The following is a 216,380-nucleotide window of genomic DNA, read 5'->3' as shown; positions in this document are numbered from 1 at the left end:
AATAATCAGGGCAGTAGTCTACAAACCGCTTTTTTCTCCTTGGCTCATCGTAGTGGTTAGAAGAAGGGTGCTCAGGGGTCAGCCTGCCCGGGTTCAGATCCCACTCGGTTATCTGTGAGACCTGGGGCAGGTGTAAAGGAAAAAAAAGCCCTCTGAACCTCGGTTTTCTCATCTCTAAGCGGTTGTACTAAATGAGACAATGAGTGGAAACTGTTTGGGCTGGGAACAATTTTCCAAGGTTTTGCAGCCAAATTACCATTTCATGTTATCCATTTCTTCAAAGCAAAACATGAAATGGTTTTAGTTAGAGCCATTTTCTTCCTTTTTCTTTTCTGATGGCTCCCACCTGCTTTCTTCCTCTAATAAACCTTAAACTCTCTACTTAAACCATGACTCCCTGCGTTGTGTGGATTCTTGAACGGCTCTGGACCTAACAGAAACTACTCCCAGTGTGCCTGTCCTATGAGCTCAGAACACGCTGAATTCCTTTTTCCAGCTCAGTTCTTGTCCCCACAAAGGACGCAGCATACTGCTCCCAGGGTCCGAATCCTATCACACATCCTGAGTGTGCACGTTTCCTGATCTCTCAGAGCCCAGTCGTCTGTAAAATGGGAATAATACAAGGGCTTCACAGAACCTAGTGAAAACGCCCGACCCAGAAAGTCAGGAAATGGATGGGGCAATGACATTTATCTTACATACTGAGAAAGTGAGGCTCAGAGAGCGTGTGGCTCGCTCAAGCTCTCGGCCCCCACGTGGCAGGCCCTATGTACCCCGACCCCCCCAACAAGGTGTTCCCCGGCTCCTCCTAGAGTGGGTCGTGGGCCTCCCTCCTCCCCTGCGCTCCCCGAGGCAGAGGGGGTTTTCCTTGCGCTCCCGCCTAAAGCGCCGCGGTGACGCCCGGCGGGGCAGGTCCGGGCGGCGCGCCGGGCGCTTTCAAGTCCCCGGTCCCGGGCCTGCAAGTGCCTGCCTGCGCCCCTGCGCGGCGGCGAGAGCGTCTGGCCTCGTGTGCAGACTCGCCTGGCCCAGAGCCGGGCGGGGGTGGAGTGGGGGGGCGGGGCGGGGCCCCTCTCCCTCCCGGAGCCCCCCCCCCGCCCCCTCGCTGCTCCCAGGGCCCAGCCCAGAAGGCGCAGCTACCTACCATCCATGAGGCCTCTCAGTCGCTGTCCCTCTCCACCGGCACGACCCAGCTTCGTGGCAAGAAGAATCTTGTTCATAGTTGTTTTCAGTGTGTCACTCCCGAGTTCAAGAATCCGCTGGGCTCTTTGTCGGGGAGCGAGGACATCCCCTTTCCCTCTCTTCTCCACCATTTTGGGACCTTCCCTGCCTCCAAAAACCACCTCCTCAGGCAGAACTTGGGAACTCGTCATCCTGATATCACAAATCAAATCCCTGATTTGCACAGGCAGAAGCAGCTTCAAGGAGAATGAAAGAAAGGGCCCAGGGAGTGAAATGAAAAACTGAGGGGCCCCTTGTTGAAAATTATTAAGAATTTCAAGATTGTGACAGGTGGGTATTAAACCAAGTGTTGGGCCCTTCTAAGCATGGAGAACTGTGTGACCATCCAATTTGCACACCTACGAAGTTGTCCCTCTGTACAACAGAACTCAGAAATAAAGAGCATTGCAAGTCTCTGTCTCCACCGGCTGCGATGAGAAACATCCCTCCAGTCTTCCCCACCCCCTCCTCTTTTCCAGCATACAGCCCAGCACAGGTGATGGAAAACAGTGCACAAGAAGCTAAAAATACAGCTGAATGTGTCTAAGTCACGGAGCTTAGCGGCTCAAGGTCCTTTGCTCAGTTCATGGTCTGGGCCCCTGGCGAGGAGCAGTTTGAGATATTCATTTCAGTGTTTCACATGCCTGGGGTGTTTAGTGGCTTTATTTCATGGAAAGAGTGAGGACATTGATTGCAGCCCCTGGGCCGCCAGAAAGATGTTGGTGTCAGTCTGTCTGCTTGACTTCTGTGGTCAGGCCCTTTGATTCCTTCCAGGGCAGCAGGATTTTCCCAGGAGCTGGGAGACTTAATCTGGTGGAGTTTAGGTCATTCTAGAATCTTTGAGACTCCAGTTAGGAGGCTTTGCTCTCAAAGGACAATCATGTTGTAGAGAGAGCACTGGATGAGGAGTCCAATTATAACAACAATAGCAAAGATTTACTAAGGACTTTGCTATTCTAGGCAGTGTCCAAAGTGTTTCCTCCCGGCAAAAGTGATCCCAGCAAAGTGTAATCCCAGTCACCCTCATACAGAGAGGTTAAATCACCACCCGAAAGTCACACTGGGCTGGGCTTTTGAACTCAGGCAGTGGACTCCAGTCCTACACTCTTAGACATCATGTTAAATTGTGTTCTTGTCCTTCTAGGGTTCTGTCAACAGATTTCTACAGAGTGGTTCAGGGCCTAGAATTAGGGTGAGGAGAATAAAGGGACTGGTCTTAGGCACAAAATTTAAGGGGGTGCCAAAAAACTCAGTAACCAAGATATGTAATATTTTAATCAATATTATTAAAATGTAAATGAATGGAAAAGAATCCATGATGAACAAGATAACAAAGTTTTACATAAAAAGAGGATCTTTTGAGTTTTCCTTTCACCTTGGCTTCAGTACAGCTTGGCACAGCCCTGTTACTGATCCCATCTCCTCAAATTCTGGCTTCGACAGTTAGTGATGGAAAATTTAGGAGAAGCAGTAGTTTGCTTGCTCTGATGGAGGTGAGGGGAAGAGAAAGAATCTGCTCTTGGACGTGAGTTAGAGGTGTCTGAGGGGCACCCAGGGTTTGGGTTGGAAATAAAGTAATGGGAGTCCTCCAGCAAAGAGTCAAGTGAGAAGGGATGTGGGGGTGGGCAGGACTCCATTATTTCACAGGCTTGGCTTTCACGTGCGTGTTCAGCTCACTGGGTCCTCAAAGCTTGCATCAAGGTTAAGGAATCTTCAAATTCTCTCTCATCCAAAGTTTTTCTCTTCTTCCATAAGCCTTCTGCATCACGAACTTAAGATATTTTCCTATATAGGTATGGAAGTTTACTGCTTGGGTGTTAAGATAAAAATATCTTTTGAGGAAAATATAAACAACTAAATTCCACTAGAATTTGGGGGTTGGAGAAGATGAGGATTAATATAAATTGGTTCAATTTCTTCTTCATTAGCTGGTGCTCCAGAAAAAGAATAGGAGACAAGAGAAACTGAAGAGAAGAAAAGTAGTCGTAAAGGAAAGAAAACAACGAAAAAGATTATAGGGACTAAAAATTCGGTGAGGAGAGCTTGGCTAAGCATCAAAGACAGGCAGATGTGTTTCCAAAGAGAAGCAATGGTTTAGATATGTCAGGAAGCACACCTCAAAGTGATGGGTGGAAAATAAAGATTGTTTAGACTGAGTTCAGCAGAATAAAAAAGCTTCATGGGAGAATGAAACTGAGCAACGGGCCTTTCAGCAACATGGAAACCCTACGGCCCCAACCCCAAGTTCTCTGGATCAAACGTTGGCACCAACAATGGAAACTCTTGCGATGGTTTCGGGGCCTGGGACTGAATAGATTCTTTCCATCTTGACTTTATAATTCTGAACAACCTTCAATGGAACCATCTCTGTTAAGACTAACCACTTTCCTTAGCATCTATATCCTCAGGTACCCACTTCCTTTTCCTTCTAACGAAGCATGGGATGTTCTGGACAACTCCCACAGCCAAATACACCACTTCTGTGAGGTTGGTCAACCTGACCCATATTGACTAAAGATGTATCATGAGAAAAGACATGCCATGTTACCCAAGCCACATATCAGAATCAGTCTCCACCTTCAAGGGGCTCATGGCTTGGCCTCAAGTACAAGATAGGTGCACAAGTAGGACATGAAATGAAGGTCTATCAAATATTAGGTTATGTCACTCAGACCATGTGCAACAGGGGCACAAGAAAAGGCCAAGAAAAAAAAGTAGGAAAATGAAAGGGTTGGATGAGTGGATGGACCACAATATCAATAACGTTAGTAGGAACATTCTTTTTGAGCACTTACTATGCACTAGAAGCTGTGCCGAGTGCTGCACATGCATTGAATCCCCATTTCACCCTCACAAGTAACTCTGGCATATGCACTATTACTGTCTGCATTTCATAAATGCAGAAACTAAGATTCAAAAGAGCGAATTAACTTGCCCATTGAGAAATGGCCCTGGGAGGCAAACTTGGGCCGGCCAACTCTTAAGCCCAGAGGAAATCTCATCACAAGGATAGGATGGGAATTGGGTCACCCCACAAATGAGAAAGCATCACAGCGATGGCTAACAGGGAGGTGAGGAGAAGGGTGATAGAGACCTTGACTGAACCTGGCCTTTGCTGGTTATTAGCTGTGGGACCTGAGACACGGTTCTTGAGCAATTTGTGCCTCAGTTTCTCCACCTGTAAAGTAGGGATGACCACAGGGCCCAAACTCATAGGACTCTTGGTAGCATTTCATGAGATGAGGCTTGTGAGGTGCTAGAACAGGGCCTGGCCTCCAGGAGGCATTCAATAAATACTTACTAATTTTATTGGGTAAGAGAAATAGCACAAGCCAAGGAACCCTGGTGAGAGTGAGTTCTAAGGAAGGCGGGGATTACCTGCTCAGGCACAGTCATTTTAAGTGAGTTACGTTGCAGAGAGAGAAAGAAGAATTCCATCGAATTTGAGGAGTATGTATCAGCTCCATGTATCATGTATCTGTGGCACCACTCCTCCAAGCCAGGGTGGTACCACTCATCAGTGAAGAAAAGGTTTAGGGAAGCCAATATAAGACAGAGGAGGTGTGAGAAAGCAAACCTCAAGCTGGGGAAGAGAGAAGAGCTACTCCTATTCTGCTTTTCTAGCACCTTCGGTTCCCTCCTGTCCCTGTGATGCAGAGAGATGGCAGACAGTCATTTTCAGGTGGCACCAGGCTCTGGCTTTGAAGGGAAGCCTGCTTGCTAGTCTTCAGACGTTCGCAAACCCTTCCCAAAGACAAATCCTTTCCAATGCCCTGTTCTAAAACTGACCCACCTCTTGGGAGGTGAAGCCAGGGCTCGCCGCTGAATGGACCCCATTGTCCTCTGAAGACTGTGGGTCCAGATGCCACAGGGCTGGAGGTAGTTACACCGCGGCCCGCGGTACAGTCCGCCTGTAGGCTTTGATTCACTCCAGAGACAACACTCCAAAATTCAAACAGGCAACACCGGTGATTCCGGGAGCTCCTGCCAGACTCATACTCTCTTTTTCCATCATCTTGTCCTCCTCCCCCTCGGGAGAGAGCCTCCTTTGGCATTTTGTGTATGAAAAATCAAAACCGCCCACAGGCCCAGCACCTGATAAGCAGCAAGGCATTGCCCAAGAGTTCCCAGGAAGAGGCGTCTGTGTTCTTGTTTCAAGCCCTTGACACAGCTAACAGCTCTAATTACTGCATTTGCCATGGGATGTAAAATAAAACCACATTCTAGAAACCGTGTAGTCTTCCCAGGAGAAACACGCAGGGAAAGGCGCCCGGGGCTTCAGGAATGTGTTCTTTCATTTCTGGTCCCTAACCTTGGCAGCTATTCTGAGAATTTAACAGTATCTTCTTTATATGCACAGAGAAGGACACTTTTGCACATGCAAGGATGCATCACTACCGGTATCCACAAATCCAACTACGTTTCTATAAGAAGCGTGCTTTTTAAGAACTTTAGGATCTTCGAAATCCACCCAAGCTGTTTTGGGGGGGCACACAAGGACTTCAGAAATTCCTGAGGGTATACAGCAAAAGAGAACTTTCTCCAACATAATTTAACCATAAAATCTGATGATGTAACACCCATCCACACCCACATCACAAACCAAAATGACATCACAAATACTAGAGATAGTGGTTCAAGACTGCCAGCATGTGGGCCAAAATCTAAACAAACTGCAATTTGCCCATACGTGACCGAGGCAGAGAAAGACAGGTGACTAGAATTGTTAAAACAAAACAAAACAAAAAAAAAAAGAGAGAAAAAGGAAAACGAAAATACATATTTCTTCCCCCTACTAAGCTAGCTAAAATAAAATTTAAGGCAACTGCAATATGGTAAGGTGATTTTATTTTTTATAGATGACATTTCTTAGAAACCAGGTCTCTTTAACTATGTGATTCTAACCTATCCCAATTTTTCTCTTATTCTTGGCTGGTCCCAGGAAATGGAGGTCAGCATCCTTTACATCGTGCTCTTGTATGTACAGGGCCCCAGCGTATATTTCCCTGTTTAGCAGCTTTTCTTGGCTCACAGCAGTCTGGTTAAAGGTGCTCAGGGTTTGGCAGGACGCTGCATGCTGTCATTTCTGTATTGTAGTGTGGTTGTGGAGTGGCTATAACTTAGAGTCTTGAGTGACTGTTTCCCAGATTCCTTCCTGCTACGGATCCCCTTTTCTTTCCAGCAGACAGGAATTGTCTTCGATTCCTTCCTAATGATGCTCCCTGAACCGCCCCTTCCCGCCCAGCATGCTCTGTCCTCCAAGAGCCTGGATATTGCTGGATATTGACCTTGAGAATTACTATCTCTTCCCTCCTTGGCACAAAATGTTTTGGTGAAGAGGAGAGAGGACAAGTAGCAAGATTTCTAAGAGCTGTGTGGAAGGAATAGTCTATAAAAGGGATGCTAATACTTTGCCTCCAATGTAGACCTTCTGGTCCCTGCTTGAGAACTGGTCTTTTTTTATCCCCCTCTTTTTTCCTTTTAATTCTAGCATCCAATCTATGTGAGACGAGACCCCAGCATCCCCACCTATGGACTCCGTCAGTCCATCTTACTGAACACCAGGCTTCAGGACTGCTACGTGGACTCACCAGCTCTCACCAACATATGGATGGCCAGGACACGTGCAAAGCCGAATGTCAATGCCCTGGCACAGGGTATCACCTCTTCTTGGGAAGTTGTAAAGAACCCAATGATTGCCAGTTCATTCTCTCTGGTTAAGCTTGTGCTCAGGCGACAACTGAAGGATAAATGCTGCCCAGTACCCTACAAGTTTGGAGAAGCAAAACCCCCAAAGAGATTAAAGCCCAAGGACAATTCAGCGATAGAAGCCACCCAACGGGGCAGGATAAGAAACCCTGTCAGTTCCAAGAGCAAGGGGACGGCCAGACGGTTGCCAGGCTCATCCAGGCGCAGGAAGCCTGTGGGAGGCATCAAGAAGGTAGATGGCCAGTGGTGGAGAAAATACCCTGAGGTGGGGAGAGGGAAAAGGGAAAGCTAGAGAACACTTAAAGACCAAGCAAAGGAAATCCTCAAGTTAGAGACGGAATGGGGTGGGGGACTCCAGCACCATATAGTAGAAGCAGCACCAGATCTGAGGTCATGCTATTTATGCTCTGCCTAGTTCTATAGAAGGATGAGGTGGCTTTCATAGACGCAGACAAAAGAACTTGGGATGGAGGGGAAATAAGGGCAGGAAAGAAAGTTAAAGGCGGGAGATGGCTAATTAACACACAGGCTTGCTCACGAGCCAGAGGTGAGCCACACGTCTGGCTGTGAACGTCCACGTGGAGGTACTGCACCCAGGGGCTTGCTCTGAGTTCAGCTCCATCACTCCATGGAGGCCAGCAGGGTTCAGAGTGGGGCCATGGAGCTATGCTGCTAGGGTTCAAATCACTTAACCTTTGTGCCTTGATTTTATCTTCTGGTAAAATGGGGAAGACGGTCCTTCCTTCATAGGGTTTTGTAAGGATTAAATGAGTTAATATATGCAGGGGACTTGAACAGAGCAAATGTTTAGGCTTGTGCATGGCATTCAACACATGACAGCTGTGGGCTGTGGTTATGAACCTTCTAGCGCTGCGTGGCCTTGGACAATTAACCTTCAACTTCCTTGCCTTTAAAGCTGCCCTGCCGATCTTACAGGGTAGGGGGAATGCCTGCAATGATATAAATGAAGGGACTCAGGAAACTAGAACACGCTAGACAAATGTTGGTTGTTGCTGTAACCAAGACTCTAGGAAACAAATCCCAGATAATTATTTTGAGCTCCCTTCTCAGTTTTAGCTTTGACTTCTCTTCTTTCTTCTTGGCTAGAGTAAAGAAAGTTCAAAGGAGAAAAAAGCAACAGCCCGCCAAGATCTTGAGGACAGATATGCCGAACATGTGGCTGCCACCCAAACGCTACCCCGGGACGGTGGGACAGTGGCCTGGAAGGGCTGGGCCCTGCTTCCGGAAGCCAGAAAGAGACGGCAGTTGTCAGAGGACACGCTAACCATCCACGGCCTCTCCACAGAGGGTTACCGGGCTCTGTACCACGCTGTGGTTGAGCCAATGCTGTGGAATCCTTCGGGGACCCCCAAGAGGTACAGCTTGGAGCTGGGCAAGGCCATTAAAGGAAAGCTCTGGGAGGCTCTGTGCAGCCAGGGCACCACCCCTGAAGGTGCTCAAACCTGCCGCTGGGCAGGAAGCAGCTGGATGGCAACGAGGAGGCTGTGCCAAAGAAATGGCCCAAGTTAAGGAGTGAGAAATAGGAAAAGGAACTCACGGGATTAGGATATTCTCTGCTAGGTGTCTGAAAAATAAACACCACTTTGCACGTTCCACATTATCGTAGAGTGCTTTACAAGTTAATAACTACCCTCCCAGGGAAACAAGACAGATTCACTCTGACTGAGGGCCCCACTCCAGAAACCTGACCATTTCTAGGGCCACATGCTTGGGGGTTTAACCTACAAAGGTTTGGGATTTTCAAGTAAGAAGAGGCCTGGCATATGAAGCTGATGATTTATATCCAACCTATAGTCCCATTTTTTTTTTTTTAAGTGGACTGCTAGGTTCTTGATTGACTACCAGTTTCCTTCACAGCAAAAACTATCCCCTCAAGGGTCTCAACCCACACCGCCCTGACAGCTGCCCTCTTGTGACAGCAGCTTATACCCCCAGTATCTGAACTTATGCTAACAGGAGAGAAAATTCTGTAGCTGCTCTCATGGGCAAGGTGAAGTTAAATTAAGGTAAGGCATAGCCCCCACACGAACCTCTGCTTTGTAGAGCACTGCAGACCTTTGCCAGACAGAGCAATGACAACAAATAGCACATACTTGATAAAACTGTATTTTTTTTTTTTACAGTCATTTGTACAATTTGTTACAAAACCATAGAAGACTACAACTTGTTTTAAATCATTTTTGGTTGGCAAATATGTAAAATCTGTGTGCAATTATCATGTATTTACAGGGCCTCATGTTAGTCATTTTCAATGATTATTCCAACAATGTCACACTCTCGACATAAGACATGGCTTAAGATAAATATATTAGTAAATAAATATTCTGAGAACATATTTCCATAAATGAAATGTGCTGCTATACATATACAGAATATACATAAGTTGTCTTCTAGCCTTTAAAACATTTTTTTTAAAACGGTAATGTTGGAGAAAGAGCCCTTAGACCATTTTATTACAAAATCTTTACAGCAAACTCTTTACAAAATATCTTTTAAGTGCTATGGGAGAAATTTTTAAAAAAGCATTTAAAAATAGTGCCTCATTAGACCAACACAATAGAGTTTATATAAAGAATAGAAAAAGGCAGTTCTGTTCAAAAAATAATACTCTCGAGCAGTAATTATTTTCTAGACCTCATTTTAAAAGCATTAGTCTTGCATGAACTTTGAGCGGAGACTAGCAGCATGAGGGAGGGCATGAACACGGGGACAGCAGATGGAACTTTATAAAATGGCTTGGGTTTGGAGGAGAGGGGGAAGGGACTGAGCTCACTGGGGCTGTGTCTACAAAGAGGTAACCTTGAGAGAATACCCAAACACCCATTTTTACCTGGTTCTAGCACTGTTCAGTTTATGTGACTGTCCTACACCCAGTGCTGAGTTATAGGACCATGCCCAACTGCCTAGTATGGGTTGGGGGTTGTGGGGAGAGCAGTTCTCAGTGGAAAATGCACTGCTACATTTCCACGGCTCTATAACCACCATGTGCCAACGAGAGAGTCCATGATAAAGATACCTGTCATCAGTACTGGAGCCTTACAACGTCAGAGACATTCATTTTGATATAAATGGGGAGGCAGTAATAAAGTTGGTGATCAGATTCTGGTGATCTGTCTGTCTGATGAGCCAACACAAATTTCAAAGACAACGGCTGATATTTAAGCTTTTAAAATTTCATTCTTCTGTTTTGACTGCTCTGTAAACCACCAAAGTTAAATGTGCTTCTTTTGCCATCCTCAGTTCAGTTCTTTCACATGAAAACTCTGACGCCCTTATTTTAATAAGCCCAGTTGAAGCCATATTCTCTATTCATCTATTTATTGTTTAAGGCTGTTGAGGAGTAGTTTTCTAGGCCAGGCTAAAGAAAGCCACTTTGGTGGTATGGCTTCTGACAAGGAAGATAATATTCACTCAAAGGCATTAAACACAAAAACACAAAGCCACAAACAACAGCAACAAAAATCTGAACAATGAGAAGCTGCTTTGTGCAGTTCATATTAAAAGCCATACCCTCCTTCCCCAAAACCACATAAGGCAAGCTGTTGTCCTCAGCAGCTGCTACTTCTGGCTGGAGAAATAAAGGCGGCCCAGATCACGTCAACAGCTTATGCGTGTCTCACACCCTCACCAACAGGTGTGCTGGGCACAGCCTGAGGGACTGTGCCCCAGAGGCTGGGGGACAGATCTCACCAGTGTTTCTGGATGGCAAATGGCTCATTTCTTTGACATTGGAATTTCTGTCAAATCCTGGCTGTAAGTAAATTTCATCACAGGCTGGGGTTTTTAAGAAAAAAGAATTCCAATACAGCAATATAGTCATTCAGAATGTTCTGGTCTGACTGCACAGGTGATGGAGTCCATGCTGGTTTCAGGTGCCTGGCTGGAGAGGGGTCATTACAGCCCCTGGCCACTCAGGGGTGGTCCCTATCTCTTCAGCCGCACGGAGCCAGGTTGCATGGATCCCATTCCACAGGCGAACTTAGAATGGGCCAAACTCTTTCAAACTCTGCGGAATGAATGAATAAGTAAAAACGAACGGAGAAGTCAGTGTACACAAGGGCTAATACAGTCAGTTTCTTTAAAACTTTTTTTTAAAGAAAAAGGAATACATTGAACAAAAAGGATGACAGTCCCTGATCTGAAATAGCTTTAAATAGAGTCTCTCTCCCTTTTAAAATTGAAATGTCTGGAAAAAAAAAGTCAAAAACCAAAAAACCTGTCTGGGTTTTTAAACTCTCTCTCCCACTTTAAAAACAAAAGGCTGGAAAAATATACAAAAGCCTACCCTTTGGGTCTAAACTATCTGATAGTCTCTTTCTCTGTGTCTCATGGAGAACCACTACATAACAGTGCATTAAGTAGGCAGGATAGTAGACATTTTCAGGCGAGATGAGCACTTTCAACCATGATGCAGAGGCCTTAAAAACCCTGAAGCGGTGCTTCTGTGGGAAAGAAGGGGATGGGAAACAGCATCCGAACCCAGCTCTGAGCAGACCACGTGGGGCCCGGGTAATGCACCCCTCGAAGCAGCAGCCGAGGGGCGTGGCTGCCCCACAGACGCATGCGCACAGCCCCCCCAGCCCCCGCGCAGAAAGCCTCCCTTCTCTACGTTTTGGGGCACAGCTGTTAAACAATAGCATTTTTCCCTGTGAGACCCGGGCCACAAAACTACATGCCCTCTTCGGTGTTCGCCCCGACAAACACCATCGAACCATTCCTGTAGCCAGTGGCAAGAAGCCCAAAATATTTCTTGCAAAGGACCCCCAAGTCTGAGCACTGAGGGGAAGAGGCTCCTCTCCCATCACCCAGGCGTCGAGGGCCACCCGGGGCTCTACCAATGACCCAAGGGAGGTTTAAGGACAGTGGCCCGAATGGACCCAGTCGCCCCAGGGCCTGTACCAATGGCTTGTCTGGTTCTCCGGCTCCCCAATCCTAGCTGTTTCCAGCCTGAAGGTGTGGGCTGGAGAGGCATGGTTTCTGAAAGACCTGGCCTTTTGTACAGTGGGATTTGCCACGAGAAAGAAAAAGAGGCAGCATTGCATTGTTCCTCAGAGTTTGTACCCATATCGACTAGCTTTACTTCAAGTTTCTGGTTATTTTCTAAGGCAGGTGTAGCCCTGAGCTTTTCAAAGGCCTGAGCTCCATCTGGGGAGACAACAGTATTTACACATGGTGTGGTTCATTTAATGCAGCAGTGTTTTTTTTTTTCTTTCAGCAAAAGTTGGTGATTAGGGTTCTTTAAAATATATATTTAAATAACTTTTTACATTTACATATAATATTTTAAAAAACAAAGTGGAGAACTCAATCCCATACACCTCAGAATCCCAAGCACACACACTACATATAACATGTTATCGAAAGAGGCAAAGGACTCAGAGAATTTTGTCTGTTGGTTTGTTAATGGGGTAAGTGGGTGGTGGTTTTGCCACAAGTGGCTCACATTTTGGGTTGAGAAAGAGGGCTCTCTTTATTACCACTTTTGTGTGTTTGTCAAAGCTAAAAAAAAAAGTTTTTGTTTTGTTTTGTTTTGTTTTGTTTTTGAAGGAAGTCAGAGTTTGGAGTCTCCATACAGTTCCCAATTTCCAGCTAAGAGTTCCTTCTGAGCTCAGGCTCCCGTGCTGCTGCTGTCTGCTGGGCCAGATCCTGATCCTGGGAGAGAGAGAACAATCAAGGTGAGAAGCTGGCATCTGCAGGCCCCAGGCACAACCTGGGGTCCGACAAGGGACTAGGGAGGCCCATGTTCCCTCCTCCCGAAGGCACGTCCCTGGAGTGTGGTGGGCACCCCATGATACCCACGACACTGGACGGACAATATACAGTCAAGGGCTGAAGCTGAGCCAAGAGCTCAGGTGCCTCCCAGAGGGCTGGCCTTCCTCATCTGGATGTGCAAGGCCTTCTGGAAGCATGAGAACAGCGTACAGAAGAGATATGAACTGAGTGCCCAGCATGAGCCAGGCTCTGTTGCACGCACTAGGGAGAGCAGCGGAGACACCCAAGCAGAGCTCATGGGCCACAAACAAACTACCTTCGATTATGATAAGCTGGAAAATAAACAGGATGTGGGAGTGACTTGGAGGGAGATGAGGGGTTATTTAAGCTGAGAAAGAGAAGCAGCGGGAGGCTCTGGAGGCTGGAATGAGCGTGGCATGTTTGAGGAACAGGATGAAGGCCAAGGAGTCTAATGCAGATGAGCTACAGCAGGTTGTTGAAAGGGTTTTGAGTATAGAAACACAGACTGAGGTTGCAAAAAACCCCCCTCTGGCTCCCACATGGAGAAGGGAGTGGAGAAGACCAGAACAGCTACAGGAGACTGGTCAGGAGGCTCCTTATTGCATTCACCCCAGTCAGTGGAAAGGGGGTAGGCCAAGGGGGTGGCGGAGGGGGTGCAGAAGTTGGTAAATTTGGGAAATATTTTGGAGGCGGAACTCACAGCAGTGCCACTCCAAGGTACTACTCTTAGACTGCGTGCTTTACTACTGTTGGAGCCAAAGCAAGCACATGGAAACTTTATTAGCACTCTGACAATCTGTTGAATTAATAATTCTAGGCTTGTATTTTGCATATCTTTTGCTAAGTTCTGTTTTTCTTATAATTCATTTTTACTGTATTTTACAAAAAATACTCAGTCCACAATGGATTGGGGAAACTAACAACAACAAAAAAAACCCCAAGCAAATGTGGTCGTTCGAGCACAGGTGGAGAAGCCCTGCCTGGGAGCATGCACGAAGTGTGAGGGGCGGTGGCATCCGGGAACCTGGTGGGTGCCTTGCGGGTTGGGTGCTTTAGAGGCCGCTGAGGGGAGAGGCCGGAAGCAGAGGATTGACTGGGTCTGGGACTCAGGGGAGGGGCTGGGCTGGAGAATTACACTCTGAAGTGATCAGGTACAGACGGGGTAGAAAGCCAAGGCCACACACGAAGTCAGAAAACACCTGCAGAGAGAGACGAGGACCCTGATGGAGATGCCTGCCCTGGCCCGGCGTCGTCATCCGCTCACCTGCAGCCTCAGCGGCTGTGGGGTTGGACTCCTGAGTGTCCGGGAGGGCGCTGGGGAGGCAGGACCTGGCAGTTCCGCCCTCCTCGGGAGGGTCCCCGGGCCTCCACAGCACCCCGGCCTGGCAGCCCAGAGTCCGCTCTTCTTTCTGGGCTCCTCCCAGGCCCCTGTGAGGCTGCCGGGCCTCCAGGCCTGGCGTCCCACCCCAGGGGCCACAGCCGTGGGTCCCTCGACAGTCCGAGGGCAGACCCAAATCGCCGTCCACATCCTCCGGAATGATGGGGATGCGCTGGCTCAGGTCCCGGCCCCCAGGGTAGCAGCTGAGCGGAGGCTCCTCGGCCAGCGTGTACTGCACACGCACAGAGTAGTCCTCGGCATAGCAGCTGCTGCCCCTGCTGCTGCCGTGGGCCACCTGTTTCTCTTCATAGAAGCAGCAGGACAGACCCTCGTATTTCATCCCCTCTGTCCTGGGCAAATGGTCTGGGTGAAGGCCGTACAGGCCCTGGGGGCTTCCCAGCTGGGGCTCCCCACCCGGGGGGCCACAGGCCTCACAGAGGGGAGTGCCCAGGAACGAGGTGCTGCCACCAGCCACTCCTGTGCTGGGCTCCAGTGCAGAGGGCTGGGGCTCGCAGCAGCAGGCCCACGCCAGCCCCTCCGGGCCCGCCTTCCAGGTTCTCCTGAGGTCCGTTGTGGTGGCCCCAGGAGAAGCCTCGAGCCCCACTTCTGAGGTAGAGCTATTGGGCCCCCTGTGCTCCAGGGAAGAGCTGCTGCTGTAGTTCATCTCCAGGCTGCAGGTGGACAGCTGGTCCCCCGAGGCAGAGGCCGGGCAGGCCCAAGGCTCTCCTTGCCCAGCAGTGCCCCCGGGAGTGGCCAGGAGCTCCTCGGGTGGTGAGGAGCCCTCGAGGTGAACAACGGGCACCCGGCCTGAGCCCCCGGCCTCGCTGGCACGGCAGGGGCTCCGGCTGCGGTAGATGAAGGGGTCGTAGTCACTGCTGAGGGAGCTGCGGAAGGTGGAGCAGCTCCCGTACACACCCTGGTTGCTGACCTCAGTGCAGTCCACCACGGAGTCGCTGGAGGAGCAGGGGCACTGGCCAGAGCTGCTGCTGCTGCTGCTGTCGCTGCCCGGGCAGTCGGCCAGGTACCCACTGCACACCGAGCGATGGCCGTGGTAGCAGCTGAAGCTGGACGTGCTGCCGCTCTCCAGGTGGGAGGGAGGGGCCACGTGCACGGCGGTGGGGAAGAGGAGGCCGCCGCTGCCACTTGGCGGGAAGGTCCGGGTCGGGCCCCTGGGGGTAAGGCTGGGCAGTGGCGGGCCCTCCTGCTCCGGGTAGCTGAGGCCCTGGAAGTAGTAGTGTTGGTACATGGTCTCATACTGGGAGAAGCAAGCTGCCTTGGAGAAGCTGCGGCCGCTGAACTTGGGCCTGCGGAAGGGGTGGGCTGGCGAGTAGGCCCGGTGCTCCAGGCTGCAGCGGTGAGGGGCCAGTGTGTGGTCCAGGTGGAGGGGTGGGTAGCCGCGGATGTAGGCAGGGGTCTGCGGGGAATACAGGCTCTGCTCCCCGTGCCGGTCCACGGTCAGCAGCGTCACGGGGTTCCCATGGGAGTCCATGCTTGTCCTCGTGGGGTAGGCTGGGATTGCATTGGTCCTGTGCACACGGCCGGGGTAATGGACTGGCAAGATGACCCTCTGCTGCCGCCCGCCACGCGTGAGGTTGCCCGTCTCCACACACACGGTGCCTGGATTTCCCTTTTGCTCTGGGAGGTGGTAGAGGGAGAGGAAACAAAGTAAGCAGGCTGCACACGTGGGTGCCAGAGTTTAGAGCAAGACAGAAACAACTGGCTTGGTCACCCACAAAGGTGCCAGGTCCCCTAACCCTGCCCCATTCTAGGCTGTCACCAAACTCAGCTGTGCTGGCAGAGGCCACCCGCTTCTGCATCTGGAAGGGGTCACTGCTGAAAGGGCACATCTCGCACCTCTCGCTGTCCTGTACCATGGGAGTCTGCAGACAGCACCGGGAGTACCAAGAGGAAAGGAAAGGCGTTCCCTCTCAGGAAAGCAGCCACTTGGAGTGACCCCTCTCCAAACACAGCAATGCAGAAGCCACGTGACAAGCTTCCACCTCCCACTTATCGTCTCTTGGGGTCCTGGGGACAACCCCGTGGTTCTGGGGATGGCTAAGCATCATTGCTGTCATTCCCACCAGAGAGACTGTGGGCTTAAGGCTCAGAGAGGCCAAGTAATGAGAAAGCCAAACTTGAATTCGAGGCCATTTGTAGAGCCGGCCAGGCTCTCCTACAGCCTGCATGTGTGGCCAACCTCCGAAACCAAGGTCTCCATGCCCCCACGTCCAGCAGGCAATGCTGTGGCAGTTTTGTTCCCTCGCCTCCAGTTGCATATCTCACACTCTTGCTGGGTATTTAGTAGGTGCGGTTTCCTCAGACCGGCTCTTCAGCACCCAGAAACAACTGGGCAGGTGACAGTTACCTATAATGTTATGCCGACAGTGGGGGCAAGTGTGGTGCTGCAGCAGCCATGGGTCCACGCACTTCTTGTGAAATCGGTGAGTACAAGGGATCACCCGCAGCTCCTGAGAAGGCAGAGAGATGGCCTGAGGGAGGGCGAGGGGCTGGAGGAGCCCTGCTTGGCACCAGGGCCTGGGGGCTCTGGCCCCAGTCTCCAGGGCAGTTTCTGCTCTCCACATCTAGCTCCAGCTCTGCTCAACTCCCCATAGGCAGGACCAGCAGAGGCAGGGTTCTAGAAGGAAAACTGCCCTCAGCCAGCCCCGAGCACAGCCCTCTATTTTCAGGGAGTGGGAGCTATGGAGGCAGCTCCTTTCCTTCAGTTAGAGGAGGGTATTCACATCTTCGTTACCTCCTCTATATGGATGTCTTCACCCATGGGGAGGCCAAAGGCTCATGCTAATGAAGATGGGGTGTGGAAAAAAGCTTGGTGCACCTCAAGACCTGCATCTCTGGGATGACAGCTGCCTCCAGGTGCCCCAAATGGCAATGAGGAGAAGGAAGATTCCTGGGACTCAACTGGCAGAGGCAACGGGGGTAGCAACGGGGCAGCACTCTCCCATACTACTCCCTCATCCCGCACTGGAGCTTGGGTGCTCGCCCAGAGGCTGATGGTTTATAACAAGAGCAGCTACCTGGAAAGAGGGGATGGGGTTTTCTGAGGCAGAGCCACCTCTAGAGGTCCTGAGCCCCAGCACCCTTCACTTTTTCTCATTTTACTTTGTTCTCGGCTCAGTGCAATGGAATAATATTCAAACTAACACCTAATGCTGTACCTGCCAGAGAGCTAACAAGTCTACCTGTATATTTTCTCAGGTAGCCTCGATGGGCACCTGGATTGCAAGTCAGACTCAGGCCCATGTCACAAGCACAGAGAATGAGGTCACTTGCACAGAGTCACAAAGCGAGATCCTGCCTGGGCCAGGGTTAGAATCCAGGCAGCCTGCACCCAGTGTCCACACAAGACTCCCTTATTCTCCATGGCCTCTGGAAAAGTTGTTTCTCATCCAATAGTCTACACAGTGCTGGGTGTTTTCATCAAAGGGGCATCAGAGTGTCTGCAATGAATTCTCAAATGGTTCGCTCTACCCCTGCCCTGTCCCCCAATGCATGCATATGTATGTCTCTACCTATCTAGAGAGAAAGAGATTGAGCAAACATGGCAAAACTTTAACAACTGGTGATTCTAGGTGAATGCTATATTTGTCCATTGCATTATTTTTGTAACTTTTTGAAAGGCCTAAAAATCTTCAAAATAAAAAGCCAGAAGGAAAAAAGGAGGCATCAAATCTGTGTCGTTGTAAGTGAAAGCACCAAGGTTCCACAAATGCTTGCTAGAAGAGATCTGTAACAAGTCAAGTCTCAGAGCTTTCAGAATAGTGATGCTAAACAAAACTGATACATGTGAATGCTCTTGAAACCAGGCCATCTTATACGGCCTATCACATATCCTGGTCAACTTCTGAAATCACCGATGTTTGGCTGGGTCTCTAAGAGAGTCTCTCTCTGCATTTTGGCCACCCCATGCCAGGGGAGAATGCAATTACAACTTCATCCCCTGGAAACCTTAGCTTTTAAGCCTTTCGACTCCTGCAAAAGCTATCCTTCTAGGTCCTGGGCACCTCTGCTGACCTGCCCACCATGGCCTCACCCAGGACAGGCCCTGCCCCCACCATTACCTCGCCATCGATGTACTTCTCCAGGCAGATGGCGCAGTCGGACGTGGAGCTGCTACTGAGTGTGTCCAGGGCCCCACAGCTCCCCTCCCTGCGCCCCTTGCTCTTGGAGTTGAACTTTCTGGTTTCCATCTTCTCCAGAGCCTGCACGGCCAACCTGTTCATGGAATTCTGCAAGGGAGAAGGGGGTCTGCATGAGAGCCTGGTAAGTATTAACAGTGGTGGTCACCCCCAAGGATGTGCACCCAGTGCATCAGGACAGGCCAACACCAGTCTTTTTTGGGCCAGAATGGTCTTTTCAGAAATCACTGAAAATGCTGACTGCCTCAAGCACAGATTTTCCAGACCCTACCATGCCCAGGCCATCAGCCCGGGCTTTTCCTTGAGTGGTCATACTGGAGGAGACCCTCTTCAATTTCACAGCCCTGCTGCTTACTGACTCAGTGAGACCCTGAGTTAGGCCCCCACTCTGTACTGAGGTCCCTCTTTACACTGAAGGAAGTTGTAAGGATAAATGAGAGAATGTGAGTGCTTGGCCCCTGGCAACAGCAAGTGCTCAATAACCAAGGGCTACTGTTCTGTTGGGGTGGCTGCTCCACCTCTGTGAAGATTCAGAGATTGTCCTTTCAAGAGACTGCTTGCTAACATCCACCTTCTGTCTCTGAAGATGCCACGCTGCTAAGATGTTTGTCCTCTCACTTCAACCCCCGTCTCCCCAAACCTTTCCTTTCTACGAGCACAGAGTGATGCACCAGCTGGAATCTTACGGGGAGGGGGAGGTGGCACTGGCTACACTGTTCTTGATGTTCTCACCTGGTGAAAGCTTGGTGGGTGCAGATTTGGATTCAGTTCGGTCGGGAGCAGGGCCTGAGAGTCTACATTTCTATCAAGCTCCTTCCTAAGTGATGCTGATGTGATTGGTCCCCAGATCTGATTTGAGGAGCTCTAGTGTCCCACATTAACATTGCAAACATTTCTTCGTAAAAACTCCCTGGCTGGAAATACCCCCAATACTTAGCCTTTCTATGAAGGAAAGAGAAAAGCACAGAGACACAACAGTGCTGTAAGCTTTATTCTTGCTTTTCTCAGCCACTGGGAACTGACTCCAGAGCTCAGAGTCCACCACGGCTGTGAGGCTGAACTCTGGAGCCATCAAGCCAGCCAGCAGACAAGAGCTCCGGTTTTCACCAGCAACGGGGCACCAGGAATTGGTGTTCACAGGCTGCTCTGATATGTTACCTGACTGCGCCGCTGCTTCAGCTTGATTTTGACAAGGAGGATGAGGCAAACCAAGGAGACCACAACAAAGAAAGCCAGGAAAATCCCCATGTCAAAGTATTCAGTGGGTTGCTGGAAGAGAACAGAAACACCATCAGCCACTGCCTCTCTGTAGCCGGCTAACTGTAGTTACATGGGCTGTGTCGGCACTGGTTAAGATAAGGGTGGGGCGATTGGGGTGCATTTCCCCTCAGTTTGTAGAAAACACCTGGGATTCTGCTCACACGCACATGGTGTGGGTTTCCAGGCCCAGGTAGTACCCGCGTTATGGAGGGGTGGGGTGGGGCCTGCAGCGTCTCAGCCAGGCCCCCCAATGGCCGAGGGAATTCTGTTCATAAAGCCAGCTCCCTGTGGAAGAGTGCAAAATCCGCTGTAACCGATGAGAAAGGCCCTTCCAAATAAACACAAATATTGCATTTTATAGGACAAAGGAATGAGTGTCATGTTTTGAGGGAACAGTGATTACTAGCCATATAATTAATGGCTTACAACAACTCAGAAAATTGTATGCTGCTTCCACAAATATCAGCTTCCACTACGGTGAGTCACATTTACCAAAGCACTCTTTTTCCCTTTAAAAAGAAGCCAGCAAGTCAGTTCTTCTGCAAACTCCCTAGTTTTAGGCCTCCCGGCACACTGCCTCCTAAAACACTGAAGCTACCTCATCTAGGACATGTATTAATCAGCAGGAAGAAAGCCTGACTAATGGAATGCTGTGCACACAAGAGGACCATTCTACATGTGCATATGCTATGATTTGTGGGGAGGAAATGAAACAAACATGGGGTACCTGCTCCAGGTTCCTAGAATCCTTCAGCCTGAAGTTTGAGCAAAGGATGCCAGTCAAGTGTTAGTGGTTAGCGGTGTCCCTTTCGCATACTTAAAGGAAGACTAAACCGTATTCATTAGCACCTAGAGGTCAAGAAACTCAATCCCAGTTGAGGGCCGTGCTGGTTTGGATGTATTATGTATTATGTCCCTCAAAATGCCATTATCTTTGATGCAATCTTGTGTGGGCAGGCTAGTATTAGTGCTGATTAGATTGTAATTCTTTGAGTGTTTCCATGGAGATGCGATCCACCCAATGGTAGGTGATGACATCGATTAGATAATCTCCATGGAGGTGTGGCCCCGCCATTCAGCGTGGGCCTTGATTAGTTTACTAGAGCACTATATAAGCTCAGACAGAAGGAGCAAGCTTGCTGTAGCCAAGAGGGACACTTTGAAGAATGCACAGGAGCTGAGAGAGGACCTGCAACTTACAGAGACATTTTGAAGATGGCCTTTGAAAGCAGAGTTTCACTGACACTTTGGAGATTCTAGCCCAGAGTTTGTCCTGAGATGTTGCAGCCTAGAGAGGAACGTCCTGGGAGAAAGCCATTTTGAAACCAGAATTCCGGAGTAGGCGAAGTCATGTGCCTTTCCAGCTAACACAGGTTTTCCGGACGCCATTGGCCATCCTCCAGTGACGGTCCCTGATTATTGATGCATTACCTTGGACACCTGATGGCCTTAAGACTGTAACTGTATAACCAAATAACACCCCTTTATAAAAGCCAATCCATTTCTGGTATTTTGCTTAACGGTAGCATTAGCAAACTGGAACAAGGGCCAACATTTTTAGATCCAAATATAACTTAGGGGGTTTTAATAAGGCAATTTACCTATGGGAAACTGTATAGGCCTTTTTCTCTAGTCTAGGTCAAATAGAAAGAGGAAGACATAGAGAAGCTGAGGGCTTGTGCATTCTGTCCCTTCAAGCCTCCTCCTCCTGTTTGCCTTTCAGAGGGAGGTGGGATAGAAGAGAAAGGATAATGGTTAAGAGGGAAGCCTGGGTGGGAAAAGAATGGAGTCTGTTCTCTGTAGACTCCCATGGTGCAGGGCAGTGAGAGGTGGGAGATGTGCCCTTTCAGGAGTGGCCCCTCTCAAACCTGGAAGCAGGGTGGGCTCTAGTCTAGGCTCTACTGTTTCTGGTAATACTCATCAAAGCCCCTGTTGAGGGACCCAGGTGAAATTTCTCCCTGGCTTCCAAACCTATATCTATCTGATCTGAACCTGCAGAAACTTGGGGTGCACTGGCATTTCAGACAGAAAGCAGACAGGAACAACAGCACAAAGCCCAAAGGAAACGAAGGCGCTGGCAGTTGAGAAGGGGCTGAGCTGGGCCAGCCAGCACTGAGGCTCACTCTAGGAGGGCGGTGCTGAATCCTTGCTCGGGCCACTTTCTGCTTGTTAACGATGTTCATCAACTTGATGGCATCTGCGCCCTTCACATACACCACTGGCCTCTTGAGCGGGTCTTCTGAGCCCTGGTTTAGCTAAGGAAGAAGACAGGGCTGTGGTTAAAAGTGGCACTTACTTTAAGGAGTGGAAGAAAGGAAAGCTGGAGGAAAAGCATGCTAAAATACCCGTTTGGAAATCCTCAAACTCTTCAGAAACATTATAGTCTGGTGCTCCCAGTAGGGTGGGTTTGAGGATGGGATGAAGGCCTAAAAGGTCTTGGAAAATGCACCCCTGCCCATCCCCCAACTCCCTGGCTCTAAACTCCTCTCAAGACACCTTTCTTGGTTCAAACGTGGAAACTGAACTTCAGCAGACAAATGGAAAGGTTCAGAATGAGGGTGACATGGCTGCAACAAGCCAAGATGGCTCAAGGAAGTGCCTTGCCAGGGAGGCTGTAGCACTGGCATGACATGAGGGTTTACCTGGTCGATAGCGTCTGGGTTTTCAGATACATCAAAGATGACTGCGGTGGCTCCCCGCTGCACTGCTCGCTTGGCCTGGCAGAGTGAAAAAGAGCAGGTTGGCACGCTGGCCCTCTTACCTTCCCAAGGCTGGCCTTTGAACTCAGACCTGTATTTGAATGCATGTCTGGCAGTCACCTACTTAGGCAACTTTGGGCAAATAAAGTAACCTAAATCTCAACTTTCCCAGCTGTACAAAAGGGGACAATACATTATATAGTTATCCTGAGGATCAAATTACCTAGAATAGGTAAAAATAAGTAATCGGGTACTTAAGAAATGCGTCTCCCCATCTAGCCCAAATATCAAAAACAAACTAAAAATAAACCAGTCCAGTTAGCAGAGATGTGTTGTTTCCAGTGTTTTCTGCTTGGAACACTGAGCAATTGGCAACCAAAGCAAATACCTCTGCTCCTTCTCCCGGCCTGCATCACCCAGTACTGCAGTCAGGAGAGCAGAGTGATTATTTCTGAATGAATCTCAAAACGGTCCGTTTTAATAAATGACACAAGCTGAAGACCTTTGGAGAGATGCTGTGTCAGGGGTGAAAGCTTTGAAAAATAATTATAAATGGAGATTTAGAGCTGTTGGCTGCCAAACCTGGCTGCACATCAAAAACCACTTGGGAAGTTTTAAAAGCAGATTTCCTGGCTCTGACCACAGAGATTGATTCAGCAGGTCTGGAGTAAGGCCCAGGCAACTGTGTTCTTGAAGTTTGCCAAGGCATACTGATGATTCAACGACTTGGGGAACTATTGATCAGAGAGATGAGATTAGAATGTTTTAGGAACATATGAAAAGTGATGGGAGTCTTTTATTGGGGCGGGGGAGGATTCCTTTTCATCCCAACGAGTTTTCTAATAGTAGAAGCTATGGAAGAACAAGATATAAAGACAAAATAGCTACATTTAGGAGCCTGAGTCTTGTTTTCATACCTCCAACATGAAGGAGGGGAAAAACAGCCCCCAAAACAAAACCCTGAAAAACCCACCTCTTTTAGGATAGGCAAATGACAGCTACTGCTCAGAAGCCAGGAAAGCTGCCATGGGCCAGAGTGCTTGGTAAAGAATAAAACGTAAATTCCTTCCACTGGAATAATTACACTGATGCCGCAAAAGCAGCACCGGACTTAAATCACTGAGGCGGCGAGAATGCGGCTGCTGCACTAGCCCACCAGAGGGCAGTCTCACCCCATAACTTTTACAAGCCAATTCCCTGTACTTGGTACCAAACAAGCAGGGCCAAAAAACAGTTTCAGTGAAGTCCTCAGGGAGCCTACAGGGTCCTCAGCAATCTGGCCACCTCTGGCACCCTGGGTGTTGTGCCGCAGGTGCTGCCCTTGTCCTGCAGGGGATTCTTTCTACTTCCATTGAGGTTCAATGTATAAAGTCTCCCCTGATGCCTGCCCTCCCCCAGGTTCACCACCGGGTACTGCCCAGAACTCTTCCTGGCTCTGCCACTGTTAAGCTGTCAACAGTCGGCCAGTCACAGAATCCTTCCCCACTTCAGCCTCAGTCCCCCCCACCCCCCCCACCCTGTAAAGGGAGGAGGGCACCTATGTCCTTCTTCAATTCCCACAGTCCTGGCCCCTCAACTGAGAGCAGTTCCGAGAGAGAACTGCAGCGTCCCTTCATCGCCCTCCAGCACGAGTGGACACGGATGGCATGGCTGGGAAAGTGTGCGGCCCAGGGGCCTCACTCCCCTTCAAGGAGCTCTTCAGAGTCACAGACCCCTTTGCCTGAGGCCAAAAGCTCATGGACCCCAGAATAAACAGTAGGTGCCCGTCTCTTCTGCTTGGGTGGCATCCAAGTCTTTTGCACAAATTCTTTCCCTGGATGCAGAAGGGCCCCAAGGAACAGCACTGAGAGTGAGGGAGTTAATAAACAGGATCTCGCGTTCCTTTATTTGGCTTTCATTTCACGATCAAGGACATCAAACGGCACCCGAGGGGAATGTGTGTTCAGCTCTGCCTTGACGGGAACCCCGCTTTGATGCCGGCACACCTGGCTCGGCTAATGGCCGCAGGATGAAAGGCTGCGGGATCTGGGTTACCTCAGCCCCTATTGGGGCAGACACGCGCATCGGAGGGAAGCCACCACGTGGCTGCCTCACCTGCTTTCAGGCTTCCTGGCTCCACAGGAGCTCAGAAGACTCAAGGATTTGGGAGATTCCAGATAAGGCCTGGGCCATTCTGGACAGGCACAAAAGAGGTTTTTAATAAAGTCCTGGAGTGATGACCAGTGTCCTGGTTACTACAGTGATCAGAGCAGGTTAAGAATAAGGTGCTTACATCTTGTTTATGGCTTCACCCAGATCCAGGCTAACGCACTACGTCTAAGTACAAATATTTAGTGTGAGCAAATGCTGATTCTCAAAGTTGGTTTACTTTTTACTAAAAAAGTAAGCTGCTAATAAAATAAGTTTGAATTTCCTGCACATAACCAGGACTGGACTGCATTGGGAAGCCAACGTGGGATCCTCCTGTTGTGAACTTGCCTGTCAAGAGCCGGCTTGGGATTTAAAACAAGCCGTGAATAATCCAGATTTAGAAAATGACACATTTAATGTACTATTCCCAAAGCAAATGAAAAAACCAGAACATCATTTGGACAGTCAGTCCCCCCCTTGCCCCATATTTTCAGTTTAAAAACTGATAAGGTACATTCTTTTAACGATTCTTCTTATCTTAGATCATTGACCATCTGATCTAGTCAAGCTTGGGCCAAAATATTTCAAAATAAATCTAAACCAGAGCTGGGTGATTACCAGTCTTGAGACCACCAGAAACCCTATGGAGACAAAGTCAAATATTTATCGTCCCAAAACTCTCAAGACGAGACTGTTTCAGAGAAAGGATGGGAAAGATGCAGCCTGATGGATGTTGCTAGATGAAGGTCACTGGTCAGCTGAGCTGCAGGTGGAGAGAGCAGTGTTACCCCTGAACTGTGCAGACTGGATTAGAAAGGAAGGGCACGAGAAGGGGGTGAGCAGCAGAGAACAGCTAGGATGTCTTGGCAAGGCCCCCCAGAAGAAGCAAAAGGCCTTGCCTTGCTGACCTCTGCATGCCCTCCCCCATAGCCCCCATCCACAGAGGTATTTCACATCCTTTATCACTTTCCCTGCTTTGATCCTCTGTTCAGGCCAGGGCAGGTCAGCACCGGCCAGCAGGTGACCAGAGGCCTGGAGGCAGAATGCTGAATAAAAGGTTGTCACACTCCTTATTTACCTTTCCAGGGCCCCAGGACCCAAGGCCAGACAATATTCATTGCCATTGAGACAGATATCAGAAGTGAAAACACCTGCACACTTGCAAATATATTTTGCAAAGTACAAAATTTCAAGCCCTAGGAGATGGGGTCCAATTGTGGTTGGCGCTTATTGTAATGCTAAGACTACTGGGATTATTTAATAAATATTTATTATAAATGAAAGAAAGCCTCTTGGGTTATCACAGATAAAAAGAAATTGCTCCCTGAAGATGGATGTGGTTTTCCTGTGTCTAATCTTTATCGTAGGAAAACTTTTACAGAATACAACCTTTATAGGAAATAACCCAAAAGATGAAGACTAAAAAATCTCTGTCTCAAACTGCTGACCACAGGATAACCAAGGAAACTGAAGTGTTAGAGCTTATGTGGGGTGGGGTGTCTTAAATCTCTCACAGGAAGTGCTGGTATCTGGGGACTCCAAGCAGACTGTTTTGTCTCTGTGGAATACAATTTTGCATTCTGGTTTTTTTCACTTTTTGTAAGTCTGCCAACAAGTCATTAAAAATTATTTGTAAATATTTTTAAAGGCTATGATATATCCCTCCACAGACTCTAATTTACTCAAGTATTTTTGTTATTTGGGCTGTTCTGCTTTTTTTAATTATAATTAATGCTATGATGAATAAATCTTGTCTTGCATTTCTGATTTCTTTAGGATGGAGGCCTAGGGTCAAAAAATATGACGATTATTAAGAACCTTACTACGTTCCACATAGAATTGGAATGCCCCTTATATACTCACTCAACTCTTATTTATCTGCATTAATGACACAATAGGATGACATAGACAATACAAGATACATTTGCCAACAGATCTGAGTTCTGGATCACTGGCCTGTGAGCTGGCTGGGAGAAGGAAGTCAGTAACTCTGTTGATGAACTTCACGTGCAAACAGATACTCCAGAGTGAACTATAATGAACTGATCACGCCTACCCTACTGATCCTTCAAGGTCAAATTCATATGTGACTCCTTCCACAAAACTAATGGGGCTTCTCTTCTCAAAGGAGCCCTTACCTGTTTCTGAGCTCTGATATCACTTGGGATTTCTCCTGTGCTGCTGACCACTTTCTACAATGCGTTTCCTCCAAAATATGAACACTCTTTAGTGTTTTTGCTATCTATAATTGTAATACATGCTTGATATGAAAAATTTTAAGTAACTCAGAAATTTAAAGCAAAAAACTCATTTGTTATCCTCCCATATCCCAGCTGTAACCTTTTAACTATGTGATCTATAGTCTTCCAAGCTCCTTTAACTCATATATAAGACAAAACCCATATATAAATAAAATGCATATGTATACACACACATACAAATGCATGAATCCTGTTCTGTACTCTATTTTTTCCCTTAACTCAACAATTTACTCAATGATATCATATGCACTGACGTGGAATAATGTTCATTCTCTGTATCAGCTATATATATTATTACATTACAGGGATGTACCAGAGCTTAGTCAACCACTGTCCCTCTGACAGGCATTTAGGGGATTTCTTCATTTTCTCTGTTATAAACAGTACTGTATTTATATATCCCTGTACTCACATTCCAGAGGCATCTGTCCTTAAAAAGCTACAAGCAGTCCTGCTGAGTCAAAGGGTACAGATGTTTTACATGTAAAGGCCTTGTCCGGGTGCCCTCGAGTCTAACAGACTCCCAGGGGCCAGGAGGCAGATCTTAGGGACTTGGGTGCCCCTCGTATGCACAGTAAAGCCTAACTGAGCACACTGCCTTGGGCATAGTCCATACTCAACCAATGAACAGAGAAAGCAGGGACAGAGTTTGATTCGATTGGAACTGCCGTTTACTAGTTTATTTGTTTACCAGCAGTCATTAACCAGTCACCAGGTGTGCTGGGCCCTGGGAAAACAGATGGTGGCAAGCAACAGGGTCCCACACCCCTGGCCTCGTGGAGCACGCAGTCTGCCCGCAATGCTGGGGCAAACCTCTCTGAAGACGCCTGGGGAGTCACAGGAAGAGGCCCAGGGTTTACTTCCACAGACAAATGGGTAAGAAATCAAGAACACGCGTGTCACTTATCCTCTAAAGTAGCTTTTCCCAAAGTGCATATCAGGGAATGATAGATTTCCTGACCAGTTTCCTTTTGAGAAACACTGTATATATACGAGTTACCCCGACACACTAGCAAGCTAGACACTTCTATCCTCCCAGCATCCCCAACGTTTCTGGCCACAAAAGATTTCTTGCAGGAATTCTTGACAACACTTTTGCTTCCGTGGAACATATGTCGGGACCCAATGCTCCATGGTAAATGGTATGGTCTACTTAGGTGAGAGGAGTATCTTTCTTTCCCTTAACTTGTTCCCTCACTCTAACTCACAGGCAGAAAAAGGCTGAGGGATGTGACAGAAGACCTACATTTTGACCTGGAAAACAACTGACATAATATACAAACCACAGTTTAAATGAGATGCTCATTAGAATGCAAACATCCAAGTATCTAGTTCAATTAGATAACGACTTAAGAAGGCCATCTGTGTGCCAACCGCCCCAAGAAAGATACAAGCCAGCACCTTCCAGAAGTGTCTTTTGGTAATACACTTGCTGCTGCCCCAGGGGTAAGAAATCCTGCTTGGGAAGGAACAGGAGAATACAGAGAGCCCTTCCACTCTTACCCAGTGAGTGTTCACTTGGGCTCTCTTTTAACACACTCACATACAGCAGGATGGTCCAAGGTGGCAGAAACCACAATGGCAAAGAATCCAAAATGGCACCAGAGTTCCAGGTGTGGTTCCCATGACTTGGACATCAGCAGTCAGCTTCAGCCCAGGTCTCCAAGTTACAGACACAGCTATTCCCTGAGCAGAGCACTGTCCTGGCCACTTGTGGGGCATTTCTTGCTCAGGCTGAGGTACGTGCACAGGATCTTGTCACGAGCTTACCCTTTATCTGATCTTTTCTGTCCTTGAAACCTGGGCTTCCTCTGCAGGGAAATGCCCTGCCATCCCCCCAGGGGCCAAGCCAAAACAGCAGCCCTGTGCCCTCACCCCTGCAAAAACTGCTTACCAATTTTGGCTGATTCCATCTCCCAAAAATCCATCTGGTTTTTTTCCATCTCTACTGCTGCTACCCTAGCTAGGACACCAGACTTGTCACGTGAGTCATAGTAACATTCTCCCTTCGGATCTACCCACACCGGTGACAGAATCAAGAATCTACACACTACCACTGTCCTCCAACGACTCTTCACTGGTCTTAGGATAAGAAATGACCTCCCTTACCTTGCTTTTCACTTCCAAACTCAACACATAAACTCCCCAGTACTCCAAATGCTAACTAGGGTGAGCTTCTATTAGTTCTATACCCTTTAGTCCTATACCCTTCCAGCCTCGGAACATACTACCCCCCCCACACTGGCTCATCTTCACCTCCTCTCTCACAGGGCTTAGGTGTCACTCTTCTGGCCTGGTGTGCTGCCTTACCTTGCCCTCCACCATCACAGCACTTGTGACATCACACTGATTGTTTACTTCAAGGCCTCTCTCATTAGAGGGCAACCACTGTGTCAGACTTCTTTCCTGCTCATTTCCCAGAATCTAGGATGGGGCCCAGCATATGGTAATCGGCCAATAAATGTTTGGTGATTAACTTAAAATGGATCCGCTTTTGCCCCAGGAGTTAGCAAACAACCTGCACCCCTGCTAAGAAGCACAGGCTGTTCACTCCTGGCTGGCCATGCTTGTTCTACAAGATCTTCTTGGAACTCGGTATTCTCACGTCAGATTTTCAGGACTTGGTCTTTTATTAATGGTACCATCTTCTACTGTCAGGTTTGCTCTCAAGCTTTCTTTCGGCTGTTAGTCCAGGCATTAACTGGCCTAGCTTGACCCCGGGTACAATAAGTGACTCTGCCTTGTTCTGGATCTTTGTCCGGCCCCAGGATGCTGTGCCTGCTCGTCTCTGGATATGGAAGCTCCCAGAAAACAAACCCTTGCACCTGTAGTGTTTGTACCTTGCACTCTCTTAATACTCCCTTCAATACTCCCACCCAAAGAAGGCTGACCAAATGACCTCCCTCGTCTGTCCGTAGGAACAGACTGCGCGAGACATGGGTTTTTACACCTTCCTGCCATTATCATAGAGGACCTTGGCTTTCCTCCAGCCTGAAAGACTAAGGGACTCCATCCAGCAACCTGTGGGAAACACGGCCCACACCAAAAGGGAGCTGTCTTCTCCCACCGGCCTTGGATGCAAAGACTAGAGCTTGACTCTCTGGGTGAACTGGCCACAGACTCTAGCACAGCTTCAAAACTCCCAATCTAAATGTTGGCCTTGCTTGGGTTGGGTAACAAGAGACCAAAACTACTGACTTGAGAGGCACATCCACCTTAGGCTTGCACTTTAGATGGCTGTAATTGGCTGCTGTGGGCCTGCTCCAGTCTGGAAGCCAGGCAGCCAGCCCCAGGCACTGGCCCGCCCGACGCCCACCAGTCTCCAAGCAGCCATCGGGCTCACTGGGTCCTTCCATGCCCCTCCCTCCAGAGGCCACTAAGTGGATTTTAAACCCTCGCGCCTCATTTTTTCCTTTCCTCCTCCTCTGTGTTCTGCGCTTGGTAGTGACCACCCAGGCACCGGGCTCTTGAACATTCTGGTCAGCTGCTGCTCCCTGAAGCATGAATCACTGCGTGACACACGACACTCTCCATCAGGCGAGGGGGCTCGCAAGTCCTGCCTCACCAAGCGCCCTGTTTTCAAACATAAACCTTTCATTCCATAGGAAATGAGGTCACACACACAGCACATGGGTAACTGGTGAGAAAATCCTGGTGCCAAGAGGGGGTGGTCGGAAGAAATGGTGAGAAAAATGAGACACACACACACACACACACACACACACACACACACACACACACACACAGAGCCAGGGGTATCACCTGCCTCTTGGGCAATTTATACTTGGGGGAATGGGGGGGGTGGCAGGGTGTACAGCTTAAAAAATAACCTGGCTTCTTTTAAAGTATATACAACATAAATAATTGTACCAAACCAAACTTGTAGCTCATTTGGTTAGTTTAGTTTCACAGCCTGGACCCCTAGTCCACTGCCCCAGGAGACTGGCGCACATACAAAATGACCAAAAAGGTAAAAGGAGTTGGGAGATGGAGGCGCCCAGCACTGCGATCCGCTCCACCCGGCTCCTCTCTCCGGGGCTTGGCTGCAGCCCGGCCTGACCTTCCAGGTTTCCCTGGCAGGAGATCAAAGAGCCGAGGCCACAAACACGGCTCAGAACTGGGAGGCCCCGCGGCCTCCCGCCTCGGCTGCTTCTCCCCGCCCTCCTCCCCAGGGTCCCCCACCTCCACGTCCCCGCCCCAGCCGTTTCTCCCCGCTCTCCTCCCGAGAGGTCCCCCGCCCCAGCCTTGCTTCCCTCCGCTCTCCTCCCTAGGCTCCCCCCACCCCATCCCATCCCACCCCTGCTTCTCCCCGCCCAGCCCTGTTTCTCCACCCCACCCCCCACCCCCACAGCCTCCATCTGGCCTCCCCCGACCCCAGAAAGCGGCCCTGGACACGCCCGGCGCCCCTCCCCACCGTTAGAAGATCTCCCTCGCCATAATTAAAGTCATTAAGCCTCCAAAGGCTCCCGTCGGCTGCTAGTTCTGAGTACAGAACGAAGATGATGCATTTTTAAGTCCCAGTTAAGATCATGCTGATCTATTTAGGAGACATGTAGCAGCGAGAATTCAGCGGTTAAGTTAGTGGTTAAGGCTGCCTAAGTTTAAACAGTGTTATTTATTCTGAAAATATGTGGCAGCCCCACTTAATTTCTCCCAATTAAAAGGAGGCTGGAGATGGCCTTGGGGTCGCTGCACCCTTACACAGGTTGGTACCCTTTTCACAAACACAAAACACTGGGTGTCAAACGGAAATGCATTTCCCCAGATTTTAATCTTAAACATAGACAGACATTTAGACCAGTTCCAAGAAACACAATGATCCTCTTTGTTTTAACACCTGACAAGGAACACTAAAAACCCAGGCGAGCCTACCCACACACTCTCCTGTTCCACCATCAAAAAATGTCAGCAGTTGGGTTGTTTCATGAGCTGTCTAAGCCTGGAAGAGAAACTTTTGGAAGAACTTGGAAGCTGCTATCTTGGGTTGAGTTTCCACAAGTCCCACTTCAAGCCAAACCTTATAAATTCAGCAACTAGAAACTTCAAAAAGGACCACCCCCTTCTATGCATATGGCGACTAATATAAACAAGTGTTAATTAGGTGGCAGAATCAGGCTTAACAAGGAACAAGTGTCTGCAAAATCTGAAGACCCCACAGCTTCCACAGCCGCGGTAGACAGGCTCTCTCTGGGTTCTCCACCTCAGCCCACTGGGGAGGCAACTGGGGAGATTAAACACACACACACACCCCAAAACACCTATGCCCGGACCCTACCACTAGAGATGGCGATTTCATCTATGTGGAATGGAACCCCAGCAGCAATATTTTTCCTAAAAGCTTCCAAGTTTATTTTATACTCAAGTAGGGCTAAGAACCACTGAGCTAGCCCAACATAGAGGGAAGCATCGGGGATTATTGTCAAATGCACATTCTGGGGCCTGTCTCCTGTTTTGGGCAGGCTTGTGTGGGCCCAGAAGCTATCCAATTTACCATAGGGCAAAGGAAGGCATTGGAGAATTCCTGAATCAGGTGGTAAATTGATTGAAAAACAACTAAGCATTACTTTGACTACATGATTTTATTTTTTATTAAGAGGAAGGTAATTTGGATGAAAGAATTTTTGTATGCCCAAAGCTGGCCTGCTCTTAACATTCGTGGGGGTTGGCACAAGAGCTAACAAAGCATAAAATTGGATCTATTCTGTCCTTCTATCTTGACATGTATACCTTCATAAAGACCTGAAAGGTTAGGTTCCAATTCAGATTTTTCTGACTTCTTAGAGTTCCTCGCCAGAGCATTTCAGCGTGGAAAAGGCTGCCTCTGGCCCACAGTGCTCTGTGAGGGGGTCCCCACGTTCCAGTTCCACTGAATTCCCTTGGGAAGAAGAGGAGTGTGCCGCAAGGGCATCTGCCCCTAGAAGGAGGGTCCTGGAGAGGACGTGTGCAAATTCTGAAAGTCAGCATAGAGTCATCTTGGGGTGGGGGTGGGGTTCAGGGATCCTGGGGGTAGTCCAGAAAGGGGGTTTGCCCTCGGACTTCGCACCCTGTGGCCAGGAGCTTTAGAAGCAGGACCTTAGAGCACAGGTCCCTATTGCTTAGTCACAGGGCAGTACTAGCTCAAAGCATCACACTTCCAAGGGGGGAAAGGAAAGTACCTATGCAAGGCACTGGGTGTTTTCAAGTAATACTCTTCACAGCAACCCTGCAAGGTACATTTCACAGCTGAGGAAAGATAAAATGGGAGCCCAAAGGTTACATTAACTTGCCCATGTCACCCAGCCATGAAGTAGAGAGCGGACATCTGAACTTGGCATCTCTTCATAATCCCAGGCTAGAGAAATACATTATCCCAGGGGTTTCCAAAATCACGTGTGATGGAGATATGTGCACATATATAAACATGAATGCTGAAATGGCAAGAATTCCTTTAATAGCTTATATAAATATATTTCCCAACCCCATAGGGAAATTCCAGGTAGTTTTTATCCTAGCCCATTTGGACTCCCTCATCTTTAAAATTCTCTTTACAAATGTCATGGAGCTCAGACAGTCAATAAAAGGAGGGAGTTTTTTTTCTTCCTAGTTGTCCACACTGCATATCTGGTCCTCCTTGGTAGGTGGATGGAAAGTTTTCCTATTTTTGTACAGTGTTAGCTGTTTGAGTCAGAGGATACTTCATTCAAAGAGGTGGTGTCCATTGCCATTTTAGCAAATACATGCTCACAAACAGTACAATTTTACCGATTATACGTCTTAAGGATCTAAGTTGTTTCAAAATGGTCCCCTGTACACTCTTTGTATGGATTCCCTTGTATCTGTGACTCTGTATTGGAATTTAAGAATGATACAATTTCACTATCTGTTAACCCTACACCAAAATCATTTATAAGGGCAAAAGAATTAAATCTCTTTCTCTCCGGAGAAGGGCAGACTCCCAAGACTTCCCCCTCGCCTCCCCAGCCTTGCTACCCTGATAGGGCTGCAATCAGCTTCATGACGCCCTCCAAGCTGGTCTCGAGGAAGAACACACCCCAAAGGTGACCTGGGAACCAGGCTGGCTAACCTATGCTCTTTTAAGCACTGAGGATAGTTTCTGACTCCCACTGCTTGGGTTGAAACCCTGGCTCTCCGGACTAGCTGTGACTGTGATCAGGTGACGACCTTTTTCTGCTTCTGTTTCATCTGTAAAATGGGGATGGTAACAGTAGTGCGTAGTCTCACAGTCCTTGGGAGGGTTACATGAGAAGGTGCTTTTACAGCTTTTGAGCACTGCACAAAAGCCCGGTGTGTCTCCTCTGGGCCTCTGGCCCTTCCTCCCTGACTGTTGAGGGGACTCCTCTCATATTGCAGGAAGGAGAGGGGAGATGACCTGTCTGATCTCTCCTGCAGGCCCAATTTCCACACCTAGCAGGTGGCACTCAAGTGTTAGAGTAAACCTGCCTTCTGAAGGCTTCTGGAAGTTAGCTGGACATTGCATGCAGGACTGTCACAGTTTAGGGCACGAAATGATGCCATGGCATAAGACTGGCAGAGGGTGGTCAATGGCTCTCAGCCCAGTGGCATTGCAGGATGTCTCAGGGGACCTCTGGAAATACAAGGGCAGACCCTCCTTGGAGATTGACTCAGGGGGGCTGGGCTGGAGGTGGACCTGGCCTCTGTAGGTTAGAAAGTTCCTCAGGCTGATTTTTCGGCATGGTCGGGATGGGGTGACCACCAGACCGAGAGCCTGGAGAAGGCAGAAGAGGGAGAGACAGTGGGCTGTGAATGGGCTGTTTAACCCAACTCATCAATCCCTTCTTCCCCTCCCAGCACTGCTAAATTCCTTTCTCAGCTACATCATTTGCTTTCAAGAAACCCACTTAGGCTACCGACTTAAGGAAAGACCTTGTTAAAGAAAAAATGAGCTTTCAAGGCAATAAACAATATAAGGCCCTTGAGGGCACAGACTATCATAAGCATCCTTGGGTCACCAGCACCTAGCCTGGCATCTGGAACCCAGCAGGCAGGCCAGTGCTCAGAGGCACTGATGATGGTGGGAGAGGCTGTGGACACAAGAGCGACGATCTATCCCAGACGGGCAAGCTTCTGAGGTTCATGGCAGAGGTCCTCCAGCACCTCCCTGGGCCCCAGCCTTCAGCCTCTGAGTACTCACAGTGGCCCCAGGACCTGGCAAAGGGGTCCCCACCCCTCTAGCAGGACAGAATAACAGAATGCAAGTTCCAGAACAGTCTTCTGCAATAACAGGATAACAAAAATTCAGAAAGATGAGATTCTCAAGGACACCACTTTGAAGTTTAAGTCCCATTTTTCTTTACAAAACACAGCCTTCTTCAATTAATTAAACAAATGAATCAAGAGCCCTCAAACACTGTGAGCTGAGTGAACCAAGTCACAGAATTTGGATGTCAACTGCCCAACTAATTTTCCACTTCTCTGTGAGAAGTCATGACAGCTTGTGCCATTAGGAACAATTTTAGTGATGGGGTTTGGGTGTGGGGAAGGGATACTGGCTAGAGCAGCCAAAGTCATGGATTAGGCTGTAAAACATACTATGAGTTAAACCCAGAAGGCCATATTTTAGAGTCTAGTTCAAAGAACAAGCCCTGTCAGCATACTTCTACAGGCCAATAGGCTGGAGGTTGTGCCGAACCTATACTCTTATTTTTCCCAAATGCATTCCAGGCCTGGAATTGATAGTCCTCACAAGAGTGGTGATGATGGAAAGAGAAGAAGAGAAGTTGAATATGCACTCGGCTGGCCTTCCTCAGGCCAAGAACTGACTCTAGCTGGAGGAAAAAGATGCTCTTGGGCATCCCTACCTCGGGTTGGGATTGCAGGGATTGCAGCAACAATCAGTCACTAGTGTTTCCTGCTCCTGATTCCCAATCCCATAGATGCCCGTCTGTCTGGGCTGCAAGCCTGTGCAGAGCCTGTAATCTAGCTTGTTAGAGAAAGAAAGCTGGACCAACAAGGGAAACAAATGGCTCAAGAGCTAAACTGTGGGGGACCACCGTGAAGGATGCCGAAAAATGTTCTGAAATAGGTAAGTGTGGATGGGAGAGACATGTGTTATGGGCTGGTGTGGTCAGGAAGGGCTTCATGGAGGCCAAGCTGCCTGGGAAAAGAGCACTGGAAGGCTGGTGAAGAACCAGATGCACGAACGAGGCACTGGTTGAGGTGGCTGACTCTGAGAACATGCCTTAAAACTCCAAATAGTACAAAGGGGAGAAGAGAGGTTTGCAAAAGACTGCATGACTATTATGTATTGTAGTCTACTCACAAAACCATCATATAAACTCTCCAACTACCCTGTCTCTCGTTTGCAGTTGGCATGCCCATGGGTTAGTTTCTGGTAAGCAGCATCCAAGCAGCCCCTATGGTTTAGTGATATTTCCGATAGCTAACTGAAATTTTATTTTTTCTGGAAAGGGTTGCCTGATCCCTTTACAAGGTTCAGTCCCCCAACTACCTGCTTCCAGGAAAACACTTAATTTTAAGTGACTGCCTTTCCTGGGATTCATTAATTTAACAAACATTTCTTAAACATCTACCATGGAAGTGCAATCACATGCAACAAAGTGCCAGTCCTAAAAGATCGCATCTGTCTGCTCATGGAGCTTACAGTTTAAGGGAAAACCTGCATGCACAGCCAGAGGCAAGGGCCCTGAAGGAAAGGAACATCACAGGACAGCAAGGAGTGCTCCGTAAAGGAAGGAAGAACGGACAGACACTGACAGGGTCCACAGGTCTCTGCTTTATAGCACATCCTAACTTGTTCTGTGAACTACACACCTAAGTGCGGGCATGCTGCTGGCTCAGAACCTCACATGGCAAATATTAAACCATCTACTCAATGCTAATACACATATCCAACAACAAATACATGGGTGATTATTGTTTTAAGAAGGCAGACTAATTTTAATGTATACTCTGATTGCCTTGAACAGTGCAGAAAATAGAAAAAAAAAAAATCAGTTAATGCTTTTGAAATTCACCACAAGGAAAAGACTAAAGAGGGTATGAACCACAGAAAAGTGGAGTTGAGATGGATCACTTCCTTTGGTCAATAATAGTATGTGCCTGTGTCATCAAAAAAAGGACTTCTTGCAAAGGAACAGCTTAATCCCAGGAAAAGGAAAGAGTAAAAAGGTTATGTTAAGGGAATCAGGGATAATCTCTATCAATTACCCAGTGCCCTTCCTGTTGGGGCAGTCTAGAAAGAAGAACAGGAAAAGAGCTGGGTCATGATCCAGGGTGCTTACGTTTTGTTTTAGGATGTAGGAGTTTGGCAGTCTGGTTCATGGATAAGTGGAGACAGCTAAAACTACAAAGAGCTATGCAATTCAAAAACAAGCAGATAATAGTAGAAGATGCCAACGTTGGCCCAAGAGGCCCCAACTATCAGGCAGGCATGGCGGATTGGCTGGCATCATTCTGAGGATAAACAAATCACCCTGCATACCTCCAGGTGGCTGGGGCATTTGGAAGGAAGGGGGAGCTCAACCCAGAAGACAGACCACAAATGGTTCTCTCCCTGGAGATAAGAAGTCTGGCCTGGTAGTCCCACACTGAATACCTGACTGAGCCCACTTCTCCCAGAAGCCAGTGCGTGAGGCTGAAGTCACTATGGTCCTTGTGCCAAGGGACAAAGGGGGTCTCTGAGGCAACAGTGACCTCTTTGTGGTCAATCTGAATTAAGTGCCTCTCGGCCCTGGAACAGGATTAAAGAGCACCTGGTCCCAAATCCTAGCTTTGCAGAGGATGCAGTGACTTCCCCAAGGTCAGAGTCTGTTGGCAGCAGGGGGTGGGTGTTTAACTCAGAGTTGACTGCATCCCTGCCAAAACCCCACCCGCTTCTTAATAGTTCATTAAATTTTGTAATGTCCAAGTATTTGTTTCTGAGAAAAATCAGAATTTAGGGGAATCCAGTGTTAGTTTCCCAAACATAACTAAAAGATAGATTTAATTGGCATCTACTATTGAGAACACTATTATTTTATGAATTCTTTGAAGCCATCATTGCTAGAGCATTCTGAGAAGCCAAGCGTTTAAGGAAATAATTTTTAAAAAACCTGACAGTTGGTAGCACAACACTGTGAATCTAATTAACGCCACTGAATTGTATACTTGAAATGGTTAAAATGGGAAATTTCGTTTTTTATAGGTTGCCACAACAAAAATTTTAACACCCCTCTAACCCCTCAAAAAAACCCTATTTGTTTAAGGAAAAAGGTTGACTTTTAACAGACTTGCTCCTATAAAGGTGTATGTTAGCTTTAGAAAGGAGGTAGCTTTTTGTAGGAAGTGTAAGTTACATAACTTAAGTATAAATTACAGTTGAATTCACAATAAAAAATAAATCCTAAAATGAATACTTTTGTAATAAAGGAATTCCTTTAATTTTCCCCCGTCTTAACACAATTCCAATATTCTGAGTTTGCTTTTACTGGAAATAGGATATGTGCATAACTCAAACTTGTGAAACAGAGTTGACCAAAGCCAGAGATCTTTAACAGAGTGCCCAGTCTCTGCTGTTCTGAAGGCCACCCTGTCACATATGTGGTCTTGTGATGTGCCCATCAGCAGGAGCCAACCAAGACTCAGAAATATTGGGTACCCAAGTCCTACAGCTCTATTTCAGCTTCAGCCTACAAGAGAAAGTGTATCTGGGATTGGTGTCTGCCCCTCAAGAGGAGGTTAGGTTTGGGGGTCACGTTAACAGTTAACAGATGAAGTTACAGATTAACTCATCACTGGCATTAGTTGGTTAATGTACAATTCGTAGGCAACTTCAATAGTTCTGGCCCAAGTTCAGAGTGAAAAAAGCAGTGTACCCTTATTTAAAATTTAAAGTAGTAAAAAAGAATGAACTACTGATACACACAACGACATGGATAAATCTCAAAATAATTATACTGAATGCAAGAAGCCAGATTTTAAGAGTATATACTGTTTATATAAAACTCTGTAAAATTAAAATATCAATAGTAGGAGAAAGCAGATGAGTAGTTGGGAAGGAAGGATTTCCAAGGGGCACCAGGAAAGGGGAGTGATGGATATGATCAGCATCTTGACTGTGGTGACAGTTTCACGTGTATGTGGAAACTTATCAAACTGTATACTTTAAACATGTGCTGTTTATTATGTGTCAATTATACCTCAATAAAGAAAGATTAAAAAAAAAAAAAAGGGTGAAAAGAGAATCCACAAATGTCCCTTTCCTATTATTGCCCTTATTGCTTAAAAGCAAAACTATTAGGCCACAGACAACCCTTCATCATTGTAAATGTTGTTAATTTTAGTTAATATTGGAAAATTCCAAAGCTGGCTTTAAAAGCCCTCCAGACTGAGTAAGATAATACAGCCTAGTGATATCTAGAACAAGCCCAGTCTTGATCTGAACAAATGGGTAAGTTAGACCAGCAGTATGGAGCCCATCGGATTGTAGGAAGAAGGCAGATCCCAGGTCAGAAGACACAAGGGGAATGTTACATTAGAGATGTGATGATCAGGCTGTGGTGTGTGTGCACGCTTGCTACTGCTACCCACAGTCACGGGAGCCCAGGTGCCTGAGGGAATTTTTTTATTCCTGGTTCTAACACTTACCAAATAGATGCCCTTGGGCAAGTCATTTAATTGCTGATCCTGGGTTTCCTCATCTGTACTTTATAGGATTGTTGAGGGGATCAAAGTGGTTCATGGGTGTATAGTGCTTGGCATACGTTCAGCACATGGTAGGTGCCAATTAATGGCAGCTATGTTTATTACTCATTGATCCAGTTTTGGATGAGTAATGGGACTCAGAGGTGTTGGGTATTGCAAATCAGACAAATGCTGCCTTGAATGAGGCACCTCAGGTCTGAGTTTTGAAATGGATTTATCAATTTCTTTATAATTACTTTAGGTGATGTCATGAATAGGAGTGGCACTGTTTTTCCCTGCACTACCTTCAGCTTTCTCACAGTGTCGATACGAAACAACGCCTCCCACAATTAGACGAGTCTTCAGAATTTAAAATACTCTCTGTGATCTTCAATCCTTCTTGGTTCTATGGGGAATTACATGACTGACCCAAACTGTCAAATATATCCTCCAGCCAAGTGTTACAAGAAATTCACACCTGTTGGGGCAGATTGGAAAAAAAAAAAACGGCCACAATATTTTGCAGCTCCTTCCAATAAGAAGTTTTATTTCTCTGCCTCTTGAATCTGGGCTTGGCAATGTGACTTGTTTTGGCCAAGGGGACATTAGCAAACATGATGCAAGCTTGAAAATGCTTGTGCCATGGAGTGTGCCCTCTCTTGCTGCTGGGAACCCTGAGACCACCAAGTGAAGAAGTGTGGATGATGAAAGAGCCCCAGGAGAGAGGGCACAGCTATCCCAGGTGAAGCCACAGACAGGTGAGTGAGGCCATCCTAGACCATTCGGCCCAGCTGAACCACCAGTTGACCACAGAGCCAAGCTGGCCCAGAACTGAATAACTGCTCAGCTGACCTGCAGAATCATGAGCAAATAAAAACAAAAAGTGTTTTGAGATATCGAGTTTTAGGGTAGTTAGCTATGCAGCAAAAGCTAACATACACCGGAGCTAACTGAATACACTACAAGGCCATGCTACTCTGTGCTGTTCCACAATCCACGTGGCATCACTTTGCACTCCTGAGCCTGCTTCCCTTCTCTCTCTCATATCTTCAACTTCCCTTCACTGATTTGTATGTGGTTCCATTCAGAGTCCCAACTATACCTGGGTCGGTGAGTTAGGTGCTAGGGATACAGTGGTGAAAATACAGACAAGACTGTCAAGAAGCTTATAGTCTAGTAAGTGAAACGAATAGACAAGCTAGCAGGCAGCTGGCTGCAGGAATGTAAGTGCAAGAGTATGGCAGTACAGAGTGTTGTGAGACCACATGGGTCAGGTATGAGGGAAGGCTGCCTGGGGAAAGTGAAATCAAAGGATGTGTACAAAAGTGGAGGTAGGGTGGAGCAGGAGCCGAGTGTTCGGATAATGGGAACAGCATGTGCACGGACCCAGAGGTGAGAGTACAGTTTGTTCAAGGAGCTAAAAGACTCAAGAGGGAAAGCAGCAAGGGATGAGCCTGGAGATAGAGCTGAGGCTGGCTAGGCAGGGCCTGGGGAGCCAGGTGGAAAGCCCAGTCTTAATTGTAACAATAAGAAGCCACCACGGGGTTTTAGGCAGAGAAGGGATGTGACTAGATTTGTACTGTGTTTTGACAAGGTCCCTCTGGCAGCAGGGTAGAGGCCAGATTGGGGAGCAGATGGGAGGCAGAGGCTTGAGTCAAGGCTGGTGCAGTATTCCAGGCGAGGGTGATGGTAGGATGGATGGGGCAGCCCTGACAATGACAGACTGATATGAGAGATACGCCAAAACGGTGACTGACTGGGTGGGGGTAGGGAAGGGAGTAATCGAGGATTACCCCCCGTTTCTCCACTGCCCTTTCGGCAGCCTCTGAGGCTCCTGACTCCCCCATCCCACCCCACTCCACCCTCACTGCTTGCCTCTGGAGATTTCCAGAATTATCCTAGTTCCGTTCCTCTCGCCACAACTCTTCCTCAGCTTCTCTTATTGGCTATTCCCCCTCTTCTCATCCCTTACTCCATATCAATTTTCCTAGGTTCACCGTAAAATGTAAATCCAAGAATCTTACTTCTAGGAAGTTTTCTTGTATTATAGTTTTAAATATTACTTCTGTTCCATTGTTTTTTCTTCTTCAGGCGCTGCACCGCAATATATGTTGGACTTTCTTTGTTTCATTTGTATATCTGTCATTTTCTCTGATTCTTCTTGCTGCTTTCTTGAATTTATTTTTACTTTCTTGGGTATTTCCATTCCTTTCCACAATGCCATTTATTGTATTTTAAGTACAATCTCTTCCACCTTAGACATCTTGTAAAATCTAGTCTGAGATTTTTATCTTTTTCTTCCATTTCTTTTCTGATCTTTGTCAACTCTCATCTCAGGTCTTTTTGTTTTTTGCCCATTTCTATTCTGAGATATTTTTCCGATTCAACTTTTTTTTTCTCCATATCATCAAATGATTGTTTAAGGTCATTTAACTCTGGTTGAAGTGGAGTGTTTAAGTTTTCCTCTGTTTCATGTTGTTGCTTTTTAATATGGATTCTCATTTTTTGGTTTTCTTCACATAATATAATGCCTGCTATTTTCTGTTCATTTTTAAATATCTTGTTTTCTGGTTTCAGCAATTGCGAATAAGGCAGGAGTCCTCGGATATCTTAAACTGTTTCTTAGTTCAAGAGTGCCTTCTTCTGTTGGCAGAACAAAGTGTTTTGTTTGTTTCCCAAAAAGAAGGCACTTTTTTTGGATGGACATTGATGTATCTTCTGATTTTGTGATTCTCTTTTATTTCTTTGAGACCCTTAACTTTCACAGCTCACTTCCTTCTGTCTTCAGAAGTGGTGTATCTTCCCAAGATTGCCATCTCTATTCTCAATCACCTTCAATCCCTTCCTTTAGATTCTTCAATTCCTTTCACCCATCAGTCTCAGTTTTCCTGAAAGTCCTATGCTGGCCCTTTTTTCTTCCTAGTCTTCACTCTTTACCTGTACAAGTTCACTCAGACACTTGGTTTCAACCCACACTCCCAAATAATGACTTCCCAACCTTCAGCTCCAGCCCTGACCCCTTAATCCCAGGGCTCCAGCTCAACATGATCCAAATCAAAGTCACCAAGTTTCTCCCAAACCTACTCCTTGTCTCATGTTAATGGAAATGCCAATATCCCAATCTAGAAATCCAAGTCTTCTCCCACCCACCCCAGGATACCCACCCTTGAACTCTCCACATCATTTTCTCAGTTCTACCTCCATAATGGGTCAACCTCAGACAGGCCTTCCCTTTGCATTTCTGCTACTCAAGAGTTTCCCTGTCTCCAATTTCTTTCCAGTTCTTCCCATACACACTGCCTAGAGTTAACCTCTCACCCTTTTCAGAGTCAATTCCCAAATCCTTACTGTAATGTTCAAGATTCACCTTAGTTGGACTCAGTCTACTTGGCCCTCCTCCTCTCCCACTATGTTCTTCCAAACATCTTCCGTTCCATCCACACAGTTCCCCCATTTCTGAAAAATTAAGACAAATACCTTCTAGATATTGTTCAGGTTATTCTTTGTACCCTTAACTGCTCTAGGACTTTTCTCTATCTTTCATGCTCAAGGACCAGCCTAAAAGCCTCTTTCTCTGCAAGGCTTTGTCCAGTATTTCTCTATACCACTGTAGCCCCCATGTGAGCCCCTTTTATGAGGCTTTACCATACCTTGGTTGATGGGATGTAAGCTTCCTGTTTACATGTCCTATAGGCCCAGGGTGGCCATCTGTCCTAGAATGTCCAGGACAGCCCAGTTTACACCTGTACCATTGTAATCAATAATAGCATTCTCTTCTCAGAAGTGTCCTAGCTTGGATGACAAATGGTATGGTCATCCTACATTGGTCTTCGAATGCTTGACACAAAGCAGAGGCATAATAGAAGTCTGCTGATCCAACCTATCTCAGGTTCTTTTTCATATTTATTGCTTGAATACCAGAAAATATAGTCTGTGTGCACACTTAGTTCACTCAACTTTTTATAGTCAACTTTGCTGGTATTTTCCCCAGCAGTTTAAAATCATACAACAGAAATTATAAACTTAACTGCCTACCAGAGCCAAGTATATAAGACTGATAGCAATTAACCTGCTGCAATAGTGTGGGGCAGGCAGCAGGGAGGAGTGAGGACTGGGGCAGACTGGACAGGGCCCCCCTGTCGGATGGGGGTGGCTTTCATACAGCTGGAGCTGCCTTCACCAGCACTGTTAGACCTTCTGATTGTTCAAAAGAAGGGAGACATGTAGATTTTTAAAATTTTCCAGTTGAAGTGTTGGCCACTAATCTATACTTAAACCACTGTGCAGATGTACCCTGTGTGGTCAATCCCTTACATCACTGGACTTCATCAAACCCACAGATCTCTCTCTGCTTGGAAAACATCCCAACTACAGGAACAGAAGTAAAAGAGGGAACTCCACAGTCAGACCAAGTCTCCCTCTGCCACTCACCAGCTCTGCCCCAAAGACCACTTGTAGGGGGCAAAGAGCTGGTGCCTCAGTTTTGTCTCAAATAAAGGGAGCAGATAATGTTTCTTTCTAGGCAAGCATTGCTTTTCCTTCCCATTTCAAGTCTCTTGGGATGAAAATGTGTGGCAGAGGTAGCTCTAATGCGTCATGGGGACAACCTCTAGGATGCGATGGGGAGTGTCACACAAGGAGGGATGTTTATCCAGTTCAAGTCACAATGCTCTGAGAAACAACAGCCCCATTCTGCTCCCAGCTCACACCCATATAAGCCAGGTCTCACTCAGCTGGGGCAACTCTTTAAATCAGAATATGAAAACTTTTCATTTGAAACTCCCTGGTTAATCAGTAATCACTTTTAAATACCAAGAGGTCACTCAGATATTAAAGAACAAATACACTTCTGTTCTCAGGGCCTCTAGCAGTTAATGTGCAAAAATCCCTAAATTCAAACTCTATCTCAAATCTCATTAGGTCCTTAAATCAACCTTTTTTGAACAAGCGAAAGCAGGGCCACATTCAGGCTTTTCCTACTATAATTTTTCAGTCTTAGGAAGACTTTACTTAGTAGAACAAAGGAAATGGGTTCTAATACAATCTTTTATTCGCTAGAGTTCTCTACTTCCTGCCCTAGCAAAGCCTTCTTTTCTCATTCCTTTTTTTTCTAAAGCAAAAGTGTTCTAAGTCATTACAACCTGTCCTTCTGCTTCATCTTCCCTCAAGGTGGGCAAATACTATTTCATCTTCCCAAATGCACCCATCATGGGCTCAGAGGACAAGTCGTTGGTCTGGTCTCTGCATTTTTCATGAGAACATGAGGTCAGAGTACTGGGCAGCTTTGCATGAACTGTGGCTATGACCTTTACCAGTACCAGAGACATCATTTAGTAATGATCAGTTGACCTCTTGCAACATTATATAGTTTGGAGTATAGAACACAAACTTTCCACCTCAGCCAAGCCAGTTTTGGTTTTAGAACATTTTTTTTTAACCTTCCCTTCCTTCAAGCCACTGGGAGAAGAAGGAAGAAGTTTGGAAGGGAAGAAATTAACCCAAGCAAAACAGCAAAACCCAAATTTTGATTAAATCTTGGACTTCTTAGGTTGCCACCAAGCATTAAAATAACCCAAATTATTAGCAAAATAAAGGCTTTGCATATACATCCTTTTCCATCACAGTACATTATGCACCTTTCAGAGGTTATGAATGCAATTGTCAAGAAAGTCAAGTAGATAATATTTAACAAGCTACCTAAAAGAAGCAGTTAACTTACTGCAAGACACCAGCGCCTTCATTTTATTACTTAGCAGGCAGGAGGCAGATGCTAATACTTATATGGGACCAAACAGTCATTTGATAGATTAGAAAATGACGAGAATGATGGGAAACCAAAGCGCACACTTACGCTGCAGATATGCTGAAAAACAGCCGAGTGGAGGCAGGAAAGCTCTGATGTGGTGAGAGATGTGTGGGAACACCCCCACTTCCTCTGCTCTCCCAGGAACCCTGCCTCTGGGTTCTCCACTCAAACGACAGCCCAGGCACAGAGCCTTCGCACTCACCTGTCACATTCTGTTTACTGGTTTTGTGGTCATAATCTAGTTACCTTGTTAGGTGAGTGTGGACTTGATGGCTGTCTCTGCGTCCCCTCTACTGACTGTAAGCCCCATGAGGGCAAGGAACTTGCCTATTTTAATCACCAATGTATTGGCAGTGTTTTGCATACTGCCTGGAACACAGGAGGCACTTAAAATGTATGAATGAACTCTAAAGACGGAGTCTGCTCTTCTACACTGAGCTACAAGAGGGAGCCACTCAAGAGTCCAGGGCATCTCTGCCTCCTGTCAGACGAGGGGGTTGTGGGAAGACTGCAAGTTCTCATCCCAAACTTGGCTTCTGAGTGGCTGCTGCTGCCTAATTGCCCTTGGCTCAGGATCCCATATCTATTGAGAATCGCATCACCCAAACCCACCTTCAACTTGAGCAGGCCAAGGGACTGCTGCTGCTCCTGGGGGAAATGCCATGGGCCTGAGTGCATTGACAAATGGTGCACGACTTCAGGTGACTGAATGATTTCAAAGATGCCACCATTATGAATTACTTTGTTCAAACAAACGACAACAGCAACCAAACCCAAACAAACCAAACCAAAACACACAAAAAAAACACCACAACAAAAAAACCACAGGCAGTGAAAAAGAGGGAGAGAAGAGGCAAGATACAACCTCAAAGCAAGAAAGCTCTGTAATAATTTAAAGTGACATTTCTCAGCTCTTCCTGTGGTGAGATTTTTGCTAGGGTCTTGACTGTTGTCACAGCAGCACATGGGATGGCCAACACAGAAATGACCAGGGCAGAAGGAAAAATACAAGGGAAAGATGTATAGGGAACCATTTTAAGATTATTAAGACTTTGCACAGTTTTTTTTCTGGGCATGGAGACATTTTTAACATTATTAGCAATGCTAGGCTGTCCTGTGTTGCCCACGGTTGCTTATATTAAGAGAATGGTGCCCACTCGACCCCAACCCCCCGGGCTCACCACCCCCCTCCCCCAGTTCCTCTATGCTAATGTGGTAAAAGCAGCATTGCCATAAATGCAGTATTAATTCAGTTTATTCTAATTAGTCATGCTTATGGCCTTACATAGGCAATCTAAAAATCTGTAAAAGAATTTTTTGGTTCTTGACATCTGAGTCCACTTCCAAAGTCACCGTCACCACAAGTTTAGTAGGCCATAATCCAAGATGTTCATCAGGTACAAGTGCAGGATTACATGCAAGTTATCAGGGACAACTCCCCCCTACCCCCCCATCTGTTTTGGTTTCTGATGCAGCTTTAAAGTAGCCAAGAGTATAAGTAGCAAAGATTTGATAAAAAGAGGTACAAGTTGCCATTATATTCTGCCATTTAAGTACCACACATTCCAAAGATCAACAGAAGATGGTAGGGTTTTGTTTTCTCTTTTTAAAGGGACTAATGTGGCATCCAAAGCCTCCATTTTCATTTTAGTCTTGGACCAATCTATTTCCTGGTGACTTCGAGTAGTTTTCTACAAGCCCATCTGAAAATTAAACCAAGAACGAGAAGCTGGAGCAGGGAAGGTTGACTAGCACTCAAGTGATGATCTTCACAGCCATCCTTTTACCAGACCATAAACAGAGTGGGCCATTTTCCCCCCAGCAAGCTGAGGTAGCATAACCACAAGCATAGAGTTGAAAAAGAAACTTCTTGGGATTCCCTGAAACCTAATTTTAGACCGTCTGAGAAAGCCGAGGGCTCTGGGAAAGAAATGCAGCGTCCACAAACATCTGGCACGTGGCAACCAGGAACGGGTGGCTCTTCAGCAGCACTGGGTGCAGGGGGGCACTGTCGGTCAGGACTTTGCCAGTCTGTCCTGTCACGTGCAGAAGCAGAACAACCACCGCCTGCAGGCTCAACTTCCACTTCAAAGGACAGACTGATGTGCAAGAGGAACTGAGGGGTCCTAGAGAGAGCAGGGGGGTCTGGAGTTAACTTGGGTCCTGAACAGGGCTGTGTCTGGTGACTTTAGATAAGTCTAAAGACTGCAAAGGAAGTTTCTTCGCTCCCAAAGGAGAACAGAGGTGCGAACAAACCAAATACAAAACAGGCAGGGAGAACTGCTGCTGTGAGGCGCCAAGGCCAAGGTCGGGTCTTATCTTGCCAGCCTTCTATGTGCTGCTTTAGTTGTTTGATCCAGCAGGGAGGCAGAGGTGCAGTGCTCTCTCAAATGGATCATCTCTTAGTTCTCAGAATATCCAGAGGTATCTCATATGTGGCTTGAGATACCTTGAGGCTCAGTGTATTCAACTGTAAAGTAGCGAATCAACTGACATCAGGAGTTGTGAACATTACACAAGAGTTTTTCTGGACAGGGCCCAGCTCCGGGCTCGGCATTGAACAGCTGCTTGGTGGAGGCGTCCTTCCTATATCTGACTCAAAAATGTGTAATTTCCCCTCACAAAATTTTTGAAGTCACTTAGGCACAAGCATCCTGTACTAATCAGTGGATTTAACTACAAATAAGTAAACAGCCTTACATAGCACAAAAGATTACTCAGACAGGCAACTTCTCATGGTGCCTTCCACACTTACCCTCGTGAAGGATGATGCCTCTAAAGAGAACAACTACCTTGAAAGGCTGAAAAGGCACGTCACCAGCACTCACTCTAGTTATCAAAGAATGGGTTCCCAAATTTACCAACAGCCTGCTACTTGGGGCCCAGAAAGCCCTGCTCATTTGTCTTTCCAGAGCCAAGGAGAAATTAAAGTGAGAGGGATCGTCAGTTCTGAGTCCCTGTAGTGCCTGCATAGATCAATGAACATACTCAACAAAACCAAACAACACTGCAAGGTTCTCCACATATGAGATACCTCTGGATATTCTGAGAACTAAGAGATGATCCATTTGAGAGAGCACTGCACCTCTGCCTCCCTGCTGGATCAAACAACTAAAGCAGCACATAGAAGGCTGGCAAGATAAGACCCGACCTTGGCCTTGGCGCCTCACAGCAGCAGTTCTCCCTGCCTGTTTTGTATTTGGTTTGTTCGCACCTCTGTTCTCCTTTGGGAGCGAAGAAACTTCCTTTGCAGTCTAAGCATGCATTTGAGTGTCTCAGGGGGCGGGGGACAGCCTGAGATCCAACTTGGCTACCAACTTCAAACGGCCGGCCAAACCAGGTGACCCAGCTGCTCCGGCCCAGACCAAGCCCTTTGTTTTGGGTTAGGCTGGTGGCAGGGTCCCCCGGCTGTGGTGGGCCCACATTGTCGGCTTGTTGCTTCTTTCCCAAAAGAGGATCTTGTTACAAAGAGGAGCTGGAAATTTCTTTGCACACAAGCAGAGACATGGCGGCCCTGCAAAGGCCCCAGGGTAAGGATTAAAGAAAAACAAAATAGAAACCCTTCCATCTCTAATTAGGGTCTTCATTTGCTAAAGTGCCATTCCCCGGCAGGAGGATTTACATTCAGGCTGTTGCTTGGAGTTACTCGGAAAACGTCTCCCAGCAGGTTGGTTCCTTGGTTCAGGCTCCTTGGAGCCAACAGTCTCTGGTTACTTGGAGGAGAGCTGCCTGCGTATTGTTTTAACTGGCCTGGCTTCTGCAGCCAGCTTAGCTCTGTGAACAATCTCCCATTCAGAGCCCAAAGATAAAAGCACAGTTTGGTTGAAAAATCTTAAAAAAAAAAAAAAAGGTTAACTTGGGAATTACAGGTTTTGGAGCTAGCATTAGAAATACACAAGAGTGTTTTCCCCCCTCTGCCTTGGTTCTCCGCCAGCAAAGCCTGCATCCTGGAGTCTGGCCAGCCGCCGGCCCTACTTCCTCACCATTCACACCATGGGGGTGGTGGCAGCTGGCCATGGAGGCGGCCAGGAGCTCCCCTTTGCAAGAAGCTGACCACAGAATAGTGTAGCCAGCTTGGTGGACCCCTGCGGCCAGCCTGGAGCACCTTCTGTGTAATTCCTTATCATTCTTTGTATCCACAACAGCTTATCTTCTAACACATCAAGTATCTAAGAGCCTTCCCCTTCCCTTGGAAGAAAGAAGTCTCTTCTTTTTTGGATCTCTCAGGAAGACAGTAAATTATAAAACAAGGCCAAGTAGTAAGATATGTTTGTGTAACCTTCTACATGTGGAAGAAAAAAAAGTTAAGTGAAAATGAATTAAGGAACAAGAAAGGGAGAAGAACGTTCAGGGTGAAAGGGTTAGAGCCCTGTTTGCGTTTTCTGTTGACTGTGCAAGTTCTGTCAAGTACCCTTCAGTTCATTCATGCAACAATTCTCTTGGACTTTAAGTTTCAGGGTCTCTAATACACTGAAAGGTTTTAATCCTTTCTTTTACTTAAATTGCTATAGAACAGCAAAATAGAGCAAAACTCTAGAAATGTCCAAACTGGAGATGTATTTTTAGCTATGTGCAAATCACTCCTTCTGCTGGGAGCCCCTCCACTGCCTCTACTGCTCACCCCCCTTCTGCACGCCTCCTGATGCACTCCCTGGAAACACCTTCCCTATCACAGGATGTTCTCCTGCTGGGGAAAACCATCAGGCCCAGTCACACACTTTCTGGCTATTCCTGAGACACACTGTGCGTCATTTCTGTTCCTGCTAGGCCCCACTCCTGGAAGTTCTTCTCTACCTCTTTCTCACCCCAAACCCATTTTTCTTGAAATAGAGTTTCTTTTCTTCTATGAAGCTCCCCCTGGTAACACACCACTGGTCCAGAAAGACTTTGGGGAAAAAGTGATCCCTAAACCAAGACCTGAAGGGGCCCCACGCTGATTCCCTGCCCAGTAGGGTACTCCACAGGGAGCAGGGGAAGCCAGGGCAAAGGAGTGTCTGGACAGCTGTAGTTCTGAGACATCAGGTAAATTTAACACCCTATAAATGTGCATTTCTTAAATTACAAACACTAGCCCAATAATTGAATAAAGCTTTTTGGTTAACAAAGATTTGTTGGTGACCCAGATTACCACTGCCACAGAATGTGGATAAACAACAGAATTGCACTGGGGAGCCAACTGAGAGATGTCCAACTTCCTTAACGCTTCTGCTAAAACTGCCAATGAGGATAGCTGTGGGTATAATTGGATGAACAGCTAATAACCTTCCTCTGAAGAGCCACAAAGTTCAAGTTAAGAGCCAATGTACTCTCCACCAGCACAGATCTGAACCCAGATCCAGGCCATCCCATGGCCCTCTTCTTCATTAAATTCTGTCCAGAGAAGGTGCAGAAAGAAAACGATGCTCATTCAGCCTTGAAGATCCTATGTCCAAGTTAGACTGGCTCGGCGTTGGGGGAGAAAGGAAACACATAAGATAAAACCCAAAAGGTTCAAGTGAATCAGAATCCCAAACCTCTCTTTTCTAGTCTTTTCAATAAAGATGCCTGACACCTAAAAAAGCCAAGCAGATCATGCCACCGTTGATTTCTACATGCCAAATTAGACAAACAATGTTGGGAGAGTTAGGTCAGAACAAGGAAGGAGGGTAGCCAGCTCCTCCAGGGCAAACAGTGACCACAAACCCGTTGGCCTCCAGGGCCACAGCCCAGGGTTCTGAAACCTGTGGCCAGTGCCCCAGCCAGACTGGGACTCTTCAGGGTCTTCCACTAACAGAGCACACCTGGAACACATACTCTGACAACCCAATAGGACGTGGCAATAATATTTTGAATATAGAGAAATTGTGCCATCATCTTATTCCCTTCCTCATATCTGAGCCTACACATGAGCTCTTAGTGTTAGATATGAGAAAGGTGCAATTTCAAAGTTTTACAAAAGAAAAAGAAATAGAATTCTGTGGAAGGGGCAAATGAGCAAAAGAAAAGGGGAGATATGATCAAACTATTACAACAAGGTAAGAACGGGTAGCAAACTAAAAGTACATGAGAGAAATTAGAGATTTGAAACAAGATGATTTCAGCGGACTTATCAGACTCCCAAGCACATAAATGCTAAGAACCAGGTACTTTAATCAAAGTACTTTTTGCCACCAGCATGTTTAGTTATCTGACACCAGCCCACAGCCCCATGTAAGACTTTCCATTTGGGCCCAAGGCCCTCACTCCCACCTCAGTTCATAGGGTGTGCAGGGGGAGGCTGGAGACAGCCTGGGCTCTCACCCACCTCTGTCCTGACCAGCTGTACAGGCCCCTTGTCACTTGCACCTCTAGTTCCTGCATCAACACAAAGGATCTAACACCATTTCCCTCTGAGAGACAGCAAGAATTTAGGAGTAATGTGTGAAAACGTCTGGCACACAGTAGGAATGTAATCCAGATACCTATTATTATGTTAGCATCATCCTTCAAATCACTTTTCACAGGCATGCTAAGTGTGCAGACTTTTTGGTCTCATTATGCACGTTCCAACAGAAAAGCACCTCTGGGAATGCTGGGGCTCTTGGGCCCGACTCTCCTAACCTCTCCCCTTAAAATGTTACAGGTGGTCAGTGAAGACAGATACAACAGAACACTGGTTTGGTTTAACAAACCTGCATAAGCCCAGAGTCTGCAGTTTTAGAAAACCTTTTCCAGAAGGATGAGTTACAAGTGGGAATTATAGTTAACACCACCCGGGCAAATTTTCTCCAGGTAATATAAAGGGAACATCTGAAATTTCTCCAGAATTCCAATCACTACAAACAGAAGGCAAGAACAGGTGAGGGCAGGGGGTCTTCTGTGGGAGACCTCCAACACACATCCAGCAGGACAGGGATAGCCAGCCTAAGCCTCAGGACTGGCCAGGGACTGCAAACGATAAGGAAAAGGAACATGGGGCAAAGCAGTGATTGACATTCTTAGATGGCAAGAACCTCAATCACTAGAAGCCCTGGAGAAACATCCAGTTTCCCAAGCATAGTCTCTCTGTTGTACAGTAAGCCCAAGGCAGACATTAGCATTCTTGCCACCAGATTTTAGAGCACTCTTTCTCTCAGATTAGATGTAAGAGCCTATAGCCCCTGGCATTACCCAACAACCAAACTCCAAACCCCGGAGGGTCCCTATTCAAGCATCCGTGGCCCTAAAGGAATGAGCAGAACGACCTTCACCAGCCTGGCTGCAGACAGGAAGGAAGGACACGTCTCAGAAAGTCCCCACACCAGCCTTGGGTTCCTGCTACCTTCCCCAATCCAAGCTCTCTTCTTCCTTCCCCTCTCCCACCCAAAATGAAGCCACCTCTTTTCCTACAAGGGGCTTACTTGGGCTGTGCTATTTTCTTTGATTTCAGAAAGTCTAGTAAACAGAGGATCGGGGCATAAAAATCCACAAGGGAGCTCAGGTGCCTTAAGTGTGCGCGCCTAGACGCACACTCTCCCGAGGGATAATTCTGGGATGTTCTACACCCTCTCTTGCAAAAGCAAAGGTTTCCTCCTGGCAAGCGAGGGGCAGAGAGAGGCAGAGAGAGGCCTGGCGCGGGAACCCCTGATTGTGTACCCTCCTCGGGCAGGCGGCGGCTCAGTGAGGGGAAAGGTTCCCTTTGAAGCACATGGCACTAAGAGCTTCCCAGTGACCATGGAAACAGGCACAGTGGGTTCCCAGCCTGAGAACCAGGAAGAGCAGCGGTGATTCAAGCACAAAACACTCACAGGGTCTGAAAGGAGGAGGCAGGAGGGGCCGGGGTAAGGGGCAGGCAGCCCTGGACTGGCAGGAACTGAGCGGCTCCCTGGTAGGAAAATCCGGCCAATGAAGCCGAGCAGGTCCATGGGGGTTCCTTTTCATCCCCAGCCTTTCTTCTCGCTCACTCCTGTCACTGCCCCTCGGGTCCTATTCAGCACCTCATCAGATCAGTAAAGCCTGGGCAAGCAGGGGAGAGCAGGGGAGGCTGGAATGGGGGCAGGAGGTGATCAAAGGGGCCGCCAAGTAGATCTGCCCACGCCTCCTCCCTCCTCCCTCTCCCCCTCCCGGGATAAGGCCCTTCCAAGGTGATCCAGGAGAAGCCACTGGGGGAGGGCGGAGAAGAGAAGCAGCTTTTAAGTCTACCTTTCTGTTAAAAAAAGAAACAAAGCACAGCTCCAAAGCAGACGAGCTACTGGTGGGTTGGGGCGCCTTATGGGGTGTCTCTGTTCTTAAACCAGGCTGGTGGGTGACAGAGAACCCCTAGACTGCTGCGCTTGGGGGCACTCTGGAGACCAGAGCCTGAGCCTGAAAGACTAGCAGCCCCAGGAAGAGGTGCTCCCCCATAGCCATCCACCTCCTGACCCTCGAGCGACAGGCAGTCGCCCTGAAAACTCCCGCTGTTATCTGAGACACTGTGTCCTGTTTCTTCAGGGTTCTAATTTAAAAGAAGAGAAAAGGCTAGCTGGTTGGTTTTCTGATTCCCCAGCAGGGAAGGAGGAAGCAATGCGATTAGAGTCTATTAAGGATGAAAGATCCCCCCCCTTACTGATGAGTAGCTCTTCCCTGGAGTTGGGCTGAATCAAAGTCAGGCAGTATCCTATCGAGAAGCGAGCGAGAGAAGTGAGCCCACTTCTTGCCCGGCCTTGCTGCCCAGAGAGGGCAGCTACGCCCTGACCAGCTCTCTTGAGGAAGGCACTGTTTGGATAGGCCTGTAACCCGAGAAGCCCATTAGGTGCATTCTCCCTTTCTTACCTTTGTTGGGCTGCCAAAATATTTACTTGACTTCTTAACTCCAAATCTCTGAAACACACCTGGATTGCCTAAAACAGGCAATTTTCCTATTTTCTCTTACTTGCAGAAGACAGCCCAACCAAAGCAAAAAGCAGGGAAGGATGGGGGCCGGGGGGAGTGTAAGAAACGCAGCAGCAGTTGTAACCTGCTTTAAGTAAGACCTCTCCTGAGGAGATGGGTGCATACTCCATTTGTCATTGGGTCTTGGGGGAGAGAGAGGGACACAGTGGGGAGACACCATGACATCGTAAGGCACTGTGTGCAGTTGAAAGCAATTTTATAGATCATCTTTTTATAAAATGAATCAATTCTATTTTGACCTTGAGGAAGAGTCGATTTCCATGCAAGCAAGATTTCTGCATGGCAGCCACCTGCATTTTTAAAAAAACACAATCATGATAAAAAAAGAAAAAGCCAAGGGCACTATAATGTCAAGAGCAGAGGAATTGAAGACTTTGTAACAGGAAAAATGGGGTGCTGAAAGAACAAAACAACAAAGAGAATTTGAGGTGTTTTACATGAATTTCAGAAGATAGAAATGATCCAGAATAACTGCAAATTTTTTTCTTTTCTTTTCTTAGCGCTTCTGGCATCATGAAAAAGAACCTGAGGAACAGTCTTAGGTTTGTAAGTGTGAAGCCATGGCACAACAGCCTCCCCTCGCCACGCACGCCCGTCTGTCAGCTCCCGTTTCTGTCAAGCGCTTTCTGGAGCATGCTCTGGGAAAGGCTGAGTAGCCTGTAGTCAGACCTCCCACACAGGCTGTGGTTTATGGGGAGAAGTCAATGGATGGTCCCTGCACTGCCTCTGCTGTTCTTTGGAGAAGGGGATCTAGTCAATGACCCCCACTCCCAAAGACCCCTATGCCCCTCCCAAGAGTAAGGGCCCACCCATTAGCTACAAATTATTTTTCAGACTGGTGCTCATCAGAAAACGGAAAAATCATTTTGGAAACATTTTTCAGATCTTGAATTTTCTAAAATTGAACCTTCAAGCTGTTCTCTTTTCAAAGGCACTAAAAGTACAGCAGGCGTAAGAGGCTTAGTGACAACTGTCAACCGCCTACATACTTTCTGTAGCATTAGGCTTTAAAAAGGGAACCTTTATCACTTGTCTTGTCTTCCTCCACTTAGACCTGGTGGAATATAACCTTAAATCCATATGATGCTGGGTCCCCAAGGCAGGTGGGTGGGAGCATCTGTATTTGCAGGCACTTGCTTGGATTCGAGGAAGTGGCAAGCCACTCTATTCCAGAATCATCATCATTAGCCAAAAAAAAAAAAAAAAAGGGAGGATGAGGCTGGGGGCAATAGATCTCCCATCTTTCCATATTTTTAACCCAGTCATTCAGTTACTGAGAGAAAGCAAGGGATGTGGAAAGGAGGTTTGGACAGAGAGAGACCAATGCTTCCGGACTCTCTGCTCATCTGTATTCTGTCAGTCAACTTAAAAGCTTTAAAAGGCAGAGAATGGATTCCTTAATAGGAACCCCGGAAGGCCTTAAATATATAATTATGTAAAATACCACAGTAACAACCAAAAGGTCTCAGTTAAAGAAATAACCTTCCAATGGGTTTCTTAGATATGACACCAAAAGCACAAACAACAAGAGATAGATTGGACTTCATCAGAATTAAAAACTTTTGTACATCAAAGAGTACCATCAAGAAAGTGAAAAAACAACCCATAGAATAGAGAAAATATTTGCAAATCTCATGTCTGTTAAGAGATGTATCTAGAATACATATAGAACTCAAAACTCAATAATAAAAAGACCATTGATCCAATTAAAAAATGGGCAAAGATTCTGTCTGAAATAGACATGTCTCCAAAGAAGATATACAAATAGCCAATAAGTACATGAAAAGATGCTCAACACCATTAGTCATTAGGGAAATGCACATCAAAACCAAAGCAAGATATTACTTTATACTCACTAGGAAGACTATTATAAAAATGACACAAAATAAGTGTTGCAGAGGATGTAGAGAAACAGCCTTGTTTCACAATGAGGAAAGTAAGGAATTGAGAACTGCAGTAACTTTTCATATCATAATTACCATTTTCAAGTTTTGTTCCACTCTATCATGTACAGATACATTCATACACACACATATATTTTTAATATAAGAAATGTGTACTGTGGTTAAAACAAACCACAAAACCTATTTCAACTTCACATTGCCCAAACTGTTCTACCACCAAGACTTTTCTACCCATTTCTGTTCTGATAATGTAACTTTAGAGAGTTGGGCTCTATACAAAAACAGAACAGAAAGGATCGATCAGATTTTCATTTTTACGGGAAGGCTTTTAAAGAGTACAATTCATTGATTTTTATGATATTCAAAGAGTTGGGCAACCATCACACAATCAATTTAAGAACATTTTCATCACTCCAAACAGAAATGTCTTCCCCTTTTGCAGTCACCCCCAACCTTCACCTTCCCCCTCAGCCCCAGGCAACACTAATCTGCATCCTGTCTCCATAGACTTGCCTATTCTGGACATTTCATAAAAATGGCTTCTTTCACTTGGCATAATGCTTTCAAGAGTCATCCATGTTGTAACATGTATCCATACTTCATTCTTTTTTGTGGTTGAATAATATTCCATTGTGTGGATATGCGACATTTTGTTTATCCACCCATCAGCTGGTGGTCATCAGGACTGTCTCTGCATTGTGGCTATTATGAATCATGCTGTTATAAGCATTCACGTCCAAGTTTTTGTGTGAATGTATGTTTTCATTTCTCCTGGGTATATATCTAGGAGTGGAACTGCTGGGCTGCATGGTAACTCTGTATTAACCTTTTAAGGAACTGCCAGTCCATTTTCCAAAGCAGCTGCACCATTTAATGAACATAGATTCTGAAAGCAACTCCCCACACCGCTGGAGAGTTGGGGCAGGAATATGATATACTAGGTCAGGGAGAATAAGGATTACCTAAGATTCCTGATCAAAAGAATGGCAGAAACAGGCATTAGGCTTTGTTGATTTACAGATGCATTCTCTGTAGTGTGTTCACAAGCACAGTATTTCACTAGCTCTGGAAATATGTTTTAAAGCAACAAACATGAAAACAGTATGGTTCTGGTCCACAAGAGGATACAGAATTTATGTGACAGTAGATTGTTCAGGATATGGTCCTACTCTAGAAAAAGAATGTATTCTTTTTTAAAAAGGAGGAGGATACCTAAATCGAAGGAAAAGACTTACAGGGTGTTAGCATAACTTTGGGAGGGAGACTCTACTTAAGTCATTCTTGATACCACACATCAAAATAAATTCTGAATGATTTAAAAATCTAATATATTTTAAAAAAACAGCAAACAAAGAGGAAGTAGAAAAGGCAAAAATGACTCTGTTAGTGGGGGAAGGGGATAGAATAATTAAACTTAGAAGCAAAAAGAAATCATGAAGGAATATTGACTGTAAAAATTTGAAACTTCTGCATATCAAGAAAGCTAAACAAACAAAATAAGTAAATAAAAGGGCCAGTTAAAAAACATTCCAAATGACAAGGAATTAACACATTCCTATTTTTAAAAATTGATATGAAGGCCTGCCCATAAACAGACACGGGACCAGAATAGACAACTCACAGAAGAGGAAATTTAGTTAGCATAAGGAAAAATGCTTAGATTTTATTATTTGCTAATATTCAATAAAATGCAAAAGAAAATGAAATTTTATTTTTTTACCTTTCAAATTAGCAAAAGAAATATGTTCATGACAACAGGCAATGGTCAGCATTTCTGGAAAAAAATGGTTCATTCTAGGGGCAGGGTAAAGTGAGGGAATGATCTTCAAAAGCAATTTGTAACTGTTTATATCAAGAATCATTAAAAAAATAAAGTCTGTATCTTTTTATCTATAATCTCCCTCATGGAATATTAGCCTAAGTAAATAATTCAAAACAAAAACAAAACAAAATAAAAACTATCCTATATGTAGAAAGGTTTTCATTTTGGTTTAGTCATAAGGGTTAAAATAAAGCAGAAGCAATCTAATTATTGAACCCTGGGGGAATGGTCAGCTAAATCCTGGTCTCTTCTTTCATGTTACACAGCCATTAAAATTATAGGTTATGAAAATAGTAACAAAATGGTGAAATGACTAGCATATATTATTAAGTATTTTAAAAGGCAGAGTGGATTTTGTACCTTCATAATAATCACATTAGATAGCAGGCTCAGGGAAGAAGACTTAGTTGCAGAATTAAAGATGTTCTTTGCCTTCTGATGTCAAACTCTCCATAATTAATTGTTTCACGCAAAAAAATATTTACTAAGTGCCTGCAATATGTGCTAGGCACTGTTCTTGGCACTAGGGATACAAGAGCAGTGGTACAAGCTGTCATATTGCTTACACACTTAAAAACAAGCAAAAGGAACAGAACATTTCTGATAGAAAAAGTAAAGTAATTTAATGCTATAAATTTTGGGTATACCTTTAAAATGAGGGGTTATAAAAGGGCTAAGAATCTATCAATTGAAACTTTTTTAGAAAAAGCAAAAACACTAACAAAATAACATTTAAAAATAAATCTACTATGGTTACAAATAGATGAAAAAGAAAGCTTCTGAAGCTAAACACTTTAAAATTCCATTTCTAAATATCAAGCCAAGGTAACTAACGTTCCTTGCATATTCCACATTCTTTTCTCTGAGGTTCATTTAAGAGCTGATACATCTATGAAAATCTGTATCAACAAGTTAATGTGTAACAGTGAAGGCCAAGTCCCATTTACGTTACAAGAAATAGCCTAAGTTCTTCAGGCTTATCCAACAAGCTCAGAACAACTAGAATGTGTGAAACTCTTTTATTATTTTTATAATAAACAAAAATGATACAGAATTTAAAATATTTCAGTACTCTAAAGGAATCATTTAGACTGCCTCAAATGTAAGAGACAGCATACAAGTTATTTGTGAAAAAAGATCACCAAAGCGGCATGGGGTCCCCTGTATCTTTTATCAAATAAAATACGGCACTTTTTGGAAAGGAAACAAACACACAAGGCAGAACAAAGAAAAGAAAGTGCATCTGTCTGGAGTCTGAGAAAGGCTGGCAGGGCAGGATCTCCGCAACGTCCCCACTCATCCCACTATGTGCCTGCTGTCACCTGTGCCCAACCTAGGGGAGGTGGTTTGCTCCTGCACAGGGGCTGTGCAAGGGCAACCAGAGGCTCTGCAAGCGTGCAATGGTCACACCTGGTTTCCAACCGCAGGGACTTGGGAGACAGTTAACTAACTATGCATTGTCACTTTCAAGATAGCTTCCAAATGCCTGAAATGCCCATGGACGTAGCCACACTCAAGTGACAGCCCATCACTGCTCGGCTGGGACAATGTACACAAGTGGCCAGGGGTGTGCAAGATGGGACTTTTCAGCTTGAGTCTAGTAATGAGCGATTCTGGTCAACCAACCCAGGACTGGTACTTTACACAATAAGACAACGTAATATCTGTAGGTTCTAACTTCTTTAATACTTCAAAGTGACTTCTCAAAAGCAGACACGATCCTTAGCTCTTTTTGATGAGTTTTTCAGCTCGTCAACAGGTAGCTGGACCAGCCCTGTCACCACCCATCTCTCGTTTCCTAGGACAGCCTCATTTATGGCCCTTGCTTCCTTTGAGAACCTGGTTCGGTCGGTGAGGACAGTGGCAGGGAGGAGGCAGCTGCCCAGGATCCTCCGGTTGGCAGCCACGTTATTTGTTCCATTCACTCATTCTGTCTTCAAAATTTCCTTAAGCCTCCCAGTAGATTTCAAATAATGGTTTCATTTAGCACACACACACACCCCCCCTTTTTTTTAGCTGAAAAAGTCGAATCTACTAAAAAAAAAATGTAGTACTGTACTTAAATGTAGCCTCTTTTAACCAAGAAGTTCTGAAGAATTTAGGTGTAGAGAAAAAGCATCAAATAAAAAGCTTGTGAATTTCTAATCAGATGCGTGACCTTAGAAGAAAAGCAGTATTCCTTGAGTTTTTCCAGTCATATCGTGCCAATCTTTTCCTCCTGATCTGGTTTATTTTACTGAGTTCCTTCCTTGCTTTCCTTTTTCGCCAAATATGGGAGGCAATTTTCCAAACACTCCTTAAAATAAATCTGAAGAGCCTTCTATATTTCCTCCCCAAAAAGAAATTTACCTCAGCTCACCTTAGGAAGAAGGCTTCCAATCGCCCAGCGGGAATACATTTGGGAGGGAAGGGGATTGTCATTTGTTGAGTACTAGCATATTCCAATAACTTGACATACACTACTTTTTTTTTTTTTTATCCTCACAATTACCTTTAAAGAGGGGGAAAGGAGAAGTGGAGGCAAAGAGAGGCTAACTGGCCCAGAGTTGCCCAGCTGCTTCCTGAGTTGATGAACTAATGTGCACCCAGGCCATACGGCTTCAAGGCCTAGTTTCTTTCCACGCGTTACATGTAAATACAAATGTGCTAGAACATTCTTTCTCGGCTGCCTAGGTGGTGGCAGATTGTCAACCGTACCATTCACTTCAACAGAACATTCTACAAAGGCTGCCACGAACCTGTTATTGTACTGGAGGGTAGTGGGGCAGAAAGGGGAACAAACGAGGAAGATGGGAGATTTAAGATCTTCTTAGAGAGTAAACTTATAATTCACAATAGGACAGGTTTTCTCAACCTCAGCATTACTGTCATTTGGGGCTGAATAATTTTGTGTTGTGGGGGGCTAGCCTGTGCACTGCAGGATGTTGAACAGCACCCCTGGCCTCTATGCACCCAGTCAGCAGCACCCACCCCTCCCTAGACATTTTTGACTAAGAAACCAAAAATGTCTCTAGGCAATTGCTAAATATCTCCTGGGAGGCGAAACTGCCCCCAATTGAGAACCGCTGTGATAAGCGGACCGGGTAACAGGCCTTGGAATGGTATAATATGAATAAGTGTTCCAAGCAGTTGCATGGGGAGCTGGCAGGGAAACCATGGCAATGAGCTATAGTCACGGTGCCCTGTGCTCAGGTATGTGAAAAATACCACACTTGCTCTGCAGCAGAGGAAGTCTGGAAAGCTCAACTGCCTGTGGTGTGGAGCAGTTGCCTCTGAGACCCTGTATGGCCAGCCACCTTCTCCTCTTTCCCACAGCAAATCAGACCCAAGGCTTTCTGTCTTACCTCTCAAGAGGCCCTCACACTCAAGAGTGCTACGCTGGGCTTGGCCTGAGGACCAGAGCTCTCAGGCGGCCCAAGGAAATACACACCTGTGACCGAAAACCCAAAAGAGCATGGGATGCTTGAAAGATGAGCTTCCTACCTACATGGCTTATAAACAACTCTACAGCTTTGCCCAAGTTCCTACAAATTTCTGCCTCCCTCAGAGGCCTATCCAGGTAAGCTCTGTTCTAGAAGGTCAAGGCTGAAGGTTATATCCCAATGCAAGCCTCGAAGATATTAAGATCTTCACCTAAGTTATTCAAATTCATCATTTGGTTATTTGTTATTAAATGTGGAAAACAACAAACTACTAATCACTAAGACTTTAGAATCAGCACTGCAGAACAGTATAATTTCATGGACAACACATTCACCTTGATTTCCCACATTATCCTCTAGCTTCTGCTCATTTCCATGAACTTTATAACAGGGTTTCTTCCTCAGCCAATCTCTACAACATGATCTTACGGTGGTGACATAATGCTAGGTCAGCATCCTCAACTTTCTGGTCTTCCTTTACACTCTTAAAAATTAGGAATCCCAAAGAACTTTTGTTTGTATGGGTCATAACTGTTGATATTTACTGTATTGGCAATTAAAACTGAGAAATTTTTAAAACACAAGAATATACAAGCACACATTTCACTGGCCATCAGAACAATGAAGTCATCGTACATCATGATGCTTCTGGAAAACTCCATGATGAGAGAACGAGAGTGAAAAGGGCAAATGACAAATTATTATGAAAGTAGTTTTGATCTTGTGGATCCCCCTGGAAAGGATCTTGAGGATCGCTATGGGTCTCTGGAACACACTTTGAAAACTGCTGTGCTAGAGTAAAACCTACACCACAATTTTATTAGCCTTGATTTTTACCAGAGAACCCCGTCAGATCATTCCCAGAAAAGAAAAGTCCCAGTTCAGAGATTTGGCCAAAACCAATGTATTACCGTGGGATGACTGTCTGCTTCCTGGATTATTACTGAATGCTCTTTCTCCTTTAAGCACAAACTCTTGACCATCACTGTATTATGTATTAGGTTCTGATTAATATTTGGTAAAGAAATTCAAACATCTTTGGATTTTAATTAGTTTCTCTTTCCTATTCTTCACTATACCATTAAAAGAGGATACAAATAAAAGCCTGTTTCCCCTTTACCCAAATTCCCTGATTTGGAAGTTGTTCTTTGAAAAATAAGAAATCTTCCCTGGGGTAGCCTGATGTGCACAGGAGGGTTTGGTTTCTATCTTCACTGCTCCTGGATCACCTGTAACAATTCTATGGAATAGAAGGGTTTGATTTCCACTAGGACTCAGTAAATCTTGTCATCCACTCACAATGGAATTATAGACTCGGTCACCATTGCTAGAAACAAAATGCTTACTTTTTAAAATTTTTAACACCCTCTGTCATCAAAGTTTCCATGTATTGGGAAATGATTTAAGACCACTTTGGGTACCAAAAGTAACTGAAGGATAATCAGGGAAGGAGGGAGAAAGGAAGTGAGGATAGACAATGAGTTCCTACTTTATTTAATGCTTTCAGTTGTGCCAGGAAAAAATGATCAACACTTGACCTACACAAGCTCCTTTCATCATCCTGACGAAGATCAGGTACGCTTGCCATTTAAGGAGGTAGAAACAGACATAGAGGGTTAAGTGACTGCCGAGGTCACATGGTTTAAGAGGGTTGGACAAGGCGGTATAAACCCAGGTGAGTTTGATGCCTAAATGCAAGCTGACAATTACACACTCTCTGTTCCCCTAACCATCCCAAAAGACTAAAACTTCCTTTGACTTTGTTTTCTGCCTTCATGTCCTATTTTGGTTACTAAGGCTTTATTCATTCTTTGTGAAGAAGTTACCAAGATACTCTGAGGGTTGAGCATGGGTTGGTGGGTGAACCCAAGGTTTGGTTCTCTGTGGGCACCTCCATCCCTCACTTTCCAGCTACTCTGCAGGAGAGCCAGGGTTACAACCCAGCTCTCCTGCAGCCACTCTGCTGGCCATGCTGCCTCTACATTTCACATTTGCCTAAATGTGCATGTGAAAAGGCAGAAGGAGGAGGAGGAAACAAGGAGGCAAACACAGGGGTGCCCTTGTCAATTTCACCTGTTTGAGCCTCACCAAAGCATTTGCAGGAGCTGGTGTCTGGGCCCATTCAGTTCCCTAAACATCCAGCAGCAAAGAAGTAACCCGGTCCTTCCCAATTCAACCAGCCTAGACTCACTGCCACACGAACGTTCCCAGAGCACAGGTCCTGTGACAATGGTCCTTTTGTTAGAAACCTTCAGTGGCTCCCGGCTACCTAGGAAATAAAGCCCAAATTCCTTAACCTGAAAGCTTCTTCCTTCCTCACCAGCTTTCTGCTCCCCAACTTGTTCCCTTTCTTTTTGCCCTGTTCCTCACCCTGTCCCGTGTTCTCCTGATCTTTCTACATGAACAACTCCCTTACTACTTGGCCTTCTCTGAATAACTCAGGGTAAACTGGGGATCGTCCCTGATTGCGTAGATGACTTGATGACTGCCAGGGGCTTTGGGGATGGTAGCCCAGCACCGCCCCCCACCAACTTTCATCTGGAAAACCCATCTCCCTCCAATCCCATCCCCACACATGGCATGGCAGGAAAAGTTAAGTTCCAGTGTGTTCCCAGCTCCAGATCATGGCTGACCAGCCTAAAGGTGAGCACCTGACTCAAGATGGGCTAACAAGTCCCTTTTCTGGAATCTTGTAGACTCAAAACCAAGAAAGTGTCAGGTTCAGGGCTTTCGGGGTATCTCTCACCAAATGGGCAGGGGGGCGGGGGAGGAGAAATGAAGCAGACTGTCACACAGAGAAGCCATGGGAGGGGCATGCTGGCATCTGAGCCCTGGAGCCCAGCTGTTCTGGAAGAGCAGCATCCCCTGTCATGGGTTCTGTGACACAGCCAGGCTCCTCAGAGCAAATTCCCTTTTCTGCTCAATGTAGCTGGAGCTGGGACTAGTTACTGGCTCGGCTTAATCGTGCCAGTAACTAGTGAAAAGCATCTGATTTTTATCTAGAAAAACTGGCAAAGACATAAGGAGGCAAGGAAGAGAAACTAAATGTTTATGAGGCAAATCTCAGCTTGGCTACTTATGAACTGTTTGGTCTTCGGTTACGTACAGAACTTGTCTGGAACTTTATGTCCTCATCAAGGAATCTGGGGTGCTGTTGATCTCAATTCCGACGATTAAAGGAGACGCTGCACATAAAGCTCTTAGCACCATGTCTAGCACTCAGCAAGCACCCAACATATGACAGCTGCTTTTACGCTCTACTCAGGCGTTTAGCAAGAACAAGCTCTGTGTTAAGTGCTCCACAAACATCTCACGGAAGCTCCACAACAACTACAAAGGTTGCATCAGCCCTGTTTCACAAAGAGGAAAGTAAGGTGCACAGAACTGCAGCAAGTTTCCCAAGGCCCACACTCAGCCAAGGTGGGGTCTCTTTGACCTAAAATTCCCTGCCTTTCTAATAACTACCCCTCAATGCCGTCTTAAATACTGGAAAGAGTCAAACTTATGCCCATTGACCATCCTGTGTTTCAAGAGCCTCCCTAAGTATCTATTCCAATCTATGTGGCTTTTATTCTGCCTCCGGTTAGCGAATCCGTTCCGTCCCGTGTGGGCTTTGTCAGAGACTTAAGCACCTCTTGTATGCGCCCACCATGAGACTCTCCATGAGAGGACGCTCCAGAGGAGCCAAAACTACCAACGCCAACCTTCAAAATTCCCATCAGCACCCCCAAGATGCTTAAGAACCGACTGAACTGAAGGGTTAAAATTCCTGGGGCATAAACACCAACTTATGGTTTTAGACCCATGCTTTCAGTAGAAAGCTGCCCAGAAACGTCTTTTCTTGTATTTTGATTTCCTGGGACTTAAACTATCACAGGTAACAGAGTCCCTCTTTCAGTGCTGCAACTAAGATCTCCCCAAACAAGAATATCAAGGAAAGATATTAAATACGATACAGAAGCTCAAAACACTAGATGAGCCAGGAACCCAGAAGAGCCTCTTCACATTAACTGAGTAAAAAGAGGCCCAGAAAGCCGATGCCCGGTCCGCGGCAGGGCCTGGCCTAGTGAGGGCTCTGGCCTGCCGCTTCCCTGGGGGGAGCTCACCCTCACCCCAACTCTGCCTCCCCGGCTGATCCTACTGTCTGTACCTCCTCCTACAGAATCAAAAAGATTACAAGGAGGGGATCATAAATCATCCTTCTCTTGTGAGTTTAGAGTGTTCTTTTCTGAGGAGTTCAAAATTACTCGGTAATAAATCCCGGTGATAAGTTTATGTCATTTGCTTTTAAAATGAAACTTTATTTGAACTCCTGGCGAGGCATTTATGTGGTTTTCTTTTTTTTTTTTTTTTTAACTTTAGGACATTCCTCTTTCTTATTTCAAGGTTTCGTTTCATGGCATTTTCTGGGGGAAGGTGGGTGTCTCAGGTGGAAAAGGGTTGTTGTCTGTCCCCGTTCTCCTGCAAGCCTTTCCGAATGCCCCAGCTGGCTGTGGCTGACACAGTCATCCCTTCTGTGGTTTCCCACATATCTCAATGTCTACCCCAAGAGTTCCCTCCATCCCCAGGTTGATTTGGTGGTGGTTTCTTCCTTTGCCCGTTGTGCCTCTCTCTCTCCTCTGCCTACCTCTTCTTGCCCCAGCCTCCAAAAGCAAAGAGATGGATTGAAAACCCCCACTGGAGGGGGGCCGTGCTGCCTACGAGGATCAGCCTGCCTCTCTACCCCAGTTTCCTGCCACTGCCCGCAGGGGCTCAGAAAAGAGAAAACACAGTTAGCAAAGTTAATAAAACTGAAGCTGAGAAGAACCACAATTTAAGATGTAGCAGGGGGCTGGTTCATTGCACCCTGTGCACAGTCCCAGATACTGAACAAAACATGACATTGTCTTGTTTCATCTGGCCCAAGCGTTTTTGCTAACGATTTTATTCAGATGTAAACTCTAAGCCAAACTGTGATAATTATGCTCTGCCACCACACAGTCTGCAAACAGAAACCTGGTGGGCTACAGCTAGCAAGCAGGTTGAACCATACAGATAACTTCTGGACCCCTGCGTGCAATAAATATTTGGTGAATGAATGAATGCAAGAGGGACTTAATGATTCAGTTCATATATAAGGTTTTTATTCCCCTTGGCCTCCCAGACTAGCAGGCCAAACTGTCCAAAGCTCTCCAGGTAAAACCACTAAGTGATTGGGTTCCAGCTGGAGAAGGAAACAATGAATCAATTGAGTGCTGTCAACAAGTCCCTCCACCACTAAATCATGGGAAAACAATGGGGTGACCCCATGAGCCTTGTGCTAACCATTTACAGGCATAACAGACGTCAAAGATGGAGTCAAGGAGCTGAGTTTGGCATGGCAGCAGTCTAGATATAGAAGAAAATGTATCAGGAGCAACTACCAACAAGGCAAGCACTGTTTCTAGCCTTTGGATGTAGCTGGCATTTCACCCAAAAAAATACTAAAATATTCTCAAGGGGGTTGCTGGTCTCCTACCAGCATTAAGCAGCTTTGGCCAACTATTTTAGCAATGAGGTATCAGGGCCTGAGCCACTTCTTAACTGTAAACCAAACAAGTAATAATTCTCGTGGGTTTTTTTTTTGTTTTTTTTTTGTTTTTTTTCAATAAAAGAGCAGGCAATTTGACAAGTGCTCCGAAGCTACTCAGAAGATAGCAGGTGGGATGCAAAAATTACAAACTGGTTGAACCTGTGAGGGTCTCTTGGGTAAAAGTTCTTTTAGAAGACATGGGCTGGGGCATTTTCAAAATTGGGAAAGGCTTCCCTCCCTAGCAGTCCAAAACAAAACACCACTTCTCCTGACTGGATCTCCAAGAGACCACAAGCTCCAAGAGGTTAGGAACTAGGACTGTTTTTCCCCCCAGCTGCTCCTCATGGAATCCAGAACAGCAGCTTTTGAAAATAACAAAAATATCCAGGCAATAACACTATACTTAGGAGATACCACCTTTCTTTCAAACAAAATTCTACTAACTCTCTGAACCATTCCCTTTAACAAAATGATCCAGGTCAAAACAGATTATTACCTGGCATATTTTGAGATCCTTGATGGCTTTCCAAAGTATAATTATTTCTATCTTATACTGCAGTCAAACAAAATGCTGACTTTTTTGCCTAAAACGTCTTCTTAAAAGTACTTCTAAAGGGAATGACAACAGCCAATGGCAGCAAATGCTTTTTTTTTAAATTCAGTTTTATTGAGATATATTCACATACCATGCAGTCATCCGTGGTGTACAATCAACTGTTCACAGTACCATCATATAGTTGTGCTCTCATCACCCCAATCTATTTTTGAACATCTTCCTTACACCAGAAAGAATTGGAATAAGAATAAAAAATAAAAATAAAAATGAACACCCAAATCATCCCCCACATCCCACCCTATTTTTCATTTAGTTTTTGTCCTCATTTATCTACTCATCCATCCATACACTAGATAAAGGGAGTACAATCCACAAGGTTTTCACAATCACACTGTCACCCCTTGAAATCTACATTGTTATACAATCGTCTTCAAGAGGCAAGGCTACTGGGGTGGAGTTTGGGAGTTTCAGGTATTTACTTCTAGCTATTCCAATACATTAAAACTTAAATAGTGTTATCTATATAGTGCGTAAGAATGTCTACCAGAGTGACCTCTTGACTCCAAGCAAATGGTTTTTGAGGGCTTACTAGGTACTTGTGTCTCCTCTAATCTTCTTAACCATCCTATGAGGTAAATTCTAGTACAGGACCATAATTCCTATCCGCCATTCCGAAACCAAAAAAAAACCTCTGAAACTCAACATTTTTTTCATAACCTACTTAGCAGCAAATCTAAATGAATCTGAAGTCATTTGGAGGCAAAGCTGCCCTGAATGACATTATTTAGATTTTAGTTATCCCATTTAATATGAACATTCTTATGTTTTGCTACACAAATATGAATGTGCTGGAGTAATGAGTGCTGACCTAGACCCCTGGAGGTTACTTATATGTTTTATATATACTTTATATAATACATAGATAGACAGATACATGTAACTTGACACATATACAAATACTTTTTATGTAAATATATTTATATATAATTTTAAAATATATGATATATTTATATATACTTTATATATTACTTTATTTATACACACACACAGAGACACCACAATACCTTTCTAAATTCCAAAAGATTTGACCCAAGGGTGTCAGATAAGGTTTTATGAATCTCTATTATCAACCCCATTTCACAGAGGAAGAAAATGAGACTCCTTGAGGGGAAATAACTTGCCCAAGGTCACAGAGGAGAGAAGTTGGTAGAACCGACTCAGGTGGGCAGTCTCCTTTGGAGTCCAAGCTTGGAAGAACCACGCTGGGCTGCTGCAAGACGTGCCTTAGTCTTCCAGCTAGAGAAGGAGCACTGTGCCAGCCCAGCTCCTCTCTGTAACCAAGTATCTGAGGACCTGGGGAAATGCGAGAGTGGAGCACACCAATCAATTTGCCCAGTCGGTTGGAGGGCCTGGTGCTTACCTTGCCCAGGACAGTGAGGCATGGTTTGGGGTCCAACTCTGGCTGTTCCAGCTTCACCACTCCTACCCAGCCATATTCATACAAGTCCTCTTCATCATTGTTATTACACAGACCCAGTGGGTGCATCTAGGAAACAAAATGGAAAGAAAACTTCAATACACAAGGCTGCAGATTTGCTGGACTCGTACAGCCCAAACTCGCCTCAACACTGAAAATTTTAAAAGGTTGGGGCTGTTTTCCACCTATGGAGAATCCTGTTTTCAGCACAATATGCTGAGCACCGGGGAGCAGACAATGGAGCCATGATAAATATATCTTATGGGTGCTTTTTCACTGCTATGTAAGCAGTGGTCACCCAAGGTGGACACCACTAGACGGAATGTTGGGAAAGAAAAACAGCACAACTCCCATATAAATGCCAACCACAATTGCTGTGGAATACCATAAATTTAACATTAAGTACCAATTACAGATTTGACTAGATTGATTTGTATTCTCAATCTTAATGACACATCTACTTCAGCTTATGAGAGAGGACCTAGAAACATGTTCAGGGCTGTATGGAGAGACTACTGAAAATACTGCAGGATCACCAGTATAATTAAAAGGCTGTTTAAAAGCTAGTTTCTTCTGGTTACTGGGAAACAGATGAAATTCTTGGAAGTCTTTTCAAACTTTGCAAGCACAAACTCAAAGAGAAGTAGAGGAGCATGGTCAGATTTTTGCTAGTAAAACCATAGTCAGCGGAGGCCTGAAAACCAGAGCAATTCTAACGACGGCACTCACAGTTCTTTCGTCAAGTCACATCAGGTTCTAGAATCCCTAATAACCATCTGAGAAGAGGAAATCCTCGGGAATCAAAGTTACTTATCAAGAACTTGATGAGCCTAGCAATTTTTTTTTTAATGGAAGAACTATGTCTTTAGGTTTATGGCATGTTAGAGACACAAGAGACCTGAGAACCCACTGTGCTTGTAAACAGAATAATGTCCATGTCTTAACCCCAGAATCTGTGAATATGTTACCTTACATAGCCAAAGGAACTTTATGGATGTGATTAATTTTGAGACGGGAGACTGTCCTGGATAATCTGGGTGATGCAATGTAATCACAAGGGTCCTTAGGGAAGGAGGGAGGCAGGAGAGACACAGAACAGAAATGTGATGATGGAAGCAGAGTGTGGAGTGCGGGTTTTGAGGATGGCAGAAGGGGCCATGAGCCAAGGAAAACAAGCATCTTCGAGAAGCAGGAAAAGACAAGGAAATGGATTCTCCCCTAAAGCCTCCAGAAGGAACATAGCGCTGTATACCCAATTTTAGACTTCTGAGCTCTGGAATTATAAGAGAATAAATTTACGTTGCTTTAAGCCACATAAACAGCAACAGGAAACTAATATATTCATCCACCTTGTCCTACCAAGGTAGGGCAAGACAACATGGTAAGCAAGTTGCACACCCAGAGGTGGCCTGATACTCAGATTCGCAGCTGCCAGTGCCTTTCTTACTCTATGCGTTCACTTTATTGTCCCTTCTTTCTGGAGCTGATCATCTGATTGGGCAGAAAAGAATAAGTGACGAAAGCTTTAGGAAAAACTGTTCCCAGCTCTAAATTCTGTGGTATGAGTGCAACGCGAGTTTAGTATGGGCAGCAAGAGTTGCTAGAGTGTTTGGGAAGGCTTTGTGTAACTGCTGGGCCTCAAGCTGAGCTTCGAAGAAAGAGTTACGCTGGTCAGGGCAAAAGAAGAGAGGGCAGCCAGTAGTCTACACCCAGGGAGGGGGCACAAAGGCTTGAGGAGGGCAGAGATGATTCAAGTGGAGAAGAGTCAGACCAGCCTGATAGGTAAAAAGGGTCACCGGCTATTCCAAAAAGGAAAGAGAAAGGCATGTAAACCAGAAAAGCATTTAGACACCGAGACATTCTTAGGTAGAAGAATGGGACAATGAAAACAGCTATTTTTGGCTGAGAGTTACACACCTCCTGCCAGTAAGTATGCTTCGAGTTAAGAGACAGTAACGAGTAGAAAGGTGCCACATAGGAATGAGAGATCCTCTGCGAGGAAGGGGGTACAGAATGCCATAAGGGATCACCACTGACAGAATGTCACTAGAGGTGATTAGCATGTCTTTACAGTGGGGATGACAGGTGCAGTATAGCTCCATCTGGACCTTATCTGGATGACAGATAACCCATCCCTTGGGAATTCCAAGTTATGAGCCAGAGAGCTCTGGGCCATTCAGTTTTGCATGAGTTGTTGGGCTCAAAGAGTTTGCCAGAAGAACCAAGAAGGGCTCTGCAGTGCAGTGGACAGCACATCCTTCCCCCCAGGATGGCCCTTGAGGATGAGCCCATTCAAGGATTAAATGATGAGCAGCTTGAAACACGAGACCTCCAACCAGGGAGAGGATGAGTGAGGATGATGAGCCCTGTGCAAAAAGAGCTCCGTCACCCTGACCCCAAGAAAGGGCACATAGTCCAGCTCAAACAGGCACAGCTCAAGTTATGTTCCTGACGTCCTATGCCAAGTCACTGCAATGACAACCACATTACTGACCCTTTTCAACAGTACTCCGCGACATTTTTTTTATTAAATTCAGTTTTATTGAAATACATTCACACACCATACAATCATCCATGATATACAATCCACTGTCCACAATATGATAACATAGTTATGCGTTCATCACCACAATCTATCTCTGAACATTTTCCTTACATCAGAAAGAACCAGAACAAGAATAAAAAATAAAAGTGAAAAAAGAACACCCAAATCATCCCCCCATCCCACCCCATTTGTCCTTTAGTTTTTATCCCCATTCCTCCACTCATCCATACACTAGATAAAGGGGGTGTGATCCACAAAGTCTTTACAATCACATTGTCACCCCTTGTAATCTACATTATTATATAATTGTCTTCAGGAGTCCAGACTGCTGGGTTGGAGTTTGGTAGTTTCAGGTATTTACTTCTAGCTATTCCAATACATTAAAGCCTAAGAGGTGTTATCTATATAGTGCATAAGAATGTCCACCAGAGTGACCTCTCGACTCCATTTGAAATCTCTCAGCCACTGAAACTATTTCGTCTCATTTTGCATCCCCCTTTTGGTCAAGAAGATACTCTCAGTCCCACGATGCCGGGTCCACATTCATTCCCAACTCCGCGACATTTTTAACCTAGTCATGCACGCTGGTAATTTCTAGATGGATAGCTGTATTTTTCGGTACTTATAGATGTAAGGGGTTTGTCAAGTGACAGAGTTGTGTTGGGGGAGCAGAGGTATTGGCCAGGTCTAAACCTTAGAATCTATGTCAAAACTTAAAGAAATAAGCTAGACACAACAGACCACACACTGTGTAATTTCATTTATATAAAATAGCCAGAATAGGCAAATCCATAGAGACAGAAGGTAGATTAGTGGTTGCTAGGGGCTGAAGGAGGGGGAAATGGGGAGCAATTGCTTGATGGGTATGGGTTTCCTTTTGGGTGATGAAAAGTTCTGGAACTAGACAGTGGTGATGAATGCACCATATTGAGAATGTACTAAAGGTCACTGAAATGTACAATTTAAAATGGTTAAAATGGAGAATTTTAGGTTATATGAATTTTACCACACTAAGAAACAAAAACCTTTACTAAGAGTTTATTCAGAAATTATTCACTGCCTAGCACTGCCCTAAGCTAAAACGGGGTTCTACAAGTAGAGAACAATATAGTTACTACCCTTCCAGAGCTTCAGACAATCACAGAGTCCCTCCTGGAAACTGGGTCCTACGGAATAGTAGCTCCTCCAGATCAAAAACAAGTTCCTTGTAAAAGTAAATAACATTAAGAAACATTTTATAGGGATTCAGGCTTTACATTTGTAAGTTAAAACTCTGCAGAGGGCTGTGGTATTTAAAAAACAAAAAGGTTTTAACCTTTGCTAAAACCAGCACCTCCTATCCTTGACTATAAGCCCATTTTGCACTTTACTACAATCATGCAGTTTCAGGGAACACACTTTGGACAACAGGTGAGGCTGGGAGGGTGGGTGGAATGTGGGGGGAGAGAGAGCGGATCCCCGTCAGAGTCTAGCCCTCAGCAAGCACAGGCTAACGCGGGGAGCAGAGCACAGGGCCGTAGGGGTGCCTGGGGCAGACCGTGGGTCCCAAGGCACTTAGAAATCTCAACTGTGTCAGCTTCAAACACACTCGCTGGCCTCAGGTCTGCTGCACTCGCAGCAGGCGGGGACCTCTCCCCAGCACATCTGGCCCACCCCCCAACTCTCCTCCAAGACTCCCCTATCACATCTTCCTCTCTCGCCCGGGTGACTGTCGGCAGCTGAAAATGCCAGCCCTGTCAAGGTGTTGACATCTGAACAGAGATTAAAGCCTTCAAAACCAAAAGGAATTTTTCTAAGGCACCGGAGGGTGTGAGCAGTTGATGTGGGTTGTTTGTTTTGCTGTGGAGGGTAAAGAGGCCACCAAAATCACATCTTGGAGTGTTGAAATATTACCTGTATCTCTGCCACCTTCCCAGCACCATCTAACCTGCTATTCTCCAGAGTTCATTACTCTGGTTTACATTTCCAGGTATCCAAACTCCAGGTCATGACCATTCAATCTCGGCCTCATCTCTCAAGTGTGATTTGGCCTCTTTAACCCCTTGGCCTCTGCTCAGATTCAGGTCTCCATCATCCTGTGCCCCATGATAGTATCGGCTTCCTGAAATGCCTACCACTCCAGGCTCCCCACGATTTATACCCCGTGGGTTCCTCTTTTCCCAAGAGCTCCAAGTTAAGAGCTCAGGAGAGTGGTTTATAGGGAAGCCTAAGTAGTCATAACATGCAAACAATCACTAGTGAATTCACCTGTATCAAAGGATGGAGCGTTCTAGGCAAAGCAAACAAACATGACAAATCTGGGCAAGTGAGGAAGGAGATGGCTTTTCCATTTATTGAGCATCTACTATGTTACTATGCTTATGTTTCCCCCTTTTTTTTTTTTAATCTCATTTAAGTCTTACAGCCAGTCTTGCTAATTGTTAGAATATCAGACAATACAATGATTAGACCATACAAATTAGTTGCAAAGCAGAATTGCAAGTTGGCAACTGGTGGAATTTAATGGTGTCTGTGAAAGTCATTAGCCAATGACTGGATTCAGCTCAAAGCCAAATGGCAAGCACCCTAGTTAAGGACTAAAGACAAAGCAGGAGCTTCCAAAGAGAATGACCAAAGTATTAAAAGTGAAAGTCGTCCAACGCTGAGAAAGTCAAACATAAAGAAAAGGACATCACATCCATACTCTCAAACAATTTTGCTGAAAATACCACAACACTGCCCACAATGGGATTCACTCTCAGAAATAAGTACAAAGCTGCAATTACCATTTCACTTATTAAAATAAAAAAATTATTATTTTCAGTTTCATTTTTCAAAATAGAGCTCCAGTGAAACTTATCTTTCCACTATTTACTAAGAAATGTTAGCCTTCAATTTAAGAAGATTCCAAGGTCTCCTTCTGGTTAACAATCATCTCTGGGGAATGACAGGTCCTACATATGAAATGCCTATATTCTCCAGAAAGGTTCCATTAGACATTGCTTCCACACCTCCACTCCAGCGAGCCACCACAAAAAAACAACACGCTTGTTAATTCACACATGTTGACACCAGCCAGTGTCATACACCCAGTGACTACATATAAGACCTGTGTGCACTTCTGAGCACTTAATCATTCAAAATTAATCTCAGGATACCATCAGTGTACGATGTTCAAACAAGTTAACTTAGAACTTAATGGCCCATAGGTGTTTTAAGAATTATAGGTGTTTCTGAGTCTCTTTTCTTAAAATATTTGTATGTATAAGGTTGTTTACTTGATCAGATGTTTGAAATTTAAGTTTTTCCCTTAATATTTTTAAGAAGGTTAATAAAGGCTGAATTATGTGTAAAAACTCTTGAGATGTCAAAAAGAACTACTAATGAAAACAGAAAGGAAAAAATTGAATACATTTGGACCTAGAAATGAAACTTGACAAAGACACAAATGGACACAGAACACTGAAACGAGAAGACAAGCAAAACTCCTGGGACAAATCCTCAGAAGAACTGGATGCAAATATTAATAAGCTACAATTAAAGTGTAAGGATGTAACAGAGTATGTAATGTATAAGTTATTGCTTTGGTCTTATACTAATAGAACAATAACTGTGGGATGCCCAGCATATAGCTTAGGCCAACTGAAGGAAAAATGTCCAGTTAGTCCTTTATCAGGCAGTTTGCCATTATTATGATGAAGTTGATGCTTTCCCACTCCTGATTGTGTTCCATGGTGTTTTGAGATCAAAAGAATGAGGGCTTTGGAGTCTTGCAGCCTTGTGTTTAAACCTCATTTCTGCCTCTTACAGGGCACATCACCTTGATTTTCTATAAAGCACAATTTCTATAAACCTTGATTTTCTCCTCTGTAAAACAGAGACAATAAGCATCTTCCTTAAAGAACTGTGTAATAAAAAAAAAAAAAGAACTGTGTAAGGATTAAATGAGATAAAATCCATTAACATAGTAACATACTAGAGGCTAGATAAATGGGAATGTCTTCTCCTCCTTTACTTTCCCCAGATTGCCATGTTCATGTGCACTGTATGCCTCGCCTAGAATATTCTGTCCTTTAAGATCAGCTTAAATATCTCCTCCTCCAAGAAAGTATCCCAAATTTACCCACACAGCTAGCTGCTCCCACCTCTATGTTCTCAAATTCTCTGTATAATGCTTACCACAGTTTCTTCAGCCTCCCCTGTGAGATGGGCACCTGTTTCAGAAGGACAGTCTTATCCAGTGCCCCCCCAATCCCTCTGCCTCCCCTTGGCCCAAACCTGTACACAACAGGTGCTCAATAAATAATTATTGGCTGGACACACAGCCTGAGACCAAAGAAAGGGCAGCTGCCATGCCTCTGCTTTGTGTTTTGGGTAAGCCACTTGGGTCTCTGCTTAGCTAAGTAAGGGAAGAGATAGGTCAGGACTTAACCAAATTACTGAGTGAATGTAAAAAGACCCAGCTCTTACAGTCTGACTGCCAAGTTACCAGAGACATTCCCAGGACATTAAAAAATTCACCAGCAATGGCATAGAAGCAAAGGTTGCTCCTTCTTGGTCCTGCTCTGCAACCAGAGCAACCCAGACATCTAATGCTTTTTACACTAAGAGAACAGCACTGCTGCCCTTCACTGAGCCTGGCTTGCAACAGTGCTTTAAAAGAGCAGTGGCAGGGGAAGGAGGTAAAGGATGTCCTCCCCAAACAAAACAAGTCTTAAATTTTACCTCCCATGTGCAATCTTCGGAAGCTGCTCTCAGCTCCAAGAAACCAGGGGAGTAAACCAAGAAAAAAGCAGACAAGGGATCCGGCGCACAGGGAATCCAACACACAAGAGAGCTAAAGGGAATTCCCAGGGCAATGGTGAGGGGAAATCTTGGCTGCTCTGCAACAGGCCTGGGGTGTGACAGATCCAGAATGGACCGGAGGATGGGGGCTGTGGGAGAGCCAAGAACACAAACACATCACCGCCACCAAAACCTGAGTCACTTACCCATTGGGTTTGCCGGTACTGAGAAAAGTTTTACAGTTTCTGAACAAGGGAATAAAAGTGATAGTTATGTAGCAAACTAAAGTAATTAGTGGTGGTGGTGCTTCTGTGTGTGTGTTAGGGGGGGGAGGCAATTATTAGCACCGGAGAAAACAAAAAGTTGCACCAGAAAATTATATTAGAAGAATATAGGGAGGAAGGCATGTGAATGGGATGGGGGAGGGGGGGGATGTAAAAGAACAAAATCTTCATATTCCATAGTAGGAAGTCAAAAAAATAATTTTGAACTAGGCTAAAAACACAAAGTAGCAGTAAAAACATGTTATTTAGAAACAGAAAGGTGAAAAGAAACCATGAAAATTGAAAATAGTTGCTTCCAGAATGAAGGGTGAGACAGAATGCTTTTTTTTTTTAATTATAAACTATCAAGTACTCTTTGCCTTTTAGTGAACATATACCTGCATGACTCTGATTAAAAACTTTAATTTTAATGTCCTTGTTTTTTTTAGAGATGCATATGGAAGTGTGCAAAGTAAAAGTACTTTAAAATACTTCAGCAAAACAAAAATTAAAAAGGAATAGATAAGGCAAATATGGCAAAACCTAGAATTTTTTAATGAGTGGAAGTCATTATACAAGTCTCTCTAATTTTAAGGGTTAGAAGTTTTTCATAATATGTATTTTTAATTTTCAAAGAGAAAAAAGGAAAGAAACAACTTGCTTATTTAGAAAAGTAGCTCAACTTTTGAGGTTTCAGATTGGCTGACCTTCTCCCTAGTTTTTCCATAAAGCCCTCTGCCAACCCAGACCTTGCTCCTCCAGGTTTCAAAGTGTGTAAATCTTCCAGCAGCCACATCATGGTACTGCTAGTAACCTGCTCCTCATTCTTAGTGAGCGGGAAACTTTCCAGTCTGTAGAGACTGGCAAGTACATTTCCATAAAAAGCACTGTTTATTGAGAGCTGTTGATTCTACCTCCAAGGTCTTTCTCAAATCTACTTCCTTCTCCCCATCTCCACTACTACCATCTTACTCCAGATCATGTTCTTCCAACTGGTCTCCCCACTTCTACTCTAGTCTCTTTCAATCTGATCTCTAGAGAGCAGCCAGGGCAAGCTGCTGAGAACTGACTCTCATCAAGGTACCTCCTACGGGAGACCTGGGGGCTGCCACCGTACTGGTTAAATGCCTGAGGAGAGTCTTACAGGACTCACCATGGCTGGCCTTGAGCCTCTTCCGGGATGGTCGCTCAGGCCTCCTCCACTTTGCTTGTGATGCTCCAGCCTCCTGGTCTTCCTCTGGTTTTTTTAGCCTCCCAAGCTCTGTCCAGCATGCTTTCCCTACTGCCTGCATTGCTCTTCCCACCCACTTCTGTAAAAAGAGCTCTTTCCTTTGGCACTCAACTCAAAGGTCCCCTCCTCAGGGACATCGCTGTGGCTATCTGAGCAAAAGAGGTCCCCCCAGCCTCTCTGCCCCATCCCCCACTCTCTTTCCCAGACCATAGCTTGCTTCCTACATGCCACTGAGGACAATCTGTCATGATTTTCAGTAGCCCTTTATGTAGTAAGCATACCGGTTCTGCTCAATTATATTTCCCTAACACCTAAGAACAACATCTGGCACACAGTAGATGCTCAAACATTTGCCGAATGAGGCAATCAGGTTACAAATCAAAAATGTAATTATACACTTAAGTAGAGTAAGCCTGGTCTTTAGGGTCCCAAAGTACAGATATAATCACATCACAATGAATTTTAGGCTGGTGGCTTCTACACTGCTGGACATAAGTCCCTTCCTCTTTGTGTATCAGTAGATTCTATGGGTCTTCCTCACAGGAAAAGGCAGGGAAGCATTTTATCAGGCCAAGGAGACACCGGACAGGCTCCCTGCACAGGACAGGGACACATGAAGGAAGAGTCTATCTGGGATGCTGTTCTGGGACCAGTCCAGGACCCGGGCTGGGGACAGCACAGAGGAGGTGACTCAGGGAGACCCAGTGCCTACAGAACCAGCTCCCTTCACCACCCCACAACCAAAAATAACCCTTGGGTGGCACCAGACTATGACGTGGATTTGGATGTTACCAAAATGGCAGACACAATAAACAGGGTGACTGTTCTGAGAAGCCCAATTTTCTTCCAGAAACAGACAGACCCCATAACTTCTAGAAGACATGCAGAAGTCCTACTTGCATTTCCAAATAAGGAGCTGCTAAGGCAAAAATTGCTATCAACAAGCAATGTGTACACCTGACCATCTTCACTGCCAAGTATCAAACTGTTGGTTTGATGCCGAAATATGAAGATGTACTTTCTCAGAGCACAACCAGGTTGACTATCGTGGTTTCATAGTTTTGTTAAGGGACAAAGAGACTATGGAAATTTCAAAGCCAAAAGACTATGTCAGACCAGGTTAAGTATCCGGAGAAACAGAACTATTTTCCCTTGAGTATGGTACATCAAGCCAAGCTTTGAAACCAAGACTGGCTCTTTTAGAAGCTTTCAGTACAAAATCCTTGAGATACTGGTGCACTTTCCACACGTCTGAAAGGGCAAAGCTGAAACCAGGGCTGGGTGGTGCTTTCATCCAAGGTTACAATATCTCTATGCTTTGCTGAAGGTTTAAAATAACTTCAAAAGGGCCGCCTGCTTCTAAGTGGGTTACTGTTACACAGGAGCCAAATACTAAACTAATAGGAGGACGAGACATTTCACTTGGTAATATTATCTCATCAAAAAATTCCTGGGGATTTAAAAGGGAAACTTCCTTCCTTTTGTCCTGCTGTCAACCAGAGTAGGGTGTCACTATGGTACAGAGTTTCACATGAAACAGCCTCAGCCCCTTTCTTTAAAGGTGCCACTGCTAGAATCAAGGCTTATAACTTACGTGAAGGAGTGGAAAAGGACAGCTCCACCCATTTTTCTCTTGAATCATAAGGATTATTTTTTCTATGTACAAAGAAACAGACAACTCTTTTGCTCTTTGAACAAACAGCCTAATCATTTTTCTGGATGTAGAATTCAGAAGTACTTGAATACAGTCTCCCCCCTTGTTGTCATAGTAACAGGCAACTGTAATGGGGGCGGAAACTGTCCCAGATGCAGAAAAGGAGCTGGCTGTTGCTGCTGTCTGCTCGAGACATTCAACTGGGAATCAAACCAGCACTTCTTCTCTGCTGAGGACTCTGGTTTCTAGAACACTAAGAATAGGCCCTTACACTATTTGATTCCTCTGTACCAAAAAGACAACTGAGAAATCGCCTGGCAGAACCCAGGGGAAAGTAGCAAGTATTTCAAAACCGATTTTTTCACATGAATATCTCCCAGCCCCTGGAATTTCATTTGATCAGATAATCATGTTGAAACTTAGGTATGGCTCACTTCTGACTTCCCCGACCTCCAATTAGAACATCCATTTCTGGTACCGAATAGGTAAGGGGATGTGTCACAAGTTAATTTTTCTTTTCATAGAAGCAATAGGCTAGAGAAAAGGGCCTGAGAAACATCAATAAAAGCAATTCTAAATTCATTCTTAAAGTGATCCACATGACAGGTATTGTTCCCTACATAGAAATTCACTGATATGACTTCAAATCATAAGGCAACTTAATAAAGGACACATGATTGTTCCTGTTATGAAAAGGTAAGGATTTGGTGCTTATACACTAAAGGGTTATTAAATTAAGAAAAAGGTTAGAGGGCAAAGAGTAAAAATAGAATTCTCATTCTTTCAGATTTTAAAAGAATATCATAAAACAATAAACCACCAAAACAGCATGATGCAGGACTGAAATTGGAAAAAGAAAACAAATGGAAAAGAAATTCTAAAAATACCTTCAAACTTTTATAAGATCTGAATATGACAGAAACCAAGTGTAACATAAGGATGTAATAAAGGAATAACTAATAAATTCTGTTGGGACAGGTGGACAGCAATGTAGAAAAAGTTCAGTTTGGCTGATCATAAGCTATCCTGAGAGATGATGAGGCAACATGAGTTAAGGCATTTCTATTAGGACAATTAACAAACTAGATAGCAACCAAGGGGGCAGGAAGTACAAATATATTCCCCAAACTTCTCCATAATGAGCAGTAACAGAACAAAAATACAACAGAAAGAAATGAAATGACAGTGAGTTAGGGACATATATAAATAGTTTGCAGTAAGAAAACAGAAAAGCCACCAGCTTTGTTGGTAATTAATGTGACAGCAAAATCAACAAAGTAAACCAATTGTTAGGCCCCACTGAGGCAGGGCTTTAGGGAAAGAGATGACTATATACTGGTTACACTGCAAATCGGCTCAATTTGGGGGGAAATGGTTGGCAATATGCCACCCAGCCCAAGCTATTTATGTCCTTTCCCCCATAATTCCATTTTCGGAAAAGATCCCAAGAAAGTAATCTAAAAGGAAAGAAGTAATTTCATATGATGAAATTTTAAAGTAGCCCTCCTCCAAACCATGACAAACCAGAAAAAGGCCCCCCAAAGAGTATATAGTCAAGTAAAACAATGTGCATAATTTATAGGGTATTATGGAATCATAAGAGAATGCTGAAGGTAACATGGTATAAAAAGGATACATGAAATCTTAAGTTTATGTACAAAACAACTGTTTAAAAATAACATTGGCAGCTGGATGAAAACTGGAAAGAAACAAAGAATAAAAAAATGTGGATGGGTTAGAGAATAAGGATAGTCAAGAGGATTTTTATTTTTTATTTTTTCGATTTCTAGGATTCATTCAAATCAACGTTTGCTAAGCACTGACCCTGGGCTGGACCCGGGGCCAGGAAAGGAAACTAAGACCTGGGCCCTCCCTTACCACAATGTTGTTTGACCAGTGTTTAAAAGAAATTCTAAAACGTGTGTACACACTGACGAGACAGAAAACTGAAATTTTAAGCTCTCCAGGGTTTACCCTATAAAGCTGCACTATGTGTAACTCAATGCTACCCAACATCCACTGTCAAACAGTTACACTCCTGTACCAAAACAAACACACAGCTTCAGAAGGGCTCAGCCAGCATCCGTGAGATCATGGCTGAGAAAGCTCTCTGCAGAAGCTGGTGAACCAGGCAGAGGTGAAGTATGACAAATGTGCATTAATTACCAAGAAATTGCACAGGCAGGCAGCTGTGCTTGGCAAGAGAAACCTAAAAGGATGATATTACAAGCTGGCACTCAGGGAAGAATCAACTAAGATGCTATTCTAATCAATGGTCTTTGGTCTTTGGTTCTGCTAAAAAGTCTGAGCTTGCTCGAGAGGACCACCCGACCATAGAAACACGTTATGAAGTTACACCATAATTCTGTTTCTTTTCTTTGACACATACACACCAAACAGACAAAAACACTCAAAACAAAAACGAAACTAAAAATCCTTTCACCATAAGCCTGAAAATACACATCTCCAACTACTATAAAAAAGCACAAGGCAGGGGTTGTTTATAAAATAAAAACAATCACTCCTGAAATTTGGGAAATTTCTTACAAGGGACAATGGGATGCAATAAGCCTGGTGTGCTGTGATCTTGAGTAGTTCTCTGAATGCAAAAGAAGGCATTACCTCCCAACCAAGAATCTAAGATCCTTTTTATTCAGAAAGTGTCTGTAAATTGGAAAATCATAGAAACTGAAATGGGATGAAGAATCCAACATTAGCAGAATAACTGTTCTAAAAAGGGGACTTTACCTATAGTGTTAAGAGCAGGTCATTCTTAAGAATGACCTAAGAGCCGACCCCACCAGGGAGTTGTGACTGTGCTGCGCTATAATAACCATGGGCTTTGAGGCACACCGGCCCAGGTGGAAACCAGAACTGCCACTTAACTTCTGTTTGGCTTCGGAGGAGCCATACCACCTCTGACCCTTGTTTCCCCATCTTCAGGACAGTACTGCTGCTATCCATCCTGCGTATTTTCCTGAAGATTACAAGCAAAGCAGGTTCATGTGACTGGTACGTGGAAAGCCTTTAAAAAATAATGAGGCAATAGACATGACACCAAAAGCACAAACAACCAAAGAAAAAAAACAAAATAAATTGGACTTCATTGACATTATAAATTTATGTGCTGCAATGAACACCATCAAGAAAGGGAAAAGACAACCCACAGAATGGGAGAAAATATGTGCAAATGACGTATCTGATAAAAAAAATATATATCTAGAATACATGCAGAAATCTTACAACCCAATAATTAAAAGACAAATAACCCAGTTAAAAAATGGGCAACAGATCTGAATAGATACATCATCAAAGAAGATATGCAAATAGCCAATAAGCACATGAAAAGATGCTCAACATCATTAGTCATCAGGGAAATGTGAGTCAAAACCAAAATGAGATACCACTTCACACCCACTAGGATGGCTATAATCAAAAAGACAGATAATAACAAGTGCCATTGAGGATGTGGAGAAATTGCAACCCTCGTGCATGGTTGGTAGGAACGTAAAATGATGCAGCCACTTTGGAAAACAATCTGGCAGTTCCTCAAAAGCTTAAACACAGAGTGACCATACGACCCAGCACTTCCACTCCTAGGTATATCTATCCAAAAGAAATGAAAACACCTGTCTACACAAAGACCTGTACGTGAATGCTCACAGTAGCACTATTTATAACAGTCAAAAAGTTAGAACAACTCAATGTTCATTAACTGATGAATAACGGGTAATATATTTGTACAATGGATTGATGAGCCTGGAAAATAGGATGCTAACTAAATGAAGGAATCTAGTCACAAAAGACCACGTATTATAAGATTCCCTTTATGTGAAGCGTCCAGTATAGGCAAATCTACAGACAGAAGACTGAGGGGGGAAAGGGGAGTGACTGCTAAGGAGTATGGGTTTTTTGGGGAGGGATGATGAAAATGTTCTAAAATTGATTGTGGTGAGATGGTCATACACTTCGGTGAATGTACTAAAAACCATTGAATTATATACTTTATGTGGGTGAATCGTATGGTATGTGGATTATATCACAATAAAACTGTTAGTAAAAAACTACACTAATTAAGGGTAAGGGAAAGTAAAGAAAACAAAATAGTGGGGCAAGACTCTAATTATCATCGCTGGCATGGTATGATGAAAAGAACACAGCCAGGCTCCACTATTCCAGACAATTATCTCCCTGAGGTTCGGTTTCCTCATCCATAAAACAGATGGCACGTGCTCCACTTGTATGAGATGGCACAAGTACACGTACTTAATAAATAAGGATTTCAGGTGGGCAGGGGGACGGATTAGGGCACACTACGTAAGAGGGAAACGGGTTCTGGCCAGGGGCCCAATACCACCCTGTACAGAATGAAAACCAAGGGCAGCCTCACAGGAGGATGAGTGAAAGGGTGTTGGGTTGAACTGTAACTGTCCCCCTTCAATGCTCCCAAGACCTATAATCAAGCAAGGAACCCAACACAAAGAATACAGGGACACTGGGATGCCAGGACACCAGGGATGAATCCAGAATGGTCAAGAGCCCCCCAGGAAGGGAGAGGGCATTTTAGGGCCCCCAAGGACTTACTGGCTACACCCACAGGCCACAGATTCACCCCGTGTCCCTGCTTGTCTGTAATTGCCCTGGTGAGCTTCTAAACCAAGGGAATGAGCCAAGAGTGCTTTAGGAAGCAACACTTGATGAAAATTGCTTGATTAAAATATTCCTGTGTAGGTCTGTTAACAGTGAGGGAGGAGGGGACAGGGAAGCAGCAAACCACAGGCTCCAGCTTTAAAAGCAATAAATTATATGCTGGGCCTTGCCACCCTGTATGACCTTGGGCAAGTCGCCTGAGGGCCTCATTCTCTCTGATCCTGGGAGCCCGGGGAATGCCTGCTACCTGCCTACCTCATGGGGGTTTGGGGAGGATTAATGAGATAATGTCTGAGCAGCGCTTCAGGCTCCTTGGAGACAGCCACTATGTATCAGGAACTATTAGCACAAGCTAGGACAGTTGCTTGCCCGTAAAGCTACCTATGCTTAATTATGTCTGCTATGAGTTCTTGCTCCCAGAGTGGACTGGGGAAGGTCATAACCCAGGCGGGTCTGCCCTGGTCTGACTTGTTAAAGCCACTCCCTAAACCCACACTCATCAGCGACAGGGTACCTTGAAAGTTTAGCAGAGTGCCACCATCTGATACCCAACATGGATGATTTTTTTTTTAAAGGCCTTCTGGCTTTTTAATTTAGATCCTTTGATTTGCATTACAACCCCTGACCCCCAACATTCTAGAGCACTAGGGGAAAGACTGCCAGGTTGTGGGAGGTGGGGGAACAGGGGTCCTGGAGTCTTCAAATACTCAGTTCTTAAGTATCGGACTGATGGGCAGGTTTTTTTTTTTTTTTTAAGGGAGTTCACCCTGGAATAGATTTTTTTTAAAAATTCAGTTTTATTGAGATATATTCACATACCATACAATCATCCATGATGTACAATCAACTGTTCACAGTACCATCATATAATTGTGCATTTATCACCACAATTTTTGAACATTTTCCTTACACCAAAAAGAATAAAAATAAGAATGAAAAATAAAAGTGAAAAAGAACACCCAAATCATTCCACCACCACCCCCCATCCCATCCTATTTTTTCATTTAGCTTTTGCCTCTGTTTTTCTATTCATCCATACATACACTGGATAAAGGGAATGTGAGCCACAAAGCTTTCAGTCACACAGTCACACCGTGCAAGCTACATAGTTATACAATCGTCTTCAAGAATCAAGGCTACTGAGTTGCAGTTCAATAGCCAGTATTCACTTCTAGCTATTCCAATACAATAAGACCTAAAAAGGGATATCTATACAGTGCATAAGAATGCCCTCCAGAGTGACCTCTCAACTCCATTTGAAATCTCTCAGCCACTGAAACTTCATTTTGTTTCATTTTGCTCCCCTCTTTTGGTCAAGATTTTCTCAATCCCATGATGTTGGGTCCAGGCTCATCCCTAGGAGACATATCCTGTGTGGCCAGGGAGATTTACACCCCTGGGAGTCAGGTCCCACGTAGTGGGGAGGGCAGTAAGTTCACCTGCTGAGTTGGCTTAGCTAGAGAGACAGGGCCATATCTGAGCAACAAAGAGGCACTGAGGGGTAGACTCTTAAGCACAATTATAAGTGGGCAAGTGATGGGCAGGTTTTTTCAGTGTCTTAATTTCAAGACAACCAACTAAAAAATAAAAAACAAACAAAAAAAACCAGGTGGCTCTTACTTCACATACAAAGAAACCTATACTTATCGTATTTCTAAGTGAGGACAAGGCCATGTTGTGTGAGTGAGTGAGTGTGTAAAAGATACAAACACTATACTTGATGCAAATGTCTATGTTCAGGGTCTTTATCCAGTTGGGTGAACTTGAGTTTAATTCTTAGAAAGCTCATTAATCCTAGTATGTACCAAGACAGGAGTCAGATAATGGGGACCCAAGCCTTCAGGTCAAAGGATGCAGAAACCAAGTGTCTGGGAGCCTATGGGTGAAAGGACTGAGGGAACGGCTCTGCCATAGTGCCCTCACTCGTATCCACAAAGGCCAAGCAGGCAGAGGCTTGCCTCACAGCTCACATGGCTGTCCCAGAACAGGAGGAGATCAGAGGATCATGAGGAGCACTTCAGGGCCATCCCTATCTCCCCTGGGAGGCTGTTGTGAGAGTTTCTGGTTGCCTTCCAGATTCTGATCAGGAATGAAGGCTTCCTGCCCCACCCCCCTCAGAAGAGAGCTGCAGGATATAAAACTACTTCGCTGCAGTCTGGAAGTGGCTCCTCAGCAGCAGGGCATCCCACAGCTCATGGTGCAGTCATGTGGCGCCTTCGTTTCAGTGCCATCCTTTTTTGGCATGTACAAGGACCACAGGTAGCTGGCACCTTCGGCTGCTCTTCTTTTTGCTGTCTATCTAAGTAATAAACTGTCGGAATCTAAAAGTGGCTCATTGTATCTTAGTGGCCAAATCGGTCAGGCCCTGGCCTTGCCAAGGCCTAATGCGTGCTTGATGAGGGGTGTGCCCACCTTGTTTGCACCAAAGCTTTATGTCAATGAGCAAAGCTTTAGACCCAAGCAGACCAACGCCTACTGGGTCAGCCTCCTGGCATAGACCGAACTCTTTCTGTCTCAGTTGTGTCATCTACACATAAGGATACCAATACTGACATCACATGGTGGTTAAGATTAGAGATAACATTAAACTTCCAGAGAAGTGGCCAACACTACCACAAAAACATGAGTGACAACAGTTACAGCTGCTAACATCAATTGTGTGCCTGCCACATTCTACACCCTGTTTTATGAGTGTTAGAGGTATTAACTCATTTGATCCTCAACCATCTGCAAAGTAGATATTCTTAGTATTTTTATTTTATATTTATAGATGAGGAATCCAAGGCGGAGAGGCTCAGTGATTTGCTCAAGGTCACACACAAGTAAGTGGCAGAACTGGGATTTAAACCCAGACAGCCTATGAGCCCAGGCTCTTAACATCCTACCACAGTACACATCCAATAAATTCCAATGACTTTCTTGCTGCTGAAAAGAAACAAACAAATGTTTTATCTATTCCAGGTGCTAAGAACAGTTCGCTGATATCTTCTTAGTTATTTGGCTGAGCCTGAGAAAAACGACAAAGAAACAAAGAGAAGGGTTTGCAGAGGTCTAGTTGACAACAGACTCTTAGAAGTGATGGGTGATCCAGTCTGCTAGGAGGACAAAATGAGCTTCAGGAATCCCCGTGCCTCCAGGGGTCAAAGGCCCAAATTTAGGAATATCCAAGCACCCAATACCTCCAGCCAAATGCAGATCTAATTAAGATAGAAGCAGCAATGGAAATGCAAATACAAAATTCAGGATGGTGGTCACATTTTGCAGGAAGGGAGAGGGAAATATATTCCTTAGGCTAGTTTGTGAATACCCACGTATTTGGTATAGTATTGTTTTAAAACTCAAATGCTTGATTTCTTAAGAAAGCATTAGTTTGATGACTTTATTATATTATAAATCCACCCATAGCACCCCCATCTCAAACACACTTTACGCACTCCACAAATCAGTGATCTTCCTAACATGTCTACTGTCGGCAATCCAGTCAGGTACTTTCAGGTATTTTCCCCCAGATATTCAGTTTCCCAAAGCCCTGGCTGGCAAAAGCCTGGTTCCTACCTCTGCAAAGGTCTCAGGTGCTTGTCCAATTCAAGGGGAAAGATGTAAAAATTTAAATGTTTGAAATCCAATGAGGCACCAAAAGGTGTCTTGAAGAAAACAAAAGACTGATAAGCTACCAATCTCTATCAATTTCCCCAATATGAAGAAAAAGCTAATACATAATAGCAAATAGTGAGTGTACTAACTTGATCTAGCAATATGTCAATAAAGGAAAACAGGTGATTTTCTTTAAACTGGGAGGTGGCCAAAGAAGTAGAGAAAACACCAAGTATTTGGTTAGTTTGTTGGTTGGTATTGCAGAGTATTTGGCCAATCCTCCTTCATCGGGATGCAGGTGAGCCACAGCCAGAAGCTACCGGTCCACTCATAGCCCAGGCATAAAAAACGTTCAGCCACAATTAGGAGCCCCACTGAGAGATCTTTAACTTAGAGCACTATAGCGACGTGTCACTAGGACAGCCTGCTCAGCTGACCCACTACTCCATGGAGAGGTGGAACAAGTGTAGGCTCCAGACTGCAGCCTGAATCCCAGCTCAGTCTCCCACAGCTGTGGCCTTGAGCACATCACTTGGCCCCTCTGAACTCTGTGGTTCTTCATGTAGAAAGCAGGGGGGAAATGGCCCATCTCGTGCAGCTTCCAGTAGTGTCCGACAGACAGTGACCACTCAAATGCAGGCCTCCTTCTCCCCCATAAGGCTTGATCTGTGGCCTCCTAAGACCAACCCTTTCAAGTAGGGCCCAAGCAATGACCTACAGCTTTAGTGTCTGGGATTAAGGCTTCAGATGAAGTAATGTTGTGGACAGAAAAGACCTTAAAATTGTTACTCCTTCACAGGTCGACTGTCTCCTCTTTTCGGTAGTCTTTACGACTTTGCTTTATCCCTGTTTTTGGCTATTTCGCTGCAACATGTCTGGGTGGTGGATTGTGGATTTATTTTAATTTATCCCACTAAGCAAATATTATCTGTGTATACCTTGGACCTGAAAACCGATGTCTTACTTCACTGCTGGAAAATTCTTAAGCCTTCATTTCTCTAAAGAAATGCCTGCCACTGCCTCTACTCTACTCCCCTGGAACACCTATCGGACCTGGGTTAGAAGCTTAGGTCTGTCCCTCAAGTCACTAACCTACTCAGTCATTTCTTTTAATGTTTCTCTGCTGTATTTGGGGTAAATTCCTCAGCAGGTCTTCCAGTTCACGAATCCCATCTGCATCTTTGTCCAGTTTGGAGTTTTACTTATTAAGATTTAAATTTCAATGCCTGTATTTCATTTCCAGCTTTCTAATTAGTCTTTCTAATATCCAATTATTAATGTTTCCTTTCTGCTTAGTGTGTTTCATAATACCTTATTCTTTCTTACAGATAGCCATGATTCCTTTGCTCATCTCTGATAGTCCTAAACATGCATTTTAAAGTTGTTGTCAGACGGCTCTATTTTCACTTAATCTTGAACAAATTAATCTCCCATTGTTGATTTTATTTGGTGTCTTTCTTAGAGTTAGTTTTCCTTAGGTGTTCTGGAATTTTGGTTTGCGAACTTACAGAGTCAGAGCTGTTTGGGGGGAGGGGGTGATGTTTCTTCTCTGTAATCTCTCCCCCTCCACCAACCATGGTTTTGTGGCTGCTTCTCCCAGCATCCCTAAGTCCAGGACAGGTCTCCTATTGACAGATCATACCCCCAGGCCACAGTGCCACTGGTAAACTTTAGTCATCAGGTGGCTTTGGCCTACGTGCTGGTGGCAAGGTTGTATCTGCTTCCTCCCACATGCCTAGGCTGCACCCTGAACCGTAATTGTCGTGGATTTTTTTAGCCTCCTTTCATAGATGAAACAGCCCAGCCCAGCCCTTGGTTTTAAGCAAGGAGTCTGGCTCCAGTCCCCTCCCCACAGGGGCTACTTTTAGTTCCCAATGCCCCACTAGAGAAGAGCTGCTACCATCCCGCCTACTCCCAGACTCAAAGCTCGGCAGGTTTGTGGCTTCAGCATCAATCTTTGCTTTGTTTCTGTTTCTGTTTTTCTTTTTTTTTTTCACGTAGATATATTTATCTTGTTTTTTGAGCATAATCGCATCTTTAATTTTGTTCTTATATTTGGCTTTGGAATTGGGGGGAAGAAGGAGGACTGATCTAAAACTAAACTTACACACTGAGCCAAGGGTGATATTTAAGCAATGACTTTTAAAGGAGATAAGGGAGAGAGCCATGCCCGGGGTGGGGGAGAATATTCCAGGCAGAGGGAGTAATAGTGCAAAAAACCAGAGGAGGAGCATGCCTGGAATGTATGAAGAACAGGAAGTAGGCCAGTGTGGCTGGAAGAGAGTAAGCAAGGGGGAGAGAAGCAGGAGAAAGAGGGAAAGGGGTTACAGGAGGCAAACCATGAAGGATTTTATAGGCCTTCGTAAGTGAGCTGGGAAGTTGCTGGTAAATTTTAAGCAGAGTAGTAACAAGGGGTGACATGTTCTGTAGGATTGCTTAGCTGCTCTATTTGAGAAAAGACTGGAAGGGGAGAAGGGGTGAGAAGTGGGAGGGGGAAGAAGAGAGACTGGTTAGGGAGCTTTTGCAATAATCAGAGGAGAAATGATGGTGGCTTGGAAGGGGTAGAAGCAGTAGAGGTGGTGGAAAGCAGCCAGATTCTGAATGTATTTTGAAGGTAGAGCCAGCACTATTTGTTGATGGATTAGATGTGGGTTGGAGAGAAAGGCAGAAGTCAAAGATGACTCCAAGGACAGAGGTACAATTAACAGAGATGAGGAAAAATGAAGGAATAGGTGTCTTTCAGAGGAAGTTCAGTTTTAAATGCTAAAATGAAGACTAGGCCTTCCTACTTGACTGCAAAGATACAAAAATTACTAAGACTCAAAGGGAAACTGAGGACTATTATTCAGAATATTTAAAGAACTCTTAAAAACTCAATAATAGGAATACAAACGACCCAATTTAAAAATGGGTTAAAGATTTGAATAGAGACTACACAAAAGATATATGGATGGCAAATAAGCACATGAAAAGTTGCTCAACAACATTCATCAGAGAAATGCAACATAAGCCACAATGAAATACTGCTACACACCCACTAGAATGGCTAAAATTGAAAACAACTGACAATGCGAAGTGCTGGTGAGGATATATAGCAGTTGGAACTCATACGTTGCTGCTGGGAATGCAAAATGGTACGGGCACTCTGAAAGACAGCTTGGCAGTTTCTTAGGAAGTTAAACAATGCCACTCCACTCTGGGGTATTTATCCAGGAGAAAGGAAAACATTTGTCTGCACCAATCTTGTGCTCAAATATCCATAACAGTTTTATTTGTAATAGCCCAAGAATGGAAAGACCCACTGTTCATCAACAGATGAATGGAAAAGCAAAATGTGATATGCATCCATACAGTGGAATACTTTCGGTAATAAAAAGGAAGGAAATACTGATACATGCCACAACATGATGAAATTCAAAGGCATCATGCTAAGAAAAAGAACTCAGACCCCCCCACGTCCCCCAAAAAGTACATGATGCATGTTTCCATTTATATAGCATTCGAGAAAATGTAAACTAATCCATAGTGACAGAAAGCAGATGAGTGATTATCTGGGGCCGGGATAGAGGAAAGGACAGACTGCCAAGGGACAAGAAACTTTCAGGGGTCATGAAAGTGTTCCGTATCCTGACTGTGGTGGTGGTTTCACAGGTGTATACTTCTGTCAAAACTTACTGCATTCCTAAGAGTCTCCCCCAGAGAACCTTTTTGTGGCTCAGATGTGGCCACAAAACTCACTACCCTCCCACCTACATGGGACATCACTCCCAGGGGTATAAATGTCCCTGGCAATGTGGGACGTGACTCCCAGTGATGAGCCTGGACCCGGCATCATGGGATTGAGAAAGTCTTTTTGACCAAAAAGGGGGTGAGAAATGAAACAAAATAAAGTTTCAGTGGCTGAGAGATTTCAAATGGAGTCGAGAGGGCACTCTGGAGGTTATTCATATGTGCTATATAGACATCCCTTTTTAGTTTTTTGTGTATTGGAATAGCTAGAAGGAAATACATGAAACTGTTGAAATACAATCTGGTAGCCTTGATTTTTGAAGACAACTGTGTAACTATGTAGCTTACATGGCTGTGAAAACCTTGTGGCTCATACTCCCTTTACCCAGGGTATGGACAGACAGGTAGAAAAATGGGAACAAAAATTAAATGAATAATAGGGGGGGATGGGATTTGGGTGTTCTTCTTTACTTGTATTTTTATTCTTATTTTTATTCTTATTTTTTGGAAAGAAAATGTTCAAAAATGTTAAAAAAGGTGGAAAAAAATTATTGCATTATTTCCTTCAAGGGTTGTTTTTGTATGTAAATAACTCATAAGTCTTTAAAAAAAAAAAAAAAAGAAAGGAAATTGCTGAATTCACACCAAGAACAAAGAGAGCATTTTAAAAAGGGAATCAATTCCACAGCTATGATAGAGCTCTAAAACCCAACCAAAAGCCACACGCATCCTAGCACCAACTTCTCCATCATTACCAACAGCCTCAGTCAGGCAGATGAACCTTTAATTTATAGATACATGATGACCTGGTGGAGAAAAAAGGGAACTTTCCTTCTCTGATTCAAGTCTGGCTCAGAACTGGGCCACGGAAAACCCAAGAACCTAAGAGACAACACCTTTCCCAGACAGCCAGTTCTTTCCATACTTTGTAAACCCCAAGTCTGGCAGAATAAAGACTGAAACCCAGAGCAGTGCCCTTGGGACATCAGCTCCACACATTAAGACATACAATAATCCTCTTTTTTTAAAAAATTCAATTTTATTGAGATATATTCACATACCATACAATCACCCAAAGTGTACAATCAATTGTTCACCATACCATCCTACAGTTGTACATTCATCACCCCACAATAATCCTCTTTTAATCCTCTTTCCTCTGCCCCTCCATAAGGACACCGACCGCACAAGCCACTGCACAGAAAAACGAGTTACCTCAACACAGCTGAACCAAGAGTCACCTCGTACCTGTAACTCTGCATTGGGCATTTTTATAGCCTCAAAGAATGTACACACCAAATTCCAGCCAGAGACTTTCTGCCCCAAAAGAGAGTATTCTTGAGGGCAGAAGAAGCACCAACATGGCAACTCATTCCTTGGTACATGAGCTTTTCTAAAAGACTATAGCTACCCTCCCCAACTGTGCTTCCCCCAGACCCAGGCATGTATCTTCACACTTACCCACTGATCCATACACACAGGGCCGTGTAAACCCGCACCACTGATGGCATACCTAGCACTCCACATACAATACAGAACAAGTAATAAAATACTGGTTCTAGATCCTACCAGGAAATGCTGCACTGTCCCAGGAGCCCCTCCACAAGAGACAGTTTAACAGCTAAGAGAGGTTTTTCCTCTCTGTGAAAAACAAGTCACCGCTCAGGACTTTTGGGGAGATGAACCAGGGAACGTTAGAACAAGGCCTGAAATGGGTGTCAGTCCAACAGACAATTTCACTGGGCCTCTCTGTACCCCAAGCCTACCCTGTAAGGTCAGAGGTTATGGAGAAATTAGAGGTTGGAGGTTATAGAGGGTCGGAGGTTATGGAGAAGTCACTCAATGGAGATGGCAATGTCAGACCAGCACTGTCGAAGAGAACTTTCTGCACTGATGGCGATGTTTTATATTCTGCACTGGCAATATAGGAGCCAGGAGTCACCTGTGACTACCGAGCACTTGAAATGTGGCAAGGGCAACTGGGGAACTGGATTTTCAGTGTTACTTCATTTTGATTAATTTAAATTTAAATAACCACATCTAGCTAGTGACTACTGTAATTAACTTTAGAACCTGAAATCTACTACTTTCCTACGATCTCAAGAAAGAAAGAAAGAAAAAAAAAAAAAAAAGTCCAAACATACTCAAGTTCTCCTCAAGTTATCTTCAAAGCTTCAAATAAAAGTCAGGACCAGCTCAGATCTAGAGGATAAAGAAATGTGTTTGATGCTACTGGCTACAGGAAACGTTTTAAAAAGATTTTGTTTTTAATAGCACCACGCAGTGCAAAACAAAACAAAACCCAGCAGGAGTCCTGCAGTGAAGGTGTGTTGGGGTCAGAGACCAGCAGGCGGTCAGGTGATATGGGGAATTTGAAATATCCAGGGTCAGAAGCACAGGCTGGGTTTGGGCTCTGCCACTAATTTATTGTTATTTCTTGGGCAAACCACTTTTTCTCTCTGGACTTTAATTTATCAACCATAAACAGGATTTAATCATCTGCCCCATCTAATTCAGAGTTGTGAGAATGGAAAGATAAAAGGACTATAAAGAGCACCAAACGTTACTTTAAAAGCAAGGTGCCATCATAAATTCATCTAAGCTGCTTGGAGGTCCTTATCCCCACCTGCTCCATGGTCCAGCTCCAGCCCCGGTGCCTCCACACGACCTTTCTAGACCCCTCCAGCTCACTATCACTCTTCCAGCCTCTGAACACCTACCACACTGTGACACTTCTAAGTAGCTTAACTATTGCATGTGCATCTCTCTCTCCAACGGGGAAGGGGAGCAGGGTGGCATGGAGTGGGGATGGGGTGTGTCAACCACTAGCTCTGGATCAGATGAGATAATGCCTGCCAGAGGACAAACTTTTATACAATGCAGCCTCTGCATTCAGTACTGGAAACACCCTGATTTAGGAAGTGGGCAGCAAGGTGGGCCCAAAGGTAAACACACTGCAATTTCCGCTTATCCAAGTTGCCAAAATATCTTTTTTTTTTTATTAAATATCATCCCTATCAATATAACCTGAGATCTACAGAATTCACGAACCTTGAATTCAGGATGACAACCCTAGTCTCAAACACTCCCTGCTAGATCAAAATTCCATGCCGTTCTGTCATTAATTAATGGTGGTTCTCTGACTGCAATTACCACCAATAAGTAGCCCTGGGGGCACTGTTAAAACAGCACGGTCTTGTGAGGTATGCAACTAGGTGAATGGACATTGAGGACAGTATGTTGAGTGAAATAAACCAGAAATGAAAAGACAAACATCGTAATGCCTTACTAATATGGACTAACTATAATGTGCAAACTCTGAGAATTGAATCTGAGAGCATGGGTATCAGGGGAAGGCTTATTGTAAAGGTTCCTAGATCATAAGCTCTTATAGCAGTCACATCTATTCATGAGTTGTAATGGCTATTTCTAAATTCTGGAGATGCTAAGCTCTTTGTGTATAACCTGGTTCATCCCTGGAACTTTGGGTATCTGTGTGACACCTGAGACTCAGAGCCAGAGTCTTGCAGCTATGAATGTCAGCACTACCCTATACAGCAAGTTTTCAAGAGTCTGAAAAAGAGATCAGACTTCAATTAGAGATATGAACAAAATGGACTTGGTCAGGACTCTTAGTAATTCAGGCTAAATAGTAAAAGAAGATAAAGACGGTGTTTTTAAAACTTCAACTTCTGTGTGAGAACAAAGACAGAGATGTTTATTAGGTGCAAAATCTCTATTTTTTTGTAGTACATTACATAATGTAACTTGTATGGTCAGTTTATTCAAACACCATAATTACATGAAACTTTGAATAGGGAGTGAAATCTGGTTGGTTTGTACAGGTTAGTGTGAAGCCCCGATACATCCCAGAGTAATCTGGGCAGAGAATAAAAACGTATTTGCAAAGCCCCCTTATGGGGCTGGGGGAAAATGTGGAAATATTAAAATTCTCCACCCGGGGAATTACTGATATTCTGACAAGCACTGGGGACTACCAATTTAGAAGGTTGAGCCCTTGATCTTGGGGCTTACCCTTATGAAGGTTGTTACTGCAAAGGAGAGGCTAAGCCCACTTATAATTGTGCCTAAGAGTCATCCCCAGAGAACCTCTTTGTTGCTCAGATGTGGCCTCTCTCTCTAAGCCATCTCTGCAGGTAAACTCACTGCCCACCCTCTACATGGGACATGACTCCCAGGGGTGTAAATCTCCCTGGCAACATGGGACATGACTTGGGGATGAAGTTGGCCCTGGCATCGTGGGATTGAGAAAATCTTCTTAGACCAAAGGGGGAAGAGAAATGAAACAAAGTTTCAGTGGCTGAGAGATTTCAAATAGAGTTAAGCAGTCACACTGGAGGTTATTCTTATGCATTATATAGCTACCCCTTTTTAGTTTTTCATATATTGGAACAGCTCAAAAGAAATACCTGAAACTGTTGAACTGCAACCCAGTAGCCTTGATCCTTGAAGACAATAGTATAACTATGTAGCTCACACTATGTGACCCTGTGATTGTGAAAACCTTGTGGCTCCCACTCCCTTTATCCAGGGTATGGACAGATGAGTAGAAAAATGAGGACAAAAAGTAAATTAATAATAGGGAGGGATGAGGATATGAGATGTTCTGGGTGTTCTTTTTTATTTTAATTTTTATTCTTATTCTTTTTATGTGTGGTAATGAAAATGTTCAAATATTGATTGTGGTGATGAATGCACAAATATATAATGACACTGTGAACAAACTGATCATTCACTGTGGATGATTATATGGTTTGTGAATTTATCTCAATAAAATTGAATTTCAAAAAAACAAACAAAAAAAAGTACATAGTCTGTTAAGGATTGACTGTGAAGGAGCACAAGTGAGCCTTCTGGGCTAACAGTCATGTTGTTTTCTATCTTGACCGGTGTTGGGTAACACAAGGAGCTGCACCTGTCAAAATTCATGGGATGGTGTGATGGTTAGGTTCATGTGTCAGCTTGCCCATGTGATGGTGCCCAGGTGTCTGGTCAAGCAAGCACTGGCCTAACCATTACTGCAAGGACATCTGTGGCTGGTTAATAAACCAGAAGGCTGATTTATTAAATCAGTCAATTGGCTGCAGCTGTGACTGATTACATCAATGAAGGGCGTGTCTTTTACAATGAGAGAATGCTGGATTTAATCCAATCAGTTGAAGACTTTTAAGGAAGAGAGAGAGAGGACCATCACCACTTCTTTGGCTAGCCAGCAAAGTGTTTCCTGAGGAGTTTATCAGACACCTTCATTGGAGTTGCCAGCTTGCTACCTGCCCTACGGAATTTGGACTCGTGCACCCCCACAGTTGCATGAGACACTTTTATAAAATCTTATATTTAGATATTTCTTGTAGATTCTGTTTCCCTAGAGAACCCTAACTAATACAGATGGTATACATAAGATTTATACATTTCACTCTATGTAAATTTTAACTCAAAGCAAAAACTGTAAACAAACAAAAAATGCACAGTCCAGCTACACACATACCCTCAACCAGAATCTCTGGGCCTGAGACCCAGACTCTGGATTTTTAATATGCTTCCCAGAAGACTCTCAAGTTAGATTTCCCACTTTCTATGTGAACATGGCTCCATTACAAATCATAATTCAGACTCTAAAAAAGTATTGGGAAATACCATATGAAATGGCCACTATTTGCCAAATTTTTACTTACAAAAATGACACTTGCATATGGTACTCCCTGATGTTACTATAGTAATAAGATAGTATTATTCTAAATGCAAGCATGTGCCTTGGTGAATGGGTAACTTAGTAGCCATGTAAGTACCTAATCTAACTTGAAAGCAAGGCTAGAGGTTTATCTCCATCCTGAAGTGCACTATTCCTCTAGTAGAGAGGGAGGGAGAGAGCAAGTGTCAGCTAACGGGTGAGGCAGACAGAGGGCAACATGTTCACTGACCTCCCTGGTCACGTCCCATGTGGGGAGCTGGGACCCTTGGAGCTGCTGGGCTAGAAGCACTTGTAAACTGAGTTTCCTTCTTCCTCCAAGAAAAGCGGCCTGTACTTTCTTGTTTCGGCGCTCTACCTTTTGAACAAAACCACAATTCTTCCCCAAGTAGTTGTAAGACAGATTTGAGAAGCATCTCAGCCTTCTCTTGGAGAGGATGGGAGAGTGTAAAAAGTATAAAAGGTAACTTTCACATGCACTTGTGATCAGTAGACATTCTGTACCAGTACTCGCTGGTACATGCTTCTTTGGGAGTGAATCTGGTGCCTATTTGCCAAGCTCTCGGAGTATCATTTGGTCCTTGCTATAAGATGCAAGGACTAAATGTACCAGATGCAATTTATTTGGTGCTGAACAGACAGTAACTTGTTTACCTCAAGCCAAGAGAGAAGCCAAACTGGGAAATATGTCTAATGAAAGGAACAGGGTGAAATGGTACCCAAGGAAGGCAGGAGAGCCCAGTAGGCCCCGTCACAAGCAGGGTGGCTGAGGTTTCTCATGTCCTCTGCACCCCACAAGGGCCACCCTTATACCCTCTCTCCCTGCCAATGGCAACAGGGTGTGTAGTGCTTCACAACTCACAATGCAGGTCCCACCTGTTCCTTGTGAGGTGGGTAGGAGAGAGATTGCCCTCCCTGCTCCAAGAAAAGGAGTCTGCGCTGGGAGGTGACCTGCTCAAAGAAACAGAGTTGGCGTGGACCCACTTTCAAACCCAGGCAGTCTGACCCCTGAGTCTATGCTCTTAATCACTATATTGTCATACACCTTCCCCTCTCCCTAAGGGGAGTGGGGTGTGGGTAACTAAAATTGAATCACTTTTTAATCATTTGAGGGAAGCAATGGTAAAAACAATTGTATGGATCTCCAAATTTATTGATCAGTGATTTACTGCCTGCCCAGGAGCCACTCAAATAATTGTTGATGGACTAACTGGATATCACATTTCAGGAAAGACAAAACTCATTCCAGTGAACTGTAACCTTGGTTCTTATTTAAGAACTGGACAGAAGAGTCATTTGCTTTCCAAAGCATCCTTCTTTGATGCCCCTTCCAAAAGTTCTCCATATTACAAACCTGAGCACAACAGAAATTTACTTCTCACCTCTGAACACCGTAACGGTCTCACTAGCTTCAGTATAATGGACAAGGTCTCAGGAAATGCAAGCATTGTTATCCAATTGGAAAGCAATTTGTAAGTTTATAAATTCACTCAATAAATTTACTGAGCTCCCTCTGGGTGACACACACTATGACAGGTGCTTTGACTAACCCAGTGAAGGGTCACACCAAGGATCCAAATGTGGAGAGACTGGAAATGATAATCCTCAGCTTGGAATTTTGTAACTGGGTCTTATGTGGTAACCAGTGCCACCCAAGCAAAGCCTCAGAACTGCAAAAGCCCACGACCAAGACAGGATTTGGAAAGCACTGTCCTGACTCCATATCATTAAGTCTAGGGTTGTAATGAACCTCAGAGGTTTTCCATCTGAATCTACACTGCTTGGTACTTCTACTGCCAAATGTGGGCAGCCTTGAACAAAAAGACCTGCATCCTGCCTAATATGTGTGTTACCTTCTCTAGACGTGATTCAAACCCACCTTAACAAATGGAGTGTGCTGGGGTGGGGGAGTGGCTAGAGGAGGCTCTTGGTCTTCCTGGACCCCACTCGGCTGCTAAGACCTCTAGGGCTAAAGACAGTTGAAGGTGGAAAGGGGTCATGGCTACTAGGCCTTATTTTCCCTCCAGAATTGACCTACCCCGATTCCAAAGCCTTCTGGGACTGTTTTCTGCTCCACTCTTCGTCACACAGAAAATACCAGACTTGGAAAAGAGAAAGGAAGAAGAGTCTAGAAGTCCTTTTGTTTCCAGGAAGCTCAGGGTTTCAACCAATACAAGAATATTCGGTACTAAATCAAGGAAACCAAAATGAGGGGTGCTTAGAAAATCTAAAAACACCATCAGATACCTGTGATCCATCTAACAGGAAGATCTGCAAGAATGAGCAGGAACAATCTATCAGTCCCCCCCCACCTTACCTGTACTGCATGTCTGTCCAGCCCCTTCTATTTTGGGGTAGGCCCTACACATCACTTTACCAGCCCATTCCACCCTAGAAAGCAGCCTGCAAGAACACACTCCCTCCTTGAAGGCGACATTTGCCAGGTCAGACACCCTGTCTCCCGCCATCTCTGCAGGACTCCTATGCCTGGGCCCTGGACAGAGCCACCTAAGGGGGAGGGAGAGCACCCCCTGTACCCCCATCCTGCCCTGCCTGTAGAACCACAGCAGGCTGTTTCTGGAGCAAATGGAAGGACAGCTTACGACTGTGGTTTTCAAACCCCGTTTAGTAGTGGAAGTCTCTTCTATAAACTCAACCTTAAATACCACACCAATGCACGAGACAGGCAAAAGTAGAGCTGAGCTGGCTGAGGGCACTGGGGCAGCTCCTTTGGCCTCCCTGCTCCTGTCAGTGGCCCTGAAGCTGCCCTTAAACGTGATCTGAAAACCAGTCAGGCACTCTGTTTCTAAAGTGCAGGCCACAACCATACAGAGGGTTCTAGGTGGCACACAGGTGAGCTTTTTGAAAAACAGACATGTATTTATGTTAATGTGAATTACAAAAAAGATAACCAGCACAAATTCTTGGTAACATTTCCTTTTAAAAATACCATTTCCCCACCAAATCTAAGGGTCCGTTGATCGTTTGATCTTTTAGTGGAAAAGAAAAAACTTAAACCAAGGACATGCCATTGATCTTAAGACATTTCAATTTCAGAGATGATAAAATATGAAAAAGAACAACATCTAAAAATCAATCAAATTAGTTATTTCGATTTTTAAAAACATAGTCACTTGAAAGAAAACTACTAAATAAATGACCAAATAGGTGTCACACACATGTGGCAGGAATCACAAAGGTGTGCTAAGGATGACCAAATAATAATAAAACAACATATAAAGTAAGCTGGGTACCAGGCTCTTCTGGATGCTTTACATACATGGTGTTCTAGTTTGCTAATGATGCCAGAATGCAAAACACCAGAGATGGATTGGCTTTTATAAAAGCAGGTTTATTCGGTTACACAGTTAAAGTCTTAAGGCCATAAAGCGTCCAAGGTAACACATCAACAATCAGGTACCTTCACTGGAGGATGGCCAAATGTGTGGAAAACCTCTGTTAGCTGGGAAGGCACATGGCTGGTGTCTGCTCCAAAGTTCTGGTTTCAAAATGGCTTTCTCCCAGGATGTTCTTCTCTAGGCTGCAGTTCCTCAAAGTGTCACCCTCAGTTGCTCTTGGGGTGTTTGTCCTCTCTTAGCTTCTCCAGAGCAAAAGTCTGCTTTCAACGGCCATCTTCAAACTGTCTCTCATCTGCAGCTCCTCTCTCAGCTTCTGTGTGTTCTTCAAAGTGTCCCTCTTGGCTGTCCCTGCTTGCTCCTTCTGTCTGATCTTATGTAGTGCTCCAGCAATTTAATTCAGACCCACCCTGAATGGGTGGGCCAACACCTCCATGGAAATTATCCAATCAGAGTCATCACCCACAGTTGGGTGGGGTACATCTCCATGGAAACACTGAAAGAATTACAATCTAATTAACATTGATAGGTCTGCCCACACAAGATTACATCAAAGATAACGGTGTTTGGGGGGACATAATACATTCAAACTGGCACATTCCATCCCCTAGACCCCAAAATGACATTATCTTTCCACATACAAAATACATTCATCCCATCACAATATCACAACAACATAAATCATTTCAGTAACAATAGTTAAGTATAAGATCCCATCAAAATCAATTATAGGCGTGATCAGTCCTAAGGCATAATTCTCCTTGAGCTGTGGATCTGTGAACTTAGAACAAGTTATGTGCTTCCAATATGCAAAGAAGGGACAGTCATAGAACAAACATTCCCACTGCCATAAGGAGAAACAGAAGGAAAACAGGGTTAACAGGACCAAAACAGTTCCTAAAACACGCAGGACAAACTCCATTAGATTTCAAAGTCTGAGAGACATTAACAGAACAACACTGCATCCTTGGGACTTGAGAGAGTGGGAGTCTAACCATTCCTAAGTGCATTTTGGGCAGCCTTTTCCTCTCCAAACGCTGTGGTGAGTTCTCCAACATATCCACACATTGGGGAGACCACCTTCTTGGCCCCACCCTCCTCGAACATCAGGGCAGCACCTGGATTCCCTTCCATCTCTAGGGCACACGCTCAACCCCTTCAGAACAATGGGATGGCAGACAGGCTCTCCCCAACTCCCTGGGAATGTGCTCCAACCTCTTTGGGACCTGGGGTGGCAAAACTCTTCCAGAGCATCGAGGCGGAATGCCCACCCTTGACCTCTGGGGCAAACTCACCCTTTCCATGCGTGTGGGCCACTCCACTCTCCCAGCCCAAGGCCTCTTGACTCCAGACCTCAACCAACCTCCATGGCTCTGTCTTTGAAGAAATTTTTCCTTCAATTTGTTCCTTGTCTATCTCCTCCACTCTAGACCAGCAACAGCTCTGTCTATAAAGATCTCGCAAAAATTCTGTTGGCTTTGCATGAAGCACACATGGGTCAAAGCCATCAGACAATAGGACTTTCCACAAATCCTTTCTGCTTAACTCCTTTTCCAATCTTGGCTTGTACTGAAATGGCAGCTGGGTTCCATGTTTGGTTACATCCTCACGTTGAGCTGTAGCTTCTGGGATTCCACCCCCTGGAAGCTCGTAATTTTCCAAGCCATCAGCTTCTGGTTTCTTTGAACCCAAGAGTTCAATTCTAATTTATCTCTGTCGGCTTGCATTTTACTATAAGCTGCAAGGAGAAGCCATGGTACCTCCTCCACATGTAATCTGGAGATCTCCTCAGCTAAGTATTCCAGGTTGTCGCTTTCAAATTCTTCCTTCCATCTGACACCAAGACTCAATTTTGCCAAATTCTCTACCACTTTAAAACAATGATTGCCTTCCTTACAGTTCACAACAACACATTCATCATTTCTGCTCAAGGCCTCATCAGAAGTATCATTCGAGTCCATATTTCCACAAACAGTCTCTTCAAAGCAGTTTAGGCCTTTTCTATCAAGCTCCTCACAATTCTTTGAGAATCTTCTCCTTATCCATTTAAAAAGCTGTTCCAACATGTCTGGTATTTCCAAACACAGCAGCACTAGCACCCCACTTCTCTGGTACCAAAATCTGTTCTAGTTTGCTAATGCCGCCAGAATGCAAAACACCAGAGATGGATTGGCTTTTATAAAAGGGGGTTTATTTGGTTACACAGTTACAGTCTTAAGGCCATAAAGTGTCCAAAGTAACACATCAGCAATTGGGTACCTTCACTGGAGGATGGCCAATGGTGTCCAGAAAACCTGTTAGCTGGGAAGGCACGTGGCTGGCATCTGCTCCGAAGTTCTGGATTCAAAATGGCTTTCTCCTAGGACATTCCTCTCTAGGCTGCAGTTCCTCAAAAATGTCACTCTTAGTTGCACTTGGGGTATTTGTCCTCTCTTAGCTTCTCCGGAGCAAGAGTCTGCTTTCAACGGCCATCTTCAAACTGTCTCTCATCTGCAGCTCCTGTGCTTTCTTCAAAGTGTCCCTCTTGGCTGTAGTTCCTCTTCAAAATGTCACTCACAGCTGCACTGAGTTCCTTCTGTTTGTCAGCTCATTTATATGGCTCCACTGATCAAGGCCCATCCTGAATGGGTGGGGCCATGCTTCCATGGAAATATCTCATCAGAGTTATCACCTACAGTTGGGTGGGGCACATTTCCATGCAAACAACCTAATCCAAACGTTCCAGCTTAATCCCCACTAATATGTCTGCCCCACAAGATTGCATCAAAGAATATGGCTTTTTCTGGGGGACACAATACATTCAAACTGGCACACATGGACTCATTTAATCTTTAAAACAACCCTAGGAGGAGGTACCACAATCATTGGCATTTTCAGAGCTGATGAGGGTAGGTGACTTGCCCAAGGCCATACAACAAGTAGCAAGGTGAGAATTCCTGGGGACATGAGGCATGCAGGACCCCAGGCACTCTGCAGCCTCTCCAAGTAGAACCATGGGAAACTGCCAATATCCAACCATTTCCGACCTGCACACTCATGGGATTCAACCTAATCTATGTAAGAGCCATTCATTAAATGTCCGATTAATGACTGATGTACAAATGACTGGAGAGAAAATTCCTGTTCAGGATATAATGGAACCTCGGTCACCAGTGGTACATCACTAACCTCAATTGAAAACCCTGAAACTTTTCAAAGATTCTAGAATATTTATTCTAAGATCCCTTCATCTTCTTCATTGAGATTCCAGCCCCCAGAATCAAATGAAGGACAGGAATATTCGAAGGAAAAAAAAAATGAAAAGGAGAAACACAAGCACACTCCTTTCCCACACTTCATGGTTGGCCCGCAAGTGATTTAAAGCAACCTTAAGAGACAACTGATAACTCTCCAGATTGATCTTTCACTGGCTGTGGCATCACCCCTGTCAAGCTGTGGATGAGTTAGTGGCTGGATGGCAAGGCCATACCCAGAATAAGCTAAATACTCTTGGAGATGAGCGATTTGGTTTAAGGACACAGAAAATCAGGGGTAACAGCTGGGATGTTTCTAACAGAGTAAGACTGGCCGACCCAAGAGGTAGGGACCTCCAGCCAGCATCCCTTTCCTGTAAGCAACCATCTACATGCAGGGCCACATCCCATCCATTCCGGCCAACCCCCTTCACTCCTCGTCAAACCAACACTCTCCAGGATGAAGGGGCCCCCAGAGTTAACCAGCATACTGGCCCTTCCTGCATGGATAGAGAAATACCTCAGATTTCTAATAATACAGGGCAAATGCCCAAAGACCAAAGTTAAGCAGAAACTTAATACACAAAACTGGGCTCAAAGAGAAGGCAAGAAGAAATCTGGATCTTAAATTTGGAAAATGCTACATTATTCCGAAATTTAACTCAAAATAGTCAAAGACTCTGAGTGGGTTAAAACACCTTCTGGTTTCAATACTAGCAGACGCTGGCATAGGAACCTCTTTTATTTTCATTTCTTTGCCATTTCCAAAGCTCATTCTCTTTACTAATACATCTCCATTAACTCTTAATTCCAAAGAAGTTTTAAATAATATACTTTCTCCAACATGTTTCGTTTTTTAATAGTCAAAGCTCAGCATCAGAAAAAATTAACTCAAGCCAGAGAATATTCTCTTTGTAAACATTATGTTCTTAACAGAAGTAAACTGCTCTTTTCCCTTAAGCAAAATAGAACATAACTATGTGAAGCCTTTTGTACTTAGTTCTCAAAATGTGAACGGGAACGCTTTTCTGAAGTCAGTAATATACAAAGGAACCAAACAAAATTGCAAAAAAACATGGAAATGAAAAACTTCTCTCTGCTGAAAGGAACCGTTCTTTGTTGATAAAGGGAGGTTCAAACATATTTTAAATATTTTTAAACAAAGGCCTAGCTGATGTTCCTTAATCCATCCATCCAGCTCAACTTTCTGCACAGGCAGCTGCTACGCTGGAGTGCCCATCCAGAAGGGAGGGCCAGAAGCATTTCCTTAGCGTCCCACATTCCTGGGGGACATGGGACTTAGCAAGGTTAATAGCAATTTTCAACTTCCAATGTAAGTACAACATCATCTTCATAAAAGTTTTACAAGGACATCCTGGCAAGAACCAAACTAAAACGAAGGGTAATGTTCTGGGGCCCTGAACATTCCGGCAGCTTGCTTTTCTTGGCTGTGTGGTGCAAATCGGCAGTCGGCTGGGAACCTGCAGGAGGGTCCCATGGAGAAGGCACTTGGAGAAAATAAAGCCAAATATACCCATGCTTGCTCAACACTCCTTGCGCTGTGGGAAATGGGAGCAAGTGGAGGGCAGTCAGATTTCAACACGCCTGATCAAGACAGAGGAAGAGGTCTGGGCAGCCGGGATGGAAGCGGACGCACGGAGCCATCTGCAACCAGGCCTGGCATCATCCCTGTCCATCCTGCCAGGGTGCCGTTGTCAACCCTGCATTCCGCCTCAGTGTGAGCACCGACACAGCAGTGCTCTGAGCAGGACCCTTGCACCATGGGGGCACAGGTCACCCAGGGAAACCATCCGTGGTCCGCCCTGGAGAGCAGAGGTCCAGGGTGAGTGATGGAACCACTGAGCCATGGGTGGCAGCAGTCTGCGTTGGGCCTCAGGGGAACCACTGGTGGGAGAAAAAGGAATGGCCCTATAAGAAACTATTAGCATGTTCATTCTGCAGCATCTCTTTCACAAGAAGTAAAGACAAAAGCCAAAAGTCTACAGTGCTACGATGCAAGAATAAGTTAAAGGAGAAATTTTTTTTTTAATTGGTGGAAAGATATGGGAGGGAAACACAGGCAAGGTGCCATCACAGGGGAAAAACAAGGAAAAATGAGGTGTAAAATGATACATTCATAGACTGTTTTGGCAGAGGCCTGTTGCCAGCAGCTATACAGTAGACTCTCAGAGTCTGGCAAGATATAAAAGAGGACAAGACCCAAAATACATTAATGGCCCGGCTACAGCTTTAGATCGAGTCATAACTGGCTGGGAAACTAGGCTCACCTTACAATTCCATGAACAGCTAAGTTGCAGTCTCATGCCATTCAGTGAGGAATTTCATGACAAGGATCGGGTCATTGCCAGCCACTGGCCTGGGCTTGAACAAGCATCCTTCAAGGGTTTTCCAAGTACCGAGTGTCCTGAGAAACAAGAGATAGGGCCGAAAAGGGCCACTGCCAGTCAAATTCACAACATGGAATAAGGGGAACACCGTATCTGGCAAAGGTGGGTGATGAAGAAAGGTCCTTTTCTTGGAAGAAAAAAAAAAAGGGAAGAAAAGGGAAAGCATTCAATTTTCTAAGGAGCCCCAATGGTTATAGCTTCACAATTTTGCATACTGCTGACGACTGGGATGGAGTTAAAGATGGATGCAACGTAACTATGTTATTATACTGTGGACAGTGGATTGTATACCATGGATGATTGCATGGTGTGTGAATGTATTTCAATAAAACTGAATTTAATATTAAAAAAAAAAAAAGATGGATGCAACAGCAGGGTGCATAATGCACAAAATAAATAAATTCCATAGACTGTAGCTATCGCCATGCAAATTCATGCTACCATTCCTTCAGAACAATTTTATCCCAGTTTCCACTAAAGGCTGTCTAGCACAGTGGTTCTCAAAGTGCAGCCTGCACATCCCGGGGTAGGCCCTGAAATCTTTTCAGGCGTCCTGTGAGGGCAAACTGTTTCCATAATAATAATATGATATTATTTGCCTTTTTCATTGTGCTTACATTTGCACTGATGGTGCAAAAAGCAATGATGATTATGGCTCACACTCCATGGACAAATGAGTAGAAATATGGGGACAAAAAGTAAATGACTAATATGGAGGAGGGGTGTATGGGACGTTTTGGGTGTTCTTTTTACTTTTATTTTTATTCTTATTTTATTTTTTGGAGTAATGAAAATGTTCAAAAATTGACTGTGGTGATAAATGCACAACTATATGATGATACTGGGAACAACTGTCTTACACTTTGGATGACTGTATGGTATATGAATATATTTCAATTAAAAAAAATTTTTTCAAGTAAATGTGGCGGGGAGGAGGGGTATGGGATGCTTTGAGTGTTCTCTTTTACTTTCATTTTTATTCTTATTTTCATTTTTATTTTTTGGAGTAATGAAAATGTTCAAAAATCGATTGTGGTGTTGAATGCACAACTATATGATAAAACTGTGAACAACTGTTGGACACTTTGGATGACTGCATGGTATGTGAATATATTTCAATAAAATTACATTTAAAAAAAAAAAAAGCAATGGTGAGAAAAACTGTTGGGACCTCAGTATGAATCAAGGCCCTGGCACCAAACTGTCCTTTTGACCACTATACACTTGGAATTAACAACAGAAGATTCTTTAAGAATGTCCTTGAAAGAAGCAATAAACACTATTAATTTTATTAAATCTCAACCCTTGAGCACATGATTTTTAGTATTCTATGTGACAAAATGGGAAGTATTCATAAAGCACTACTGCTATATACCAAGGTACAACAGTTGTCTCAAGATAAAGTACTTAAAAAAAAAGAAAAGGAAAGAAAAGAAGATAAAGTACTTGTACGATTGTGAGTTGAAAGCCAAGCTAGCCACTTTTTTCATGGAACACATTTTTACTTCAAAGAACAACAGGCAAAGTATGGGTAACACAGACTTGGGCATGGGTCAGACATTTTCTCTAAAACGAGTAAAGTTGAGTCTGTCACTTCAAGGAAAACAATTAACAATATTTGTTGCCAATGACAGAATTTGAACTTTCAAGCAAAAATTAGAATTTTGGAAAAATGAGCTTGAAGTACCCCCAATAATTTACTACTATGTGGGATATTAACAAATGTGATATTTTATATTGTATTCTGTATTTTTATACTGTATTCACTGTGTCAACATTTAGAAGATCTGAATGATTCAGTGAATCAGTATTTTCTAAATGATCAAATGCGTGATGATATAAAATCATCAGTGAAAGAGCCATTCCAAGTACAGGACAGATCAATAGATTTTAATGTAAAAGAGTATGAAAAGTTCAACAATATGGTTTCAGATTCTACATTGCAACTAGCCTTTAAGAAACTACCTCTTGTTATAATATCAAAGAAGAATATCTTATCTTATGAGGCTAGTAAAATACTACTGCCTTCCAATTACATATCTGCAAAGCCAGATTTTCTCTATATACTTCAATCAAGGCATATTGCAACAGACTGGGTGCAGAAGTACAGATGAGAATCCAACTGCCTTCTATCTCCTGAAAAAGAAGATCTTAAAAACAAAACAATGCCACTTTTCTCACTGCATTTTCCAAATGAAAAATTATTTTTCATAAAAAATGCTATTTGTGTTCACATGTAAGTTTTATCATTTTTATTTTTAACTGAATTTAAAAATTAAATATTTAATTTTTTTCAGTTTTAATTTCTCGTGTGATAAATATTGATAGATACAACCTACATAAAGTAAGAGAATCTCTTCATGGTCGTCTATATTCTAGTAGTGTAAAAGGAAAAAAAAAGTGCAAAGTTCTCTTACAACTCAATAATAAAAAGTTAAATAACCTAATTTTAAAAACGTACAAAGAATCTGAATAGACATTTCTCCGAAGACACACAAATAGCCAATAAGCACAAGAAAAGATGCTCAACATCATTAGTCATTAACGAAATGCAAAGCAAAACCACAATGTGATATACCACTCCACACCCTCTTGGATGGCTATAATCACACAAAAAAAGGAAAGGAAAAAAAAAGGATAACAAGTGTTGGCAAGTATGTGGAGAAACTGGAACCTCATACACTGCTGGTAGGAATGTAAAACGGGGTAGTCACTTCAGAAAACAGTCTGGCAGTTCTTCAAAATGGTAAACATAGTTACCATACAACCCAAAATTCTACTCCTAGGTATATGCCCAAGAGAAATGAAAACATGACCCACACTAAGATTTGTGCACAATTATTCATGGCAGCATTATTCATAATAGCAAAGAAGTGGGGACAACCCAACGTCCATCAACTGAAGATTGGATAAACAAAATGTGGTATATCCAAACAATGGAATATCATTTGGCTATAAAAAGAAATTAAATACTGATATATGGTACAATATGGATGAACCTTGAAAACATGCTAAGTGAAAGAATATAGTTACAAAAGACCACATATTGCAGATTCCATTCATGTGAATGTCCAGGACAGACAAACCCATTGAGACAGAAATTAATGGTTGCCTAGAGCTGGGGGGATGGAGAGAAGAGGGGAGTGACTTCTAATGAATACTGGGTATTTTTGCAGAGGGTGATGAAACTGTTCTAAAATTTACTGTGGTGATGGTTACACAACTTTGTGAATATACTAAAAACCACTGGATTTTACACTTTAAATGAGTGAATTGGAACAGCACAACAAAAAAAGAATGTAAAGGGGTTCTGAGACCAAAGAGTTTGAGAACTGCTGGTCTACATACATATAAACAGAAAAAGGTGTTTAAACAGAGCTGACCCATAAATACACCTAGTGTTACACCAGAAACCTGGGTCTACATTGTAACTATTTTATTCAACAGGATGAATACTGAGACAGTCATGTGTCTGACTGATAACAGGGTACCAGATGGAAGAAAATTCTATCTAGACACCTACACGTTCCCTATTCCCACATGTGGATTCCCACCTGTGCCTATTTAAAGGATTCAAAATAAACTAGAGTGTTAGCAAGACTGAATGTTCTCCAGAGAGCCAACCCTGACCTCACCAGTCCCTCCTACATGATGAACCCAACAGAAGCATGGCATTCTAGTTTTACCCCTATTCTGGCACTCTGGACTGCCCTCTCAATGTCATCCCAGGAAGTGGCTGCTATGTTTATCCTCTTCCCAGCTTTGTGTGTTTCCCAAATACTGGGTAACAGTGAGGACTGAGGAAGCACAAGGCTTGTCAGTCCATGATTTCACAGCTACCTGTCTCCTAACTCAACCACCATCATAGTCAGATACACTTCAACAGTCGTACAGTCCTTTCTACCCCCAGCAGCCACCACCTGTTACTGCCAAACACAAATGACATCCATCCCCCAGCCTGCCAAACCCTCTCCCACCACTCTGATGCCTCTAGGTAACCTGCCCATAGCACCATAAGATCATCTACTAATATTTCTCATTCTTCCCAGATTGCAAACATTCTCCAAATAAAGACAGGGATCATAACTAGTGATTTCACCCACTAACAAAGAGAAGGGCTCCCGCAGCCCACTGCCATTCTGTCGTCTTTGGTGAATGAACGGCCACCTGGCCTCACCATACACAACTGGCCCAAATGCCAACTCCCACATACTAGTGAGTCATTTTGAAGTTAACCACCAATGCGTTATTACCAAAGGATGATACATTATTTTATTGAGTTCCTGCTGAGGGATATAACTTCGTTGGATAAAGCTACAATTTCTTAAAGCTGCAAAACCATTTCTTCCACACAAAGAATGACGGCAGCTTTAATTAAAAAAAAGAGCAACAACAACAAAAAATCCTGCAAGCACATTCTAACAACAAAACAGAGCAGGGGCATGTGAGGGGCAGGGCATCAGTTTTTAAAAAAGCGTTCTTAACTTGTAAAAGTAATACCTGATCATCAAAGAACTTTGGATAGGAAGAAAATTTAAGCACCTAAAATTCTCATTATCCAGAGAAACAACTTTGGGATAGAGTTTCATTGTGATCTTTTTTTCTGTGCATGCCACACAATTTTTATTTTTTAATTAAACAAAATTAGGAACAGGCATTGTTCTACAGTCTGCTCTTTTTGCTTATAAGCATTTTCACTTCTTATTAAATAACTCTCAAACAATTTTAATGTCTTCACAGCATTCTACTATATGCACATAAAGTACTGTCACTTAGCCAGCCCTTCACTGTTTAGCTATTCTAATTGTTGGCAACTTTCTATCGTAAGTAACTTGTTGGTAACATCCCAGCACTTAAATCTTGATATGCATCTCTATTATTTAGGATAAATTCCTAGAAGAATAAACTGCTGAGTCAAGGGGGAATGAATATTTTTAAGGCTCTTGCTACAAACATTGCTTCCCACCAGCAGTGCAGAAAAGTGACTAAGTTCTTGTACCTTTTTTAATTGAGTGCTAATTTTATTTTTGCCTTTGCCACTAAGGTAAAAAATGGCATCGTGTTTTTGTTTTAAGCCAGGTTCTTTCAGAATACTTGCATCCCACAACTTCCTTACCATTACCACTCTTCGTCCAAAGCAACTCCACTGAGCTAAATAGAAAGCCACATACTAGCTGCACACAGCAGATCAGGAGCTGTCCCCACAAGGTAAGGGCCATGTTTCAGGGAATTCTGCTGCTGCTTTATACAGAGAAAACCTGGGGGAAAGAGGGGTATTAAAAATGTACGGAGATTTAAATAATTTGGCAGTTCCCAGAACTCAGATTTTATCAGTGAGCAAGTGTAGTGTCAACCCACAAACACTTTGGGAGGGTAAAGAACTATATGTCGCCTCTCCCTCCTGAGTATGTTAATCACATTATAATAAAACGAGAAGGGAAATAAAATAGTTTTAAGAAGGAATCAAAAATAAATAAATAAATAAATGAATAAATAAATAAAAATAAAAAATAAAAAAAAGAAGGAATCAGTATATCATCTATTTCCAAATCAGCTCACAAGCAGACAATCCTACAAACATAAAACTGTGTTTAATTCAGCACAAATATCCCCTCCATGCACACACAGCCTGTCCACACCTAATTTCTGGAGAGAGAGAAAACAAGCTGAGGGACTCTGGGAACCCTAAGAGAAATGTGCTAACAGCAGGACCCTACCCCCAGCTTGGTAAATCTCTCATCTATAATCCAACATGAGAGACAACAGGCAAACAGCAAGAGGTCATCTTCAAAGGACCGGTTGCTACGGGAAGCAAGTGTAGAGGCAGCAGGCATGTCGCCATCAAAGTCCAGCAGCTGCACAAGAAACCACAAAGGTACAGCTCCCTTCAGAACAGAGCAAGAATGGGGGTGTGGGGGGAGGATGGGAGTGGAGTGGGGGGATAGGGGGGTGCTCTCTGGGGGGGGTGACAGAAGGAGGAGGAGGAAGGGGACAGAAAAACATCAGATTGGCAGCAGCTGCCCAGTGGAACAAAAAAACTGGTAGTTTTGTGCTGTTCAAAAAGGGACAGAGTAGGGGGAAAAGAAACACACAGAATAGGATTTCCTGAACTTGCCTTTAAAGTGCTAGCCAAATCTTTCAGCATACCTGAGAGATGGCCAGACAAAGCCCACAGCTATGGAAAGAGAAACAGCTATTAGTGATAAAATGGAAAGTACCGGCTTTAAGCAGCTTCTTAGTGCAAATGTGGTAAATCCTTTAGTAGAAAATCTCTAAGGCTTTAGTCCAAAATATCCCCTTCCCAACAGGATAAGACACATCACATGGACAAGAGGACTGCCACTGGTCCACAGCATCTAAACAGGGGAATCGGAGGGCACCCCTTAGCACAGGTGGAAGCCACCCTCAATTTTTCCAGGTGAAAGATTTAAGTGTCAATAGCGGACACTTCAAATAGCCCCTTTCCCATTTGAGATCTCTAGCCCCAGATATTCCTAGCCCCCAGGAATCCTACAGGGGTCCAGGGGAAGAGCCAGGGACAGAATCAAGTCCCATTCCCTCACTCTGGAGAAGGACCTCAGGACACAGCAGACTGGCCCAAGGTCAAAGAGCTCACCTAGAGGCTCAGTCTCCCAGCTCCCGAAGTTCTTTCCACTGACTGGCTACACCAATAAAAGTCTAGGGAAAAGAAGGAAAAGGGTTAAAAGTTTGGACTTAATTCTTCACTAGTTACTGGCTGCCACTCAATGACTTAACATATATGAAAGTGCTGGGTCTCCCTTCTCTTCCAAAAAAGACCAGTCCACCTGTTGGTTTTAGTGTATTTCCACAGCGGAGTTCAGGTCCCCAGGCAGGAGGCACATTTGCAGACCCTGGCTCTCTGTGATAAGACTTCTGTTTCCAAAGTGCTCAGAACCCTCACACTATAAAGTTTGCCCAAAACTATTTCCTGAAAAAGGTGAGAAGCTCATAGGACTAGATGTACAGACACAAAGGACTCAAGACTGAAGGTGAACTAAAGAACCACATCCCATATGAAACAGCAAAGCTAAAATTGCCAGGGTGATTTCTTGCACCTTTAAACAATCAGGATGAACTAGTTAAATGTCAAAGACTTATGGGATCCATTTTTATCAATGGATTTGTTTTCACCACATTTTGCAGATATAAAATGTCCCGTGTTGAAAACAAAAACCAAAATTTTAAATGGCTTTTTCAGAAGGCCCAGATTGTGTATTTATCTGTAATCAGCCAAGGGGAAAAAAGTAAATATGAATTTTTTTAAAAAAGTAAAATAGGAACTCTAGACAAAAAAATAATCTGTGAACCCAAATCAATAAATATAAACTTGTTCTACTTCAGATACCTTGATCCCTCAGCTAATAACAAAGCAAGTACAAGACACCAAGCAAAAGAAAAGGGCCTCAGAATTTTTTTCTACCAATACCACTGCCACCTTCAACTAATCCTTTCTGCAGTGACAGGATTTCTAAGAACCCTAGCCTATCCTTTTTTTCTTTTTTTTTTTAAGTGTCTGGGGAAAGTAAAAGTGTAAAGAGAGATACAGATGCTTCTTTAAGTGAAGAAAAAATTCCTAAGGTCCTTCTCCTTCTGCCACTGAACATGTTAGAGAACTCAAGACAAAAAAAAAAAAAAAAAAAGGCAAAACAAAAATTGTTGAAGATAATACAAGTGCTTGAAAAGGAACAATTGCCCATAAAATGACCAATCTTAGTGAAATAAATTTCAGCTACATTTTGTTCGTTTTTATACAATTTGGGGGGCTGAAACTATCAGAAGCTTCTGGCTGTGACGATAAATTATGAAGGAGAGTAAATCCCTGCTGGTTCATCTCCTTTACAGTTCACAACTGGAGATTAATTTTAAAAGACCTGTTTAAAGGTGCAAGAAACCACCCCAACCCCCTACTTGCTCCTACCCCGAGCCTGCGGAAGGTCGGAGCAAGACCCTGAGTGGCCTGGGTCAGGCGTCCCCAGCCTCTGAGGGGGAGGGCAAAGGGCCTCTGAATGACCAGATTAAACCTGAATGGAAGAAGAACCTGTGATTAAGTTTTCTGAATAGCTGGCTCTCTTAGGAGAGCAATCTCTGAAAGAAAGAAGAAAAGGGGGGGTGGGGGGATAGGGCAGAAACCTAGTGTGCTGTCAGCTACTGCCTCTCAAAAATGAGAATCCTGCTCTCCAAATCTCGGAGTACAGATTTTCACATAGTCTACAAGTCAAGCCTCCTTTCTGACCATGGTGTACAGTTCAGCTGATTTTCCAGGAGGAGTTAAAAAGACACGCTATACTTCTCAAGATGACTATTTAGATTGTCCAGGTCGACACGGAACATGTTTTAACCACTAACTTCCTAGTACAAACTGAGAAACTTCTCCAAGCTATTTTACAGCAAAGAAACTATGCTTTCCCTAAACTCACTTAGCCCTCCTCTTCAACCCAAACTTCTTGACAATATTATTCCAGCTTCCCTTGCCCAGAATCCCTGCCAGAATGCTCCCTACCCCAAACATCAGTTTAAAAAAAAAGGAAACGAGCAAACAGCATTTTATCAAACATGCGGCAGTCTGGTAAGGATTGCCCTGGCTACCCAAGCCATAGGCCTGCTGAGGTTTTGTTCTGCTTTTCTAAGTGGGGGGGAAATATCAACATAAATCTTTCCTCTTGGTGAAAGAGCTGAGGATTAAGTTAATTCATAAAGCAGACTACTCATATATCAAGATATAATTCACTTAAAATCTTGTTTTTACTTGAACAAAATGTTCAATTATTCTTCTATGGTAAAAACTCAAGCTTGGGTTAATGTCTAAAAATCCAGGGCGGGGGAAGATGATGGTTGGGAGAGGTGAACAAACTTCAAAAACCGTACCGTTTAAGCTCAACTGGTCTTGGCATGTAGGAATTGAGCCCCTTCCATAGCACCTGGTGCTGCAACTGGTATTTAATGTTCTTCCATTAAACTGCAGGGGACCCAAGGATGAAAGGCATGGATTCTGCCTTCCAAAGAGACTGAAGGTTCCAGGGAAGAGAGGAGGAGCAAACAGAACAAAACATACATGGGAGCGAGAACTAAGTGCCAAGAGTGAGGTCTGTAGAGAGAATGCTGTGAGAATGCAAAGATGGGGGCACGGGGTGGGGGGGTCAGGAAGAACTTCAGGATTTGATGTTGAGAGATGAGAGATAAGAAAGACTTCAAAATTTTGAGATTTGGTTCCTTCCTTATTTCCATCTGGAACTTTCCAAGGATTTTGTAAAGGCAAGTTTCCACTCAGCAACTGATATGGCAGAAATTACATATTCATATTTATTAAGCACATTAAATATATTAATTACATAATATATATTTATGCACTTATTGAACCTAACAATAGCTAGTTCTTAATATGTTCATTTAATCTTTTTAATATACTTTTTTTAAATTAGGGAGGTTGTAAGTTTACAGAAAAATCATGCAGAAAATACAGTTCCCCAAATACATTTTCCCCTATTATTAATATCTTGCATGAGGGTGGTACCTTTGTTACAATTGATGAAACAATATTATTATACTATTAATTATAGTATACATTACATTAGGGTTCACTGTCTGTATTCTACAGTCTTATGTGTTTGGCTTTTTAAAATTTTTATTCTAGTGTCAGATAAACAATAATATGAAATTTCCCCCTTTAAATCACATTCATATACATAATTCAGTGGTGTTAATTATATTCACAATTTTGTGCCACCATCACCATCATCCATTATCAAAACTTTTCTGTCACCCCTAACAGTAACTCTGTACCAATTAAGCATTAACTCCCTATTCCCTACCCCCTCCCCAATCCCTGGTAACCCATATTCTAGTTTCCGACTCTATGAATTGTTTATTCCAGTTGTTTCATACCAATGAGATCATACCAAATATATGTCCTTTTTTGACTGGCTTATTTCACTCCACATGAGGTCTTCAAGATTCATCCAAATTGTCATATATATCAAAACTTCATTCCTTTTTCAGCTGAATAACATTCTGTTGTGTGTATATACCACATTTTACTTATCCATTCATCAGCTGACGGACACTTAGGTTGATTCCATCTTCTGGCAACTGTGAACAACGCTGCTATGAACATTGGTGTGCAAATGTCTGTTCAAGTCCCTGCTTTCAGTTCTTTGGGGTATATACCTAGAGAAGAGGGATTGTGTAGTCATACAGTAATCCTATACTTAACTTTCAGAGGAACTGCCAAACTGTTTTCCACAGTGACTGCATCATTTTACATTCCCACCAGCAATGTGCAAAGGTTCCAATTTCTCCACATCCTCTCCAAAACTTCTTAGTTTCCATTTTTTGAACAGTATCCCTTCTACTGGGTGTGAAATGGTATCTCATTATGGTTTTGATTTTCATTTCCCTAAAGGGTAATGATGTTGAGGACCTTGTGCTTATTGGCCATTTGTATATCTTCTTTGGAGAAACGTCTACTAAAGTCTTTTGCCATATTTTAAATTGGGTTGTTTGTCTTTTTGTTGTTGAGCTATAGGACTTCTTTATATATTCTGGATATTAAACTCTTATTGGATATGTGGTTTCCAAATATTTTCTCCCATTCTGTAGGCTCTCTTTTTACTTTCATGATGAAGTCCCTTGATATACAAAAGTTTTTAATTTTGATGAAGTCCCATTTACTTATTTTTTCTTCTGTTGCTCATGCTTTGGGTGTAAAGTCTAAGCTAAGAAATGACTGCCTTACTCAAGATTCTGAAGATGCTTCCCTATGTTTTCTTTTAGGAGTTTTATACTTTTGGTTCTTATATTTAGGTCTTTGATCCATTTTTAGTTAATTTTTATATATGGTGTGAGGTAGGGGTTTACATTTATTCTTTTTTTTTTAAATTCAGTTTTACTGAGATACATTCACACACCATACAATCATCCATGGTATACAAACAACTGTTCACAGCACTACATTTATTCTTTTGCATATGGATATCCAGTTTTCCCAGCCACATTTGTAGAAATCTATTCTTTCCTCATTGAGTGGACTTGACACCCAAGTCAAAAATCAATTGGCCAAAAGGGTAAAGAACAATACTGACCATGCTTAAAAACCTCAACTTCTGTGTGAGAACAAGGGAAGAGATGTTTATTTGGTGCACACTAAATAATTTAACTTGTACAGTCAGTTTACTCAAACACCATAATTACATGGAACTTAGCTTAGGAAGTGAGATCTGGTAGGTTTTTACAAGTTAATGTGAAACCCCAATACATCTCAAAGTAATTTGGGCAGGGAATAAAAATGTATTTGCAGGACTCCCCCCTGAGGAACTAGGAAAACTTCCAAAAATATTAAACTTCCCCACCTGGGGAATTACTGATATTCTCACAAGCACTGAGGACTACTAATTTAGTAGGCCACACCCTCGATCTTGGGGCTTGCCCTTATGAAGCTTGTTACTGCAAAGGAGAGGCTCAACCTACTTATAATTGTGCCTAAGAGTCTCCCCCAGAGAATCTCTTTTGTTGCTCTGATGTGGCCTCTCTCTCCCTAAGCTCACTCAGCAGGTAAACTCACTGCCCTCCCTCCTACATGGGACACAACTCCCGGGGTGTAAATCTCCCTGGCTACATGGGACATAACTCCCGGGGATGAGCCTGGACCTGGCATAGAGGGACTGAGAAAGTCTTCTTGACCAAAAGGGAGAAGAGAAATGAAATAAAGTTTCAGTGGCCGAGAGATTTCAAATGGAGTCGAGGTCATTCTGGAGGGTATTCTTATGCACTATATAGATTACCCTTTGTAGTTTTTAGTGTATGGAATAGCTAGAAGGAAATACCTGATACTGTCGAACTGCAACCCAGTAGCCTTCATTCTTGAAGACGACTGTATAACTACGTATATTACATGATGTGATGTCTGACTGTGAAAATCTTACAGCTCACACTCCTTTTATTCAGTGTATGGACAGATGAGTAGAAAAATATGGACAAAAATTAATTGAAAAATAGGGTGGGATAGGATGTTTTAGGTGTTCTTTCTTACTTTTCTTTTCTTTTTTGGAGTAATGAAAAAGTTCAAAAATTGATTATGGTGATCAAGCACAACGATACAATGGTACTGTGAACAACTGACTGTACACTGTGGATGACTGTATGGTACGTGAATATATCTCAATAAAACTGAATTAAAAAAAAAAAATTGGCCATAGATGTGAGGGGGTAGATTTTTTTTTAATGCATCAAAAACTTATTAGTCACTTACAAGCTTTAGTAATAATAATTATCATCTTTACAAGTATAATATATGAGTGGCTTATATATAATATGCTTATAATATAAGGATAATATTATACTTATGCATTTCTCCTCAACTAGACTGAGAGTTCTTTGAGGCTATCCCTCACCTTCATAGTCTAGTACTGGGTGTGGCACATGAGGAAGGCTGAGTAAATAAGCAACGTACACACTACACTGAATGGCTCAGAGTTCCTAAAATGCCAGAGAGAAACTGCTCCAGCTAGAAAGTCATCAAAGGGTTTTGCTTGCTTAACCTCTCTGACCCTCAGTTTCTTCATCTGGTAATAGGGGATAATAATGATACCTATTTCATAAGGTTGTTTTGATAACTGAGTTAGATAATACCTGCTAAGTGCTTGGCAGTGCCTGGAACATGCTAAGTACTTCACAAAGGCTGGCAAATAATCTCTAACCTCCACCTCAAGATAAAAGGGAGGAGTGCCAGACCTCACCTTTAATCTATTTGATTCAAAATCTGGACACAGATAAGATATGATTAAATTTTAAAAGGGTACAAAACTATGTGCATTGACAATTAAAAAACAACGGAGCAGATCTAGATATACTGATATGGAGAAACTTTTAAGGCATATTTAAATGAAAAAACCATGTCCCCAGATAAGGTGTATGTGTGTGGGGGGGGGGCGGTGTCTGTGTAATTACATGAGTATATAAATGTATAGAAAAATACTCTGAAATATATAGGGGGTAGGAAGGGAGGAGTAAAGGGGATCCTTCACTCGTTACCGTGCCATCCTGATTTTTTTGGATCTTACTATGAAAATAGATCCATGTATTTTCGTTGAAAATAATAATACTTGGAGTTCAGTTAACAGTAATGGACCAGTGCTGGTTCCTTAGCTGTGACAAACGTGAGATATTAACACGAGAAACCAGATGCACTGTATATAGGAATTTTCTGTTCTAACTTTTCTGTAACTCAAACTATTTTAGAATAAAAAGTTGTTTTGGAAAAAAGCAACAATACGTGTAGTACAGAACTATCTTTGCTTTTAAGAATGCTTCTACCTGCATCAGTGTTCACAGTAGCAATATTCACAAAGTCAAACGTGGGAGCAACCCAAATGTCCATTAATTGATGAATGAGTAAACAAAACGTGGTATATCCACACAATGGAACCTTGAAAACATTGTGCTAAGTGAAGTAAGTCACACACAAAAGGGCAAAAATAAATATTTCACTTACATGAAATACTTAAAATAACCAAACTCAGAGAAAGAAAGTAGATTATCACAGGTTACCAGAGGTGGGGAGGGAAGGATGTGGGGGTCAGGGGAGGGTTAAGGAGTTATTGCTTAATTAATTTATTTTTTAAAAAAAAAAGAATGAAAAAATATATATATTTAAGTCAGGAAATCACACTCTACCCATATTAGCAATGGTTCTCTCTGGATGGTAAGATTAAAGAAGCTTTTCATTTCCTTGTACCGTCTAGATCAGTGGTTCTCAAAGTGGAATCCCCGGAGCAACAGGAGCTCCTGAGAACTTAGAATGAACATTCTCAGGCCCCACTCCAGAGCTACTGATCAGAATCAATCAGATGGTTCCAATGCACGCAAAAGTTTGAGAAGACTGTTCTAGATTAAAGTAACTAGTTTGGGACAGATGTCACACTTCTTTAGTCAAAACCATAAACAATGATACCTGAAAGAAAGGGTTAAGATGTTGATGGAGGAACAGGGTTTTTAGACCAGGCACACATCCTACAACAGTACATGCACCAGAGGCACCCAAAGGCCATGCCCAAGCTCAAAGCGACCCGTTCTGTCCATCTCCCGTCCCCCAGCCACCCTCAAGCCAGCATCTGTGCAGGCCTCTGGGAAACCTAAAGACAAATCTCAGACGAACAAGTCTGGCATGGGCTTTTTTTCTTTTTTAAAAATGTTTTTTTGTAAAAGAGAAGTTTCATTGGCAGCAAATCATCCTCATCTTCAAATTTATGGCCTCCAGTCTCAATTTTATGTTAACAGCACCAGCCAGGGCATGACAACTAACAGTTTAAGAGGGAGAGATTCATCTTAGTAAAAAAAAATTTTTTTTTAATCTTAAACGTGTATGTCACAGCAGCTCGGATGAACAAGGAGCAATGTTAGATTGAAAACCTGGCTTTGTAATGGCCCCTCACATCCTTTTTCAATGCTATTCCCTGGTCCAGGAGTATTTATAATCCCCTAGCTGGTTTTCTCTCCATCCAGGTATACATCTATAGACTCCTTGGAACGTGCAGGACTTTCCACCTCATATCAAAGATCCGGGAAATTTTTATTTCAGTTCCACTTTCAGAGGCATTCAAGTGGCTGCTTTGGTCTGCTGGCTAAGATCTATGAAAGAAACAGTAAGAAAAAACACAGAAATCCAATCTCAAAACATTTCTACCTCCTAGACCTAACCAATCTATTTCCACTCCATACCTGGAAGAGCCAGGGGGAGGAGGGAGCAGGAGAGGAGCAAGAGTAAAAAGAGTCAAGGAACAAAAAGTAACCAATCCCCGGCCACACAGCTCCGGGGTGGGGTAGGGGAGCCTTCCCCAGCCCAGGGAGTAGGGCCCCCTCCAAGAAGCCGAGCTTACCGCTGGCCCAGGGCAGCCAGTGAGCACAGAAATGAAGAGGAACCAAAATAAAGAGGGGGCCAGGCCTGGGTCATGGCCAAGTCAGGTCAGCACTTTCAGTCCGAGAATAAAGAAGGTACACTGGGGTGCAGGTAGGAAAGAATTCAGTTCTCCTTGGTCAAGGGACCTAGGTGGCTGAAAGACCTCTGCATGAGCTCAGAGAGGCAGTGAGCAGAACAGAGCCACAAAGGCCTGAAGGCGAATGAGGATGATGGATGATGCCTGGAGGTGAATGACTGATGTGGAAAAACCTATGCTGAAGGGAACGTGAAGAGTCTGTCTTCACAAATTACCCCCACTGTGTCTTCAGTCTATAACCCTGAACTCCCCTCACTCCGTGGAGGGCTCTGGAAAAGACTGTTCTGGCAGTTCAGTGCACAGGGAACATGATGAGAGACAAAGATGTAAAGGTATCAATTCCTGAGGCAACATCATCTACAATCCTGCCCTGCGTTGTAAGGTGGGTGGGAATTCCTATGGGGAATCTCCTTTGAGGACCCTAAGAAAATGCCTTGCTGTTGGTGTAAAGGTGACCCTACAGTAGAGTTACAGTATTCTATCATAAACCATAGTGATACAGTTATAGGAAATCATTTTCTGGAGCCACCAGAGGTTGGACTCCAACAAATTTTGGAGGAATTAGAGGAGATAGAGAAGACACTGGGCTGACCCAAGGCCATTTTACTGGTGTCAGGGCCTTATCTACACATCAGTTCAACAGGCAGACAGAGCCAGCCACCAAGCGTACAAAGACGAGCAGTCTCTGACCTCAAAAACATGGGCCTAGTGAGTACAGTTCAGGCAAAGAGCCCGGAATGAAGAGTGATGGGCCAAGGACATGGGCAGAGCACAGCACCAGCATCCAAAGCCACAGAAGCAGCATGCTGAGGACAGGGCAGAATGACCAGAAACCCCAAAACAATAGGCTTTTTCTACTTAGGACACCAAGGTGGGCTGCCCCTGCTGCACCAAGGGCAGGCACGCAGGCAGGCTTAAAAACCTTCCATTAAGGGGGTCTGTGTGCTTGTTTCTGAGCTGAAGGAACTGGGATATTCAGAAATGCCGTTCTGTAAGAGCCCTATTAGGAGAACAACACAGCAAGGCTCAAGAATCCTGAGAGCCATATCCAGAAAGTGGTACAATGCCTGAATTTATAGAAGAGAAGATGTGAAACTCGGGGGCTTTAGATAAGCACCATCCCCACACAAATGCCTGGGTATGTCCTGTTTCCCACAGTCATAAGCCATGATGGGGTTTGCTATGGTGCACCCAGTGCACCCTGTTACACTCACAGGAACCCTGGGAATTCTTCTATCTATGTAAAGCCATGTGCAAGTATAGACAAATGCACAGAAAAGAAAAACCATACCCCCAGCTACTAACAGTGGCAACCCAGTGAAGAAGAGTAGGATGGGAGGGTTTTCACTTTTTAATCCATATCCTTTTTCACTGTTCAGAATTTTTTCAATACATACATATTTTTGTATACAGGAGTAATCTTTTAAAACTTTTTTTTTTTTTTTTTTTTTAATTTAAGGCCCAGAGTATAAGAAAGCCAAGCTATGGCTATCAATGAATGGCTTTTGATGCCAAGTCTCAATGCACCTCATCAGCTCTTTTTCCAAAGAGTGTTTGAGAGTTAAAAACAGGCAGAGAGAAATGGCCACTCAAAAGCACTTTATATAGAAACAAGATAAAATTTTATGGGGCCCTCTAAACTGAGAAGCTATTGGGCTCCACAGCTCCAAAGCAACTAGGTGGTAAAGAAAGCACTCCAGAGGAGCTATTCAAGAGTCCCCAGGACCATCCCATTTGTAAGTTTTAAAGCACTTTTGTTCTTCTTGGGGTTTAAGTTTCTGGGTCACCCAGCCTTTTGTTAATAACCAAATGAACACATCTGCAGCAGAAAGGTACCCCCTTTATTCACTCACACACACACACCCAAATATGAGTGACCTGGAAAGTGTTAATTCCTCGGGTCCTCAAGCAGAAAGCACGCAACTGTGTTTAATTACACCTTGCCATCACTCTGTCTCCAAAGGGCAACTCTAATGAATATCCCAAACAGGAAAAGAGGTACCATTCATCACACAACAAAATAATCGCCACAGGTAACTGAGCATGTGGCCAGGAGGAGAGGGTGATAGGAGCAAGTTACAAAGTTAAGAAGGCAAACCCAGGAGGCCAGGGTCTCTCTAGACACAATCAAGAATCTTCCTTTGTTCCTTCTGTTCTAGCATCTCCTTGGAGGAAAAACAAAGCTGACTACCAGAAGTCACTTCCAAGGAACTGCTGATAACAGATAATGGCAGAGCAAGCCTTTGGTTGATGTTTAAACATGGCAGAAGTAACGTTAACTCCTTAATAGTTATCAAGACTCCCATTTGCTCAATGGGTCTGTGACCCATTGTGGTCCCGATGTTTCATTCAGGTTCAGGAGTCCCCTTTTTAAAAAATCACAATAAGGCCCAAAAGTCCTTTTAATTACCATACCACTCAAACTTGAATGGATTCACTTAAACAACTACAACGTACAATTCCCCAGTTTCTATAAGATTTCAACCATTACTAGAGAAATTAGGGGAAGGCAAGAGGAAGAAAGAGAAGATCATTGTAGAGCTGGGGTATAACAGAAAAATGCATTTGTTTGTGAATTTAGATGATACTTTAAACAGTATAAGCTACTTTGCTATGAGAGGGAAGCCTGTATTCTAAAATGTCAGATGATCCACACTGGAGGATTTGGCCACTACGATGGGTGGGTACACACACGCACACACACACAGCCTCATCCTAATAAACTTTCACCGTCTTTGTTGCTGTATAATTAGAAGTTTCACTCTCTTTCATTAAGGCGGAGGGAGGGAGAGAAGAAAGGAGCATGGGAAGAGGGGAGAGAGTGGGTAGTACCTCTCAGAGAGGAAGCATGTTGAAGACTTACAGCTGGTAAAGAGAAGGCTGCCAAGCTGCCAACGAGACAGTATTTGGTGACCTTCTCCTGATAGGGTTGTTAAGGGAAGCCAACCACAGCCAGCAACACCAAGACAAGGATTTAAGGAAATATGGGTCAGCTACACCCAGGCTTTCGAATCGACAGCTGCAGGAATCCACTTCACTTCCCTGCTCGGTTTTGCCTCTTGGCTGGAGTCACTACAGCACAGAGCTACAATTCTTAGATCAAGATGAAGGACAGACAGCCTGGTGACAGATTATGGGTGTTCCCACACAATGACCCAGTGTCGCTGTGTGACTACTACATGCTCACACTGCCTGAAATTCTTTACACACCAACGGATCCAGTCTTCTGCAAAACGGGCATTTTGCCCTCACTCCAAAGGTAGCACGGACCAGGAAAAGCTGGGTCCCCTCCACTTGTGCGGATCACCGATCAAAGAGCAGAGAGGCAACATTCTCACTCAACAATGTTAAGGCTTATTAAAAACAAACTCCAAACTTTGAGGTGCAGGCCTCATTCTACAAGGCAAGCAGAAGGGACAGGCCATTAGAAATCACACCACTGATGGCTGAAATGAACATCCAGCTCTTCCACCACCCACTGCTCCACACCTCCTCGTTCTATGCTTCCTTCCTTGATGGCCATGTGTGTGACTGAACAGGTCCTCTCTGTGCTGCAGCCAGGGTAAGATTATCATCAGAGTTTCAGCCACAGGAGCCACACATCACACTTGTCCCTTCCAAGGTCTTTGTCCCAAGATGGCCCCACACCTGGCCAACAATCTGAATTCTCCTTAATGTCATTCTCCCAGGTTGTTTACAACAATGTGAAAACTCAGGGCCCCAGAACTCAGTTTCTCATGACATCTTCTACCTCCTCTGACTCTAGGAACCTCACCTTCTTTTTGCCATTTGATTGAAGCTCAGTTGTTCCTTGATTACAAGTTCTCTTTATTTGTCTAGCCCAGTGACACTGGGAAGGAAGAGGACCTCTGATTCCTGAATGACAACGTGCTAGGACCTAGGTTTCCCCAGTAAAATGTCGGCTCCATGAGGGCAGTGTTTTTTGTCTTTTTTACTGCAGTATCTTTAGTGCCTAAAAGTGCTTGGCAAAATGTTGGGTAGGTGGATGGGTGAGTGTATGGGTGAGTGGGTGGTGGAAGGGTGAGTGCATGGGTGACTGGGTGGGTGGTAGGGTGGATGGATAGATGGGTGGGTGGATGGCGTTCCCTAACAAGGTAGCAGCCTCTTGATTATTTCCCCTTTTGTCAACTCCCATGTCAAAACAGTAATGCTGGCCTAACTACAGAATTTGTGCTGCATTTAATAACAACGATGAGCTAATAATCCCAGGGCTTCCCTGATACTTATTGCTGCATATTTCAATCTTCTTCAGGTTATACAAGCACTCACAAAGCAACTTTTCACCTACTGACCCCATTCTAGCTTCCTCGTGGGGAGTGGGGGGAAAATGGGGAAAGGAGATCACAAAGAGCAATTGGATCCGTTCCACTTTATGCCAGTCCTGCTCTCTGATTCATGAAGCGCCACAATAAAAGATATGAACAACACTGCAAGATTTATCTAAGACCTGATGGCACAAGACTGTAACAGATAGCTCCAACTTTGGTCAACCTGTTTATGAAACCACCGAAAAGAATGAAAGCAGCATGTTGGCAAAAATAAATAAAATTTCTTACTTTCCAGAAGATCCTAAAATGTTGCACTGAAACAATGACTTCTTTTCCTCCAAAGAAACGTTGTATGCACCTCACTGAGAGAACCCTAGCTGCCTCTTGTACTCCAGCCAATTTCCAGGTACCCCTACCGCTGGCTGCTCTCTGGGTTCAGTAATCTCCATTCAATTAAGACCTAGAACAAAGACCCAGCCATGATTGGAGATAAAGCTGGCCTTCTCCATCAGCGTGGTAGGAGCCCAAAACTGTTCCCTCAGCAATGGGGCTAAATATGCACTCAGCGAAGCCTCCCCCATTTCCCATTCAGGCCAAAAGCTCTCTCGTGAGGTTCAAGTGCTCTATAACCAAATAGAAAGAGGCAGCCACCCTTAGAAGAGCAGGGCTCAACAACAGCCGGCTCCTTAATAACACACCAGGGTAGCATGGAACATTAACTGCGTTTCCTGTTGCATGACCTGCATGCAACCTTCAGAACAATCCTGCTTGGCAGTTAAAACAGGCATTACCATCATTCCCACTTGACAGATGAGCAATCTGAGGCTCGGGGCCAATACAGGGCTTGCCCCAAATCCAAAGAGAAAGGGCCAGAACTAGGACTTGTACCCTGGTTCTCCAACTCCTATGGAGGCACACGCTTAGAAAGGGTAGCTAGCAGCTTGTCCTGGGAGCCTCTCCATGCATTTCAGAACCTAGCAGAGGCTACTAACAGGTCTGCCCAATTCACCTCTGACTGCGCCTGCACCACTGCAGACTCTTACCCCTATGGATTCTCTCGTTCTATCATATAACTCTGCTCCCCCTGGCTAAGTTATATTCGGTTCTAGACCTATTTGTGCCATGTCTATTTGCTACAATTGTGTATCTAAAGGAAATATTAAACAATGCAAAAACTGATTTTTATTCTATAAAAGCTAAGTCAAATATTTTAGAAAGATTAAATGAAGGCAGATAATGAAAAAAAAATCTGAGCATTAAGTGCACACAAAAGAAGTTTTGAGGACTGGAAGAAAATAAAAAGAAACTCTAAAAGGTTGCTGATAGCTTTCCAAGTGTCTAGAAATTCTCGTTCAACTTTAAAAAAAACGCAGCATTGGAAATTGTAAGTGAGAGATTTTAATTGTAAGGGTGAGGTTTTAATTTTAATGTAAGCCTCTGTGGGGCACAAATCCGTGGTCCCTTACACAAAAGACTGAGCTTAAATGTCCACTTATGGGTTTTAATTAAAACATAATTTTAAAGTATCTTTCTTTTTTAATCATTTTCTGCTTCGACTTAACTGACATTTTTCAATTACTCAACCACCTACAGATAACAAGGATTCAGCTAAAGTGTGAAAATCATAAAAGGGCACACTCAATTATCATTTGCCAAATGATTTCAATCCCTTGGCCAGCGACAGGTAGACATTTCTGGGTTCTCAAATCAGAACAAGGCTTAAAATAACTTAATTCTCATTTTAATAGGAAACGTCCCTCCACAAAAATTTAGCAATAACACAGTTACTTCAACTCAATAATTAACTCTGAAGAGTATCTGAAGAGGGGATGATTTTGCCCCTCAACCAGGGGACATTTGTCAATGTCTGGAGACATTTCTGGTTATCATAACTGGGGGAGAGGGGTGCTGCTACTGCCATTTGGGAGTAGAGCCCAGGAATGCTGCTCAACATCACACAATGCACGGGACAACCTCTCTCAAAAAAAGAAGTATCCGGCCCAAAACGTCAATAGTGCAGAGGTGGAGAATCCTGGTCTCAGATATGGAAAAAGGAATCCCAAGACCTAGAAACCCTGTTACATCATCAAAAAGTCAGCTTTTGAATAAACAGAAGGAAGAGTTGATTTCTTGCCTCCTGATTCAAACATTATGAAAGGCCACTGGCTTCCTGGTATTCTTAATAAAACTCCCAGTCTCTCAGCAAGAATTTTCAAAGACCACAATTTCTGCTTATGTGACAAAACAGCACAACGGTCTTCATCAGTGAGGCTTTTTTCTTTCACATTCTACCATACCTCCATCTATGTCATGGATGGTTATAAAACTGAAATCTCTTCAGCTTCACTTTTCAAGAACATTGAGATAAAGTGAAATTGGTTAGGTTTACTGTGGTAGTAGGATTGCATCTGTGTATCTAGGCAATACAAATGCTTTAAAAATTAAATAACACCTTGAGTGGATTCTGGATTTTTTTTAAGCCAGCTATAAAAGACATTTCTGAGACAATTAGAGAAATTTAAATATGTAAAGTTCTTAGGTATGAGGATGGTATGATGGTTAGGAGCAAGTCAGTAGTCTTAGCAGTTGAAGTAAAGTCCATAGTCTTAGCAGTTGAAGTACTGGGGGGTAGAGGGGTAAAGAGTAAAATGTCATGACGTTGGGAACTTTCAGACAGCCTAGACAAAAGAAGAAAATATACATACATACTTTAGAGTATTATATGTGAGACACTAGAGACTGCAAATTGAGCCACTATTAGTATTTTGCCTCACAATGAACTATTCATTCACCTTTTCTATGGGCTAAAAACATAAAAATAATAATAATAATAATAAATACAGACCAAGGTAAGGGTTAGGGAGACACCAAACAACCCGAAATAATTGCTGGATCACTGATCTAGACTACAGAAAACAAGTCTCCAAACAAGCAAAATGGAGATGTTGGCCTCAGCTTCATTATTAAAAAGCTGTGTGGGTGCCTTCCTGTGCGCCAACTACAACACAATAAAATATGCACAACACCGATGGAAAAGGCCGAGTCAGCAGGTCAACTTCACAACCCACTTCGCGGATTCCTTCCTGGATGCCGCGGCAGGTCTGAAACGCCAGCCACACGCTTCCTGTCCACTCTTTGGTGTGTCTCCCACCTGGTTCACCCAGGTGTGTGCCAAAGCCTGACTTGCCCTCCAGTGAACGCTGCTTTCAAAAATCTCTGGGGCGTCGCCTGGGAACAAATCCGACCATTCTTGGAAGGGGAAAAAAATAATCAGCTGCTCTTATTAGCAGAAGCAGTTTCTCTGTTAGGTAAAAACTCCAGCCACTGGAGAGGTCCTGCCCTACCCTGGACCCCTCCGGCCGTGTGCCTTCTGCGGTGCACACGCTTCACCTTTCTAAACAAACAAGGGGTGTCTTTGTTTAAATTAAAAAAAAAAAAAAAAACCTGTGTCACCGGCTGCGATTACATCAGCAGAGCGCACTCGCTCCGGTCCCCTGCATCAATCCCCGGCTGCACCAGCTTTGAAGCGTCCAGCGCGCGGCGCGCTTTGATCTTGCGGTTCCCGCCCGGGGCAAAGCCGACACCATCGCGGCGCCCACGCAGCGGCCTGGAGGAGCGCGGGCATCGCCGGCATCGTCAGCCCAGGCTCGACCCAGGCGCCCGCTCCATCACTTTCGGGGTTGTCGGGACATCATCAACTTAACATTAGCCTCTTGTAGGAATAGCACTGAGGTTATCTTTTTTAAAGGAATATTTATCTTCCAGCTATACTGAAATATTTACAGAAGGGGAGGAAAAAAAAAGGTGTGGTTTTGCTTCAAAATGATACAGGGGTGGGATACAGATGAAACACAGCTGGCCAGAAGTTGCAAGCTATTGAAGCTGGGTGATGAGTAGTGGGGGTACATGGCAAGTACTTGTGTATATATGTAACATTTTCTATAATAAAAACTTGAGACAAACTAAACTCTAACCCTTTGCTATTTTTAAAGGTTATTCCTCACAGACTTTTCAATTAAGAAGAAAAAAACAGTTTGAAACTGGATGGAGGCAGAGGACTTTCCGCTGCATGGACTTTCCTCCTGCCTTCCAGGGCGGTGGCTGAAGCTACCAATGAGAGCCGGCCACCCTCAGGCCCAGCTTCTCCAGGACAATCCCCGCAAGGGGAGGGACATCAGTGTCACCCCATACCAGTGGCTCTTAACCATTTGGGGATCACAGACCTTTGTAAGAGATGAATGTTATAGAGACCAGCTCCCTGGAAACATGCCCACGAACATACCAGAACCTCGAGGAAATACCGGAACCCACCTTCCAAAACCCTTACTTTCAGAAATCTGATTAGAAAAGCACTCTAGGTGGCTTCACTGGGACCATCCCCCCCTACAGAACAGCTACAGGCACTTGACCAGCCCCACGGACTCCGAGAAGACGTAGGGCCATCTTGGGGCTGTTTCCCTAGGGTGGTGTTGCAAAATGAATGTTTGCTCCATATTGGCTGTGCAACGTGGATAAGCCACCCATCCGCTCCAGGTCCGCTTCCACATTTTATAAGTGGGGAGCTATGAATGCCCACCCTGTGTCATCACCACCCCTTCTGCTACACACTCAGCTAGCGATTAAGAAGTGGAAAAGATGCAGAGAAAGAAAAGGGTCTATGGGGACGCAAACATGATTCCACACATGGCTGTAGCTAACATGCCACACCTTAACTGGGCACCAAAAAATTAACTGGGAAACAGACCATGGTCCAGGACTGCTAGGTGTGTTCAAGGCCAGAATTCTACACCTAAAGGCCAGAAGGCAGGGAAAAGGACTGGGAAGGAGTGGAGAAGGGGACAACAAATCCCTTCCATGCAGGTGAATCTACCTTTGGGAGGTCAAATTTAAAATTTCAGCAAAGGCCATCAACCTACCTAGAGTGGGGAGCAAAACCAAAATTATGGAAAGGCTCAAGAAAACAGATTGTATTTTCATAATAGCTAAAAAAAAATCCGAGATAGTCTTTTTTTTAAGAGAAAACAATTGTAACAGTGTGAGTAGAGCCAGAAATGAGTTATGGGAGGAGTTCTGAGCAACCCACTCACGTAGAAGACCACAAGTAAAAGGGCAACTGCCAGAGAGCTAAATATCAATAGGAGATTAAAAACTATGCATTTATTATAAGCCTTCATTTTGAAGGGATCTATGTCAAAAAGAAAAATAAAAAATCCCCACCATGAACACTCTCCCAGTAAATCACACATACACAGAAAACCTCCATAAACTCTAACTCCATGATTGATTCAAGAACTCTTAATTTAAAGTAAATTAACTCTGGCATAGCATAGTTCCTGTAAAAAATCTCTAATCATAGATAGAAGGAAAGAATTGAAACGGTGGAATTATAACCCATAACACATCCTTTGAAATTTATTCTATAGCTACTTGTTAAATTGTGATTTGAAAGCCATACCTTTTTGTATATATTTCACAATAAGCAAATAACTGAAACTATGGTACTATAACTCATAATAATTTTGGAAATTTCCTATATATCTACTTGTTAAATCATACTTTGAAAGATATTACCTTTTTGTATATATATATTTCATAATAAGGAAATAAGTGAAACTGCAGAATTGTAACCTATAATATTCTTTGAAATTCACTAACTACTTGTTAAATTGCACTTGGAAAGTTATCACTTTTATGCATATATGTTATAATCTACAATAAAAGAATGAGAAAAAAATCTAATAAATTTCTTCTTTTTTTTTTTTTTTTTTTGGAGAGGGGGCTCATTTATCAAGTTTTTCACTCCTATTAACAGTTAGAAAATGACAGGATTTCAGCCCCAGATTCGCAGCATCCAACATACAGCTCCCTGTGGAATGCCATGAGGAGAACAAAAAGCAGTCCTTTAGAAGGCATGCCTCTGACCTTAGTGAGCTTACAATCTAGTTGGGGAGACAGACACACCCAGAAATTGAAGACAAATAACACAAAGGAGATATTATTGTGTGTCACATGACTGGCCAGCCCAGGTTGTTTCAAGATCAGAGGCAGCCAGATAGGTGCTTCAGTAGTCCCAGAGGGATTCCTGGAGGTGGCAGCCTTGAAAGATGGTCAGAATGTGGGCCGAGGAGCAAGTAAAGCCCAAAGCCTGTTTGGAGGAGCCATTTGACTGAAGGTGAAGGGTTCTGCACTATGCTACCTCATCAGACAGACCAACTGGGCGCAAAATGCCAAGGACTTTAGGATATTAGGGTGATCAGATGCAATCCTACTACCACATCAAATCAAACCAATTTCACTATATTTCAGGGTTTGGACTCTATCCTACAGGCAGTCAAAAGCTCTTAAAAGATTTGTGAAGAGGGGCATGGCATTGAGTAACAGAAGGGGAGAGGGGGTGTGGGGGGCTTCCTGCTAAAAGAGAAACTCTCAATGACCCTTAATGACCTAGACTCCACTATGTGCTCAGGCTACCAGTGGCTTCTTGTTGCTGTTTTAAAAAAAAAAAAAAGTGTGTGTGGGGGGGGTGGTGGATAAAGATCAAAAGAAACTGTTTGCAAATGAGAGCCCTCCTACTCTTCTGACCTGTCATTTCTATTCCTTTCATCTGCCCTCCTGTTTGAAATTCAGGTAAAAAGGAGAGGTATGTGGCAAGCGAACCTGGCAGCCTGGCCCAGGTCTGCACAACTCCTACTCCCGGGATAGGCAACTGGGGGCAAACCACTCAGTCATTCAATCTTTTTCCTGGGCCTCGGTTCCTTCCTGTGACCTGAGGAGGGTCAAGGACAGGATCTCAAGCCCTTTGAAGTTAAGTGCCAAGTGACTCTAGGCTAGGGAAAGCCTACTTTTAGAATTCCTAGAGGTCCAGGCGACCCCCATACACCAAGAATTTCAACTGTAGGAAAGCCACGGTTACAGAGCCCCAGCAACCACCTTCCTCTCTTCCAAAGAGAGAGAAAATATGCATTTGTTATACAGACAACACAGAATTAGAAATCAGGAAAGTTCCTTTAGGGAAACCACAAGGCAGACAGCATTTATGTCTATTCAAATACAACCGATCAATAACAGTCAGCTAATGAAATAACGTACGTTAAAACTAGAAGAATGAAGAGTTCAATGTTCCCCTCCTTTCCCTAAGAACAGTTTCTGACCAGGATTGGGGCAAAGAATTAATTTCATCTTCCATCACTTATTATAACAAATCTGTTAAGAGCAAAGGGTCTCAAATCAGCTTGACTGAGTCTGCATTTCCACACTTGTATCTGGGGTAGGTCATTTCGCCTCTTCAAGCCTCAGTTCTCTCGTCTGTAAAATGGGGACAACAGCAGCATAGGGCTGTTATGAGGGGTAAACGGGATCATCTGTGCTATGTGCTTAACCCATTGCCTAGTACAAGTAGCAATAAACGTTAGCCAGAAGGTGTTATTTTTAAATCTGTGGACCTCATCCCTTGTCTAAGAGAGATATAAAGCAGTACAGTAAGATGTAAGAAATCCATTAAGAGGGCACATCCCAGGGCAGAAGGGACTACAAACCCCAGTTCCAAATGAACTTGTGTGGCCCCATGTGTGAGAAGAAACAGGTTGGCATTCTTCTCTAAAATCTAACAGCTGCCACTCCTCCCTCTCACCCCAATCCCTCCTTGGCTGCAAATACTCAGGATTAAGAAGACATTCAAGCTTTGTTCCATCTCATTTCTGCTCTGGCTTTCTTCTCTTTGGTTCCCTCTATCCTAAGAGCCATTTCAGCTCAAGACCCCACATTAGAGAAGTGTCTTGCATTTTTCACAAGGTGCCCCCAACCCTTTATTTGCACTGATCCTTTCCAACACCCTCATGGCAGGAGCTGCTATCCCCATTGTACAGACAGAGCCAGAGGCTAAGGGAAGTTAGACCATCACTTTGTCACTCGGCAAGTCCATGGTGTCAGAACCCAGAACTTGTGACTCCTAGCCCAGGGTTCTTCTGGATCCCCACGCTCTGACCTGAATTTGAGATGGATCTGCGGCATGTCTCCTACCCCAGCTGGGAGGGAGAAGCAGCGCTGGCCACTTTAGGACCAAGTGGAAAGACTGCAGCTTCACACTTCCCCAGGATACCACCCCCACTCAGCAGCCCCAGGGAGAAGTCTTCAAAGGGATTCCTGCCACCAGGCCAGCTTTGGCGGCCACGTTCTATCTCTCCTGTTGAGAAATACTCTTTTCATGGAGACTTTAAACACAAACACATACACACACTGAGAGCCAGCTGCAACCCTGAGCTTCCTCTGGCTCAAAGCTGTAAAGTATGTGAGGAGACCCAACCAGTCCAGTAGGTTACAATGAAGCCTGGGGCTCAGTCTGCCAGCAAATTCCAGAAAAGGAGTGCAGTCAAGCCCCACTCCAGGTTTTACTCTTCACCAGGTTTTACCCTTCACCGCTTCTCCCAGCACTTCAAAGGAAGTATTTTTGTACAGCCCAGGGAGGAGTGTAAACTGGCCAGCTGCTTCCAAAGCAGCGAAGAAGTTAACCCTGAAAGGGCCACTGGCCTGGCCTGGCACACAGGGGAGGGGAAAGGAGGACAAGGTCGCGGGGAGCCAAGCGTGAGTCCTCACACTCCAACCGGCCTGCCCTTTCAGCTGACACCAAGGGCACGCAAGGCTCTTAAACCGCTCCAGAAAGGCCAGGCCTCAGTTCCTCTAAGAACACAAACAGCTAGTTATAAATACTCTCCCAGGCTGGAGGTTCAAAGGATCCAGCATTTAGCACTTCAGTGGAAACTCCAGCTAACAGAACAGGCCTCTTTCTCACTATTCCCGTCCCTCCCTTCCTCAACCATGCAAAGAACTGAAGGGCTAGCAGAACAAAACCTGCCCCCCCAAATGTCCAACCACTTCAAGTTTGGCTGTCAGGGAAGAGCTTGGCCTCGGGGTTCTAGCAACTGAGCCCTTTCCGGACAGCACCCTGTGGAGGAGGCTGCCCCTCACCATGTCTTTGCTGAAAGCCAGACCAGGAAACCTCTTCCAAGGGGCAGCTGAGGGAAGATAAAGACCCTAGACCCTATTGGGCCATTTTAAGAGCTTTTACACACTCTTAAAATTCTTCACTCTACAGAAATTATGTCTTACCCAAATTTAGACACATTCATGTTACCTCATTGAGATCTGGAGATCCTTCCAGGTAAGGATTAAAATGGACACTGCACGGGACACTCCTCTATTTACCAGTGATTTAATAAGACTTAAAGTTCCCTGCCACAAACCCCTGAAAACACAGCCATCCTGGGAAGGCGGCAATTACATCAGCATGGGCTTCTCAAGAGGGCACATACCCTGGTGTCTTTTGTTTTTTTTTCATTCCTAACCTCTCCATCGAAAGGACATGGACTCCATTAGAACCCCACAGCATTGCAGCAGGCTCTAGCTTCCCATCCGAGGGCCAGGTGAGTCCCTGGGCCAGGTGAGTCCCCAGGCCAGGTGAGTCCCTGGAAGCCCTCAGGTGGGGCTCAGCTCCTGCTGCCTGGCCGCAAGCATCTGGGCAATCGCAGGGCAGCAAGCAGATGAGGGGTTCATCCCATCCCACTGGCGAAGGCATCCTCTAATTTACTGACACTGAAAAGTATGCTATAAATAGTTGGTGTTTTAATGTTGTCGGGCCTCCAGGACAGAGGGGCCTAACAGCTGTGTGGGGCCAGGGCTCCCGGCATCTAAGGGCTACAATTTGGAAATCCTGGGTGGTGTAGTCAAAGCATCTTCAAAGAAAGCAACTCCAAGAGTGTTGCACTCCATCAAAAGAGACTACGGTAGAGGGAGAAAGTCTGTCAAAGATATCAATCAGGATTTACAAACCACAATTTAGCAGAAAAGTGAACAGCACTGAGGGTCTCTCAGTCAACTCACAAGTAAAAGGGAAAGCCGCCAGAATAACCCCTGAACCTCCACCACGTAAGTGCCTCTACATCGCAACAGGACACGACCAATTAAACAGGCACAAGATGACTAGGAGGATTCGTTTAGTCATTCAATATCTTTTGAGCTCCACTATGCTAAGGGCTAAAAATACAAAGAACTGAACAGATGAGCTTTTTTAATACAATTTCTAATGTAGGAGATGGGCAGTAAAAAGACAATAATCTCAAGAAGTAAAGAGCATACAGGGAAAAAAAGCAATTTCAAAAAGCGAAGAGAACACGACATTTTAAATCTAATTAAGCTGCAGCTTGGCATTAGAGTATGTATCTAAAGTGAGTTATCTGACAACTAAGTTACTTCTAAGCTCTCCATAGACAGCAATTCCACTTAAATAAACAAAGAAATAAACAAACAAATCTCTACATTCATTTGTTCTTCTGAAATAACTGTCCTCACTGGCTTTCCTAAAACTGTGGATAAGTGTGAGGAAGGGAGAAGAGTGGTGAGCAAACTGGAACCTAGAGCACTGAACTCGATACATAAGCATTTGAGTCAAAGCACAGTTAGCACTTGACTGATGAGGGGTATGTGTGTATGTGTGTTAATGACGCCTCAATGGTTAGACCTATTCAAGCAAAATTAAAAATGAACCTCATATGTTCAGAAGACAGAGCAATAGATGATGGATGACAGACAGGGAGGGAAAGAAAGAAACGGTGGTGTGATGGGATGTTAAAGACGATGGATCGGGGTATCGGGGGAGGGGGGGTTGGGGTATAATGGAGTTCTATGTATGGGGTTTGTACTGTTTTTGCAACTGTTCCTGTAAGACTGAATTTATTTCAAAATAAAATTTATTAAATTTTTTTAAAAAATGAACCTGTTAAAGTTGTTACTGAAACTTTGCAGACATATTTTTAGTCTTTAAAATTTTTCAGAAAATCTTCAAAATCATTTGCTGGGGCAGACATTAGAATGAATTCTATCTGGAATACTATGTGTAGCCCAGGGGACGCCACTTTGTCTTTCCCAAACTGAAGCAAGTCTAGAAGACTCCAAGATGGTGAGGGACCTAAAATTCATCTCATATCAGGAACAACAGAAAGAACTAGTGGTGCTCAAGAAGGAGACTATAAATTTTTATTGGTTTATGGGAGGGGGGTGTGACAAAATCATCAAGAGTCGCTGCCTTCAAAGACCTGAAGGGCCATCATATCTTATGTGGTTCTAGAAGGCAGAACCAGAACAAGCCAAGGAGCAGAAGTTTGGTTCACTGCAAGGAAGGACTTTCTGACAACCAGCACCCTACAAACATGGAATGCAGCCTCCACAAGCAGGGGAGACAGTGTGTGAGGAGAAGCTGAGCCCCACCCCCGTTGCTCAAGATGCTGCCAACGGCCAAGACCAGAACTGTCCCCAAGTCCTTTCTTAATGCAATAGCAGAGTCCAGGACTTCATAAAAAACTGCTGAAGCAAAAGGCTGGCTGCCCCAGATGAGGGAGAGCACAGCTGCCAACAATATCCATCATTTAGGACAACCTTAATTTTAACAATTAAAAAAAAAATTTTTTTTTAAGTCCTAAATCAATACTCTGTTAAATATGACACATAGTTGGGGAAGAATTTATACTCATCATCTCGGAGTTAACTTTTAGCATCGTGTAAGAGGGTTATCTCAGCCATATTCGTTTCACGTTCTTCTTGCAGAAGCACCAGAATCAGGAGATCATATTTAAATTTTTGTGCATTAATCAAAGTAGAAAAACCTAAAAAAACGCACGTCAGTTCAACCCAGCCCAACACCTCCAAAGCAGTAAGGGTCCAAAACCAGGCAGCCAGACTTGTAGTTTAAAGTCAGAGATAGGGGAGGATGGCCATCCCCAAATCCGGAATGTCAATACAGCAGAGAGGGAGGCCTGCAGATAAACCAGAGAGAGTTATCCTTCCAAAAGGCAGCTGAACACCCATTTCAGTCAACTCTGGGGGAGTCTAAGAGATTTTCACACAGGTACATGTGTTAAACATGGGGCAAGTCTAAAGAAAAGCCATTTGGGACTTCTCAATTGCTGGGGCAGTCTTGCCCCTCACCCTACTCCCCAAATGCCTGTAGGACCAGCCACATGCTGATATTTTGGTAACATTTCATACCCATACCCACTTGGATGGTAGTTAATACCATTTAACTCTTCCATGAATCTTCTGGTCTCTGTAGGAACTAAATTCCTCAAAAAGAGGCACAGTTTCTTGGTTCTTTTGTATTATGATAGCCTACCTCATTCCCCAAGTACAGAGAAGACCACAAATCCGCCAAGGTGAAGTGGAAAAAAAGGGCCTTATCACAGCTCAAAGGCATTCACGCCATTCTAGGTAACAATGACTCTCTCTATCCCAGGGCCCTGTAGAAAGTCACAGTTAACATAGCCGTGGAACACAGACATGGTTTTCCACACTTACAGTCCAACAGGACACCAACTGAACAAGCACAAACCCTACACCAACCTAATGCGGGCTACCAGAGGCAGAATTTCCCCCAGTAGACTACGTCCTTTGAGAAAAAGGAGTTCTCTGTTCTAGTATATTTGGGAATGCCAGATTAAATAAGAGTTAAAATAGATTTCTTTTCAGTAGGATTTCTCAGAACCATTAATTCACTCCACACTGTATAAATCTCCAAGAGGGAACCACAATAAACAGCATTTCCCAAAGTTAGTTCACCATGGAACCCTTTCCAGAGCATTTTTTGGGACTTGTATTCCTCAGAAGAGGCCTGGAGAAAAGCTCGCCTGAAGGAAAGCAGAAGTCTGGATCATCTGCGTTTGGCTTTAGAAGGTGTGTAATTTTAATACAGGTGTGCCCGTTGTCCTAAAAAAAAAAAAATCACATTCCCAAACCAAAATAAATCAAGCCATTCAGTAAAGACCCATTCAACAAGACCTGGGAAACTGTGTCCCTGCCTTGGTATGGTCTTTGTCCATCTCCAAAGGACTAGGGAGCGAGCGGCAATTCTGTCTTTTTTAGACAATGAAGGCAAACGAGCCTCGGCATCCCTCTCCAGCATGTTTGCACTGCAGCTGACATCTTTCCTAGGGACAGAGAAGCAATAATGGGGCGCTTGGGTTAAGAGGAGGGCTCCTTGATCCCCGGATGTAATCCAGCATAGCTAAAAGATAAGAGATAAGGATCAAGCTAAAAAAAACAAAAAGTCACTTAAGCAGAAAAGCATAAAGGTCACAAGGATCTGAAACCACGAGAAGCATGGTAAGACGAACACCGAAAATTAAACATTCTAGAGAAAAATTCTGCATGGTCTGGCCCAAGTTCATTTTGCACCTCTTGCCCTAAATAAAAAAGCTGACATGTGCATCAGCCTGGCTTGAGCAAGCAACGTTTCTGGAACAGCTTCACCTTGGTTACATATTTCTACTTTAAACATTCCAAAGTTGCTGAAGGCCTCCCGGGAGCATCTGCTCCTGTTTCTGGGGAGGGAGTCAGTTCCTGTGGAAAGTGTTTGTTTAGTTTGATTACAACTTTGAAGAGGGGTAGGAATTCTGGCCCAGAAGAATTTAATGGCCAGGCCTTTCTCTTACATAATTTGTAAACAAACAGAGTTTATCCCAGTGTGGCTCACTTGGCTCCCTGGCTGAATTTAGGAAACTATATTCCTCATTCATCTGGGAGAGGCCACAGTACAGCCTGTCAATAACCAGAAAAATGTCCAAACCAGCCTCTCGCTCTATTGCTTAATCCTAATGGACCCGGCTCAAGCTATGGCACACCGGAAATCTCCCCTCAGAAACCCAGGGCAGTCAACAGATAGAGCCCAAACTGAAGGGTTATGGGCATAACTTGAAAGGAAGTGGGTGAACTGCTCCCCAGAAGTTTCTAAGCACTCATGGGACATAAAATCCTCCAAAAAATGCTAACTGGGGTGAATTGCTACAATGGGGATTTTCCTCCAAGGTGTCATGAATGGTTGAGTGCATGGGTGGAGAGCAATTTGTTACTAATAACAAAGGCCAAAGTTGGCACAGCATTTATTTATCTTTAATAAAGTGAATTCAAGGTCGTCACCAGACGTCACTTACTCCCTAAAATTCCAGGCTGCTCTCTGGAGAGGAGTGACCATGGGAACAGCCCCTGACATAGCCCCCTGGGCTGCTGCAAAAGGACTGTTGTGATTACAAACCATGCTGCTGAAGAACTTGGGGTAGGAGGGTTGTGTCACCAAAATCAGGACCATGCACATAGGTGTCATCTGTCATGCTTACTGTGGGACCCCTGTGCCTCTGATAAAAGTCAAACCCTGCCCCTCGCATTCAAAGCCCCTTCTGTCCATCCCCTACTTGCCCTCTCAAGTTCATTTTCCTCCCATTCTCCCCCTTTGTGGCCTCTCTACTTCCCCCAGCCTTGGGGCACAGCTACAGAATCTTCAGGAATCCCGCCCAGCCCTAGCATCCAGTTTGCAGATGTGGAGGCTGAAGCTCAGGGAGCTGGCTCTTCTAAGGGTCCTGCTTAAGCAACAGATAGACCAGGGAGCAGGTCTCAGGTTTCCTGTCTCCTGACCATGCCCGCGCTCAGCCTCACCTTTCTCCCCACACTGTCACAAGCACGTTCCATACCAGATAGCCTCCAGGTCTACTGGTATCCGCCACAAGCTAGGAAAGACCCCATCTGACGCCAACCCAGCCTAAGTCTCAGCAAGAAATGCCTTTTCCACAGTAGTGTTACCATCCCAGGGACACATCCTGTATTTCCCACTGGTCCCGAAGCCCACACTCAGCTATACTGGAGGAGCCCAGCCAGCAAAATGCCGAGCCCCACATCCATCAACCTTCTCCAAGAGAAAGAGGGCGTTAAAGCTGAAGCTCAGAAGAGCAGAGTACAGCCAGACACACCCTCAAACATCCAAAGCCTATTACTGACTTCCTCACATTTGTCCCGGAGAATACAGTAACAGGCTGACTGACCGTAACAAAGAGGTCGGGTTTGCTCATATCCACAGAGAAGAAAGTGCTAAATTACTTTGTTTTTTTTTCTTAATACCTAAAGTTAATGGAGAAACTGAGGATACCAGATACAAACCAGATTTCCTCAAATCCATTGTGCAAGTGAGGAAAATACATGGACTAAAAGAAGTACTTTCTCCTTTTCACTGAACTACATTTCTGGGAACATAAGAATATAGCCTTAATTTACTCACTCCTTCTATACAACAAAGGGCAAGTTTTGGTTTGTTTATTTTCTGAGAAAATGAATACAGTGAAAATTGTCCTGGTCTAAAGGTACTGCTGTCCACGTGAGGGTTGGCAAATAGGCCCAACAGGAAGCCCCCTAGAACAGACAGACGCTTCAAAAGCTTCCAAGGGTCTGCCCAGTCCTGAAGAGCAAGTTGCCCAGAGGAGGCAACAAGGGGTTAAGATCAGAAGACTTCAGAGTGTTGGAAAGTGGTACAAAACAAAAAAAGCTTCCTAAGACAAGAGTGTCTCAAAGGCCCAACTGAAATGCTAGGCCTCGCCCATGGCATCAGCACGTCTCAACTAGACCACTGGCATCCTCCTTACTCTCGCCTGAAGAAACCTCCTTACTCTCGCCTGAAGAAACCAATTTTAAAAACCCAAACTGAAAGCACAAGTTTTCATAATTGTATTATCAATGCAGATGTTCCCTTCCATGGCAAAAACAAACTGCATCTGACAGACCGCCCATCCAGCAATCAGCTAAGCCCGAAGAAGGAATGCCAACATGGAATGGGTTTTGCTCCTGTTCCTAGTTTTGGCAGCCAGACATGCCCCATATGACAAGGGGCAAACTAATGCTCCATGGGTTTAATTAGAAAGTACAAACAATCCCAAGTTGGCACAGGCCCCAGTGGTACCAAGAGATCCCTTTTGGACTTTTTTCTGCCCAAATTTTGCTAGTGATTCCCACATACCCCCTCCAAAAAACACCTCCCATGCTACCTAAGACTACTTCTAGATGTGCTCCCAGAAGCTACTGCCTTATCCACAGCATGGCCAGCATGCACTGTGGACCAAGGACAAAAGGAGGCCACTGAGAAGCCCAGAAGAGGGTAAAGAAACACAGAGGGCTATGGAGGGCTTTTGGAAAGAAATCTGGGCTTCTCTCAATTCTCAGTTAACTGAGGTGACCTGGGGGCCAATTTCAGTCACACGTGGCCTTCTGTCACTTAGCATTCTTTTGAACTGCCCTTTCAATCAGTTGTTTTAGCTGAAAGTAAGCTAGTTGGAATGTCAAGTTAAACAATCTCTTTAAAGGAAGTACAGAAGCCAAAGCTGAATATAAATGACCCACCCTAGTGGTCCCTCCAAACAAAGCCAAATCAAAAATTAACAGCACTGTCACAGTCCAACAGTAATCAGACATCAACTTCGCTTCAAATCAATAGTGTAGTTAGGAAACACCCACTTCCCACTGAAAGCTCACTAACTCAACAGGAAAGACACAGGAATGACCTTAAATCTATTTTAGAGAAAGGCTTATTTGGGTTCTTAAGTATATAGAGATAACAGCAACTGCCTTTTAATCGTAGATTAAATATGTTAAATATTGATTGTTCAATCAATGCAACAAGTCAAAGTATTCCGATGTGCAATCTGGATGATGCACTGTGGACTGTTAAAAAGTTCTACTCTACAGCCATGCCCACCGCTTGCAAAAGGGTGTGGGGGTGGGGATGGTGTACAGAACAGGATTTATGTTTCAAGAAAGCCAATGGCAGAGACAATGAAACCGCAGAGAAAGAAGCTACAGTGTCAGTAATCAAATCTGCATTTGGCACTGGATTAGAAAACCAAATCAAAACAAAATCTCATCAACAAATCCCCACTGTACCCTACCAGGAGGAAGCATGGACACCATCTGGGAGTTGTGGGGGAACAAAACATCACCACCTGCTCCCAGGGCCAGTGGCTCCTAGAGTCTCTGGGCTCGTAAAGCTCTTGGGTAGAAGAGACCAGATGAATTAGTAAAAATTAGATAAGATTAAAATAATAGTTGAAGGACAGCACAAGGCCATACAGGATAAACTGTCAAATGGAATGTGTCTGTGCTGTTTGTCACCTCGGGGTTTTCTGTGAAAACTCAGGAAATCTTTCTCCAGGTGGCAATTAACATTTTAGTTCAAATTCCTCCAAGACAGTAAAGGGAAAATTCCATCCAATCCATGGGACCCAATGGCTCCACCTCGCACAGAGTAAACCTCACTTTCACTCACATCTGCTGAATGAAAGGCTATAAAATATAATAATCCAAGTCAATGGCTCTTTCCTGGGCCCCTGATAAACACAAACACATCCCCCTGCTGTAGTTTCCAAATTGTCTTCTCAGTCTTCTAATGGCTGGTTTACCTGCCTGTGCTTCCCACAGGACTGAGGCCAACAATTTTACAGCATGGGCCACCAATGCTAACGTGATTGGGCACTTACTATATACCTTACATATACTAATTTTCTCACTTAATCCTCACAAGCTATACGGCCCCGTTACAGATGAGGAAAAAGAGGTTGGGGGAGGTAGGTGACGTGGCCAAGGTCACAGGGCTGGGGGTGATGGAGCCAGGACTCAAACACAGACCTGACTAGCTCCTGGGCTATGCTCGCCACCACTGAGCCCCATGTGTGGCCTCTAGTCCTGGGCAGTTCTGAACCCTCAGAATCCAACACACAATAGGCTTTAGTTTCAATCCACCAAAAGCTGCTATGGGATCTACCTGCCTCAAGCTACCTGATGGTGAGGCTGTAAACATATCCTGAACTCCCACCCAGCCTCCCCACTCACTAGCTGTGTTAAACTTCTCTGCACCTTGGTTTCCTCAACTGAAAACCAGGGATGGACCCTCTTACTGCTCCGAGGCCTGAGAATCTAGGGAGACAAAGAGTCCCAAAGACAAGGCTCAAACACACAGTGTTCATTCATTCAAACAGTTCCACAAACATCTATGTGATCTTCAGCCCTAACAGGTTCACAAGTAGGAAGAGGCAGAGCCAGCAACAACGAAAGAAGCCATGAAACGTTCCAGGCTTCTGTCTGCTGGGCCCAGGTAAGTGACAGCAGCCAAGAGTTCAATAATTGGTATTGTTTCACAAGCAGAATGTTTACACAGAGGCCAGGCTGGAGAAAACACTGCCCTCTGTTCTCTGTCATTTGTTTTGATTGGTACAAAGTTTTCTTTTGCTTTTTCTTAATGGTTTAACAAATTTACATCGCAGCCGTGTTTATCCCATCCCCGAGACTAAAGTCTATGATTCTCCCTCACTTTCAGCCAAAAAGTCCAGCAGAGCCAGATGGAGCAACCCTGCAGGGATCAGAGAGTTCCGTCTACCTATCTTCCCCACATCAGCCATGCGAGCATCTGCTGAAGTTATAAATCGTAACTTGTTGAAAACCGGTCAACACACGCAGGGAAGCGAGGGCACCACAGTCTGGTCATCCATAAAGAGACACCTCCACACACACTGCCCAGCTCTCCACGCTGATCTGAAAGCTTTCAGGTCAGCCAGAGAGCAGATTTCTGAGCCGAATCAGGAAAAAACTCAGCCTCTAGAAAGTCGAGGGACTAAAAGAAGTGCCGTAAGCAATCCTAAACAGGCAGGATGATACAGAGAAGTGGCCTTTACCAAAGAAGCAAAAAGAAGGGTCAAGCCCGTGTGTGTGAATGCAGCCAAAGAGCCTTCGCCAAAGCTGCAAAGGAAACAAAAATAAACTAACAGGATAAAAGGAAGGCTGCTGCATGAGGAAGAACTTTTGCTCTACTTAAAAAAAGAGAGAGGAGAGAAGAAAAAGAAAGCACACACTGAAATGATCTAAAGCTGCCTATAAATATTTGGGAACATCAAAGGCGGTCCTGTTAAATTAAAAATGCTGTCACACAGATAGGAACTAGCCTCTAGCACTGCCAGCTTCAACATGTGAGCCTGTGATCTGAGGAGCAAGGGCTCAGCTCCACAAGAAATCTGATTCACTAAAGAAAAAAGTGAACGAGCAGTTGAGTTTTAATAAGGGCATTAAATACCTTAGGAATGAGCTAATTAGAGTTTAACTCTTTCAAGATTGTCCGGGCTCTTAAGAATGCTGTAAAGTAAGCTCCCTCCAGAATCTAGTTAAATCGGTCTCGAAAACTGCAATGTGAAAGAAACGTATTAAACTAGCACCTTGGAAGACTTCAAAGCTGGTAAACCCTACCAGGTCACCTCAGACTTGAAGATGGGGGCCGAGTGAAGAGAAGTGATGGGGTTCCAAGGAGTGTTTTCTGGAGGGAGGTGATGTTGCTTGCTTGTTTAGGAGGCTTTTTTTTTTCCCTCTCATTTAGACTGGGTAAGAACCAGCTCACTTTCTAATACCAGATCATTCTAACTTCTGAGAGTACCTCTGCCCAAGACACTCTGAGGCAGTGTGTGGAGTGGGGATCACTGAATGAACCTCACATGCTCTGGAGCCTCAAGAAATGACGGCAGAGCCTCCCCACACAGACTCAAGGTGACTCCAGGAAGTCACCCAGGAGGCTTCCCTGCACACATCCCAGATCAGAATCCCAAGGAAACCAGGAAGAATCCAATTAGGAGAATTCCATCAGGACAACAGATCCTTTTAGGACACTTTGGCCTTGAAGAAGAAAGATTTGGAAACTCCCAAAGAAAGCATACATGCTAAGAATCATTCAAGAGGATCGTAAATGCAACCGCACCTCCAGAGAAAGAGAAGGGACATCTTCCCATCACCCGGTTTCAGGAATTTGAGGGGAGGAGGTAGACAGAGATGAAAACTACCTTCTCCATTCAAGGAGAGGAATGCACAGCCTAGTGAGGATGGGGGAGGGGGAACACACCACCACACACACACACACACACACACACACACACACACACCCGTCATTCCCATTTTTAGAAAAAGTTCATGTGTCTAATTTGAGGGGTTAAAACAAATAAAGTATTTGCTTTGGCAAAACCAAACATTGGATCAAACCAAGTGCTGAAGTCACTTGTGCTTGCTGCAGGTCCCACGTAATTAGGCCCCCAGAGCCCGGCCTTGGCATGTCACAACATTCCAGGTGCTCTGGCCAGATCCAGAGAAGCCGTCAACCACCCTGCTTTCCTTCAGAGCAGGCACACGCTCCTCTGCAGCCCGTGCACCCCAGGAGCAAAAGGCTGGCTGTGCGTGTGTGCCCATGTGCAGGTGGTGCGTCTGTGTACATGCCACCTGACTGAGCCCGGGGCCTGGGCAATGATCAGGCTGGACCCAGTAGGGATGAGCACACGAGGCTGCAGCAAAGCTGCCCTCCCAGAAAAGAGAGGTGAAAGAGGGACGTGGGGACCAGGAAGGCATGAACACCCTTGAGCTTCCTGCCCACGAACCCCACACTCAGGGAGAAGGGGACATAGGTGCAAAGAGCAAAGCACTGAGTTTTTTTAAAAGATACCAATGATATGATCATTCTCTTCTCGTTGAGTAGCACATTTGGGTCCTTCGACCTTGATCAATCACGTTAGAACAAAAATTTTCAACCGTGTGGGGACTACACATAAATGTTAGGTTTACGTAAGGAACATCATGAAATTATGTATACTATTTTCTTCATCCTCCTCCTCACTAAACATAAATTGCATGCTGTGGGGTAACTCATTTAACTCTCACCGTAACTCAAGGAGGGAAGTACCCATTGTTTATCTCCACTGTACAGATGAAGAAACTGAGACCCAGTGAGGCAGTTCCTTTTGCACAACAGGTAAGTGGCAGAGTTGGGATTCAAACCCAGGCATTCTTCTGCCTCTATCATTTTTAATCCAAAACCACTTCATGTGCCTGCAAAACTTACATCCTTTAAGGAAGTTGGCAAACCGTGGGAGTCTGCACAGCAAAATGGAAAATCACTGCTCCTGATAGTCATGTCACTAATGACACTAATGCGTCCTCCCAACTCCTCTCAAATACCACTGGCCAAAGGTTGTAGTTGTAAGATATAATTAAATGGAACTTACAGCCAAATCAGGTTACAGTCCAAAAGTTAACTTAGAAGTTCGTTATTAGAAATACCTATGTATTTTTTCCCATAAAATGATGATGCTATTTATGCACCAGAAAAAGGCCTACCCATTTAATTTTGTTCACAAAGTTTGAGGCCCCTGTGCTATTCCTTTGTGGGAGAGCAGGCAAAGCAGATATCAAAAACCCAGGTACTAAACTCAGACCAAATTCTTAAGTCTCTCTTGGTATCCCTCTTCCCTCACTCTACACACAGAATGGACTAAAGAAATCAGAAGCAGCAAACAGGAACTGATGAGGGAGCAGTGTTGGAAGGGGAGGGGACAACTCAGAGACAACGCAGCAGCTGGAAGATGGAGGCGCAGGCAGGCCTTGTGTACTGCACAACTCTAGGGGGTGCTGTTCACATCTGTAGTCATCCTAGATTCTCATGATGACCACCTTCCAGCAAATGGAAGCCAAGTGTCTTGAGGAACGGGCAGCTTTTCCTAATTCACATAAAGGGACCCTCTAGGTCTAATGGAAGGTTACAGAATCGACTCTTAAGTCAGCAAGCAAAGATTAAATTTATGGCCAACCCCACCTTTCTGGGTGGGAAGTTTCTATCTGAACGGTGGGAGGTTTTGCTTTTTTTTGTGTACAATGAGGCCTGAGAGCAAGCCCTCCACTGCGTTAGACTGCCTGAGTCGTTGAACTTGGGCAAGTCACAGCCTCCTGTGGCTCAGGTCTCCTTCTGTCATGTTCTCTTGGAAGAGCAGATGGTACCCATGAGACCCTTCCCACGCTGCCATTCTGGGCTCCCATCTGGCTCACTAGGCCTCATAATTCCCTTCCTGACATTTCACTGCATGACACCAAGCACCACAGAATTAATCACACAGGACACTTAGAGCATAGGGGCAAAAGGACTTCCAGCGTGGGGTACCCAGGACCCCTGCCTGCCTCCTCCTCCTGTCCCAGCTCTGCCTGCTAAAGCGTGAGAGCAGGACAGCCCAAGATCCCAGTTATGGGTGATGGCACCTGCAACAGTGGCAGTCTTGTCTTTGCTGAAAACACAAGAGTAGGGAAGAAAAAGAAAAGTCTTCTTGGTTCTTGGTGGTGCGAGATGGGGGGGTGGTAAAGATAAGGAGCTGGATGAGAGCGAGTCCCCCTCTTGTTCTTTTACTTCCCCCTCTCGAATCAGCCATCACTAGCTTAGAGTTACCAGAGGGCAAAAGATGGTGAGGGAGCATTGGTGAGCAGGAGGGAGTTAGTAAAGTTACAAGAAAGATTCCGTTTACCCTGCAACACGTAGGGAAGACATTCACCCACCATATAATTTCCACAAGTCTGTGAAAGGACAATTAAAAGAGCCTTGCAAAAGCAAATTAAGAAAATACTGCCTGCTCTCTGAGCATGGAATAAGAATTCTAGGGTTTTCTACAGCATTTTCTTGCAGGGACATATATAGGGAATAATTTTACTTGAAATATTCAAAACGATTCTGCCCCATCTATTGCTGTTTTAGAGCCTCCTCCTTTCAAAACCAAGGTTGGCATGGCAACCAAAGCACAGTCACCGTGGTCCCTAACCACATCCGCCAGGGCTTGGCATGCTGAGACGTGTGCCAACTCTGTTGTCTGTAGGGCACTCCTGGCCACAGTACACAGCAAGCTACAATCAAGTCAGAAACCACCGCATTCATATAGAACTCAGCTCAACATAAATATTCATTAAATGTGAAAACCTATGGTGATGCAATGTTGAGACTGCAAATTTAAACACAAGAGTCAGGAAATACAAAAATTACCACTGCTACTGGAACGTGAAATCACCCACATGGCACATTTAATGCCACAAGTGAGTTTGTATGTGTCCTAAAGATTTAAACCTAATAACACCAAAACTTCAAAACTACATGCTAGCTGGCTGTTTAATTCCTAGCATGAGGGTGACATTTATTGATGGTAAATGGAGCACTCCCAGTGGACATGCCATGAAAAGGGAGCCAGGAAAACCCTACAGGACATGTGAAATACAACACATTACAGATACACTCTGGAAATATTCCTGAGTTACTGCAACAGTAACAGAAGAACCTTAATATGCCAAACTTAATAATTTCCCAAATTCTTATAGTGAGCCCCATAAACAATCAACAGAAAACCAAATGTTTATTAAATTGAAATCTCAAATTCTTCCACATGCAGAATGTGTTTGTGACTTTAGAAATACTACTGTAGTCCTTTAAAACTCTGCTTCAGGATCGAGACCCACGCCTGAGCTTCCAAAGGGGGGAAAAAAATTCAATACAAATTTAAGTTCTAACTCACATACTGTTGTTTCTGACGGGTCATTCTGGAGCTACGTATAACTTTTGCTGTCCTCAAAAGTACCAGTTTTCTAAGTGGCACCAAAATATTATACATATTTAAACAAAACACACTTCCTAAAAATCTATACTCAGGCTGAAGTCTTCTCTTCCTAGCACACTCTGAACAATGTCCCCACGGCAGCCACACGCTAGGCTAAGAGTTGGAGGCCATCACCTCCTCCTCTCGACTTCTTTCTCCGGATCTCCTGGATAGCAGAGGCAAGGTGAAGCTATTTTGAGAGCCTGGTCAGTCCCAACTTTTTGGAATGGCCCTGGGGCACACCCATGTCTGAAAACTGTTCGTGAATAGTTTCTACAATCAAACCATTTCAAAGTTCTCCCTCGAAAAGTCTTTTTCTGACCACAGGAACAGCCCCATCACGCTTTCCCAGAGCATTAACTTTCATATTTATGATCCAGAAGAATTTTATTCAGTAAACATTTAGAAGTTTTATAAGCAAAGCAAGAGGTGGATGAGTAGGACACAATCAATATGTGCTGGGAGTTTGTGGGGAAGAGAAAATATTAATGAAAGAATAACTAGAACAAGGAATTTAAGATGAGCCCAGCAGAACAAATAGAATGCTTTGGTTTGAAGGAATGCAGTGAATAGCGAAGCTAGGAAACACTTGATGGGAGGGACTGGAAATTGAACTGTAGGTGGGAAAGTTGGAAGAGAGGAAAGGGAGGGCAGATTCAGAAAGGCAAGGTGGGGGTCACTGGGATATGGAGGCGTAGAAACACTGCAGCAGCAGAGCAACCTGAAACAAAAGGCACAGAGAGGGAAAAGCCCAGGACCCATTCGGAGAACAGGGGGTGGGATTCACACCCCAGAAGCAACACCCTGAAAGGGGCTGAAGAGACACCCCAGGTCACCGCTGGAGGGGCCATGAATATATACTCAACTCAGTGGGAAACAACGGGGTGTCCATGAAAGATTTCCATCAAGGGAGTGATGTGATTAGAGGTAATTTTAGAAAGATGAATCTGGTGGGGAGGGGAAGAACTTGACAAGAAAAGGAGCCGTGACTCAGAAATCGGCTTGGACAGCACTGGGCATGAAAAAGTAAGGTCAGCTGCCTAATGGCAAGGAGAAGAGAAGAAATCAGGCATTGCTGGGGGTGTACCACTATTTCTTTTTTTTTTTAATGTAATTTTATTGAGATATATTCACACATCACATAATCTACCCGAAGTATATAATCAGTGGCTCACAGTATTATCATGTAGTTGTGCATTCATCACCACAATCAATTTTAGAACATTTTTATTACTCCAAAATAAAGAAAAAAATAAAAATAAAAAAGAACACCCTAAACATCCTATACCCCTTAAACCCCCCCCCATTATTTATATATATTTTTCTTTTTGAAGACACTTGATTTAAATTTTGAAATAGCTTTGCAAATGTCATTAGCTGTCTGCTTACCACCTACTCCAACACCGAGGTACTTTTCTGAAAAGATGCCAACTCTCTGGGTAGCAGTGATAGTTCCAAAAATGGAAATATGCTGAAAACTCAAAATTGTGCTGAACACACAATGTCAAATGGATTTAAGTAAAAGTATAACATTAGGTATAAAGAAAAGCATTCTTTGTCAAGTGTGGGACTAGCCCTGGCAACCAGGACAACCAGAATAGCAGGGGGCCTTCTGGGGCAGAATTCTGAGAAGGAGCTCCCAGCTGAGAGGTGAAACAAGATCTCACAAGCGAAGGTGCACTAGGAACCACAAAGCAGCAGGCACTTGGAAGATATTCTGGAACTCAAGCCATCAAAGCAGGATGCCATCTTAGAAAGAGCAGTACCTGGGAGCTCCAAGACACAAGTTCTAATCCCACTTCTTCTCATGACTGAAAGCTGGAGGCCCTGGCCCAGGGTTTCTCCCCATAAAAGGAGGGCTGGGTCACAGCATTTTCAAGGTGCCCTTCAGCTCAAACAGTAAGTCCAATAGTTAAAGAAATCAAGGAGCAAAAGAGAGAAAGGTCAAACAAAGTTGTTTAGAAAGGCACAGGCCAAATGGCTCCTAGATGTCAGTCTTCGAGAAGTCTCAGAGAAGACCAAATAATAAAAGGAACAATCCAGTCATGCCACAGCCAGTTCTGCCTTCCCCAGCAGCATGACTTGAGGCTCATGAGGTCTGCTAAAGTGTCATGAAGCCACTAACAGACATCTGGCACGCAGGATGGTCAAGGAAGAAGAGAACGGAGATGTACTAAGCACAACTTAGCAGCTCTCATCTTCAGGACTGACAAAGAGAGAAAGGGTGGCAAACTCCAACGCCCACAAGGGCCAGGCACATGTAAATGTACTGTTTCTGAGTGAAGTAAGCCAGCGCAACGGGACAGGAACTGGTGAGTGGGTGGGCCCGGGCCCCATCTGATGGGGACAGTTGCTACTCCACTGTGGCAGGCTAATGCCACGTGGAAATGGACTGGTCTTTAAATGTTTCAAGAAGAGTAAAAACTCCAGCTTCTTATGTGAATGTTCTAGATTTTTAACAGGGATCAAACAAAATCCCCAGGAGGTGTTTTCAGCCCACTGGTCTGCTGCTGAGATGCATCTCTGACAGTCTAGCACTTGGCTCCGTCTGCATCTCTGCCCACCACCAATTGACAGTGTCACTCCGAATGTGAGGAGAGATGCCTAACGCAACCAGGCCCGTTCATAAGCAGAGCCAGCTCTGTCACAAGGGGCTGTGCAGAAAACAGCAAACGCAGCAGCACCCTCCTAGACAACAATCTGCTGCCACAGGCTGTGCCAATAGCACAGTGACACCTTCCGGGAGGTCTCTGGGCCTCCAGGTTCTGTGTCCCTGACCACAACACAAGTACAGTCTGCTGCTCCTGAGTCATGATCAGATAACCCTACTAGGAAAGGTACCCAGATACCATGCCAGGTACCTTCCCACAGATAGAGATTAGTCATAACTTAGATCCTCGGGGCAGAGAAAAAAAAAAGGCAGTGTTTTACTATTTAGTAAGCAATAGCAATATATAGATTTATGCACATACGAATTTTTTTAGGGGGGGACACAGTTACTACCCATTGTGAGTGGAAGTGTGTGGAAACATGTCTGCTGACCTGGTAGGGGAAATACATATAAACTAGACCCACTCTTCTGTAGAGCAACCTGGCAGTATGTACCAAGGGCCTCAGAAACGTTTACACCACTTGACCCAGTGATCCTAATCCTAGAAATTTACCCGATGAAAGTAATCAAGATATACAAAGGATGTTCCTCACAGCATTACTTATAATAATGAAAAACATTTATGTGTTACGCAGCCACTAACAATATAATGTTTTCCCAATTTTACTAAAAGCCCTGTAAGCTCATTTAAAAAGAAAAAGAAAAAAGGAGGAATGATAGTCCAAAACAAAAAAAGGTTAACAGAGATCATCTCTACGTAGTGGCTTTGATTTACTTTTTCATACTTTTCTGTGTTTTCCAAGTATTCCAAAAGAAACATTATTTTTATGATTTGATAGTTAGTTACAGATGATTTTTATTTAAAGGAAGATTTTGGCCCTGGCTAGAGGGAATGGAAAATGAATTTATTCCAACATTCTTGCCTAAATCTCACCAAATTATACCTGGATCCTCAGGCAGGTAGGACAGTGGGCTTTGGGCTCACCCAAGTTCAATACCAGCTCTGCGGCCTTGGCAGCTTACTTATGCTCTCAGCCTTCAGTTTCCTCTGTAAAACGGGGAAAATTTGACTTCCACAATTGTATGGAAGAACTTACAGAAATAACACCTGTAAAGCGCAAACTACATCCTGGATGCAGAGCTCTGTTTCTTCTCTAGACTGTATCTACATTAGGAATTCAATAAACGTCTTCTGACAAGTTAGCATACTCAAATTAACTCGAGTTCAAGTAGAAAATTCAGTTTTCATCAAATTCTCATGGTGCTGGATGGGACCTCATACACACCTGATTGAGCACCACCACTCTTTTATTTTTAAAAATGCAGCAGTTTCTACGCTGGTCAAAAGCCCCATTCCAACACATTTTCACATCAAACTTCCAAGATCATCAAAATCGAACAAAATCAACCCTGCACATCACACTTCTAAACAACCATATCACTGGCTGCTTGGGAGGGAAGGAGATTAATATCAATCAGCCTTATAACACATCTCAAGGGTAATAAAAATAAAGATACTCTCCCTTGAGCCACAATGTGCCTACTGACCTCATTCTCTTCACACTATCACAAGTCAGCGGAGCCACAGAGAGTCTGATTTTAAGACATCTCATTCAAGCTGCAAATGAAACAAAGTACCTCCTTTCTTTACCTCCTTCCTATCCTGTTTGACAGGTATAAAAGCAGGTCTCTACAAAGGGGTTATCAGCTTTAACCTCAAAGGAAGGTTAAAAAAAAGGGGGGGGGGCAGGAAAAGACCAGAATGCCCAAATCCATGTACTGGGTTTTCATCCGCACGCTTCCTCAGAATGGGTTGCCCAGGACTAAACTTAACCACCCCGGGCCAGGTTCCCCCTTCCAGGTGCTCCCTCTGTATCCTACAGGATTTGACCTACCAGACAGGACTTGTCCCACTCTAAGGTAACTGTTCACATGCTATTTGCCCCCCTACATGCAGCTGCCTGTGGGCAGGGGCCTCACCTCATACAGGGTCTGGAGATCAAAGGCGACTGAAGGAATGCAGCCTTGCATTAAGTTTTAACAGCCCAGAGGACAGAATGAGCAGGGAGAACCCACAACCTTAGGTTCACACAATCTTTCAGGTCACACAAAGAGAATGCAGAGCAAGTGCAAAGTAGGAAAGGGGAGGAAGGTGGGCCATGACCTCCTTGGAAAATGCCAGGGCAAATCTCCGAATGGCCCTAAAAAGTCAGCCACAGGAAGCCAAGAGGCAGGGAAGGAGGTGTGGCTCCTGCCAGAAATCCCTTTAAATGCCAGAACTCTAAGGCTGGTTGCAACTCTCCCAATAGCCAAAAACTAACAAGTGCCATCAAGTGACAATTGTTTGCTTCGAGTCACTGGTTCCTCTTCCCAAACTTGGCAGAGCGACTCTTAGTGGAAAAAACAAGTTAGAATGAGCCTTCTGTGATAAAGAAAGGGGGTGGGGGGTGGAGATGAAGGAACGAAGGAGAGAGAGAAAAGCCCTTTAAGTGTAGAGTATTTTCTCAGTTGACATTATAGACTCATTTCTTGGTCAGTCGGGTATGGGTTTATATCTAACTCTAAATTCCACCATCCTTTCAAATAACCTCATCACAAGCAAAGAAAATGCCTACTGCTTCCTTGTGAAAAGAAAAATGGCTTCAGAATCAGATGGCGCTGCGTTTGAATTTCAGCTCTTCTATGACTTGCTCTGCAACCTCAACGAGTGACTTTCCCTCCCTGTGCTGGGTCTCCTCTTCAGAAAACCGGGACAGGCCCTCTATCTCTTCTGTGAAGTGTGAGTAAAGCCCTGTGCCCAGTGCTGGCCCACAGTTAGTACTTGGTCACGAGAAGCTATTTTTAAAAGCTCTCCCAGAGAGAAGACCAACGGACTCAAAATCTGAATTAATTAGAGGAGAAAAGTAACCACTTAAACCCAATATACAACTTAAGAACTCCTGACTTTCCTCAATTGTACACCTGCATCTACTCTCCACTACTATGCCCAGATAAAACATTTGGATAATGTTTTATCTAAAACATTAAAGTGTTGAATCTGGTCCTTTTGATTATAAACCTTGATTTAAACATGATTTTTGTCAAAAACTACAAAGCCACATTCTACAGACTTGGGAAATATCAAGAAGCAAAGTTTTTCACATGGTATATATTCAGGTTAACAATGATTCTGAATCTCCACCCTTTACAGTTTATCCCAGGGACACTAAGGCTTGGCCATGAACTATTCTTCAATTCAAGTGTCTGCCATCCAGAACACCTGTCCACACTAGGGTTTTCTCAATATTCACTGTTTCAACAAGAAAAGAACCTCTTCAGACCTTTACAATGCCAGGTACACAGTCCCAAAACACGTGCCCACAAGGTCACTCTCATACAACCTGGTATCAGAATACCAGTGGGTCTACCAGTGTGCTGGTTTGGATGTATTATGTCCCCCAAAATGCCATTATCCTTGATGCAGTCTTGTGTGGGCAGGAAACATATTGGTGTTGATTGGGTTGGAGACTTTTGATTGGATGTTTCCTTGGAGATGTGATCACTCAACTGTGGGTGAGATCTTTCATTGGATAATTTCCATGGAGGTATGGCTCCGCCCATTCAGCATGGGCCTTGATTAGTTTATTGGAGCACTATATAAGCTCAGACAGAAGGCTCAAGCTTGCTACAGCCAAGAGGGACACTCTGAAGAACGCATAGGAGCTGAGAAGAGAGGAGCTGCAGATGAGAGACAGTTTGCAGTTGACCGCTGAAAGCAGACTTTGGCTCGGGAGAAGCTAAGAGAGGACAAACGCCCCCAAGAGCAACTGAGAGTGACATTTTGGAGAGAAACTGAAGCCTAGAGAGGAGCATCCTGAGAGAAAGCCATTCTGAAACCAGAACTCCAGAGCAGGTGCCAGCCATGTGCCTTCCCAGCTAACAGAGGTTTTCCGGACACCATTGGCCATCCTCCAGTAAAGGTACCTGATTGTTGATGCATTACCTTAGATATTTTATGGCCTTAAGACTGTAACTGTGTACCAAATAAACCCCCTTTTCTAAAAGCCAATCCATTTCTGGTGTTTTTGCAGCCCAGCAGCATTAGCAAACCAGAACAATAAGTCACAGAGTGAGTTCCATCCTTCCCGTCTAACCAAGCAAGTTTCTGAAAATAACAACCAAAAAGAAGAGCTAATCCTGAAATTTATTAGCCAGGCCAAATGAAGTTGTTCTCATCAATTAATCCAAATCCATGAGACCTGCTGCCTGCCTCATGTCCACTCTAAATCCATAATACAATCAATATTGAGTACCTGATAAACACCTGGCACTGGGCACCCAGTTGCTCACCAAAGATGAGCAAAAACAAACAGAACCCCCCTCATTGGGCCAGGTCCACAAGGGAAGGTGTGAAGAGAAATCTTAAGGCATGTCAACACCAAGAAATGCTCCATGTCATTTTTCAGTGAATGGTGAAAAAGAACACATTTTCACTCTGCATTCCTGTGTGCACATTGTCACCTTCCTGCACATCACCAGCCCAAAGCAGAAAATTTTTTGAGTGACTGTTGTGTCTCTCTTCTCCCAAGGATGATACAGAAATAGTGCCAGATAGAAACACAGGAGAGAAGTTAATTCCCTATAGACAATGGCTGCCTTAGGGCCCAGAGGCTCAATTCTGGGGGGAAACCTGGTTGCAAAGGATTATGATTTATCCATACATGTGTCTGTCTCTAGGAGCTCCAAAGGACAACAGAAATGCAGATACAGAATGGGGCTTTGCTAACCGTGGATCTAGTGAATATGCTTAACAGAGGCATGGAAACCCATAGACTCCCTCCCAACAACTCTTGCCAGCCTGAGCCCCACATCACTGCAGTCAAGGTCTTAGTAACCAATCACTCAATGAATGCTACTAGCGTCTCTCATTTCCTTCACTTTTCTTTTTTTTTTTGGGGGGGTGGGGTGGGGGGGTTAGACTCATAGAACCCTCCAAGAAGCAAAGTTGTATGTTTTCTCAGGCAAATCATACTGCACATACACAAGATTGTGCATATAATTTCAGAGGTTCACAGGCCATCTCCGAAGCCTGTCAGCCTCAGGCTAAGAGCCCTTATGCTAGCTTGTTAAAAATTAGACCGGAATTAATGTCAAAGCCCTAACCAACCAAGTTCTGATTATTTGGCAAAACAGGAACAAACCTAAGTATAGTGCTGTTCCATAGTATGAGGCTGTTTAGCATAAAGATTAAGAATATAGATTTGGAGGCCACATACCAGGGTTTCAATCTAGCTTTTACCATTCGCTAGCCATGTAAAGTTAGGGAAGTCAACCTGCCTCTCTCAGCCTTGGTTTCCTCATTTGTAAAATGGGGTTATGAATGGCTGCTAATTCCATGATAACATCAGGATGAGATGCGCAAACACATGAAGTCCTTGGCATAGTGCCCTGTACGCAACAAATGCTAGTAAGTGGAAGCCATCTCTGGTGTCTATAGACTCCAATCCCCTTCCTTCATCTCCATTCACAACTTTATTAGCAACACCCATGAGATCTCAGGAAACAAGACAGAAAATAAGAGCCCCTAAGAATGCATAAGGTCCTAATTTGTCTCTCAAATCAAATAATTGGTTCTAAACTATGAAGGCCCATCTAACAAAACAGTTGGCAATCCCTTTCTGTGTAAATCCAGGTCAGCTGTCAGCACACTATTGTTTTATTAGGCCAAGTCAATTTATAGAGGCAGGCTTGTTAAGTTAAATTGGAGATGAAAAGAAAGTGTTTGATCCAATGCTAAACTGCAGAAACACACAGCTAAGGAAACAGGGCAGAGGAATTAGTTTCCTAAAATTATTCTCTGTGATATCTTTAGTTAACATTGGATATTTAAGGACCTCGCTGGGCCTTTCTAACCACCTAGCTTTCCTCCTACCCCTAAATAGCTAAAGGCACTGGCTTGGTTCATAAGCGTTCTCAGCTTTCCTCTGCTTTTAAGACCATTCAACACTTAACCCAGGATCCAGAAAGGCCAATTTTAAAGTTACACAAAACCTATCACTCAGCTTCCTTCTACAAATGAATTTCTCAAGCGTTTCTAAATATTTGACTTCAAGAAAAAATGCATTTCCACTTTAAAGCAATCTTTCATCTCTGGCGATGCAAATTTTCTTTGTTTGTTTAACCAATCCGCATACCACTAGCCAGTGTTTAATCGGGCCTTTATTTAATATCACCAACCATGGGAGCTGCACTGCCAAGTCTGAAAGTTTCAGATAATCATCTCATTAACAGCAACAAATTGGTCCAAAGATGAAATACATATCAATATGTCTAAGAACCCTTTAAAGTTCCACACTTCAGAACTAGAGAAGTGTAATTAATTCCTCCAGGATTCAGACTGTAGGCCTGATGCTCTACGAGCATATGGGCTTTAACACTGCATGAGCAAATAAGATAATAAAAGTAATTAATAGCATGTCATATCCACACATTGTTTTTCCATAACTTTCACAGGTGGAGATGTCAAAAAATAAAAAGACCTATCTTCATACAGACCACACCGATGACCTGGAGGAAATTATTTAAGCCTACAGTGCACACAAGGAGAGAACCAAGATTTATGGGGACTGATCCCAAGGTATGAACCTACTACATGTCTGTCTTTCTCTCTCTTTCTCACTCACACACACACACACACACACACACACACACACACACACAGACTTCTTAGCCCAACTCCCTCCTACCCTAACCCATGCAATGACTTAACAAGTACTCCAATTGGAAGTATATGGGCAAATCCAGACTTTGGTAAGGTATCTATTGTATAAATATATATATACACACACACATACGTTCATTGGCGTATAACAGAGAGGAAAAAAAAATCAGTAATACAAACCAATCAATTCCCTATCTTAAAATTTTTAAGAGGGAGGTTCCCAAACAGGTATTTTTCTCCTACACCATGAACAAAAGCGCTACAGAACCTCGATGAAAATAATCAAAGCAATACTATATAGTGCTACTATTGCAGTTTAATTATAGGAAAATGAACTCTGCTCTGAAGGCCATAAAACATTAAATAGCAAATCAAAGATTTTTTTAAGACAGTCAATAAAAGGAGGCTTTAAAACGCTCAACTGGAGCACTTAGAAAACTGATTAATCTGAAGCTGAATACTGATTAGCTTTTTTTTTTTTGCTTTTGGTACTATCTCATTTCTCACTCAAAATGTTATATTTCCTCTCCAAGCAGTCCTAAAACATCAGATTTTCTTACAGAAAATGTTTTCAGGGCTGACAGGGGCCACAGCAGCTCCTTCAAATGGGCATTATTGGAACTAATAAAAGCACAGTCAACCTCTGTAGACACACACACACACACAGCCCCGAGAGCTGTCCGCCAAGAGTTTCAATGAGTAGGCCACCACAATAAAGTTATTAAAGATATTGCACCAAGAAATGACTATTCAGACAGCTCAGGTAAACTCTCCAACATTACTGCAGTTATAAGGACATCTATTAGCAACTGCCTAACGGGTAAATTTATTAAATACCATTTAAGTCAGTTTTCTTAGCGACTGTTGACAATTTTTTTTTTTCAGCTAGGCTAATGGACTACAAGTTAGATAAGCACTTCAAAAAGTTTCAAAAGAGAATAGGTTCCTTCTGTCAAATTCACACATTATCTCTCCACACACAAGGATAAAATAGTTACAAATGGTGTGTTTAAACTGCTAATTTTGTCTTAAATGGTGAACCCAAGATTATCTCCAAAGCACAGCACTATCCATAATGGACAGCTTGCCAGACAAACTACTGTTAAAACCCTGCACATAAAAATCGCAAACTTCAAAAGTCTCCTTCAAAAAGTGAAGTACCACGTTAAAACATCTTTTTTCTTGGAAGGCTGTAAATCAAACATTTCTAAAGCCATCAGGGCACAGTGAAAGCTTCAAAGAGCTGCAAGGAGCAAGATTTAAGATTGAAACTCTTCTCAAAGGCTGCAATTGAAATGTTTGGGAATCTTCAGCAGAGCATCCTCTCTAAAGCTTATGAAGACCATAATTATAACGTTTTAAAAAAAAAGTCCAAAAGCCTTTAACAACCTGTGTAGTCACAGGAATCAAACAACGTTGTGTTTCCCCCTCTATTTAGAGAGGATAAGAGCACTGCAGACGGTGCTGCTGGTTATTGGGCTGCAGACATGCCTCCTCCAGCTTTGGAAGGACACACCTCCAAGGACTCAAGCTTCACAGGCTCCCTGCCCTATCCACGCAGGGCTTCAGCTTGCGCCTGGGCAGGAGAAAGGAAGAGTACTTATCTACATCTGGGCTGCTAAGCAGTCATCCTACACAGTCCCCTTCTCTTCATTCATAACTCACCCAAGAGCAAGGCGCAAAAGGCCCAAAGCTTAGGCCCTGCGGCCATCGGATCGCCCCAAGAGGCTCAAAGACAAGCCAACCATTTCAAACAGCCGCCATCCACAGCACGCACAGTAACAGCCATAAGTCCACTGGCCGTCTACTAACAAGTTGATAAAATCACCGTCAAGGAAGCGGGAAGGCATCTGTCCAGCTAACCACTGGGCAGCGGTTTCAGCTGAGGGTCCCTCCTCCGAAGAGTGGGCACAGCTTAAAGCTCTCCCTAGGCAGCTTCCTTTGGGATGCACGCATCTTTTCCTTTGGAGCAAGGTGGAGGCCCTGTCAGTGAGAGACCCTCTCCCAATTTCAGGCCCTCCGCATTAGTCCTTGGTCGACAGCAAGCAAGCGATCTCCTTCCTCCCACCCTCTGTAATCTGAGGCATGTAGCAACGGCTGCCTTCCACCGCCACTCCAGGGCACCTCGGTGCCCACTCCTCGTTCACCTTCCCCTACTCCTCCCCTGCCTGCTGCTGCTTCCCGGAAAACCTGCTGGAGGGTCAGCGCCCAGGTGAGGCGGGCGACGGAGAAACCTGATGTTGTGGAGCCCCTGGCCGCTCCCCCCAGAACTATGCCTGAATGGAAAGCAAATCCTACGACCTGAAGACCAGAAACAAGGCCACCCCATCCTTCATCACGTCTTTCAAAAGTTGGCATTCAACAGGTAGTTCTCGGGACTTTCACCTGAGGCAGACTGAAATGCCCTACCAGCCCAAGGGGGCAGCCCCCGCGTAGCTGCCGGGGCCCGAAGACCCCTCCCGCCCACAGGAGGCCCGAGCCCCCACGTGCGCGCGCCCCCAGCCGCTGAGCCCAAAGGCCGCGTCCCGCCCGCCAGCCAGCCCGCCGGGGAGAGATGCCGCCGGCCTCCTCGCCGCCCCTCCCGCCCGCCCGCCCGTGGTGGGGTCGGCGGGCGCAGCCCCCGGAGCCATCTTGTGGCGGCGCGGGGCCCGGCGGCGGGCAGCTACCTGCACGATCTCGCCCTCGGCGCTGAGCGTGGCCCCGGCCCGCGAGAAGCGGCCCGTGAGGCCGGTGGTGTAGGTGGTGTAGTCGCCGCTCGGGCTCGACTCGAACAGCACCACCTCCACGAACGCCGTCTCCTTGGCCCGCGCCGCGCCGGGCCCCGCGGCCGCCAGCAGCAGCCCGAGCAGCAGAGGCAGCGGCGGCGGCGGCGGCAGGCGGCGGCCGCGGGAGCCGTGGGGGCCGGCGGCGGAGGCGGCGGCGGCGGCGGCCCGGGGCCCCTGGGCGCCCGCCCGAGCGCGGCCTCATGGTCCTACGGCGGGAGGGCGCGGAGGGCGGGCGCGGCCGGGCATAGTCGCGGGCCGGCGGAGGACCGAGCGCGGGCGGACGCCTCAGAGCCCCATCGCGGCAGCGGCAGCGGCGGCTTTGTGGGTCGCAGGCTCCGCTCGGCTCCCCCAGCCGTCGCGCCGCGGCCCTTTCATCTGCTCCACGTGAGGGGTTATCCCCGCCCCGGCAGCGCGGTGACCCGCTCTCCCCACCCTCGCCGCGCTCTGCCTCCGCCGCCGCGGGGGGGAGCGGGAAGGCGGGGCGGGCGCGCCTGCGGCGAGGGGCGGGGCCCGGCGGCCGAACACGCCCCCCGCCCTCGCTCCGCCCTGGCCTCCACCTGAGCTCCGCCCCTCACCCTCGCTCCACCCGCCGGCCTCCGCCTGCGCTCCGCCTCCTCATCCTTGCTCAGTCCTGGCCACCGCCTTCGCTCCGCCCCCTTAACCTAGCTCCGCCCCTTGCCCGCCGTCCGCGGGGCTACCCTTCGTCTTTGCCCCGCCCTTCGGCTTTTGTGTATACCCCGCCCCCTCGTTCTGCTCCGCCCCTCGGTCCGCGCTCCACCCTTGGCGTCAGACACTGCTCCTGGCGTTTGCCAGAGTTGGGCGGGAATGGGGTAACAGCCTACTCCGGGGCGAGACGCTCCCTCTCTGGAGGCTCCATGCCTCCTGGTCCGGGGCAGCAGTTAGGGCTGCTCCTCTGTTGGGGCATGGAAGGCTTCACCGTACCCGGCTTCCCCGCCCCAGACCACAGTTCCCGGGGAGCTAGGCGCCCGCCCGCGGCTCTCCACCCCCACCTCCGGGATCAAACGGGCACGGTCCCGGCGCTCAGGGGCTGTCTGCAGCTCGGCCACGCCAGGACGTGTCCGGTGCTTGCACCGGGGGCACTTAAAGACGGTTGTTCTCCATGTGGTCTGGAGGAGCAGGGGAGAGCTTGGGGAGGCCATTTGGTTTCTGATGGAATTCATCTTTGCGCAGCCCCCGACCCTAATTCAAACACTTCCCTCGAGGAGTTCCGGAACTTGAGCTTCGCCCTATGCAGAAGACAGGGGGATGGGGGGGGTGGATAGTCCTATACTATCACCCTTTATGCACACAGACTGACGACTGCCAAATTAACGTTCCTAAGACACGTGCCCTACATCCTTCAGGACCCAGGGTTTTCCAACCACCTAACTTTTCCTTCCTCATCTCTTAGTCCACTATGGGAATCGGATCCCTCCTTCAAAAGCCAGATCCAATTTCGTGAAGCCTTCCTTCCCGGACGATAATCGTTTTGTTCAGATATATGCAAATATTTGGTTAGGATGATGTGCTTGTACTTGCTACCACACCCGAAATACAAAAAAGACCAAAAAAAAAAAAAAAAAAAAAAAAACCTCATTGAGAATTTCCTTGGATAAACAACTTATCAAGGCTACATTTGAAAATAGAAAAAAATTTTCAAAATGCTGCATAGAAAATACAACTGAGAAAATCCACAGATGTGTGTTACTACATTGGGACCACCCAGAGCTTCTGCACAGCCTTAGAAGCACCTGAGAAAGCAGGGCTCTGGGATAACGGATACCATCAGTCCTGATGATACAATGGGCTCCCTGTACCCTGACATTATAGTTCTGGAGGAGGGGGCGTCAGTTCCCCTCAATTACACCTCCTGCTACTTAAAATTGAAGATCACCATCAACTGAAGAATGAATAAACAATGCGGTATATCCACACAATGGAAGACTATTTGGCAATAAAAAGAAATGAAGCGTTGTTACAAGGTAGATGAGCCTGGAAAACAGTATATACTAAGCAAAAAGAGCCAGCTACAAAAAACCACAATTCTATGATTCCATTTATATGAAATATCCAGAATAATCAAATCCATACAGACAGAATGAAAACTAGTGGTTGTCAGGAGCTAGGGGGAGGGGGGCATGGGGAGTGAAGGCTAATGGGTTTCTTTTGAGGGTGATGAAAATGTTCTGGAATTAGATAGTGGTGATGGTTGCACAACTCTGTAACTATGCTAAAAGCCACTGAATTGTACATTTTAAAAGGGTGTCTTTTGTGGTATGTGAATTATATCTCAATAAAGCTATTATAAAAAAATTCAGGGTCATTAGTGGTATTTCATAAACACACACACACACACACACACACACACACACACACACACGCATGCTCGGATAGCTGTATAAGAACATCCTTTGCTCTTTGAAGTCTTAGCTTGAATCTCACACTCTCAGGGAGGCCTGCCCTGACTATTCTATTTAAAACTGCCACTTACTACCTTCCCCCACTCCCTGCCTCCCTTGGCTTGTTCCCCTCCCCTCATTGTATTTATCACCCTCTAACATACTAAATAATTTCCCTGTTTATTTTTGTCTGTCTTCCATGCCCCACGTACACACATGCTAAAGAAAAAGCCCCGTGATGGTAGGGATCCTTGTCTTGTTCACTAAGGCCAAGGCTGCCTGGCCTGGAGAAGGCACTCAATAAATATTTGCTGCATGAATTAATGACTAAGGGAATGACTGATCAGCGCATCACCATGTACCCCTCCTATTTTGTGTTTATTTGGGGCAGCTGGTTAGGATCACTGGCTTCACGGGACCAGAATAGATTTTGAGTGTGGAGGAGAACAACAGCCCTGCCCTCGGGAACTGCCATGAAAACCCAGACAAGTGTCAGAAAATGAACCCAATTCAATTTTTTTTTAACTTGGTTTAAAGAAAGTTAGGGTTAATGAGATGTAGGCCAGCAACAGAGGTTACATGATTCATCTCTCAGCAAAGTAATGGAGTTTCACCAAAGGCTGGCACGCAGTAAGGGGAGATAGAAAGTAACTTCAAATAAGAGATAAGACCTATTGTCCTGGGGCAAGGACAGGACTAGCACACTGGGTCAAGTGGTAGGAATGAAGACAAGCCATGTACACTCATTGTCTTGCATGGATTGTCTTAGTATAACTTATCTTGTTCTTTCTCTGATTCTCAGATGAGAATAACTGAGAACAGATGCATCATGATCACTTAAAGCTGCCAAACAGTTGGCAAATCTCACAGACTTAGGCCAAAAACACACAAACCTGGGAGGAAATACAATCATCCCTGGTGTACAATCAGCTATTCACAGTACCATCTTATAGTTGTGCATTCATCACCCCAATCTATTTTTGAACATTTTCCTTACACCAGAAAGAATAAAAATAAGAATAAAAATTAAAAGTTAAAATTATACCCAAATCACACCCCTCATCCCACCCTATTTTTAATTTAGTTTTTGTCCCCATTTTTCTATTCAACCATTCATACACTGGATAAAGGGAGTGTGAGCCACAAGGTTTTCACAATCACACCCGTCACCCCATGTAAGCTACATAGTTATACAATCGTCTTCAGGAATCATGGCTATTGGGTTGCAGTTTGATAGTTTCAGGTATTTACTTGTAGCTATTCCAATATATTAAAATCTAAAAAGGGATATCTATATAGTACATAAAAATGGTCTCCAGAGTGACCTCTCAACTCCATTTGAAATCTCTCAGCCACTGAAACTTTGTTTCATTTCGCTTCCCCCTTTTGGTCAAGAAGATTTCCTCAATCCCAGGATACCAGGTCCAGGCTTATCCCTGGGAGTCATATCCTGCATTGCCAGGGAGATTTATACCCCTGGGAGTCAGGTCCTACATAGGGGGTAAGGCAGTGAATTCATCTGCGAGTTGGCTTAGCTAGAGAGAGAGGGCCACATCTGAGCAACAAAGAGTCAGCCACCAAAGTTTTGTTTGCGGAATTTTGAGGTTCTCAAATCCAGAAACCGTACGCTTTATTACCTGAAGAGACTAAATCAATAAAACAGATATTATAAAACAGGCATTATTTGTTGTGCTAAACAAACAGGCATGGATATTCATTGCAGTATTGTTTTTAATAATAAAATAGAGGAAACAATCTAAATGTCCATCAATAGGGGATTAGTTAAATAAATCATGGTGCACCCATATCATGGAATACTCATTACATAGCCGTTAAAAAGAATGAAGAATTCTTTGACACTACTGTGAAAATGAAGACCATTCTCAGCAACCAGCCTGTCAATATTCCAGAAAAATGTTGACCTCATGTCAAAGAGATGCGGTTATTGTGAAGTGCCCCAGAGGAACCCTGTGGAGGGACTTCAGTCAAATCAATGTAGAACTCAGTCTCCTTAGGAAGAAAGAGGCTTCAGGTTGACAAATGGTGGGGAAATAGAAAGGAACTGTAATCATGTACAGAATGTGATCAAATGTTACACTGGGCCTCCATAACCAGACAAGGTCTGGGTATGCTGACTTCCCCATCAACGTCGTTATTCAGGAGAGTGGATCTGTTGTTGAAACCCAAAATTTCTTGGGTGGAAAATACATCTAAAGGTTTCGGGTGAGGGCAGGCATTGCTTGTTCAGTATCTCAAGCCCAGAAAGATGAGTTAATTTTTGAAGGAAATGACATTGAACTTGTATCAAATTCAGCTGCTCTGATTCAGCAAGCCACAACAGTTAAAAACAAGGATGTCAGAAAATTTGGGGCTGGTATCTATGTCTCTGAAAAAGGAACAGTATAGCAAGCTGATGAATAAGATCTAAGAGTTCTCCAGCTATGGAGACAAGATGCCAGACAGATTTGTGATATTTTAAGGATGCAATAAATTTCATTGGCTGGGAAAAAAAAAAAAGAATGAAGCTTCCTTGAACTGATATAGAATGATCACCAAGAGACACTTGGTGAAAAAGATATGTATATCATATGCTACAACAGAGAGGGGGTCAGGGAGGGAACAAATATGCAAAATTTGCAAACATTAACTGTATACAAAAGGTGACTAAGAAACCAGTAAATGATTTGTCTCTGGGGAGGCATCTGGGTGACTGGAGTGACGAGAAGGGAGAAAGATCTACTTTTTGCTGTATACTTTGTGTACCTATTGAATTTTGTTCCATGCACATACATTATGTATTCAGAATTAAAATTAATAAAATATAATAAAAAAATAAAGAGACCAACCTGCTGAATGAACGAATGATGACATTAGTTTCCCGTATGCAAACGTTCATACAATAAACTTTACAAATACTTAATGCATACTACTTCCTATAGTTGTGAAAGATGTTACCTTGAGGAAAGCTGAGTGATAGGAACATGGGGCCTCTCTTTTATTATTTTTGCAACTTATTCTTCAATTATTTCAAAATAAAAAGTTAAAAATATGGATTGGTTTGCACACTGATGTTCATAGCAGCATTACTCACAGTTGCCAAGAGATGGAAACAATCCAAGTGTACATTAACTGATGAATGGAGACACAAAATGTAGTATATACATACAATGGAATATTATTCAGCAGTAGGAAGCAATGAAGTCCTGAAGCACGCGACAACATGGATGAACCTGGAGGACATCATGTTGAGTGAAATAAGTCAGACCAAAAGGACAAGTATTGTATGCTTTCACTAATATGAACTAATGATACTATGTAAACTCAGACATTGAATCTTGATTATAGTTTACCAGGAGATAAAATAAGGCTACGGAATGGGGAGCGGTTACTTAAGATGTGCAGAAGTTTTAACTAGGTTGAATTCAAATGAGTGAAAAAGGATAGAGGTGATGGTAAGACATTATTGTGAGTATAATTAACAGTAATGAATTGTGTGTGAATGTGGTTGATAGAAGTTTAGGGTCATATATGTCACCAGAAGGAAATTCAGAGGTTAAAACATGGGACAGTATAACTCAGTAAATCTTGTGGTGGACGATAACTGTGATTAACTGTACAAATATAAAAAATTTCCTCCATGAACCAGAACAAATGTACAAAACTATCACAAGGAGTTAATAATAGAGTGGTATATGGGGAAAAAACACACCTATTGCAAACTATGGACTATAGTTACAGTAATATCTTAATATTCTTTCATCAACAGTAACAAATGTACCACACCAATGCTAGAGATCAGCAACGGTGGGTGGGGGTAAGGGGTATGGAATGTTTGGGATTTTCTCTTTTTTCCTTTTTCTTTTTGTTTTTCCTGGAGTAATAAAATGTTCTAAAATTTATTGTGGTGATGAATGCACAACTACGTGATGATACTGTGAGCCACTGATTGTATATTTTGGATGGATTTGTATGGTGTATAAATATATCACAATAAAATTGCATTGAAAAAGAAAAAAATGTAATAAAAGAAATGGATTGGCCAGTCCCTGCATTGAAGTAGCTGACAGAATAAGGGGATCCACCTTCTTTCTTTTTCTTCTTTCTTTCCTTCCAACCTATGCTGCTTTCCTTTCTTCTTTTCTCCTTTCCTTCCTTCCTTCTGCAAGCATTTGTTGCTACAGACAGACAGAGAAGTCAATCAAAGATTACAATAAAATCTGAGAAGTACACATTAACTATTTTACAAAAACCTTTTATGAGTTTGAACCTCATCTTGCTTCTTCAAGATGATTCAAACTTAAGACAGGCTATCATTCTTCCATGGTATTTATGTCTATTTCTGGAAACCTTCATTCATTGTATTTAAACATTACATATAATTCTCCTGAAAGGTACAATAGATATTATACAGACAAGTAGTGGCAATTCTTTAAAAACTCTCAGAAGTGTCTCTCCTGCCTTTGAAGTCCATCATCAGTCCACATCTTTTTTGCACCTGGAGGCAGAAGGCCAGACTAGGCCCCAGCTCTTCAGTGGCTTAAACCATGCTTCAACCTGTCCCTGATTTGCAGTGGCCATCCAACACGAGTCACAAACTCAAACAATGCTCCAGGGACCAGGCAGGGAATGTGACTGAGTGACGTGGGCCAGAGGTATGAAAAAGTAACCCATAAGTGAGATGGCAAATGGCAACGGGGCCAGAGATGGGAACACCTTGGGTTTGGTGACCTGGAGAACACAAGACCTGTACAAAAAGGTCTTCCAACCCATTGTTGCTATGGGTCACGTGGGCATTCACAGATCTGAGCTTTTCAAAAGAGGCACAAATCCAGATTTGCTTGTAACATCTCCTGGTTTTTTAAATGTTTGCAATAGGTTTTAAAGATGTATATTGCTTGTGTGGGGCCAAATAAACACATCTGCAGGCCATTTTTTGTCTCAAAAGACACCAAAGAGGGCTCTGGCAGAGTACATGCCGATTTGACCAGGTGGTGAATCACTTCCAGGCTGTTAAGGTACAGGAAGAGAAGGAAACTCCAAAATCTGAGAAATACAAGCACTACACTATCTATAGGAAACAATTTTATCTTTGGGCAGCATCCTCGATCACAAGAGGCACCTGTCTTCAGGATGCAATGTTTAATTGAAGTGGAAATGTAGCTGCATGCCTTCTTGGCCAAGAAAGGCTGATAAGGGATGAGAGGGTCACTGGAGCATTGAAAGAAAGACTACTGAGGTAACTTTTATGCTGACTATACCTCTATTTGAAGATAAAGAAAAAAGGATTGAGAGAAAGCACTAGAAGGAAATAAAGAACAATCACTTGCTTTTGTCCAGCCGTATGGGAGGGGCAGCTTAGCAGGAAGGTGGATTTAATAGGGGAGAAGAGGGAGTTTGGTTGAGAATGTAGAAATGTACACTTGCTGCTAAGTGGAAAGCAACTGTCACCTTACAGGGAGGTGGTAACGGACAGTGATTGTTACTGACTCGGTGCCCCTTCATGTGGGTAACCACCCCTCCCTGGCCAATGGGTTCTCTGTGGGGCTGTCAATCACGGAGCTCAGACTCCTCCCAGGAATGGGCATGTGGCCCAGAATGGCCAATCAGAGTACACCATTCCCCTATGATTGGGTCAGACTCATGCATGTTACCAAAACAGGGCCAATCACTCTTCCCTGAAATTTGAACAATTGGAAAGGGGAGGGGAGGGAGCCCTGTCTTCTCTGGGATCTTTAACTGGAAGGCTTACGCAAATTTAAGCTGTTTGTAGCTGTCTTCTCAACCGGATAGAAAAAGCTGCTTCAGTAAAAGAGGAAAGAGAAGCAGAGACAAGCTGAAGGGAGACAAAAAAAAAAAAAAAAAAAAAAAAAAAAAAAATGAGGGAAGGTACTGGCTACATCCTTTGAGCTCCTGGGTCCATCCCGGTAACAAAAGACTCCTGACAAATGCAGCCATAAAGCTACTTCAATGACAACTGCAACAGAGACACACCCACACACAAACACACACAACACAATCCGAAGAGATTCCAAGATTGCGGTAGGTCAAGAACCCCACGTTTTGTTAAAAGCAATTGAGTGAAACTTAGTGTCATCTTGAGATCTCTAGAAATGAAAAGAATTCAAAGCAAAGAATCCAAGATAAATATATGTTCAATATATTGATAAATGAATGAACAAATGAGTAAATGTTCAAACTAGAGGTCCTTATTATTTCAATTTGAGGATACTTAGAAAAAGTAACTCACTCCATAGAAGATGATAAAACCAGAATCTCCAAATCTAAGTTGGAATTCAGAGGGGCCTCATATTTGATTGCTGAAAGACATTTTAGAGACCATTTAATGTAGTTTTTTTTTTTTTCATTTTTATTGAGATTGTTCAGATACCATACAATTATCCAAAGATCCAAAGTGTACAATCACTTGCCCCTGGGTACCCTCATACAGCTTAATTTTTGTTCAATTTTTAGAAACTTTTCATTACTCCAGACAAGAAATAAAGTGAAAGATGAAAAAAGAAAAAAAGAAAAAAAGGAAAGGAAACTCTAATCCTCCCCTATCCCTAACCAACCCCCCTCAATTGCTGACTCGTAGTATTGATATAGTACATTTGTTACTGTTTATGAAAAAATGTTGAAATACTACTAACTGTAGTATATAGTTTGTAATAGGTATATAGTTCTTCCCTATATGCCCCTCTATTATTAACTTCTAATTGTATTGTCATACATTTGTTCTGGTTCATGGAAGCGATTTCTAGTATTTGTACAGTTGATCATGGACATTGCCCACCATAGGATTCAGTTTTATACATTCCCATCTTTTGACCTCCAACTTTCCTTCTGGTGACATATATGACTCTGAGCTTCCCCTTTCCACCTCATTCACACACTATTCGGCGCTGTTAGTTATTCTCACATCTTGCTACCAACACCTCTGTTCATTTCCAAACATTTAAGTTCATCCTAATTGAACATTCTGCTCACACTAAGCAACCACTCCCCATTCTGAAGCCTCGTCCTATATCTTGGTACCTTATATTTCATGTCTATGAGTTTACATATTATAATTAATTCCTATCAGTGAGACCCTGCAATAATTGTCCTTATGTGTCTGGTTTATTTTACTCAGTATATTGCCCTCAAGGTTTTGCCATCAACCCATTTTTTTTTTTTAATATGGTTTTGTTCACTCACCATACATTCCATCCCAAGTAAATAATCGATGGTTCTCTGCATGGTCATACATTTATGTGTTCACCACCTTCACCACTATCTATATAAGAGCATCTACATTTCTTCCACAAGGCAGGAGGGAGAGTCAAAGAAGGTAGAGAGGCAAAAGAAAGAGGAAAAAAAAATGACAGCTAGGAAGCAGCAAAAGGAAAAATAACCTTAAATCAGAGTAGAATAAATAATCAGACAATACCACCAATGTCAAGTGTCTAACATGCCTCCCCTATCCCCCCCTCTTATCTGCATTCACCTTGGTATATCACCTTTGTTGCATTAAAGGAAGCATAATACAATGATTCTATTAGTTACAGTCTCTAGTTTATGCTGATTGCATCCCTCCCCCAATGCCTCCCCATTTTTAACACCTTGCAAGGTTGACATTTGCTTGTTCTCCCTCGTAAAAGAACATATTTGTACATTTTATCACAATTGTTGAATACTCTAGATTTCACCAACTTACACAGTCCCAGTCATTATCTTTCCTCCTTACTTGTGGTGTCTCACATGCTCCCCACCTTCCTCTCTCAACCGTATTCATAGTTGTCTTTGTTCAGTGTATTTACATTGTTGTGCTACCATCTCCCCAAATTGTGTTCCAAAGCACGCACTCCTGTCTTCTATCACTCTGTAGTGCTCCTTTAGTATTTCCTGTAGGGCAGGTGTCTTGTTCACAAAGTCTCTCATTGCCTGTTTGTCAGAAAATATTTTGCAGTTTCCCTCATATTTGAAGGACAGCTTTGCTGGATACAGGATTCTTGGTTGGTGGTTTTTCTCTTTCAGTATCTTAAATATATCACACCACTTCCTTCTTGTCTCCATGGTTTCTGCTGAGAGATCCGCACATAGTCTTATGAAGCTTACTTTGTATGTAATGGATTGCTTTTCTCTTGCTGCTTTCGGGATTCTCTCTTTGTCTTTGACATTTGATAATCTGATTATTAAGTGTCTTGGCGTAGGCCTATTCATATCTCTTCTGTTTGGAGTACGCTGCACTTCTTGGATCTGTAATTTTATGTCTTTCATAAGAGATGGGAAATTTTCATTAATTATTTCCTCTATTATTGCTTCTGCCCCCTTTCCCTTCTCTTCTCCTTCTGGGACACCAATGATACGTACATTATTGAACTTTGTTTCATCCTTGAGTTCCCAGAGATGTTGCTCGTATTTTTTCATTCTTTTCTCCATCTGCTCCTTTGTGTATAGGCTTTCAGGTGTTTTGTTCTCCAGTTCCTGAGTGTTTTCTTCTGCCTCTTGAGATCTGCTGTTGTATGTTTCCATTGTGTCTTTCATCTCTTGTGTTGTGCCTTTCATTTCCATAGATTCTTCTAGTTGTTTTTTTGAACTTTTGATTTCTGCCATATATATGCCCAGTGTTTCCTTTACAGCCTCTATCTCTTTTGCAATATCTTTTCTAAACTTTTTTATTTGATTTAGCATTAGTTGTTTAAATTCCTGTATCTCAGTTGAAGTGTATGTTTGTTCCTTTGACTGGGCCATAACTTCGTTTTTCTTAGTGTAGGTTGTAATTTTCTGTTGTCTAGGCATGGTTTCCTTGGTTATCCAAATCACGTTTTCCCAGACCAGAACAGGCTCAGGTCCCAGAGGGAAGAAATATTCAGTATCTGGTTTCCCTGTGGGTGTGTCTTAGAAAATTGCTCCACCCTTTGATGCCTCAGGTCACTGTGCTTTTCTGCCCAGCAGGTGATGCCTGTTAGCCTATAATTCTTGACTGGTGTGAGGAGGTATGGCCGTGTTCCCCCAGGCTCTGGGGTCTGGTTCTGAATGGAAAGGGCCCCACCCCTTTCCTCCTAGAGAAGACAGACCCCCCAGGTGGAGGTCATTAGGATTTCAATGGTCTCACTCTCTGCTTGTGCTGTCTCCACCCTTCCCCGAATCACAGCCCTGGAAACTGAATATGACTGGGGCTGTCTCCACTGAGCCAAAAAAGAAACAGATAGTCCCCTTCAGACCCAGTCCAAGGCAACCCTCCGGCTCTCCAAGGTCAGTTGTCACCCAAAGCCTCTGTCTGTTTTTTGGGGATGCGTACCTGTAGTGAGCAGTTCACACTCGCTACTTAAAACCTCAGTTGGAGCTCAGCTGAGCTATATTGGCTTGCTGGGAGAGAGCTTCTCTCTGGCACCACGAGGCTTTGTAGCTCGGGCTATGGGGGAGGAGGTCTCACGACTTGAATCCGCAGGTTTTACTTACAGATTTTATGCTGTGTTCTCAGGCATTGCTCCCAATTCAGGTTGGTGTATGATGAGCGGATGGTCTCGTTTGTCCCCCTACAGTTATTCTGAATTATTTACTAGTTGTTTCTGGTTTTTTGTTGTTCCAGGGGGACTACTTAGCTTCCACTCCTCTCTATGCCACCATCTTGCCCTGCTCCCTTTAATGTAGTTTTTATTGCTGCTGCTATTGTGATTGTTTGCTTGGCAGGTGAGAAAACTGAAACCAAGAGCCCACAGTAAGCTAGTAGAGTTATACAAATTATACAACTCCCTCCCCACCCACCTCCAATTATACAGCTTTCCCAGGAATCCTACACCCTCTCATTGTACACAGGTGCTATCTGGCATCAATAAAACACTGGAGACAGATGTGATGCAGAAGAGAGAGAGAGCCCACCAGGTTGCTTTATTTGCTTGTGGCTGGCAGCAGTGTCACCTTCTCCATCCTCCCTGGTCACCCAGTGCCTTGAGGCTCTCGGAAGCCACACCCTGGGTCCTGAAATGCAGACAATCCCTCCCCAGGAACAGCTGTGTAAGTGACCTTACTTCTGCCTCTCTTTTATCCTTGTTCTGGGCGTCTTCCCCATTTCCATCTGAGCTAGAGGAAAGAAGAGAAAAATCAATAAACAGCCACTTGAAATGAAACAATAATGGCAGTGAAGTTAGAAAGATGCCAAAGAATCAGTGATGCAGGAGTGGGAACCAGGGCAACCCCTTTGGAGGACAATCTGGCAAAATCTATCAGAATTTAAAATTCATGTGCCCTTCGGATCAAGCAAGCCCACTAGTGTAAATTTATTCAACAGATACTTTTACACCTACATGCAAAGATTTATTTTCAAGATTGTTCGTTGTAGCACTGTTCACAGAAGCCAAAGCCTGGAAACAACCTGTGTCCACCAATATAGGGTGACCTATAGACAAGTGATATGATAGCTTAGATTTGCTTCAAAATAATGCAGTGGGAGAAGGGTAATGGGTAGAGGTAGAGATGAAACAAGATTGGCCAGATGTTGATTATTATTGAAGCTGGATAATGGGTACACGGAATTCCATTATACCATTCTCTCTTTCATATATGTTTGAAATTTTCCATGATAAAATTAAAATTTTATTTTTTAAATATAATTTTTAATTTAATTTTTTGTATTATGATATGTCCATTTACTAGAATATTCTGCAACAGACCTATAAGTGCTGATACGGCAAGAGTTTCAAGACATATTGTTTGTTACATGCAAAATACAGAGTATATCATAGCGTGTATAGTATTCTCCCAATTTATTTTTCTTTCTGGAGCTTATGTGTAAATAATTGAATTAGTCATGACACACTCGTCATTAGTCCAGGTATGGCCCACTTTTATTTAGTTGGTTAATTAGTTTTAATAATATCAGCCATGATCCCACTACCCAGGGTGAAAAATAGGACCTTGGAAATAACCTACAGGCAATTATACAACATAAGATGTGTACCATCTGTCAAGAGAAGCACTGGGTCACAGAGAAAACACTTGGAGTTAGCTCAATTGCCCGTCAAGAGAAGAATGAAATGAATGAGCTCTGATATATTCATGCGATGAAATGTAAAACAGTCAAAAAGAGTGAACTTCAGAGACTCACAAAAATATGGATGAGTATCAGCAATATAAAGTGGAAAACACTGAAGAAAGGTCCCAAAATATAATATTCAATATGACACTCTTTTATAAAGTTAAAAGCAACAAAAATGAAAAACAAAAATTTTAGATTTATGCATAGGTGTAATGAAAGTATATAAAAGGGAAGCAAGGGATTCAAGATGACAGGTCACACAAGGAGGAAGAAGGCAATGGGGTGAGATGAGGGCAGCTTATGGTTATACTCCCTTTTTTGGCAAAACAAACAAAAATAGTCATATATGCATATAAATGTAAATAAATTTATATGTATATATATATATTGGGAAGGGTGCAGAAGAAACTGCTACCATTGGTTGTTTGAGAAAAGGAAAACCATGATGGGAGAGAGACTGAACATATTGGAAACCCATTCTCTTATGGGTTGAACCCAATTCAAACTGCCTTGAGCAAAAAAGACAATTTAATGATTCACGTTACTGCAAAGCCCTGGGATCATTTTGGTCTCAGACACAGCTGGATCTAGGGCCTCAAAGGGTGTTATCGAGAGCCATCTCTCTCCAGCTCTCGGTTCTGCTTTCCTCTGGGAAGCCGTTTTTCTTGTTCCTACATGGTGGCGCCTCTCTTCCAAGTTCCTGTCATGCAGTAGCCAACACTCCCAGTGCAAACAGAGCTTCTTTCCTATCAGCTCCAACCCAACTCATTCATTGACCCTCATTGGCCAGAGCTGGTTTACATACATCTCAATGAACCAATCAGTGTGGTCAGGAGGATAGAATATGCTGATGAACCAAGCCTGCGACACGTGGGTCAGTCTCTTCCAACCACTGGGACTGAGAGTGGCTGATGACTGGTGTCCCTTAGGCAAACACCACAAAAGCAAAACTTGATGCCGTTGTCACGTCCTCTAAAGCCTCCCCTGGTTGCTCCCCGAACCCGGGTGAATGGGGTTGCTCCTCACCCTGCTCTCCTCCCACGTTGAGCATACCCTTTTTGGAGCTTCAATCACGTTGCACAGCCTTCCTCCATTTCGGTGTCTGTTTCCTCCTACCAGACCATTTAACTCCTCGAGGACAAGAACTAGAGCCTTTTGCTAAAGTAGGTAATCCCTGGCAAATGCCTCACTTGGCACAGTCGGCACATTATAAATATCTGCTAAATTGCCAAAATAAAATCTTGACATTCAAGGCTTTTGCTGATCAGGCCTCAGACCACCCGCTCTGCCTCTTCTGCACAATCCAAATCCTATGTGTCAGCAGCCGTCTCAAACACACCAGGCACTTCCCCCCTTCTAAGCCCTTATCCTGCTATTCCTTTGGCTGAAATGCCCTCCCCCTACACCCAAAGGGTTCATGATGGAGGGATCTGGAAAGATCGGCAAGAACCAGATTTCTGATCACAAGCCCCAGTAGCTGAAACCAGGCACCCTCAGATGAGTACACACATCTGACATTGCATTTGAACAAATTGACCCCACTTCTCCTCCCTTGCAGTGGTTGATTCTCTGGCCAAAGAACTCAGACCTGGGAACTAGTAAGTTGCTAGTTGGTGCTGGATCCAGGAGGGCTGTTTCCTGTCATGTGCCCACAGAAAACCAGTCAGCTAAGATGATAGCAGCAACTCTGTTAATTGAGCACTTACTATATGCCAGGAACAGTGTCAAGAGCTTTATGTGTTTTCTCCATTGATCCCTACTTGGGGACTGTGTTAGCCCCATTTTGTAAGTGAGGAAATGGAGAGAAAGGGCTTGCCTGAGGTTGCAGAGGTAATAAATGATGAAGCTAAGATTGGACTCATCTCCACTGCCAAAACTCTTGCTCTTAAACCAAAAATAGAGGGAAGAATAAATGCACAGTGAGAAATAGAGTTGGGAGACACAGTTCCAGAGAGAGAGAGAGAGAGAAGGGGACAGCATTTGCCGTGTTTCCAAATGACATTGCTGCTCCTGACCTTTGTCTCTGAGAAGGCCCAGACGTACTTACTGCACTTGGGTCCCTTGACAACCCCCGCCCCCCGAACCCCAACATTTCATTCGCCTTTTTGCTAAAGCCAGCTCCTCTTTGTTTTTCTCTACCACTGACAAGCTGTGTGACCCGGGCAAGTTGCTCTCCCTCTCTGAGCTTGGGTTTCCTCATCTGTAAAATGCAGGCAATCCTGACCCTACTTCACTGTACGAAATGATGGATGGTCTGGGGGGATGCTCATGAAGGCTATGAGTTCTGGTTCCTCTGGGTCTGAGTTGGGGGCAGATTCTGCCTGTCTTTATTCATCTGTTCCCATAGCACTGGGCACAGTGAGTTGCTTCTAGAAGGTGCTCAGCAAATGCTTATACCAGCCAAAGAGAACCATGAGTGGCGGCCACTCCTGATAAGTAGGAGTTCTTATCATCCAGGCAGCCCTCAAGTCCTGGTGCTGGAGATATGGCCTCTACTCCTGTTATTTCTTCAATGAGTTAATGATTTATCTCCAGTGTTTAATTTTGTTTAAACAGATATGACCCTGTTGGTGCCCAAGGCTCTGTCCTGTCCAAAGAGGCCCAAGGATCAAAGAAGTCCAAAGACATGGGAGCCCTCCCACTGCCCCATCCGGAGTTGCCCTTTGACCTGCTGGCATCTACCTCTGCCCTGCTGCCCCCTTGGCCTCATCCCCTTTGCCTTTAGCCAGCTCTGGTTACCACATGGCATCTCTCTGAGATTAGTCTGCCCCTCTCTGGGCCCCTTCCGTGCGGCTCTGGTGATGTCCTTCCTTATCCCTGACTCCCCCGTTCTTCTTTCTACCAGGCCAAAACTCTGCTGTCAAGGTCTCCAGTCAAAGCAGCAGCCAAAGCATCTGCTCCCTCACCTTCCTGAACTCCTTGGGCCTCCTTGGTATCGCACCTGCCTCTCACCTGCATAGAAGAAGTATCTAAAGGCCTCTGGGGTGGATTCATTCATTCCATTAGGATGCTGGGAGCCAAGGGGTTCCAGTGTGGTCCTGTCACTTATGCCCCTCTGCCCCTCTCCCCCACAGCCATTGCCCATCCACTCTCCCTGGACCTGGGGAAGTGGATGCACCTGCCGGTACGAGGAACAGCCCATTCCTGGCTGGGGGTTTGAACATGTTTCACCCATCTGCCTCGTCTTCTCCAGCCCCCCCAGTCTGGCCTCCCTGTCCATCCCCTTTGCAGGCTCCCCACTCCAGCTCCCTGCATGTATTAGTGTCCTTGGGCTGCTGAAACAAATTACCACCAACTGGGTGGCTTAAAGCCACAGAAATTTATTCTCTCACAATTCTGGAGCCCAGAAGTCCAAAATCAAGATGCTGGCAGGGCTGTGCTCTCTCTCTCTGAAAGCCCTAGGAAGGAAAACTCCTTTGCCTCTTCCACTTTCTGATGGCTCCAGATATTCCTTGGCTTGTGGCCACATCCCTCCAATCTCTGCCTCCATCTTCTCGTGCTGTCTTCTCTTTGTGCCTTCTCCTCTTCTACCTCTTATAAGGACACTTGTCATTGAATTTAGGGCACGCAACGTGTCCTTGCCACATCGTGGCATTCATCTCACAGAAATCCAGTTGCTCCTTGTCATGCCTTCCCCATGGTGCTGGAAGCTGCATGAGGGCAGGAACCCCTTCTGTTCTGCAGTCTGTTGAATCTCTGGCTTGATGATTAGTAGGTGCTCAGCCAGGCTGTGGAACCAATTGCATCCACCCAACCCCATCTCACCTTCCCGGTCCTCCTGCGGGCTGTCAAGTGCTCCCGGAGAACTGGGCAGAGCCGTGGAGACTGGGGCACCTCAGTGTGTCTTCCCGACCAGCTCTGTGTGGCCCCCTCTTCACCTGCCCTCCCACTCCAAATCCCCCCAATCTCCTCAGCCCCCTGCCCCAGCTCCTTAAGAAGAGTTGCTCTAAATAAACAAAATCATGATTCATTCCAATGTGTTCCAGAATTCATTGTAACTTTTGGTCCTGATGATTTTCCTTAATTAATCAATAATAAAAGTGCATCCTCTATCACATGAGGCTGGGGCAGTGCCTGGACTAGGGTGAAGAGAGTGTGGCACTCACACAGGCGTAAACTTAAAGGAGGCACTAAAAATCTCAGCAATCCAGGTCAAGAATATTTTAATGCAACATTTAAAAAACCCAAATCAGTGCAAAACCCCATGATGAACAAAATATCAAAGTTTTAACTAAAGACAGGATCAGGATCACTGATGGTTCCTTTTGGCTCAGGCTCCAATGTAGCTCCACGTGGCAATGGGATGGCGGCAGATTTTTTCTACGTCAAAAAAGGTCATGCTGGAAAATGTTGAAATCACTCATGTCTGCTGGCATCTCGTTTTACAAATAAGGAAACTGAGGCTCAGAAGTTAAAAATGACTACCATGAGGTCAATTCCGTGAACTTCTAGGTCTGGGGATAGGTAGAAAATGGCAAACCCTTTAAATTGAGGCAATCCCTCAAATTAAATTTGGCTCCCCTTGCACCCTCCCAGATCTCTGTACTTTGACTTCAGCACAACTATCACAGTGCATAACTGTGTGCCTGTTTGTTGATTGATGCGTTATTATTCAGCTCCCGCACTCGGCAGTAAGCTTTACAGGAACACGGAGGAGGCCCAATGGTTTTCTATTGAATGAATGGATCCCCAGTGCACAAAAGAGTTTCTGAGCAAGTTCCAGGACTTGCCAAGGCCACAGAGCCACTGTGGGACATTTCCCTTCCAGAAGCTCCCTGGAGAGAGGCTCCTTGCAGAAAAAAGGGACTTGGGGAAATCTAGGGTCCAGTGGCTTTCTGATACCAGCTGGTAGGACTTAGAGGTGAGAAAAAGCAAAGAATAAACACAGACATCAAAATCCATGTGCTTGGCCCACAGGAAACTCACTGGTGCTTTAATGTGGTGACTTCTGACTGATCTCATGGTGAAATTGTCACAAAAGAAAATAAACATCCTGTTCCCCTTTAATATCCCTTTGTGCTTCCTAATCACGACAGAACTCAGGTAGGCAGGAGAAGTGTGCAAGAGAGCACACCACACCAAAAAGTTTAAATTCAGAAATACAAAAAGAAAGGAAATTCTTTATGTATTTCTTTTTATGTTTCCTTTTTGATTGCTGTTATAATGTCAACATAAATATATGTATATTTTTCTTGACTCCTCTCTTTTCCCCTTAAAATTGACTCCTGAAAGTAAAGTTTCTGAATCAAGGTCATGCACAATTTTTATAAACTCTTTATTGAAGGTTAACATACTTGCAGTAAAGTGCACTAATTTAAGTGTACAACTTGGTGAAGTTTTAAAGCGTGAACCTGCCTTTGTAACTGGCACCCAGATCAAGAAACAGAACATTACCCAACCCCCCAGAACCCCTCCTAAAATACCTCCTCCAGGTCCCTACCCTCTCCCCAAAGTAAGGAGTATCCTAATTTAGAGCATGTCAGGTGAGTCTTGCCTGATTTTGAATTTAATATGTAACAGAATCATACTGTGTAGTCTTTGAGTTGGCACTTTTTATTCAACATTATGTTTATGAGAATCATCCTATAGCTGCAATTAATTTCAGTTCCTTAATTCAAATTGCTGGATATTTGGCTGAGTATACCCCCAATGTGTTTATCCAGTCTACTCTCCATGGGCTTTTAGGCTGTTTTCAGTTTTTTGCTACCAAACACTTTTCCAAAGTAGTTATACCAAACATCACTTCCTGCCAGCAGAATGTGAGACTTCCAGTTGTTCCACATCCTTGCCAACTTTTGGTATTGTCTGTCTTTTTCATCTTAACCAGTCTAGTGGGTGTGTGGCATGCACATTTTTAAGGCTTTAGACTCATATTGCCCAAATAGCCCTCCAGAAAGTTGCTCTGATTTACATTTCTGCCAGCAATGCATGCAAGTTAAGAAATCTTGAGTTGCTTGACTGAGGTCAAGGTTATAAATATGTCTCCAGAGGGTCCCTAGAAAAGCTGTATCATGTGGCTTTGGAGGTGTATGATGTATTCACGTTTGCAGTGTACCTTCAGGTATGTGATCTCACTGGACCCTCACAACCTGAGATAGTAGAGCAGGTACAATTAATTGTTCCCATTTTACAGGTAGTGGTGCTGAGGCTCCAAAAGGTTAGGAGCTTGTTGAAGTCACACAGTTTGAAAAGGTGAGGCCAGAACTAAAACCTACGTCTTCTGACTTCTAGTCCAGTAATATACTAATAGGGATATGTTTACTTACACCCATTTTTTTTCTTAAACTTTTAATTTTGAAATAATTTCAAAGTTACAGGTCAATTGCAAAAATAATACAAAATCCATACAGAGAACTCCAACATACCCCCACCCTGATCCACCAATTTTAACATTTTGCCACATTTGCTGTTTCATTCTATCTATCCATCTATTTCTCAACCCGTATATCTATGTCTACTTATTTATCTATTTCTAAACATTTGAGAGTAGGTTGTATATTTCAGCTCTTTGAACACAGAACATTTCCATGTAAATTTCCTAAGAACAATGATATTCATTTATGTACCCTCCTTAAGTACAGTTATCAAGTTCAAGAACTTTCATTTTGACAAAACTTTGAACCTATATTCCAATTTTTATATGACCCAATAATGTCCTTTTGAGCCTTTTCTCCATTATTAAATCCAGTCCATGTTTATGTATTCCATTTAATTTTCATAGTCTCTTTAGTTACTCTTTTTTTTTAATTGTAGAAACATAAGTGCAGCATAAACTTTCCCATCACCTCCACTCCCAAGCATACAATTTGGTGGGATTAATCACATTCACAATGTCGTGCTACTCTCACCACTCATTACCAGAACTTTCCTTTCACCCCAAACAGAAACCCTACACCATTACTGCACCCTTTTTTAAATGGTTGGTGACCACATCATACAACAGAGATATCTTTCAGTAATGATGCCTGAGTTAATTCCAAATTTACTTAGAAGAACCTATCTTTGTGCCTAAGTTTAACCACATTCTATAATTGGATGTGAAAATTCTGAATGGAATTCTGAAGGTCAAGTGTAAAGTTGAGTACATGCTCTCCTCCTTCTTAATCACTTTGGAACATAACCACCAACCTCTCCACACAAATAAAGCCTTTTTGTTAAACCAGTGAACTAAAGCATCGTGGTGTCTTCAACCCCTGCTGAACATTAGAATAACTTAAAGCAGGAAAATTTTCAGTCTCTACCCAATGTACAAAGACTCTGAAATACTGACCCCAAACCATCCAGGACCAGCTTAAGTTGGTCAATGTGAGAGATGGCAAAAAAAAGTTTCCTCTCATGGGCCAAATCTCACCAGCTGTGGTGTTAAGAAAGATTCTGAGGCTGTGTCTGGACCTGGTGGGAAAGGCTGCTGTGGCTGACATGAGTTACTTGCCATGGTTCAGGAGGGTGGTGTGAAGGCAGACGGGTGGATATGCATTTGCTATCTCTAGGTCCTTCCCTCTCATTTCACAATTGGAAAGCTGAACCACACAGAGAGGAAGTGATTTTCCCAAGGTCACACAATGCATCAGGGGACAAGCTGGGTCTTCAACGCAGGCCTCCTGAGGTCCAGGCCACAACTCTTCCTCACTGTACCCAGCCTCAATGAACCTTCCAACTACATGCTAGTTCCAGACAGACATTGTAGCAGGATAGTATTACTAAACTGTTTTTCTCTTTGGAAAAAAAATTCTCAGTCTACTCCTCAGTTTCACTCCTTCTAGGTGTTCATTTGTCATTTGTGGGCAATTTATTTCCCACATACTGCCTCCCCAACCACATATGTGATCCATGACAGACACAAAAGTGACCAATCCCAGAATTCATGGACAATCCAGACCTATTCCCTTTGACGACATCGGGGTCTCTAAGCAGCCTGGCAGAAGGCTCAGATTTGTGGGCTTAAGATTTTGGACAAGGTCTGGGAACCAAAGCTGACAGCAATCATCTTTATCTATCAACCGTTTCATCTTAACATCTTCTGTAAGGGCAGAATCTGTTCCAATGTTCTGATTGTATTGCCCCCTAGTGTTCAAAACAAGAATAACATGCTAGGCAAATTGTAACATTTTCCATGCAATCCGCATGTATATTCAATACATGGCCTGGACCTAATCTTCCAGAAGCCAGCTGTTATGCTAGTTTGTCTACTTGTATGTTCTTTCATATTTTTAGATTCATATGCCACATCTGAAAAGGGGATGATTTGATAGATCTTTAAGATAAATCCTTTTATTTGAGAACCAGACCCAGGTGAGGCCAGGCAGGTGCTGATGAGCTGACCTGCTTCCTGAGCTACTAAAAATAGTCATTTTTCAAATGCCACAAAGATCTCTGTGTATGTTTTGAAAGGAGGATTTCCCCAGGTTCATTTCTTTCTTTTTTTTTTTTTTTTATCCCATTGACTTCCTCCTCATCTAAACAACTCACAGGTCTCTGAATACAGCACAGGTCTGATGAGATAGGATGATCAAATGTCACCAGGTTCTAATCACAGACATGAATGGTGTTTGCTTGGTGACAGGGTAGTCCTCACATGTATTTATCAGAAACATGATTTTGTGCTTGAGCATGTCTAAAAGAGTAGTACCAACCTTACAGAAATAAAAAGGATTATAAGAGACTACTATAAACCAACAAATTAGATAACCTAGACGAAATGGACAAATTCCTAGAAAAACACCAACTACCAAAACTTCCTCAAGAAGAAACAAAAAATCTGAAAGTTTGTATACAAGTAAAGAGATTGAATCGGTATTCAAGAACCTCCCAACAAAGAAAAGTCCAGCCCCAAATGGCTTCACTGGTGATTTCAACCAAACATTTCAAGAAGAATTACCACCAATCCCTTTCAAACTGTTCCAGAAAACAGGAGGAAGTTTTCGTAAGTCATCTTATGAGGCCAAAATTACCCTGATACCAAAGCCAGAGAAAGATACCACAAGAAAACTACAGAGAAATTTCCCTTATGAATATAGATTCAAAAATCCTCAAGAAAATACTAGTAAACTTAATCTAGCAACATATTAAAGGGATTTTATACCATGACCAAATGGAATTTATTCCAGGAATGCAAGAGCAGTTCAACATAGGAAAAGCATTCAATAGAATGAAGGAATAAAGCCACATAATCATCTCAATTGATGCATAAAGGCATTTGAACACCCTTTTATGACAAAGAATCTCAGAAAACTAGGAAGAGAAAGAACTTCACCTGATAAAGTGTTCATATGAAAAACTCACAGCTAACATCAAACTCAACGTTGAAAGACTGAAAGCTTTCTCCCAAAGACCAGGAACAAGACAAGGATGTCCACTTTCTTTACTTCTGTTCAATGTTGTATTAGAAGTTCAATTAGGAAGAAAAGAAATAAAAGGAATCCAAATTGGAAATTAAGAAGTAAAACTATCCCTATTTGCAGATGACATTATCCTATATATATAAAATCCCAGAGAATCCACACAGACATAAAACCTATTAGAACTATTACATGAATTCAGCAAGAATGATATAAGAACAATACTAAAAAATAAGTTGCATTTTTATACACCAGCAATGAGCAATCCAAAAATGAAATCAAGAAAACAGTTCCATTTATGATAGCATCTAAAAGAATAAAATGTCCAGGAATAAATTTAACCAAGGTTGCCAAAGTAGTTTTTGAAAACTACAAAACATTGCTGAAAGAAATTGAAAGAGACCTAAACAAATAGGAAGATGTTCTGGTTTGCTAATACTGCCCATTAGGCAAAATACCAGAAATGGATTGGCTTTTATAAAGGGAGTTTATTTGGTTGCAAGGTTACAGTCTTAAGGCCATCAACAATAGGGTACCTTCACTAGGGAAAGGCTGTTGGCATCCAGAAAACCTCTATTAGCTGGGAAGGCACGTGGCTGGTGTCTGCTTATCCCCGGTTGTGTTCCAGCTCATCTCTCAGCTCCTGTGTGTTCTTCAAAATGTTGCTCTTGGGGCATTTTGTCCTCTCTTAGCTTCTCCAGAGCAAACTCTGGGCTAACATAAGTCTGCTTTCAATGGCTGTCTCCAAAATGTCTCTCTCAGTTGCTCTCCAAAACGTCATTCACAGCTGCTCTGAGCTCCTTCTGTTTGTGAACTGTTTTATATGACTCCAGTGATTTAATTAGGACCCACTCTGAATGGGTTGAGTAACACCTCCATGGCAATTATCCAATCAAAGGTCTTGCCCACAGTTAATTGAGTCACATCTCTATGGAAACAATCAATAGGTTCCAACCTATCAACACTAAATACATCTGCCCCCACAAAATTGCATCAAAGAACATGGTGTTTTGGGGAACACAATACATCCAAACCAGCACAGAAGACATCCCATGTTCATAGATTGGAACACTTATTATTAAGATGTCAGTAATACCCGAAGCAATTTACAGATTTAATGCAATCCTGATCAAAGTTCCAGCAGCCTTTTTTTTACAAAAATGGAAGAGCCAATCATCAAATTCATATGGAATGTCAAAGGACCACAAATAGCCAAGCAATCTTGAAAGAGAGGAACAAAATTGGAGGGCTAAACTTCTAAATTTCAAAACTTACTACAGAGCTCCAATAACCAAAACAGTGTGGTGGAAACGACTGTGGGAAGATGACAGAGTAGGAAGTGCCAGGAATCAGTCCCCCGACCAGGACAACTTTTGAACTGGCAGGAACTATCTGAATCAACTGTTTTGAAACTCCAAAGTCTAGTAGAACCCTGAACAGAATCCAAGGAAGAGCAAGTGGAAGAGGGTGGTAAATTGCAGTCAATACTGGGGAATTTCACTCTCTGTGCAGTGGCCACCACTCCCAATTCGTGAGCCTCATAGCAGGCAGTAGTGGAGTGTTCAACTCTAACTCCTGGGCATCTTGCTGGTTCCAGAGTGGGATATAAATCCAGCGGTTTCCCAAAATCCAGAGGTGTGTGGTTAGATTGCTGATCACTGCTTTTGATCAGCTAATTCAGATCACTGGGTCCCAGCTCTGAGGGCAGCCATTGTTCCAACCTGCCAAGGGGCAAAAGTGGCACAGGAGTTGTGATGGTTAGGATCATGTGTCAGCTTGGCCAGGTGATGGTACCCAGCTGTCTGGTCAAGCAAGCACTGGCCTAACCGTTGCTGCAAGGACATTTGTGGCTGGTTAATAAACCAACAGGCTGGTTTATTAAATCATCAGTCAATTGGCTGCAGCTGTGACTATGACTCAATGAAGGATGTGTTTTCCACAATGGGAGAATGCAGTTGGCTGGATTTAATCCAATCAATCAGTTGAAGACTTTTAAGTGAGACAGATAGAGGACTTTCACTTCTTCTTTGGCTGCCCAGCGAAGCATTTCCTAAGGAGTTTATTGAAGTTGCCAGTTCATTTCTTGAGGCATTCATTGAACATCTTCATTGGAGTTGCCAGTTTGCTGACTGCCCTGCAGAATTTGGACTCGTGCATACCCACAGTTGCATGAGTCACCTTTATAAATCTTATATTCATTGATATCTCTCATTGATTCTGTTTCCCTAGATAACCCTAACTAATACAAGAGTCTTAAGGACAGTACCCTTGCTCAAAGCTACAGAAAGGAGTTTAAGGGCTGCATTAACTGAGCAAGAAAACACAGCTTCAAAAAGTCATAGGAGAAGCTCCTGGCACCCTTGCCAACTCCTTTACTGTCCCCCCACCACCACCCAGTGCAGTGTGGAGCTGGACTGTGCTCCTATTGTGGGTCTCTGGCCTTGTTTTGGCTGGGAAAGACTGACCTAGGAAACTCTTCTCTGGCTAGCTCCCCTCCCACCGACTGCCCCTGCACCCCTGCACCGCCAAACCCCCTGCCAAATTTGCCCACCAGGCAAAAGCAGCTTGGAATAGCTAAAGGAGTGTAAGAAACACGTCATATAGTCTGGAGCAAAGGCTTACCTGTTTTAAGACCTACAACAGAGCACCCAGTGGAAAGAGAAAGTCTACTTCATAGGAGAGAGGGGGCATTCAAATTCCTGTAAAAGGGGGGACCTCTAAGGCCACTAGCAAGCACAAGCCCGGGACCAGGCATAGGCTCAGAAAAGACAGGGAGGACCCTGCATGTTGCATTTGTCTCAGGCTGATCTTCTTGATAGGAGGGCTGAACTCTGCCTGAGAGCACCAGCCAAGGCAAAGCCAATTTGCAAAGTCTGTCAAAGGTGCTGTTTGCATTACTTTGTTTGGTTTTATTAGCTCTGGCACTGAAGGAAATCTCTGTCATAACATCAGCTGGGTATAAACTCAAGAAACTGATAGTTCAGGGACTAAATCTCAGAGTTACTTTAAAATATGAAAATTGTATAGTGTGCAACAAAAGATTACAAGACAAAGAAAGAGGAAATTATGGCTCATCAAAAGGAAGAGGATAAAAATGCAGAAAATATCAGTGAAGAAACCAGACTGTGGACATATTGAACAAAGACTTTAAAAAAATGACCCTCAATATGCTCAAGGAGATGAAGGAAAAGACAGAGAAAGAACTAAAGGATATAAGAGAAACAGTGAATGAACAATATGAGAAATCTTGATAAAGAGATATAAATTTTAAAAAGGAATCAAAAAGAAGTACTGGAGTTGAAGACCACAAAAATTGAAATGAAAAATTCCCTAGAGGGTTTCAACAGCAGTTTGAAGCTGGCAGAAGAAAGAATTAGTTAACTTGAAGACAAGATAATTGAAATGAGACAGGCTGAGGAGCAGAAAGAAAAAAGAATTAAAGGAAGTAAAAATAGCCTAAGAGACCTGTGGGACACCATCAGGTATACCAATATATGCATTACAGGAGTCCCAGAAGGAGAAGAAAGAGAAAAAACGGTCAGAGGAATACGCAAAGAAATAATAATAGAAAACTTCCCAAATTTAGTGAAAGATGTGAATTTGCACATCCAAGAAGCCCAACGAAAACCAAACAGGATAAACTTGAAGAGAAATATGCCCAGACACATTGTAGTCAAACTGTCAGAGGCAAAGGACAAGGAGAGCGTTCTGAAAGCTGCAAGTAAAAAGCAACATGTTATATACAAGGGAACCCCAATAAGATTAAATGCCAATTTCTCATCAGAAATCATGGAGACAAAAAGGTAGTGGGGATAAATACTTAGAGTGCTGAGAAAAAAACAATTTCCAGCCAAGAATTTTATATCCAGCAAGACTATCATTCAAAAATCAGGAAGAGATTAAGACATACCAGATAAACAAAAACTGAGGGAGATTATCACCACTAGATCTGCCCTACAGGCAATGCTAAAATGAGATCTTCAGCCTGACAGGAAAGGACAGTAGACAGTGGACCAGAGCAACAGAAAGAAATAAAAACCTCCAGTACAGGTAACCATATGGGTAACTATAAATGCTAGTACTATTGTATTATATTTTTTGGTATACTTTTGGTAACTCCACTTTTTACTTCTTAGAGGTTCAAAAATGCAAATGCATAAATAGTAATGTTAAATCCATGATTTGAGAAATACAGTGCACAAAAATATAATTTGTAATGAGTAGAACAAAAAGGTGGGGGGACAAAATGGTATAGATACAGGGTAGGTGTGTGCTAATGAAGTTAAGTGGGTATAAAATAAAATGTGATTGTTAAAGATTTACAATGTTAAATTTTAGCCCCAAAGGCAACCACAAAGAAAATATATGAAAATGTATACAGAAAGAAATAAGAACATACTTATTGTACAATAAAATTGTACAATAAAAAATCAAATAACTATGAAAGTAGGTATTAATGGAAGAACTGAGGTCAAAAAGGTGTGAGAGTTAAAAGGCTATCAAAATGGCAGAAGAAACTCCTGCATTATCAATAGTTATTTTAATTGTAAATGGATTAAACTCTCCATTCATCTTCTAGTTTGCTAATGCTGCTGGAATGCAAAACACCATAGATGGATTGGCTTTTATAAAAGGGGGTTTATTTGGTTACACAGTTACAGTCTCAAGGCCATAAAGTGTCCAAGGTAACATATCAGCAATTAGGTACCTTCACTGGAGGATGGCCAATGGTGTCCGGAAAACCTCTGTTAGCTGGGAAGTCATGTGGCTGGCGTCTGCTCCAAAGTTCTGGTTTCAAACTGACTTTCTCCCAGGGCATTCCTCTCTAGGCTGCAGTTCCTCAAAAATGTCACTTTTAGTTGCACTTGGGTTATTTGTCCTCTCTTAGCTTCTCCAGAACAAGAGTCTGCTTTCAATGGCCATCTTCAAAATGTCTCTTATCTGCAGCTCCTGTGCTTTCTTCAGAGTGTCCCTCTTGGCTGTAGCTCCTTTTCAAAATGTTACTCACAGCTGCACTGAGTTCCTTCTGTTTGTCAGCTCATTTATATGGCTCCACTGATCAAGGCCCACCCTGAATGGGTGGGGCCACACCTCCATGGAAATTATCTCATCAGAGTTATCACCCACAGTTGGGTGGGGCACATTTCATGGAAACACTCCAAGAATTACAATCTAATCAACACTGATAACGTCTGCCCACACAAGATTACATCAAAGATAATGGTGTTTGGTGGACATAATACATTCAAACTGGCACAATTCAAAAGGCACAGATTGGCAGAATGGATAAAAAGCATAACACAGCTGTATGCTGTTTACAGAAAACTTACCTTGAATTCAAAGACATAGGTAGGATGAAAGTGAAAGGAAAGAAAAGAATACCATATAAATAATAATCAGAAGAGAGCTGGGGTAGCTTTACTCATAGTAGATAAAATATACTTTAAGTCAAAAACAGTTACGAGAGACAAAGCAGGTTGACTGATAACAGGGTCAATTCAACAAGGAAACACAATAATTATAAATATATATGCACCTAATGTCAGAGCCCCAAAATATATGAAGCAAATATTGATAGGTTTGAAGGGAGAAATAGATGCTTCTACGTTAATAGTAGGAGATTTTAATACACCATTTTCTGTAATGGATAGAAATCTAGACAGAAGTTCAATAGCGAACTAGAAGACTTGAAAGATACTCTAAACTGACTAGACCTAATAGATACATATAGAACACTTCATCAAACAGCAGCAGAATATATATTATATTAAGCAGAATATAATGCACAGGGGTCATTATTCAGGATAGACCATAAGTTGCATCACAAAACAAGTCTCAATAAATTAAAAAATATTGAAATCATACAATTTATCTTCTCCAAACACATGGAATGGAACTAGTAATCAATAACAGGGAGAACTAGAAAATTCACAAATGTGGAAATAAAACACTCTTAAACCAATGGGTCAAAGAAGAATCAAAAGGGAATTAGGATAACAAAACACTTTCTCAGAATAGTCCCTAGATTGTAAGCTCTTACAGCAGTTAACTCTATCCCTGAATTGTAAGGCCTGTCTCTAAACTTTGAGATGCTGATCCCCTAGCGTATAACCTGATTGGTCTCTGGAACAATGCATATCTCTGAGACACCTGAAACTCAGAGCTAGAGCTCGGCAGATATGAATGTCAGTATTAGTGCATACAGCCACTGTCAAAAAAAAAAAAAAACAAAAACACTGAAAAAGAGCCCAGACTTCAATTAGTGATATGAATGAAGCAGGTCTGGTTAAGACCAGGGCAAGCCAGGCCAAAGGATAAAGGTTGAAACTGATTGTGTTTTAAAACCTCAACTTTCATATGAGACCAAGGAAATAGATAACTATTTGGTACAGGATCTAAATTTTCTAAATGGTACAACTCTACAGTCGATTTGTTCAAACACCACAATTGCATGGAACTTTGAATAGGAAGTGAGATACGGTAGGTTAGTATAGGCTGGAGTGAACTAGTGACACATCCTAGAGTAATTTGGGCAGATAATAAAAAACATATTCACAGCCTCCCCCTCCCCAGCCCCGAGGATCTGGGGGAAGGTGCGGATGTGTTGGACATCCTCACCTAGACTGGTGTTGATGTTGTCACAAACATTGGGACTGGCGGTTTGATGTGCTGAGCCCTCGAGCAAGGGACTTGCCCTTATGAAGCTCATTACCACAAAGGAGAGTCTATGTATTGGAATAGCTAGAAGTAAATACCTGAAACTACCAAACTCCAACCCAGCAGTCTGGACTCCTGAAGACAATTATATAATAATGTAGAGTACAAGGGGTGACAGTGTGATTGTGAAGACCTTGTGGATCACACCCCCATTATCTAGTGTATGGATGAGTGGAGGAATGGGGATAAAAACTAAAGGACAAATGGGGTGGGATGGGGGAATGATTTGGGTGTTCTTTTTTCACTTTTATTTTTTATTTTTTATTCTTGTTCTGGTTTTTTCTGATGTAAGGAAAATGTTCAGAGATAGATTGTGGTGACGAACGCATAACTATGTTATCATACTGTGGACAGTGGATTGTATACCATGGATGATTATATGGTATGTGAATGTATTTCAATAAAACTGAATTTAATAAAAAGAAAAAAGAAAAAAAAGAAAAAAAATGCAGCAGTTTAAAAAATGTATTAATGTTCATGCTTCTTGAAAAAATTCAAAGAAAAAAAATTAAGACTAGGTGTGCTGGTTTGAATGTATTATGTCCCCCAGAAAAAGCCATATTCTTTGATGCAATCTTGTGGGGCAGACATATTAGTGGGGATTAAGTTGGAACGTTTGGATTAGGTTGTTTGCATGGAAATGCGCCCCACCCAACTGTGGGTGATGACTCTAATTGGATAATTTCCATGGAGGTGTTACCCACCCATTCAGGGTGGGTCTGAATTAAATTACTGGAGCACTGTATAAGCTCAGACAGAAGGAGCAAGCTTGCTACAGCCAAGAGGGACACTTTGAAGAATGCACAGGAGCTGAGAGAGTAGCTGCAGGTGAGAAACAGTTTGAAGACGGCCATTGAATGCAGACTCTTGCGCCAGAGAAGCTAAGAGAGGAAAAACGCCCCAAGAGCAACTGAGAGTGACATTTTGATGAGGAGCTGTGGCCTAGAGAGGAACATCCTGGGACAAAGCCATTTTGAAACCAGAACTTGGAGCAGACACCAGCCATGTGCCTTCCCAGATAACAGAGGTTTTCCAGACACCATTGGCCATCCTTCATTGAAGGTACCCGATTGTTCATGTGTTACCTTGGACACTTTATGGCCTTAAGACTGTAACTGTGTAACCAAATAAACCCCCTTTTATAAAAGCCAAAAAAAAAAAAAAAAGGGAATTAGGATATATCTTGAGGCAAATGAAAATTAAAACAAAACAAACCAAAATTTATGGGATACAAGAAAGCCTGTGCCGAGAAGCAGATTTATCACTCTTAAATGCTCACATTAAAAAAAGAAGAGAGATCTCAAATCAGAGCCCTAATCTACAACTGGGCTATAAAAAAAAGCAAACTAAACTAAAAAAAGAAGAAAGACCTCAAATCAGAGCCCTAATCTACAACTGGACTATCTAGATAAAGAAAAGCAAACTAAAGCCAAAGTGAACAGAAGAAAGGAAATAACAAAGATTAGAGTGGAGATAAATGAAATAAAGAATATAATTTAATAGAAAGAAAACCAACCAGAGAAAACGAACAAAACCAAAAGTTGGTTCCTTGAAAAGAAGAATGAAATTGACAAACTCTTTGCTAGACTGAAAAAAGCCTGGCTGGTTCCGTCTGGGGATCTCTGCTATTGTCCCCACTGGGCTCGGTCAGTGGCCAGGAGGCCCCCTCCAAGCAAAGACAAATGAGGGATGGAGCCAGGGAGCAGCTGCTGGGGATGCCAGTCAATTAGTATCCCTACACTACCCAGCATATTCGATTTTTGAATAGCTGACCTCTAATTGCCTCCCCCCACCACCACTCCCATAACTATAGAACCAAGTCTGAAGTTCAAATTTGTGTCCTGAACCTCCTGTGCTCTTATCTTCCTGCACCCATTGCCCAGACTGTAGGAGGGAAGTAGTAATTATAGAAGGTCGATTCTTTGTGAGAGGCTGTTCTGCATGATTTTCCACCCCCATTTAATCCTCAAAGTGACCCTGCGAAACAGGTGTTGCCTCACCAGCTTCACAGTGATGGTGGGGACCCAGTCTGGGGCTGAGGGCAAGCCTGGATCTGGCTTTTTGGGCTCCTGGGGTGGGAAGCAGGCTTGTGCTGGTTTGGATGTATTATGTCCCCAAAACACCATGTTCTTTGATGCAATCTTGTGGGAGCAGACGTATTAGTGTTGATTAGGTTGGAATCCCTTGAGTGTTTCCATGGAGATGTGACTCAATCAAATGTGCGTGAAACATTTGACTGGATGATTTTCATGGAGATATGGACCCCACCCATTCAGGGTGGCTCTTAATTAAATCACTGGAGTCCTATATAAGAAGTTCAGACAGAAAGAGCTTGCTGCTGCAGCCTAGAGAGGAATGTCCTGGGAGAAAGTCCTTTTGAAGCCAGAACTCCAGAGGAGATGCCAGCCATGTACCTTTCCAGCTAATAGAGGTTTTCTGGACACTGTCGGCCATCCTCCAGTGAAGGTACCCAATTGATGCCTTACCTTGGACACTTTATGGCCTTAAGACTGCAACTTTTAACCAAATAAACCCCCTTTATAAAAGCCAATCCATGTCTGGTGTTTTGCAAACAGCAGCACTAGCAAACGGCAGCATTAGCAAACCAGAACAAGGCTTTTACAGGATTTACATAGCAGAAAACTCCCCAAACACAGAAAGAAGAGTCCATATCCTGGGCAGAAATAAAAAGGGGACAAGGATGAGAAATGTCTTCTCTACCCTTCCTGAACTGTGACTCTTCCCTTTGGGCCCCCAATGGGCCTGAGACATGCTCTATCAGAGCCCTGCTCAAACGGGTGGCAATTGCTTAGATTTGTCTTGTTTTAAACTCTACGATTATGTGCATAGGGTCCTTGTCATCATCATTCACGCAGCAGTGGTAAAGGAGATGGACACCGCTATGGTAGTTTGAAGCTATTATGTACCCCAGAAAAGATCATGTTCTTTTAATTCATTTCTGTGGCTGTAGACTTATTGTGGGTGGGACCCTTTGATTAGGTTATTTCAGGTGAGATGTGACCCACCTCATTCAAAGTGGGTCTTAATATTCTTACTGGAGTCCTTTATAAGAGGATAAAGGGCACACAGAAAACAGAAATACCCAGAGATGCACACAGAAGAAAACCCAGTGAAGCTGAGAGAGGAAACCATTATAGCCAGAAGCTGAAAGCAAGGAAACCTGGGAGACAAGGACCAGCAGACATCACCATGGGCCTTCCCATGTGACAGAGATGTCGCTCACCAGCAGCCTTTCTTCAGGAAGAAGGCATTGTCCTGTTGATGCCTTAATTTGAACATTTTCATGACCTCCAACTGTAAACTTGTAAGCTAATAAATCCCCATTGTAAAAGCCAACCCATCTCTGGTATATTGCATCCAGCAGCTTTAGCAGAACAAAACACCACCCTTGTCCTCCCAACATTTCTGGCCTAGTGGGGAAGCGCAGCATAAAACAATGGATGCAGAGATGGGGTATACAGAGTGCTATAGGAGAGGAATGAACCTGGGTTGGGAGATGGAGGAAGTATATTAAAGTCAACATTGGGTGTAGGGGATAGCTACTGTTTTGCCTGACTCACATGTTAGCCCCTGTCTGCCCATCCTTTCCCACCTCCTATTGTCTAGGTGAGGCTCTCAGTCACAGTGCTCTGCCCCCACCCCTCCCCCCACTGGACATGTGATCCAGGCTGGCCAATCAGAGCACCCATCCCCATGGCCATAGGCATTGGTTCCAGACTGGTCACATGAATCCAGTGGGGCCAATAAAAGTCTTCTCTGAGATTTGATATAAGGAAACTGGGAGTCAAAGAGCTTTCCTTCCTCTAAGACCAGAAGCTGTAAGGACAACCTAAGCTTGAGCTACTCACAGCCATCTTCCCACACCGCATGGAGGAAGCCACTTTCAATGGGCAAGAAGGAGGTCCATGCATGAGGGGAGGTAAATAAAGCAGAGCTGGTGGGGGTGGGGTGAGAGGAGCCATGGTGATATTTTTTGAGCCCCTAGATACATTTGTGCTAGAAATCCATCTCTAGACTTTTTAGTTATGCAGACCACTAACTTTTTAAGCTAGTTTAAGTAGGCTTTGTGTAACTTGTAAACATAAGTGTCCTGACCTATATGTCAAGTCTGTTCATCTTGGATTTCTGGTTCTTAGCCCAGAGTAGGTGATGGGTAAATAGTCGAGTTGTTAGATGATAGATGCATAGAGGCATGGGTGGATATTGACATAAGTTAATTTTCTTTTTCTATCCTGCTTTTCAACTTTTGAAGGTTAATAATTGGAATTCTTAGTTGGAATAATTCCTAAATTCACTTCCTTTCTGATTTTCTGAAAAATATATCTACACAACTATGCCTTTGTGGCAGCTTACAAGGGTTCTTTCATTAGGCACAAAGGCTCATCTTTAGTAAGGAATGAATTGTTCTTGTAGTTTAAAAGAAAAACACCAAAAGATCCATAACATAAATTAAGATCTGAATGAATAAAAAGCACTGTGTTTGAGCACACCCAGTGCCCAGATCTTGGTTTCTAAGACCATTCTCCAATAAAAGAAACCAGGATTCTATGGAGAAGTGGCTGAGCCTAGAACTGGGGGAAGAAATGTACAGATGAGGCCAGAGCATACTGTAGTTTCAGAAAGTAAGGAAGGGCTCAAAACGAACACAAAACAAAACAAAAAGCCCACCCACATGTTGATGGAAGTAGGTCAAAGGGACGCAGGAGCCAAACAAAAGAGTTCTTGATGGCCAAAGCTGGAACAATTTGAATGACAAAGTAGAATTGAATTATAATCCAAGATGTAAAATAAATATACAGGAATCCATACTGATATAAATAAATGATTGAATAAATCAAGAAATATGGGAGGAGATAAAAACCTCCTGTGCAGAATACTTCCAAATGATTTATACAGCTACTTAACCCTCAAGGAGGTGGAGCATATTGGTTCATTTATTGTTAACAAATATATCACACTGCTATAGGTTTAATTGTGTCCCTGCAAAAGATGTGTTGAAGTCCTAATCCTGGTATTTGTGAACGTGAGCTTATTTGGAAACAGGATTTTTATAGATGTATTCAAGTTAAGGTGAGGTCTTGCTGAATTAAGGTAGTCCCTAATCCAATGTGACTGATGTGCTTCTACAAAGAGGAGGACAGACAAAAAAGAAGAAGTCCATCATATGGCCCACACTTCCCTTTGTTCAGTGTAAAGATGGATGAGTAGAAAAATGGGGGGGAAAAAAAAAGGCACCCAGTGTTATTTTTTACTTTAATTGTTCTTTTTCACTTTAATTTTTATTCTTATTATTTTTGTGTGTGTTACTGAAATTGTTCAAAAATTAATTTGGGGGATGAACGCATAACTATATTGGTACTGTGAACAATTGAATGTATGCTTTGTATGACTGCATGATATGTGAATATATCTCAATAAAATTGAATTTAAAAAAAAGAAGGCCATGTGAAGATGGAGGCAGAGATCAGAGTGATGTATCTACAGACAAGGAATGCCTCAGGATTGCTGGGAACCACCAGAAACCTCCAGAACTGTAAGACAATAAATTTCTGCTGGTTTAAGCTACTGTCTGTGGTACTTTATTACAGTAGCCCTAAGAAACAAAGACATATACAAATGTAAGATGTTAATAAGAGGGAAAACTGAGTGTGGGATGTATGGGACTCTCTGTACTATCTTCTCAAGTATTCTTTGTAAATCTAAAACTGTTCTAAAAATAAAACTTAAAAAAAAAATTACCATGATCAGTGTTGGCAACAAACATATATAGCATGTTGTGAAGTTGTCATGGTACTCACTGGCCTTAAAGCCTCACCCTCATTTCTCAAAGGTGAATGCAGTGGTTTGGAGCTGTATGTACCCCAGAAAAACATGTTCTTAAACCTAATCCATTCCTGTGTGTGTGAACCCACTGTTAGAACTTTTCAAGAGGTTACTTCAGTTGAGGTGTGGCCTACCTTAATAAGGATGGGTCTTAATCCTACTATTGGAGTCCTTTATAAGAAAAATGAAATTCAGTCATAGAGAAAGAAAGCCATAAGGAGCAGCGAGAAGCTGAAATCCGCTGAGCCCAGGAGAGAAGGGAGAGGCCAGACTGGGCCTCTATGTGCTCTACCATGTGACAAACTAAGTGCCAAGAATCACCGGCAGCCAGCCCCAAATGCCAGTCGTGGGGAAGTCATCATCTTGATGATGACTTGATTTGGACTTGTATTTTAGCCTAAAAACTGTGAGCAATTAAGCTCCCATTGTTTAAGCCAGCCCCTTGCATGGATTAGCTTGAGCAGCTAAGGAGACTAAAACAGTGGGTAAATTTGAAAAAGGAGTTCATGAAAAGCACAATGCTTGAGCTGTCTGCTCAGGTGTTCCAAAGAGCAGTCATAAAAGCACAAAGAAACCCAGAGAAATGCAAGTAAAAGAGAAATCTAGAGCTTCTTTTTACTCTAACTAATCATTTCAATTCTATTTAAAAATATGTATGGTCCATAGTAGCCCAGGCCAGCCGTGCTGCATTGGAATCTCAAGTGGGCCTAATAGCATAGAGAGAAAAAAAAATGCAGAAGCAACTGGCAACTGTGGCCCGGCAGAAAATTGTGAACCTTCAACTCAGGCATTGGGCTTGCGTGACAGTGGCTAATGTGGTCGCTCTCCCAGAATAAAAAGGAGTCAATGGCAATAGACTTGAGTTCTCGATTCCTCTGACCAAGCACATTTCTCATCTTACTTGGGCAGCTGAGGCCACTGAATATCTGGCATATACTGGGGAGCAAGGAGGAAGCAAGGATCTATGTTCCCTGGGATCAGGAGGTACCCTTGATCCCAGCTGGCTCCTTCAGCAACATATTTGCAGATTCTGTAGAAAAGCAAAGTGGAAATAATTTCAGCTGCATCTGAGTCATTGGCCTTGGTGGTCCTTGAACCTGGACCAACCTTTGGGGGGAGTCTGGTCTGGCTCCTAGTCTCACCCAGGCACGGTCAACCATGGACCGTGGATGAGGAAACAGCTCAAAGCCTCAGACAGCCGTCGGGGCAGAAGCCCTGGGAGTGAGAACCATGCAGCAAGTCAAAAAGAGTCATCATCAACTAATGATGCTGTCAGGCCTGTCACTTGTCTTTTTTTCACTTTGTTTATGATGAGATTTGTCATACAGACACTTTCAATTTTGATGCATTAAATTTAAACACTCTTTTCCTTAAGGTTTGCACTCTTTTGTGTCTTATTTAAGAAATCCTTCTCCACCTTGCTTTTCTGCATGTATTTCTTGTATTTTCTTCTAAAATTTTTAGATTCGATTTTCCCATTCAGACTATTGAGATGCATCTGAAATCCACGTACAGGTTTGATGTAAGGTAGGGAGCAGATGCTGTGTTTTTTTTTCCATACAGATAACCATTTGTCCCAACACCATTCTTTCCCCCACTGATCTGCTGACTTCATCTCTGGGCTAGGGCCACTTCAGCAGACTGAGGGAGGCCTGTCAGCAGCCACCCTCTTGGGGTACAGAACACTGACCTCCCAGCACCTTAGGAGCTGCGTTGATGAAGGAAGATCGCCTCTTTTGGTTTGAGAAAGGTGGTAGTTTAAAACCATAGGATCTTTGTAGGCAGAGAGGAGTGGTACAAGATCACAGTGACACATCCAGCCTTTAGAATCTAATCTGTCTTAGTTTCCTAGAGCTGCTGTGACAAGGTATCCCAACTAGGTGGCTTAAAACAATAGAAATTCCTTCTCTTGCAGTTCTGGAGGCCAGAAAGTTGGAAATCAAGGGGGTTGCATGGCCATGGCCCATCTGACAAATCTAGGGAGAATCTGTTCCACATCTCTTTCCTTGTCTGGTGATTTTCCAGCAATCGTTGGTGTTCCTTGGCCTGTGACTACCTAACTTCAATCTCTGCATATATTTCTTTTCACACGAGCTTCTCTCTGGTGTCTGTCTCTGGGCTGTGTCCAGATTTCCTCTTCTTATAAAGACAACAATTATAATGCATTAATGGTCCACCCTATTCCAGTATGGCCTCATTTTAATGGATTCATCTGCAATCACCCTATTTGCAAATAAGGTCATATTCACAGGTACCTGGAGTTAGGACTTTAACATAGCTTTGGGGAGGAGAAAATTCAACCCATAACAAGAGTCTGAAAGACTTCACATTGGATCCTACTTTCCCTCTAAGAGGTGCTTCTTCCTAGTGCCCCATTGCAACCCCTCCCAGGAGCCCCAGCTCCAACCCCTTCATTACCTGTAGCTCTAATCTGGCATCCTGCATCCTTTCCACTAACTCTGCTTCTCCACCCTACACTAAATCACAGATGGCTCAGGTGGGCCCTGAACAAATACAGCCCATGCTCAGAGGCTTCAGCCAGGTTCCCTAGAAGCAGAGATTGAAGGGGGAATTCTTGTGAGAATGATGTGTTGCGGGAGGACTCTAGGGAGAAACCTGTGACCAAGTGAGGGAAGCAGGAAAGGGCAGGGAGGAAGCCAAGCAAATATGTGGTTGCAGGAGACGTCTGATCACAGCTTGATCCCATGGGGAGCTCTGGAGTGGGATCAGAGGGCCTGATCCCACACTACCAGGGGGCCTGGGCTTCAACACTCTAACCAGCAGCCAATCATTGACCATTGGTCACCCTGGCTGCACATGCAACCTCCCAGGCATCTCCTGGTGAGGCAGCTCCTATTGGCTAAGGGAATCTCCCAAGGAGAACATAGCTATGAGCTTTTGGCAGTTTACACCCCCTGCAAATGGGACTGTGGGTGCCCTGGCCTGATAAAGGCTTCTGTGCACCGATAGCATCCACTAAAGAGACTAACAGCCCTTAGGGCTTTTCATTGCATGCTGCAATTCAGTGTGAATTAGAAATCTTTTAAGTAAAGACTGAGGATAAGGATTGGAACAATGTGATGATGAGAAAGGATTTGTGAAAAACATGTACTTGGATCATGAAGATTGTTCTGAAAGAGTTTTATTTTACTATTTGATGTTTGTTATGTTTCATTGGTTCTATAAAAATGTCTTTTGGCTTTATTTTTTTCTGATGACAAAAGAAACATATGATGGGAATGCTGTATTTTTTACATGATTTTTCTGTAAACCTACAACTTCTCTACTTAAAAAAATGTTCACTGTAAATTATTCAGATACTAAAGTAATTTATGTTTTGGAAAATAAAGTTTCCTCATAATGTCAGCAACCTCCTCCTCACGCTCCATCCTGATATAACCACCATAAAGAGTTTGAAGTATATTGTTTCAGATTTTATATAGAGGAATTATAGTTTTGAAAAGTTTAAAAAGCAGAGGAGGAGATCACCCTAAATCTGATCCTGTAGTAACCTTTAGCAAATTACTTAGTGGTAAATTTGAAAATTCTCCCTTTGAGATGGGGAAGGAGGCAAAGATGCCTACTCTCACTACATCTCCTCATCATTGTCCTAAAGACAGTAAGGCAGAAATAGAGGCATAGGATTGAACAGGAAGAAATAAGACTTCCATTATTCAATGGTGACATGTTTGTGCACATAAAAATCCAAATGAATAAAAAATTAACTATTAGAATAAATGAGTGTATTTAGCATTCTGGATATAAGGTCAATATGAAAAAAATGTACTTCTACATACAAGCAACAATTATAAAATGAAATGTAAAAAACTCCCACCATGTTCAACAGCATAAAATTTAAAATATCCAGCGTCGGTGAGGATTCAGAGAAAAAGGAACTTATATATTGTTAGTGGGAATGTAAAATGATGCAGCTGCTGTAGAAAACAGTTTTATGGTTCCTCAGAAAGTTAAACAAAATCATCACATGACCCAGCAATTCCACTCCTAGGTACATACCCCAAAGAATTGAAAACAGAGATTCAGATATGTATACAACAATGTTCTTTGCAGCATTATTCACAATAGTCAAAAGGTGGAAGCAACCCAATTGTTCATCAGTAGATGAATGGATAAACAAAATGTGGTATATACATATAATAGAATATTATTCAGCCATAAAAAAGAACGAAGTGGGGTGATGTCATCAACATGGTGATGTAAGACAGCTACTGAAAACCTCTCCCCAGAGATTCAGTGACAAAAAGACAAATCTCACTTGTTCAGAACTCTGGAGGAAGGTAAAGACTGGAGAAGGATCCCAGAAATTCTGAATTGAAGAAAGAGAAAAATATCAGGTAGGAAACTTCCATCTCAGACTGGCTGGTCCTTCCCCCACCCACCCACCCACTTGGTCCCACACAGCTTGGGAAATGCCCAGAGGCAGCAGCTGGGATCCCTCCTACCTCCCACTAGGGACACAGACTATAAAATCTCTCACACCCATGAGACAGACCTCACCTCTATCCAGACACAAGTCCCAAGTCCACAGGGACCCATGGCAGGACTCAAGCCACTAGAGAGAGCAGTACAAAAAAGAACCAAAGAGGAGCTCTCAAAATGGAGGATTATGGAGGGAATGGCAAAATGTACCTCTTTCCCCAAAGCAGCAAGTAGCCAGGCAGAAACTGCCCAAATCAACTGTTTGGGGATCCGGGGACAGAGGACATTTCAGCTTTGCCTGGTCAGATGCTGTGGAGCTCCAGGAGGCAAACAGCTTCTGAGGACTATTAAGTAACTGAAGACCACCATCTGCTGGTAAGACCAGGAAGTGCAGAGGAAAACAGGAGGGCTTTGCAGAGCCTCTCCAGAACCTATCCTAGGCCCATCAGAGCTGGTCTACACCCTCTGCATGGGTACATGGTCCTGTTTTGGCTGGGAGATGCTGACTGACCCAACTGTCAAAGCAATGCCCTAATACAAAACCAGGCAACAACTAAATCCTAGACAAGAGAGAGAAACTAACCTTCAGAATAGATCCATCTGAAGAATCAGATGAACCAGATATCAGCAAAAAATTACAAGGCATACTAAAACACAGAAAGAGATGACACAGTCAGAAGAACAAATTAAAGAGTTGGAGGAGACACAGAATTTGGAACAACCAATCAAAGATGTTAAAACAAATCTCCTGAATCAATGCAAAGAAATGAAGGAAAATATGCATAAAGAGAGAAAGGATATTAAGAGTAGGAGAGCATAAAGAAGAATACATAAAAATAACAGACATTATTGAAAGAAAAGACACTGTAGGTGAAATTAAAAATATACTACCAACAGACAACAGCAGACTTGAAGAGACAGGAAAGGATCAGCAAGCTGAAGGACAAAGAAACTGAATTCAAATAGACAAAAGAGCAAATGGAGAAAAAAATGGAAAAATTTGAGCAGGGCCTCAGAGAAATGATTGACAATATGAAATATATGCATTGTGGATGTCCCAGAAGGAGAAGAGCAGGGAAAAGGGCCAGGAAGAATATTTGAGGAAATAATGTTTGAAAAATTCCCAACCTTTATAAGAGACATATATATACAAATCCAAGAATCCCAATGTACTCCAAACAGAATAAATCCAAATAGACCCACTCCAAGACACACTAATCAGATTGTCAAAAGCCAAAGAGAAGGTAAGAATTCTGAAAGCAGCAAGAGAAAAGCAATTCACCACATATGAGAGAAGCCAAATAAGACTAAGTTCTGATTTTTTATCAGACACCATGGAGGTGAGAAGGCAATGGCATGATATATTTAAGATATCAAAAGAGAAAAAATGTCAGCCAAGAATTCTCCATTCTTCAAAAATGAGGGAGAGTTCAAAAATAGATTGGGCTAGAGCTCAGCAGGTATGAATGTCAGTATTAGTGCATTAAAAAAAGCAAAACAAAAAAATAAAAAACAAACAAAAAATAGATTGGGGTGATGAATGCATAACTATGTGATGGTACTGTGAACAGTTGATTGTACACCATAGATGATTGTATGGTATGTGAATATATCTCAATAAAACTGAATTTAATTTAAAAAATGAGGGAGAATTTAAAATATTCACAAATAAACAGAAGCTGAGAGAGTTCATTAACAAGAGACCGCCTTTTCAGGAGCTACGAAAGGGAATTCTGCCAGCTGAAAAGATAAGACAGGAGAGAGGCCTGGAGGAAGTTACGAAAATGAAGAGTATTAGTAAGGGTAACTAAAGGGAGAAAAAGAGATTAAAAAAAACAGATCTGACAAATAAAAGTCAAAGAATAAAATGGTTGAAGTAAATACTGCCTCTACAGTAATAACACTGAATGTTAATGGATTAAACCTCCAAATCAAAAGACACAATTTGGCAGAATGGATAAAAAAAATATGATCCATCTATACACTGTTTACAAGAGACTCATTTTAGACACAAAAATATAAATAGGTTGTAAGTGAAATGATGGAAAAAGATATTCCACACATGCAGTAACAACAACAAAACTGGGGTAGCTGTACTAATATCAGACAAAATAGACTTTAAATGCAAAAATTTTATGAGATAAAGAAAGACCCTGTATATTAATAAAAGGGACAATCTGCCAAGAAGAAATAACAATTACAAATATTTATGCACTTAATCAAGGTGCCACAAAGTACATGAAGAAAACGCTGGCAAAACTGAAGGGAGTAATAGCTGTCTCTACAGTAATAGTGGGAGACTTCCACACACTGCCTCTTCAATAGATAGAACATCTAAACAGGATCAATGAAGTAACAGAGTACCTAAATAATATGACAAATGAACCAGACCCAACAGACATATATAGAAAATTCCACCTCAAAATAGCAGTATATATACATTCTCCTCAAGAACTCATAGGACATTCTCCATAAGCTAGGGCACAAAACATGTCTTAATAAATTTTAAAAGACTGAAATTATACAAAGCACTTTCTCTGATCATAATGCAATGAAGCTGGAAAACAATAACAAACAGAGAACCAGAAAATTCACAAATATATGGAGATTAAACAACACACTCTTAAACTATCACTGAGTCAAAGAAGAAATTGCAAGAGAAATCAGTAAATACCTTGAGAAAAATGAAAACAAGAATACAACTTATCAAAACTTATGGGATGCAGTGAAGGCAGTGCTGAGAAGGAAATTTTTATCTCTAATCACCTACATTAAAAAGGAAGAAAGAGCTAAAACCAACAACCTAGCTCAACAACTGGAGCAACTAGAGAAAGAACATCAAATTAATCCCAAAACAAGCAGGAGGAAAGAAATAACAAAGATTAGAGCATAAAAAATGTAATGGAGTATAAAATAAAAAAATAGAGAGAATCAATAAAACCAAAAGTTGGTTCTTTGAGAAGATCAGTAAACTCGACAAACCCTTAGCTAGGTTGATGAAGACAAAAAGAGAGAAGATGCAAATAAATAAAATCAGAAATGAGATGGTGGTCATTACTAAGGACCCAAAGCAATAAAAAAATAGCATAAGAGGATACTATGAACAATGTATGCCAACAAACTAGACAACTTAGATGAACAATTTCCTAGAAATACACAAAAAACCTACACTGACTGTAGAAGAAATAGAAAACTTCAACAAACCAATCACAAGTAAAGAGATTGAATCAGTCATCAAAAACCTCCCATCAAAGAAAAGCCCAGGACAGGATGGCCTCACAGGCAAATTCTACCAAAAGCATTCCAAGAAGAATTAATACCAATCTTGCTCAAACTCTTTCAAAAAGTTGAAGGAGAGGGAATACTATCTCATTCTATGAAGCCAATATCACCCTAACACTGAAGCCTGAGAAAGATACTACAAGAAAAGAAAACTACAGACCAATCTCCCTAATGAATATAGATGCAAAAATCTTCAACGAAATACTTGCAAATCGAATCCAACAGCATATTAAAAGAATTATAACCATGACTGCGCTGGCTTGCATATATTATGTCCCCCAGAAAAAAACATATTCTTTTAATGCATTCTTGTAGGGGCAGACATATTAGTGTCGATTAAGTTGGAACCTCTGGATTAGGTTGTGCCCATGGAGATGTGACCCACCCAACTGTAGGTGATAACTCTGGATAATTTCCATGGAGGCATGGCCCTGCCCATTAAGCATGGGCCTTGATTGGTTCACTGGAGCTCTATAAAACTCAGACAGAAGGAGCTCACAGCTAGCTGTAGCTGAGACAGACATTTTGAAGATGGCTGTTGGAAGCTGATGCAGACATTTTGGAGAACACCATTTTGAAATGCAACCTGGGAGCAAGCAGAAGCCAGCCACATGACTTCCCAGCTAACAGGTTTTCCAGACACCATCATTGGCCATCCTCCAGTGAAGGTACCCAATTGTCGATGCATTACCTTGGACACTTTATGGTCTTAAGACTGTAACTGTGTAACCAAATAAACCCCCTTTTATAAAAGCCAATCAATTTCTGGTGTTTTGCCTTCTGGCAGCATTAGCAAACTAGAACAAAGATAATCCCACAAAAATCAGTAGTGTTTCTATATGCTAGTAATGAGCTATTTGAGGAAGTAATCAAGAAAAAAATTCCATTTACATTTGCAACTAAAAGAACCAAATATCTGAGAATAAACTTAACCAAGGATGTAAAGGACTTGTGCACAGAAAACTACAAAACATTGCTAAAAGAACTTATAGAAGACCTAAAATAAATGGAAAGACATTCCATGTTCATGGGTTAGAAGGCTAAATGTCATTAAGATGTCAGTTCTACCCAAATTGATCTACAGATTCAATGCAGTACCAATAAAAATTCCAACAGCCTACTTTGCAGAAATGGAAAAGCTAATTATCAAATTTATTTGGAAGGGTGAGGGGACTCAAATAGCCAAAAACATCTTGACAATGAATGAAGTGGGAGGATTCATGCTTCCTGACTTTAAAGGATTTTATAAAGTCACAGTGGTCAAAATAGCATGGTACTGGCATAAAAATAGACACATCAGTCAATGGAATAGAACTGAGAGCTCAGAAATAGATCCTCAGATCTGTGGTCAATTGATTTTTGGCAAGGCTCCCAATCCACTTAACTGGGACAGAACAGTCTCTTCAATAAATGGTGTTGGGAGAACTGGATCTCCAAAACCAAAATAATGAAAGAGGACCCCTACCTCATAACTCATATACAAATATGCTCAAAATGGATCAAAAATCTAAATATAAGAACCAGTACCATAAAACTAGAAGAAAATGTAGGGAAACATCATCAAGATATAGTGACAGGTGGTAGTTTCTTAGACTTTACAGCCAAAGCACAAGCAATGAAAGAAAATAGATAAATGGGACCTCCTCAAAATTGAATACTTCTGTGCTTCAAAGGACTTTGTCAAAGGGTGAAAAAGCAGCCAACTCAATGGGAGAAAGTATTTGAAAACCACATATCTGATAACGGTTTGATATCCAGAATATATAAAGAAATCCTAGAATTCAACAATAAAAAGACAAATAACTCAATTTTAAAAATGGGCAAAAGACACGAATAGATATTTCTTCAAAGAGGAAATACAGATGGCTAAAGAGCACATGAAAAGATGCTCATCTTCATTAGCTATTAGGGAAATGCAAATCAAAACTACAATGAGTTATCATCTCACACATACTAGAATGACCACTATTAACAAGTGTTGGAGAGGTTGTGGGAAACTGGAACATTTATTAACTGCTGGTGGGAATGTAAAATGGTATAGCTGCTGTGGAGGATGGTTTGGCAGTTCCTCAGGAAGCCAAGTATAGAGTTCCCTATGACCCGGCAATCCCACTACACAGAAGATCTGAAAGCAGGGAAATGAACAGATATTTGTACACTGATGTTCATAGCAGCATTATTCACAATTGCCAAAAGATAGAAACTACTCAAGGGTCCATTAACAGATAAATGGATAAACAAAATGTGGTATATACATATGATGGAAATATTATTCAGCAGTAAGAAGCAATGAAGTCCTGATGCATATGACAATATGGATGAACCTTGAGGACATTATTAAGTGAAATAAGACAGCCACAAAAGGACAAATGTTGTATGATCTCACTAATATGAGCTAAGTATAAAATGCAAATCATAGACATAAAATATAGAATATAGGTTACCAAGATATGGAATGAGGCTAGAAAAAGGGGAGTGATTGCTTAATATGTGCAGAATGTTTAACTAGGTTGAACTTAAACATTTGGAAATGGATAAAGGTGATGGTAGCACATCATCGTGATAATAATTAACAGTGCTGAATTGTGGGTGAATGTGGTGGAAAGGGGGAAGTTTAGACACACGTATGTCACCAGAAGCTGGAAGTTAAAACATGGGAATGTATAAAACAGTGAATCTTGTGGAGGACAATGTCTGTGATTAACAGTACAACTAAAAATAAGTTCTTTCATGAACTAGAACAAATGTACAACACTATTACAATGAGTTAACAATAGAGGGGTATGGGAAAGCATGTATCTATTGCAAACTATAGACTACAGTTAATATTCTTAACACTCTTTCATCAACAGTAACAAATGTACTGCACCGATGATAGTGGCCAGTAATAGGGGGAGTAAACGGTATGTGATGTTTTGGTTTTTCTTTTTTATTTTAATTTCTTTTTTTGGAGTAATGAAAATGTTCTAAAATTGATCATGGTGGTAAATGCAGAAGATGATACTGTGGGCCACTGATTATATACTTCGTATGGTTTGTATGGTGTGTGAATATATATCTCAATAAAAGTGCCTTAAAAAGAAAGGAATGAAGTTCTGATGCATGTTACAACATGAATGAACCTTGAAGACATGTTGAATGACATAAACCAGACACAAAAAGACAAATAGTGTATGATCTCATTTATATGACATATTTAGAAGAAGCAAATTCATAGAGACAGAAAGTAGATTACAGGTTAAGGAAGTAGATTATAGGTTGGAGAAGTAGATTATAGGCTGGGAGGAGATGGTGTGGTGGTTTGAAGCCATATGTACCCCAGAAAAATATGTTCTTAAATCTAATGCATTCCTGTGCGTGTGAACCATCATAAGTAGGAAATTTTCATGAGGTTACTTCAGCTAAGGAGTGGCCCAGCCCAAACAGGATGGGTCTTAATCCTATTACTGGAGTCCTTTGTAACCAAAATGATATTCAGATGGAGAGAGAGAAAGCCACCAAAGCAAGAACCTGAAATTCAATGGAATCAGAAGAGAACGGAGAGGCCAAGTGAGGCATTTGTGTGCATTGCCATGTGACAGAGGAGGTAAGTCCCAAGGATGGCTGACAACCAACTCCAGGACACCTGTCTTCAGGAAGAAAGCACCACGCTGATGAAACCTCGATCTGGACTCAAAACCGTGAGTCAATAAATTCCCATTGTTTAACCCAACCCATTTCATGGTATTTGCTTGAGCAGCTAAAGAAACTAAAACAGATGGGAAGTTATTGCTCAATGGGTGTAGAATTTCTGATGAAAAATGTTGGGTATTAGATTGTGGTGATGGTAGCACAATATTGTGAATGTAATTAACATCCCTGAATTGTACACATGAAACTGCAGAAAATGGGAAATTGTGTGTTGTATATGTTACTCCAATATACTTTTTTAAAAATTAAAGTATCTAGAAATCAATATAAAAAAGCAGCACACAGTCTCTATACAAAACAACTATAAACATTGTTAAGAAGAAGTGAAGGTTTTCTGAGACACTGCTTGGGCTTCTTACCTTTTACTTAGGTCTATTTCTGTCCTTTTTGTGGGCTAAGTCATCTTTCTAGAAGCATTAAGCTTAGTTATGCATTAAATCAATATCAAATGTTCCTAGGAACAGTAGGAAGTAGGTGATATGCATGCTTTCCTTTATTCTCTGAACAACCCTGTTGTCCACTATAATTATCTCCAATGTACAACAGGAAACCCAGGATCAGAGAGTTTAAACTTGTCCGAAGTCACCCAGACAGCAAGCTATATGCCAGGCCTGTCTGGCTTGCAAACTGTGCTCAAAATCACCTTTCAATGGCTAGAAACTCAACTTTCAGATTTACAATGAGGCAATATTTTTTAAAATTCAGTTTTATTGATTTATATTCACATACCATACAATCAACCATGGTGTACAATCAACTGTTCACAATACCATCATATAGTTGTGCATTCATCACCCCAATCTATTTTTGAACATTTTCCTTACACCAGAAAGAATCAGAAAAAGAATAAAAAGTAAAAATAAAAAAGAACACCCAAATCATCCACCCCATCCCACCCTATTTTTCATTTAGTTTTTGTCCCCATTTTACTACTCATCCATCCATACACTGGATAAAGGCAACGCGATCCACAAGGTCTTCACAATCACACTTGTAATCTACATTGTTATACAATCGTCTTCAAGAGTCAAGGCTATTGGATTGGAGTTTGGTAGTTTCAAGTATTTACTTCTAGCTATTCCAATACATTAAAACCTAAAAAGTGTTATCTATATAGTGTGTAAGAACATCCACCAGAGTGACCTCTCGACTCCATTTGAAATCTCTCAGCCACTGAAACTATTTCGTCTCATTTTGCATCCCCCTTTTGGTCAAGAAGATACTCTCATCCCACGATGCCAGGTCCAGATTCATCCCTGGGAGTCATATCCTGCGTTGCCAGGGAGATTTACACCCCTGGGAGTCAGGTCCTACGTAGGGGGGAGGGCAGTGAGATCACCTGCCAAGGTGGCTTAGTTAGAGAGAGGGTGAGGCAAAATATTTAAGTTCAGGGCTGAAGGAACGTTTAAAAAATTAATTTCATAATGTCCACGCTGGAAAGCCTGGGTGGAAGTTGACCATTTTTAGGAACTGGGGAATAGAATCAGCACCTGCCTGTGCAGGGAGAACAACTGGCCACTAGATGGCGCTGCCGCTCTTCGCGGTCCCCTCGCCAGATGACTTGGCGTGCGGGTTCCGTAGGGTTTTGGTTCCCCGTGGCTGCACCACAAGAGAATGGAGAGGTGAGAAAAAGAACAATGTGCGGCATTTTTCAAAAAGTTTAATGTCCTAATTTTAAAAGACCGTTCTGTATTCTGAGATTGTATCTTTCCTACTATTTGGGGGTGGTAATAGATGGTTGTTCCTTGGCAAATATTCCTCCTTGGCAAAATTGAAAGCTGGCAGACTCCTCACCCCACATTTTAAAAAAATCTCAATGTACCATGAATTCTGAAAGTCTGGGATCAGTAAAGAACCAGCTTCCCATGAAAAACAGATCCAAGTCAAATATCTGAATGTGGTTGAAAGATACACAGCCCTCCAAGCAACCCCTTAAATAAACAAGCCCAAGTGCCTGTGAAAGTTAAATATAGCCATGAACATTATATTTAGAAGGTCTTTTTTTTTTAAAACAGTGAAATGAAAAGATGTTGATAAAAGAATCATGACTTCATGGAAGGTCAGAGTTGGCAGAATTTCACAAGAGAAATGTTAACAAATTTTAATAGTTGGACAGTAAGGAAGGTAAAAAATGGGAAGTTGGTTCCTGAGAAAAGAAAATGAGACGTCTGTTAAAGCATTGCAGACATGGCATAATTGAGCGGTTGCCAGAGAATGGGATGTTCTGAAGCGGATGGGAGGGGAAGGGAGAAGAATCCTGAATGGTCTTTTATTTTGAACTTAAAGATGGCGGCGTCCGCGTCCCTGGGGGTGGCCGAAAGGCACTCTGGGTCCTGGGATGGGTGCAGGAAACCATCCAGTTATGGAAACAGCAGTGTCGTTCTTCTTCTTTTCTTTTTCCTTAAAACCTGTTGCTATCTCAAACCCTTAGCTCTGCCTTGCTTCCAGAAGTCTTTGCTGACTTCTACTACCCCTGCATACACCACGCCAGCCAGTCTGCTGTGTGTCCTGATGTTGCTTAAAGTTTTGCTTCAGCGTTTCTTTGGCTAATAATTTCCTTATACCTACTTTGTGTCATCCATGGTTCTAATTGCTTTACACATTGAATCTTCATAGTATGAATAATTGCTCCCAAGTGACCAGTGAGGAACCTGAGACTCCAGAGAGAAGAGGCACTTTTCTCAGGGTGGCTTTCCTTCCCGGCCAAGCGGGTGAATCCCGGGTTCTGCCCGGGCCGGGGCTCCAGGGGCTGGGCTGGGGGTGGGTGACCAGCCGCTGAATGTGTCGAGTAAAGAAGAACTGGAATTCAAGCCCTGGATGAGGAAAAGCAGGGGAAGTCCGGTATTGGGCAAGATTCATATCGGAAGCCAAGGATAGGCATCTGAGAACTGGGAAGGCGGATTCAGCGGATTCCGGAAGCAGTGCTGGAAAGAGTCCCACGGACACCTGTTGCAAGAGCCTTTGGGCGGGTGCCACGGGTATGGTTCGCTGAATCCATAACCTCAAATGGCAAAGGGCAGCGAGGGAAGAGGCTGGCCCCAGCATCCTGGTTCCTCCAGGAGCACCCAGGGAAGGTGAAGGAAAATGTCCTGCTTGGAACAGCTCCCCGCCATCCTCTCATTTCTCTCCCCCTTCCTCCCTGTAGGTGTTCTGAGCTCTAAAATCAAGCACAGTTTCCCTGAATTGCAGTTCAGTAGGCACACAATTTGGTAATTCTAATTCTGGGTTTTAATTTTTAAAACCATATTTTATTTCTATCTAAGTAATATATTCATATAGTTTGTTTTGTGTGCAGTCGAGGTATAATTAAAAGGCTTACAACAAAAAACAGTTGGCTGCCCCACCCCTGTCCTCTCCCAGTCCTATTTCTCGAGGCAACTTTTTTTCTGTTACTTCATATTACTTCATGTATTTCATCTCCATTTGCAAAGCCTGCTTTTCTTTATCTTCATTTACCAGTTTTTGACTTTATTTGTTGCCTTCCAGGTGGGGATTTAATTCTCTTTTTTTACAATCATTCCGACTTCCCCTCATCTTCCCAATATATTTTATGTCACCATGGATATTAAACAAATACAGTATTTATATTATGATGATTATGTAATTATGTACAGCTGAGATGCATAGTGTATGATTAAATTTTCTTTCTTTTACAATTTTTTGTTTTTCCTGTAATTAATAACTGCCTTGGTTTTTTAATTTCCTTGGTTTTCTAAGTATTTATTGCCACCACCCCGTTTTTTTTTGTTGTTGTTGTTTTTTTTTGTTTGTTTTGTTTTTGCCAAATGCTTCTATGGATCTTTCTTTATTAGTGCCCTCTGGCTCCAATCTGGATTCCTTTCATGGATTCCCTTCATCCTTTCCTATGTGGGATTCCTTGTTTCCTGGTCTCCCTTTTTGGGGGATACTCCCTTATTATGCTGAAGCATTTTGCTTTCTAAATATATTTGGGGTACATTTTAAAACAGCTTTATTGAGAGAGAATGCAAATAATTTATAATCCACCCACTTAAAGTGTACAGTTGAATGGTTTTTACTATAGTCACAGAGTTGTACAACCATCACCACAATCATTTTAGAGTGTTTTCATCACCCCCAAAAGAAACGCAACATTCCTTAGCTATCCCCCCTCCCTTCCAGTACCCCCATTCATCCCCCTGGCTAGGCCCCACTAATCTACTTTCCCTTTCTATGGACTTGCCTATTCGGGACATTTCATATAAGGAGAATCATACAAAATGTGGTCCTTTGTGAATGGCTGCTTTCCATTGGCATAATGTTTACGAGGTTCATCCATGTTGTAGCAGGTATTAGTATTTCATTTATTTTTATTGTCAGATAATATTCCATTCTATGGATAGACCACATTTTGTTTATCCATTCATCAGTTGATGGACATTTGAGTTGTTTCACCTTTTGGGCTTTTGTGAATAATAGTGCTATTAGGATTTGTGATCAAGTTTTTGTGTGGATGTAAGTTTTCATTTCTCTTGGATATATACTTAAGAGTGAGATTGCGGGATCATAATGATGACTCTTTGTTTAACTCTTTGAGGAATTGCTAAACTGGTTTCCAAAGCAGCAAGTCCCTTATCAGATAAATGATTTGCAAAAATCTTCTTCCATTCGGTGGGTTGGCATGATACATTTTTTGAGTTCTTGAATGTTTGAAGAAATTCCATATTGACACTTGGTTAGTGGGTTTGGCTGGGTTGAGGGTTCAAAGTTGAAAATTATTTTTCCTCAAAAACTTGAAGCCATCACCCCATGACTTCAATATTTGAATGTTGCTGCTAAGAAATTCTATCCATTCTGATTCCCATTCTATTTTTAGGAATGTTTTTCTTTCCAGAAATGTTTAGTATTCTCTCTTTATCCATGATGTTCAGAAATGTCGTGAAACCTTTCTGTGGGTATATTTTCATTCTTTGTGTGGGTACTCAGAAACTCTTTCAAGAAAGAGATGCATAGCCTCTAGTTCCGGGAAATTTTCTTGTATTTTTTTTTGATAATTTTCTCATCTCCATTTTCTCTGATTTTTCTTATTGTATCTCGTATTATCTGGATGTTGGATTTACTGGACTAAGCAACTAATTTTCCTATTTTTTTCCTCTCCTATTGTCCATCTCTTCATCTTTTTATTCTACTTCCTGGAGTACTTCTTTGTTTCTATCTTACTAGCCTGCCATTATTTCATTTTCAGTTTCAGCTATCATTCTTCTCAATACCGAGAGCTCTTTTTTGGTGTTTGTTTCTTTTGCATAGCATCCCTTTCTGGTTTTATGGATGCAATATTTTCACTGTCTCTCTGAGGATAGTAACTGTAGGTTTGGGTTTATTTGTCTATTGTTATTATCATTTGTGCTTTGTTTTCTCACACCCCCTATCTTGTCTCTTTCTCAGGTCCTTTTATTCATTTTGTTCTGCTCCCTGCCTATCATAATGAAGATTTTTCTTGAATGTGTGGGGATGCTTGGCCATCAATTCAAAGTTAAGAATGGGGGAACTAAAAACTCAAATGGAGGCTCTGTATTTGTGTGTAAGGAGTTTGCTAACAGTTGATTTCTCATGTAGCATGATCAAGGGGAAACTTGCATTTTACACTTGAGGCTCCCCAAAGTTGTTTGGGAGTCATTTATCTAAACCAGTTCAGTTTTTCAAGAGAAGAACCGCCAGTCTCCTGTCTGAGAGTAAACTCTCTGAGCTCAGGGCAGAGAAAGGGACTCTATTATGCAGCCTCTCAAAAATTCCCTTTGTTCTGAGTCCTTAACTCTTATTTTGTCCCTCTGCCATGCCTGGGGTTCCTGACTCTGAGCTTCTTAGGCTTAATTTTTCCAGACTCCAAATTTAGCTCCACAAGTGAGGTTTCTAGGCAACCAACTGCTACGATGAAATCTATTCTCTCTATAGCAGATATATCAGCCCATTTTATCCCTGTAATAACGACAAGACTTTCCTCAATGCCTCAAACACAGACTTGCCAGATTTAACAAACAAAAATGCAGATAGCCCAGTTAAATTTGAATTTCAGTAAATGATGTTATCTTTGGGACATACTTACACTGAAATGTTTTTGTTGCTAATCTGGAATTCAAATTTAGTTTGATGTCTTGCATTTTATCTGGCAACCCTGCTCCCATAGCCAGTCTTTCTTAAGCCTTTAACATGCCACACTCGGCTTTAACCAACTGGGTCCTCCCTACAGTCCTGTTAGGGAGGGTTATTATCAGCTCTGCTTTATACCAGGAGGACGTCATCGTTTGGGAAGGTTAAGTAACTTTGACCAAAGCCACCCAACCAACAATTGGGCAAGGCAGATAGATGAGGCATGAGTCAAACAGCTGAGGCAGGATTAAAATCCAGGGCATCTGACCCTAAAACCAAGGCTCTTAACCAATGAGGGCTGAACTCATTGTCATGCCTTGGAAGAAGCTCCTTGAGCTCAAAGTATATATAGTTCTTTGAAATGAAATTATGCAGAAAATCCATATGACCATAAGTGAGTAATAATGCAACCTCTTACCCTCCAAAAACTGCCTTTATGAAACAACTCACAGAGTAACAGATAACAGCTCTTCAGGGCAGTGTGTTTCAAAATGGATGACTTGACTTCAGGGAAACTTATCAAATCAAATACTGCCAGGTCTCTGACTTTTTTCTAGGATATCAACCCTTACTCTTTTTTTCCTACTTTTAATTATTTTTAAGATGAGATAGAATTAACATTGATAAAATGCACCAATCTTAAAGGTACACTTTCTCTACAAATGACAATCACGTATACTTTCCAATCACTGCCCAAAACAAGATATAGAATATTTCCATCACCTCAAAAAGTTCCCCTGCCCCCTTTTCCAATTGTACCCTTTCCTCCCCCCATTACAAATACTGTTCTGACTTGTAGAACCAGAGATTCCTTTAGCCTGTTCTTGAACTTCTTATAAATAGACTCGTACAGGTTGTGCACTTTTGTATCTGGCTTCATTCACTTACTGTAATTTTTTTAATTGAATTTTGTGTTATGTGAAATTCACACAACATAAAATTAATCACTTTAAAGTGAACAATTCATTGGCATTTAGTACCTTCACAGTGCTGTGCAACCATCACCTCTATCTAGTTCCAAAATATTTCATCACCCCCAAAAGAGATCCCAGCCCATTAAGTAGACACTCCCCATTCCTTCTTCCTTTCAGCCCCTGAAAACCACTAATCTGCTTTCTGTCTTACCTTTACTTTTTATGATTCATCAGTTCTTTACTGTTTGCTAAAGTCCCACAAGCAGAGAGGAACAACTATATTTTTTTAAAAAGGGGGGTGGGTGGGAGGGAGGCTTTAAGGAAGGAAAGGTGGGAGGACAAACAACCATAAGATAAAATAAAATGAAGCCAGGTGATCAATTCATGATGCAAGAAATGCTCCCAACACTAATAAGACAAAACCTACCCCGCATCTTGAGCAAAAGGGTTCTGCTCAAACCAGTCTCGAAGGCTGCCCTGGTGTTATCTGGAGTTTCTTTTCTTATCAGTGAGCACAGTTCAGTGGCAAAGTTGAAAGAACAAAGCCCCACAGCTGGCTTGTTCTACAGATGACATTGACTTAAAGCCCAAAGTAAATGTTAGCATCCTGGAAACAGCAGCAGGTGTTTAAAATACAAAAATAGCAGCACCAGGGGAGAACTGTGACCACCTGCTAAATCGCGCCTACTTAGAATTAATTCGAAACAACAAAAGGTACAATTTCTAACTTTTGGATACATTTGATCATTGGTCTTTTTGCTTGATCTTTCTTTGCATTGCTGGGGATTTCGGGATAATTTCTTATGATTTTTAACCAAGTTCTTGCCCACCACCATATCCTTAACTCCTACTAACTAGCACAATGCTTGGCACATAGTAGGTGAACAATAAAAAAGTTTGGAAAGAATTAGTGAACAAATCATCTCTGGCTACTGACTCTAAAAATGGAATCATAAAATCTTTGCATGTTAGAGGAGAACTAAAGTGAAGAAAAAAAAACTAATAAATGAGCCCCCCCAAAACCACTGTACAAAGTGGTTTATATGCATTGTCTCCTTTAATCCTGACAATAACCTTCAAAGATATCATGATGGCCATTTTACAGAAGAGGAAACTGATGGTCACAGAGGCTCCCTGCTGTCCTCCTAGGAAACCGCGTCCAAGCTTTTCATTTGGTAGACGAGCAATCTCAGGCCCAAGGTGGGAGGGGAAAGGGCCTTGACCCAAGTGACCAAGCTAGCCTGATTAGTGGCCTGCCAGATGAGGGCAAGCTGTAATGATGAGCCTAGAAGCAAAATGACTATTTGTGCCCAGGCACAGAAAGTTTCCCAAGGCAGAGGGTGTGCCTATAAAAAAAGGAGCGTGGGGCCTCCTGTGTGGGCTTCAGACTAATAAGCCTTTAAGATTACACAAGCTGGATTCATATCTCAGGGGTCCGGGGGGACTGACTTGGCTAAGCAGCAGCAGGCCCAGGTGACACTTAGGAGGCCAGCATGCCTGGTGCTGCAGCAATGGGGTTTGCTGGTGGGCCTTTCTTTGCCTTAGATACACAACTAATTCGGGGCATAAGAGTGGCTGCCAGGTGCGCTGCCAAAAAGAGCAAGTCCAGTCAATAATAATTGCTGAGTGCTCCCAAGCAACTTGGAGGGTACAAAGGTGCATCACATCCAGTCCCCACTTCTTTTTCTGATAGGGGAACCAACATCCTGTATTCCAGGAAACCCCTCAGCCCCGGGTATATGGGGTCGGCTGGCTGCCTGTGTGAGGTCTTGATGGGAAGAGGAAACCACACAAGCAGTAAAAGTGAACACTGTGGGGTAGCATGTGTTGCCCCAACAGCCCCACGCCAACCGCGTTGGAGCCCACGGCAAAAAGAAACACCGAGGATCCTTTTTTATTTGACACTTTGATATTTTGTTCATCTTGGATTTTTTGCATTAATTTAGATTTTTTTTTTTAATGTTGCATTAAAACATTTATCTTCAAGGGTGTAGGGTAGGAAAGGGGGAGTTCATGCTTAATGGGGACAGAGTTTCTGTTTGGGGTGAAGGAAAAGTTTGGGTAATGGAAGGTGGTGATGGTGGCACAATATTGTGATCGTAATTGACACCACTGAATTGTTTATTTGAAAGTGGTTAAAATAGGAAACTCTATGTTGTATAAATGTTATCACAATAAAAAAATAAAAAAAAAAATTTCAAATGATATTTATCTTGATTGCTGAGTTT

At 43.4% G+C, this 216,380-nt stretch overlaps 2 protein-coding genes and 1 long non-coding RNA gene across 3 annotated transcripts; 1 reads left to right on the top strand and 2 right to left on the bottom strand.

The window, feature by feature from the left end:
* The first annotated feature begins 6,715 nt into the window (after positions 1 to 6,715).
* On the top strand, positions 6,716 to 8,471 carry C23H22orf31 (chromosome 23 C22orf31 homolog). The gene is given in 3 exon segments (XM_037816791.1): positions 6,716 to 7,159; positions 8,035 to 8,395; positions 8,398 to 8,471. Coding segments are annotated over 3 exon segments (765 nt in total). The 5' UTR covers positions 6,716 to 6,829.
* Positions 8,472 to 12,082: 3,611 nt separating this feature from the next.
* Positions 12,083 to 160,797, bottom strand: ZNRF3 (zinc and ring finger 3). Its single transcript, XM_037816627.1, is given in 10 exon segments — positions 12,083 to 12,600; positions 13,946 to 15,694; positions 16,425 to 16,527; positions 18,139 to 18,306; positions 19,375 to 19,485; positions 21,600 to 21,731; positions 22,119 to 22,193; positions 68,558 to 68,683; positions 160,305 to 160,538; positions 160,540 to 160,797. Coding segments are annotated over 10 exon segments (2,808 nt in total). The 5' UTR covers positions 160,606 to 160,797; the 3' UTR covers positions 12,083 to 12,556.
* Positions 160,798 to 172,640: 11,843 nt separating this feature from the next.
* Positions 172,641 to 214,697, bottom strand: LOC119519604. Its single transcript, XR_005214052.1, has 2 exons — positions 214,580 to 214,697; positions 172,641 to 172,867 (listed from the first exon to the last, which is right to left on the bottom strand). It is a non-coding gene; the product is annotated as an uncharacterized LOC119519604 (long non-coding RNA).
* Between the last annotated feature and the right edge of the window lie 1,683 nt (positions 214,698 to 216,380).

This window comes from Choloepus didactylus, chromosome 23 (assembly GCF_015220235.1).
Source record: "Choloepus didactylus isolate mChoDid1 chromosome 23, mChoDid1.pri, whole genome shotgun sequence".
NCBI classification, from domain to species: domain Eukaryota; kingdom Metazoa; phylum Chordata; class Mammalia; order Pilosa; family Megalonychidae; genus Choloepus; species Choloepus didactylus.
Note: the sequence above shows the minus strand (reverse complement) of the source record. Positions and strands in the feature narration are given on the sequence as shown.